Here is a 240,000-nt window from a genome sequence, read left to right on the forward strand (position 1 = left end):
CATCTTCTGCTGCTCCTTTTGACCATGGTGCAGTGCATCGCCGGCACGCCCATCGCTCCTGCCACCCCCGACGGTGCCACGCCCATCGACGCCCGTGTCTCGGCCGCTGATTTTGGAGCCCAGGACGCCTTCGATGCCGTCGACAGCTCTGCTGAAGCCACGCAATCGCAGGCCAGCGAGGCCGGGTTCAAGGTGAGTCGGGGGTCAAGGGGTCAGTTGCATCCCAGCCGAAGGGCAGCCAAGGTCAGGGGCCTGAAAAATAACACCAAGCTCTTAGTCACACATAACAATAGTGGGATTTTACAACTATATATGATTTGTCTGTTGTCCCAACACATAATGACAGCCATGAAGATTAGGAACATCAAACGATAATAGCAAAAGCTCTTTAAGTTAACTCTCTGATGTTATACAATTGTTTTATAATCAATTTGTAACTCAATTTAAATTTAAAACGCAATATTTTATTATATTATATTATATATTTTTATATCAGAAAAATAAAATAAAAATTAAATTGATAAATTAAAGCATACTTTGTGCCTCTATAAGCTAAATTCGAAGTAATATATTTGTTTGAGTTTATTACTTTATTTTCTTAAATAAAATTATTTAATTTATTTAAATTTATTTATTTTTGAGCAGATCTCTTTGCTGCCGACTCCGGTGAAGACGGCCGAATCGGTGAATCTGGAGCAGGAGGCCATTCCCTCGAAGGTGCTGAGCGTGTACGACAACAGCCAGAAGAAGCTGGCCGATCTGGCCCAGGTAAGTGAGGCCATTTCCCTCATTTCGCACCAGCTGACCCCACTGAAATCGATCCCAGCCCATTCCCATTTTGGACTCGATCAGTGAGCACGAAAAGTACGGCAACAATGGCGACATGTTCGACGGCATCTCGCGATCCATTGTCAACGGTTACGAGGCCTTCTCCAACCTGCTCAACACCTTCATTCAGGTGAGTGCCGAAATTGCGGCGATTGTTTGTGTTTGCTGCCCTTTTTTCCATCGTGGAACCATTCGCACACGCGTTGCATAATATTCCCAGTGCAGTTTGAGTCACTGACTGTCCAACCGCTGACTTCTTTGCCGGTGTTGCACATCTTGAGTTGCTATAAAATAATTGCGGGAAATTACTAGATTAAAATACGGTTTCATCGCCTTTGCATTTGGGCATTTTTTATCGCCATATTTTGATTAAGACTTTACCTGTTTTTTGGTTGATTTTGAATTATTATTAATTTTTAAATTAAAATTCTTCTACAAATATTATTAACATTCAATTAAAATTCATTTTAAACAAAAAATCAACAGAACAATTATATTCCTTGGTGAGAAACAATTGTTTTTAGTTTCCAAGATAACTACAATATTTGCCATTTTTGTGTATTTATCCATAAAAAAGAGTGCAAAAAAGCTAGATTTGTGGGTAAAAAGAAAACCCAGATTGGCAGCACTACCGATTGTTAGCACTGCTTATGCAATTAGTCGTATGTTTATTTTGACCAAGGTCAGTTCCAGCTTTCCCTCTCTTTAACAATCGCTTCCTCTCTCTCTTTCTTCCTCTCTCTTCATCACTTTTCCTCTCAGAAACCTAAAGAGTTGGCGCGCAGCGTGACGAAGGGAATTACCGCCCAATTGGATATCATCGGTGGCAAGTTGGTGGGCCTCTAACGGTATTACACCACCCACTTGAACTGCTTTTTGATTGTAATTTTAATAAATACTTTAATTTATTTGTAACTTAACACGAACATGTTGTGTAGGAATGTATTTCGACATAAATATAAATATATGTATGTATAAATAAAATAATCATACTCATAGTAGTAATAATATTTGTTTTAACTATCTGCTCCCTCTTTCTCCTCTTTGTCTTCGTCTTCTGGGTTTTGTTGCTTTGCGGGCAGTTGCGGTTTCTGCTATCTCGAATACTACATAGTTCCATAAAATAACATAAGTTTAAATGTATAATTATGTATAAACATATAGTTGATATATTGCTTTAGTTAAAGGGTTACGAGCATAATTGGGCCTAAATACCCTTTTGACACTATGTTTTGTGTACTTTTGGCGGATTTTAACTGCTTGCCTGATAAGTATTGTACGCACTGTACCCGGTTTTATGTGTGTTCAGGCCATAAACTATACTACTAGAGAGCACATCACAATATGGATACACCGCTAACTAAACATCTCTGTATATATGTATGTGATTGTGGGAACACTGGGAGCATTATGCCCTGTTCACACTGCCGTTGATGTGAACACGTCATCCTAGCGCCCTTAAATTTTGTTCGATATGTCTTCGCCTACAGATAACAATAAAAAACAAAAAAAAAAATACACTTTCAATTAAATTAATTTTTGGCACATTTCGCAGAATGAATTAGAACCTAAGAGAGTTAACAAAAAAATAGAGATAGATAGAGCGACAGGTGGGGGAAGGGGGTAGCTCCGACCCCCCGATTTAGAAGTTCGCCAAGCACCACAGCATTACAGGCGCGTTCAATCCTCCCAACTGCTAGTGCGGGTTTGGGGATCGATTGAAGGGGAGTACGACTTGTAGGTGTCCGATGCACGCTTGTGTTTCACCGTGCAGAAGAGCAGCATCGAGGTGATCAGTCCGAATAGCTGGACGAAGGCGATCCCGAGTCCCACGGCACCCACCACATTCAGTTGGCCGGTGAACCAGCTCTGCAGCGAGTGGGCACAGCCCTTGTCCCACCACAGCGACGGGTTCTCTGATCTGAAATATATTAAGAAGAACATAATATAACAATTGGAATATTGTATAGAATATAATTAAGAATAAAAGTGTTCCAGGCGAACCGAAAGGATTTAGAAACTAAAATCTCTAGAGGTTTAATATCTTAAATATTTTATAAATTCGAAAGTGCGATACTTTTTGGTGTGGTTTCAAGTCTCTAGGTAAAAGAAATAATACAAAATGAGATTGTTAAAATTAAATGTATGACATTTTTTGGACAGTTTCAAAGAACTACCTATTTTTTGGCTATCTGACACTTTTTTTTCGTAGTTTCCAAGCACTGAACATTATTTTTTTAAATGATTTAACCCAATGAAAATGAAAGAAGAATATCTGCCAAGGAAACAATCTAGATCTAGATTGAGGTCGGTCACCTACCTGCCGCAGTCGGCACGCATCATTCCGTCGCCGGATCCTTCGGTGAGCACCTGGCGCTGGTCGTACAAGGTCCTGCAGCAGGACTCGGGCACCCAGCGCTTTCCCGGCCACGACTGGATGTCGTACCAGTCCTCGTACGAGGACACGCCGCAGCACTCGAACTGTGGATCGATCGGTGGAAAAGGGTCACTTCTGCGATCTCGAACTCGATCTCGATCCCGAAAAGGAAAAGGGAAAGGCGCCACTCACCGACTGCTGCACACTGTCCCAAATGGAGGCCACCGAAGGCGCCACCAAAGATCCCCGATCGCTGGTGTTGTAGTGCCGCTCGATCCCGAAGCGCAGCTCGTTGGCCAAAGTCCGTCCCAATCCGCCGCGGAAAAGAAAGGCGATGGAGCCCACCAGGAACTCGCTCATGAACAGCATCACAATCAGCATGAAGTACTGCGCGGAAAGTGGGAGTAGGGGTATGGCAACGTATGAGTTACACAGAAAAGAAAAATCACTCATACGACATGAGTGCCATTAATAAAACTTCATTTTTATCATTTAATGGAACATACAGTTTTAAAGAAAATTCATATTATAGTATTTAAATTCTTCATTTTATATTTGTATAGTTATAAGAATAAAACAACGGTATCGTATGAGTTGCACATAAAAAGTACTCATACGTCATGAGTGCCACATTTGATATACTTGTAATACATTTTGGAACGCTTTTTTATGATTTAATGGAATAACACCTATGCGATTTCTAAGAAAATATCTTATAAAGGACTTAAATAAAACCAGCAATTTCGAAAGAGTTGAACTTGCTTTATACCAATTAATTTTCTTCCACAGGTGTTTAATATTTCTGATACTTGTAAAATGGTTACAAGAGTAAGTTTGATAGGTTAAAAATCATATGGAGTATATATTTTTTTATATTCCAATTCTTGTTCAATGTTCCTCGCCATTAACTCTTCCTTTCTGATACTTGTTTAATGATGACAGGGGTAAAGTTGAACATTCAGATTAAGCATATTATGTTTTATATTCTAACTTTTGATTAATGTTCCTTTCCTTAGCCCTGCCCCTCCCCCATTTACTCACCAGTACCAGGAGGCAGCGGGACTGCACCCAGGCGCCACAGCAGCCGAAGAAGCTGACCACGAACCCGGTGCCCCCGATGCCCATGAAGATGGTGTCCGCACTCAGGCCGGCGTGTTGGGGCAGCAGGGTGGCGTAGCCCTCGTAGCTCAGACGCAGCCACAGTCCGGCTCCCAAAAACGCACAGCTACACAGCTGCAATGGGTCGAATCGGAAAATGGGAATTGGAAATTAGAAAGGCACTGATTACCATGCAGAATGATCGAAAAGAGAGAGGGAGCTGCAAATTGCTTTGGGTACCACAACTAATTGTGATTAAGAACCCCAAATTTAAATTGTAGGTACAACAAAACGTTTTAATTAAAAGCTTTTACTATTAAGATTAAAAGGTAAAATGTTTATGTGGGCATGGTAAATCAATTTAAAAAGCTGTTAATATGTTAATGAAGCGAAGAGTTATTTTTAGTACTGCTATTTTTGTAAGCTGCATGAAAGCAAAGCATTTTAAATTTTGATTGCAGAAACAGTATACATTAACATTTTGAAGTCAATTACCCGTTAAGTAGGCAATTAATAGTTGTAAAACATTTTTAATACAACCGAAGTACAAACAATTTGCAAATTAAAAAATTTTTATTAAGTTTAACGAACGGTAAGAAGGAGGTAAATGTAAGGATTCAAGCTTAAAAAACTTTTTCTAAATAAATTAAAGTCAATATTTCTGTGTTGAATGAATGCTGATCTACGTATCTATGGGAGAATTTAAACAGCCTGTTTGTTTTCAGCCAGTGTCAGATGGACACAGGCCTTGATTAATTGCCATTGATGCTTCATTTGGTTAAGGATATATATTTCAGAGGTAAAAATCAGATAATTCCACCGATTGGCAGCTGAATGCAGAGTCGTCAATGCCGGAGGCAAAACACAACTGTTGCATGTCCACAAAGGCTGGCATGTGACATGTGGGGAACTTGTAGGGGAAACCGACTGCAAAAAGGCGGCGGAAGCTGCAGCTGCAGATTCAGATTAAAAAAGCTGCAACCAGACTCGCCGCCAAAGTCAAAGTCGAGTTCGAAACTGGAACTGAACTGAACTGAAACCAAAGCCCAAAGCAAAAAGTCAATGACAGGCGCTGTGACAATGCAACATGCCGTCACAAAAGACACTTCCGCTGCAGACGACGGCGGCAAAGTTATTTCTCTGATTAGCTGCTCTACCTTCTGATTCTGATTCTGATTCCGATTCTCATTCTCATTCCGATTCTGATTCTATATGTTTACGCTCTGTTACTGATGCTGCATATCCGTCGTCACTCTCTGCACTTGGGAAAAATAGTCAAGATGTGTCCACTCACCAAAGAAATGTTGAATTATCAACCAAAAAATGAAATCATTAAAAAATAATAAAGCAAAAATTAGATCTGTTTAATCTATGTCTCAGTTTACTGTTTAAGAAATTGTCATGCTTTTAAAAACTGCTACAAAATAATAATCATGATTTTTATTTGTTTGCTACATTTAACCAATAAACAATTTCTATTTATTATTATTCAATCATGGTTAAAGAATTTCAAGTGTTAAAATTTAAATAACTTACCCATAGAATGATGTTGAGCCAGCAAAAGGTGCGGCGTATGCATGTATAGCCGGCATTGCCCATCGCGGGATCTGAAATTAGAAAAGAAGACTTCAGTCAGGGCTATATTACCTCAAGGCCCTTTAATATTTCATATACCCCCCGTTTCAACATAAATTTTGCGCGACAGTAGTGTTTTCTAGCTATCAAGCGAGCGATTTGGGTTCCCAATTGACTGAAGGTTCACATAAATAACATATATTTATATTTCTTTATTAATATTATTTTTGGATTTCATTGGCATTTCCTTTTGTCTATGCCATGTAACTGGAGTACCGAGTGTACCGAGTGTACCGCGTGTGTGTGTGCCACCGCAGCGGGGGCGTTTAGTTAGGCAATTGCAGCTGCGGCTGCACATGCACAAATGTCCACACATGGATGGGCACTCGTTTATGCAAATATTTCGTATGATTGAATGAAAACAATAACTAAACAAACAAATAATAAAATTAAAAGCAGCAGTGGACGCAATGTCCATGGTCACCGAAGCATATGACAGATAAATGGATGTCCTCCTCTGTTTATTTGAACTGAGTATGTCTAAAAAGCATTCAGGGCTAACAATTATTTAATCAAAATTATTTTTCCATTTCCTTTGAAAACAAATAACAAACAAGCATTACAAAATAATTACATTATCCAACAACTGCAAGAAAGTTATGGTACCTTTAGAAGAACAATCACCATTGAATTAGTTCATCGTATTACGCTGAACATAATCAATAATCCTATCTGCAACATTGCAAAAGTGTAGAGAATCAAGGGGCGAATTACTATTGCCGAAATTACCATTCTTCTTCACTTTCATGGGAAAGAATTGCCATCATGCAAATGATCACATGTTTTGTTGCAATCGAGCTGCATGGATCTGGGAAAATTCGTGTTCGACCACAAAATAGATTGCGTGTGAGCTAGCAATGAAATGAAAATGAAAATGAAGAAGTAAAATAGGGTTTATTTTGAAATATACTGCCGGCGATAAAGAGTTTTAACAGATTAATTATACTGCTTGAAGGATACAGCGAATTAAAAATTCAACAAAAATTGTAATCTTAAATGGTTTTAATTAACCTCGTTGATAAGAAGATGAGACACTGGCCCTAGGCTAAACTTTTGTTTTTAAAGTAAATGGTTGGATGTTAAGGATGGTGTAAACAAAGCAAATTTATTTCTTGAGTTTTAATATTCTGCCTAAAAATATACAAAATGAATTTCCAGCCAACCTCGTTAATGGATCTGAACTTGAAATCCCAGAGGAGCACCCGACTCCTAATCTCGATCCTCCCACACGTTAATGCAACCCCTTCGCACTCGCACTCGGACTCGGACTCGGATTCGGATTCGGGTTTGGATTTGGAATGCCTAGCTTGAGGGTCGAGAGCTGCGCTATCCACTATATAATTGAAATAACTATCATCCGTCCGCCCCCCGAACATAATAATGAAATAGTGCAAATAATAAGCGGGAATGGGCGGGGTAATGGCTCTGCTCTGGGCTGCGATGTCCAGGGCTGTCCAGTTCGCATGGCTGTGGCCTTTTTTCAGTCCAGTTCCCATTACTACTGCGATTACCATTCCCAGTTTGTCGTCTCCAAGTGCGAACAATTGCACAAGGCACACAGAAACACAGCAACACAAAAACACAGCAACAGAAAAACACAGCAACACAGCAACACAGAAACAGCAACAACGAGAGCAACTGTCGCTCGCTTATTTTCCAATTTAACTCAATAACGCGGACTGGCTTAATGGCATTTGACGCTGAAAATTTGCGATTTACCCACCCACCATTCCCCACCGTTCCCATCTACACACCACACAGCACAACTACACAGTATACAGTACACACTACACACTACACACTACACACCATATGCCCTATACACTATACACTATCCACCGTCCACATTTATCATAATTCGAGTAGCTGGATCTGGGATGCTGATGCTGCGGATGTGGCAGAGTGATTTATGCCCGGGGAAATGCTGCCAGCTTAATTCTCAAATTGTTTCCATTTACCCAAAAGCTTAGAAAATTGCCATTAGATATTCGCAAAATTAATAGCAAAACTAATAAATTTGTTAGCTTCTTTTTGGTTTTCAGTCGCAAATTGAAGTGTGGTATTAAATGCCCTTTCTTGATTGAAATGCATTTAACCCAATTCAAATGTGTTTGTTTTTGGATGCATTGATATATACAAATTAACATAAATTTTGAGCATTTTAATTTTATTGCTAATTTAGAAAAGTAAGTAGAAATAAGATATCATTGGGAATGTGGAATGTCTTAACTATTTTAATAGGTCCCTCTGGTGAAACCACAAGTTACAATGCCAAGTTGGTAATTTCTTTTCGAAAGAAAGCTGTCCCTTAAATTCTATTAATACCATAAAATGAAAGAAAGAAATCGTTGGACTCAAGCAAAATCCGTAAATTTTAAAGTGAAAGATTAAATGGTTAAATTTAAAAGTTTTATGATGGCAAAGCATAAAAGACCTCTTTTTAAATAAAAGTTATTTAAAATGGGAGCACACATGTTTAATATTTCATAATATCCAAACAAAGAAAACAAAAGACTAAAAGATTTAACAGGCAAAAGAAAGATACTACTTTGGGTATTTGAATCAAAAAGGGCTTTGAATTCTTTGCTGAACTTTAAATAAAAGTTACTGAAAATGGGAACACAGTGTGTAATATGTTTGGTAATGTACAAACAAAGATCACAAAAGATCAGCGGAGGAAGACACTTAGAGAGTACTGTACAGTGGAAACCAGTAAGTAAACTTGGTATTGCGCAGATCCGCCAACTAACAACAACAACTTTAGCAACAAGATCAGTCGCTCTGAAAAAAGATTTTCACCATCTGACCATTGAGACCTCCCCTTAATGTTGTTGTTTTTTGTTGATTCTGTTGTTGTTGTTGTTGTTGTGGGTCTTTCAAAGTGTCGTCCACGAAAAGTTTTCTCTTTTTTTGTTGTAGCTTTTTAGTGTTGTTATTGTTGGTTTTCGGGCCGATCGGCCAATCTATGTATTTATACTTTGTTTGTGCCCCATTGCCGCATTTCTTTTCAGTTGCAAATTACTTCAAGTTGCTATTTGTTGTTTGTTGTTAGTTGTTAGTTGTTTGTTGCTTGCTGTTCGCTGTTTGCTTTCAATCTGGTTTTTGTGGCTGTTGCTGCTGCTGTCAATAAACTGCAAAGTTCGTTGTTATTGTCACTGCATCGGTTTTCTTTATGCTATATAAATTGTTTGGCCCTGCAAGAAGGACATTTACATTGGCTATGTGGTCGGGATTTGTCGTTATCGGGATTATCGCTGTTTTCAACGTATTTTCGTTCGCACTGGTTAACACAGATATAAACTCGAAAAAAAAACAAAACTGAGACACTTTGTGCAAGAATTTCCGATTTTTTGCTATTCGTTCACTTGGTTCTGCACTTCTGAGTCGGATAAGATCGGATCGTATCGGATCGTATCGGATGGGATGGGATCTCTGGAATTTCTGTGCGCTCGCCGCGGTTGTTCAAATAAACTGACAATTCTGCACGATGTCAGTTGAAAATAGTCAAGAAGCAGCCGAAGTGGCACGAACGTCCAGCCGAAGTGGCTTCGGTGGCAACTTGTAATGCACTGCACAAAATATTGTATATGCCCCACAATTAAAATGTTCATAGCTTATTTTTTTTGTTTTGGCGCTGCCTAAAGATTTCTTAGATTTCGTTTAGTTTCAAACGTTTTAAAAATTATTTTGACAAAACTTATAAGTATTATTTTATCTCAGATTGGTACCACCAAGTTGCAACTTGTCACAAAATAGGTAATACAAAAATTTGTTGTATTATTTATTTGTATCAAAACATTTATGGTTTACCTTGAACTTTTTTGTTGTTTATATTGAGGGACATTAGAAGGTTATTAAAGCCACTGGCATGAAAATAACAATTTTACACACTCTACTTTATGTAAATATTCGCTGTTGATAAGAAAATGTAACCCACAATAATTGCACTTATATATATGAATGTGGTTCTCTCCAAATGTTTTAAACTATATGATTAATTTAAGTACTTGAAATAGGTAGCTGATTTAAGTACCTGATTTAAATCGACATTCTAGAATTAAAAGTAAATCAAAGTATTGTAGCGTAAAACAGCAAAATATGTACCCATTAAGAAATAAATCAATTATTTTTAGCATAAGGGTTATTTCAAAAACATAAAAAAAATACCCCAAGTCTTTCTGCGCTTGGCTTATCACAGCGATTTTTTAAAGTGTATTAATTGGTGACAGTTGCACCGAGACCGTCTCTCTGAGAGAGCAAAACACTGGGAGAATTGGGGAGTACGTGAGGCCTCAAAAGAGCGAAGCGCCCGCCGTCTGCATACTTTATGAATGAGATTTATGTTTAGATTTCAGTGTCACGTTTTGATCCACATTTCGGCCTAAGCACCACAGAAAAAAGCTGAAAACAAAACAAGAAGTACAATAAACGATTCAAAAGCTGTGTGCGAATGGAGAGATTTCAAATGAAAACGACGGGAAGTGGAAGTGGTCAGCACGCATACGCCGTGTGTGCAGCTGTTGCAGTCCGACATGACGTCACAGATTACGCTACGGATTACGGCCAACAATCGGCTGTTTTGCGATCTCTGGCTGCCACCTTGATTGAAATAAAAAAAAAAAACCAAGTCTCTAAAATACAACAATATTGGTATCACTACTTGCACTATCATCCTATCACGTAGGGCAAAAAGGGGTTAACGAACCCTCGCCAAGTTAACAGACAAAAGGTAGAAATAAATAAATAAATTAGCCAAAACATAAAATCGATGACGTCTTTATGATCAAAACAAAGAAATCAAATATGCGAAATTAAAAAATAAAGTTGTTAAAGCTCCAAAAGAAAAATCTCTTAATTTCTTTTAAAAATAACATTATTTAAAGATTTTTTAAGAGATACGATTACAATTGCAAAAAATGCAAATAATTTATTAATATTTCAATTATCATTAATGGTTTGTCTGAATGCGAATTGCATTTCTAACTTCCGGGAATCCCACTGTTGATTTGCAAAAGATTTTCCACATATTTCAAGAGCCACACATTATTTATGATTATTTTTGTGTGAAATTCGCAAAACATTTGTTCATACTCTTTGGCTACCAAAATGCTGATGGTGGCAGTCCCAAAGAAGTTTCGTTGTGGAGTTGCATAATCCAAAAATCCAAAAAAAAAAATCATTATTAGTTGTGCCATAACGGAGGCAGCAGAAAAGAAAATAAACAATCCATCGACTTATCGACACAAACTTCGCGTTGCGTGATATCAAACTTAGCATAAATGAAAGTAGAGAAACGAAACTCCATCGGAACTGCCACATAAAAATGCGTTTCTGCAGAATGTATAAAACTAGCACAATGAAAGGTATAATGAAACGAATTTCTCGTCTTACCTGATATACCAAAATATTGCTGAAATATGGTTTGTTGTGAAAAACAATTTTGTTTGTAAAAAAAACTATATTTAAAAAACTTCGGCCATTCCATTAAAGAAATATTACAGCTGAAACACTGTGAACAAATGTGACATAGTCTTTAAGTGGGTTTTGGAACCTTTTACATGTCATAAAAAAATATTATATTAAAGAGCTTCCTAAGTTTTATATGTGTATGCAAACAGTGTCTTACAGTTTTTTTAGGAATTATTTGTGTTACAAATGTATTGACATTATTATTTATATACAAAATATATAGCTTTTACAAAACATAACAGTTTATGATGTCTTTGTTGCTTTTTTATGTGGCTTAAGTTGTGCAAAAAAACAGCCTGGTGTACCGATATTACTTCACTGTGCACTCGAAAAAAAAAGGAGATTACAAGTCTATGACAATGAGGCAAGAGTAAGAGTTATCCAAGATGTGCACAAGCTCACTTGTCCTTGCGCAGCTTCTGGCTGGACAGTTCAATGGCGTCCAGCCAGAGCTTGAGTTCCTCGGGCTTCTCCGGTCGCTGGGCGGTCTCCGGATAGGTCTTCAGCACCTCTAGCACGTTGCAGTTGGTGATGTTCTGCTTGGACATGGCCACCGCCCGCACAAAGCCGTCGGAGAGGGTGACGAACTGCTGCTCCAGGTAGATGGCCTTGTCGTCCCACCAGACCAGCTTGGTCTGGATCTTGTACGGGTGGAAGATGGGGATGGTGCGGCGGTAGCGCACGCTGCTGGCTCCCTGGACCGCTCCACCGCGGCGATCGCGGATCCGCTCGTACAGGCCCGTCAGCGCGTAGAAGTGGAAGCGGGCGAAGTCCAGCTCGCGCAGGTACCGCGCGTTGTTCATGTGCCGGATGAAGATGTCCACGTCCTGCGAGGTGCACAGCCCGTAGATCGTCGTGGTGTCCGTCACCTTGCGCTTCCGCTGGAACAGCCGACCGGCGAACACCGTGAACACGCAGCGGATGAAGTAGTTGACATCCCAGATCACGTACAGGATCAGCAGCACCACCAGCCACGACATCTCGGTATCTTTAGCTTTACTCTGTTCCCACTGAAAAGACTACAGGGAAAACACGTTAGCGACAGCGAAAGTTTCCACTACACAGCACAAAAATAGTTGGGATAAACTATTGATTGCAGGCAAGAGGTAAAGAAAAATGAAAAAATGTTGCTTATTATTTTGTGATGGATTAATAAAAAACGTTATATATTATAAAAAGCTAAAACTTATATTTAAGACTCTTGCAAATGCAATTTTCAACATATCTTCAAGCTAGGGTAATAATATTAAAGTTTATTATCATAATAATTTAGTATATTGTGAAAAATAAGAATATTTGTTTAAGCTGGAAACAATAAAAAAAATATGTACACTTTCAAAAGCAATTTTAAATAATTCACTTTAAATAGTCGTATTACATTATATTGCTTATTTGATTGCTCAAAGTTATAACAATTTTATGTAGCTATGACAATATCCAAAAGATGTGGCATTGATTTTTATTAGTGCATCAGACTTTGGCACTGATTTACCGGATCGCCAAAGTCCGTTGCCGCGGGAGTCAAGTGTATGGGTTGACCCCTTCGCCAAGCAGCTGGAAATACCAATACCAATGCAAATACATCTACTTACATGTGCAGTCGGTCGTTCAGCTCAGCCAAACACACTAACAACAAGCGGGACGAGCGGCGAGGGCGGTACAGGTGCAGGCGGCAAAAGCGGGCGGAGCGGTACGCGACAACACAACCGTTGACTAAGCAAGGCCACAGACGACTGAAGACCGCAGATTGAAGACTGCAGACTGTAGACTGCAGACTGTAGACTGAAGAGTGCCGAAGGCGACGCAGCGCCGAAGCAGAAGAAAGCAACATACTCGAAAGTTAGCCAACATAACCAGTGTTGCCGACTGTAGACTACTAATTTAGCTAAGACCTGAATATAAATCATATACAAGAAAGATATACAACTTACAAATTATTAACTAATAAGGAAAACCAATTTAATTGAATATTATTCTTATTTGGCAACTAAATTATACAAAAATTATGCATTTTAATAATTTTTGGTTTAAATAAAGTGTGAGATTTAACCAGTCAAATCAAAAATAAACACAAAACTAGTATATTATTTATAGATAAAGTTAAGTAAACAATATAGCGATTTATAAAAAAGATTTATTATTTAACTGAAATATATTTTTTTTATTTTTAACGATAGCCAGAAATTAGCCAATTCGACAACACTATAACACAAGCAGCGAAAAGAGTGGAAGCGATAATGAGAAGACAAAACGATAATAAGAAAAAGAAAGAAATGATAGCTTGGCTATTTTCAAGTCAAAACTTAATGATTTAAAAAGAAAAGAAAAAATAAGGCCTTATTAATACAAAGTAAAAAAAAACTATCAGTTAAAAGTGATACGACAATATAATGACAAATAATACAAATTACTGAAAGTAAAGTATCTTTTTAATTACTGTATTTTACCACTCGTTTTTTTTAACCCAACCAATTACTTTAAACGGTTACTAGGCGTATACGCAATGTAAGCATTCTATTAGTGAAGTACATACATATGTATGTAGTTAAAAACTAAAACGTAGTGAAGTAACCAGTTATATTAGCAACGGTTGTATTAAAGTAAATACTGTTATTAACTAGTGAAAATTATATCACAGTTCATCTTGTGACTTCTGTAAATGTAATTTTTCGACAGTTATCGAGAGTTAACCGCAAAAAAAAGGGCAGTAGCTATATTAAATAGTTGATTTAGCTACTTTTGGCAAATAATTATGGTCAACACTGGAAAAAACCCTTTAATTTTCCTCTCTCACTTTCTTTTGTTTTGTATTTCTCTATTTCTTCGCTCACCTGTAAAGACAATCCCACTTTGCCTAAGCAATCGATTGATTCCGATTCACACTGCTATTTTCTTATGTATGAGAATCTCTGCCGTGTCGTAATTAGCAAACTCACAGGTAAACGCGTAAAATTATAGCTGTTCAAAAAGTTGACTACGATCGCTGTAAACACTAGCCATCGAACTGCGATCACCTGGTTGTTTTTTAACGGCAAATTATTCGAATAGCCAAAGTCTCAAAGGGCCGCTGCTGAAAGTTCAAAATGGGTGTTAACCATCACTCCAGCGATGATTAAAAACCTTAAGAAAATATTTACCAATGGGTTTAAGTTACTGCTTAATCATAAGAATAAGCAAAGCAGGGGAATTGTGCAATTGTATCGCGATTCTCACTTATGGAAAGGGAAAAAAATAAATAAAAAAATCAAAAATAATAAAACCGAAGTTCCAATGTTTTAATTGAATTCAATGCATATTTCTTTAAGCTTTACATTCATACATATGTGGAAATTAGTGGCAGACCTGTTGCTAAATTAAAAATATGCAATTTGGTTTTGATCAAAAGAGGTTCTAATAACTCTGAATTTAAATAGCAAACCTAAAGAACAGCTTAGTTTTACATTTGGTCCATTATTTTTACTTTTGATTATCATTTAAAAAGCTTTCTAAACTTTATTGTTTTTAAGTTTATCTGTAGAATGAAACTTTTGTTTTCTCACCAACTTTTCTGTAGCCTGCTTTCAGGCGCTGAAACCAAAGGCCCAAGAATATCTCTCGTTCGGTTGAATCTTTTTACACTATTTTCTTCATTTTACTAAACAATCAATGTACATCGTAATTTACACACTGTGGACTACCAAGGATTTTGTATTTGTTTGTTTTTTTTTTTTCGTTCAAGTGGCGTGGCTGATTTCTGGGTAATTATACAATACATTAGTTAAGGCCAAAAGAGGGCGGGCTTTTTTTGTTTTTCAGACACTTACATAGCTTATAATTTACACATTCCACGGGCACACTTAGGAATTTAACATTAGCACACACACATACACACACAAGCACGCGAGGCAAAAAAAAATGGGTTAATGGGAGTTTCCGTTTCCGGTTGCGCAACCGCTTTCCCTTCCGCTTCCGCTTGCGGCGATTCCAGCGATTCCAGTCAGCAGCCGCTGCGCAGATTCTTGCTGGACATCTCATTGTACTCGATCCACTTGGACAACTCCGGCGGCAACGAGGGCTTCAACTTGAGGCAGTGCGCCGCCACTGCGGCTGTGGGCGTGGCACCCGTCGCCCCTCCGGTCGCACCATGTCCGTTCTCCGCCAGCGAAGTGTCCATCGCCGGATTGCTAATCCCCCCCAACGCCGGCGTCGTCGATGGGGCAGCCAGCGCTGGCGATAGCGACGGCGACGACGTCGCCCGGAATCCGTTCGAGGAGGTCCTGGTGAGGAGTTCCGCCATCACCGCCTCCATGGACACATCGATCACCCGCTGGCGGCAAATCGCGATGCAGTGCACGAACTTGTCCGACGGACGCACGAAGCGGTGCTCCATGAACAGCGACTGCTCGTCCCAGTAAATTATCTGAATAATTGGAAGGGTATCAAGATTAACAATGGAATAAATATAAATTTATATTGCTAATTTAAAGTTAATACTTGATAATCGGGGAAGCATTTAATGAACAAAAAAATTGTGAAAATGTTATTAGTAAGCTAGCTAATATGTACATTTTATATGAAATTTTAGTGCAAAGTGTACTTAAACTTGTAAATATTTGAATGGCCAAGTTAAAGATTTTAACATTTACTAACAATAAATCTCCGCAAAGCAGAAAAAAACGTTATATTTCAATAGGGGGAAACCATTACTTTACAGGTATTTTGAGCTGCTTAATAAAAAAAAAACAAAATATCTATACATTTAACTTTTCAAAAATTCGAAGTTTAAATAGCGAAAAATGCAATCTTGAAGATTTCGATATTTTAAATGCAGGTAAATTGCATTTGACGTTGTCATAATAAACCTTTCAGCCATGTTAACTTCAGAGGGCTTTTTGAACCGAGTAATAAAAATGTTTTTTAATTTTTTCAGAAACGTAAAATTTTTTGCAATATAACTAATTATTTTTCAAGTACCATTTTATGCAAGAAAATGCATGTTATTGTCATTTTCTCCCATACACTCACCCGCGACACTATGTTGAACCGGTGAAAGGGGCGGATGAAACGGCGGTAGCGGATGGTGGCCGCCCCCTGGAAAACGGAACCGCCCATTCCCGTGATGGTGCGGTACAGATTGGTCCGCTCGTAGAAGTCCACGCGGGCGAAGTCCAGCTCCCGGAAATAACGAGCGTTGTTCATGTGGTACAGCAATGTGTCCACATCGTTGGTGAGGCACAGTCCTAAGGAAAGGGTTGAAGATGTACGGTTAAGTAAAGTTACGAAAGCTGAGGGGGAAGATTTTACTAGGAGAACCCACTTGTGCCTTTAGAAAAACCATAGTTAAGATATCGATTTCTATAAGTTTTTCAATTCTTGCACTTGATTAATCAATTTTAAACAGTTAAGCCAATTGCAATCGTTGTATGGTAGCCAACAACTCTAAAACAAATAATTGCTTTCATAAAATAAACAAACTAGAGGCAGCACGGCGTATGCGTGATAACCTTTAGAGCCATCTTGCTGGTACTTAAACTTTATATGGTCCACTCTACTTAAAACCAACTTCAGGGTCATACAAAATATAATTATGCACTCTTCAAACCTAAAATCATTTGTTCGTTTTGTTCGTAAACAAGTTTTTTTTATTATTTAACTGCAAACAAAAAATCGATTGAGTTATTTATTTGAAGTTAAATTATTAGTTCTAAGTATGATATGGAAAACTTTTTTATATTTTAGCTTAAGAATACGAAGTTTAAGATACATTAAATGTATATTTATTATATGAAATTGTCAATCAATTTTATAGACCTTTGAGACTAATTAATTTTGAATATAATCAATATCACTCTGAATTAAATAGTTTTATGCAATTTCTGAAGTATTAAAAGCAATTAAATACAAATAATTAATTTGTAATACATTCATTTTACTCTGAATTCAAGGGGTTCTTCATAAGTGTTCTATTTATGAGCAATTGAAATTAATGCTTTCTTGTCAATTTGTATACTTCGGATATTTAAAATTGTTTTCTGTGTAAAGAACTCTTTAAGAAGTTAAAATGTTACAATTAATTAAGACATTAAGCTGATGAAAATTCTGAGTGCATTGTAGAAAGTCTGAAGAACAAAAAACTTGACCATTTCTCTCAGTGCATTACCATAAGTGGGCAATGCCAAAAGCCTAGACTGCCTTTGTTGTCTAGGGGTGTAGGGATAAAGTATGTCTCTATTGTTCCTCCAAAAGATTGGGGATCTTGGACGTGGACCTTGGAGCTGAGAGCTTGCTGCTTGCAGCTTGGAGTACTCACCGTTCACAGTGGTGACGTCCAGGATGTGGCAGCGCCTCTTGACGAAGCGCGCGAGCAGGACACAGAGGCACATGCGCAGGAAGTAGTGGAGCTCCAGGAGTCCGTAGAGCACGACGATGGCCAGCAGGACGCTCAGCGCCAGGTAGCACAGCTGCTCCATGCTGCTGAGTGGTGCTGAGATGGGCGGGCGGGCGTCTGGGGGGCGTCTTATGTGGTATGTGTATGTGGTATGTGGAGCAGGAGGCGCTGCAAGTGGAAGAGTCTGGATGAGCCGACGGCTGGCAATCAAATTGTCAAATGATTGCAATTAAATTAGAATGCGGAAGCACGAAGCCAGCAAAGTGCCCGAGCTGGGGTTAAGGGTGAGGCTGCCGGCGTGCGGGGGTTAAGGTTATGGGGGTGGTTTTCTAAGCGCGGTTCAGGTCCTGGCTAAGTCGAGATGCTGAGCGGAATTAGGTCATGTTTCTTAACCATCAGGTGATTCAATTGGCCAGGACTTGCCCACGAAAGCACACACACTTCACATAGAAAAAAATAAGATCACATTTTTTTTCTTAGTACTTGTATTGAAAAGCCATTGCTTGCTTGTTTTTCAAAGTTTTTTACTTTGTTTTTGGTTTTAAAATTTTAAAAACCCCTTAAGAGGTATCCCCAAATTATTGCTGTGTAGCACACTAGCACACACACCAACACACACGCACACAAACAGACACTCGCGCGCGACCAGGACAACCCCTAATTTGTTGATTCGTCGCTCGATTCATGGCCAGGACATTCGGACATTGGGACATTGGGACATCGGGACATCAGGCCACCCGGCCACTTTCAGTTATCCCAGCCACCGCCAACGCCACACCCCGTACAATTTTCGATGTTTTCCAATAACAGGAAAAACCACTCGCACGCGCTCACACCACAAATTATTAAATTACAAAAAACAAACGGCCTGCCAAGAGGTGTCTCTGTTCGAAAATGTTCAAAAACGGCAAGGAAATGCCAGCGATGCGCCTACCGCAGCGACAACAGCGCACTGAGACTGAATTGCTTTTTTGGCCAAATCCAAATCCGTCCGCTTGGCGGAAAGTCCGCCGCAGCCTCTGCCACCGCCGCTGTCGCCGCCTCTGTCGCTGCCGCTGTCTCTGCCGCAGTCGACGCCTGCGCAGCTCCTCGCAGCTTTCGGGTCGAAAAGCTCCGCTGGCTAAGGGTTGAACCTGTTGCCTCCGCACACCCGACACACACCCTACAAATATTGGATACCCATTATGGGCCGAACTCGGAACACTAAGATATATGTGACAGGGGGAGATGGGAAACATTATGGCGATTGGTATTTGTTAGGAAAAAGAGGAACTAATAATAATTGAACAGACAAATATAGGATATACAAAGCCTTTTTTTTTTTAAATACAGTTGCAAATAATAAAGTTATGGGTCAGGGCTTGGAGGCTTTTTTTCTTGCACAGCTTAGAAGTAATAAATTTGGATATCATGGAATTGTATGCCTTTTGCAGTTCGTCGTAACTAAAATCAATTACATGCTTTCACAAAAATTGACAAAATAAATATATAATTAATAATATATTCATTTACAAAATATTTAACGGGTAAGTGCAGAATCTCTCATTCGACCCTCGTGTGGAATCAGATGTTTTCAGTCAGAACCCAGGGGTATATTGCATTTGAGCACACGTTTGTAACATTCAAACTGAAAAAAATGCAGTCATTAAGACGGTAATCGCTGAAACATACACCCAAAACTAGGTACTAATTATTATTTTTCCATTATTAAAATACAAATTATCTAAGCCAATACAATGCTTGCATATGCTCAATTAAGTATAATTGGGTGGCTGTAATACTGTATACTAAATATACATTTTAGTTGGGGATTCTTACGCCACTTAAGGGAAAATTTCCGGTTTCACCTTTGTGTAAACTAAAGCCAAGGGGTACATGATTGCCATGTTCTTAAGATTGGAATTCCAAATCAATATATGTATACAATTAATACACCAAAATAAGACTTTCGATGGGAGAACATTATACTTTAAGACCTATGAAATCCATACTCCCAAAAAGAGAATACTAAAATAAAGGAATACTTTTTATAGTAAAGGGTAACTAGCACGTCATATGGCTTTGTATATATTCCTGGGGCCAAGATCTTAAGACTGCATAATGAACTGCACTGGCAAATAAAAGCAAAGTCTTTGAGCTGTTATTTGATCGGGACTGAAAAACCCACTTGATTTCGATCGGAATTCTGATCGCAGTACCTGTGGGATGCCACGATACTCAAGACATCGCGTATCTCGAAATCCGCAGAGATGGCCTTTGTTCCGCCGGCCGGGGATTATGGGTGACCCTCTCGAACGGCAACACAAATTAGCTGGCTGTAAGCACTAGCGGGGCACACGCTGAGCAAATACGGGAAGTTTGCACCCATAACAATAAAAACAAGGGGGAAAAATCGAAGAAACTATTTAAAAGCCTGCTCAAAAGCCAAGTCATTCGCCCACAGTTGTGCATTGATTTTTCGTTTCTCTTTATTTTTAGCTTAAACAAATTGAAAAGTCCAAGCGCGTTAAGCTTTAAACTAGAATTTTCGTTAGTTTTATTTGTTGTTACTGCGGTTGTTGTTCTTGTTCTTGTTGTGGTTGCGGTTGTTGTTGTTGCTGTTGGTAGTTGTTATTGGTTGTTGGGCTTTCGATAGGACAAACATAATTAGACAAAAGTGATTAAAGTCGTAAGTGCTATGTACAAAGTGTGTGGGTCTCTCTCTTTCCGCTGAACAATTGATATAGGAACCCAACATTTGTTCCATATCCTTGCCTTATCAAATATATATATTTATATATCCGGTTTTGTTTATAGGTATATAACACAAGTTAGCACAACGAACGTTTTCTTTTCTTTCTTTTCTTTTCTTTTTTTTTTTGGGAAAAGGATCGATTTGAATAGAGGCATATAACTATGTGTGGTTTGTAATTTATATAGTTAATTAAGATTAGACATCAGTATTTATATATGTACACTATGCGTTGCCGTTTGGCTTTTGAATTTAGGATAAGGAATAGGTTAAGGTTGTAGTATGGTTAACTGAATAACGAAAAAAAAATAGGTAAATCAAGATTAATCGGGCAAATCTTTTGGAGCAGTTAGGGATACATCTGGAGTATATAGACTAAAGTATATATATATATATAAAGCATGACACGGGCTCGCCTCTTCCTCTCTCTCTCTCTCTCTCTCTTTCTATCCTCTGTCTTCCGTTCTCCATCTACATCTCCATCTCCATCTCGCTCTCTCTCCTGCACTCCTGTTCGCAGTTCGCTTGCTCTGGATCGGATGGTCCACATTGATTAATAAGGCATACAAAACACACAGATTTCGACTCGCCACTTGGTCAACACATATTCCTCTCCGGTTTCTCTTCCTCTCGCTTTCCTCACTCTTACAAAACTAATCCTGGCTGGACTACCAGTCACCAGTCCCTTCGCATCTATTCCATTCTTATCTATATCGTTTTTTTTTGCAGTGTATCCTAAACATTCCGACGAATCCCTTCTCACGAGGTCTTTTGCAGTGGCAGGGGAGCAGAGCAGCAGCAGAGCAGCAGCAGCTTCAGCATTCCGATTCCGTTTCCGACTCCCAATCCGATCCTCAGTTGGCCACCACCCGGCACAGCTCCTCGACGTCGCAGTGGTCCACGCTCTTGGCGAAAGTGCGACGCAGCGTGGCCAGCGGACAGAGGTCCTTGTCCTGCGGGCACTGGGGCAGGCGCACCACTCGCTCCTGGTGCAGCACCAGGACCTGTGGCTCCTCCTTGTCGCAGCTGCAGGCGGGGATTGGCCATTACACATATATTACTTTTATTATGACTACCCTGCTTCAACACTTACTCGTAGCGGAGGAAGGCCAAGTTGGTCGCGAACGCGTCGATCTGGCTGGTGCGCCAACGACGCTCGCTGGCAAAGTGCTTGTGCGTCAACGGCTTCTTGTCCCGGGCCAATCCCAGGTGGGCCAGCAGCTTCAGCAGCGTTCCCGAGTGCGTGAAGTACAACGTGGCATTGGCCCGACGCTCCTCCTTTTCCGAGGAACTGCAAATGAAATTGAATGCAATTAGTAAACCTCCTACTAAACTATTTACTTATATAAATTAAGAAGAAAGTATAACAAATGTAATAGAAGTAAGTTTCTTTACTTCGTAAAAAGCATATTATTTACACATATTTTTTGAAAGTTTCTCAATTTGATTGATCAAAGTAGTAATCACTTAAAAAGCATATTTATACATATATATTTGTTTAGATATCTACAATACTTTAAGTTTAATTTACTTTACTTTTCACAAAAAATCACTTTCAAAAAGTTTCGAATATCTCAAAGCCAAAAAATATATGACTTTTCACTATCAAGTACAAACACTTTTAAACTCAACCAAACGAAACATAACTTCGTTGTTTAAATTAATGCGCTTTTAAAAAACCTTTATCTACTACAAGTCTTACTTTTATTTTAGTCTTACAAACTGAAGACCAACCTATTGAAGAACTTTCATAGACACACAGAGTGGCTTTAACTAAATATTTAACATTGGCATTGATGGTTGCTTTATCTTGAAAATGAAAATGGCTTTGCACGATTTAGCTGAGTGTAAAAAACCAGATTTGGCTGGGATTTGCATTCAAAACTTGTTTACAGTGGTCGCTCGAAAGATCAAGATCAAGATGTTCACTCAAATGGACGCATAGCTCATTTGAAAATCTACATATTTCCATTAAATGCAATATTTTAAATATCTACAATACGTTAACTTATATGTTTTAACCCTTTGGAGAGTTACATTAAGGTTAAGATGCCACTCACCCAATAGCCGCAAACATATCTGCGATTGCCGGACAGGCAATGCGATGGGTCAGCTCGTAGCCGTAGCCATCGTTCCAATAGTACTCCAGATCCTCGAAGAACTCCAGCGCCTCCAAGGCGGCCACATCGAAGAAGTTGCACCACACGGAATCGGTTGCAGATCGGGAACTATAGCTAGAACTAGAACTAGAACTGGAGCTGGAACTGCGAGGCGGACGATGCCAGGCCGTCTCGAAGGCGCACACCGTGTACATGAGCTGCACATCCTCCGGCCGGAGATCCGGCAGTCGGGTGCTGCGCCGCACCTGCTCCACTGCTGACTGCATTTGCGGCTCCGCGAGGAACCTGCGTGCGTTGACCAATGTTTCGGGATTCTTATCGACGTCTGTTTTCCACTTGGCACAGCCCTTATAGAACTGCAAGGATAGAAGATCGAGAGGGCAATCAGTCAGCTACTGGGCATTCAAGCTATCACTTATAATAACAATACTGGTAATAGAGATACAACTAAGTGCAAGTGCTGGCTATCTATGAAAGCCTATGCCTCGAATCGCTTTCTCTACCTGGCGTGGGGCTGTAGATGGCCACCGTGTTGTCCACGAAGCCCACCGCCAGCTGCACCTTGTAGGCGTGGAAGGACAGCCAGGTGGGATGGCCGATTTTGGGCCCGATGAAGCCCTCGTTCGTGCGCAGCACCTTCTGCACGCGTCCGTCCAGCGAGTAGATGCCGATCTTGGAGGCGTTGCCGCAGGCCACCGTGTCCGCCAGTTGGTGGCTGGCAATGGCCGTCACATCTCCGCCGGCCTCCCACTCGTGCAGCACGCGTTCGCCGACGCCCATGCCGACGCCCACGCCGCTGGCAAACTGCGACTGGCTGGCCCGCACATCCGACACGCTGATCCGCCCCTCGGTGCAGCCGGAGACCAGCACCGTCTCGTTGGCCCTCAGGCTGGCGTGCAGCAGCGGCGCACTGTGGCGCCGCAACACCGAGATGCGGGCGTCCTGCGGCGAGCAGCGCTTGTCGAACAGCAGCACGCTGCCGTCGTCGCAGCCGGCGAGGATCACGTCGGAGCGCATGTTGGGCAGGTAGGGTGCCAGCACCCGGACGCACGCCTCGCTGCGACCCAGCGGAATATCCGCGAGCTTGAGCTCCCGCTCCACGTCCCAGATGCGCACGAAGCGACAGCCGCCGCCGCCTATCACCAGGTGCTGGCTGCACTGCTGCCAGGCGGTCACGATGCTCCCGCAGCCGCTTCCACTGCTCATCGCATCTGCTGCCGCTCCCGCTCCTGCTCCCTTGCCAATGCTGCCACCGCTGCGCTGGCGGTAGCCATGCTGATTCACCTGACCCAGGGCCGTCCAGGCGGTCACCAGGCGAGCCTTGCTGGGCGCATCTTCGGAGCTTGAGCTGCTGCCGCTGGTGGACGTGGAGGACTGCCAAACACGCACCACCCCGTCCTCGTGGGCCACCAGATTGAGGGCCATGTCCTGGGCGTTGATGAACTCGATGCTGCTCACGCGGGCAAAGGGGGCGGCGGATGAGCCACCTCCTCCGGATGGCAAGCCCGTCTTGCGCGGAGTGCTGCCGTTGAGCGAGGAGGACGAGCCCGAACCGGATCCGTAGCCCGAGCTGGAGCCCGTGGTGCTGACGCCGCCCAGAGCCTCGGCGCCGTAGGTGCGCACCGAGTTGTATTGGAAGTCGTAGACCAGCACCTTCTCGCGGTAGGCCACCGCTATCTGCGGCTCGTACGGCAGCAGCTTGACGATGGAGGGCGTGAACTGCGTCTTGCGGTTCCACACGCACACATCGTAGCCGAAGCGGTCGCTCTGCTCCTGGTGCTGGCGCCGCGCATGCCGGCGCACGAAGTCGTTCCGCATGAAGCGCGACCTGCGGCGCCGCAGCTCCGCCGAATTGCGGTCCACCGGGAAGCGCTGGCGCCCCTCCTCCGCCGCTCCCTCGGCGCTGCTGTAGCGCTCCTTGCCCGGCCGCGTGAAATAGGAAATGGCCCACGGGATGAACTCCGTGAGCACGATGGGCGTGAGGCTGTGGCCCGGCTCCAAGTACTGGTTGCTCTCGCTGCCGCTGCTGCGCGCCGAATGGGTGCTCTCCCGCGGTCCGCTGGGCAGGCCCAGGCCTCCGGCGCCGGCTGCTCCTCGGGAGTAGGCGGGTGCGCCGCTGTCAGTCTCATCGTTGATGGAGCTGGTGCGCAGCTTGCGCTGCAGAATGGTCTGCGGATCGCCGGCTCCGGCCACGCCGCCGCCGCTGCCCGAGAGCCGCAGCTTCTGGGCCCAGTGACTGGCGCCCGAGGCAGCTGCTCCCACGGGCGGCGACTCTCCGGCCGCTCCTGCTCCGCCGGGTCCGACTCCGCTTCCTCCTCCGCCGCCGCCACCCAGGTAGTTGACCCGCGTGTTCGGACTAGGTGGCAGGCTGACACTCAGGCTGCTGCACTTCTCCGAGGCCGTGGCCATGGTGGCCTCCTTGGCGGCCATGATGGGGCACAGGGCGGTGTCCCGCACGTGGTCCACGATCTCCTGGGCAATGGCCGCCACGCGGGGAAATGGATCCTGGGCCAGGTTGCAGATGCCCAGCCACAGCTTGGTGAAGATCGACTGGAAGGGTATGCTGTTGGTGCCCGCCGCAGCGCCGCCGGCTCCACGGCCGCCCGAGCTGGCGCCGGAGCCACTCTTGGAGCGACCCAGGGTGTTGCCGCCGGACGAGCCCACTGCCGAGCTGGCGGTCGAGGCTCCGCCCATGTTGGATATGGAACTGGAGCTGGCCCCCCGCCGCATGGTCACGTGCCGCTCCAGGCTGTGCGTGGAGGAGGTCAGGTCCCGCGGATCGCCGCACATCACAAACGAGGCGGCAGCGGCGGCGGCGGCGGAGGCGTGGCCGCGCATGTGCTCCGCCAGGTAGACGGCCACGAACTGCGACTCGAAGAGCAGCACCATCCACTGCAGGGCGGCGGCCAGCTCCATGCGCACCAGCGGCGACATGTCCTCGCCCACGGTCTCCAGCATGGTGATGGCAATGATGCGGTCGATGTTGTTCGCCTGCTCCTCGCTGCGGTCCGTCACCGAGCTGATGAACGTGCCCAGGGCGAAGACGGCGGCGGCCCGCACCTCCGGAATGGCGTCGCGCAGCAGGACGTAGAGCTTCTCGTGCGCCAGATCGCGGGCACCCGACCACCGCGCCTTCTCGAAGTTCTGCCACAGCATGCCCAGGCAGATGGCCAGCCACTGGCGCAGCAGCCAGCTGCCGTCGTTGAGCTGCTCCAGGCAGATGGAGAGCAGCGGGCCCTGCAGGGCGCTCGTCTGGCCCAGCAGGAAGTTGTGCACGATGGAGGAGAGCACGAAGGCGGAGAGCGTGCGGTGCTCCTTGGAGACGGCGGTGTCCTGCAGCACGGACAGGAAGTACTTGTACTCCTTGACCAGGTCCACCTGGCAGCTGGGGTCCACGGCCAGGATCTTGGCCCAGATGAACACCAGCACGGGACGCAGTTCGCGCGTCGAGCTCTGCAGCAGCTTCAGCACGTACGGGAAGATGCCCACGCCCAGGGCGAGATTGACGGCCCAGGGGCCGAGGTCCAGGAAGCGGGCCAGCAGCTCCAGGGCCCGCAGGCGGTGCACCTGCGACAGCAGCACCTGCAGCACGATGGGCAGCTGCTCCGGCGGCGTTCGGGACTCCGACTCGCTGTCCAGCCAGACCTGGAAGGCCGTGAGCTGGTGCTCGAAGAACGGCAGCTGGCGGTACGGGGCGTTGTGGTCGAGGATCTCGGGCAGCTGCTGCAGCGCCAGGTCCACCACCAGGTCCCAGGCCTTCCACATCGGGTGGCGGTAGCAAGGCGGCAGGGCGGGCAGCGAGACGGGGGTGCAGTCGTGGCTGCGCAGGATGCGCTCGGCCAGCAGGAAGTTGCGGAACAGGCTGGCCACGAGCAGGTCCTGGCGGAACAGGCGCTGGAACAGCTCGCGCGGCAGCGTGTTCCAGGCTATCGTGTCCGTGATGGCCGTGAAGATCCAGTTGAGCTCGCCCATCATGGTGCGCCGATCGTTTACCTTGCCTACAGAGGGGGTATTAACTGGTTAGGAGTCTGGCGGGAATTAGCTAGGTGGCGGCGCAACCTCACCTGGTATCTTGTCGATCAGCTCGCTCTGGATGCGCGGCACCATGCCCAGCTTCTCCTGCATGGCGTACCACTTGAGCGCTATGTTGATGGGCGTGGTCAGGCAGCTGGTGAACAGATCCGCCGGCAGCTGGGCATTCATGGGCAGAATCTCGTTGGCCGCACAGGCGGCCAGGTGTATGCAGTTCTTGTAGCTGACCAGCTGGTTGGGCAGCTGCACCTGCTGGCTGCCGATGCCCACGTTGGCAGCGCTGGCATTGGCGGCGCCACCGCCACTGGCCACCTGCTGGACCCCGCCCCGTTGCTGGGCGGCGGCCAGGGCCTTCTCCAGCTCGTGCTCGTGCTGCTCGGCGTACGGCTGAAACGAGTTGATGATGATGCCCGCGTTGGAGCAGTCGTACACGTAGATGGAGGGCGCCGACATCCAGGTGATCAGCTCGAAGATGCTCAGCGGTATGTACTGCGTGAAGGTCTTGTTGAACACCCAGATCTCGCCGTTGGCCGTGGGCTTGGGCACCCCATGGCCGTTGTAGTGGAACAGGATGCGCTCGCCCTTGGCGTTGCGCCGCAGCGAGGTGCACAGCTTCTTGACGTCGTCCACGGTGGGATCGTGGCACTTCTTGTAGCGGGCGCGCGGCTGCCAGCGCTCGTACTGCATCTGCAGGTTGCTCCCAATCAGCTCCATGGCCTTGGGCGGCGACACGGAGCTGGGATCGATCCAGCACTCCAAACGGGAGCAGGGCTGGATCTTGACCACGTCGGGCGGGTCCACGCCGATGTTGAGGCAGAGCACCAGGGCCACGCTGGCCGTCTTCATGCGCTCGCGGATGCGCCACGGCTGACGCTCGTACAGCATGGCCTGGATGCGCTCCTTGTGCCGCTTGGTCTGCAGCGACAGGGGGCAGCGGTCGTCGCGCAGGCGCTCCCCGAAGCATATGTTCTCCGGCGGCGGCAGGGCCGGCAGGCCCTTGCTCTGGATCTCCTGCATCATCAGCCGCAGCGAGTCGTCGCGAGGCCACTCCAGGCGCATGGTCTTGATCAGGTCGCGCAGGCAGCCCAGGGAGTACTGGTCCGGGCCGTCGGCCGCCAGGATGTCGGATATCTGCTCGACGTGCTGCGTGATCAGCAGCAGGGAGTGGTCCTCCCGCTTCAGGCTGCGCAACAGCTCGCGCAGGTCCTGCTGACTGCTGGCCATCTGCTCCTCCAGGGCGGCCGTCTGGCAGCGCTCGATCTGCTCCAGGAACTCCATTATCAGCAGCACGGGATCGTCCCAGCGGCCGCATAGGAAGCTCTCGTGCCGCTTGCGAATGAGCGAGCTGAGCGATTCGGCTGACTTTGTCTCCTGTTTGGTGGACACCTGCTGCTCCGCGACGCTGCCGTTGCTGCCGCTGCCGCTACCGCTGCCACCGCCGCCGCCGCCGCTGCTCTCCTCGACTGCGACGGCGACCGCGGCAGAGGCGGACTTAGCGCGAACGGCACTTGCCATGATGTTTTGCGTTGTATTCTTTTGTTGGTTTTCGTGGGGCGGCGAGCGATTTCCCGGAACGATTACGTCTCCGCTGCGGATCCAAGCAGCTGAAAATCCCCCCGCGGGGACTCTAGCACATAACCCCAAACAATTTTCGCACTTCCTCCTCGCACTCCGCTCCTCCTCGCCGCTTTTCCTTTGCCCTTCCTCTTCTCCTTCTCCACGTTTTCCGCCTACGGATCGCGGCCCATTTCCCAAATACGGGTGAAAAGAGCTCGGGGAAAGCACGCCGCCTGGCCAAAATAAAGTGCGCACCACTTGTCCGGGTTCGCGTCAGTTGAGCAATAGAAATAACCAGGCGGAAATACGCATTTACCGCTTTTTACACTTATATTCGCGTTTATTATTTAGTTTAATCGAATTATACGAGAAATAGAGGTGGAGAAACATCGACAGTGTTATCGGTGCCATCGAAGTTTTCGAAGAATGGTGTTATCGATAGCCGCAGTATTCAAAACTGCGTTTTAACGATGTTTGGCAGCTCGTCATCGCTGTTGTTTCATCTGCAACGATGTTCGCCTCTGTTCTTGCACTGTTAACTTTTCACTCCAGTTCTCTCACACCCTCTGTTCAAATTCTTAGTTTCCGCTAGAATGCACCCGCACACTCAAGTAAAAAATCAAAACAATGTTTTTTACCCCAAAAAAACAACAAAATTCTTGTATAGTATACCTTAAAATTGAAACATTAATTATATTTGTGATTGAATGTGTGATCACTCTACAGTTTGACATTATATTTGAATTAAGCACAAAACTTAATTTTGGTTCCAAGTACTTACAAAACTATTATGGTGTATTATTTAGGGGAAATACTAAAAATAATAAAAAAGCAAACGTGAAATGCATAACCGCTTGTATTTATTCATTTTTTTTTTAAAGGTGCAATGCTACATTGTTGGACGTTAAACTACAATTTAAATCGGTTTAGGAGATATAGCCGTTTTCAATTTTATTTCAAACATCGATGAAGCATTCATATTTTGCGCCGAAAATATCGATGTTGCCTCTTTCGATGGCACAAAGCCGGCAGTGCATCATCGAGTTTTAAAAATATCGATTAAGCAATTGATATCCCAACAGATCTGTTAAAAATTAACGTTTACCTAACAGAAATGTTATTTTGGGTGGAAAAGCATCGATAGTAGCATCGATTGTCAAAAATGTCCCAAGAATCGATGTTTTGCAGACATCAAGGTTTTTTAAATATGGTAACACTACTATTAGTGTTGTCTGTTTAATCGTTGGCGTTGCCATTTACTTGAAAGGCCAAGCAAGGCGCGCAAATTTAATTTCTTTCGTTTTTCACTTATTTTTGTTAGAAATCTATATTCGATGAGTCATTGTAGTTTTCCTTTTAGAATAACCATATTAATAAGTCTTTGTTTTCTATGCCTCTTTATATTGTTAATGAGAATATAGTATCACAATAAAATAATAGCTTAATAGTAAATATTTTCAGTTAGATAAAGTTTGCAGTAATGCTTTAAAATGAAGGAAAACTCACCCTTAAAACAGGATCCTCATGCAAAGGCGGTGGATAGCGAACAGAATGGATTCGATGGCGGCCAAATAAACCCGTAGCAAAGCTCTGAGCACTTTTCAGGGTTCTCTGCGTGGCCGTATATTTGAAGAAGTACCACTCCGGGCTGTAGAGCTCCGGAAGTAGGTCCCGAAAACGGTGCTGCATCCGCTCCGCCAGTTCGATCAGCTCATCCTCGCCCTCCGCCACCAGTAATTTCTCATCTTCGGTGGCATTCAGGTGCTTCCAGCTCCATTGACGCAGCTTTTTCAGTTCAGCAGAGCAGATCGGCGGCTTTCGCTGATCCAGAATGAGATTCTTAATTTCTGCGAGGCGATTTTGGGCCTGGAGAATCACGGATTCGCTGGGATTTCGAGTTCCGTGGCGGATTATGGACCAGATTCGTGTCGGGTGGCAGCCTTGTGGGGCGAAACGGGTAAAAGAAACGATTAACAAAAATCAGCTGTTTTAGCGGTTACAGTGGACACCAGTTGGGAGAAGTGTCGCCTGTTTATATTATTTATATTATCCAAAACTGTAAACAAATATATATAGCTAATCTTTTAGTTTTATATGCTCTAAGCTATCTAAGTAAAAGTTTGTAAACAAAAATATCTGCATTAAAAAAAAAATATTTTTAAAATTTGGCAAAACAAAAACATATTTCCCAACATTGTCAATTAAATAATTACAGCACTTCTGTTTTTAAAATGTTGTTAGGCTTTAATGCCAAATTGCGCAGTGCACTTGAAGAATTAAATTGCTAAGAACCAGCGTTGTTTTGGTTGTTTTACTGTATCGAGCGTCTGTCTTGCGTCAGCTGACCCTGCAGTACTGGAAAAGATACAAACCGGCGTATTGAGGCGGCGTTTCATCGTAATTGGCGATCGCCCTGTACGGCGTCTTCGTGGACAGTCTGCCCTCGATATCTTCGCGCTTGAGGCGGCGGCACTCCCCCTTCGCCTCCTCCTCCGCCCACGAAACGCCCACAACGAAACACAGCAGGGGGGTCAACAAAAACAGACAGTAAAATCGGTTTAGCATTTTTCCGGTGGGAAAAACTTGTCACGAGATTCAAAAGCTGAGATTTGCGGAAAACGGAGTCAAAACATGGAGAGCGGAAAATGTGGAAATTGGCACGCGACACACAGGTCGAAAGACGAGAGCAAAAGAAAACTGGTAACAAAATAAACACGAAAGGGAAAACAAAGTGACAAGTGTGCGAGTGCCAAGACGTGGCAACGCTGCCGGGGGAGGCAAGTGTCTGGCAGCCCCACCACTGCCAGGGCTGTCGGAAATAACCGTTTGAACAGCTCGATGGCGGCATTTTTAAATAGTTTTTCTCTTCACCGCTCAACAAGTGTTCTCTTAACCCCATCGAGCTTTCTGCCGCCGAAAGCTCTGTTTTAACCGGACCGGTAAGCTAAGCGCTTAACTGATTGTTTAGTTTAGTCGCACGCCAAAGGAATAACCGGTTGCCCAAAACCACATCAAATGTGCAACGCGAAGTTTCAAGTTGAAGTTTCAATCAATAGCATTCAAAAATAAAGCAATATTTCCATAAAACCGTTTCGTTTGGTCAAACTAATTTATTTTTTAAGCAGTTTCGGTTTAATTGTGCTTTCTGTGTTTCGCCTCAAAGATTTTTTTCTTTTTTGGCTGCCATATGGCGCTTAAGGAATCGCAGTCCGCCAATTTCAACAGGAAAAAGAGGAAAAGCCACGCACGTGCCGGGAAAAGTTTTGCGCCAAAACTAAAAATCCAGGTAACCGGCAGCTCGGTCGTTGTCCTTTCTCGATTTCAGGCTGGCGGTGGAGCAGGAACATTGGAGTTTGATTTGTAGTATCAACACACGCGAACCTTATTGGCAAAGCACTCAAAAAAAAATTGTACATAAATTTTAAATCTTTAGAAAAATTTAAATATTGGGCATTTTGTATTTTAGCTTGGTGATATGGTACCATAGGTTAATTTATTTAATTTAAAAGATTCTTAAAACTATGATTTTAGGTTTTTATTTTCAAATCCATCCCGACAATGTAGACAAAAATTGCTTTTCCAATAGGTTTTAATCTCGATTTATAGTTTTTCTTATCATTTCGATACTATCATGCCAATTAATTGGCTTGGACTGCATAAAATAATAAAATGATAAATGATAATAAATGATACGACAGATGTCTGCAACACAAAAAGATAATCTTTGTGTGAACAGTATAAATATTTCTAAAGGGCTTAATAAACACTCTTCTTATTTTAACTTGTTATGTGTTATTTTTAAGCAGAATTTATATAACTTATTATGATACAATAGCCCAAAGTTATTTATAGAAATAAACGAGGGAAAATAAACAATTTTTCTGGCAGTGTACTTACGCCACCTGTTGGGCTCTCATTTGTGTTTTTTTTATTTTTTTGAGCTTAAAGCGCGTGTTTGGAAACTTTCAATCTATTTTTGTGAGCTAGGATAACAATCAGCTAACGAAAATCGATCAAATGATGGGTGTTTTAAGGGTGGCTTGGGAATGGGGATGTAAGTGGGCGGGCAAATCACCCCCCGCCCCACAATTTAGGGGGTAGAGGGATGGGGAGTAACGACACAGGGCTGCCAATATATGATCGCTAGGGAATTCATGGACTTCGGGGACAGGTCTTCCATCAATCAGCGAAATCGAATGGAGAACGCAATTTCGACGATTACCTGCCGCATCGAGTGGCCGAAACAAGTGTTGTCACAAAGCAATAACACACAAGATGGGCGGAAAACAGAGGTGGGTGTTGTGGCCTGTTATTTATTTTCGGGGGAGGAAGCGCTGCTCCCTAATCTCCCAACTTATCGGACAGGGTGGTAATTAATTTTTGTTTCGGAACCCATTGACAATGACACGATGATCACGCACTGATAATGCCAACGCCAATGCCCGATGGCCAGTGGGTGGTGGGTGCTGGGTGGGCTTTTGGCATTGCCTTTGGGGGGTTCAGTGGGTGGTTCGGTGGTTTAGTGCTTCTGCGGCTCAATGGGTGGGTTACAGCGTCATGCTGGCTGGCGCAGACAACCCAGCAAAAACCGCAAAAAAACAAAAAAAAATAAATAAAACAGAGCAACGATTAGATCGCTTTGTGTGTGGAACGTGCCAAATGGACTTCCATCGGCGGCACCTGTGGTACCCACAAAGTAATGAATTAGGGTGATAGGAGGACGGCACCACCACCAGGCAGGTAAACAGTGCAGTTTGCACCGCAAATGAGTGGTTTACATCCATCACATCCTAACGAAATAGTGGACATCCTATGGCACTTCAATTGCAACCTCTAGTTACCTATCATTGAAGGCAAATGTAAATAGTTCCTGAATGCCAAATGAATGGGTAACATCCGGTATTTGTTTATAGACCAGCTGATTTCCTGTGAAAGTTACAACTTAAGTGTAGTTTTTACTTTAACTTGAAATACACAAATTAAATAACATTTAAAATATCCTTATAAGTAACAAAAAATGGTATGTGTATTATATAATATGAGTAATCACATTATAATAATAATGTAAGCAATAACTATTTGTATATTTGTGGCCTGAAGCAGTGTTTCATAGTCAATATTTTAAGTACAAACACTTACTATTTGTTTTACCCAAGACTGGTTTTAAGTCATCCAAAGAAGTTGGTCTTTTGGATGCTTCGATACTTTAATGCTTGACCATACATAATTTGTCCAGAGAAATGGGTCCCTGCAACATGTCCCCCCGCATTTTTATTCGTTTTGGGGCTCTCTGTAACCAACTTAGCATTAATTTAATATACACCTCTGGGGTGTCACTGCCATTGGCAATACTTTGTTGCTGTTGTTGCTGTTGTTGCTGTTGTTGTTGTTGCTGCTGTTGGTGTTGGTGTTGGTGTTGTTGCTGCTGCTGGCAGCGACGGTGACTGCGACAGCGACTGCTTAAAAGCTAAGGACACGCGTTGAGAACGCTCAGTTGGCATCGAGAAGTCGCCTCGTGCGGTTTGGCGGCAAACAAACAACAAATATACAAAACTAAGTTAAATACTAAAACAAAAGTCGGAAAGAGAGGGAGAGCGACACTGGCGCCCACTCGCTCGCACACACAGGCGAATCGCAAATGCCATCGGGCGGTTAGTTCAAAACAAAAACCAAATCAAAGGCGGTGAAAGTCGTAAAAGGCATAAATAATAAAAACAATAGTACCAAAAAAAAATAAACAAGAACGGTAACCCGCGACGCCACAACAATAATAATAACACTAAAACCAGCAGCACAGCAAAAAGTAATGCATTAAAATATAACCAAAAGTACAACAAATAAAACAAAGTACACAGAGCAAAAAATCAGATCATAAGATCGATATTTTGTTTTAAATTTAATTATATGAACAAATATTATACGATTAAATAAGTTTTGAAAGTGAAAAGACTGAAAATGGTCTAAAAAATATATATCTAAAATACTTGGAATTTTCTTTTTTATAAAAAATAATATTTCTGAACCAATAGATCGAATTATCGAAATATCAAACAGTTTTTTTTTTCTGTTCTGGTGAACCATGTTATCCAATACTAGCACAAATATATATTAATGATAATACAATAGATATACCGAAATGCTCCCAGAAGTGCCTAATTTTTTTCTGTGCCATTATAAATTTCAAAGTTTTTGTTTAGTTTGTGAACCAGCTGCGGGGTAATACGATGCGAATTTAACGACGGCCGCATTAATTTATTTTAGTTTGTCTCGCTTCGTTCGAGTTTCTATCCACCATTCCCATCGCCAGTCTCTTCGGCTTCCTCTTTATACCACATATATCAATATACATCAATATACAGCCATACTAGTAAGGGGCGATCGCATTTCACGTGGCCCAGCAAAGTAAAGTATCCAATTTGAATGACCGTTTTGCTGGCTAGTGCCGAGAGCCGAGAACTTTTGGCGTTTTAATTATTCAAAAGCGTCACGAGATTTGGATCTGGATTTCCGATGGGCTTCGATTCGACTTCGATCTGTCCATCAGAGCGGGCTGGCTTGGCGACAATATATGGCTGATATATGGCAGATATATGGCAGTCGACGTCGCTGATCGCCGCAGCTGGGTTAACTAGTTTCGAGTTTTGCAAAATTAGCCGCGCATTAATCCGAGCTTAAAGGCACAGTGAACATCGGTTAGAAAGTAAGATCGGATGTGCGAAAAATCCAGGAATATTGGCCCATTGTTTTCCAGTGAAAATTTGTTTAAAAAACGATCAGAGTGTTAAAATTTTCTCTCCCCTTTTCTTTTTTTGTACAAATAGCAGACAATTATAAAAAAAGAACAGTAACCAATTAGTGTACAGTGTTACCTAGTGTTTGTGATTTGTGATTAACTAACAAAAATCATTTCTACATGATAATAGCTTTACGTAAAACCTTAAAACTTGCCTAACACCTTGCTTTTATTGGACAGGTTTATTTGTTTCATAAATCAAAATGTAATTGGCTTGTTAAGTTGATAAAACACTTTTGACACAACTTTAAAAAAATTGCTTATTTCAATGATGCAACTTAATAGCTTAACTTTCCAAAAAAGGCTCATTAGAATGGTTATCCCAACATTTCGTTTTTCTGAAAGTTTTTTGTTTAATTATCTTTCAAACTCTGTTGATATTTCAATGATTTTTGTTCAGTTCCAAATGTACGAGAAATGCTTCTAAAATTGTGTATCCGCTTGTTGATTTCAGAAGATAGTCCCTAATGGTTGATTGATTGTTTTAGATAAGCTTTAGCTTAAAACGATTGTATGATTTTCATTTAATTAATTCGAAAGCCTTATGCCCACTGTAATCCACAGCACAACAAACTGTTTGGCTTTGCATCCCCTGCTGAGTTGCCGGCTGCGATTGCGCGAAAAACACGTTGGCCCTGATCGCACGTCACAATAGCAACAACAAAAATAACAACAATAACAACAACAACAACAACAACAAAAACTGCCTATTAAAGGCAACAACAACAACTTGACCATATCAACAAAAAACCAAGAACAACAACAATGCAAAGGAGATGATATCAGATCAGAAGATCATTAAGTGTCAGAATCTCCAGAGCCCGGTCTTTTTGACGAGAGAGCCCCTTTTACTTTTTGCGCAACGAAAGCCGTGAACAGTGAACTCTCGACACGTGAACGGGCCGTCGATCGAGCACATTGCTCGTGGGAGATCTGGTTAGGTCCAGTGTTGACCGGTCCGGTCTTAAAGCCCCCCAGTTCGCTGATAAAATTACGAAAGGCCCGTCTACAGTGGAGCAAGGTTGTGACAAACAGTAACAGTGATTAGTAATTAACTTTAAGAGAAAATATAGTGAATGAAACATTTATAACAAATTGTCTGATAATGTCTAAAACTTTGTATACAAAATAATATAATATGATAAGTTTCGTTACAACATGACAGTATTGAAAAATTAAAGCAATTTAAGATTTATGTGGTTACTTTCGTCACTATGGTACGATTTTTATTATACTTTGCTATTTTGCTTTTAATTGCATTTGCATTTCGGTTCTTTTTTAAGAAAATAGTAATAGCTAAACTTTGCGTATATTTAAAAGACACTGAACTAAAGTTCTTTGCATCAAAAGGGGCCATAAATTAGACATTAATTTTTGACCCTGTGCATGTCAATCAAAGTGTCTTTACCTAAGACCAATATATTACCCCTATGCTATCTTTAGTGATATTTCCTAACCGATTTGTTTCGACTTGCTTTTTTACCAGTGCCATTGCCGCTGATGTTGCCAGCGTCGCCGCCGTTGTCGCTCTAACTGCGAACGGTCCGCTGTACCGCTCAACCGCTCTACCGCTGCTCCGCCCCTGGAGCGGGCCATAAATTAGGCGGCAAAATGTCGCAGCTACATGAGGCCACGGTTAATTTGGAGAAGCCCCTAAACAATGGTTACCTGCAGGCCAATGCGCCGCTGGAGGAGCTGAGTGCCACGGTGGTGTCGCCGCTTTTGGGGCAGCAACAAGTGCCGCCACATCAGTTGCAACAGCAGCAACAGCAGCAACAGCAACAGCAGCAGCAAAATAAACTGCCAACTGTCGTTTTTCTGGCGCCCGACGGCAGTGGCGGCGTGGGAATCCAGCGGAATCCCGCCCAGGGAACTCCCGGAGGAGGAGGAGGAGGCGGTGGTGGACGCAGCAACAGCGACTGGCTGCTGAAGGAGTCGCAGCAGCGGCGCCGCCTCCTCGTCCTGGCCATCGCCTTCACCGTTCTGGGAGCGGCGATCGGGGCACTGGCCATCTACTTCGCCAGCGTCCACCAGCGATGCCAGCTCTACCACCTGGAGCCAGGTAAGGGTTAAGGCTGCGGAACACAACTCTTTAAAAATCACGTTTTTCTAAGGACATTACAGAAATACTTCGAGGTCTACCCATACCCATAACTTAAGTTTGGGATCTTAAGACATGCAAACTCCTTCTAGCTTGGTTAACAAATTATTTGGGAATTTTTATTTGAGTAAACTAGAGAAAAATGCCATATTTAAAAACATTAGAACTTTTAAATCGTGAAATATTTATAGGTATGGGCAGAAAAAGATTCTAGGAAATTTGGCAGATCTTTACATACTGCAGATATAATAGTTAAAAATCTTAAGAGCCTATAACATCTTATATTAAACAACTTAAGAGGAAATCATAAGAATAATCAGAAATGGTTTTAAGCTCACATTGGATTATTAATAAAGCTAAAGTTAAGTGGTTGTTAAATAATTAGATTTTCCAATTGACAATATTTAACCATATTTTTCAAATGTCTAAGAACTTTGAAGTGATAAAGGCAAAGTTCATGAATTTTACTATCAGTTTGAATTTCCACCGTCACTCAACATAAAATATTAACTTTCTAACTGAGGTTATCTACTGCTATTTGATTGCTATTTTTTTGTAATGGAATTTCAAAGCCCTGAATTAAGTGTAATCTTTGCATATGCATGTGGGCTGAAACATGAGTTATTAGTACATGACATATGCCAATCGAAGAAATTTGACACTGGTTCATTTTCTGTTGGAAGAACTTAAGTCATCAATCATATTTGGCAAAATGTTTGGAATTTATTTGCTTGACTTCGAGCTTCTGAGGGACTATCTCTATCTAAAAATAAAGTTTGAGATAAATGAAATAAAAAGTCTGGTTGGTTTTATCTGCCTTAAGTGTTGAGATTTGCTTACCTGTTGGCAGGACGAAATGCTTACTGGGTCAGCAGCCAATCAACAGGCATCCTGTGCTGCCGCTTTTCTGCTCCCCTGTTGGCCACCAAGTGGGCGTGTTGACTGAATTTACCTTCTGGTCGCTGCTGATTCGAACAAATGGAGCAAAAACTCAATTTCCTTGTCCTGGGAAATGGAGAGCAACAGGCTGAAAGATGCCAACCGGTGGACTTGGTTGTCGTTCTCGTTGTCGTTGTCGTTGTCACTGCCGTTGTGAATGTGGATGTGGATGTGGATGTGAATCTGCTTGGGTGTTGTAATCTCCGTCCTGTCCTGTCCTGCCTGCCCTGTAATGCGCCCTGTTTGAAATTCAATTACAGAATATGTCAAACAACAAGCGGGAACAACAACAATGACGGCATTCGCTTCCTTGCTGACTGTTTTTTTTTTTTTTCTTTTGCCTTTTTGAGGTGCGCCAGTTGTTCACAATACAGTGGTACTAGATTTATTTTAATACAAAAATGTTACTATAATACTTTACAAGTTTATAATTACTCAAAGTGACGATAGATCATGAAACATCGAGGTATTTAAACGAATACATTTGTAATACTGATTAAAGAAGAACATATATTGCGATGTTGTTATGCTGTTATTATTTTCTTATCTTATTTACATATCTTTAATGTTATTAAAATGAAATATAACAATATTAACTCCAGTGAGTGCTTAAATAGTAATTTTAGGGTTTCGCTAGAATTTAGATTTTCTAAAACCCTGAAACCACTGTCTGCCCTTTCTTTTCTTATCTTGTGTTATCTGTGGATGGTGGTTGGGTGGTTGTGTGGTTGTGTGGTTGTGTGGTTGTGTGGTTGGGTGTTTTTGGGTGGTGCTCTAGACTCGACTCCCTTCTGCATTCGTTCGGAAGCACATGGAATAATGCGATTCAAAGCAACTGAAATATTCAAGAGCTGCGAACCGATGTGCTCCTTCGCAGGATGTCTGTGCCGGCATAATTTACATGTTCATGTGCTCCCCGATTTCGTTTTCGTTTTACAGAAAACCAAGAACACAAAAAAAAAAAAACCAAGAAAGAAATACGTACAAAAAGCAATCAATCGGCATTGCAAGGGATGTCTATGAATTTTTTAACGGCCGTTCCAATCGATCGCGTCTTCTTTCTTTTGGCTCCTTATGTTTATTGAATATGCACACACACCCACAGCAAAACATAATCCTGTTTATATTTTGTCCGTGATAAAACGTGTTTTTAATATTTTGCGCCAAAAATTCATTCATCGAAATCGGAAAACGGATGGCAAGGCAGCGGCACCATCAAAGCATATTCCTTTTTTTATAACAATTTAAAAATATCTCTGTGGCGGCATCTCCGTAAATATCCATCATCATTATCATCATCACCATTTGCCATCGACAAGAGCAACTTGTGGTAGGCCTCTGGCCTTGACTATGATTTTTCTCCCGCTTTTCCACTTTTCTACTCTACTACTTTTCCATTTCCCACCATCCACCCCCCTTGTCCCATTGTCCCATCGATTTTCCCTTTTTTTTCTGCTTTCAACGTTAAAGTCAGTTGGATGCGGGAATAGTAGAGAAATAAATAAATCAACTAAAGATAAATATGGTTAGTTTTGGTGATTGGGTTTCTTATATAAATAATTCAGATTTAAAAGTGTGGTTTTGTTTTAAAGGTTTTTTTTTTAGTAAATATAGTTTAAAATATTGCCTTCAACCTTAAAGCTCAAGTATATGACTTACTCAATAATAATATTAATTTGAATGTGTCATTATTAAATTATATAGCTGGCAATAACCATTTATTCAAAGCTATCGGAGTACTTTTTCCCCATAAATTAAACTCATTATGAAAGGGAAGCACCATAAAAAGTGGAATAAATTAAGGGAAAATATTTTATCGCGAATCAAAATCGATTCCCTTTCCTCCGGCATATTTTCGATTTCTCTTCATGTCCATGGCATAATGAAATTCCCCCACTGGAATTGCAGCTGCTGGACATTCAACCCAAGTTACCAACTGACCACATGCCACTGGCTACTGGCCACTTGCGGCCCACTTAAACCTATTAACGCGGTGGCAAATGTTATTAGCTGGGTGGTCGGTTGGGTGAATCGCTTTAATTAATAACTAAAGCTGCCATCTCCAACGCTCCGCCACTCTTACACTCCTTTACCCTCGGCGAACATCCCATTTTTATTGACAGCCTCGACAAGGACGACATGCAACATGTGTCCTCTGACCAATCGATGGCCAGTCGAAGGAAGGCAGAAGGAAGGTTCTGGGCAGAAGGCAGAAGGCAGCCACCGAGCTAAGCATTTCGTTATTTTCATTTAATAAAGAAAACGGGGGAAGGAGCTTCTCCTTCTCCTTCACCTTTAATGAAAAATTCAAATTCAATTTACTTGAGTGGCGTCTTAATAAGATCTTCGACTTGCCTTCCCATTCCCATCTTTACAAGCATACACACATACACACACATTGCTCATACGCCATGTGTGCTGGCAAACAATTTTAAATCAGCTGAAACTATAATTACAGGCAACGATGACAGACCGAATGGCAGGTGGAGCCAGGATTCGGGTTCCGCCCACGGATCGCTCGACAACATTTGCATGTCCCAGGAGTGCGTGAGAACAGGTAAGCTGGGATTGAGTTCCACTTGAAAAGCTGGCAAAAGATTGGTTGTTTTAAACTGAAACTAATGCATGGGCCGGAGGAAAGTTGCACAGCTTTTAAAAGAATCAAGGAAAGTGACTTATTGGGCAATGGCCATTTGGCTACAGTCGAACTTCTTTAAGCTAAACTTATTTTTATCAAAATACAATTCTAATAAATAAGGATTGAATCAACAAATTACTTTCTTACTTATTTGTGTAAGCCGCCTAACAGAAATGAATATTATAATAAAATAAATAAATATTAAAAAAAGCTTATAGATAAAACTTACATTTTTGATTTAAAAAAAATGGAAAAAACGAGTTTAAGATTTCTTTAAATTAAATGTATTTATCTTTAAAGTCATTTTATGAAATCAAATATTTTACAAATATAAAAATCTTAAAATCGTTCTTAATTTTAAACTTATTTAACCTTTATATCTTTAATATACTATACATGGTATATATAAAATGAAATGGAACACAAAGTAAATCCAACTTTTAGAAGTTCGCCTGTATGAATGATAAAGAATAGGAGAGCGAAGGGTGTCATGGTCTTGCGCAACCATCTAATATGTGCGATTTTTAGTTGAGTTGTAAATTATTCAACAGCTATTAGGCTAGCTAAGTGCCCGTTTGGCGGGAACAAACATTATGGGTACCGAAACATCTGCTCCAAGTCCACATGTCCGCATGTCCCTTCCAAATGCACTTACCTATGTCAAGCTATGCGGGCAGCCAGCAACACCTCGAATTCACTTGCCCAGGAAATTGCCACAGTGATTGACTGGCTGGCATGCCAGTAGATAAATGTTCATGGATATAGATACAGCTGTCAGGTGGTGCAGGACACTTCCTGAAATATACATGGCCACAATTACTAGGCGATGCAATCGATTCGGTTCGATTTGCTCCACTTAGCATACTTTTCGGGGTATACGAAAGTGGTTCACCCTAAATGCAAGCCTTCATCCCCCTAACGAATCCCTAATTGGGGTAATCACAAGCATTTAGGGGAAACGTGTGTACTTTTCTGGTAGATAATAGACTTTCATTAGCTAAATTTGGGTAAACACCTTATAGGAATTGAACAAAAGAATTAAATAATAATTAATATATTGTTTTAATCATTAGTTTGGCATTCCAAAACTAAAATTAAGAAGGTTCTGAACATACAATAATATCCAATTTTGTTCAAATTCCAAGAACTCTCGTTTTAATATTCCTATAGCTGTAAAGAAGACATTTGTTTTCATAGTTTGAGCATAAATCAATGAGCTGGAGGCGAGCTAATGAATTTCGCACTTAGTTTTCGCAGATAATGAAACCCGGCTTAATTACGTTGATTTATGGATTTGTAGCAAGGCAACCAGTCAACAATGCAGGTTTAACTCTAGAAACTGTTCATTCTGGGTTTTAAGTTACACTTTAGTTTGAAAACTTTCGTGCGACTAAAAAGTTGAGCGTTGAGCGGGGAAAGTTGGTTGGTTTTTCGGCGAGCTTATCGCTTATCGATTATCATAAAAGTTTCGGGGCGAAGATTTGTGGGCCAAGTTTATGGTCGGTGCGATCAGAATTGGAGGCATAAATTATGGCCCCCCCAAAGGGGCTGGACCGCTAATTGCATGCCAGCTGACGGGTTTCCCAGGTGGTTAGCGTTTGATTTACTGGCCAATAACCCGGCGCATTCGTCTAATCCGTAGCGGCCTCCCTGCTTTCGGCCATGGACCTCAACTCCGATCCCTGCGAGGACTTTTTCCAGTACGCCTGCGGCACGTGGAACAAGATGCATCCGATTCCCGAGGACCGCAGCTCCATCAGCACTTTCGAGGTACGCAAGATCGATCTAATGGTTAGCTAATCTAATCGGTAATCTTCGTAATCCCCCCTGCAGGTCCTGTCCGACCAGCAGCAGGTCATCCTGCGCGCCGTCCTTGAGGAGCCCATCGACGAACGCGACAACCAGGCCACCATCAAGGCCAAAACCTTCTTCAAAAGCTGCATGGATATACGTGAGTTGAGCTTTAGACGAAACTTTGCTTACAGCCTATTTTATAAATTTTATTTTTTTATTCTAATGGAGAAACCATTTTTTAAGTTTTGTGGATGTGCTTACTTTGTAAGTAACACCAATAAAATTATTTGAGAATTATTTATTGAATGGTTTGTGTTTTCTGAGTGAGCAACTAATTAAGATGGTTTTAATTAGAGAAAAATTACTTTACAGACATAATTTTTTCTGTTTTTTGGTTGTTGCCTTTTCTGAAATATGTATTTTTTTTTTAATAGTTATCTCACTATATTAATTATCCCCTTCTCATCATTCAGCTCAAATCCGCAAGATCGGCACCGGGAAACTGAAGCAGGTGCTGCAATCGCTGGGCGGCTGGCCGGTCATCGAGCGGGACTGGCGGGCGCCCAAGGACATGTCCGTGGAGCGGCTGATGGGTCAGCTGCGGCTGAACTACAGCGAGCCGGTGATGATTGAGCTGTATGTGGGCGCCGACGACAAGAACAGCTCGGTGAACATCCTGCAGATGGACCAGCTGCAGTACGCGCTGCCCTCGCGCGACTACTACCTGAAGGAGAGCAGTGCCAACGACCGGCGGGCGTACCACCGCTACATGACGCAGGTGTCGCTGCTGCTGGGCGCCGATCCGGCCACCGCCGCCTCCGAGCTGGAGCAGGTGGTGCTGTTCGAGACGCAGCTGGTGAATGTCTCGCTGGCGGAGGCGGATCGCCATGACACCAGCACAGTGTACCGCAAGATGTCGCTGCCGGAGCTGCAGCGTCTGGTGCCGGAGGTGCAGTGGCAGGAGTATCTGCAGGCGGCCCTCGGTCCGGGGATTCCCCTGCAGGCGGACGAGCCGCTGGTCACCTACGGCCTGCAGTATCTCACCGAAATGGGCAAGATCCTGGCACGCACCGATCGCCGCGTTGTGCACAACTACATGCTGTGGCGCCTGGTCATGTCCCTCATGTCGCACATGATCGACGAGTACCAGCGCGAGCGGGTGGAGTTCCGCAAGATCCTCATGGGCATCCAGTCGGAGAGGACGCGCTGGTCGCAGTGCGTCGAGTGGACCAACAAGAAGCTGGGCGTGGCCGTGGGCGCCCTCTTCATCCGGGACAACTTCAACCAGGAGAGCAAGGAGGTGGCCCTCGAGATGATCCACACGATTAGGGCGGCCTTCAACGAGCTGCTGGCCGAGAACCATTGGATGGACGACGAGACGCGGGCGGTGGCCAAGGAGAAGGCGGACTCCATGAACGAGCGGATTGGCTATCCCGAGCTGCTGACCAATGCCACCGAGTTGGAGCAGGAGTATGTGAATGTGGGTACACAGAGGGCTCCCCTTAGACTTCGATCTCTAATCTCTGTTTGCCTTTCTCCCCCAAAGTTAACCATTGTCCCGGACAACTTCATCAACAATGTGCTGAGCATCCTGCAGTGGGAGTCGGAGAAGATGCTGCGACTCCTGCGCCAGCCGGTGGACAAGGAAAAATGGACCACCGAGCCGGCAGTGGTGAATGCCTTCTATAATCCCAATAAAAACGATATAGGTGGGTGTGGGTTTGGGGTGTACCAATTTCATCCTTCTCATGGTTACATTATACCCTGCTCCCTTAGTATTTCCCGCTGGTATCCTGCAGCCCCTGTTCTACAGCCAACACTTCCCCAAGTCCCTCAACTACGGCGGCATTGGCGTGGTCATCGGGCACGAGATCACCCACGGTTTCGACGACAAGGGCCGGCAGTTCGACAAGGAGGGCAACATGATGCAGTGGTGGAACAATGCCACCATCGAGGCTTTCCGAGAGCGAACGCAGTGCGTCATCGACCAGTACTCGCGCTACAAGATCAACGAGGTGGACATGTTCATGGACGGCCGGATGACGCAGGGCGAGAATATCGCCGATAACGGCGGTCTCAAGCAGGCTTTTAGGGTATGTTCTTGTCATTACAATGTTTTACACATCATTAAAACTAGGTTTTTCATCGAATTTTGTTTTTAAAATCTTGAGATTGCTTTAAAATCCTGGAAACTATATATTAGCATTTCCAGTATATTCACCAAAAATTAAATAAATATTGAAGTCACCCTTTTAAGGACATGACTTTAGTAATATTTCGGTTGAATTGAATAAATTTCTACAATTCACCAAATATTGTAGAGTTTTGTGGACGGTGAGATTACCATATTAACTGTAATACTTGTTCAAACACAGAAATTCCTTAAATATGTACAGAATGTTGCTTCCAATATAGTAAATTTAGATTGTGGTAAATATGCAAATTCATTTGCATCGCAATCCGAAATAGATTTAAAGGCAAAGATTTATGTTTGTAGATGAACAAAGGATTAATAACTAATATTAAGAACTATACTAAGCTAAACAATGTATATTATCCTAATCACATATAGAATTAAAAAATTAACGAATACCTAGTCTTTTTTTATACCTACTGACTCACCTTTCGTTTCATTGTTTTCTTTGCCACAGGCCTACAAGAAATGGGAGACTTTGCATGGCCGGGAACAGCAATTGCCCGGCCTGAACATGACCCACGACCAGCTGTTCTTTCTCAACTACGCCCAGATCTGGTGCGGATCCATGCGGCCGGAGGACGCTCTGACCAAGATCCGCTCGGCGGTCCACTCGCCGGGATTCGTCCGTGTCCTGGGACCGCTCTCAAATTCGCGCGACTTCGCCCACGCTTACAATTGCCCGTCGGGCAGCACCATGAATCCGGCGGAGAAGTGCAGCGTGTGGTAGTCTGCCGTCGACGGCCGCGGGCCGATGTTTTTTTTATATATTTATATCGCATACTATATAGTATATACATACTTATATACACAATACGAGTACTGTAGATCAGCAACCAACGCGATGAGATTGAGGACCATCTGTTCTGTTCCAAATTTTTTTTCTGTTTGTTATAGCGCAGTAATGCTTTATGTACTTTATACCTGGCTAATAAGATTAATAGTGTGTTTCGTAGCTGTAAACGAGAGTGCGTCATCGGAGTAGCCCACAAAAACCCTGAATCGCACTTTCCCACAACCCTCCTTACCGGCATTATATTCGTGAATAAAGAACAAGTACGGAAAATGTATGGTTTTCTTTGGTTTTCCTTTTCGTAAGGGGTAATGATGGGTGAATGTTCGAATCCATTGCCATTTAAAATAACACTTTGATCACTCATTTTCTCAGTGTTACTTTCGTATAAGTCCAGCGAAAGTAGAACTGGGAAAATCGAGATTTTCCTTCTTCGTTCATTCTTTTCAAATTCTCTTTAATTTATAATGCTCGTTTTTTTTTTGTTTTTGTTTCGCTGCTTTACATAGTATGTGTTCTCAGTATATATGTACGTATCTAGTGGAACCAATCGAACCATTCAAATTATACGCAAAGGGCAAGCAACGAAATGATTACAACTTTGGCTATTGGCTATTTATCTAACAGAGTTTCGATTTCTGGCTTTGCAGAAGAGGATAGTGCTTAGTTTCTTATGTCCTTTCTTAAACAATTTCACATTTAATTGGCTTATTTTACTTTGCAAAGAATCAATGGTTTTTGTCATGGGGTTTCTCTTGTACCTGCATGGAGCTAAAAGCAAATTTGCTTAGTTTTGCGTTTCGTTGGCCGTTATGGCTTTAATTTTAAATTCAACTCACTTTTTTCTAATTTTGTTGCTGGCTTTTGGTTTTTCTTTACGTTTTTTTTTCTTTTATTAACTTATTTTTGTAGCAATTTACCTAATTATTAATCAACAAGAAGAAACGCTCATTATAGTTGCTTTACGCTTCGCACAAAAAAATAACTGACACACATAACTAAAACCAAAAACGAATATAGTTTCAATTGGTTTACTTCAAAGCGGCTACAATAAAAAATTACAAAAAAAAAGCTCAAAACTACTAGCGCATTAACCTATTAAACTTCATGCTTTCGTTTAATTTTATTTGTATTTTGACTTCCATGTTATATTTCTGTATTTTCGGTTTTCATTATAATTAGGCTTAAGTAGTTATTTTCTTTTTGTTTTCATTTTCATTATTATTCCTTCGTCCTGCCTCGTAAATAGTTTTCAGAGTTGCATTTTAGTTACGCGAGGCACTGCTTGCCATCACCGTTACATTTCGCACTGCTTGCTTAGTGTCTGTGTTGGTGTGGTTTACTTAGTAGGGTGAGTTTGGTGAGTTCCGTGGTGTGTGTGGGAGAGAGATAGAGGGAGTGGGAGCGTAGAAAGAGATAGAGACAGTATCTGATACATTTGTTCATATAATGTATAAATGTATATATACATATATATGTATATATATTCGTAGAGAAAGGCACAGATGAAATTATCGTATAATTAAATTTGTTGCTTCTTCTTTTCCTCGCTTTCGCCCAAATCGTTTGCTAAGTTTGATTTTAAAGTTTATCTAAACTGGAGAGTTTCTTCACTTCGTTTTTTACAGTGTGTACAAAGAGTGTAAAATTGTTTTCGTTCTTAGATCTTTGGTTTTCCTTGAAAAATTAGCTTAGACCATGTTGAAAAATTGACAGTGTTAAGTTAGTGTTCTTTTCGTTTCCTCGCTTCTTTGTCTTGTTCTAGTTCTGCCATCTGAAGAAATATCTTGATACTCTATTGTAATTCGTTGATAGTTCCATATATACACTATATATAGTCATTAAACATTAATCTTTAAATTTCTACTACGATTCTCTTGGTTTTTGTTTTTTTTTCTTTATAAATGCTACTTTTTAAAGTTTTTCATGAAGTTGTTGCCGCCATCTTTGCTTCATCTTCCGGTTAGCTTTAGATTTATTTGATTTTTTTTTTATTTTTTATAAAAAAAAACATTTTGAATACCCTTACTGCGTTGGCACTGTTTTTCGGATGTCTGTATTTCTTTTAGGAGGGCGGTGTCTCGAAGTTTTGGAAGCCTTTAGAGGAGATATAGACACAGACAAGGGATATTTCGCAAAGATTGTCGACCAGATCGTAATAGCTATCTGTATGGGTGTATGGGTGTATTGGTGTTTGGGTGTAGATGTGTTTGTGTGTGTGTGTGTGTGTTTAAGTACCTAAGTAAATTCGTTTGCACAAAGTTGTCATGTTTTGTTTTTCCCTTTTCCGTATCATTTTATTTTCATTTGGGTATTATAATTTCCCCTGGAACAACGCAGCTTGCTTTCGTTTTTAGGTTAGGTACGTTCTTAAGAGCTACAGTTCTCTATTGCTTATCAATGGGTTCGCTCTGACGGCTCTATTCGGTATCATTGCGTTAGTTTCATCTTTGGCTAAGCTACGTAAAATACACTCGAATACATTTGATTACATACAGGCCTTCTATATACAGATAGCATGGTTTTGTGTGTTTTTCTTTCTCCTTCTTTTTTTATCGTTTTTGGTGTCTGCATGGCTTCTCATATAAACGTTTAAACTTTAAGAGCTAATCACAGAGTTGATGATTCTTTGTTCACAAATTTCCATCATTTTTGTTTCGAATGCAGTATCCCTATAAGTATAATAATATAACTGTATATATGTAAATCGCATATAACACTTGTATATAATCCATCATCGTCTGGGTAATCTTCGTTTTCGACAGCTACTTTTAAACGGAAAACACTCTAATCAACTTGAAACTTAGCTATTTACTTTCGCGATCTTGTAGTTTTTTAGTTTTTAAGTTTTTTCTTATAAGTTCTGCTTGTTAAAGTTATGAAAACCGTAGGATTGCACTAAAAACAGTTGACAATTTAGCTTACTAGCATTTCTTTTCTTTGCTTTACTTAACGTTGTTTTCAATTTTATTTTACTGGTTTGTTTAATTTTCGTTTTTGTGGCTAAAAGTTTAACATTTACCATTTACCATTTAGCTCATTAATCATTTATAGTGTTATGGCTATCGAATAACGCGATACTTGTGTTTTCTTCTCATCACACTCTTAGATCTTTATGCCTAATGTATAATGTTAAAGTTGTGGTTTTTAGAAAATTCCCTAAAGTATTCTTTAATGGCGACCAGGTTTGCACAAAAGAGTTGTTAAATATGTGGGGACAGCCTCTTAGAGATCTCCGGTGGAAAAACTCACAGTAAGGACTATCTATCCTAGCTAATAATCAGCTCGGCCGCAATTGTTTTCAGTGCAAACCTGGCCCTAGAGTTAGAGTTAGCTACTGTTAAAGATCTGGAGAGTGTGGCATGTGTGTGTGTGTGTGTGTGTGTGTGCTGACATGGTCTAGTCCATGGAGGACTGTGGCGACTTGACCAGGAGCAGTTCCTTGTAGTCGCTGTCCCTGTCCTCCCTGTCCTCGTGGTCCTGATCCAGGTCCTGGTCCTGATCCGGCTCCCTCTGCTCCCGCTGATCCATGCGCCTGCGCTCGCTGATGATGCGCAGGATGTCGGAGGAGTCAGATTTGCTGACCCCCACATTCGGCAACGTAGTGACATCCTGCAGCGGCTTGCAGATACTGCTACCACTACTTGGCTCTGGGATGTCCAGCGAACTGGAGGCAGTGAGCGGACCTCCCGATCCCGATGCAGATCCTCCTCCAGCAGTGGTGGGCAGCAGCAGCGAGCTCTCGTCCATGTCGGCATCCTCGTCCAAGGCCTGCTGCTTGAAGAGCTGCTTGGTGCTGCCACTGCGACTGCGCGGCGGCATGGATCTGGGCACGGAGAGCAGCAGGCTGCTCCGCAGACAACCCTGGTCCACGGACTGTGACCAGCCGAAGGGTCTGCGCGGTGGCGGATGCATAGGATGCAGGGCCATGGGCATGGGCGTGGGCGAAGCTAGGGGCAGGGGCAGGGGCAGGGACAGGGGCGTGGGCAGGGGGCTGACCAGGGCGGGCACCAGGGAACTGACCACCGCCAGCGAGCTGACATCCTGATTGGGCGACGCCGCATCCAAGTGCCCCACATCGGCACTCCGCGTGCTCCGTATGTCGTACGCAACACCGCCCCCACCCCCGTCCGACTCGAGGCTCTCGAAGATAGTGCCCCTGCGGCAGTCGAGGGCATCTCCGCCCCAGGGCAGCGAGTCGCAGCTGGTGCGCTTGGCCTCCAGGTTCCGCCGACGGATGGCCTGCTCGTCTAATGAGCGCTCCTTGGACAGCACGCCGCGCTTGCGGAAGCCGGCGGCCGCGGAGGCGCGTCGCCCGCGGCGGCGATTGTCCAGCGGCGGCAGCGGGAGGCCGGCCACGCCCACAGCCAGCGGTTCGCCCGTTCCACCGCCTCCCGCCGACGTCGCTGGGCCGCCGAAGGGCTCGCCCAGCCGGGCGCCGAGCGCCTGAGGCGTCAGCGTGCCGCCCATCTCGGCGAGACTCAAGCCGAGCATGGATTGTGGTGGCTGCTGGTAGTACTGAACGGTCTGCCTACGTTGTCCAGCTCCAGATGCCGCAGATGCCGCAGATACCGCTCCCGCAGATACCGCTCCCAACGATACCGCACCCCCAGCGGCCACTTGATTTAGATTGGTGGCCGCCGAACTGGTCAGGCTCGAACTGGGATTGCCGCCGCCAATGGACTGAACAGGCGGTGGAAACTTCTTGTCCAGCGAGGGCGTACTGTAGATGAAGTTCTTCGGCAGCGATTTGACCTTGGCCAGGGGGCGCGGGGGAGCGGCCGCCTTCGATTGCGCCTCCGCCAGCTGCTGGCACAACTTTTGCTCCTGGGCGAACTCCTGCTCGCGCACCAGCTCGCGCTCGAGCTCCACCTCCATGTCGAGCTCGTCTTCCATTTGCTTGTGGCTCTCCTCGAGGTGTTTCATCAGTACAGCCACGACGACGTTCACTAACACGAATTGCGCCATCAGCACGAATATCACAAAGAATATGGGAGCAATAACCGAGCTGACGCAGCAATTGCGCACGCAATCGGCCGCGTCATCGCAATTATCCCTCAGCGTGTCCTTCATGATGCCGTTCCAATTGTCGCCAGTCGCTACGCGAAACAATGTGAGGAAAGCCATGCCAAAGTTGGCGAAGTGCGCGTGCTCGCCCAATCCCTGGCAGGGTATCTCGTCGGAGCACTCGAGTCGCCCAAACAGCTCCACGCCCAGCGCCGCGAAGATGAAGAACAGCAGGAAGAAGAGGAGGCCCAGGTTGCCCACCTGGGGCAGGGCCTGCATCACGGTGTCCAGCAGGGCGCGTATGCCCTTGGCCATTTTGAGCAGCTTCAGCACGCGGGCAATGCGCAGCACACGCATCACGCGGATGATGGTCGGATTGATGGGTATGATGTTCGTCTCCAGCTCCTCCAGCACAATGCCCACGATGGAGAGCAGGACGATGCCCACGTCCAGCTGGTTCCAGCGGTCCTTCAGGTAGAGCTTCCAGCCCAGGGCCACCAGCTTCATGTTCGCCTCCAGTATGAACACCGCCGTGAAGAAGTAGTTGAAGATCTTCAGCGCGTACTTCAGCGGATTGGGCATCTTGTAGTACTCCATGGCCATGGTGACCACGTTCAGGCCGATCACCGCCGCAATGGCCAGATCGAAGTACTTTGAGGTCACCACATTGTGCACGAACATGCGGGTGGGCGAGTAGTTGGTGTAGTACGGCGGCTCGTGCATCCTACGCCGCTTCTTCTCCATCTGAAGAGCACGCTTCGCGGCGCGCCGAATCTTCTCCTCCTTCTCCTGCTCCTCGCGACATCGATGGAAGTTCTCCACCACCACGCCCACGAACATGTTCAGGACGAAGAAGCCCACCAGAAGGATGAAGGCTATGAAGTACAGCAGCCGCCACTCGTTGTAGTTCACAATGGGCTGTTGGTCCACGCCGACGGCGTCCAGACCCGTATACATGATGTTCACCCAACCGTCGCGCGAACTCAGGACGAACAGGGACATCAGTGCCTTGCCCAGATCGTCAAAGTTGTACTTGCGGTTGGTCCACACGTTGCCTGGAATACGGCGGCACTCGTCCGCATTCCGCACGCCCTTGATGTTCTCGCCCTCGCAGTAGTAGAAGGTGCCCTTGAACAGCTGCACGCCAAGGATGCCGAAGATAATGAAGAAGGTGCAGCAGATCAGGACGATGTTGCCGATGGGACGCAGGGACGATAAGAGCGTTTGCACGACTAGTTTCAGACCCGGGGCTCGGTTGATCACCCGCAGCGGCCGCAAGGATCGGAGTAGTCGAAACACCTGTGCGGGGGTATCATTTTTTTTTTTTTTTTTTTTTTTTTTTTTTGGTTTTTGGGAGAAAAAAGAACAAGGACGAAAGAGAAGAGTGGGATTGTGGTTGGTGCATCGGCTACACTGCTTTATCGGTGGCGCCTCTGGAAGGCACACACACTGCTTGCGTAGGCGACCTCGGTTAGCGACCGCCAGGCGGCGCCACAGGTGCCGCATGTAGTAAAAGCATGAAGTAATTAACCATGTAGATATATTCAGGATGAATCAACAAAACAAAAAATCTCAACAAAACACACCAGTAAGTGGGCACTATTTTTAAAACAAAAATATATAAAAAGCATCTAAAAAAATATATTCATTCTTATAATTACATTTTCTTTACTTTTTTTGAAATTATGAACTAAATGCATTTACTAAGTATCCTTTTATCAATTTTCAAATGTAATTTTACTTATTTGATTAATCACTGGTTTAATATTCAATACACCAGGTTTAAATTTGTAATATACAAAATATATAAAAAATCAAACAATTTGCGATTAAGTGAAAAGTAAAAAAAAAGCCACACTGGTGTGTAATAACTAATGATATTACTTTCGAAAAATAAAACAAAATTGTTAAACAAAAATCTAAACTGTCTAGTAATTTGCTTTAAATAAAGAATAATTGCAACATTGCTTGAACAACAAAGCATGGCAATGGAAAGTATTTATAAAGGTAAAATTACAACAAGATGAGGCGATTGCATTTAAAGCTATATGGAGATGTTTTGGGGTTCGATTAAAATGGAATGGGAAAGCTAAAATTTTTGCTTCATTTTTATAGGGGTATGACACTATCTGACAGTGCTCCTGACCTCATGAAATAATACAATGAATAGGTAATTAAACTGAGCAAGAATGTTTTGAAAAGAAAATGTGTTTCTTTTTTACAGAAATTATGAAAAAAAAACACTTTTGGTGTTTTTAAAAGATCCTTAATAGTGTCATAACCCTATTATTTGGAGGTTGTCGACAGGAAGAGGGAAACTATCAACTATGTACAATACAAAACGCAAAGAAGGCGAGTCAACTGATTACTTGAACTTTTGTTTTTCTTTGGTTTTTTTCTGGGGAGTACTCTTATGTTGGTTATAATTTTGGGAGGGGGTCTACACACACATAATAAATGGTGAAAACAAATTGGAGCTTTTGTTGCTGATTAACGCATATAGCAGCAGAAATTTACCTGAAGTTTTCAGAGATATATACAATATATATAAGTATATTATATACATGAGTTAAATTGATAGACACAAGATGTGTGTAAATAGAAAATCAAATGAAAATTGAAAAGATTTTAGAAAATGTTTCGTTAAAGAATTTTGGATCATGTGTGTGTGTGGGTGTGTGTGAGATTGTGTGGATGTGGTTGTGCGCAAGAATAAGAAGAGCACATAAAGAGACAGAGATGGCCAATCATCAGAGAAACAGAGACAAAGATATGTGTTTGGGGCGATATAGCGAGCGAGTTTTGATTGGGGTTATCAAGCTGCAGCTTTTAGCATTAGCTTTAGCTTAAGCATTAGCGTTAGCTTTAGATTAGATAGCGATTTTGCGATTTAGCGATAGCTTTTCTGATCCGAGTGCGCAGCCCAGCAGCCACTTATATGGGCGTGGTCGGTTCTGGGCGTGGTTCTTGGTAGTAGCTGTTCTGGTTGATGGTCTGCTTGTTGGTAATCGCTTGAGATTGGCTTGTTTTTTCTGGTTAACTGGTTTTCTTGGTTTTCTGGTCGACTGAGGACTGCTGGCTACTGCTGCTGCTTTCGGATAGCAAAGTGTCCAAGGGCCGCGAGCCCGTACTTACCCTTAAAATCCCAAATATCCTCGGACTCGATTCGCTAATCAGGGACATTAACAAATCAATTATGGAAATGGTAACCAAAGATCCGTCCATGATATTCCAGCCGGACGTGAAGTAGGCGTCTTGGCCGTAAAACATTCCCGTGGCCACCACCTGCAATTTAATCATATTTAAATCGATCAAATAACATTATAAATATTACATAGCATTCTCTTACCTTGATGAACATTTCGACGCTAAAGACGACTGTGAACACGTAATTGGCTGTTGCCAGAAACAATCTTTCGGTGCTGCTTGGAGGGATGTTTGGTCTTTCCATGGCCAGGGTGATACAGTTGAGCGCGATAAATAGCAGGACCACGTTGTCGAACCACTTTTGGTTGACAAACCACGTACAGATTTGCCGGAACCTGCAAAACGAAGGGCGTCGAAATGCAAATACGTGAAACAGAGCTCGCTGACAAAGTTGCAAATTGAATTTTTCACTCGGTTAAAAAGATACGGAAATCAGGACGAGTCCAAGTCAATGGCGGAAAAAATTACTTGCTAAATTAATGGAAAGGAATATCGTAAATTCACAATCATGGAAAAAATACTAAAGACAAGCTCAGTATTCTTTAAAGCTATTTATTTATTTTCAATCTGCAAATGAGCCTACCAATTAAATTTAGGAAAACATAACATAAAAAATAACAATGCCATATACTTAAACCATGAAAAAACAAATACAAAAGTTAAAAAAAAAATTTATTTAAATGTTTTATAAAGATTTTATAACAAGGTTTGAGGAATTGCTTTGAGTTGTTATGCCAAACCTAGCAACGCTTATAAACATTAAACAAAAATGGCCAGACTTTCGTCATTTTTATGAAGTTAGAGCTTGAAGAATTTTACAAAAATAAATGCTCACCTGTTATCCTCGGGGAATATGTAGAGCGAGTAGTCCTCGCGCTCGGTGGTAAAGTGCTTGGGCGTCAGCTGCTCGATGAGCATCTTGAGCTTCGAGTAGCGCTCGCCGCCTCCTGGCATGATGGAATGTGGCTGCATCGCCAGCTGCTGCTGCTGGTGGTCCTTGGACAAGCGGTGCTGCTGCTGCTGCTGGGTGGTCGAGGAGAAGGAGTCCTGCCGTTGCTGGAGCAGCTGCTGCTGGTGGAGCTGCTGCAGCTGCTGCAGCTCCTTCTCCTCGAGCCGCTTCTTCAGGTTGTAGTGGCTTATGGAGTTCTTGCGCTTGTCCCGCGCCTCCATGTACTGCTGCAGCATGTTGTCCGGCTCGTTGAGATTGCCGTACGACTTGTTCCACTTGTCCAGGTCCATCTTGGAGTTCGTGTACGAGAGTGACTTGCGGTTGGCCTCCAGGTTGTGCAGATTCAGATGTGAGGTCTTGCTGAAGGCCAGCTCGATGGAGCTCATCCTGCGTTGGCCGGGTCCCGGGCGCAGCTTGGGCTTGGGCGGCTGGTTCAGATTTTGATACACCTGAGAGTTGAATATGCATGCCGAGGCCCGACGACTGCCCGGGTACATGGGCGCGCTGCCTATGCTGAGGGTATTCGATAGCCTCCGTATCGAGTTCTGTGGGCTCAGGCGATTCGTTTCCTTGGCGCCCGAGGAGGGACCGCTGCTGACCACAGCGTTGCCACCTCTCAGCAAAAAGCTGCTGTCGTTGTCATTGTTCAGCTGCTGCTGCTGTTGCGGCTGCTGCTCCTCCTCCTCCTGGGTCCTTCGAGCCGGATTATCCTCGGTGGCCAGGGCCAAAGCGGAGGATCGTCGCTTCTTGGAGCTGCCCCGCCTCAATCGCTGCTTGAAACTGCCCTGTTGCAGGGACGGGGCCAGGGGCAGGCGTTCGCTGGAGGAACTGCCACTGGTTGAGGCCCCCGTCGTGTTGGCACTCCTACCAATTCCTGCCACCACCGGCATCTCGCCACCCGGCCCGGAACCCACACTCACATCGTTTAAACTGTGACTCTGACTCTGCGCCTCCGCCGAGGACGAGATGGTGGGCACATAGATGGGCGTGGCCGCCGCCGTCGTGCTGGAACTCTTCGAGATATCGTCGATGATCACGCTGTGCATGCTGGCCGAGCTGCCAGCGGTGCTGCCGACACCACCCACGCTCACGCCCACTCCCATGCCCAACTGGCTGGCATTGAGGATGTTGAGGGGCTTGTGGGCCAGAACTGGCGAGGGCGGGATGAGATCGATGGAGGGTATGCCCTCGTCCAGACTTCGCTGTCCGCCGGTGAAGATGTTCGGCGGTCGCAAAAGCGAGGGAGAGGGCGGACTGGGTGGCTGCGGATGGTTGATATGGTATTGATATTAAATTAATTGATATATGACGCTGCATGGTTTACAACCAGCTATATGGATTTATGTCCTGCACTCACCTCCATGTCGCCCCACTGGCGAAAGCTCATGCCCGGCTCCAAAGTGGTGCTGGGCGAATCCTGCGGCGTGGCCGCCGTTGTCGTGATGATGGGCGGATCCCGGACGAGCCGGATTTTTGAGAGGCGTGGCGCCTCGCTGCGCCGCTCCTTGATCGAGTATGTCTGTGTGCGAGGGGGGTGTGCAATGTCAAGTGGTGTCAAGGTCAAGTGGTGTGTTAAATGTCTGTCTGTGTAGTGATACCAACGTGCTTACCTTTTTGAGGCCGCCGCGCGGCTTGGCATGCTGCGCCCCTCCCTCCTCCTTGCCACCGCCGCCCGCCTCCCTGTCTCTGTCTCTGTCTCTGTCTCTGTCCCGCTCTCTGTCTCTATCTCTATCCCTGTCGAGCGGGAGACCAGAGGTGCCGCCAGCGGATGGGCCGACGGCAGACGAGGCGGGCAGCTCGTTGATCTGGTAGTCGTGGGTGGGCTGCAGCAGGCGCTGGCGGTGCATGTTACTTTTGGCCTCGATGATCAGCTCCGCGGAGTCCTGCAGCTGCGGGTGGTGGGGATTACGAACCGTGGATTCAACTCGGACATGACACTCTCAAACAAACATACTCGACAGAAACACACATGCAGCATGCTATCACACACTCTATCTTCTATTTTTTTTCTTTTTTGCCTTCCCAATCAATCACACCTGGTCAATTGCGGTCGCAATCCCAATACCGATCCCGCTCCCGATCCTCTTGAGATCTCACTTACCTTGCGCACATCCTCCGCCGATCGCCAGCGGTTGCGCACCTCGTAGTAACTATCGTTGGTGGTCGAGGAGTCCGCCTCGCTGCGCGACTCATCGTACATACCATCGCTGTAGTTCTCGGCCAGCGTCTCCTCGCGCAGTTTCTTAACCAACTCGCGCTGTTCGCGCTCGCGACGTTCATTTCGCTGAGGGAATCAAAATTTCAAAATTAGACTTTCTCGTCAACCGGCGTGGATTGCGGGTGGGGTGGTGGTTCTAATGGTAGCATTGGGCTTTCGAGGTCGTTGGGTCGACGGCGGGTCGGTCGCTTTACGGACCCACTTGCTCGGTGGCTGCCTGGATCGGCAGGCACCACTTCCGGTCACATGGAACAGGGGCAGGATTTGGAAATGGTTCGCGTCGCAAGCGATGCTTCATATTATTATATAAGTTTTAGCTAGCTTTTTTATTTTTTTATGTTATTTACAATAATTCTAAATCTATCTAAGCTGGCAGAAAGTGTCCCCATTATCATCTTTCAAGTAATTATTTAGAGTTTATATTTTGTTGAATTAATAAACAACCAGTTAGAAATCGATATAAAGCTGTTCAAAATGTCATAATATAGTTTGTTTTGTTTAATAATATGACCATTTTTTTTTTACCATAAACATTAATTACGTTTTTAAATATTTTCGTTATTCTGACTAATATTGCTACGTGAAATTCGAAAAACTTTCCAAGGTGACAGCTATTGCAACTTTATATAAACAAAGATATTAAATAATTGAGAATTAACCATATTAAAATGTATCAAAATTTGAAGCGTCGCTTGCGTATAGTTGGTAAGAAAATATATTTATATCAAATAACCAATCGAGCAGGATTTTTTTTTCAAGTTTTAAGTTTGGGACAGGGGAATGATGTTGGCAAAACTCTACCTCTGAACTGAATCCCTCAACCAAAATGGCCACCAATAAATTAAATAGCACATAATTGCCGAACGTCATTAGGGCCACAAAGTACAATGCGGCCCAATGACTTGTCTTTTCCATTCCGTTGAACAGGACGACGTTCCAATCCTCTTGCGTCAGAATCTAAAACATTTGTTTTCGTTTTTTTTTTTGTGATTTTTGTAGTTGTTGTTGTTGATTGTTGTTGGAGTTGGAGTTTTATTGGAGTTGTAGAGTTGTAGTTGTTGATCGGTGGCAGTTGCAGTGGCGGGCGGCAAACGTGGTGCAGATTTAACATACATACGCATGGATATATATGTCGTGATACACATATCGGAATATATATCGAAAGAAGCGAAAGAAAAAGAACGAAATACCAATAAACAAATTTTGTAATTTTGTCGTTGTGGTGGGTGGCAAAGAAAGTAAGTAAGTAAGTAAGTAAGTAAGGCAGTAATTAGTTACGAAAAACGAATGGCAAAAATGTCAAAGGTCAGACAAAAGACAGACAGAAATATAGCGAGAGCAAAACAGCAAATGGTGTTTCAAAATTTTTTTTTGTATATAAATACATGTGAGTACACTTTGTGTCAGATTTGCATACTCATATGTACGTATATTGGGTGAGCATCAAAACACTAGCAGTTTGTTTATTTTGATTTTGGAAAACTCAGGCGCACATATAAAATAATCGTTAAACTTAAAAATATCATCGGTTAATAAGATTCCTGACCTCAAAAATGGGATAGACCCAAAGAAAAGCAAATAATCCTGAAATCAAGGGGCAAAAGTCATGAAAATAGTTCCACAAACATAAAAACCAAAAAACCCATTTTGGATTTTATATTTAGAATGTCAAAACCATAACATTTTAAGGTAAGTAATTTTGATATGAATAATTTATAAGTGTTTTTTATAACATATTTTTTTACATAGTTTTGACATAGCTAAAAACATCCGGATTTAGGCATAGCTTTAGAAAGTGAGATAGTCGGAAGAAAGATTAAGATGGGGACTTGAGGGAGATCAAACAGGGGCGGCAGCTTGACTTAATATATCCGTGGACATCCCTTAAGAAAGCTGCTCAAACTGACTATTTTTTATTAAACAATAATTCGTGGTGTGGTAAATAAAAAAAATTTTAAAGCAAAACTAAATTTAAACCAAAATGGAATAAAAATATAAGCGAGCTATAAGCAAAGCCAAAAGCAAATAAATTTAAGAGAAGCAGCGAAGGCTCTCAGACTAAATCAAAGAGCAAAAAGGCGCACAAAACTCTTGCATATAGAAATTTGTAAAAAGTTTAAAATTTTCATGGAGCTTTTTGTTTTGTTCTGTTTTTGCTTTGTACACAAAGTGCCAATATATTTTTCTATTTCGTTTTTTGTTTTTTTTTTTTATTGCTATACAATACGAATGCGGTTTATATAAGAGGCGAATTAACTTGATTTTGTTTTTGTTTTTTTTTTTTTGTTTTTTTCTAAACTTTTGTGGCTGTACATTTGTATTGCGCATGAGCAACTTTAAAAACATATGTATGAACAACGCTTTTTATACAGCTTGCTTAGCAACAAATTTTTAAATTGGATCGACTAGGTGAAAGAAAGATTTATAGAAAAAGCAAAGATCGAGGGGAAAGCAGCAGCAGCAAAATGAGAAATAAAAACTTTCGTTTCTGTTTGAACAAGCCAACGAACCAACAAACAAACAAACCAACGAACAAACAAAAGACTTAAATCAAGTATATACAGTTTGTATGTGTGTAGCTGTAGATGATTCATTGGGCTCTGAAAGGTCGTGGGAGGTCGCAATCGAGAGTTGATTCGGGTCTGGCATACAATTATAAAGCCGAAAGCCAAAAGCCGAGGGCAGATTAAGGTGATGATCCCAAAAATCATGCAACAAAACTCGGAACATCAGCGGTTTTGGATTTTGCTTGGTTTATGTCATATGAGTGTGTGAGCGAGAGAGGGGGAAAAAAGAAAGAGAGAAAGACAGAAGAGAGAAAAAGAGAGAGAAAAAGATTGATGTGAGAGGACCGAGTGTAAGTCCTTTCCAAGGACCTTCGGTTATTTTTGTACAGCTGCCGTGAAAATCTTCGTATTAGAGATGTCAATGCTGTTGATAACTTTATCGAAGAGTATCGATTTTTATTCAAAAATCGTTTTTTTTATTTACTACGATTTCTCAAAGCGATCTCCGGTATTATAAATCTTAAGTATTATTTTCACCAGTTCAATAGCTTGGAAACCTTTTAAGCATAAATTAACGAAATTTCATATTTTGACATCTCTACTTAAACTTCAAGCCTTACAACATCGTATTTTTGTTAAAGAAAACATGTTGTTTTGTGTGACAGAACGGAATTAATCCAAACAACGGAATAATCGCAAAACGTTATGATGATCGCCCTTCCGATCAAAATATATACACGGTTTTTTTGATTTCAGTATTTTAAGTTGAGCCTACCCAATGGTCATGTGTTTGTGATTTCGGGTGTTTTGTGGGTGAAGAAAAACTCTACGACTACATTTGCTGGCATCAGAACCGAAACGAAATCAAAAGTAAAGTCGGAAAAAGCTGATTAAGAGAGAGAACTGAAGAGATACAACCAACTGGTGAGTACGTAGACAAAGGCTAGGAGCAGGATAATGTAAATTAAGGCAAACAAGGAGGTCAAAGAGAGCAAAAACTAGAAACTGGGAACTTTTGTGGCTATAGGTAAGAATTCGTTAAATACTTTGTCAAAATCACAATAATTTTAGACTGGTATAGGTACTGATAGGTATATTTTGTGACTGTTGTTCAATATGGGTTTCCATTTTTTTTTTTTTTTTTTTGGGGATGTGGGTTGTACAGCTTTAGATGGTGGAGGGATTTGGGGGAATAGGGCTGTGGTAAGTGGATGGAAGGTAGTTTATTGCTGTATTATTGTTCTTACTTGGAATACTGTGACTGTGGCCCACAAAATGTTGTTGAAGTGTTTGCGATCGCACTCGCATTGCGGATGCCGGCTGATTATTTCGGGACACGTGCACTCGCGTTCGAGTCCGGATTCGTCCAAAAATTTACAAAACTTACCGCCAAACAGATACATGCCGAGTATGCTGCAGGTTTATATATATGTTTTATATATACCGTATACATATGTATTTATTTATAGAGTCATAGATGTGTGTCTGTTATCATAGTTCATTAATGGCTATATAAACTGGTTCATAGATATATAGAGAGAGCTGGGTTCATATATATATATGTATATTATATAGTTGCGATTCTTATTTCTAAGGATATAAACGAGTAGTAGGTTCATCTAGTGGTCCCTGTACATATAAATGTGGATTGGGTGTTTTTCGGGGCTACTTGTGATTCTCTAGAGCAACAAAATTTAAAGAGGCAGAGAGAAGAGTCTTCTCATCTGTAACGGAGTCTGTGCTTCTGCTGGCATGGGCACTTCTGTTCTGTTCTACCTTGATTTAGGGGAGTTTTGTCTGTCTATATACACAGTGGATGGTGGGTAGTTCTCGATCTAGCCTCAATGCTTGCATATTTACATATACCTCCTAGAATTGTGTGCTATTATTTTACAGTTGTTCTCGGTCCTTCGGAACGACAACTTGAACTGATCGAAAAACTCTACGGATTACAGAAGAATCTGTTTGTGTTTTGCATGTACGGTATGTTATGTTCTATATATGAGGAATGTGTTCCTTTAAGCATTCTGAGTATCTGAGTAAAAAGGGGGGGCTTCGATTACAGTTTAAAGTGGGAGATTGGTTGGTTATGCGTGTGTAAATGTGGCTGTGTCTGTGTGCGAGACAGTGGGAGAGACAGAGACAGAGAGAGTTCTCCTTTCAGAGGGTTTTTGGGTGGAGTTCTATACAACTTAGAGTCTAGAATAGTATATTGTCTAGAGAAAAGTATTTATACTTAAACGTAGGACATTGAGCAAAGTGTGTGACAAAAATCAAAGCATTTATATTGAGTACACAAAGAAAAGCACGAGCGGGACAGCGAGAGGAGAAAGAGAGATATATATAGAGAGAGCGAGACGGAGGCAGAGGTGTACAAATAATGTGTGTGTGTTTGCGATAGGTGTATGCGAAGTGTTCGAGATGCTGGATGCAAACTCAGTGCTACTTGCTTATTACTGCATGCAGAAAGCACAACAAACTCGAACGGAAATGCTTACCTGGTGCATCAAGGTACATCACACAAATACAAACACACATACAACAATCTTATGGACATATATGGCTTATGGACATACCCATATATATACGAATATTTCGAACGACATGCGGATGCGCGCTGCTTGCTATGGAACTCGTAACGGCAAGGGTAACGCCAACGGCAACGGTAATTCTAGCACTAACACTAAAGGTTAGCTAACGGTAATCGCAACGGTCAACGCATGCATGCCAAATCAAGAATCGTAATCGTAATTGGTATCGAAATCGAACTAACTAAAGATCAAATCAGGTCTTAAACTGAATACCACACTCAATCAAAGGGCACACCACAAATTAGTGCGAGCGAGCAAGATGGCTAGCTAGCTAGTCGATCTCGATGTCTGGCAATCGAAATGCATCGATAAGAAATCAATCAAATCATAAAATATGTGTGTGCGAGTGATTGTCCCGAATATCGATATCCAAATCACTCGCACCCACGCACAAAAATAAACAAACACATGATTAGTCAGACAGACAGAGAGTGAGAGAGTGATAGAACGACACAACAGTTATCGATTAAAGCGGAAAACAACCGGGTAATCGAATCGGAAAGGAAACGGAAATGAAACGGAAATCGTAATTTGAGTTAAAAGAAAGGTGAAAACGAAGGAAAGCAAAATGCTCAACGTATCAGAACGTATTTCTCTGGGGAATTCGTAATGGATTTCTTTGGCTTATTTCTTTTTTTTTTTTTCTCTTTCGGTTTCATGAACAGTTAGGTTATCGTAATCATATCAGTAGCAGATTATGGCGTAACATTAGGAGTAGTAGTAGTAGTAGTAGTAGTAGTAGTATAGATATATACATATAGGTTTACGTATGGTATAAGGCTGATAGCAATGGGTCTACCTGGAACACTGTGACGAGCGCCCAGAGCAGGCTGTCGAAATTCTTACGATCGCAAATCATCTCTCCGTTAACTTTCTCGCAGAATTTACATCCGAACAGATTCATGCCGAGTATACTAAAGTGATGGTTTGGTTTTGTTGATATATAACATGATATATATATATATTTTTTTGTTGTTGTTTGATTGTTTTTCGATATCGATTATATTTTTTAAATATATATTCTTATATATTTTTGTGTTTTTTGGTTTTTTTGGGGTATTTTTTTGGGTTGTGTTTAGCATACAGTTTTTAGGTTTATTTTAATTTCGGTTTTTGTTTTATTCGATTATAATTCGATTGTTTTTAGTATTTTTTTAATTTATGTTGAGTGTGACAAAGAGAGAAAGAGAGAGAGAGAGAGAGAGACAAAATATATATATATAGAGAGAGATAGTTAAGAAGGAAATAGAAAGAGTGTGGGTTAATGGTAAAGAAATACAAGAGAGAGAGAGGGAGCGAGAGCAAGGGAACTAAGAAAATCTAGTAAGTGTTCTTGTAAGTGAAGTGAGCGGCAACGAAAGCTAATAAATGAAAACACTCGGAAGAAGAGAGGTTAGAAAAGGAGCTTTCATGGCCCGCCTAAAGGACTGAGATCGGACCACGGAACAGAATGGAAACAAAACAAAGGTACAGTTCACTTTCAAAGGAACTAAGGAGAAGCTTAAGCCTTGCAATTAATGGGAAATATTTGGTCCTTGGGTTTGTTTTTAATGTTTTTTTTCTGGTTTTTGATCTTCTGTTTTCAGTATTCTGATTTATTTTAGTTTTCTCTTTTGAGTTTATTTAGGGCATTTATCGAGTTGGTTTATCGGTGACGATGCTGGCTTCTTTCGTGTTAAGCTCCATTTACAGTTCGTTTGGTTCATTATTAGCTTGTTAGGATATAGCATGTGATGTTATTATAAAGTCTGGTCGGATGTTTCGTGTGGCTGTTGTGTTTTTGCTATTCTAACTACACAAACTCGATTACGTTTACTTTAGCAACTAGGCTAGCTAATATGTGTGATCTTGTTGTCGTTCTGTGTGTGAATACTGGATTTTCATAGTTTTACGTGTTTATCAATTACGAGTAATCATATATATATATATAAATAGAGAGAGAGTACGGGTATATATAGGTATGTATCAAACTGCAGCGACTGCAACTACACAGTAAGTAAACGTACGATCTTTTTAAGTATTTTTAAGTTTAATTTTTCCAAATACTTTTATTTTGTCGAGTGTATTCTTTGGCGTGAGTGTGCGTGTGCCGTGTCTGTGTACAAAGCTTCGAGCAGCAAAGCTTTAAAGCCCGCATTTTCAAGTCTTCTGGCAAAAGCATCAAAACCAAGCCGAGCTTTCTTGTATGTACGGGTGTGTGTGTGTGTTGTGTTGCAGTGTTGGTTAACGCTAAAAGAAGCTAGGATACACACTTAGTTAATTTGAAATGGAATAAAGCGTTTTTGGCTAACTAACTTAGCTAACTAATTGGTTCTGTGGCTGTTATTGGTGTAGTTGTATTGTGTTAAACCAAATGAGCTTTAAATGATTGGGTTTTATAGAGAGAAAGAGAGAGACAGCGATAGTGTTGGAAAGAGCTTGATTGTGGTGTGTTGAGAAAGAGTTTTTGAAGGTCGTAAGAAAGTAGAGTGTAGAACATATCCCAAAAAAGTTGATTAAGATAGGCAGCGACAGTTTGGTCGGTGCTTGAAATTGAACTCAAATTAAGAAAGAACCGAGCGAGAGAGTTATAGAAACAGAGAACTTCAGAGATTAGAGAGGGAGATATTGTGTCCGTGTAAGTGAGATGTAAGAAGGTGTTTGTGTGTAAGAGTAATGCAAAGTGAACGAGCGAGGACTCAAAGTGTACGACAACTAACGACACTTTTGGGATTGAACAGAGAGCATAAAGTGGATTATAGAGGATCGGGGGAGATATAGCGAGGTAGAGTTATATATTTCAAGTGATACGGGTACAGTTCTTGCTGATACGGATACGAGATCGATTGCTTAAAAAGTTACACAAATTGTAACGTCATCTAACTACGATTCGTCCATAATTTTCAAATGTTACTCAGGAACAGTAAGTGAGAAAGATACCAAGAGATAGAACATAAGAAAAGGTGATGAAGAAAAAAAATAGAGAGAAATCGTTAAGAGATCGCTTGGAGAGACATTAAAGCAGATCTTTACTCATATAGGCAATACTCAAGTGGTACGCAGAAGAAACGATCGTGTCGAAAAAGTACTTGAATGAGGGTGGGGTTTTGGGGAGAGGCATGGGGTTCAACATATACGTGTTAGTCTTTGTATGATTATGGGGTGGGCAGGGCTCGAAGTCTTTGGAATCCTTACGAACTAGGGAAAATGGTATGAAAAGGGCAGGAATAGAAAGATCCATCAAATGGTAAAAAGTTCAGCAGTTATTCAAACTCGACAAATTTCATAAACTTTATACTGAATTTCTTACTATGAACTTGAGTCAATAAATCAGAACTTTTTTAAGCATCATTTAATATATTGCTTTAAATAGGGACTATCTTGAAAGACTTTAGATGCGCATCTGCTGAGATTGAATATAATACATCGTTTTAGAGACCCTAGGTTTATTTAATGTTATTTTTAAGAGGTTTTTAATCATAAAAAGTCATAAGACCATCATACCAATATAAAATGTGTATACTTTTCAACTTTCTTTCCTGTAAAATAACTGCTTCTGAATTGTTCTGAAGGTAAAGGGATAGCGATGGATTTTCTAGAATGATGGGCTAATGGCTGGGTTGGGGAACCGGTTGGCTGGATGGGTTGGTTAAAGGACGTTCATCTATGTGGAAAGCAGCTAGTGAGGCGCTAGGAACTGTTAGACATAAGACGACTGCTATGGGCTAACGAAACGAAACTGTTTCTGTTTCTGTGGCTCGGGTTCTTTGGGTTAATCACTCTTTTTCATTACATTTATTTGTTGTTTGTGGGGTTGCGTTCGATAACTGGTTGGCTATCGATTGTTGATTATATTGAATTTTCTTTCTTTTTCATCATTACTTTTGTTATCTCCGCATTCTTCGTGTGTGTCTGTGTGTGTCTGCGTGTGTTTGTGTTAGTGTCTTTTTTCTTTTGTATGTGAGTCTGTCTGTGTGCGTTAGTGTGTGTGTTTGTGTTTGTGAGTTGTGGTTAATAATCAGCAATCGAACTCACCTGAAGATGAAGATGAACAAAACGAGCAAGGAAAAGAAGACGGCCACGTTGTCCATGGTGCGCAGCATCACAAATAGCTGGCGTCGCAGGTTGGGCATGAAGCGGACCAGCTTTAGGATTCGGAGCAACCGGAAGGTCCGCAGTACGGACAGACCGGAGCCACCGCCCCCCGTTCCATTACCCATGAACGTCTGGCAGATCTCAATGGCACTGATTTTGGGGTGAAAATTGTAAAATATACTTCCAGAGAGGAGTTAACAAAACCCCCTCCCAAACTCACCTGAGAATCACAATGATGCCATCAAAGACATTGAACCCATTGGCTATATAGCGAAACGGACCCTCGGCCACCACCTTTAGCAACATCTCAACGGCAAAGATGCCCGAAAAGACGACGTTGCTCGTCTCAACAATGGCGGTCAGTTCCGGCGGCTGGTTGTGGTACTCTATGCCCATGGACAGGGTGTTGATCAGGATGGCCAGCAGGATGCCCTGCTGGAAGTACTTGTGCTCCACCAATCGCCGGATGTAGCGACGGGCCCAACTGCAGACGCGCGACAGGCAGCGATAGACGGCGATCAGACAGCGGGTCGTCGGCGATCTCTGCCTGGGCCGTTCGTCCAGTGGCGACAGGGCGTTCTGGTAGAGATCGTAGCAACAGGCATAGTCCTCCATATAGTTGCCGGTGGGAGTACGAGATTCTCGCACTCGCGAGTTACCCTGCCCCTGCCGTGAGCGATAGTTTCGGCTGTGACTGGTGGTATTGTTATTATTGTGATGGTGGTGCGATCCATGAGACTGCTGTTGGTGCTCCTTGCGGCGGTGGTTCGCTGTCTGGGTGCCGATAGGACCCACCACAGCCGACACGGTCGAGGGTTCGAGTGTCTGCCCCGGATCGCCGGCCGTTGAGGCAACCATCACAGTGGCTCCTTCGGCACCCGGCGACGGCGTTTGGTTTTGTCCTGTCGCCAGGGAGCGTGGCTTGTGATGCGCTCGCAACGCCTCGGCAGTGTGCGGATCGCAGCGGGCCAGCGATGTGTAGAATGACTCTAGCGTACTCTGACCTGTCGGCAAGGCCGCCGAAAAGGCCACAGAGAATGCTAAGAGCTCTTGACAAGTCATCGCATCGTGTATACCAAGTTCAGAGCAATCGGCATAGGGATTGGCAATTGTGCCGATAGTCTGCGGTAAATTCACCTGCAAAAGAGATTAGCAAATCGTGTATGAGCATTCTCATGTTTATTTAATTTGACAAAATTGCAAAAAAAACCTTGAGTCATGAAAAAATTGGCTGGTCAAGTGCAAGAGCCATCCGTGGGCTCCATTTTTCAGTTTCTTAAAGATTACTAAAAAAATATCTTGGTTTATTTGTAACTCACCTGCCAGATGCTGCCATCGCCGGCCTGGGTCATCTTCTCCGTGGAAAAGATGTTGCTTTTCTCAGTGGCTCCGCCGGCACCTGAAGCACCTCCTCCACTGGCACCATTCTGGTGGCTATTAAGTCCGGAACTGTTGTTGCTGCCACCGGCATTCGCCGCCGCCGCTGCCGCAGTTCCTGCAACGGTGGCAACTGTGGTGGGGACCGTCGAGGTGGTACCCGACGCCGCCGGATCAGCATTGAGGGCGGGGGGCGTGTGCAGCAGTACATACTCGTTGAACATCACCGATGGTCGGCGACTGGCCGAGGTGGGTGGACTGAGGAATCCAGAGGTGCACGGGTGGCTCTGCGGAGTTGCAGTGGTACAACATAAATGATATTAGAGGGCTTACAATAACTAGGCGGAAATGTCAGGTATTTATAGGGAATGAAATGGAAGCTAACGCTCAACTGGGTCTAGGACTAACTACACGCTAATTCCAGTAACCAAAATATTACAAGCGGGATTTTAGGGTTAATTATTACAAAATGGTTTCCGAAACAACCTGAAGCTTGGAAAAACATTATTATAAATTTACAATGCAAAACCTCGGCATACTTAAGGAAATTAGGTTTGTTTTTCCAATTTAAAAAGTTTTTGATACCAATACTTTACCCGGACGTTGAATTTTAGTAAAATTCCAATGTATTCTATTACACTCTTTAATCTTTAACCATTTTTGACGATTCCGCCTAGCATTTATTACGGGCTTAATGGGGGACTTATGCACATATACACAGGTCGGGTTATTGTCTCTGCTTTCAAACGGCGTTTACATACGCAAACAAAACGAAATTATATAAATAATTAATGGGCATTTCGGCGGGACAATGGGCTGGAACAATGGGCTACAGATTTATCAATGGGACAATCAATTCGCTATGTGCTTATAAACACAGAAACTAAAAAAAAGAAGCTATTCCATTTGCACTTAATATGCAAACATATCGTTTATATCTACAATTTGTAAGGGGTTTTTTCTCTATCCATTGCATTTTATGTAATTTGCATATTTGGTGATACTTGTTCGCAGGCTGAATGCCCTTGTTTATTTTGTGTGTGTTTCGTAGGACATTCAAACTTCGGTGCCACCGAAGTTTCGCTTCGCTCTTTCATAAATTATGCTGGCAATTTATACATATTATTTTCTTATTTATAGTTCTGTACCTTGCCTAAATTTCCCAACTGCAGCTATGAGAATTAGCAAGGTTTGTAACAAATATGAGAGATTATTATTATTATTATTATTTTCATTTGTGGCTGCTGTTTTAAATGCCGTCTGTTTTTGTAAGCTGGCTCTTTTTTTTTGGGTTGGGAATTTGGAAATATATATATATAAACAAATATTCTGTTTCTGTTGCTGTTTATCTTTACTGTTTTTGTTTTCGAATCGATTTGGGTGTTCTCTTTTCTGTGGGTTGGCTGGGCTGCGTTAGGGGTTGCATACTCACAATTAGCTGTTCGGAATCAATCATTTGCTGCGGAAACTTGAGCAATATGGTCTTTTGCTCGGCAGCACTGCCTTCGGGTTTCAACTGATGATGGGCGGTGGACTTTTTAAGCGAGGAACCTCGAGGTAATCCATCTGCGCCCAGCGATTGCTCTGTGTTGTCGGAGGAAGAGTGTTGTTGCTGCTGCAGCTGTTGCTGATGATGATGCTGCTGTTGTTGCTGCTGCTGATGCAGCAACTGATGTTGCTGGTGGTGGGCCGAAGACATTGTTACACTGGCGGCACTACCATTTATTCCATTGACTAGAGCCACTGTGGTGCAACTGGCTGCATTATTGTTAATATTGTTGCTGTTGTTGCCACTGCCGTTGTGGTTGCTACTCGTGCTGTTGTTGTTATTGTTATTGTTTGCCGAATTGAGCGGCACCATTACGGTAATCATCTGATCCTGAATGCTGGACGGCTTGCGATTACTGTACTTGGGGCACTTGGGATGATGGCACTTGATCCGCGACGGCGAGAAGGTCAAATTGTCGGCATTGGGCAGAAGGCCCTCCTTGCGCTGTTGTCGCTGGTACCTGTGGTTCCACACAGTGGTATTTTGAGTGGTTTCAGTGGTTTGGTGGCACAGCGGCAGAGTGGGTGAAATAACAATTCGATTAGCGACAAGTTTAACTGACAGTTTGCGGGGTTTACACACTCATGTCTGTACACAAAACATCGTGTTCTCTGTTTTTGGGGTCGCAATTGGGTGGGTCAGATGGCACGGAGATGTGGGTGGTGGTTTCGTTGCACGTGCATCGACTAGAAAGGTGTGTGTGTGGGTGTGAGGTGAGGGGGAGTGTGACAGTGGGGTATTCATTTGTACGTGCACTCTCATTAGTGTCAGTGCCATGTCGCGTGTGTGTGTGTGTGCGTGTGCTTAGCCATTAGACAGACAACAATCGCAATTACATAATTCAATCAAATGAACTAAGGACAACGACAGTACAAAAATGCAAATGATCCAAATTAACACGAGTCCCATCTGCGGATTCAGTGCCATTCGCTTAACTCGGTATTCTGTATTCTGTACTCTGTACTTTGTTCTAAATGTGGCATCATTGTGTGGCAGCAACATAGTGTGTGACACGTGATGAGGAGAGGTGTTGGTTGCAGAGACGGGTCACCAAAAAGGAGGTCTTGATTAGCTAATTAGTCTGGCTCGGCAAACTGCATAATGGCTGATTTTGCTTCAAGAGAAGGTACAGCTTGTCAGAGGTTTATCATCAAACACAGTGTATAACTTTTGGGTTACTTCAATCATGAAAATCTATTGGTCTTCACCGTAATCGAAAACTAGTCATCGAGCCTCAGCTTAATCATTTCAATTTGACTTAAAGTTTTTCAAACAATACATATTTTGCGATCTATAGATTGAAAAGTGGTTTTTACTTATTGACTTTCCAAAGACATTTTGTAAAGTAATATGTTAAGGACAACCTAATAATTTGATATGTGTGAGAGGTTTGAAACCTTTTAACAATGTAAGATGCACTTTTTAATAAGTTATAACTGTTCTAGCTTCACTTTTGTAGCTTTACACATTCATGCCCTGGTCACTAATCTCGATGCTAATTAAGTGCGAAATTAAATTAAATACTAAATGCTATAGCCAAGTGGCGAAACACTCGAGCAGATGCTTAAATCCAAAACTAAGTTACTTGAACAAAAGTTACTTTTGAAGCATAAATAACATTTTTTTAGCAATCTAAAAGTCTCTTCTAAAATACAAAAAAAAAATATTAAAAGTAAATAAATAAATAAAAATTAAAATGAGTAAGATAAGAGAAAAAAGAAAGTTGGGGAGCATCTCAAACCAATGATGTATTATAAATTAATTAATAGGCTATAAATAATGCATATGATAAATATAAAACAAGGGAATATAGTCTCTTCATGTAAAGGAGGTGCCCTTTTCGAGGGCAAACCAAAATGGAATTAAGTATTCTTTCAAATTTTTTTTGAGAAAATCGCAGGTGATTGGGGCAAAGTCCTTGTTCGCTGCTCGAGTTCCCCTGTCAGTGTGAGTTAAGCTTTTTGCCGAGAGGGATTAGTGCGCTAATTACTCGCTTTAATGGGTTAGTAATCAATCAAGTTTCAAGTGACTAAAGCCTACAGCTTTCTATAGCTCCTCCTTTTTTTTTTTGTTTTGCTTCGCGGTCGAGGGGTCGATTAAATCAAACAGAGACAGTCAGACTGAGACAGAGAAAGATGGGCAGAGAGAGACAGAGACATGGGGAAGGGAACGGAAGCCGGAAACCGGAAACTAAATTAACGAACGAAAGATATAATTGAATGAAATCAAAAGGTACAAGCAGCATACTTATATAATCTGTACTTCTTTAACATTCGTCTCTTGAAGCGGCGCCACAGATGGGCGATATATTTGACGATCTCCGCGTAGCAGGTGGCCGGTTCCGAGTTGTTTGTGCTGCTGGCCAAGGTCGATGTGGAGGTGTACCGAGCCCTCTCCTGTCGCATCCGCTCCATTTCGCGTTTCTTCGTCTCCGAGAATTGCGTGGCGATGACGACCAGGCACAGGTTGATCATGAAAAACGAACCAATCTGTAATCGATAAAAGAAAACACACATATAAAACAAGTTTCACGATTTGATAAAGCCACCACCCCCCCACCGTCGAAACAAACCGAAAGCCCCCTGAAATGTGCAATAAAGGATATCCAAAATGATATCCGTGGAAATATGGGGAAAAAAAGGTGGATTCGCGCCAGCAGGTGGCGCTTTTGTAGTTGCTGGAAAAACTTTTCGCATTTCCGTTTAAAAGTTTTCGTTTTCATTGCTGCCAGCGACAAATGCAAGCTGAAAGTTTTCCCATGCCTTTGTTTATGCTCTCTTCCGCAAAAACACACAGCAAACACAAGGTCCTGTGATGGGTCCTTGGGGAGGACCTACCTTTTCAGCCAGCCACTTAAATTCAATTAGCTGGGGGATCGGCAAACGCCACCTGGTGGTCATCGGGGGGATTACAAGGCACAAGGCGGCCCAGAGGCTGATCTCGAAACTTACAATCGCAAAACTTCAGCTTCCACCGACTGTCTGGCTTAATTCGCTGAAGCTGGCTTACGAATTATTGAAAAACTTAGCTAGACGAGCAGAGCAAACCAAGTTTCAAAGTTCTCATCAGAAATGAAATCAGTTTTTAACTTGTCGGGACAGCTTAATGTTGGAAGTTTTAAATGTTTTCTACTTGAATAGGTTGAGTTATTGAATTCAATTGCCGTAGTTGAGGTCGATTTTTGGCTTTTCAAATTTTCAAAATATGGACCTACAGAAAAAAATATAATTTCGCAGTGAAATACAAATAAAAGTTGGATGGTTTTTAGCATTTTAATGATGTCATTTTGGTAAAATGCGAGATGAAAATATGAAGTACCAATTATTTCTATCTACACATTGCATATTTCGAAAAAAAAATCCTGGTTACTAACATGCTCTTAAAAGTCCTAGTTTCCACAACTCGTAGGTTATACTTCTCCCTTCAAGTTTTGAATATCGAAATGTTGGCAAAGTTTAAATTGAAAACATATTTCAAAAACAAAGAAAACGCTTTTAATTCGTAACTCGTGAGCTTGGCAGAAAATGCATGAAGCATAAATAAGCAATTTCCTTCCACGGCAAACGCCCAATAGCAAATGGAGGGAGATGAGTTGGAGTGAGTTTTTTTTTTTTGTGGGGAGGGGGTATAGTAAACTATTTGCATACCAAAAGTTGTTGGCAACAAGAGCAAAATCATTTTGCACACGAAATGAACAGCGACAAAGACAGATATGGAGATAGGGCTAGAGTGTGATAGAGAGAAAGGTTGGGCAAACTTCAAACATAAATAATGAAATTTCCCCATGTGTGTCTGCATCTGTATCTGTGTCCACTCGCGCGCGTGTGTGTGTATGTTTGTGTGTATGTGTATGAATGTCTGTAAGCCATAAAGGCTTTTAATTAGTCCAAGGACACCTGAGCACAAATCCTGCCATGCAAATGACAGCACAACAGACTGGAGTCCACTCCAAGATGGCACTGGCAAAAGTGGACAGTCGCTGGGTGGGAAAATGTGAAAGTGGGAAAATGTGAAAGTACCAAATGGAAATGGAAAATGGGTAGAGAGAGGCAGGGTAGACGAGAAATGAGTGGCTGCTGTCTGCGTTGCAACATGTTGCCAGCTTCATGAAATTCATGGCATTTTTCGTAGACAAACTTTGCGCCTTTGTTCGGTCGACCACACCTGAACACAGCATCCACTGCTGCGCGTGTGTGGTTCATAGTTTAAAAGTAATTTACTTATTTGCATTGCCAAATTGCTTTAGCATACAGCATACTTTCCGCTTCGTCCTCTACGCTCTCCGTTCAATTAGCTGGAGTCCCTTTAAGCCGTCTACAAATTAAATATTCAATTCGTGATCAAAGCGAGAGGCCGCCAGACACATCTGACCCTTGACCCGCTAACCCACTGTAATCCCTTCTGCCGCCAAACAAAACAAAAAAGAGAAAAAGAGAAAAACACTCACCACAATCAGCAGCACAAAGTATATCCAATCCCAAAAGCTGTGCGCATCCTGCACGTAATACATTATGTCTGTCCAGCCCTCCAGCGAGATGACCTGCAAATCCAACAAATATTTCACCGTAATTAGCGTACGCTCTCTGCAGAAATATAAATGTAGAAGTATATGCAAAAAATAAAAAAATAATACCAGGTATAAAGTTGAGGCAGATGGCTGGTGTTTTATTGTTCACGCCCCGCCATTGTGGGCCAAAAAGGAACAGTGAAAGAGGAAAAAAGGTTTGTAGGCAGAGCAATTAGGATAGCCTTTTGGCCACGGACCACATTACGTATGCGTAATGTGCGGCCTTAAGCGATGAAACGCGAAAAATTCTGCGTTGGCCACCTGATCAAACTTAAACCTATCAAAAAGTTTCTGCTCTTCAATTTACAATAAGCAACTCATGTTAATAGTTAAATAAATTATAATAAAGTTTTTATATTTTTCAACAAAAATCGTATTTTAATTGCTTAAAAAATGTTAAAGTGGTCTATAAAATTGAAATTTCTGTGTCGAAGGCCAAAAGATAAGAGAATGTTTATAATCATGGATTTACTACGTTTTTTTTTACCAGTATCGTACAAAAATCAAATACGATTTTAATTGATGAATTGCTTAAAGTTAAAGTTAATGTTAAAGTTGTCTATAAAAACCGTAAATAAGTGTTGAATAGATTTTCCCAAGAGATTTTTAATAGTCATGCCAATGTTGTACCTAAGTAAAACCATGCTTAGTTATTAATAGCAAATCGATTGAGCTCAACCAGTTAAATAATAAAACCATTTGTATTTAAAGCCTTTTCACGTGTGGCAAAATTCAGTCGAATTTAACTCCCTGGGGGCATTAAATATAGACCCCCGCTGAAACCACCGCGTATAGGCCGCTATTGGTTTCATAGCTTAATGTGCACTTGATTTGGGCTTAATTACATCATTTGACCTGCATATCAATAGACTGCCTTGCGGTGTGCGCCGTGTAATTGGCATATCAATTAAGGCCGCCCCGGAGGACGAGTGCACTTCAAATGAAGAGGGCTGAGGGCTGAAAGCCATCAGTTTTGGCATCAGTTTCGGCACCACCATCCATATCACTGTCACTATTCCCATCACCATCCCTATTGCTATCCCTATCATCACCATACCATGGCGTCGTTCGGTACGGAATGCAAATTGGTGGCGATTGTTTTGTTAGTTTAGGGAAAGCAGAACTGGGAGTTTTCCTCGGGGCGGAAGTTGACACCGAATTAGCATACAACATTTTGTTGTTTTTATCGCTGCTCCTTCGCTTGTTGCTATTTGTCGAGCAAAGTTACTAACACTAATTGGTTACACATTAAAATATGGTCCTACTATTGTAGATTTTAATTGAATGTCATATAGACTACGTATATTTAAAATTTATGAGAATTAATATTCATAGAATGATTGTATTACATTTGTGGACTGCCCAAATCTATACAAATTGAAAATATACAGAGATAGACTAGTTCATTGAATATAAGATTCTTTTGTAATGAAAGAATATATAAATAAATACAAAAAATAGATAATACCACATAAACTAAAACCTTCTTCTGTAAGCCCTGTTTTAAGTACTATCTGAACCAATTCCTCTTTACACTTAGCTTGAATTGTGTCTCTAATCAGATTTTTATAAAGTTATCATGGCTTGTACCTATTAGGGTTTGATTGTTTCTGATCTACAAGTTGGCATCATTATTGATCCGCGATTCTTTGCCAGTGTAGGGATAGCACTCACCAGGAATATGGCCACCCAGGCCATGCCGATGTTGTCGAACGAAATCGTGCCCTGAAAGGGATTCTCGCCGCTCTGCTTGCAGGTGGTATAGTACTGGTTCCAATTGACGCAGGACGTGTTCGTCGGCTCATTGAAGTCGGACAGCTTGGCCTCCTCTGCGGAGAGCGGATTACGGGATGACCATGAAACGATGAAGCGATGGAACGATGAAAACGATGGGAAGATGGGGCGGAAAGTATATTGTGTGTAATTGTGATTGCTTCGGTGGCTCTGGCTGTCATTAACCGACAGCGAGAGGGCAATTAAAAATGCCATCAAATTTGATTACAACGCAATTTGCACTTCATTTAGCTTTAAAGTTAATGTAATTGACGTTGACTGGGGAATGGGTATGGATATGGGGATAGGGATGGCTATGGAGGGACTTACCATTGCAGACCATCGAACCAACGCGATAGGGCGGAAAGTTCCCACAAAGATGCATCCCCGAATCGTTGGGCGTGGAGCAGATATAGTCCTGATCCTTGGAGAACTCGTAGTACTGCGACAGGCTAGGGGTGCGATGTGTACAGATAATTAGGAGAATTATGGGTTGCGATTGTCAGATTAGATCGGAAGAACATCCAGCACACAAAGAAACAAAGTGTACGAAAGAGAAGTTCACACCAGAGAGAAGGAAATAGAGATTGAGACGTTGAGAGAGAGAGAAAAAAGGAGTGAGGGTGAGAGAGATAAAGAGAGAGCACAAAGAGAACAATTAATAATCGTAATCCGTAATCGTAGTTCCATATAAATAATCTGTATGTTCAATGCGTATAGTAAACATTTACATCGAGATTTACGTAGAGAGATGTGTTTAAAATAAAGCAAGTAAATGATATCGATAAGTCAATTTTGGTTTGTGCTGAGTCTCGCGGTTCATCCGCGAGAACATTCAACTAATTAGAGTGAGATAGCCAATGCCAATTCGAATATACGTGAGGCAAAACAAAAGAGCTAAACAGAACTGAACAGAGTGAGACACGGTTGACCAATGCAAGAGAGAGAGACATATAGGGTGAGTAGGTGATCGTGAGTGAAAGACAGCGATAGCGAGTAGCAAGAGCTAGTAGCGAGAGCAGTTGGCAACAGCTAATAGCAAGAGCGAGAAGTTAATGCGGCTAGCGAGCTAAAAGAGCAAGATGCGAGTAGTTGTTCTTCACATAGAGCGATCTAGCTAGCCACAGAGCGAGAAGCGAGAACACTGAACACAATACAGAAGGACACAACTGTACCGGAAGTTGGACGGTAAGACATAAGCGAGCCACAAAGCGCCAAATTAAAAGCAAGAGCCACAAAAACATAGTGGTACGGTAAGGGATGTAACAAAAAAAAAAGAGGGACCAAAAAAAAGGAAGCGGCAGGTAGCAATGAGGAAGAGGACTACACACTCGTAAAAAAGGAAATGAAAACGCCAAAGCAATTTAAATTAAACGCGCAATGTTGCCACAAAATGGCCGACACGCCGGATACTCGCGACTTCAAAAAATGTCTGCCTCAACCAAGTGTCAACCGTAGAGCGTGTGTTTTTTATTTCATTTTTTGTTTTTTTTTTGAATGTGTGTGTGTTTTCCAGAGTGTTGTCGTATGCGTGTGACAATAAAATGTGTTTAATATGCACGTGCAAGCACGGCAATGACATTTTGGGGACGAGGGGCAAGCGGCATCGCAAGTGAAGTTTGAAATATTCCCCGCTCGCTATTTCTGTTACTTTTTTTTTCTCCCATTTCTTTGCACAGTTCGCAACATTTCGCACGCTCCAATGTATGCTAAACTTTATGGAGTTGTTCATGTACATATGTATGTGTGTGTAATTGTTGTACTTGATTCGCTTGTGTGTGAGTGTGAGTGGGGGAATACCGCGCGGTAGCGAGAGGGGCGAATGAAGCAGGGGCAGCTTTAAATACCTTTGCAATAGAAACTGATGATTTTTCCTGTAAAAAGAGTTCAGCTTACAAGAGATACACATACATAAGCGCACACAGACAGCGTGACAGTGTGTGTGTGCGGGGAAAGTGTGGCTGTGTGCGTTTCTTGTGTGCTGCTCCGAGTGTGTGTGTGTTCCGCTCTACTCTACTAAATACTGAACTGCACTGTGCTCCTCTGTACTGTATTTTGAGTGTGTGTGTGTTTGTGTGGCTGTGAGTTTTTGGAGTGTGTATTTGTGGACCCCAAAATTTTGTTTTACTTGGTGAATAAACAAACAAAAATTAAAAAAAAAAAATAGAACAATATGTCGGGGATGTCGACTACAAGATACCCAGAAACAAACCTTTAAGCTAATTTTCTGAGTATCAGGGTATAAATTCTAGGTTTTATTATAAAGATCACACTATTACAATTTTGAAAAAAAAATTTTAAAATAAGTATGCATAATATATATTTTAATTCACAGATCCCTCATTATGCGGTTAAGGATCCATCAGGTAATGAGCTAATAAGGTATTAGTAAACAAGCAAATAGCAGATTAATTAGAGTGAAATTCGATCAAAACTATCGAATCGACAGACAGCATTAATTTCCGTGGAATTGAATAGAATAGGATAGTATATCCCTGTGGCCAAGTACTTTAACCGGGTGAAAGGAGAAATGGTACACGTTTCTGGCTTGTGTATATGTTGTTGCTAATTGGAATGCTTGTTATTTCGCTTGTTTGTGTGCTTTTGTTGCTTTTCCTTTTGCGAAAATAGGGTTCCCCAAACATGTCATATATATTTGTGTGTAGAACCCCAAACTATGACGAAAACCAAAGCAGAAAACTGAAAAACGAAACTTAAAATTTGGCAAATGCAACACAAACGAAACGGTTTAGACAAGGGGCTAGCTACCCGCTGACCCCGATTCTAAATATATATGTATATGAGCACATAGGCGTGTGTGCGGTTTAGTTAACATTTGAGATCAAGTTCAAGTAGTGCCACATCAAGAACTCTAGACACAAAAAAGAGGGTACATCAAGGGGTTTGGCTAAGCTAAAAACATAAACGGCAGATGGGGCTAAATTAGGTGGCAAATAAAATGTGGTTTCAGACGGGTTAACTAGGGGCTTTTGCTTTTGGTACAGTTGTGTAGGCTGAGAAATGGAGTGAATTCATATAGTGTTTTCGGGCGGGGCAAAAAGGAACAGGATGCTGAGTGGTTGTCTAGTTTATTTTAGTTTAGTTTAGTTTAATTGATATTTAGTATAGCTTGGTATTTCGTATATATATGTATATATATTCATATATCTTCAAATATTACTTATACAAAGAGAAAGAGACAGATAAAGAGTTAGCTGGTTAGACGATAGAAATAAAGCAAATCGTATTTCGTATTATCGTATGGCCAAATATTTGCTAATACAAGTATATAGATATGCACATCTACTAATAGGGTGTGTGGGAGCGTGATGGCTAAATAGAGTACTGTGTTTGTGTGACAGAGAGGGAAATAGGTATTTGGGCAGTGGAGTCTTGTATTCCTTTGTCTGCCCATTTAAAACGTCATGGCCACTGTATTATCCCTTTTTTAACTGTGCATTCACAGCATTCACCACCGACATAAAAAATCAAAAGTTACGCTAAGATATATAAAACTTGGTCCTTCAATATTTATCGCACGGATTACTCGTTTGGAAATAAATCGTAGCATAATTTTAGGCAGCTTTATAAGTGAATTTGATTTTGTGAAGAGCAAGTGGCCATAACGCTTGAGGTAGTTTAGGATAAAACACATTAAGATAACGAGCTTCAGCTAAAGAGGGATTGAAATTGGAGTGAGAGTCCACCGATCAGATGAACCCTGGAAATAGAAAGGAGTTGAAAGATGGGAATAGGTAATAGGGAATTTGCAGGCTTGCGCTAGCGAAGATAGAGATAGTTAGAGATAGTTTTTAGAGATACTTAGAGGCAGTTGTGAAAAGTTACATTGATATCAGTATTTATAGACAGAATCTAGTTGTAGACTAGCTAGTAGACGGCTATTAGAATCTGTTTTTTGTGTTCACTTGGGGGGTCGTCTGTTGGAGTGTTGGACCGTGTAATAGTGTGTGTTCGTGTGGGAGTGTGTCAGTGTGGGGGTTAAGTTAAGGGGGGAATAAATCATTTTATCTTACGAGTTAACACGGACTCGAACTCTGTACACTTCAGGTAGCCTGTAAACAAAAAATTTGTTCCCGGTATGATTTTTGTTTTTGTTTCATATTATCTGCTTTTGTTGGTTTTTGATATTTATTTTGTTTTTTTTTTTTTTAAATAACGTAAAACTTGAAAATAAAAGAGTTAAGTGGATGTCTGATTTTGGATTTTTCATTTGCTTGGCTGCCAATTCGGATAAAGTTTGTTCTCTTTTATTTTGGTTAAATTTTTTTTTGTTTTGTCACAACTAAATACAAATTGAAGAAACGAAAAAGTGAAAAGGAACATATATGCATATATATATATATCTATACTCTGTTTGCCATTCTCACAGGCTTGTCTTTGTTTGTGAGTGTGCGTGTGAGGGTGTAGGTGTGTGTATTGTGTGTGTATGGGTGAGGGTGTATATACAGCATGACTTCGAGGGCTCACAATATCACAGAAAATTTGATTGTATGGTACAATTGCTGCCTGTGCGAATGAAATTTGATCATACAAAAGATCCCAAACACAAAATTGAAAAATTCCAACTCAAAAAGGTAGCTGACCAGAGCAAAAAGCTTTCATAAATGTATCACCAAAAAAAATGTAATGTCTTCAAAACCTGCACTCGAAAAGTCAGTAAATGAAATCAAAAATATTTGAAAACATATGCTCAACTATGCATTTGCCAGTTGCACATAATTATGTAGAATAATTATGGTAAGCAAAAGTCAAAGGCAAAATCAAAATTTATTTTGCAAGCTACATATATAAAGAAACAATTTATATAGCTGTGGATGCGAAAGCAAACAAACCAAGCAAAGAAAACCGAGGAAAACAAAGCCACTGATATATAAAGTTTCTTGAGAATGGCGCTCAGCGTCCTAAAAAATTCCGTTTCCTACTTTAAAGGGCTGCACTGTCTATGTGTGGGTAAGTCCTTCTTTTTGTCTCGGTGTGTGTTTGTGTGTGTGTGTGTGATTGAGGGTGAGAGAGCACGCGTGTCCTTTCTGTTCTGCATGTGACGTTATAAAGCCGCCGAGGCGCAAAGACAGACGCAAACACAATGCCAATGATAAATGATTGTTTTGGCCAAGTTTAAAATCTTTTGTCAGCTGCCAACGATAGAGCACAGTGGCGAAAAAACACTTGAAAATTACTCCATAGGAGCAGTATCTGACAAACGTACTTAAATTTGTTGATTATAAGCCCAAAAAATATAAAATTATTAACAAATGGTAGTCAGGTATGAAAACCAGGTAACGTTCAAATGTATCTACAACAACCCATTAATTGGCTGGAAATTGAAAATTTTAAGCTGACAACTAACAATTTGAACCTCGTTATTGTTTAATTGAAAAGGGATTATAAACTATGATTCAATAAAAAATATTTATTTGTTAATGATTAATAGAAAATTAGACTGTTTAATTTAAGAAATCGCATTTCAAAAACTTAAATAAAATCATCAAGTTTTTAAAAGGTATAAAACTCTGTATATTTAAAAAATGCATTCTTTCTTGAATAAAAATGATTGTATTAGAGATTCCGCTCTATAAAGTTTTGAATAGGTATTGAATCCTGCACATTTTAAAAATTCCTATTTTATTGGATAAAAGTTAAGAGATTCCGCTTTTCTCAGTATGTTTCTGATTCTACTCTACTTGTCTTTGATTATTTATTAATCCAGTAGATAAGCCGATCCTAAAAACCCACTGTGCGGTCTCTTTTCGGCTTCTTCCTGCTGTCACGACCACAAGACGGCTGTTTTTCGGGCGCCACAAGCGGGCCAACCGGCAGGCTCAAGGATCTCGAGGTGGAAGAGCAACGGGGGGCAGAACGGACTTCATCAAATGGACGGTGGTGGTGGTGGGGCTGGCAGCCTTTGGATTTCGTATGCAAATTGGTGGGACACTGATGCAGCGGCTACAGCGGGATCTAAACTGTTTTTTTTTTTTGTCTTTTTTGGCTTTTTTTGTTGTTTTGGTTGAGGCGTTTATGGCGTTGTTTGTGTGGTATATGTGTCTGTTGGCTAAGGCTAAACAAAAAACCAAACGCTAAGCCATGGAACGAACCAAAAAAAAAGCCAACAGCGGGAGGATTGAGAAAGCAGCAGCCAGGCAGTTGTGGAAGACTCGGCTCGATTTTGAGATGGCGCGGAAAAAAACGAAACGTAAAAAAAACACAAAAACCAAAACACTTAAAGCGAACGAAAAACTTCGAATCGGAATACACGAAACGAGAATAATATATATAATGATATATATATATATATGTACAGCATACATATATGCCTAGAAATATGTATATGATAAATGTGCCTAGGTATGTACGATAATGTATGAGACCCGGAGGCGCCGGCAGACAGAGGCCCATATATTTCCCATACAACCAGGTATTTTTTTTTTTTTTTTGTTTGGCTTGAGAGCGTCGGTGGCATCCGACTGGCTACTTACGTGAGGGGATAGACCGTGCCAGTGGGCGTGTCCAAGCTGCAGCGCTGGTGCAGGATACCCTCCCACAGCTGGACTCCGATGATCCCGAAAATGAAGAACACAAAGAAGCAGAGCAGCAGGACATTGCCCAACATGGGTAGAGTGTCCAGCAGGAGCATCACCAGTATTCGCATGCCTTAAGGGGGGTTCACGAGTTTGAAATGAGCGGGGGGTGGAAGAGTGTGGTTTGTATGTTTTCCACTTACTCGGTATTCGATTGATGGCCCGCAGGGGACGCAGCACACGAATCGTTCGGATGGCAGTCAGATTCAGGTTCTCCACATGCATCACATACTCCAGCAGACCCGCCAGCACGATAAAGAAGTCCAGGCGATTCCACGAGTCCGCCAGGTAGGTATTCTTGCCGCACATGCCCATGGCCACCATCTTGATGGTCATCTCGAGGGCAAAGAAAGCAAAGATGATGTCGTCGAAGATCTGGAAAAAGATTTCCGTTTTGGGATTGCTTATGTATTCAAGCTCTTATTGTCTTGCTTTTTGGATCACCTCATCTTGTTGCGGTATTTATTACACAAGTTTTTAGTGATCATACCCTTTATTCCACTTTATAAGAAATTTTTTATTTTATTATATTTGTTTCTGCACCTTGCGTAATCTGACCTAGTTTGTAAAGTACATTTCCTACCGCACCTTAAATCCCATTCGATTAATGGCTCAAACCCAATGAACTAACGAGAGTTGATCAAATTAAAATTAGCAAACCCTCTCTTTTAGGGAGGTGGCAAGGACACATCAGGCCTCACACACATGCACATCGAAATGAGTGTGCTTTGGCGACATCGTCATCGTCATCGTCATCGTCATCATCAGCATTATCATCATCCTCCTCGTAGTCGTCATCTTTTTCTTGTGCCCCGTGCGACGTCTTGTGTCAAGTAATTTGGGTTCTTTAAGGGATGTTGGTGGGGTTGGCTGCGGCGGAAACGGGGGCGGTGGTAACGCCCACTTATGTCACTGACTGCGACTGTGGCTGTCGTTGTCATTTTGACTTTGTGCTGTGTGCCAATTTGGCGATGCCTTCTCTTGCCTTTTCTTGTCTTGTCTGGTCCGTCCTGCTGCCTCCTCATCCTCCTCCAGGTTTACATCCCAAACTCCTTGTCCTTGCGAATATCCTGTCACTGGTCTTGGTCACCAGCTTTTTTCGGGGGTCCTGGCCCCGGATGTCGTGTTACTTTACACTTGGCTGCGCCCGAAAATGTCGCCCGACTTACATATGTATGTATCATTTACAAACATTTTCGCACGTTGAGCTCGGCATTTTCTCTATGCTCTGTAATTGCCCCACTAAAGACCCCCCTAACCAAAAAAAAAAAAAAAACAGAACTCTGCGGTGGTGCCGCCTAATGAGCCGAAGTGCCTCGTTGGGTGTCATCAGTGCGGCAGCCAGGAAGTGAGCCAAAAAATTGCTTAAATAAATGGCATTTAATGTGACACCGATGCTGACAGGCCCACCTGGGGAGCAAGAACATCATCCAGCGAAGGAAGAGAGAGCCCCAACAATGCCAGCAGTCCTGCCGTCCCTTCATTTTTCACATCATTTTTTCTATCAAATTAGCCTTAAGCCCCTGGGTTGGATCCATAATTATGTCAATTATAAATATATATAGCTGAGACAGGGAAGTGTTGAGATGGATTTGTTGTTTTCATGCCAAAGATTATTTAAAAATTTTATCAATATTCAACAATTAGTTTCAATTTTAAACTCAAGAAGTTTATCTTGAAATGCGTTTTAAAATATGTCAAAATATTTATTTTAATTTAGTTTTGTATGCTATGTATCTATTCAACTACCTTTAATACACACTGATGTATAAACTTTATTAGGCTTATTTATTATGCCAGCATATTTTCTTTTATTTAATTTTGTATTTTATTTATCCATTCTATTATTTATCAGTCCTGCCCATTAAATCGACTTTTTGTAAAGAAAAATCATGAATTTGCTGACTAACTGTGATAGAACTATTAACAAGGGTTAGTGTAGAGGTGCTTTGGTGCTTTGATTACTCACCTGAAGGATCTTACAGCGGTTCGTGACACAGGCGTCGTCCACGCAGGGCTGATACATTCCGAGGGTGATGCAGTTGAGCAGGATGACCAGGATGGAGACGCGCTCGAACCATGTGAAGGCCACCAAATGGAGTCGATTCCAAAGCTAAGTTAAGGGACCAAACCAAAGGAAAAGGCAATACCAAAAACAAAAAAACAAAAACAAAAACAAAAACAAGGGGCAAAGTCGTACTTTATGGTCGTTGCCCACTTTTGTGCGCTGATTGAAGGCGAAACAAGTCGAGCGAAAGAAGCGGGCGGGCGGCGGTCGGTTGCAAGGGGGCGTGGTGGATAACAACTTGCAGTTGCCTCTAATGCGCACTCAAGTGCTTGTCAACTTGGCTGCCAACCACCCACATTTACCACCCATCATCCTACATCCTACATCCCCGCCACGACCCCCTCCTGCGGTCTCGTTTGGTATGCTCTCGGTTTTGGTTTTTGGGGTTGGAGGCTTGGGGCTCTTGGCTTGTGGATTCCCAGCCTCCAGCTCACCAGCTCTGCAGCTATACAGCTCTACGGCAGTACAGCACTACTGCTATACAGCTCTCTAGCCAGCCAAATGCAGCAAATTGATGACAGTTGGCAGTCAGCTCATAACACTCGATCTAAATGCGTTCGTTTGGCCAAACAAGGACATGCAGGACCGCATCTGAATGCAACATTGTAAAGTTCTAGTTTTATACATTTCATGTTGGAACGCAAACTTAAAGTTTATCACTCATACGCAATGTGGCCTCTACTTAAGCAGTTGAGAAATGCAAATTCAACCCGGGATAATACAGAGCCAAGACAAAGGATCTTAAAGTTTATTACTCATACGCAGTGTGGCTTATCTCACAATGTTGAAGCATAACTTAACTTTGGAGAATTTGTAGAGAAAACAATTTAGATTTTAACGGAGCCACAATATGGCAAGTTGAAAAGCCGTAAGGCAAACAAGAAGTATGTGCAAAGCGTTTACGCAATTTAATCGCTCATACGCAGTGTTGTCTGCGATTGCATGGACTTTAAAGGTATGACACGTATATGCAGTATTGTCTTATTCTACTGGATACGGAAAACTTTTCAAGACTTTTTTGGGGTTCAAGACTAACAATAATTATTGCCTAAGGTACAACATTTTTTGAGAGCATAAAGACAAAAAAAAAGGAAGAGAAAAATCTTGTACCAAAACTTATACACCTTGAGGCTTAAGGAATGTACGATTTCAAGGAATGGCTTTTGGCAGTCCAACGCTTTTTTGGCTTGGGTCTAACATCAAATGGGACTTAATCGACTTCTCCACTGGCTCTAGATTTTTCTCACCCAGTCCGTACTGCCAACGCGATCCACTCGTCCTTTTCGCCACTTGTCGCCTAAAAGCCTCGCTGCTGCACTTTTCTTTTTTTTGTTTTGCGCCTGAGGCCCAAAAACCAAAGGGAAAAAAAACTGGAAAACACAAACACTCGCACAAGGCCAACTTGGCAAGTTGGCAAAGGGGGAATTTCGAGCTGGCTTAATGCACGGCCAAATGAGCGCCAAGGACTCATTCTTTCCACGGAGCAATTAAGAATCGAGAACACACGCGCAAAATGGCAAAAATGTTTACGCTATTAACGCACAATTAAAGATAAAACGTGGCGCACAATGGTCTGGCCAGAAAAACACAAAATATCCCCCCGGATGGTAGTGGTGAACGGACGAAGGGACGAGGGGACGAGGGAACGAAAAGCTGCCACAAAAAAGGGCAATTCATTAGGAGGCGAAAGGAGATTGGAGCATATGTATGCAGGTTGAGGGTCAGAGAATCGGGTCACTTTTGGATTCAGTTCAGTTCAGTTCAGTTTGGTTCGGTTCCGTTGGGTCCGCGCGGCCGTGTCATAAAAACAAATGTGAACAAGCCGCCGCCAGACGGCACAAAAGGGGCGGCTCCAAAAGTGGGCGGTGGGCGGTGGGCGGTGGACCACGCCCACTCTCCCGCCTGGATAAATAATGCAGCAGCACAAATATGCGACAGCAGTGCCAGCAAAATCGACCCTGGCGCATTCATTTCATTCAGATGCCTCCAAAGAGGCAGGTGTATAGGGATGCCAAAAATATATCACGATATATAAATATTATATTAAGTTGATTTTTTTTGTCACACATTTTACTTTTTTACTTCTTTTGAAGCATAAAGCTTTGCTGCAAAAATTTAAGAAACAATTTTCAAAGGTGTATATCGATAACTTATCAATGCTTCTATCTAATAAATCGTTGTTTTACTTTATTTTTTTCTTCTAAAACTTATATTTTTAGTTAGCTGTCTTTAAAAAAAACGTAGTTGAGAGAACTAACCTCAGTATTAATTTATAATATTTTGAGCCCAAGTTTCCTAAATCAAAACAAACTATATTTATTTCGATATATAATATCGGTCGTTCTCCGACTTTCCCAAATTCATCCCTATTCAGGTACAAATGGGAGGTAAGGTCGGGACTTTGGGTTTGCGCGCATTATTTTTGATTTGGCAAAAGCGATGGCCCCCAAACCAACAGTAAACAAATTAAGTCGAGCGTAAAGTCGGCCAGCGGAAAGGGGGCGGTGCCATTAAAGGGGCGTGACGATTGGGGGGTCCGGGCTGGGCGTTACGGGAAAATGGCGAATGGGGACGCATGCAAGCGTGCAGAAATCGCAACAAATTAAAAGAGCCGCAAACAAAAGCGAGAGCCCCAAAAGCAAAAGCCGAATAAGATGACTGAACATGCCAAATTGGGGGCGGGGCTGCAAGAGAATGCTGAATGGCAAATAACGAATAACGAAAGCATGAATGAGAATGAGAATGGGAATGAGGCAAACGAAACATGAAAAACAAACATTTAAAAAAGAAAATGCCAAAAAGTAAAAGTGAAAATCTTCAGATTAATTGGTTTTGACAAGGAGCAAGTTTTCTCAATGGAAGCGATCAATTTAATTGGTTATATGACAACGGAAGGCTATTGAAAGTATCGACGCCTCATCTGCATGTTGATATTCATGTAAAACGAAAAAGTTTCAAGGTTTATTTGGAATCTTGAAGATACTTTGCTAAAAGTTATTTATTTCGTTGAATAAATATCCTAATTTTGACACGATTTCAGAAAGCATGGTCACACAATTTTAAGGTCACATCTCAAAAATGCAACAAAGTAAGTTGTGATTATTTGATTGTCTCCTTTTTGAGGATTAACCGGCGGCGGAAATTAACAATTCCCACTGAAGAACATGGCAACCTGTTGTCCGTTTATCAAACGAGTCCTTACTCCTCGTTTTTTTTTTTTTTTGGCAGGACGAGAGGCGCTTGTGTAATGAATACAATGCACGTACTCAATGGCGGTCAGCGAGGCTAATGGCCAAGGGCCAGGAGGGATGGGTATCTACACCACACCACCCGCCCCCACATTTAGCTGTTTGTCATAATTAGTTATGGGCGTGGCAATGGTTTCATTTTATCCAAGGAGCGAGTCCAGCCCTTCCACTCACACCCCATGCTAATGATGCCTGCGTGTCCGAATAGCCGTGAATGTGTGGCTCTAATGGCGACCGCACAAGGATGCAGCCAGCTGGTGATGGCGATGCTTCCTCTGCTAGTAACCTTGTGATCCCCAAAAAACCCGACACTCGACTTGCCACTCTTGAGCTGCATATGTTGCACGTGCCACCGCGCACATTTCACGCTAAAAGCGCCGTAAAATGAAGGAGACAACTTTCCACGGAACTGCCCGAAAATACGTCGTCTTTATATGAGAGATGTGATAAAAGTCGCATTGCTAATTTGGGTTGAAAAGTTGCAAAGACGAGTGGATGCCGCAAAATGCGAATGTCAATTTACACAAAGAAAAAAAATATCTTAAGAATTGGTATTAATGATTATGTTATCCATGAAGTTTCACCCACAAGTTTAATCTACCCAATAATAAAATAATTAGTGTCACCATGTCTGCCAAATGGTTAAAGTGAAGTAATGTGGCCATGAAATACCCAATCTGTTAAAAATAAGTTCATTTTGCTAACAACTAATCTAGAGTTTATCTCTCTTGCCTTAAGTCAAGCTTATACCGTATAACTTCCGACTTGATATTGATGGGACTAAGGCTCTAGTCTGATTAGTTTTCTCTGTGTGCCGTTTGGTTACGCTTTTCGGGGTGACTCACTCCATAGAAGACTATCGATGGGGTAAAAACAGGAAAGGAGCGTATGCCATCCGATATTGATACGCAAGGCCAGCTGGCGACACTACGGCGGCTTTAACTTTTTGGCAAATGGCACCGCTGACCTCAGCTGCAGCCAAAGGCACGTCTGGGTCACCAAAGACATGGGCGAGACGAGCGTCGCCAGCGGAAGTGGCAGCGGAAACGGAAGTGGAAGTGGCAGTGGAATCGAAGGAAGTGGCGTTAGCGCAAGGAAGCTTAACTTAAATTAGTTTAGCCAAAGCTAAGTTTTGATTGCTTCTCGTCGACCGATCGAAATGCAAGCAGGACAAAGTTGCACCGCAACTGAGCCACAAAATCACTTTTGGCTTACAGCTCAACTCAACCGCACCCTCGATATAATAATTGTCGCTGGGGGAGGCATCGCAACGTAAACTTTGACAATAAAATCCATAGAATGTCAGCAAGATATAGAAACAATACAATGGAGGGAGGGCAGCGGAAAAAATGTCGATGGCGCTCGATGGCTGGAAAGCGCGAACAATGGGGGAAATCAAAATTTATGGCTAACAATTAAGTGGCAAGTATCGGGAGAGCGATTACGTACTTGCGGCGGAAAGAAAGCGATTGTGGGCTGTGGCATATCAAGTGGGTAATCGCAGACATCAGCGCGGCTTTCGGGCTAAAAATAAAATCACTCCACACCAACGACATTCACGGGAATGACACCGGAGAACCGGGACTTGACGTTCTAAACTCAATTATCATAATTTACTCAGCCCAACGAACGAACCACGGGCATAAATAAATATCAACGTCAGTCAATTTTAATTTCGCTCCAAGTGAAATGTGAAGTGTGCGACGCCAAGTATGCAAAGCGATTTTTCATGCACATGTGGCACTTTGAGAAGACGGAGAAAATGGAAAAGGAGAAACAGAAGTAGCAGAAGGAGGAGCAGAAGAAGAAGCACTCTCGGAAAAACAACATTGAATCGCCGGGGTTGTCATCTTCATCCGTGTATCCCATATCCCATATCCAACATCCCACATCCCACTGATTGGCGCACATTATCCCCCAGAAAATGGATGGGGATGCGGCAAATATGAAAACAAGTCGGTAACGGAAGGATCCGGCAACTGGGACTGGGGGACATACATCCACATCCACTGGTTCCGTCTCCCAATGATGATGCCCATTCAGATATTTATTATTTATGTCCAGCGAACTCGCACACACACACGCAGTACCTTTTGCAACTGCTGACACTGTGGCATGAATATTGCAACAGGCAGCTACAAAAAAACACAAGAACACATCGAACATGGGATGCCCACTTTTCAGAGAAGACTAAACATAAGCTTAAAATATTTTGTTTAGCTAACATTTGTTTAGCTTAAAAAGCTCAAATGTTGTTTAAGCACAATATTTTATAATAGTTATAAAATTAAAAAAGTCTAGACTTTTGCATTATGATCTAAAAATTTTCAACAAAAAAAAATTTGATTAATAAAAAAAAGAAATTACAAAAATATGTTATTAAAAAAAATTTAAGTACCAAAAAAATTGTTCAACCAAACAAAAAATCATATACACAGTTTAAAAAATTGGGCATCCTTTAGAATAATTTCACACCATTGAAATATGTTCAACCTGTACCGAATCGTTTGTCCTTAGACCCATTAAACAAAAAAAAAAAACTACAGCAAAAAGTGGAGAAAAATCAATAGGCTCACAACGCACATCCTGTGAAATGTGTGACAAGGACACTCCAGCATACACCCAGGGGTAAATTGGCAGCGAAGGACAATGGCAATTAGGGCCCACCACACTCCTTCTTTCTCACTCTCACTCTCCCTCACCCTCATCCTCACCCGCTCTCTCACTATCTCTCTCTGTTTTTGTGTTTGTGCAAAGGATATGGATTGGTGATGAGCATCAGGCACCAGTTGCGTGGCCGGGTGTACTGCGTCAGTGCCTTCATGGAGATCTCGGGGAATCCCGGATAGGGAAGATTCGGTTCGCCGGACGAACTGGACGAACTGGAGGACGAGGTGTGCGAGGAGTCGCCATCGTCGGAGCTGCAGCTGCCGTTGCAACTGGAGGCGGTCGAGGAGCTGACCGCTCCGCCGCCCCTCGACCTTCCGGCGGCGGCATTGGCAGCATCGCTCATCGAGGAGGCTCCACTGTGCCGACGTCCCGTTCGCCGACGAGGCTCCTGCCGCTCTCGACGATCCTGGCGATCCTGTCGATCATGGCGATCATGGCGATCATGATGATCCTGTCGATCATGGCGTTCAGAGCGATCCTGACGATCATGGCGATCCTTTCCCTGATAACGCCGCCTGCTACTGCCATCTCTTTCCGAGCCCGAGGCATTCGATGTTTGGCGATGCGATGACCTTTGACCGTTGCTGTTCCCCGCTATTGTCGCTGGATTCGCTGAAGACTTGGCATTGGCATTGGCATTGGCACTGGAGGAACTGGTTTTCCGCAACCTTTGGCTACCCCGCCGATGGCCAGTCGCTGAAGCACCGGAAACGGATACATTGCTGCCAACACCGCCACCGCCACCGCCACTGCCCCCATCGACGATCACCGTCATGGGCGGCTCTTCGTTGGAATGCATTTGACTTAATCTGTTGGTGTTGCTGCTGATGTTGCTGCTAATGTTGCCGGTGTTGCTGGTGCTGCTATTGCCAATGTTGCTGGTGTTGCTGTTGCAGCCTTCTGTTGCTGCTGCCACGCGACGTCGCTGGCCATTCCTAGCTGCTGATGTTGCTGCTGCTGCTGCCGCTGATGTTGCTGCTACTGATGTTGCTGATTGAGTTGCTGTTGCCGCTGCTGCCGCTGGCTGTGGCAGCATTTTCCGGGTGGCCAACTAAGCAAACTCTGGTCATTCCATCTTCCTGCCGATTGCTGAAAATGAAAATGGTGGAGAGCAGACGATTAGTACAGTCATTAAAATCAAATATAAAATTATAACAGCAAGGTCAGCTTACACCGAAAACATTATCTTTGGTACTACCGTCAAATTAAAATTAAACATTTAAAATGTGTATCAGCTTTTACCAAAGAAATTTTTACCTTCTTTTCTTCAAAACTAAAATTTATTTTACTTTTTAACTTAATTCAAAAGTCAGTAAAGATTCTCAAAAAAATATAATATTGCTTGTGAAATTAACGAACAAAAATGTAGCTTAAATCACTTAAATCGGAACCTATCCTACAAAGCATTAAAATCACTTAAATTTAATCTTTGAGCCTAAAACCTAATCAGCTATATCTGCACTAATCTCTCTATAAATATAATTGGAAATATTAACAATGGATTAAATGCATTAAAATATATTTAAGCATCGAGTACTAATACGATTTGCTGTCTTTAATGAGCTCATTTGAACTCCATTTTGGTGCCGACAATTTTGTTCTTGTGTACGTGCAAAGATTCGGGAATTGATTTTTAATGCGATACTTGGCGTCACTAACCCACCCTTAAAAACTCAACCCCCAGCCACCGAACCACTCAACCACTCAACCTCTCACCCACATAACGAAGCCAAAAACATAATTTATACGCACGTGCGTTGTTTTTTGTGTGTGAGTGTTTGTGTGTGTGTGGAGTACGTTAAAATAATGAGAAACACATTTTGTGCGTATAGACAAGAAACGTAGCATACATTTTGGGGGAGACCCTTGTGCGTAGGTGTGCGTTCAATCATTAATTACGGCTCGTGTGCGCCTGTGTGTGTGTGAGTGTTGCTTGGGGTGAGCACCTCCAAACACATTAACGTGCCAAAAAGTGCTTCGTTGTGGTTTTCCCCTCCAAACACAGAAACTTGCAATTGTGTGAAAATTGGTTCATTGACAGACTGCCAAAGAAATACCACAAAGGGAATACACAGACGACTCCTTTCAAAAGCTATTGAGATGTTTGTACGGATCTATGGAATCGATTGGGCATACACTAAACACACTGCATTATTAAGCTTATCAAACAATTTATCAGCACGCAGATAAACTAGAAACAAACATCATCGGTTCGTCTGGCTGACATTTTAAGTAAACGCATTTGATTAATGTCTTGCGAGTGTGTATTAAACTTAAATGTTGTTAGTTTTTATGACATAATTTTATCAGAAAAAAAAATGTATTAAAATGTTTATTATAACAGCTATTTTATTAAAAAAATGTATAAAGCTTAAAAACAATATGGCCTTAACAGGAAATAAAGATTAATATGGTGTTATTTTGATATTTGTTAAAATATTTTTGTTTTGCTCTTAAAGAAGTTTACAATTGAAGTTTTTCTTTCAGCTTTAAGCTTTAAAAGATGTCTAAATTTATACATAAAATTCGCAGCAAATTCAGTAAAGTATACTAGGGTTTCAATTGGAAATCCCTTGAAAAGTTTTCAAATTCAATAAGTTCATTGTGAATCATTGTGAATACCTAATGTTATAATTCCGACTTCATGTCTATCTATAGAGCCCATCAATCTTCACTTTGTCAGTTCGATTATTTATGACTTGGCTGGACACGTGTACAGCTGTTGTTGTTATTGTTATGGTTATTTGTAGGTGGACCTTAAGACTAGAAATCAAAATAATTAATCGTTGGCTGGCGCCGCCATTTGTTTATCAGCCGGAAACGGAAGTCAGCGCCAAAGGACAAACAATAGCGAACACACACTCACACACGCATTCACGCACACGCACACGCACGTGACAATACAAAAGTTAGCATATTATTTGGAAAATGTTAAGCAGGCTTAAGAAGACAGGAATATATACAATACTTGTGTATACACAAGGACAACTATTGTAGGGAACGCAAAATGTAAGCGCCTTGTACAAAAGCACATGGCACCCATGTAAACTCATGTGTGACTGTTTTGCTCATGTGTTAGTGTCCGTTTGTGTGCCCTACACAGATATACATAATTAAACACAAACAGCGCGGCGGGAAAGGCAACTTTGGTGTTGATATTAGTCAAAGGGGGAGTAAAAATACAAACACAGCAGACAACCAAACAACTCACATCACACAGCATACAACAAACAACGGGATCAATGTGACATTCAAACATGCCAGATATTAACGCGATAAAAGTTTGAAATGGGTCAACAGAGCGCAACATGAATTTATGTTGTAAGTGGACTCAAATTGTAGATATATATCGTCATAAACGGATTTGCCAGCCATTGTACTTTATTGTGTCGACAACGAATTGCAAAGGGTTTTGAAAAGTATTCAAAGGGCCAAAGTAATTTGTCAAATAATATAATTGGCAACCTGCAAATTGGCAAATATCATAGCAATATGCAAGAAATTTAGCTCCAAAACTAATATTTTAGTGAGTTTTTACATCCAAAAAGGCGTGTTAAATTAAGTTGGTTTTTATAAAAGTAAAAATAGTTACAAAACAGTTTTTTTTCTGTTAAATTCTGTATAATTTTCAAAACAAATAAACACAAGCAAATAGAATTCCAATTCCCCTGTGCATTGTGTTGCTTTGTGCGTTTTTTTCACTTAACTCCAACCAATTTGTTATTTACCCATAGTTGTGTGTTAGTTTCGCCCCCTTTTTTTCGCTGGAGGGTTAATGTAAACAACAGCCAGGACAACTCACTCTTCAAACTGTCGGTGCCATGAAAATATGCAAATAAATTGTCGCTTATGTGGCAAGATATTTACACAGTTCTCCACATGCCCCGCATTTTTTTTTTGCGGCTGTCGGAGAATCTGCGGATATATAATTCACTTTTAAATGCAAAATCAAGCCGCTGTCATTGATAGCTGTCTCTGGAGGAGAAGGCAAAAAAAAACGGCAAGGGGAAAAGGGAAATGAAGGTGGTGGCACGAAATAAGCATACGCAGTGTGGTACACACGTTGGCAAATAAATCAGAGGCAGCGCGCCTCGATGTCGCCCAATGGAATGGAGATCCTTTTTTCAGTTTCATTTTTTTTTTTGAGCTCATAGGGGTCGTCCTTCCTCGAGCCGAAGATTTATGCTCACCGCCTGCTTTATGAGGCAGCGCCTGTCAGGGAAAGTCGTCGACATTAGCATAAAACTGGGGCCAAACAAAAAAAAATAAAAAAATAAAACAAAAAAATGTTTGCCACTTTGGCGGGGAGTGGGCACTTTTGCGAAGAACACAACTTAACTTTCAGTTATCTATCAATGCTCATTCCGATTGCCATTCCATTAGGCAATGGTCAGAAGGGCTTTCCCTCGGCTCTTTTCTTTTCCCTGATTTTTCCCGATTTTCCCCAAATGCCGGCCACTGCTGTATTTAACATTAATATTTATGATTGCTCATCTGTATATAAATCGATGCTCAGTCTCGCTTTCCCTTTTGCTGCTTTCATTGCTTGCTTATTGCGCTGATTTTATTATTATTTTTATTTGGCTTGACTGGCATAAAAAGCAGTCGAAGAAGAAAACTCATTTTCTGTTCAGCAGCTGCCAAAAACACAGAGCAAGCAGACAGATATATATATATATAGCTCAAGTTTTTCTGTTTCCATTTGATTTTCCAATTCGAGTGGGCCCGCTTTTCACCGCTTTTCTTACTTTTCTTGCTTTTCAGCTTCATTGAGCGCATTTGTGATGCTCTCGCTTCTCGTCTCGTTTTTTATTTTGTTTTGATTGCCTGGGCCAGGGATTTGAGCTTTACTTTCCTTTACTTTCATTCTTTTCATTCACAGCCACAACACGTTGCTTATTGTTGCTTTAAATACGGAGACATAAAATTCATATTTTTATGCGACACTTTTTATTGGTCATGAATGGCAGCCGCCACTGAGCCGGAGTCGGCATAATCCTGAAACCTGTAAACCCCGAATCCCGAATCCGGAATCCACCTGGCGCAGTCAGTTGAGCATAGCCGTAAATTTGCCAGTAAAGCATCCAAAGTATCTTTTCAGCTTCCTCTATACTACATATATACGAATTACACATATCCCCTTTTCCCCATTTGGCAGTTCGATAAATTCCGTACTTTTTATTTGCAACTTTTACGTAATACGGTTAATGGAATCTGTTGATGTCAGTGTGTGTGTGTGTGTGTGTGTGTATGCCTGTACCTTATTCATTATTCGATAAATATTCGACATGTGAGCGAAATGCACGTCTTGAGTTTCAATTGGGGGCTGAGGGACACGCAACTCAATTTGGTAATGGAAGACATAATCGATGAAATCGATTTATGGCCGAGTCTATCGAGTTTGGCACATGCCTATGAGTAAGCCGATCAATTAATCGATTATTTCGATTGTTCACATATTTAAGTCGGTGTCATCAATTTTTAAGCTGATTATATCTTTAATTTATTAATATCTTGTTTAAATTATAATAATATGATTAACAATTTAACACATAAAAACCTAGTACGACTAGTACGACATAAAAACTAGTAAGTTAAACTTTTTTTTTTGTAACTCATTGGCAAACCATTTAAAAATGTATTTTTATTGATACTTAAATATTATGACCATTTCATCATTATTCATTCATTCTCGTTAGCTTTCGTAAATGCACCATAAAATACACTCCTCATTTGGTTTACGTTTGTAATTATCGCCAGACTTTGGCAGCGGTATTTTTCGTTTTAATCACAAAAAATTGCCCTTAAATTCTTAAGCTTATCAATATGGTTATGCGTTGTATGAAATGGCCTCCCATGTGAATTGAACAATCATTATCGAGAAATGCTTTTAATGGAATTGCTGCAATTGAATTCAACGCACAACGATTGCCGACGACTTAATTCGATCACCTCAGTGGAAACTCGACCCCGAATCGAATTAAATGTTCTTCTTGTTTGATTTTATTGACTTTTAACCGCATTTCCTCATGCTGCTGCCACAAGCAGTTGCAAAATTTCAGTTGCAAATTATTGCGCATACGCCGCGTGGGCCATGCGTTTAATCAACATTTTTGGCATCTCGCTTTTAAGTAATGAGAACGTCGATGGCGCCTTCATCTCCGCCTCATTGGCAGCGGCAGCATCTGTTAAATAATACAAGAAAGGAAAAGCGGAAAAGGTGAAAATCAGGGGGAAATGCCAAGGAAATGGAAGTCATTCAAGGCTGCGGCCATGTCGCATCGATATTGTAAATTACTTTTGCTGCGCTCTATATTTGGCATTGAGAAATCCTTCGCATAAAAAAAAATGGTAAACGCAAAAAAATAATCCTTTTGCTCTGGGTGAAATCACGGAATTATACTGATTTAATGCTTCTGGGGAATCCCAAACTAATCGCCGCCTAGTCGAGCAGACCACACAAATATGTGTATTTACTATAGCCTAGCGTATAAAGAAACTGATACAGATATAAATATCTGGGGCAAGCGGGACCAAAAACCCCATGAATTTTTATGCAAATTCTTTTCGGGTTCAACTTGTTGAGCCAAAGGGATGCCATAAGCTTTTCTCTCTTTATTTTTTTCCTTGTTTTCAGGGGGTTCGTTTGTGTTTGTGAAAAGTGGACTTAAAACAAAGAGGAGACACAAGACAGAATTTTACAAATTAAACAAATAAGACAACAAGGGACAAACAAAGCTCTAATTCGATTTAGACTGAAAAATCCCCTTTCCACCACAGACGGGAAAATTTCGGAAATGACAACGACATGTAAATACTTTTACCCGCACCCCCACAGCAGAAAAAAAAAACAAACAAAACATATCTGAAATACACAAAATACAAAAACGCCAACAAAATAAAAGTAAAACGAATTTTTGGTTGTTGACAAAAAGCCAGAGGCTGGGTGCCTGGGCAAAAGTTTTCTGCGTCCTCCCAAATCGAAAAGCACACGAATGAATTTTCATTCAATTATCTTGAACATTCGCCCGACTCTCCAGTTGGTTTGGTTCGGTTCGGTTTTGTTTTGTTTTGTTTGCTTGTTTTTTGTCCCGTCTGGGGAATGAAACTAGCAGGACGAACTGGACCAAAAGGACGAGCAGGAAGCCAAAGGCCGAGCACGTTGAGGCCATTGTCTTGGCTGCGAATTCATAGCCGCTCTGTTTCAATTTTCGGCCAGCCAAGGTCCTGTCTCCATCCTCGTCCCCAGCCTTTTTATCTTTGTGTGCGAGTATCCCGGTGCCCGATGCCCGGTGCTGTGTGCCATAAAATTTCATTTTATCAAACAATGAAAACGTGTCGGCTCGCACTCAAGGTACACATACTGGTACATACAGAAAAAAACAAGGAATTCCAATTTAATATAAGCTCTTACCAAAACTCAAAATCGTTCAAAATATTTATTTTGCTTAAATATTTCTTACTTTATTGAGTTAAGCAATTAACATCTAATTTGTACTAGAACTCTTTAAGAAATAACTTTTAATAATATTTGGTCAAATCATTAAAATCTAATTATGTTTATATTTACTAAGCTTGCCATTTTCAAGTATTTTTAAATCTTCAAAAAACGGGTTTCTATAAAAGTTTTTTATATTTGCTTACAAACATTGACAAAGTTTCTCTTGTGTGAAGAACGTAAACTATGATTACTTGTTTAAAAAAAAAACAAGAGAAAACATTAAAAGTAACCAAGTGAATTAAATTTGACACATTTTCCCACAGTGTACTTATGCCACAGAGCACTGGGCCGTAATGTCTTTAAAATGGAGTACTCGTATCTTGCGGGCCCCGTGAAGTTTGTTAAGGAAATCATCTGTATCTGTCCTAGGGCAGTAAATGGTGCGATCTGTGTGACGACACTTGTCTTCGGGGTGCTCACCCCTGACCCTTGACCCCTCACTCCTTACTCTTGACTTCTGACCTTCCAACGCCACAACCGATTCCACTTCTATTTCGCCAAACAATTTATATCCACCGCTTATGACCCGGCCGGCCGTCTGTTCTTGATAATTTTCAATTAAACTTGGCCTGCGCCCCTGCTTGTCGCGTATTTTCGCCATTGTCTCCTTCTTTCAGTTGACGCCATTTTTGGTTTTTAATTGGTCGTCATCAGGTCAGCATCAACCTTTGAAATTGTCAAATAATTTACTTGGGCTGTTGATTAGGCCGGAAAAATCGAGGCAGTGGTGCTAGGTGATGGTGGTTGTAAAAAACTTGCCTAATTGCCCCGTCTCGCGGGAGTAGAAAGTGCCAAGGCAAAAGTTTTCCGCCGCTCGTAAAAATGGGCAAATGAAAAGGCGGCGAGAAAATGCGGCAGTTAAATTCCCAAATTGAGTCGAATGAATAAGTAAGTGGGTGCACAATGCGGTTGCAAAATGGTGGGATGGGAGTAGTAAATGAAAACTCCAGCAAAATGCAGCTTGACTTTTCTATTTCTAGTCTACAACAGTGTCGGTTTTTTGTCAAAACTTTAAAATTCAGAAAGCAATTAAAATCGCGTTTATGTATTAAAACTTAAAAAAAAGGTCTTTAATTTTTCACTCGATGATAAATTTAATTTTCGCCAAAAATCATAATGCAACCCCCTAGGAAAAAAGTCTAAATTTGGCTCAGAAATGAATTTTTTTTAAATCGACTATCCAGTTTTTTGGGCACTTTTTAGTTTCTATAGGCATGGGTGCTTAACGTTCGTTAGACTTGTTCAAAAGCTGTAAAACTTCTGAGTGCTTGCACTCAACCCTGAACCCAGCTAAAAAAATTATTCAGCCAAATTTGGCCATCTTGACCCTTGGTTTACCGTCTACAGTTTTTAGAGTGCTTCTGTCGTTTTAACCCAGTTTCCGTCGTGGCCATTGTGGTCATAAAAATACAGCCCCCAAAAAATGTATGACAATTAGGCCGAGAGAAAGAGGTCTATGAATAACCGAAAGGCAAACACACAGGGCCCAAATGTGCTGAGACTGCAGCCGAAAGATATGAGAAAGAGACCCCGGATCTTGTACAATTTGTGACACATGACAAAAACCCAAACCAAACCAGACTCAGAACTCAGTAACAGAAACAGTAACATAAACAGAAACAGAGCGAGAAATATGGAACTGGACTGGGGGCTCAAGCAGCGCTCACCTTGACAACTGTCCCAGCATTTTGACCTAGTGCTAAGCAAAACACAATACAATGCGAAAAGAAAACGCACACTTTTGACCTTTGCCAGTGTGGGAATGTATGAAGAACATGGCCTAGCTGGCACTTGTCTACCCTTTTGGCCTCGTCATTGTTTGCCCCACAGGCCCCAAAAACTGGCAATAAACTTGTCTATTTTAGCACATGCCACAAAAAGAGACGAATGAGGAGGTTTGGGGTTGGGCTATGGAATATGGGGTCGAGATGCGAGGATGGAAGGGTAACGACTATGCCAAGACATTGTTGAGCTCTTTTTAGAGCAGTTCTCATTTCTTTTGTTCGCCGCTGTGTGCGGCACAAGCTCAATTTGAATTAAATTCAATTTTTTTTTTATTTCCATTCTCGGTTCTGTGCAACTTCAAGGTTGCCAACCAACTTGCAACAGCGGCAGCAGCAGCATCACCAGCAGCAGCAGCAACAAACAGGCAACAGCCTTTTTGCATTTGCCAGCGGCCATTAGGCAAGATATACCATACCGTACCGTACCGTACTGCATTTGCCGCCCCATTTTGGCCAGTTTTTGAACAGATCCCACGCTCGGCTGGCCTGATTTCTATCCTTCTGCTTTTAAATACCCATTAAAAAGGGTAAATTTGTTTGCCATCCGGCAGAAGATCAATAATACAGCCATTTTTAAATATTTCGTTAACTTTTTGTCAAATATTATTTGCTTAGTTTTAGTGAGATCTAAATAGCCATACAGATAAAGTGCAAGTTTTTAGTCAACCAAATTTAGGAAGTAACTAAATTACTAAATTAATATTATTATTTTATTATTATATTTTATTATTATTATTTTGCTCTGCGGAAGCTTTTAATATTATCTGTTATTTATAACTATCTATATATAAACTTAAAGAGTACCCAGTACCTCAAAGTGCGAGCAGTCAACTAAATATATTTGTTTTTTTTTTTTTGTTTTGGCCCATTTTTTTTTTGTTTCCATTCTTTTTATTCCTTCTCGCATTTTGCCTGCTTTCAATCTTTGTGTTTGGATTTTTCGGGGGGCGCCCGTAGATGAAAAGGCGCATTCCAAAAAGCTGCCTTGCAATTAAGAAATTTGTCAGTTTGCAGTGCAGCCAAACGAAATGGCAATGAAATGAAATCAAATGAAATGAAATAAAAAGCATTCAATTCAACTGAGAGAAGAAGAGAAATCCGTGTGGCACAAAGGCAGTCCGTCTAATGAGCGCATAATTAAGGAGCAAAAACGCCGATGATGATTCTGCATAAGTTGCTTTATAAATTTCATTTTGAGTTGTGCGAAATATGCCCAGACCTCTGCTGATGATGATGTGGTGCCGGCTTTGCCCGATGCCTGATGCCTGGTGGTGTCGTTGTCCTAAAACTGGGACGTAGCCAACTTTTGCTCTGCTATCTGCCGCACTTCCTGTTTCCTGTGACACTTCCCCACTTTCTGCTCCCCCCTTTGAAACAACAGCAACAACAACAACAACAACATTGGCTTCCTGTACATCGTCTATGCCATTATGGCCACTTGAGTTGATGCCAAAGCTGCCATTTGTGGGGGTCCCTCTCCTCCTCGCAGCAACTCGCCGTAAATTTTTTGTTTAGTCCTTCGTCCTCGTCCTTTGGCACCGTGGATGCCACCATTGGATGTAATTTTTCGGCTCTTTGAGCGCACAAGTTGCCACGATTTATGTGCAACTCCGGCAAACAGCTACAAATTTGGCTAAGAGCAGCCGCATACCGACTAAGTGCATTTGGCCGTTTTGCATATTTAGCATTAGACACTGGACACTGCACTACATCCTTTTTTAAAAAAAAATGAGGGGTCACCAGACACTGTTTGTATCTCATCACAACAAGGCTACAAAAAAAGTAGTGAAAGGAAAATTCCAGGAGTGCTTTTAAAATTCAATAAAAACTGGCTGCATATTTAAAAAGGGCTTTTCTAAATCGTTTTTACTTCATTGATTTGCGGCTTGGTCACCATTCCCATCTGCTTTGTTCTACACCATCATTATTGCCATATCACTTGCAATGCAGTCAACATTGCACTATCATAATATTTTTAATATTATTGGTCATCAAATTAAATATTAATTTAAAATCATTACATTATGTTGCAAGGCAAAATACCATTGTTTTTCATTAAAGTAAGTATTTATTTGCCATTAAGTGACAAATAAAATAAAGTAATATGCATATATGAATTTGTAATTTCAAAGCAACAAGGCAAATTTAAACAAGTTGAGCATTATTAACAAGAGCAGTGGGGTATGATTTTGATATTATTAAATTTGTATTTAATCTGCATAAATTATATATAGAAGAATTTATATACTTTTCTAACTTGTATATGCTTTGTGTATGAAACTCCAATGTTCAATTTGTACTGAAGTTTGGTTTTTGTAACAGTCTCTCTCGTTTCCTCACCTCCTGAATATCCTGATTTTGCTAGCCAGCTGCTTGTTGCATTTTTGGTTTAACAAACTTCCTGATTTTCTCCGTCCTTCGTCCTCAGTCCTTCGTCCTCTGCCCGCAGCTTAAATTACACACTTCCGCCTTCCTTCCTGGGCATTCTGCTGTTCGCAGTTCGCAGGCCGTTCAACTTCCTAAACGGGTTTGTCAGCTCGCCTGCATACTTCCGGCAGGAACAGCTGGCCCTGGTCCTGGTTTCGGTCCTGGTTTTGGTCCTAGTCCTGGTCCTAGTTCTCGTCCTGTTCTGTGGTGTCCTGCACCAAACTTATGTTCATATTAACTGGGCTCAAAAGGGCGAACGGAGGGGAAAACTGGGCAGTCTGTTCCGCCATTATTGGTATTTAACAAGGGAAATGTTGCTGTTATACGAGCATCATCGGTTTGTTTCCGTTTCCGTTTATCGCTTCATATTGAACTAATTACCATGCAGACCCAGAGAATGAATAGCAAAAAAAGCAATTCAAATGTTTAAGCCCCAACATTTGCAAGTGCTTTGAAAATATTTGTTTGTCCAGATTTCGAGGCTTTAAATTTCATGAAAATTCTGTGTTATGGGCTTAACAAGTTCAAACTTGTACATACTTAGTTTGTCATTCAATTTTATTTATCATATTTATACCCTTGCAGAGGGTATTATAATTTCAGTCAGAAGTTTGCAACGCAGTGAAGGAGACGTTTCCGACCCTATAAAGTATATATATTCTTGATCAGCATCACTAGGAGAGTCGATCTAGCCATGTCCGTCTGTCCGTCTGTCCGTCTGTCCGTCTGTCCGTCCGTTTATATGCAAACTAGTCTCTCAGTTTTAAAGCTATCTGCATGAAACTTTCCCAAAAGTTGTCTTTCTATTGCAGGTAGTATATAAGTCGGAACGAGCCGGATCGGACGACTATAGCATATAGCTCCCATAGGAACAATCGGAAAAATAAATGAAAAAAATTATAACTTTGCTGTTTTTTAATTTTTTGTTTAGTTCTTCGACATATAGTAATGGTAAAATATTTCCGATTTACGGTTTAAATTTCATCAAAATCGGACGACTATAGCATATAGCTCCCATAGGAACAATCGGAAAAATAAATGAAAAAAAATTATAACTTTGCTGTTTTTTAATTTTTTGTTTAGTTCTTCGAGATATAGTAATGGTTTAATATTTCAGAATTACGGTTTCAATTTCATCAAAATCGGACGACTATAGCATATAGCTCCCATAGGAACAATCGGAAAAATAAATGAAAAAAATTATAACTTTTCTGTTTTTTAATTTTTTGTTTAGTTCTTCGACATATAGCAATGTTTAATTATTTCAGAATTATGGTATAAATTTTATCAAAATCGGACGTCTATAGCATATAGCTCCCATAGAAATAATAAAAATATATAAATAACTATCTAATAATTGAGCTGCAAATAATCATAGTTTCAATGTTTTTTTTTTAGCACATACTCAAGTAAATCATAATTTAAATGTTTTCAAAAGTATTTAATTAATGCAATAGCTGCAAGGGTATATGAACTTCGGCTTGCCGAAGTTTGCTTTCCTTCTTGTTTTTCTTAAATGGTGTAAATAACTGTATTTAAGTGACATTTAAGATCAAAGATAGGAATATCTAAATATAATGGCAAGTTTTTTGTTTTCAAATTTTTTCTTTATCCATTTTTCGTTTATAAATTATCTTGTTTATAAAATAGCTCTTCATCATACTCGAATGTTTATTAGTTTTAAGCTCTTGCATTGATTTAATCTGTGTGTTCTAATATAATACATTTTGTTCCAGCCACTGACACAACCTGTTGTTGTCGCTTTTGAAACAATTTATGAAACTACGCATCGTTTTCACATCGCTTTCTTGCCAAGCAGCTGGAAACTTTTACCACTGCATTTCCTTTCTTTTCCAACTTTTCCTTGCCCTTTCCCTTTCTGTTTCTTTTCGAACGAACGAACGAGCAAACCACTACACTACCCACCAAAAAAATAATAGGCACACCCGAGCAGTCGCCGAAGGAAATGCCGTGAAAAGTTTTGGCTCTCGGCTGGGGTTTTCTTGGTTTTTGTGCCAAAAATTAATTAGGCTAATTAAAATGCTGGCATTGGAGGGCGGCGGATAAAGATGAGAAGCCGTAGCGAAGAACTGGTGGTGGTGGCGGTGGTGCCAACAAAACTTCAAGTTCAAAGTTCTTCTTTGGGCGGCGCACTTGGCACACTTGATTGAATGAAAACTTTGCCACCTGTCGAGAGGCGCAGGAAAAGGAAAAATTAATTAACCTGGACGACGTGCAGTTTTTTAATCTGGCAAACAGTTGGCCAAACTCGAAACTCGAAATATAATTAAGCTGTTTTGTTGGGCAGTTGTCGTTGTCATTGTCGTTGTCGTCTTTTTTTTGCCACCCTCGGGGGATCTTGAAATCAATTAGCGCATGTCAGTCGTAGTCCGGAAAATCGGGATCAGGAATAAGAATGGGAATGGGAATGAAATCCGAAATGTGAGGGGTCACCACTTTGGACAGTCTGGGCCGCGGGTCATTTGCCATCTGCCGTGCAAGCGAATAAAAAAACAAAAAATTAAAAAAAAAACGTTGTCCCAAGTGCGCGACACTGCCATCCGCGTTTTTTCACGGCCACGCCATTTTCCCACCCTCTTTTCACGGGCTTTTCCACGCATGGCCGCCGGCCACTTGAGCTCCGGTTTCAACTGCTGCTCTGCAATTTAGACTTTGGTTTTTCATTTAGGTGTCCGTGTGTTGTTGTCACACTTTCGGGGCAGGTGTGTGTATGTGTGTAAGGAAACAGAAACTGGATCGGCAGCTGGATGAAAATGTAGCCACTTAAAATACAGAGCTTTTAAAGTGCTCGAACTTGGACCATTAACAGGGCAAGCGTATTTGCAGCTTATGAGTTTTGATGGCACTTGACCAAAAGTTTAAACTTTCCTTTTGGTTAAAAGTCTTTAGATTTCTTTTACGATTAATTGTTTTTTTTTTTTCATAATATTGACACCAGTTTGAGGGCACCTTTTGTGTGTTTATGTGTTATGTTTTCCATATTGTTGGGCTTTAAGTTAATTATTCACATTTTGACATTTAATTGAGGGTTTTATTTAAATGGTTTCTGTGCAAGTTTTATTTTTTTTTTTTTGTTAGAGACTAATATGTATTGCAGCTTACTTTCCATTTATAAAAATATTTATTTCTAATAATAAATTTGAGATAAGTTGTATAATATATATCTTTAAAAGCCAGAAAAGATTTGATTGATTTGAAATGATTTCAATATCCAATTAGTAGAAAAATAAATGTCTTTAGAATTTTTCAACTGCTTTTCGGAGGTCGCCGACTGGTAATTTGAGAATCGCCAGAGATGTGCCCCATTGAAACTGCTGCTACTCTTCACCTGCGCTAGTCAAAGGTCAAGTACAACTACGATTCGCCAGCAATTTGCCACCGCCGATTGCTTTTTTTTTTTTTTTTGGTTTTTTTCCGATTTTTTTTTTTTTTGGCATCGTATTGCTAAATGCCTTCATTAAAAGCAGCAAGTGTGCAGCGTGCTCCCAAAAACGCACCCAGCGACTACAACGACCTTACCTTTTCAGGTGGGCGGTGAAAAGTGGGGGCGGGGCCGAATGGCAAAAACAAAGAGCATGTGCAGCATAAAGGCGGCTAAAAGTGCTTCAGCCCGCAAAGGCAAAAGTTGGCTGACATGGTACAGGGTGAAAAAAAAATGTCTAAAATCAAAAACTTGCTCTGAAACATGAGTATACTTCGGCGGAGAGGCGGTCATTTAAAATCGATAATAATTGGTATTGCATGTCATTTTATGTATTTAAATTCTTATTAAAATTATTGGTACGAGTTTTTTGCTTTTCAGAACATTTAATTTAATTTTTTTTTAGGAGATTTTGATATATTATTTAATTTTTTTATGTTTGTGCTAGATGTTTAAATCAAATTTAAATTTCAAAAAACTCATTTAAATAAAAGCAAACATTTTTGATTAACTTTAAGCTATAAATTATTTTATATTTAAATTGGTGAATGGTACCTTTTTAATTAATCAATTTTACGCTTCATTTAAAAAGAGCTTTTTTGCATCAGTGCACATGTGCCAGTTGCATTTGAGCAGCTGACTTTTCATAGTGGGTGGTGATGGGTGTCGAGTGGATGGGATCACATCTGTTGTTGTTCTTGCCCAACTCCTCGGGTTCCGCGTCGCTTGGTCCTTTTATGCTGCATTTTTAAGCCAACTGACAACCCAAGCTCTATATCTCCAAAGCCCCCTCTCCCCCACCACCTTTTTTCACCCACCTGCTCTTTTTATCAAGGCAATTTGCTATGTCGCTGTGAAATAGGCAACTTTTGTGCAGATGCGGGCCCTGCAAAAAGGGTTGCCAACTGTTGATGCAGTCAGAAGTGGGGGGTGGGCGGTTTCTTTTTTTCTACCCACCTACCTCCCGTGCAATCGAAGGCTCAAGGCCGCGGCTGTCATGTACACGGGGCCCAAAAATGGAGCCTTCGTGGCAGGGATTGAATTCCGTGATTGGATTGAAGAACAAGAAGCCCTTACACGTGTAAATCACGATTTTTGGTACCGTAATATCAAGGTTGTCAAGCAGGAAATTGCACGCATTTATTGTGTAAATATAACATACATAGGTCTAGGATTTTTATAGAACTCGTTTGAACTTGTCCTGGGTTGGCTTACATTGAATTACTAAATATGCCAAACTAAAATTGCATATGTATAATCCTATCTTAATACAGCTGCTGTCATAAAAATATTACTTTTAATAGCATACTAAGCTAGTTTTGAACCTCATTTGAAATTTGTGTCTATATTTTCATCATGCTTTATAATAAAGCTGTACTATTAACTAAAAAGTCACATATAGCAATCCAAATTTAGCATAAGTAGAGTATGTAAAAATATTTGTTTATAAAAATTGATTAAAAACTATTGACTATTATTATGACCGTAGCAGTATTTTATCTCAATAAAATAGCATCCGTTGGTCTAGCTATAAGCTGCTTCAGTTTCGAGATTAATGGGCCCACAACTGCACATATAAGCCCTCTTGTCCCATGTGAGCACATCACATCAATTAGATGATCGCAGCTAGCAATCAAATCAATGGCACAAATGGCTTCGGGCACAAAGACACCATTGCAGGGGCCAGAAAGCAAAGGGTCCGTGTGTAGCCAGGTGCATTTATCAATTTAGCCGAGCCCCGCAGCGCAAGTGGCAACAATGCCGGCCAAGAGACACGATATGACACGGAGGACCAAGGCAGCTGCAGTTTGGCCAAAACAATGATGGCTAACAAACTAAAGACGAAACCCGGACAAACACAGCAAAATCCACCTCTACATCAAGAAAAAAACTCATTGACATTCTCTAGCTCCATAATACTTCTTCGGGTTAAAATACATTCTATATTTGCAAGCACTCATATAATATAATAAATAAAGTTTTCATCACTTTATATGCCTATACAAATATGATATGTTCACATGAATACATCTAAGATTGCTTGTCTGGTAATAAACTAAAACCTATAGTTTTTAATCTTAAATAATCTTAATTGTACCATAATATGTATATGGTACTAACATGTTTCATATCAAAAGCTAATGATCTATAAATTTAAACGATTAATATAAATCTAAACGAAAATATTAAAATGAATAGCTTAAAGTTAATAATGTTTATAATTTATATTATTATAAGCACAATTTTAATTTTGGTAAGTTAGTTACCAAATTTTTATTAAGTTTTTTTTTATTTATATGGGTTAAATTGAACTTTACAAAATATGGTAAAATATTTGTTTTCCCTCCGTGTAATAGCAAACTTCCGGCAGTTTGGCAGCCACTCGGTACAGTTGCAATTGTTTTTGGCCCAACAATGGCTTGCTCTCCTGCTCCTCAAATCCTGGCCTTGCACTTGCACCTTCGTCTACACCTGAATGCCAATCTAAAACAGAATCTCAGCCCGACGATACAATGTGCCCGGCCGGCCGGCCAGTCCTGATGCGAACGTTGTAATTAATGCCTCGAGCGGCTGGGATCTTGGACTACGACTACTAGACATTGTTTTTGGCCCGGAGAAACAATGGCGACGACAATAGCCAGATTCCTCTTGGCCCTGGCCTTAAACATCAACACAAAACACAGGAGGTAAAAAACAAAAACTAAAACTTAAAACAGGCCAACAAAGAAAATAACAACATAAGCAGAGCACCATCATCACAGGTCGTCATCCCAATTCGAAAACTGGGCAACTTAACGGTGATGGAAACACCGAGAATGAAATGTTTTATTAAACCCCCCCCCCCCTCCCCCCCAAAAAACAGACTGCCAACAACAATAACGAAATCGGATTAAATATGCACATAGAAGCTGAATCGCATGCATATGCACAGCTAAGAGTGAAATATGGGTGTGTGTGTGTGTGTATGTGGTTCGGAAAATTCGTACATACATTCATATTTGCTGGGAAAGTATTTAATAACTGGTGAATACGGAAATCAATCGAGCTGGCTTTTATGAGCTAGCCTATTTCCGTTTTTACTGCCACTTAAATCCCTAAAACATTGAGGTATTACTTTACAAACTTAAAATAACACTATAATTGGCTTAGCAAGGGCACATATTTTATGATTTTATTAAACTTTTAAAAGAGACATACATAATAAGTGTCTCCAAATAATTAAATTACACAGGACATTATAAATAGTTGAAAAATCACATACTTCATACTTAAGTAAACCATGTTTTAGAAAACAATAGTTGTACGTTATTCGTTGATGTATAGCATCCATGTTTTGCATTAAAGCATTTATCATTATCAATAATTTTATTCTACACTATATCTATGAAGAAATTAGCTTACAATTTTCTCTTTGAACCACCAAGGGAATCACTCAAATAATCAATGAGCCATAAAGCCATCGGACTGCATTATGTCTTTCTATTTATATCTATGCTCATTTAAGTGGAATTTGAATTGAAAATAAGGGCTTCATTTTTTGTCCAACTTGTGACAGTTTTGCAAATTGATGAGAAGTGAAAGCCAAAAATGGCAAACTAGGAAAGCACTTTGCTATTTTCCAGTTTCCATTCTCCATTTGCTATTTGCGGGCGGACACGGGACACGTTTTATATCAGGTCAATCGAATAAAATCGATAATTAGCCGTTTGCATATCACGCATACGCCGCATTGGCCACACAACTGTTGACAAAACTGTTGAGCACGACCAGCCCACCTTTTGCCTATCACACTTCTGCCTGGGTCTTGGCAATAAATCAGAATTTAATTGGCATCTAATGTGCAATTCTCTGGCTAATGCAGCAAAATGGTCAGCAATGCATATTTAATGGATCAGCATTATAACGAAATTATTTGATTGCTAATTACAGCCAACCAAAATGGGCGCAAAAAAAAAATCAGCGCGCAGGACGTAAAAAAAAAAAAAAAAAACAACAACTGACCATGGCGAAACCTCAAAATCCCACAAAACGACAAGGCAACTTAATTTTCGGCCAAATGTTCTGCCACTTGAGGCGATTTACCAATACGCCCACACTCCGTCGTGTTGGGCAATCAATAAATCTAATGAAAATTTCTTCGCTCCGACCTGTCAACAAATCGAACTTGTCCTTAGACCACACTTGCAAAATTTTAAGTCGGGGCTTGAAAACGTCTACCGTTATTGTTTATGTGAATTCTGATAATGTAATTTATTGATAAGCCAATTGAGGACTATAGAGTCACAAAAAGCACTTTCACAATGAAAAGACTTATAAAATAATGTAAGCTTTTTAAAAACGTAAGATATAAGAGCATTACTATAAATGTAGATTTTGTTGACTAGAAACTTTTGGCCTGCAAAAAGCCACCAACTTGCTATCAACTTATTAAATAGGTGAAAATTTTATTTTATGAAAAAAGTAAGCGTACAAAAACATTGGAAAGTATTTGGAACACAAAATGCAATTTATATATTTTTAAACCAATAATTGAAATCCAACCAAGAAAAATCGTAGGGATCAAGGCTTCAAGATAACTTGACCATTCAAAATTCTAGCAAAAGTTGTGTTATTATGGTCACACATTTTGGAGGCCAATTTGTCGCAGTGGACGAGCATGTTCTTGCCCATGTCCATGTCCATGCTCCGTGCCCTCCAGCTTAGCGTGCAATTCAATTAAAGTTGCATAAGGCCATTGGACAATGGGTCCTCCGCGCACCGGCCCCCTCATCGGTTACTCTGAACAATCTGCCACCCAGTTTTGTGACAAGAATGAATGAACAATGGCTTTGGCTTTGACTTTGCCTTTGGCTTTGGCATCGGCGGCCTTGGCAGCTCCCGGGGCTAAAATATTGGGATGAAATTCAACGATGGGTGTGGGATTTTGATTTTACCAGCATTGAAAGCCGAGAAAGCTGGGAAAGCTGAGAGCATACATATTAAATTACCAAGTGGCAAGTCAATTGGCATATGTCAGCGTGCCACACACACACACACACACACACAAGAATGCTGCAGTAGCAGCACTCTGCCAAAATTGCCAAGTTAAATGAAGTCAAAAATGTAAATTTCATTTGCCAGTTGATGTTGAAGATGTAGAAACGGGCAACCGAAAGACCCAATTAGAGGGCGGAACGCGTGTGGGCGTGGCAGTTGGCGTTGCCAAATTACAGTTACCAGCTGTTGCGCCAAAGCCAGAGGATTTTGTCTACGGGGCGGCTCTAGAAAACCCCACAACACCCACACACATCCCCCCTCCCCTAAGAATTCTAGAAACCAAGAGAACCCCACAAATACACGAACTCAAACATTTTTCGCTAGCAACATGTGTTTCCATTTTCCACCGCACCTACAATCCTACTAGACCCCAAATTCTGGCAACCGAAACAATAAAAAGAAACCAAGAAAGACTTTAAGATACCCGGTAAATAAGCTGATTACCAAACAGAATTTTATTGTTATGTTATTATTATTGAAAATTGATCCAGCATTCTAAGGATCAGAATTAAAGGGAAAAGAACAAAAATCTCAGTTGGTATAAGGATTTTTATAAGTGTGTAATAAGTGAATTTGTTTTTATTTTAAAATTTATATGCATATAAAAGCCTTGTTAAAATACCTTATTTGAAATTCAATATACTCGTGTATTCAACAAATGCCGGGTATTCAAATAGGAACCGAAATTAATTTGTAGAAGAAAATCTGTGAAAACGCATTTTGCGGCAAACAGAAATTAAATGACAAAAGACATAATTGCATAATTAAGTGCTCAAGACAATGAGAGGGAAGTGAGTGAGGGAAAGAGAGAGAGAAAGAGGGAAAGAGAAGCAGCTATCGACAGGAAGAAAAGAAAATTTCCTTTGTTTTGCGGGCCATTAGCAAGTGGACTAATGATCTACCGAAACTGGCGAGCTTCTGGCTCAGCTTGTAATTAATGACAAACGCAAAGGGTGGGCAGAGGGAAACTTTGCCGGCAAACACTGGGAAATGAGGCAATTTCCCCAAAACTCAGAACTTCGAGTTCATTCCTCGGTCTGTCAAATAGAGATTCCGTAATTGTCTAGGGGTTTTGGATTCGGTCGGCAGGGAGGTGGCCTTTGAATCCAATTGTGCGAATGATATATGCATGGGAAAAGCTATAAATCTGTACTGCTCAGATATGGCATTTTAATTACAACCGACTGCAGGTCAATAGGCTCAAAGGGATTGCAAATGGCAGGTGATCTAGTTACTCTGAACTTTGTATGAACAGATTTTATTTTTTAAGTATTTGATATGCCTTAAAATGTATAATAAACTTTGTTTTATTGCCATTAACAATTAAAGCCTTATTAAAAAATACATTTATTTACAAGTAAATCTTGAAAGGAAAGAAATGTTACAACATGCTCAACTGAAAGGAAAGTGATAAACTTTCATGTGTCACTGATTGCTGCACATTGAACCCCAGCCAAAAGGTTAAGTTCACATGGTCCCTAAAAATAACCCCAGTGAAAAGCCATTAAATTGATGTTCTTTTCGCCGCTCAATCAAGTTTTTTTGGCGGGAAATCTACTGCTGCTGTTGCTTTTGGCGTCGGCATTGTTTTTTATACACATATTTTCCCGCAAACTCTGCATTTCCCCCGTCAATTGGAAAATAGATCCATGTGGGCGGTGGGGGGAAATAGGGAAAAGGGGACTATATATTGTGGGCACTGGTACGAAGTACGATATCGTGGCAGCTGCGTCATTTTGGCATTTGGCAATAAGCAAATAAATAAATAAATCATTTGTGTGCATAGCCAGCGGTAGATATCGCCAGATATGGCCAGGAATTGATATGGTATGGCATGTGTGCCATACTGAGTGGATGTGCGCCACTTGAAAGTGGCAGAGGAAATGGAAGTTGACTGCGTTGACAGTAGACGGCGCCAAATCGGCTGACTACTGTCCTCCTCCACAATCGCCAAGTGGCACACATAGCGTATGCGCGATACGCCACCCCGACAATTATGAACATGTTTTTCCACGGCGGAAGGCACACTAAACATATTTCAAATCGATGGCGCTTTTATGACTCACACACGAGCTCACACATATACATTTCTCTTTCAAAAACTATTTTAAGGCATTTAACAAAGCGTCATAAGAAAACGAAACGAGAAGAAAAGAAAATATCAGGAAAAGCGGACTTTTAAAAGCAATTTGGCCAGTGGCTTTAGCTGCTTCTTTATATTTCCGATTCTTCTTCGTCGTCGCCTTTCAAGTGTCCATCAACATGTTTGACAAGTGCGCTGATTTGGCCACCTCACTCCAAAAGTAAAAAGTACAAAAAAAAAAATCATACCACCCAGTATCGTCTGTGTGAGTCATTATTTGGCCATGCTTGCAATTTCCGCTGGCCAACCATCTCATCCCGATTCCCCCCACCCCACCCGGAAGTTGTTAGTCGGGCCAGGGCCATGTTGTTTCGGCCAGCTCTCCTCCAAGCGCCAACCTCCTGCCTAATGAATAATGCAACAGTCTCTCTGGGGGCGGTGAAGTGATGTAGCAGGTAGCCCCGAATATAAGGTTGCAAAAACTACCAGCCCAGCAAAAAGCGAGAGCGAGAGCGAGAGAGAGAGGCAAACTTTCACCAATAAAATATTTAAATCGAATACTTTGCCAGATAAGAGAGCTGGGCGCAATCGGGGGGAGGGTGTAGGAATCATTTCGGTTAGTCTGCTTTAAATCTGCAGACTATGTTGATCGCCCGTCCACGGCGCTTCTCGCAGAGATTATCATCTCAAGGTTGACTCATTTGCGGTCCCTTCACAGTGCCCCTCTCCGCGCTTCTCATCCCATTCACCTAAGCCATTCTACAGAGTCGCTTTGTAAAGCCTTTCAACAGAAGCAATTTAGAAAATGTAATTTGAATTAGCACTTTTCACCCGCGCTTCGTACTAAGCTTTTCTTTAACCAATTCATAAAAAGGACATTTTATATTTTCGAAATAAACTTAACTTGCATGTCATGTCAAAAGTTATTATGATTTGCACATTATTTATAAATTTGTAATAAATTAACCAATATACTTACATATGTCAAGCTCAAGAAAAGAAATAGACCCTGAAAAGATAAAAGCAAAAAACACAATGTCAAAATGTAGTCTAGTCAACATAATTTGAGATATATGATTAATTTTATAAACAATGTTTAAAAACCCAATAATTTTAGATGTAACAAAGCCTTGTGGTTGCGACTTGTTTGTGACAAGCCTAATCACAGTATTTCCCTGCACTCAATTTGACTGTTCGAAGGTTTATCAAGTGTTAATCCAGTCCTTTCAGTGCGTAAGCCATTGGTAAACGAAACCAAGAACTAGGTAAACATTTCCCATTTCGGGACAATTAATCAAATATTTTTTCATTGAATTTCCAGGAAAGAGGGCTGGCAGGCAGGCAGACAAAAAGGCAGGAGACAAATGTTGAACTAAGCCATATCACATGACCGTGGGCCAGGTTATAGTATTCTGGCCCGGATCGAGGGTCCCGTTCCCGGGGCGTTAATGGGCCAACTGACAGACAGGCCGAATGATGGATGACATGGTGGGGTTGTTTTGCCATACGAGTTATGCGTGTTCGAGTGTGAGGGCAAAAACAAGGCGCTATGTGTTTGGATATCACTGGATATGACTTCAAACCTTTCTGCCATCACCCCCTTCGTACTCCACACTCCCCCTCCCCATAAATATCACTCATAAATCGCATTTGTGCATTTGCATTAGATGCAGCTCGTTGGTCGCAATGAGCAACAATGTCAAACTTACTGCCGCCATCGCCATCGCCATCTGCATGCAAATCTGTCCGGGATGCTATGCAAATCCTGTTTTACAGCCCTCAGACTATGACTATGACTATGACTATATATAAATGCACTGTATGTGCATGCTTGGCTTAAGCCCGAGGTCTGGTCTGGTTTGGTTTGAGCTGGTCTATATCTATACGGCTATAAGGAGTACTATATATATGGATACATGGCACTGTCTTTGGCTTTGGATTTGGCTAGAGGGGGACTCGGCTTTTACTTTGATTTTATGGCATACGACGGACATAAAATATGAATGGATTATCGCACACAATCGCACGCAGACTTTCAAAGTGCAGCAGGCGACAAATGTGTGACTTTCTAATCCTTCGAGGTCCTCAAAGATACTTTGTATACGCTTTAAGTTTGATTTTATTGCAAGGTAGGTGTTCAATTTTCAAATTTCGTTTGATCTACTATTTAGTTCAAAACAGTTCGTTTGATGAAACAGTCGTTTTTTTCTTAAATTCAAAATAACTATATGAAATTGCTTCCATTTTTACAATTGCGGCACAGTTTCTTTTGTTTTTCTACAAATAATTCAACTGGCATCAGCATTTGATAAACTAGAGGAAATGTCGATATCATCACCATGATTATAATCAGAATGAACACGATCACGATTCGGGCTAAAATAACTTTAAATTTCACCAACCACTTTAATAAAGAAACATGAAAATAACAAAAAAAAAAATTAGTTTACGTTATGCAAACACAAATAAAAAAATTGTATTATGGGGGTGTAGTGACCAACAAATCAATTTATTAAACTAAATTTATGTTCACTGAAGGTTGCTTCCTTTCTTGTTTATTTTAAAATAAACTTAAAACACTTTTTTTTGGTTTTTTGGTTCAAGTTTTACCAAAAATTGTTCAAATAAAATTTCGAAAAACCGGTCACAGCGAGACCTGGGTCAATTGATTATCGATATGAAGTACTTTCATTTTTTGATTTTGGATGTTTCGAGACCCTCTGGTCTTAGTTTTTAGTATTCTATGTAAATGTAATGTAATATTCATTTAAATGTCGCATTTATCAATTATTTTAACCGTTTCGTCGAAGAAAATTCCCAAGAACGTGTCTTATTTTTACACAAATTAACCCTACTCACAAGGTAAATGACAGTCGATAATAGTTGTTGAGTTTCTGTTGAGAAGCTTGGCTGTGAAGCGTGAAAAGCACAGCGAAGGGTGCTTAGGGTGCAGGATATTCTATATCCATATGCTTCATTTAATTCCTAAGACCTTGTGTATGTGCTATTTTCCACCTATTTTCCCTTTCTCCTCCTTAAGTTTTGCATTCTTTGGGAAAATCTTCTGTCTGCCCCAGTACTATAAGTGTGGGTGTGTGTCTGGTGTTCGCTGTGTGTGTGCGCTTGTCATTTGTTTATTTTACGCCACATCGCCTCGTGTGACATCATTGCATTGACTTAACGATGACGACGAGAACTTATCAACTTTATCAGCTTTAAAGACGTATCGATGCCTGATGCTTTTCTTAAAAATGTTCTCTTTGCTCTTTTTTTTTGTATTTTCAACATTTTCCTGTACTTGTCACCTTTGCCGCCGCTGTTTGTTTACGAGCAGACATCGCAATTTGTTTTATTTTCTTCAGCACTGTCTTCTTTAAGGTCTTCCTTTTGTTTTTGGGTTAACGCCTTGAGCGAACTGTAAACAAAACCGCAGTGAGTTTTCCACGCATACATACAGAGCACCATCGTACATTAAGACGAGCACTTTAAACTGTAAAATTTCCAGTAAAATTTGGTCTATATACTATTTAATTTGAAAAAAAATATAATTTCATATTTTATTTTGTTTAAACGTAAGCACAAATAGTGCTATCGTGACATAAGGTCTACTGTAATTGTACTGTACTTTTTCTGCCCCGCTGTTTCGTATTTAACTGAAAAATTTCTCTCGAGCTGGCGATTTCCATGTGAAAAATAATTGGGCTGTCCTATTCCCAGCCAGAGAAAATTTCTTCCAAAAAGGTAAAGTTGACTGGTTTTAAAGTGAACGTTGCGGCGCATAAATCAACAATAAATGTTAAAGAAAAACCAAAAAAAGTGAGAAAAAATCCAAAACAAAAAAGCAAATTTCATACTTTTCTGTTTGGTTGCCTTTTTTTTCCTTTCCTTTTTGGCTGCGTTTTCTCTTTGATTTGCGGAAAACGTAAGACAGGGGCGGCAGAGCAAAACTCGGGGCGAAAAAAAGGGGGCGACGCAGGAGAGACGAGACCCAGTTTGCAAAGTAAACAAACGGCAAATGAAATGAAATGCCGCCGACGACGTTCGTCGACTGAAACTATTAAAAATGAAATGGGCTGTGCGAGAGCGCCACCGCCCCCCTTTCATCTGCCCCTGAACCCTGCCGCTCCACCTCCCCCTCCCGCTTCCCCTCCCGCTCCCCCCATTTCCATTTGATGGACAAGGCAAAGGGGCAGTGGGCAATGGGACGTGGACAGTGGGCCTCATTGCCGCCGTCGGCCTTTTTGCATATATAATGCATATCCTTACATACATGGACATGGGACATGGGCGGAGCTAGAGAAGGGTTTACAGGAATGACAAATCTCCAGTGAATTATTATATCAATTTTCAAGGCGCCTTCTTCCAAAACCGATTTCATTAACCACAGATGTTTCTACAATCTAAACTATGCAGATTTTAAGCTGGGAAAATCATAGAAAAAAAATTCCCATGACGCCAACTTTTACCAAAGTTAGACAAAAGCAAGACTCTTAAAGTTTTCACCACTTAAACCTTTAATCTTTTGAAAAAGTTTTTCAACATATTTAAAGTGGTCACATCTCCAAAAAGTTTTGTTTCAAGTGTAAACATTTTTTTTTTTTTGTTTAGCTCAGTGTGTGTTTTATACGTACGTTCACAGATATATTCATTTGCATACGCAAATGCCAGGTTTTTCCAAGCGTTTTAACCAAACTTAAAACATTATGATGACCTACATATAGCAGCAGTATGCAGTCAGAAGTGCGTTTCAAAGCAATAAAGCAGTCTTAATGTCTTCAATCATAGCTTCAAAATTTTTAACTTTAAGGTATCTATGTGGTTCAAGATACATTTTTATAAAATAACCAACTCAATCGATTGTTGCACTAAAATTGTAAATAGATCTTTATATAACTCGGCATTTGGAATAAAAAATCTTGAAAATTTTTAAACAAATATTTTAGGAGTTTAAATTTCAATAATTTAAAAATCAACAAACAATTGTTTAAAAGAATTCGATTAAATTGATTAGAAATCGAAAGCAATTGATTTAGACTTTTAGATATTTATTTATAAAACGCACTGTACTACTGATGCATATAATAAATATTCGAGAGATAACTGCACTTGACGCACTGCAATAACTTGGCTAAAAGAGTGCAATGAGCCAGTGTGTTTATGAAATATGCAAATGACACAAAATCGCTGCCACTTCGCAATCGCATTGCGGTTCTGGCGTTAAGCTACCTGCCGCCACATTTCTCCACTTTTACCTCTTTAAAGACTGTTTGCTTTTGATTGCACCCACCGATCGATGGATCGATTGATTGCATAGTGGCTCAAGTGCGAAGTCCCAAGTGCAGGGTTAAAAAGGGAAAACAAACTCTGGCCATGATTGATGGGCGGCAAATAGAAGTGGAAGCACCCTTTAAGTGGCGAAAAATGAGTGGAAATTTGTCTGGGAATCCATGTAAATGCCAGGACATAAGTCAAGCCCCTTTGCCGTCCAGTCCATTATGTAGAAAGTCCAGAGGGCTTTCTTCTAGAACGGCCAGCAATTACCATTCTGGAGACATCTTTTAATTTGCCCCCAATCCAAGCTTCCCTTTCTTCCCATTTTCCCATTTTTGCCATTTTCCCAGTGGGTAAACATCAGGCGAATGCTTTGTGTCCGGCGTTTGCCTAATTTGTTTTTCTTTCGAGTTTAATTTGAAACCTGGACAACAACGTCTTAGCCTTGGTTTTTCGGTCTTGGCCAACGACGCAACAGTTTGCTTAGTGCAAAGACCATAAGCAAATTTTCCTTTCAGTTTTTCGAGGGGGGCAGGAGGGGGATGTAAAAACTGCTGGCGCTGCGTGCTTGGAAAATGTGTTTATTTAGGATAACTTAACTGATTGTTGTTTCTGCTCTCGTGCCCATTCTTCTCGCCAACTCGCTTGTTGTTCTTGGCCAGTTGACAATTGGCCCCAGAGAAAAGCGAGGAGGAAAAGCAGAGAGTGGGCGAAAGTAGGGGAAAAGTGGGGGAAAAGTGGGTGAAAGTGGGCGGCTGGCAGGACAATGGACACTCGAAGGCGCGCCACGTGCACACAAAGCGCATTGTGGGAAAAATAGCAAGGCAGATGAACAAAAAGAAACAAGTTGGGAGCTACATTTTCACAGTTTCGAGACCAAAAGATACCTCTTATATCGGCAAAACGTTGACTTAAGAACGATAAGAACATTTTATGTTTTTTTTTATTGAGTCCTATCGATAGTAAATGTATCTTAATCTTTTGAAAAATATATTGATATTAATAATACACAATATATTTTATATATAATATACATATTTTATAGATTTCTTATTTATTTATATTTGATTATAAAAATAAAGTCAAATTAAATTTTTAAATATTGTAATTAACTTAAAAAATTACATTAATGAAAAAAAAAATACTACTAATACTACAACCAAATTAAGTTTTGTTTTTGAGAGTAAAGCTTAATGGATATACACCACCAATCTGTGATTGTCGCGTACTCAAAAGCAAAACAAAACGGAAATGACAACGGGGGAAAATGTATCCGCGACCTCCGCGGGAAAAATTCACAGCCAGCTGACCCACAATTTCCGCCCATTTGCCCCCGTTCTCGGCCCCTCACCACCCCTTTTTCCAACCACCCCCGCACCATGTTGTTATTGTTACCGTTTTGTAATAAGCTGTAAATACGCTGAGAGCAGCGCAGTCGACGGTCATAAATCAACGGATGATGGAAAAGGGGGCGTGGCGGTTTTGGGAGGAGGAGCATTGGGGGCGGGGCAGGAAAAGCGGAAAAAAAAATGGCGAGAGCAAAAAACAAAGCAAACGCAATAAAAGAAATCGCAGTAATTAATTAATATGACTGGGTGTTTGTAAAAGTTGAGTGGGCCTCATAAATTAATTGCCGTCGCCCTTTGTTTGGCCACGCCCATAGAGAACGCCCGCCACGCCCTCTTCCCGCCCCGCCTCTGCAGCGCCCTCTGACGGCGACAGACAGCACTTAATCAAAATATTCTTTGCTTTCCTTTTTTAATTTTAATTGTCGCCGTAAGTCGCCTTGCATTTCATTTTTTCTTTCTTCTTGTTATTTAATTTTTAACGGTCGGGTTTAATTCAGTAGCACGGACAAAAGTTGCGCGCTTTGCAGCGCTTACCACGCGGAATTCAAACTGGATTTTATTTCACAATTTTCTTAAACACACAGACATTCTTTTTCCGCTTCCCAAGAATTTTGGGTATGCAAACTCATAATAACGCAAACATAAACCCCTTTCAAGTGGCGTCCAAAAGTATGTGAAAAATCGCAGGGGCGAAATGACTAATAAGCTTAAAATGTTGCGAAATTCTTTTTGTAATATTTAATTAATACCTACTTAAGCGAAAAAAGGAAAAACATTTTTATAAACCACATGAAATTTCAGAAAAATGGTTACCCAAAATAGGCACTTGCGCGACCATGACTTTACCATTTGAAAACCGAACTCAAAATGGTATAACTTTAAGTGTTTGTATTGTAATTATCTAACAGTGGGGTGACCCCAAACCATTGGCATCATGATTACTATTTTTCTCAAAACTATAATAATTTGTATTAAATATTTGCCCAAATTCTTGACCACTTGTTTCTTCTTAAAAACAATATATATTTCTGACAAGCACCGAAAACTGCTTGCCGTAAGCAGTTCCCCAATGTGCAAGCAGTGCATTATGATTAGCTTAAGTAAATTTAATCTCCGAACGCCGTTGAAGTCCTCCCAAGAGATGAATATTTAAGCAAATTATGCCCATTGCCGCGCCGCTGGCCAAGGGAAAAGAATAAATCGTGGCAACATATTTGGCCCGGAATCATCTTTTGGCCGGGCTCTAATCCCCACCCGATCTGCGAGCACAGGTGCTGCAAGTCACTCGACTCTGGCAGCACCGTTAAGTTTGAATTATAGCGCACATGTGGCTGCTGGGATGCCACTTTTTTCACCATCCCGGCCCCACGTCCCACCTCCCCCCCCTTTTTTCTTTAGCCAGCGTGTCCATGAAAATCTGACACACATAAATCCTGCCCAGAGAAGGGAGATGGAGCAGGAGGAGAAGGAGTCGCTGGCGGAGAAGCAACAAGAACTGGGAAGGAAAAAAATGAAGTGGCAACTGCGGTTGGCAGAGGGAAACGGAAGCGGAAACAACGTAAGCGGAAGCGCATGTCTAACAAGTTGCTGAAACTATGCGGGTCGGCCAGCACTGAGCGAAAAACTAACATTGCCTTTAACTTATATTACATTTATTCAAAAACTAGTCATATATCTTAAAGACAAATTATTACTAATTGTAAGCAAGTTGTTATCATGATCGTGATTTATTTGCGTTGGGAGGATCATGAGTTTCTCACTTATTTTCTAAGTGCTTTTTAATCAATATGTTTATATTATTGAATCACTGGTAAAAGTATTAGATCGGTGTAAATATATTTTCTCAAAAAGAATCCAGTCAAATACATAAGATTCAAGTTTATGGCGCCCAACGTGGGGCCTTAGAAAAAGGAATATTTTAGTCTCTTAAAAATAATGAAACTATTAATATTTGTAGCCTGCATGAAAATGAAACGGTGATATTAAAATCAAATCTTTGTTTAATCTGGTATTTAAGATAATATTTTTCCAAGTGTGGTGAGACAAAAAGAATGTTGACTATGGAGTGGAAAAACAAGAGGCAGACAGCGAGAACGAGTCCGAAGTCGGAATTGTGCGATTGGCCCCCAAATGTGATTAGTGCACACGGCAAGTGGCCAAAACGAAACGCGAAAACTGTGGAACGTTCTCGGGCAGCAGGTGCTTTCTTCTTTTTATCATTCCCTTCCCGCAATCTCCATTTATCCCTTCATCAACCACCCCTCTTTGAAACAAACACATGTAGCAGCATCCGAACAGATGTATGCCAGAATTTTCTGCCCGTCTCACGCGCAACAAAGTTGCTAAGACGCCGCACAGTTCAGTTTCAGTTTCAGTTTGGTAAATCCTTTTTATGCCATCTCCTTGTTGCTTTTGTTTTTGTTGCGGTTGCTCCCTTGCCTTCTAACCCCCTTAATTCCCCCTCGGTGATTTCATGGACCCCCCTCGTTGGACGCCCCTGGCTCACTGTTTGTTTGCCTACTTTTAGTGTTTAGCCAACGTCGCATAAAAATAGAACAGCAGCAACTGAAAACAGCACTAGTCCATACTAGCACAGTGAATGAAATAAGCAAAATACCAGGAAAAACTATTTAAAGATTTTACTTAATTTGTGCCCAACGTTTAAATTTTATACTATATGAAAAAACTTGCACTTTAAAATCAATATAAATTATATACAAAACTGAAAAATAACTAAGAAACGTTTTCCCAACTTTATTTAGGTTTAGAAGATGCTTTATTTTTAAACCAAATGTAAGAGAACTAACTCAGTTTATTAACCACTAACAAACCCAAAATGTGGTTTTTAATCCCCAAAAATTTCACTGTTAACTTGGACGCTATTTAACTTAGTACACTTCACTAAGTAATGAACTTTGAAGCACTGTGACGGGGCGATCATTGCATTTTGCGGTTGCCACTGTGGTCGCGTTACCCAGAACGAAACTCTCCTGCTGGTTGTAGTCTGCGTAAAGGCTTAAAGTATTACTGTTACAGTAGTTCTCAGGCCCCCTTTCCCCTTTCCCTTCTCCCCGCTCCCCCTTCCTGCCACGCCCCCCGCTGCGACAGAAACTCAGCTAAGCCAAATGTTGACGACGACGTTTGCTGCTTTTGGCTTTCGGCTTTAGCTTTGGTTCTACGCTTCTGCTTGCTAGAGAGAAAAAATGGTGTGTGCTTGAAAAAAATGCAAGTATTTTGTAATGAAAACTACAAATTCTTAGTATGATAGTAAAACTTGCACCCGACATTCCCAATTTCAAGGAGACAGAAACAATGGAATTTTGATTACAACTCAAGATGCTTATTACTTTATTTAGGTTTTTATTTGTGCCAACTGTAAATTATATTTCAAACTTGTAAGGAAAAACTGGTCTAAATTTTTTTTGTTTCCTTTTTTATTTTGCTTTTATTCTGACGGATTTTTTAGTGGTATATCTACAATTGTTTGTTGTTTAATTTTCGATTATTGGGTATTAAAAATTAGGTTTTTACATTTTAAGCGGCTTTCTTATAGGACTGGATTAAAAAGTTTTACTTCCAGTTTTTGTTTGTAGAAAAAATAAGATTTTTATATAATTTTTTTCTGTGTACTCTTCTTAGCGCAATATGAGCAACTTTTTGTTGCTGCTGTTGTACTCACAACAAATTGCTGTAAGCTGTGAAACTAATCTTGGCAGTTCTTTCCCTTTTTCAACCTCCCCTTTATGTGGGTGGGGGAAAGAAGGGGGGAAAAGGGCGGAAACTGAAAAACTACTTCAGCGGATTACTTTCGGATAGTTTTGTTTCCCTTCACTGGCTTTATTTTTACCGGTTATTTGGAGTGGGTTTGCAACACTCTCTCATTAGCCGCGAACAATTTGAACAACCCCACTCGACTTTTCTGGCTATTTTGACCATCCACCATCCAATTTACCTGGCTTTGACCTCACGTGCGGCGCCACTTGGCCAATTTGCGTAGCATACTTCTCAGCTGAACGCTAATAAACGGTCAACTCGACACACAAAAGGCGTTTACCACCAACGGCATACATGTATGTACATATAATTATGGCATAATGTGGAAATAATTGATTGCCTCTTATGCATGATTCTCCATTCAATTGGAGTTTTGATTCGCCTCTGTTGATGGGCGATAAGTCCATCAGTCGGAAAAATTATCAAAGATTAGATTCGACTTTGACCTGGATTCAGGATTATGAATTAAGATTAAATCTGTATTTAATAACATTAAATTAACTTTTAAATTTACATTCGAATTCTAGATAACATGAATAACAGCTAACTATATTTTGCAATTATAATCAGTTATTGGATTTTGATTCCCTTTTTGTTGACTTCTTTGGGATATTATGTTTTATTATGGATTTGTGGATTATGTGTTAAAACAAAAAACAAACATTTAAACATTTCGTATTTTAATAAAAGTTTTAAGGTTACCGGGGGGGATTCCTTATGCTAAAACGCAAACTAGAACAAACCCACTAGCATTTACCAATAAACTAATCAACACCAAAGCCAGAGAGATGTATGTTTTCCGATTTACAGCAAATTGAACCATTTCGATTCTATTTTCGGCTGCAATCCCTCAAGGATTTCCACTACATCACGACTGTTCAGAAATTCCAATTGAGAGAGTGCAGCGACAGACTCAATTTACCTTATCGATATGGCCCCGATTGCCCGAGTGAAACTAATAGAATAAACCGATTGGCAAGCTGGCCAGGAGAAAGGTGAAAGGGGGGACCGGCAAACTGTTGCCCATGTGATGACAGGCTCAAGTTGTCGTTGTTTTGCTTTTTCCTTTCGCCTGCCTTGACTGCTTTCACTTTGTGCATTTCCGTCAAGCGGAAATTCGCGTAAATTGCCGGCATGTCCACTGCAAAGTGAGAGGTGGAATGAAAGTGGGCTAAAAGGGGGTAGAAAGTAGAAGGTTTGAGGGGTAGGAGGTGGGAGGTGGGAGGTGGCCGGAACGGAATGGAGCGGAAGTTGATGCAAGTCTAGAAACGAGTGCCAAATGCCGGAAGCCCATGGCATTCTTGGACGCAGGACACAGCCAAAACGAAAGGCGGAATGAAACTGTTTGCAATGGCCGACGACAAATGCAATTTTCCCAGGGACTTGGCACTAAAAAAAAAAGAAAAACAGAAACTGGTTCTAAATTCAAAGGGACATGGGATGGCAATGGTGCAATGAACTGAATATAATTTGTGGAAAATAAACTGATTAAACGGCTCCGGGACAAAACAAATTGATTAATGGAAAAGATATTAAGTTGAGGTGTGTCAAAGGGAAAACCACCTTAACATGCCATGTCACAAAAGAAATTTACTGCTACAAGTTTTTTTATTTTCATAATTTTTGATAATTTACTACTCAAATTAATGAAATAAAAAAGCTTTTACATTAGCTTTTAATCAAAATTTAAATATTTTTCAACCTTCAATTAAACTGTAGCCCAAATAAAGAACCTTTTCAGACAGCTCTTGTTCCTTTTCTGCAGAAACAAAGGATAATTCCCAGTTTAAGGTTTATGTATCTTTCTCTTTTATTTAATAGCCTTTTCCTTCTTTGTTTTGAGTTTCTCCCATTAAGCTTCTTTATTCAGCCCATCCAAATAATGCCCAACCTATTTGCCTTGGGCATTACCCTTAACACTCGGCTAGTATTTATTTTTCACCTCCTACAGTGAGATCCATCCACTCATCCATTCTTCCTTCAATCTTTAACTAAATCCAACTGTTTGCATCTCATCCCAAGGATTTTGCTCTAATCCGCTATCCGTAGGCCCGGCTCCTCAATTACTGGAGTTAGATGGCGGTGGATTTGTGGTGGCCATTTCCCAACCACCTTGGCGTTATCCCAGGCCCTTGTCTCTTAACCCGCTTTCAACTGCCTCACCTCGTTAACCCCCCTGCCACAAGGCCTTCCTTCTCCTCCTCCTCCCAAGTCCTTGGGCAATCCACTCAATTTTTATTCGTTATTTTCATGTTGGCAATGCAATAAAAGGGGCCCATTCATGGGGTCTCTTTTCTTGGCCGTTGGGATGCCTAGAGGCACCACCATTCCCGCTGCCATTTAGCGTATTCTTGCCCCCATTTTAGGACCCTTTTTTGGGGCTGAGGGGGGTATTGCCTTTGATGCCATAATATGATGAAGTGATTGAAGTGCCGGCGACTCGTTGGAATGACCGTTAGTCATGCAAAACGGCGACGTGTTGCTATTTATGCTACGTTATAGCTTTTTTCTCAACCTATCCGATCCTTTGGGTTATAACTGCCATTTTTATAACGGTTGACTTTGTTGGGACAGATTAAGTTTCCTTTTATTCGCCGTTTGTTTGTTGATTGCTGCGTGTTAATTGGCCACGCAAAAGCCAACAAATTGAGTTCACCACCACCCACTGACCCACCTATTTACCCACCCCTTACCCTTTCGGGGGAAGGACCTTGCACCTGACCCCGAGTGTTTTTGGTGCCAGCAGAGTGTCAGAGATTCATCTCCATGCCAAATGTATGCCAAGTGGCATCTGCTTGGCATAATGAGCTGCGTCTACAATTGCTCTGGCCTTGACATCTGCCTAAAAGGGTGGGTCAAAGTACAGCCCAACACCACGAGACACCCACTGACCCTCCTGGCACATTTGTTTTTATGTTGGACCGTCAAACGCAGTTTCCATTATTTCAGCATTTGTATAAAATTCGACTAAAACACAGTATCGTCTCGCTAAGGTAGATGAAATGGGTTGCTTTCGATTTTTAAATCAACGTATTATTAGTTGCTTACTGTGACCTTGCAAGATGTAGAAAATATAAAGTGTGAAAAAAAAAAAAACGTTTGCAGAAAGCCTTAAATGAAGTGCCAATCTACTGTTTCCTTTTTTTAATAATCTCTTCGAACCTTAAACCTTGAGTATATTGCTTGGCTAATACCTTGGTAATAAAATAAAACCCTCCATTTCGCTGGCTCCACTGTGTCGAGGTGGCAAGCGATGCTATCATTAAGGGCTTTACGACAATGCCGGGCAATAAAATTAATTAAAATTCAATAAATTGACGCCCTGAAATGGAAACATTCAAATGGGAGCTGAGGGAGCTTTGATACGGATCCTTGAATGGGATGGTTTGAGTTTGGGCTTGGGCTTGGGTTCGGGTTCCCAGTACAAGTTCACGTTTCACTGGAGGATTCATCGCTGATGTTTAACATTGGGAATTGCTGGCTGGATGTGGGTGTTTTGGGTGTTTTTTGGGTGGTTTGAGGCCCTCATTCTGCGGGTGCCTGCTTATGTTAATGCCCAATTACAATTGTTGTTCGCATTTGCTGTTTGCGTTGGAAATTGTATTCTCCCGGGTAATAGGAGAAACGTAATGGGATGGGTAAATATTGCTGAAAGCGAGACAGACATTTAGGGCAAAATTACAAGGGGAAATTTAAAAGCCAGCAATGAATGGGGAATAGGAAAAACAGGTCACGCAAGAGATGCAAAGAATAAATATAATTAAATTGACGTTTATACGTTTGGAACAGCAAGAATAGAAAAATAAGTTAAAACAATGTTGATTGCATTTGGAAAAATATTGGCCAACATTAGTGTGTAAAGGCAATCATTGAATTTTAAAAACTTATTCTTTTTATTCAGAACTCACATCTTAAGGTTTTCGTATACATCTTCGAAATAGGAATAAATTCCCTTATTACTCATTTAAAGTAAAGAAAAACACAAATCAAATATATAAAAGAGAAACCAAACTATTAAAAGGTAAATTTCCTTTGACATTTGTGCAATTTTTCACAATCCCATGCCCCATTTTCTATCATTCGATTCCACACTTTGCCTCACGTGCCTTAAAATTTGTTATTTATGAGTTTGCCCATCGACAGACAGCGAATAATTTACAGCATCATAAGAATAAAGCCCCCTCAAAAAAATCTCCATAAACAAAACACTTGGAAATGCACAGGTAATAAACAACAACAACTTATACTACAGCAATCAATGCCAAGAGAAAAAAGCTTGCAAATGAGAAAGAGTAGAAAATATAACTATGCCAGACACAACAAAAATATAATTTTAGGGCCGAGCGAGGGCAAATCAAAGCCAGAGATTCGAAGGGCTTAAACAGAATTGGAAAACTGCACTTGGACCCAAAAAGGACACCTTGCCGACGTGCGACAAAAGGGTTTTGCGGGGGGGAAATCTATCGAAAGGACATCGGCGGCAAATTGAATTGTTCGTCGACGAAGAAAATAGCAAGTGATTGTAGGTAGGAGAATGCTGAATGGAAAGATGAGGTGCTGCGAAGTGGCCCAAGGACCACATGCATAAGGGGAACTGCATATATACACACACACGGAATACACAGAAAAAATCTAATCTAACAATCACATTTGGACCTGCTACTGTAAAATCTACATGTAAATAGATAATAAAAATTTTAACTAACATTTATATAAATTTAAATATTTAATTATTTAATAACAATTGGACAAAAATTTAAAAAGAAAATTTAAATAGAAAAATATAATTTAAAGTCAAATATTTTAAAATTTGTATCTACTTGGTACTTCAATAATATCAATTACCAATAATATTTATCTATTCTTTAATTATGTGGTAAAAATGTTTTCCTTTTTCCTCTGTGAAATATCACATTTACTTTAAAAACAAATTTATGATTTTACTCTGAGCAATAAAAATCATAGTTTTTTTGAGTGTTTAGTGTGAGAATCTATACACATGGCAACAGTTGGCCCACAAAAGATTTCACAGTCAAAACAAAACCGAATGCCAAAATGAAGACAGCATCTGACAACGGAAATTGAATCGCACTGCTTGTGTGTGTGTATATGTGTGTGGGTAATTGGACTGGTGTGCGTGTGTGTGTGTGCGAGTGGGTGAAGGTGTTTGTGATTGTGATTGAGTGTGTGTCGCAAATTTCCCTTCGATACGCCTTAACTATCCTAGAGCTCGTCGTGCTGCCCATCAATTCCAATCAATGAAAATAATTTTCTTTTTATTTTGGTGTGATTCGTAAAACGATTTAGATTTGGTTTACTGGATCAGCAGTACTTCAAAAGAAGTGGAGTGCGGTCCTTAAATCCACAAAAAAGTAAAGAATATGTGACCGATTATCTCTCTTTTTATCTGTTCGGCATATTATTATTGTTGTGCTATTATAGAACGTATGAATTTCATTTTACTCGAAACTTAAACTTTCCAAATTTCATATCCCAAAACGGAAACTCCTGTTTATTGAAACCCAACAAAATTTCACTTTAATAACTTCCCAAATGGCAGACACAGAGAACTTCAGCCAAGTGAAAGTTTGATTCAATAAGTCATGAACCTCGTGAGAAGAAACTCAGGACTTTTCCGCCCATTTGTCCACCACACACACGTTTGTTTTTTATTTGCACTTTTTTCCCCCGGATTCCACGGGAATGAAATACGCTCGCATTCAATTCACTTCATGTCCTAACCATATTTTGACAACTGTTACCGCAAAAACAGAAAACCAACAGAAGCAACAAAAAGCTTCCAAAAAAATGGTGACTAAGGGGCGATCAAAAGGATGGCGGGAAAGGGTGTGCGATATGGCTTGGAAAGGAAAAACGAAAACCAAAAAAAAAAAATCTAAAAAAGAAGTAACGGCTTGGCCAGCTGCGGCATCCACTTGTGGTTATTTGTTGTCGGAACTTTTGCTTTCTGCCCGCCCTCTTAAAAAAAAACCCCTTTTGCGTAGCAAACTTTACTGTTATCCTTTTCTTTTTTTTTTTTTTGTTTTTGGCAGTTTTAACCAGCGCTAATGTCCCTGTGTGTTTGTGAATTTTTTGACCAAGGCTTCGAATTTCATGGCATAAGAGCAATCCGTTTTTGTCGACCACAAAGTTGAGCAGCAAATTTTGGAAATTTCATTTGAGCATTGCCAAAAAAGAAAAAAACAACACACATTTTAAAAAAAGTTTTCCACGGTCAATGGAAGAATATTAAACGAATAATGAGTTTCCCAAAGGCGTTACAGAATTAAGGTATTACATTGATTTTCTTGATTTCAAATAGTTTTCAATTTGCTAAAGAGAAGATTTTTTGATGTTTTCTAGGTATACGCAGTGCTCAACCATTTAGCAACAAAGAATATAACGTATACGTATTAAAGAGTATGTGATGAGTAATGTACGTATGAGTAAATATGTGAATTGCTTTTGGTGCCATACATCAATGATTTCAATACATTTTTAACAAACCAGTTATTTTTATTGCAACATTCCCTACTTTATTTAAGCATTTTACCTTTTCAAAATATTACGTATACGCAATGTCGTTTTTGATTTGCCAGATTAAGTCACACATAAAACATTTTACCCATTTCCCCTTCACTCCTGCCCTACAGTCGTCTCATTTATACGTGTTCTTTGCTCACATCTGTATAATTAATCATATTTTATGAGCTCAATGTCGATTGTCGCTGGCATTGTTGCCATATCATTTTCGTTCGTGTGTGTATGTGCTGAATATTATGAGGCGGATGAATGGGCTACATGTAATTGTTGTCACTTATTCATTGCACAGCAGATAAAATTAATTAGCATATTTGACACCGAAAGACAGCGCCCACTTCACCGCAGTTGTGCCATCGGAATTTGCCGAGTTTCGAACGCTTCTTTGATCATCCCACTTTTATTACCTTTCTGTAAAAGGTGCAAAGTTTTCGCAATCTGAAGACTTTCGAATTAAAATTCATGAGCAGCCGCAGTCGACGACTTAAAAATTTCACAATCTCTTTTCATTTTGTTCATTTCCCTCGCTGCCAGTGGCCAAAAAAAAATAAAATAAACCTTAAGCTGCAGACAGTCTTTAAAAATGATGTTTATGATAATTATTATTGCATATATATGCACGAGTGAATATATATAACATTTCTGTTCTGTCCCTTCAACTTTTGCTGACATATTTTAACAAGTATTTAGAGAGAAGTTGCCCAAAACTCGGCCTTTCTTTCTCTCTCTATCTCTCGCTCTGAACTGTAAAATTCATAGCCATTTTCAAGGGGAATGCACGTAAAAAAAGGTTTTTGGGAAAAAAAAGGAATAAGCCAAACCAGTTTTAAATCAGTTCTGGCCAATTTTGTGGCAAATATTGATCAATATACATACATAGACATTATAAATATGCCATTAAATTGTATATTTAAATAGAAGTGTAAATTTGTAGGTTATGGGTTTGTGTTTTTTCTACGTGTATGAAAGCTGTTGCTGCTGAGGCTGGCAAACTTTTTGGAGCTGGGTGCTCACACAAAAACAAACACAAGCACAGGTAAGTGGGTGGTAAGATGAGGTGGGGTGGGGGGGCTGAGGTATGCTTGTTTTGGGTGTTTAGAGGCGGCGGAAAAGGGAGTTCTGGGTGCTTTGTTGCCCTCCAGGCAAAGGGCAATTTTCAGTTTGAATATTTTAGCTGCTAATTAAAATGTATTCGCGGTTAACAAAACGCCCACCTCCGCAGCTCCGTTTTGGCCCGTATTTTCCACCCTCTTTTTACAGCACCCACTTCCCGGCCTCATTTGCCTATTACGTTTCTCCAGACAAGGAAAATAAACGAAAAGTTTGAGACGAAGCCGCAAATAAACAGAAAATGTAATTGCAGTAATTTCAAGGAAATTTTCAAAGGGGAGTCGTCCTGGAAAATGCAATGACAAAAGTGCAGAGCAGCTGCATGTTGCAATATGAAGCCAGAAATGCTGCTGCCATATTGAATTTGTCCCAGACAAGTTGTTGTTGTCCGGAAATGGAGTTGAGCCGAGTTAAGTTGAACTGAACTGAACTGAACTGTACTGAAGTGGCAGGTGGATGTGGATCGAGGAGGTTCGTTTCGAATGAATGTAGTCTGAGTCTGGCCTGACGTCCTGCAGTCCGGCGATTGCAGCCAGGTCGAAGGTTAAGTGCCCGGGGGCATGGCGTGTAGCTAAGATGAATACCAGTGGACGTATGACATCTGAGTATTTGATTGCCGCACTTGCAAATATCCATAGTTGCAATCTTTAAGAGCCGCAGGCGTTTATGACCATGTATACCCAATCAACATTGAGTTCACAGCCAGAATTAGCTATGTAAATATGGGCAAACAAACTTAAGTTTCCTCATCAACTTTGATAACAAACTTAGCACTTCCTTATTAAAATCCTTCACAAATGCTTATTCGATTAACATAATAAGGTCAAGTAAGATAACCACTTCTGGTATTCATCTAGAAATTGTAGAAAAATGTTTATCAAAAAACATTTGAGGATATTGCCAATGAAAGACATAACTATAAACAATGGCTATAATCAATTTAATTCCAAGGGTTACTCATTTGGTAATAGTCTAAGGGAAAATTAATGAGATAGCCAAGAGTTATTTACGATTGCATAAACAAGATTAGAAGTCCGTGACTACAAAGGTAAGCTTAAAATTAATTGGATTAGCAAATAAAACCAATGCGAAAATTTATTTAAAATACTTAGTTTCAATATGCAGACAATATGCAAAAGGCTAAGTTTTGTAGGAACCTTTTTTTTAAAGGCATTAAATTTAGCATACCTTGATATTTCCTTAACTTACCCAGCTCTTTTTTTTATGACTTATTATATAGAATTTAAAGTTTACAACTACCTTAAAACCATCATCCAAAAATCCTCTCAATGGAACCCTACCGCAGAGCTCGTAAAACCATAGTTTACAAGTAGAGTCCCGACAGCAAATGCATAGCACAAAAGCTGATCTCTGGGTAAAGCGTACTTAAGTGTCAGTTAATAGATGGCGGAGAGAACAGAAAACAAATTACTGGAAACAGAAAACAGGTAACCGGGTAACAAACTGCTGGCCATATCTGGTAATGAGTGAGCAACTCCCAGTGACATGACCTCCAAATATCCCAGCAAGGCAAAATTCAGGGTAGAGCAGCTCATCAAAAGTGGCGATGTAGCATTGTGGCAAACCCTACAACCTGCCACGCCTCACAATTCCTGATTGCCCGCCCGCCTTTCTCTTTCTCATTAACCGCTGCCCAATCGACTGAAGCTCATGAACGTTCCCTATCCTGCTTACTTTACATTACAGAGAAAGAAATAAAGCATCGTCGCCAATTATAGCAATAATTAAATCATTTGAGAGAAAAGTAATTTCACTGTCAAATGCACAAGCTTTATTTTTGTTTATTTTAGGTTCCACAGTTCAACTCAAAACGAAAGTTTTATAAAATGAATAATAGATTTATTATTATTGTAATTGTGAAGAAAATGTTGTTTAATATGTCTTCAAATTATTGCAAATTTAGTTCAATGACGAATATATGCATTTAAAATGTAATTCGATTTTTTCTTAGTGTTGGTCCTTTTGCAGTCCTGTGCAGTTTACCTGTCATGGAGCATAATGTGCACAATGTACACGAGTATTTCGCAATGTCGCTGCCTCTCTCTCGCTCTATATTTTTCTCTCTCTCACTCTCTCTCTCTCTGTCTCTCTCTCTCTTTCTGTCCCTCTGATGCTCCTTCTCTGTCTGACATATGCTCCATCGAGTATTCAACTCGCATCGCTTGCAAAGTGACATGGCATATTTCAAGGTAAACATTCTGAATTTTGCATATCAAACGCGGGGCTGAGCAAACAGCAAACAGTACAAAAGAAGAAGAGCCCTTACTAATGCACTAGTACCAATATACACACACACACACACACACACACACACACACACAGACACAGACATAGTCTGTTGGGTTTTCCACGAATTGCTTTGCAGTTGAATGAGCTGAGTGCTCCTCCGTAAGCAATGTGCATCAGCAAAAGGTCTGTCTATGAAAAACCAAACCCCCCTTTATTCCCTTAAAAAAATTCGACCACCCCAAAATTGCACCATCCACTATTCAACCAACCCCACCCCTAAATACCCACTGCTAGCTGTAATTGTATAATTAATGAACGCTGCCCGCCGTCGATGGACGCTTAATGCAAATACCTGGGTGAACTACATGCGATGCGGATAGTTTCCAAAAACGAAAATTTCAAAAACCGCTCACAACCGGTTAAAGCTGCTGCAATCCCGTCCCTTTTTACGAGGGTCGCCAAAGCAATAGTAGCCCCCCTCCACTTTCCACATATGTATGTTCGATACCCATATTCCTTTTGCGATGAGATGCCTTTTTGCCATCATATTAAAGTTTAAAACGGTACTTTGCTTGCATTTAAATTGCTTTAGCGAATTCTTGACCTTTTAATAAATTCATTTTCAAAGAACTTCATAAAATCCTAAACAGCACTTCATTATAAATCTCCAGGTATATGTATAAATTGTGCTTAATTGCTCAGTATGTCAATTCAAGTAATTAAAAATAAAATAATTAAAATTACATTACCAAATTCCAGCATTTAATTACTGATTTATAGCTCAATTTTATGTACAAATAAATATGTTTAGGCCAAATTCCTTCAATCAATTAACAATTTTAAATACAAATATCACTTTGAGATTTGGGCTTATAAAATTTATTTCTTAATAGATAAGCACTTCAGTGGAAAAATAATAAATATTCTATTAAGAATTTTAGGTATATAGTAAACAGTATTTATCGTTGCTGAATCTCTTTTTCGAATAAATGCCAAATTAATTACTTAACTTGAATGATAGACCGATGGCAAAGGCAAATTTAAAATAATATTCAATTTTTGAATGAAATCAATTAAAACTATTTTCGATTCATTTTCTGGCCATGCGAAATGCAGTAATTAATTGGGCAACCCGCTGGTCAAAAATTCCTTCTCCATTTGGCCGTGTCCAGGGTGTTTCCCTCTTTTTCTAATCTTCTCTAGCCCTCTCTTTCTCCCTCTACTCTATCTGTCTATCTCTCTCTCCTTTTCTTTCTCTATATATATGCTGCTCTTTCTCCGCCTGTCTCTGTTTACAATTGCCGCCCGCTAATTTATTTGAAAAGCCATTTGTTACCTTTGGCTTGCCTCTGTTTACATGTCCGTCCAACTGTCTAGCTGTCCGTCCGTATGTTCATTCCGTCCAGATTTTCTATATACTCACATATGTATGTATGTTAATGTGTGTGCCCAGGTTCATATGTGCTTGTTTTTCAGATCTTGCTTGATGTTCGCGCATTACATTTACATTCACAATTACAATTAGCGTAAATTCAATTTACTGAAAGAAAAACCAAAAAAAAAAAGAAACCAAGAAAAGCTCCGCCGAATAAAGTTATAAAAAAAACTCTTTGCTAATTGTTTAGATATGTGCATAAAAATATGTGTGTAGACATGTGCCAACCCCCATATGGGCTTTATAATCAATTCATTTAGCGAAATCCGGACAAGTAAATAATGAGAAAATCAGAGAGAATAAATCGAAAGAAAGAGAGAGACGGCATTTTATTGATACAGATACAGATCGAACAGCTGCCGATTGCCAAATGCCTCCAGTACTCGATAATCTTATGTACAAGCCAAAGATACACACACATTTATTTAGTGAAAAATCGAGGAAAATGTGTTCGCCTCTGTTTGTGTTTTGTTAAGCTTTAGTAAATACTTGAAAATTTAATGCCGTTTGGCCAATAATTAAGGAAAAAACATTTCCAATAACCCCAGTGCCCAGTGGATGAGGCCTCCCCCCTTCGCTTTTCTCCCCCTCACAACGTTTTCTTTTGATAATTCGCTCAACAATCTGGCGCATATTTTGAGATATTAATCATACGCACAGTTGCCAACTTTGATTCGCCACGCAGTGAATGAAAATTTAAAGTACACGGACAGAAAAAAGAAAGAAAAGAATACAATGCATTACTCCAGAAAATCTCTATTTCCATTTAATCACAGGAAGCGGCCAAGGGAAAAACCAGTTGGAGAATGAGAGAACAAACATCAACGAACAATTAATGTGAAGACAAGTTCCGAAAAAATTGGGAAAGAAGTAAGTGAGAAATGGGAATGGCAAAAGAATGCAAAATCGAATTGTAAACAGTGTGTTCGATGATGGCACACAAAGCCCAAGAAAAACCATTAAGAAAGCATCGGACAAACAAAAGGCAAAAGAAAAATACTGAAGGGCCGTTAAAAAAAAAAATGTGAAAACCAAGGTTGCGGTTTAAAAGATTTCAGCATGAAGTCCCTTCAGGGATTTATTCTTTTCTTGTTATATTTTTATCTCTTTCGAATGTCTTTTTCATTAAAACTGTATTTATTTCCTATTAAATTATAATTATGTAATTGTCAAATAAAAGGTATTTATGCATTTGATAAAAGTCTATTTGTCCAACAAACTTTACCGTTTTAAATTAATTATTAAAGCGTCTGTTATGTTTAATGCCAAAGAAAAAGCAAACTTTTTTTTTCTTTTATTAAACAAATCAAAACCATAAACTTTTCGTATACGTAATAAATAAATAAATAAAACTGAATTTGTTACGTATGCGTAATTTTTTTGCAAAAACATCAGAAACTGTTATTGAAGAAAGTTCTACCAGCACTTTCCCTTTGCAAAGACAACCAGTGAAATTATTTAAAAATTCTCTTGCCAAAACTTTAGTTTCAAAATCACCACCTGAAACGCTGAGTATGCGCGATATTCTTTACAATCAAGTTCCATTTGCAATTTCACTTACCTTCTATCGTTTCGAAGGCCTTTTACTTCGTTGTTGTTGTTTTTGTTGTTTACCTTGGATTTTCTCCTTTTCCGCTTCGCTTTTCAAAAACGTTTCGCTTGCTTTGTTTCAATTTAAATTTAGGTTTTTTTTTTCGAATTTTCAATCCGTATTCAGCTTGATGTTGTCTTTTATCTGGTGTCTCTGCCAAAGTCACAACAATAACCGAAAAAAAACAACAAACATTGGGTTTTAATGGGGGTGTGAGGGAGCATGTGTGTGCGTGTGCGATAGAGATCGCTATATATATATATAGAACTATATAGAATTTCAAAACAAAAGTTGCGCGCCCAGGAAGTCCACGATTGTTGATTGTTGTTGCTGTAAAACGCCCGTCGGCGTTCGATGCCAAAATACCTCGTTGTACCGAAAAAAACACATTCCAAACACAAACACAAAAACTATTTTCCAAACGAAATACCAATAAAAAAAGAAAGTTAAAAAAAGATTTCACTCATCTTTTTTATTTTTTTATTGGGCAGCAATCATAAAAATGTAATGCGAATAATGCAAAACAAACAAGGATTCTTTACATTGTTCGATTAAATTATTTTCGAACTAAAGGTTAAGGTAAAAATAACACGAAAGGCACACAGAAGTTTAATTTCAATAAACAACGATTCGTTTTATATTTACTTTAGCTTTAAACATTTAAAAAGTGAATGAAAAAAAAAATTAAAAACGATCACACAGTTAATAATTTATTTAACATTCAATGCAGTTTGAAATTGGCCGAGAATGCTTAAAAAAGAAAAAGAAACGTTGTTCCAGGACATTTTAATAAATAGGACAAAAAGTATTTAAAAAGAGGGTCACACAAATAATCAAAATTTTTATATTAACGCAATGGTTCAAGTACAATTATTTAGAACATTTTCAAAAAATTTCTCTCGTTTATTTATTGTCAGACACTTTATTGTATTTTGTTTTAAACGTGGAACAAACTCAAAAAAAGTTTTAAAAAAATTTGCAATTTTGCTGTTTTTTTTATTGTCACGCACTAATTTGTGTTTTTTTTTTTAACTTGAATGCCAACGGTATTTAGTAAGGTTTCTCCTCTGGTATTTTGTTTAATGAGTGTGTGTTTTAGTGGGTGGTGTGTAATCGTATCGCTGGGACTCCAAGAACTACAACAACGCAGTGTTATCCGCTCGGAGGCTGAACGCCTACTGGATGTTTGGATGTTGCACGCGCCGAAAGCTTCCGCAGAATGTGCCGTTACGTTTGCCAAAGCACGCAACGCGTCGGCAGCGCCGTCGGCTGAGCGGCGACAGCGACGCTGGCTTCGACGTGCACGAACACGACCGAACACGGCCAAACACGAACAGACACGACGAAAACACCGGACTGGACTCGGAAACTCAGGGGAGATTTCATCAAGTACCATTTCGAACATTCAAATATTTAAACTTATCAAAAATATTTAAATTTTCCATTCAGTATTTTCATAGGCTCCGAGAAAATAATTTTTACGCTTCTGCATAATTAAATTCAGCAAACAAACTCAATTTTCTATTTAACAGTTTTGAAGTAAACTATGCAAACTTTTTCACAACTTACATTACCCAGAAGTTTAAAATAAATAATTACCCATGCTTTTTTTTATATTCCATTGAACAGCAGTTGGTGTGCATGTAATTATCACACGCCCGAATATATATGTATAAATAGATAAAAGCCTTTTTCCGCTGGTCTCTCCTGAAATCTAATTTTTAATGCGCACGCGCCCGAGTTTTAAAACGAACTAAAAGAAGGAAGGCACAAAAAAAGCGATGTGCGCATGGAAACTAATTGGAATAGTTCCGTTGAAAGGCTCTTACGCTCTTTCTTTAATCCACTTTGCTCTCAAAATTCAAGTAGAGCTCAAAACAACAGTTAATACAAGTTCAAAGCAATTATGAGATTGTTGAATAAAAACTAACAAATATTTAGTGTTATTAAATATATTTTATACTGATTATTCAGCTGCTGAATTTTTTAAAGAGCTGTTTCTTGAATTTTTCTAAGATTGCTCATTAAGGGATTTTTTTGGATTGCCGCCAGTTGACTGGCCTTTTCCGTTAATTGCATTTTCGCCAGCGCGGACGTCCAAAAGCGCAGCGCCTTCGCCCTGATCCATAAAACATATCTGCCTGAATAATTCAAGGCAAATATAACGCAGTCTACACACGCCGCCTCCCGAAAACTCTACACGTCCTCGCTCACGCACCCCACACAGTGGGCAATTTCACCAGTGCAGACCGCAAAAAATATTTGTTCGAATGTTTAACTCTAGTTCTTATTTCCTTAAAAAAGTTTTTCCATTAACCGTTTCCGTTGAATAATACATAGGTTTTGCATTAGAACTTGTTTTAGTCAACTAATGTGTCAATAAGATTTAATTTAAAATGAAATAGGGGTTTGTACTGTGTGTTAAGGAAAATCCAAATAAAATGTTGTGTTCAGAGTAAGTATTTAAAAAACAACACTAGTACTTTTAACGAACTAGATATGCGTAGTGAAGTGGGCCTACTGTGCTCAGGTGTTCTCTTTGGAGACTTTCCACGGAGAGTGTGGCGCTGCTGGGGCACTGGCCTTCCAGTCGCACTCTCCATCCCGACTTCCCTTTGGCCTCCCTTCCAGTCGGCCTCGTGTGCTAACAAGTGGAAAGCAACAGTTGAAATGAATGAAAACTTTCGACGCTCCTCGTTTCTCGACGTCGCCGCTGGCAGAGACGGCGATAGCGACGTCGGCAGCGCAGGCAGCTTCATGTGTTGCTTCGCTCTTCGCTTTTCACCTGCTAAATTCAGTGGGTTGTGGGTTGTTCTCGGTGGAAAGTGGGTGGGTGGTGGTCGTCTTTCCGTTAGCTGTTGCTTTTTCCAGCCAACACACTGTTGCTCTCGCTGAGACGTCTGTTTTTTTGTTTTTCGGTGGGGTGGGTGGAGGTTTGGTGGGGGGTTTTTTGGTGGTTTTTCGGTGGTTTTTCGGAGGGGTTTCTCCGAGGTGGATTGCTCTTGGTCCCGTTAAGCAGCAACTAATTTTTGTTAATCACACCTTAATGACACGAACTTGACACCATTCCATTGCCGATGCCTCGATTTCCATAAATTAGGCAACCAAATAGACAACGTGAGATGTGGTTTTATGCACAGCAAACAATCTACGCCACATTAAAAAGAAGCAAATAAAATTGTTTCCAAATATAAATAAAAGCACTTTTATTTAGTTATTTAGTTTTGAATCTTTAAAAGTTGATAATTTTTAGTACATTTATTGCACACCTAAATGGGATGCTTGGAAATTAATAACAAAATGGTTTTGTTGTTCCTAAAACCATAAATAAAAGAATATCGAATACCAATTTAAGTGATAAGGACAAATAGGTATATCAAAATTATTACTTAATGCGTTCAACACATTAGCTATATGGTTTTGTTTCCTTTAATATACATTTTGAGTTTGATCCCTTATAAATCCCTTAAAGTTATATTTATAGCGTTAAAATTAACTGCATATTACCTTTGACATTATTGTAACTAAAAAAAAAATGGAAGCAATAAATATTTTTGTTTTGTCTGACAAACTGTTGCTACAATTTAAAGTAATGAATAGAATTTTGGGAGACTTGTTTTACAAATACCTTTCTTAGGAACTTTTTCAAAACAAACAAAATGTTGACAACGGATTTGTTAAATGTATAACTATTTAAAATGACCAAGTATACATATATATTGCTGACCTAAAAAAAACTTGCTTTTTTTCAGTGTGTGTCTGTTTGAGCGACACTTAATTACAATGTGCCAGCTTAAGGGCAACTACACAAACAACTGCAAATATAAAGTGCATCCCGCAGCAATTGCAACACACACACACACACACACACATATACACACTCACACACACTCAAGCATGCACACATTGATTTTAATGAGTTGGCAGGCGACAAAGAAAATCAAGTCGGTTTGACAGTCGCACGAGTAAATCAAAATTTTTATACACATTTTTCCTGATTTATTACACAACTGCACATTAAAACGAATTTATGAAAAATGACTAGCAATTAATAGACTTGTTCAAATTTAATAGTTTGCCAAGCACTTCATAATTATTACGAGAGCTTGGATATTATAATAAAAAAAAAGCGGGAAATAAGATTTGAACATTTTTTTTAGGTAGGTTGGGTTCTGTAGTAGAAATATTTTTTCAAAGACTCACAAATATTTCAAAATAAAAGAAAATTAGTGCCAAATTTGCGAAATTCATTTCAATAATATGGTTTAGTTATTTATTTATATAATCAATATAAACTATAAGGTTAGTTCATAGAGTATTTCATAAAAATTAAATTTAATGTTGTGAAGCTTTTTGAAACATAATAAATGTATAAATAATATCCACTAGCCTTAGTATCCTGAACATATTTCACCTTAAGCGGGTTTGATATCCATAGATAAGCGAGTGATAATGGACTGACCTACTCCCAGATGATATGCATCATCGCTAGCGGCGTGATAAGCCGAAACAGCAGCGCTCCCAGTGTGATGGCCTCCACTGTGCCGGCTCCACCAGCCGCATATTCATCAAAATAGTTGCCATATATGGCGAAGGTCATTAGCTGGCTGTGCGGCTGTCGCAGTTCCATCTTAATCCTGGTTAGATTATCCGTTTCCTCCGTTGACCAAACTAATTGCGAGGGCTGCAGGGCGTAGAGATTGGATGTGCCGAGGGTGCTGGGCATAATGAGACGCCGTGGTTTTCGCACAAACTCTCCAAGGATCTGTAGTTTGGTGAACTTGACTGGCTGTACTTGCTCCTCGCCGATTAGCCCACAACTTTCCACATTGGCACCGCTGCAGGCGAACAAGCCACACAGCCGGATGGCACTGTACTGCTCCTCCTCGTAGCGCCTTTCGCCCACCCAAACACCCAATCTGTAGCTATATCCTGACAGCGATCCCACTAGCGTCCAACTGATCTGAAACTCACAGCACAAATCCTTCTGGCAGATCCTTTTGTTCACCGAACTTTCCTGGATCATGGGCAGTTCCCAGGTGGCGAATTTATCCAATTCCGGTTGCTGCAGGAGTTTTAGCTTAATCAGTGACGTCTTTTCCGGTTCCAAAATCTCATCGGTGAGTATCTGATCCTCCGGATTTAGAGGAACTTTAGCCAAGAGCAACTTCCTTTGACCCTCTATCTCATCCGTGATCATTAGACGGGTCAAAGCTCCTTGTTGACCCGCATAAATGCCACTGCCACTTACTCCCGATTGCGGAACACTTGCTCCGGAGGCCAGCAGATTCACACGATTGGCCCAAGCCCAACCCTGCTGAAATTGGGATGCTGTAAAAAAAATAAAAAAAAAGTCAATACCATCCTTATACTATAAAGTTTTAAAATAAGGCAAACATTACATCATAATTCAGTACAAAATCATTATACATAAATGGAAACTGAAAATGTATTAGCATTATTAGCACCAAAATAAATAGTAAAATAAATTGCTAAAATTGGCATGCTGCAAATATATTTAAAAAAAGGTCAATACCATATCTTAAATATACATTTTCAAAATAAAAAAAAAACATTAATCAGTAAAAAATTATCATAATTCATTAACCTCAAGCCAAAATACAGCTTATTAAAAGGCATGTTGCCTTTTATTATTTTGTTTTGCTAATATTTGTAAGGTTTTTTTTAAAAGAATTTAATTCTTAAATCAAAAAATTTGTGTTTTTCCTGATATATCACAATGTGCGTAAGCCAAATTTGTTATTTGGTTTAGAGAAATATATTTTTAATATTTCATGCATAATATTTCATTATAAATATCAATCACCTGTGAGAAAAGGCAGCTCGGAGTTGAACATTTTGGTGACTATCAAATGGCGAATGCCCAAACGCTCCACCAAATCCTGAGCGGGCGTATAGAAGAGCATGTCGAAGCAGATAAAATGACCGAAGGTGACATTGAAGTCGGTGCTAAAGGTGGCCAATTCGGGCGAATCAGTTCGATTGGTGGACGGTTCCAGGTACAGATTCCACTTTCTGTAGCGAGATACCACAGCGCCCAGTCGATCGAACACCACATTGGTATTGAAGATGCTATATCCCCTATTGGAACAGGTGGTTCCCATAGGACAATTCTCTGGTGACCGCTCCTTTACGTTTATAACGAGATAGGTGTTATATTCCCTGGCGGCACAGGCCAGTCGCCTTAGAAAAGGAGCTATTTCGGGATCATCACCTGGCTGCTCTTCACATAAACTTTGTTCCGTGGACTCCGGCACCGCTGTCAGAGTGAGTACTGTATTTAGAGTGGCCTCCGGGAAAACAATGATATCCGTAGTGCCATTGCCGGAGTGCATGAGCTCCAGATAACCGGCCAGATTCGATTCCAACAGCTGTTGCGAAGTACCGCCCATTATCGCCGGTCGAAATTCCGCCACACCAGCTGTATAAAACGGTGGCCCATCATTGCTAGCCACAGCAACATTTATTAAAGCACTGAGGAGCCACACAAATCGACCGAGAAATCCAAACATTGTGTGCATTGTTCAACGATCGCAAGCCGACTAATCCCAACCGGTTTCAATCGTTTCGCTCTAGCTCTCCTATACTTACTCATATATATATATATATATATATATATATATATATATATACATATATCTACATGTATATTTTCCACGCCATATCAGCTATCGGAATTATTTCCAACTATCTGTCGAGATTTTCTATCTAATCGTTTAAATCGGTAATCAGGCGTTTCGTAAACGCGTGCAAGGGTTTTAAAAACGTTTTGTGAAGTAGAATTTCGGGCTGAAATAAAGGTATTGAAATATTATCTTTATAATGCGTTTCAGCAGGCACATTCCTTCTAGAAGACATTTTTAATACATATAGTATTAGGTGAACTCCCCATCTTTCAAAACTCAGTGAACATTAAATACTATTCTTGTTTATGTAAACAGTACCGATTTTTATAAACATTTTGTTGGTGTTCCATAAAAGTCCTTAAATTGCAACTGAAGTAAAATACCGTGTATTAAACTTTTTAATGGGTTTATAAAATATATACTAAAAAGCATACTTTTTATATAATTTGTAAAGCTCCAAGCAAATTTTTAATCAAATTTCTCAGTTTTTAATGTCATTGGGGGTTCATTGTTTACTGGATCCTTTTTATATTTTAGGATGCTTGAAACCGCAGGCCAATTGCTCCTCGACGGTGCCCACACCAAAAGTGCAATCGTTGTAGTAGTAGTTGCCATAAATGGCAAAGGTCAAGAGGTTACTGACCTCCTGCGATTGCCTTAAGCCAAATCGCACTTGGTGGCTATGAAAAAGAGAGAAAACTTATTAGTTGAAATATATTTTAGATAGATCCTACACCAATACGAAAAATAAATATCTGACAACTGAATTAAAAATGTTATATTTAATATTCAAATTAAATAGTTAGTCATAATATTAAATTTCCCTTTTTTAACTAGTGTAATTTCATATACCTTAAAATTAAAGCGAAAAATAATTAAATTAAGTACAAAATATTCTGATTTACTACGTTTTTTTAGCAGTGTAACTCACCCCTCCTCGGAGGTCTGCTGTCGAGACCATTCGAAATATTTCGGCTCCAGAGGCAGAAGATTATCGAGCAGGGTGTCGGGCAAGAGAAGGAACTCCCGTGACTGTGGATAGGTGACCCTGATTTCCAGATGGGTGAAGGTCACCAGCGGATGCTCAAGGTCAGGCAGCAGCCGACCACAATCGTCTATGGAATTCCCCGAACAGGTGAACAATCCACAATTGCGTATATAATTCACATCCAGTCGCTTTTCATTGCGCCAACCCTCGAAAATTCCAATTCGATAGCTATAGGAACTGGAGTTCTCTGCGGGATTTGCCAGGGATCTCCAGGCCAAGTCGTAGTGACAGCAAAAGTCACCGTGGCATAGAATCTTGCTGAGATGGCCATTCTTTCCGGATTCAACTGGCAGCTCCTCGCTGCTGAAATTCTCCAGATAATCGCGCTTTATGTTGAATCTGGAACCGGTGGCCACCTGGTGATCCCTGAGATCCCTCTTCATCCGCCTCCGGCCCTTGTATTTGGGCAACTGCGCCACATATATGGTCCGCTCCCCGGCATCCTGGCGCATCACCCTCTCCAATGAGCCACTGCGTCCATGGTAAATCCCCGAGCCACTGGTTCCCATGGCGGGATCACTTGCCCCGGACGCCAGCAGATTCACATCGTTCGCATACGCCCAGCCCAGTTGGATCTGAACGGCTATTTTTGAGTAAATATATTACACTTCCAAAAATAAATAAAACAAAGTAAATAATAAATGTCTGCCACCCCCAAAAAAAAATATCATAGAAACTAAACAATTGTAACATGGACTTAAAAACTAATGGGCAAGAAAAATTTAAAAAATAAGATGAGTATACAACTCATACCACGGATGTTTCAAAATAAAACATTTGTAATTTAAATGTCGGTAAAGAAATAACTAAAAAGTTTAGGGGTTTTATGATTTGGTATTACTTTAAGACACACTTATTAAAACATAACTTTAAGTTTTATTTTCCACATTAATTCAAATTTTTCATACAATTTAAAATGATTTAATATTTTGATTTTATATATCATTTAAATATGAAATGAAAAATGAATTTAATAACCCGATCTGTTTTTACCATTCCTTTTTTTTACCAGTGTAATAATATAAGCCCAAAGCTATTTCAAGAACAACTTTATATAAGTATTATCACATAGTTGAAAAAAAGTTTGCATATCACATAGTTGAAAGACGAAGTTTATACACATATATGTAAATCTTTATAAAAATGCACATATAATTTATTTGTTTATGATGTTATTAATTATATGTTTAAAAAAATATACAAATTGTTATAAATTTCTAATATTATAATTACTAAGTAATTTTGAGTTTTGTTCCGAATTTTAATTGTAATATTCGAGTGGCTGATTAAATATCTTAACCACTTGACCATTTTACGTATAACATGTTGCACTTTATCTCAAGAGGGTTGTGAGAGCCCTTAATTAGCAATCACTGATTGAACTGAAACACTTTTCATGGGACTCACCTGTGAGAAAAGGCAGTTGGGAGAACCACATGGCCGGGTAGACAAAGTCCGTGACTCCCTGATCCACCAGCTGGTGGGCAGGAGTGTAGAACAGGATGTCGAAGCAGATGAAGTGCCCGAAGGTGACCCCGAAGTCCGTCTCGAAAGTGCTCAGTTCCGGCCGGAAGGTGCTGTTCTTGGGCTCGCCGTAGAGATGAACCTTTCGGTATCTGGACACCACCACTCCCTGGCGATCGAAGACCACATTGGTGTTGAACACATTGAAGCCATCCAAAGCACAGGGTCTCGAATCCTCCGGCACATCCTCGCACATTTGCTTCTCCGTCAGATTTATCACAATATATTTGCTGGCATTGCGTGCCGCACACGACAGGATCACCAGAAAGTCCTCGTAATAAGTGGCTTTCGGATCACTCAAGCAGGGATTTATCAGATGCTCGGGATTGGGCACAAAGCTCGTGGCACCCATATCGTTGAGGGTGCTCTCGGGGAACACAATAATATCCGTGAAGCTGGCATTTTTCGACTGAATGATCTCCAAATAGGCGGCTAGATTATCGGACACTAGATTCGAGGGCCTGAACTCCACCACACCAGCCGTATAGTAATCCCTCTTTGAAACTGAAGCCTGGAGATGGAAATCCTAAAATTTAATGGGTCTTGACCTTTTTATATATTGTTAATATAGTTTACCTGTTGGCTCAATTCGAACATTAACCCCAGGGTTATGCAAAAAAGGAAAAACCCTGAAGAATATTTCGCCATGCTCTTTGAACACTTAGATATTGGCAAATGACTTGCCAACTTCCAAACTTGGCTGTTTTTATAGAAATTCTCAGGAAAATATGGGTTAATCTTATCTGCCAAAAAAACAGTCCAAAACTTTTTCTGTCTCAACTCGTTCGATTAAGTGGTCTCATATTTTGACACTCCAACTGACCAAAGAGACAAAAATAAATTGAATTTACAATGGTGCCAAAAATAAGTAAGCAACAATTTATAAATAGCATTTAATTTGTTTTTTTTTTTTAATTTCTGTAATTTTAATGGAACCTAAACTAAAGCCTACAAGTATATTTTAATTTAATGGACTGGTTTTTTCAACCAGGTGACCCCCTTATCACCGATGATATTTCACATTTTGATGGCTTCTAGGCAAAACTATTTTCGTTTTTCATACAAATAGTTAAAAAATGTGTGCTAATATTTAGTAATCTTAATCGAAGCCGACTTTTAGGCAAATTAACAAAACTGCATTGTTTTTATTAAAAATGATATTGACAAAAAAAAATGTATCACCAAATAACACAAAATCGAGGAAACTAAAAATGCAAAACAAACTTGGAATGCACACTATTTATTTAATCACAACTCTGTGATTTTTATGAAAGGCCCAAAAAAAATACATGTTAAAGGCCCAAAAAACATAATTAAAGGACTTTCTGCCTTGTTTGAATTTCATCCAGTATCTTCAAGTAGTCGAGATATTCATAATGATAGTATGGGCAAGAGATCGAGTTTGCCGAAAACTTTTCCAATTTCTTCGCATTCGATTGCTTCAGAGATTTTTTGAGAATGGTTTTTTGATTTACATAAAACTCCAAACATTTCTCAACTTTCTGCTGCGGAATAATGCTATCCAATTCCTCGATACGATCCGAGATTTGCAGCTCCAGGATCGAGCGTTCAATATTGTACGCCTCAAAGCCAAATTGTATGGCGAATTTTTCGGCTAGTTCAGTCTTGTTATTTCTCACTGCAGAACGAATTCTTGAAATCCAGTTGAGAAACTCTGTGTTATCCTGCCAATGACCAGTGAAATTCTCCAGAAAAGTCTTTAGTTTATCCGTCACTTGCTTATGAATGTCGGCCAAGGGGTCCTGTTGAATATATTCCAATTTTTCTTGATTCTTAAAATTTAATAAAGATTTACTTTCCGATCTTCCTTGTGAGAGTACAAGGCACAGCAGAAAAAGGCTCCATTTCCAAACCATGTTCTTTGATTTGAAGAGTTGTACGGTTTTGCAAAATATAGCTGACTATGTTGAACCAAATAGAACTGCCCTTTTATATAGACTCGTTCGTATAACTTGGTATGTCTTAATTTAGATAAGCTTCTCTGTAAAATGCCACAAATTGTTACGCTTGCACAATTCGTTGTGAGAGTAATATAGATTTAATTTATTAAAATGCAATTAGCAAGGTAAAAAACTCACAACAGATAGCGACGAGCTTTGAAGACAAAATTTAATTAAAAGAAGGTGACATGTGGGTCAACTGTTCTGTTATAAAATGTAATACATACATAAGAGGCGTGCTGAATAGTTTATACTAATAACATTCTTGAAATGTTTTTTATTTATATTTATATCCCTTATCTTAATGCACACCCTCCAATTAAAGTTAATTAAATTAAATTCAATAATAAGAACAACAAGTAGAAACAACAATTTGAAAACCTTAACTAAAATAATTGCTAACAAAAATAATACAAACCATAAAAAAGAAATGAAAATTAAAATTATTTGTGTCAATAAATAATATTTTATCGTTAAGAATCCCAATTCAATAATATATTTCACTTTCTTTATAATCAGACATAAGACCAAATTGACATTTCCTATTGTTAATTTTGTATTTTTGAAACGTAATTAATTCCTGTGTTATAAGTGCCTTTATAATATGTAAAATTGTCACAAATAAATAAATAAATAAATAAATAAAACAAATGGTATCATTATGCTTTAAAAATTAAAGTAGTAAAAAAGTCGGGCGAATATTTTATTAGCTTTTAATTGTATAAATACTGTTAAGATCGAGCAATAGGTGTAGTAAAAAAAATAAAACTCAACTGAATGTGACTAACTGGTTGTATTGCAACCAGTCATTTTCCCTAGATATATACTTTGATCTCATTGGGCCCTGGTCCAGGTGATGGCCAGCATGACTAGCGGCATCGTTAGCCATCCCCCTAGGATTGGTAGCCCAGTGGATCCGCTCCTGTATCCACAGGCCACCTGCTGCTCCTCGGTGCCATCGCCAAATGTGCACTCGTTGTCATAGTAATTGCCATAGATGGCAAAGGTCAACAGGTTGCTCACCTCCTGAGATTCCTTGAGGGCAAAGCGAACATCATAGACGTAGCTAGGGATCATACAAATCCATTAAACTATAATCACTTTGATTGGCATTGAGATATCTAGATATTTTACCTATCTTCATGGGGCTTCTGCTGCGACCATTCAAACTGATTCGGCTCCAAGGGCAGCAGATTATCCTGGAGGGTGTCGGGTATCAGCAGGAACTCCCGTGACTCCGGATAGGAGACCGCGATCACCAGACGCGTGAAGGTCACACGGGGCTGCTGGAGGTCACCCTCGGTGGTCAGCAATTTGCCACAATCATCGATGGATTCCCCCGAACAGGTGAACAATCCACAATTACGAATGTAATTGGCATCCACATCCTGTTCGTTGCGCCAACCATCGTAGGTTCCCACACGATAGCTATAGTATACACTACTATCATTCGCCACCGCATTCGCCAGCGATCTCCAGGCAATATCGAAGTTGCAGCAAAAGCTGCCTTGGCAAATGGTTCTATTGATGGTGCCACTTATTCCCTGATCCAACTGCAGCAAATCGGATTCATAGTTCTCCAGATCATCCCGCTTCATGTATAAACTACTGGTTGAGGCCACCTCTCGGTGTTTGATCTCCGGCATACTCCTCCGCACACGCTTTTGTAGGGACCTACTGCGGGTATATTTGGGCACCTGGGCCACATAGATACTCCTCTCACCGGAATCCTGCCTCATGACACTGGTCAAAGTGCCCGAACGTCCGTGAAAAATTCCCGAACCGGTATTTCCAATGGAGGGACGACTGGCTCCAGAAGCCAAGAGATTCACATCGTTGATATAGGCCCAACCCTGTTGGGTTTGAACAGCTAGAAAGGAAAATAAAGAGAAATTACCCCTATAGTTATATTTCTTATGTAATATAGCTACTACTTTAAATGCTTAAACTAATTAATTAATCAAATATTTAAAAAGATAACATAATTTACGTCTGAAAGTTCAATAAATTAAATTCATAAGACGACATTATTTCTTTCACTGCATTCTTTTATACACCTTTTTATGCGATTTCACATGTCTAAGCAAATACATATATTAATATTTGTATTATTTCTTCATGCTTAAGAATTCGCGTTTTTGATTTTGTTAGGATATTCTTTAGGGGGTTTAATTATTAAACAAATAAATATGTCAGCGGTCTGTTATATTTATCTTTTTTCTCTTGTTCTAAAGAATTCGCGTTGAATGAGGGAAACAATAAAGTTAAACCCGCTACCAATTTTTCGCTGTGCATAATCGGTTCGCGGCACTTCATCTGGAGGGGTGGCAATCGATTGGCCGCTTGATAAGGGACGCATGTCAATGAACTAGCCCCCACTTAAAGTTCTTTATCTCTCACATTTACTTAATGTCTCACCTGTAAGGAAGGGAAGTTGGGAGAACCACATGACCGGGTAGACAAAGTCCGTGATGCCCTGCTCCACGATGAGCTGGTGAGCGGGCTGGTAGAACAGGATGTCGAAGCAGATGAAGTGCCCGAAGGTGACCCCGAAGTCCGTCTCAAAAGTGCTCAGTTCTGGCCGGAAGGTGATGTTCTTGGCCTCGCCGTACAGATGAATTTTTCGGTACCTGGACACCAGCACGCCCTGCCGATCGAAGACCACATTGGTGTTGAACACATTCAATCCGTTCGAGGCACACGGTCTCGTGTCCTCCGGCACATCCTCACACTTTTGCTTCTCCGTCAGATTGATCACAATGTATTTGCTGGCATTGCGGGCCGCACACGACAGGGTCACCAGGAACTCCTCGTATAGCTCCGCATTTGGGTCACTCAAACAGGGATTTATCAGATCGTCGGGATTGGGCACAAACGTGGTCGAACCCACCGAATTCAGTGTGCTCTCGGGGAAGACAATTATGTCCGTGGCGCTGGCATTCTCAGAGTTTATGATCTCCACATAGCCCTCGAGGGCATCCGACCAGGCCGACAAGCTGAGGATCGACTGGCGGAACTCCACCACTCCGGCCGTATAATAATCCGAATCGGCCAAAGACGCCTGTAAATTGTTAAGAACCAAAACGATAACCATAAAAAGCCAATCAATTAATCTCCGATTAAGGCGTCCTAATCGCGATCGAAGCGTAACGTTTAGTGGCTTCCCAGAAATCCCACCTGCTGACTCATGCCGGACATTAGTCCCAGGATAAGGAACACCAACAAGAGCCGCCACGAGTTCTTCGCCATTTCCGAGTGAATCTGACAATTGCTAATGACTGGCACAGCCTCAGACATGGGGGCTTTTATACCCTCTATAGGTGTCCGTAGGAGTGGCAACCATTTAGCGGGAACTACTTAATCTTATCTGCGAGCACCAAATGGTTCGCTCTTTCCAGAGCTGACAATATTTTACATTTAACATTTAACATTAACCTTTAAAAATTGTTAAAAACCATATGTATTTCTATTAACTCGATTGCGGAAGTATGGAATTAGGTTAAAAAATAAGGTCTTTTTCTAAACAAAACAATTTTCAATACAGTATATGGCCACAAAAAAAGTATTTAAGGAAATTCCCAAATACCATTTGCCTTTAAAAAACTACCATTTAATATAAAATTTAGGTTACTACATTAAAAAATTAAATTGGATTTTTTAGAAAGAAAAAAGCCAAATTCACAGAAATAGATAAAATTAGCAAATAACAAAAAATGCAATACAAAGATAAACATTTAAGGGGTTTGTTATTTTTTTGTTGTTTTAAAGAATAGACACACAGCCTAATAACACACAATTGGATATTGAAAACTTAAAAATATTAAACAAATTGGCATTTCCGGACTTCTTTAGCCTTTTTTTCAGCTAAAACGGCTGCAAAAAGGCCAACTAGGCCAGCACTGGATCGGTTAAATCGGTGAAATTTGGTGGTTTCTTTAGGTAATTCTGGTTTTGCGTTATTCCGGGAGTCATGTCCGCAATTCATGAACACGATTAGTTGGTTGGCTGTACATTGGACTGGCTGCGCTTGGGACAAATATTTTGTTTTTCGCCAGTCTTATCGCCGCACCCCAGACTATCCAAGTCCGATGTTCTGTTGCTTCCCGACTGAACTATATGCTATACTATATACGCCTACTTCTTTATCATCGCACTGCAAATAAATCAATTTATTTCTCTCGATTCTAACTACAACATTGATTTTTATTTGCCCTCATTAAATGTTTGCAATCCATTACCACAATTGGCGAAATAAATCAGAGCTCGGCTGCCAATGTTCGTAATTGCTATAGGTTTTCTTTGATTTCCCTTTGTCTTTATTGCACTGGCAAGTTTCTGCTATCGGGAAGGTATTATTGTATTTATTGTGCAAACGTGTGGCTCATAGATTCGCTGACTTCAAGCCCTGATTTGCGGTAGTCAAATAATGAAAGAGTTTTACGACCTTTTATTTCACTTTAAGGTCTTTGATTTTATCTGATAATATCTAATTTAAAAACTTTTATCTGAAATTTGAACGTTGCCATTGACAGTTATCAGGGTTTTTATATATGTTATCTCCACCTTTCGATGTTATCTTCAATTATGTCTGGCTTTTCTGTCCAATGACACTGGTCAACAAGGTAATGAAGTTACTTTATTTGAACTTTAAAAGTATAATAAAATTTAATATAAAAGAAAAAAGGGAATACAGAATAAAATATAATTTATTATCTCAAACGATTTATATGATATGATATGATTGTCTTTTAATAAATTGCATTTAATCAAGAAAGATACCAAACAATCTAGTGGGGCTCATTGATTCTCCCCCTTGTTGCTTACCAAACGTTGCCTAGTTTATTTCTATATTTGCGTATTCTGTTCACTAAGTTTTATCCGAAGTTATCCGTCAGTCAAGGGTATAAGAGGCAGACTTCGCTTGAATCCATCAACTAGCTAATTCAGGCCACAATCTGCCCCATTAAGTTCCCAGTCGACATCATTGGCCCCACTTTGAGCATTATCGGGTTTCTTGCTCCTAATAAATTTTTTCATTTTTTTTTTTTTTGGGTACTACAACGAAACATTAATAAGTGTATATGTATATTTTGTTCAAGCGAAGATAATCCCATCCGCAGATCCCAAACGTGCAGCCATCTCAGGGACTTAATGCACTTCCATACGCTCCACTGCAGACTCAAAGTCCCCGAAAAAGCGTTCCATCTTGTGGGGTGGATGCAACATAAATTCTGTAGAACACCCCTAACAAAGTCTACTTGGCAATCCTTTCCGCTCCGCTATGCTCCTTTTTTTGCGCCCCCAACCTACTATTCCCTAGTACGTTCTTGGTCCTGGCAAATTGATTTGCGGCAAGAAAAAAGCTGGGAAAAGAAAAAAAAAAAAAAAAAATTAAAAAATAATGTTTGAAAATTTCTTGGTCATATATTTTAAATACGAAAATTTACCCAAGGGAGTCGAACCGTGCACAAACACACACCCACACCCACACCCATACCCACACACACACACAAACACAACCTGTTACCTGCTCATTTATGCGCAAAAAGAAACGAACGGTAAAACACGTTAAAAGCTAAGACGAGGTCCCAACAACAACAGCAACAACAACAACGGCATCAAAACCGTACGAAGGAGAATGGGAAGAAAAGGAGAGAAAGCGCAAAAAGGTAGAAAGGCAAATCTCTTAACAATTATAAACATAACTGAATACTCTTGCAAAAAATATATGAACTTCGGGTATCAAATATCATAATTTATTAGAAAAACGATAACTTGAACGATAGTTAATTATAAGTTATATCGATTAAATCGAAAAATTGTATAATATTAATATTGTTTCCAAAACTTTTTCTCAATATTTTAAAACAAATTTTTATGCACAAATTCAAATAAATACAAATTTTTTGATTTAAAAATAAGCTTTTGATTACGTTGACTTAAAAAACCTAAAAAAAAATCATCAGAAAGGCAAAAAATTAAACCTATCAAAAATAAATAGTTTAATGTAGTGCTCTACCTCCATAAACTAATTAATTTGTAGAAGTATGCAACCCCAAATCGATTTGATAACAAATTTATGGTATATAATTACCTAATCAGAAAAAAGCAACAGCAACAAAGGCACAGATTTCTCAGTTATGCTTTAAAGAAAATGATTACAAAATTATACAAATTTATTTACTTTGATTATTTTTTACCAACAATAGAAAACATATTTAATAGAGATTTTCTACAGATGCTTGACAATATAGAACAAACTTAGTGAAAAGTTAGGGCAACCCCTTAAGAAGGTACAAAAAAAAAGGAGGCAGCTTCATTTAGTTTTTGGCCTGCTCCACATATGCATATACATATATTTATTTCAGGGGCTGATTGTGTGGGTGTGTGTGTGGGAGTGTGTTTGAGCGTGTGTGCGGCACTCGTTGCTACTTATGTTTAAGCTTCGTATTTAAGCTTTTTGCACGATTTCCTCTAACAAATGGATTTTCACTTGTTGCCCAGCCAGACGAACGAAACCATCACACACAACCAAACAGAACCATAACACTGAGAAAAAATTATGTGCGGGGTATTCTATAACTGTTTTATTTAACATTTATAAATTTATTTAATATTTAAATAAAATATAAAATTTTATATGTTTTTTACTCTTTTCAAATAAAAGCCAGAATTTATCATCATTTTACCTGTTCAGGGAAGACAAGTGAACAAAAAATTTGTATTAATATTTTGATCATTTAAGCCGTTTAACTGAAGTTCCTAAGCATTTTTTTTTTCGTTTGTTTTTACATAAATTGTTAAAATGTACATGTTTGTTTAATGATATTTCAAATGTACCATTATTTTTTCTCAGTGTGCTCTCGTGTGTGGCCTTGTTGTCAGGCTCGTTTTTTGTAGATCTCCTTCCTGGACTCCTTTTCCTCGTTTGCCTTGGCTAACAAATAATTTAATTTCTTGGGTCGTCTTTTATACTTATATTCTTTGCTTCTTTTTTCTAGCCATTTTGGTTTTGGTCCTCGGCATTATTTTTTTTTTTGCGGATAATCAGGAGGCCAGGACTCTTGACTGCCAGGACATTCCGTTTATCGATGACCGGGAATGAATGCTCTCTCAATCATTGATTAGTCAGGCAACGAAATCATATGGAATGGCAGGAAAATGAGTTGGGGGGGGGAATGCTTTCACAAACAAGCAAAGTTGAGGCCTCGTGACTTGGGGGCAGATTTTTGTCTGCTTGATTAATTGCAATTTTGTTGTGCCCTGAGCCCGGCAATTTGTTAGGCAGGAAAATAGAAGGCGGATGTTTGCCACCACATATACGCATGTGTATGCAAACTAAAAAGTATTATTAATGATGCCCAACAAAAATGGGAAGGCGGAAAAAACGGGCAAACGTGGCGGCACTTCTCAGTCAGTTTTTCTGCATTTGACATCGCTCATACGACGCGTTGTCTGAGATTTATGCCGGGACCAGAATTCGCCGAAAAGTGGCTAAAGGGTGTGAAGTGACTGACTGGCTGATTAATAACAAACGCTTAAATTCGGCAAACACAACGTCACACAACACAACACAGAAACACAACAACCAGCCACAAAAACCAGTGACGAATTATTACGTATACGCACTCGAAAAATGAACTGTATTCACACACTCATACACACACACACACACACACACACACACACACACACACACAACAAACGAGTGGGTGGAAAAGCTTGAGAAATGTGCTTACATGTGTGCGATTAGCCGCTTTCTGTGGCAACATAAAATACCCAAGGACAAAGTGGAATTGCAGCGAAATTTAAGTAATATTGTTGCAAAATTTACTTCACATACATGTTCAAATCGAAGCAAAATTTAAGGAATATTTAAGCAAAATAAAATAGAACCTCAGGAATTAAGGCAAAACTGAAGTAAATTGGTGCTAATATAAGGTAAAATTAAACCTGATTAAAACTTAAATAAAATGCAAATTTACCTAATTTAAATTAAAACAACATTAGTTTGGATACAAATTAAATGATTTGTAAGCACATTCCCACACACTTAATCAAATCTTGTATTAGAGGTGTTTTCAATGCTCGCGAGGCCATGGGAATTTGTCAAATTTAAGCAGAAGTTCAGTGTTATTGAGCTGTTGAGTTAATCCTTTGTATCGGGTAATTGTCACTGGATTTTCCCGTCCCTTTGGCAGACCCTGCCCCCAAGGCTGTACTTATAGTATATAGCTGGGCATGTCAGGCCTCTGATTTATAGCCGTGTATGTGGCACGACCTCCCCACCAACCGACTTGGTTTAATAGCCTTAAACGCGCCGGCTAATAAGTTTTCGCAGCACTACTACTCGCACATATCCGCAAAAGCCAATGACTTGGCGTTTGCCTTTTGCTCTTCGAGATTTATTGACATATAAATTTAATGCCGGCCATCTGAATCCCCCAAGCCCCCCAACTCCCCCCAACCCCCCACCCCAACCACTATGCTTCAATTCCATCGACCAATCCCACCTCACAACAAAGTTAGGAGCAGTTGATTGAATGCGCTTTACTGCCTGGATTTCCGTTAGTAAATTGAAAAAGCTCTGAGGGCAAAAGACTCGTACGCAAAAAAAAAAAGGGGAGGTGAAAAAAAAGAAGACAACTTAAATTGAAAGTGAATCCTTTTGGCAGGACAACACCTCACCTCGCCAGCAATATATTCTATTTGTCGGATTAGGATTTGCCGTAAAGCGGACTTCAATTTGTGATAATTGAAAGTCCCGAATCGATTGGACACTGCAAATTGCATAATTGGGTCAGCAATTTGCCAAGATCGCAACTTTTTTGGCCAATTTCCTCAGTTACAGTTGCAACCTGGAATTCCATGAATAAATGGCTAAGAAATGGCAATACCACATTATCATCAAATACATTTGAATTATTTGTTACTATTGTTTTCCCAAAGGAAATTGGTTTAAAAATGTAGGCCTGAAAGAATACTTAAAAATGAAACATTAAATGTGTAAAGAAATTAATAAAGACTTAATTAAGAACAACAATTAATTAATCTATAATTTATTGTCCAAAATTGTTTAAATAGATTTTTATTTCAAGTTAAGTAAAATTTTTTTTATATTTTTGAAATTTACAGTTAAGTGTATGTTAAAAGTGTGTTCAAAAAACGTATTTTAATTAAACAAATGTCCAAAGGTTATGAGATGTTTTACGTTTATAATGCCGTTTTATATAAAAAGGGGATTATTTTAAATTTTTTAAGATGAAAATTCCCATAAAATGGGGAAGACGGAAATTATGTCTTTGCAGCATACTTTTAGGCACCATTTTGAAAAGACTTAAAAACGCCAGAGGATTTGATGGCACCCCTGAGAATTTTCTCATTTCTTGACAGCATCGACTTTACCTGTGTGTCTTGTGCACCTTTTTCAATGTCAGCGAAATGCAGCGAGCCAAAAATAAAGTTTGCAATTTCCCAACACCCAGCCGCCCACACTCAATTTACCACCCACACCCCCCGCCCCCCCAAAAGGCTCGACAGCAATGGGACTTTTCAATAGACAGAATCAAGCGCCATTAGTTTGACTGATATCGAATGGAGAAGGAATCGAATTGAATGGAAAGGAATGGAATGTCAGACCGCCATGCATGAAATGGATGCCCACGACAGGCAGGCAGGTGAATCCAAGGGAAAGGTGAAAGTGCACACCCCTCCCCCACCCCCTCACAAGATGCAAGAGCCATAAGTCACGAGCAGTACGACAAGGTCTCGAAATTCAATTCAATTTCTTAGCTCATGAAACGGCGCCAAAGCCGCGACTTTTTTTCAACCCGCAATGCAGCAATCGTGACGCAAATCTGAACACGACAAAACACTTGACTAAATACGCCAATATGGCCAATGCAATGTATTTATGTTTTATTGAATAGCCAACCGATGCAATTATTAACAGCAAAATAAATTGATGTTCTAACAAAGAACAAACAAATATATATAATATATACCCAAAAAAAACAATGCCAAAAATTCGATTTATTTAATTAAAGTTCACATAATTGTTTTTATTTAAACAAAATTCAGCCACAGTTGTGATTGCAATTTATTGGGATTATCTATTTTATTATTTATTATTCATGTATCTTTTTTGTAGATATTTGTTATTGAAATAAAATAACTTAATATTTGATAATAATGAATCTTTATAATTCTTTATGGAGTCATTAATAATAAATATAATATATATATATTTAATATTTATAAATGCTGCCATATTTTTAACCACTTTTATTTCTTTCATATACTTTTTTGACTACATTTTTTGTGGCTAATTAAACATAAGCAGCTAGTAATTAGAAGCACCAGTTTTGTGCAGCTCTAATTGCCAAATTTCTGGTGAATTTTCCCATTTTCCGCCTGCCACATTGCACCCACAATTCTTTGGCCCTGGTTTTTCCCGCTTTCCACCAGATTTTCCACCAGATTTTCCACCTCCTTTTTGCTCGTAAGATGTCGTCTGGCAAAGGTTCAATGCAGTTCAGTAAATATTATGCTAAATTGAGATAATTTGTTGACTGAAATACTCACACACACACACACACTGTAACTCACAAACACTACGACAGTCGAACAGACAGGGAGCGTGTCGCCATTTTGGCTCCTGGCGTGTCCTTGCCATGGCTAAAATGGATTTGCATGTAAATTTGTTTTCGCCTTATAGTCGCAAATTTTTTGCTCGATTTTGCACATTCTCTAGATTTCTATCGTAATTGGCGGCTTGTTATAGGCAATACGTGGGCGGGAAAGGGGGGAAAATCGAGGGGCGGGGGGGTTGTTACGCTGGGTGGAAAATTCTTACACACAGACAGACTAGTTGCAAGCATGCTGTTTTTTTTTCGGGCGGAAGTATCAGCACCAGTATCCTTGTCGATTGTGTCACTCCTTTATTCAAATTTGCAACCTTCGCAACGATTTACTCCTATTTTCTTGGAAATTTTTATCGACTTCTAGTTGGAGTAAATATAGCTTAAACAGGATTTGCCAAGAAGACTATAACGTTTAATAATTTAAATTAATATTACTTCTAATATTACTAAGCAATAAACTTAAATAAATTACATTTAAAAAGCTTTTACTCATTTTTATATTGCATTTAATACATTTGAAAAAAAAAAAAAAAACAAAAAAAAATTGTTAAACATTTTAAAACAGCTTTAAAAAATGACCATATTTTTCTTTATTTTTTTAAGACTATTTAACTTGGTTAGTGGTTTTCGTAGCCACGCACTTTTCACCAAATACAAAAACATAACATTCCTTGGCTTTTGTTCAATTATATTTCATAGCTGCATGTTCAGTTTCTTGAAAACTTTTGTAAAATCAATTAAAATTTTCATTATTTTGCTGTCATGTAAACTTTGATTCTGACATCTAGACTAAACTTTCATAATCAAAACAATTTTTAATTGGTTATCTGTCAAGAGAACGAAAACCAATCGGAAAGTTTCCGATGGGCAAGCTTGCTTCCGGAATTAAGCGATGGTATTTTTTGTGGTACCTGCTACGTACTTCGCGTGATTTGGCGCAATTTTGTGCAGCATCAAATATGCGGAAATTTTGGGTTGGCCGATGAATTACTTGAAGAACATATTTCGAGGCTTGCCATTGTTATTAAATATTTCGCTTGCCGTCTCCCCGCTGCCGAAAAAGGAAAATATGAAGTTATTTTATGGTATATATAGAACATATATCATTATATATATATATATATATACATTTGGCGCACTCCTCAGAGGAACAATTCAGGAGGCAAATATGCCGTGCACTTTTCTCTCGTCCTTAGTAATGGCATACTTTTGGAGTTTCAGTTTCAGTTTCGGTAGGAACATTTGCATCCCAAAAGGAAAACTCAGTGAACCAGGCAATGGAGGAGCCCAATCCCAGTCCCAATCCCAATCCCATTCGCAGTCCCAAATACCGAACCCCAATCATAATAAATCGTATGCCGAAAGACAAGTCGTGTGTGTAAAATAGTCATTAAAAGGGTCCACACAAAAAGGACATGGGCCAGTCACAATGCAATTAATTGTTTTGTTTATCGGTTTATCGGACAGTTTACGCATGATTTGACCCAAAGGCTAAGCACAAAAATTACTTATTGGGTATATATATGTATATACGTATGTTTCTTTGTTTTTGGGCAAAAACAAGTTTGTGATGCCTGTGAATGTGTGTGTGTGTATTTTTTTTAGATGGGTGTGCAATGGAGTGTGTCTAGTATTTGAAGCTGCGTTGACACAACTTTCGGCAACTCGAACAGGAGTTCTGTAAAATCAAGGACACGACTGAATAGGTAAATGCATATTTTATTCATATTTTGTAAACTATTTATGATTGCATAATTTTAGAAACTGAATTCATCAAACATTGATGAATGAAAATCTCTTTGAAAAGGTATGTTTTTAAATTACAAAAATAAGACAAGACATTAGAACATTTCTACTTAAATTAATTATTCAATTTAAGCCCGAATTAGTCTTAGCCATTGCATTTATTTACAATGCAACTTTTAAGAAACGCTTATAAAATGTAATGCATTGCTTATTATCAGTAAAATGGTAAAAGAAAAGGATTAAATCCAAATATTTAATACTTAATTTATTTATTTTTCGCTTTGATTGTCACCCATTGCGGTTGTTAGTTATATTAAAAAAATTGTTTTGTTTATTTAATAACTACTCCATTCAAAGTTAACTACTAGAAAAATTGTTTTATGAGCTGTTACCTAAATAATAAACCATTAAACCATTAAGTTCTTGTTATTTTGGTTAGTAAAGCAAACTCAAAAAATAGTTAGAATAACCAATTAACACTCCTTTCCTTTTGCCTTAATCAGCTCATTTGCACTTACCTCGAATGCATTTTTTGTTCTATTTTTGCCTTGGCTGCCACTCAATTGCAGTTCCGCCGGCTCTTTGGTCCTTGGTCCAGAGTCCTTGGTCCTTGGTCCTTGATCCTTGGCCTTTTCCAATGTCCTCGAATATGTCTGCCCTCGCATTCACAGACAGAGATTAGCGGAGAGGCAAATTTCACCATATCTGTATCTGAACTTGTATTTGCATCTGTATCTGTAAATGTATCTGTATTTGTATCTGTATTTGTATCCGCATCTGGAATCAAAGAATTCGCAACCGCCTGGCATTTGCATATTTTCATTTTGGTGCTGGCCACAGGACACCGAAATGAGGATAATAATGCGAGCCATTACACATGCCAAAAACCCGAACGAAATGGGGCAGCAGCGGGCGAACCGCACATAATGCGCTTTTCAAAACTAATATGAAAATAATGTGGGTTGGTTTGTGGGGAAATCTATTGCCATCAAGGAGCAAGGACATAGCTGCGTTGTTGCTGTATAGTTGCTGTATCTTTGTGTTTGTGTGCGAATTTCGAAGGACACTTCAGCCACTGCATGTGCATAAATATAGAACAATAAAGTAATAACAGACAGTTCAAATCGATGGCTCAATCGACAGCCGCCAGCTCCACGGGTCTCTCTATAAAATACTCTATCATTTTGTGGCAAATTCTTCTATTCATGCACAAATTGTGTATACAAAATGTGTCGATAACAATAGTGGCCTGAAAAGAATATTTTTAAACGGAAATACAAAAATGTTCATGGTTATTATTTTATTGTAGTTTATAAATTTAATCTTAGTCAGATTAATATTTGGATGCAGGCAAACATTTTAGAAATTAAACTTAAGCCTTAGTTTAGACTGCATTATAAATGAATGCGTGTTCTGGAATATACGAATTAACTCTACAATTCCCTACTATTGTAATTATTATTAAAAAAATAAAAAACCGAAAAAAATATACTTGTTATGTCCAAAAAAACTTCAAAACCTTCTATCGAGTATTTTCTTTAAAAAAAACACGATAATCGCCTCATTATTCATGGGTTACACTGGACCATCGACATCTTTTAAATTTTGTAATTTTGAATAACGGTGTCTAAAAGTATGCTACGATAGAAAGTTCACAAAATAAATGTCTATAAGAGGAAGTTTTATTTTTGTGCAGCATACTTTTAGGCATTTGAGTGATTTCTAATCTTTAGATTCTTTTAATATTTAGGCCTGTTTTTTTTAAACCTTTGGATGCAGCAGTATTGTGTTGTAAGTAGGCGAAATTCAGTTATCTTATTCTCTGTTTACAAAAATAATACTCCCCTAAAAGTACATAAACGTGAGGTGACATGAACTATGGCTAATCCCTGACTTCCGTAGTCACGGGGCACCCAGTTATCCAGTGGCATAACCCGATTAGATCCGGCGAATAATGGAGTCAGCAATAAAATGCAACAGGAAATGAAATATAAACGCTCGCAGTGCAATCGTGTGAAAGTTCTGGCAATGGCATTATTATGGCGCTGGATTCCCTTGCAGTTCGAATGAAATTTCCACCCCGCCTTTTTCACTTTTTTTTTTGTATTCGCCGCTGCAATGGAAATGGAAAATTGTTAGCATCATCAACACGTACCGTTGACGTGTTGAAAATGCTGAAAATTATCACTGACATTCGAAGGTGGGCTATGTACCGACTATATGGCTGGGAATTGGGGGACGTGGGTTGCCCTGGCAATAAAAATGCTTTTCAATTCAATTTCCACACATCTGATGGACGCAACAAAAATGTATGATTAACTTTAATCATATTCCACACCTTTTATGGGGTGTTTTTTTGACTGGTGGTTTTCTTTACAAAAAAATGCGTTTCGTAAATACGGCATTTCTTTGTTGTTTGCTATTCAGCTTTCAATGTTGCCAGTTGTTTCTTTTTTGATTGACATTCGATTATTGACATTTTTGATTTAAATTCTGGTTCAATTTAGTTTTGTTTTTATGTTTAATACTCTTTGCAATTTTCCTAAAAATAATTTCTTTTTTCTAGCCAAAAAAAGAGCCATTTATTTTATTGCTCGTTGTGGATAGATACGAACACAGTTTTGTTCTAATCATTGATCATCATAAGTTTGAATTTATTACATCGTTTTATTAGCCCGATATTGTCGTTGCCTGTTGCTTTTGGTTATGGTTATAAATGCCGCCGTTCTCATTTTTTCCGGTTTTTATGTACATTAATTGAGATTTTGTTGTCTGTTGGTTGTGAGGTTATATAAATACTTTTATTGGTATTGCTGCGGCTGCTGCGTTTTGTTTTACATTTTTTACTCTTTTTTTATTTTTGTTTACACTGAGGGGAAAAGGTGTCAATTTAATTAAGGAATACAATTTTGTATGAACTGCAGTTTACAATATATGGGCAATTTTTAATTTAATAAATTTTATTGATGAAACTATTAACGTATTTAGTTTTTACAATAGTAGCTATCTAATAAACGGAAACGGAAATGTTTCGAGATCTTATTCTAGACTTCTAATTTTAAAAAAATTTTTCGTTGTGATATATTTTATTCTGAAAAAGCAAACAAATTTAGTCTTGCTAACATATATATATAGTTAATTACCATATATTATGTATACAATCACCATAGATTTTAGTACTCTTCTTTGGTCATCAAATTTACCATACATTGTGCTTTTGAGAGTCCCAATTTTTTGTTGTTGTGTAACTTGTAGTTTTCTGACACTGGCATTTTTGTCGATGTTGTTACCACTTGTGGTTATACAGCCTGTTGCTGTTGAACGCTTGTCTGCGGCTGATGCCCGTGGCATTTTATTATTTTTTAGATATTAGTTTGCCCCGCCGCTTTTTATCGCCATGTGTTGTCGTTTATGTTGTTCCTGTTGGCCGTTTTACCTGTTAGCTGTTACCTGTTAGCTGTAACCTGCTGGCTGTTGCCTGTTTTTCTGTTTCCTTTTGCCAGACCGTGTTTGACTTCATTTAGTTTTAGCATAAAAAACGCGTTAAGGACGCACGCGGTCAGCGGCGTCGTTAGCTTTTCCACCTTCTCCACCTGAACCGCCTCCTGCAGCCCCGTAAGTATGCCACATAAAGTTAAAATCTTAAAAAAGGCATATGGCTGGGGCACAAACACAAAAAGAAGTCAGGGAAAACGGGAGAATTGGGCGGGGAAAAGTCGACGAACAGCAAAGGAAATGAAGAAAAACTTGATTTATTTTTATGTGCTAAGCGATGCGGGAAGGAAAATGGAGTGGTGGTGGGGGGCTGGGGTAAGTTGGAGGTGGGTTTTCCATTCATACAAATGCTACGTGCGTAATGACCAGGCACAAACACTCACCCACACACACACACACTCGCACTTGAAGTTAAAGAAGTTCCACGTTGCGTATACGTAATCATATTCTTTCTTATTTATATTTTTGTTTTGGGCCCGCTTTGCTCCTGCTACTCCTGCTAAATAATACATCTGCATGCACATACAAATATATATATAAATATAGTATATATGTATATACCTGAGCAGGGTGGTTGCCTTCCGGCTGCGTGGACAAGTGGCCAAAAAATTGGTGCTTCCAAATCAATGGCGATGCCACAAAAATGGGAGTTCAGCAAATGAATGGGTAAAGCCAAAATTTACAACAATTTGCAAAAATTTGATTTGCATTCGCATTTAAATTAATCAAAGTTACAATATTGTTAAATTTAAAATCATCCAATTTATAAACACAGCATTATTTTACAACATTAAATTTATATATTAATATTTTTGTTTTAATAAATAAGAAAATAATCTAGAGTTTGTATTTAGTTATATCTTACGAAATTAATAATTTGGTTGATATACTAATTTTAAATTTTTTTTGTATTTCCAAAATTATTAAGAGTATAAAATATACAAAGACAACATAATTTTTTTTACAGAAATTCATATTACAATATGTGACTTTAAATAAATAACAATGTAATTATGTATATCCAACATTATATAAAACATACAAATTCTGTAGTTAGTACTTAGTTTTGTTAAAAACCATTAAAACATCTAGTTATAATAATAAATAATTTGCGAAATAAATAATGTGTGTACTCTGTTAAATGATAGTACCAATTGATTTAAAATAGTAACCAGAGGAATGCAATGATTGCTTGGCCACTTAATAACCGCAAATGTTTGCCTAAATCTGCACACAACTAGAGAATTGCATTCTGGCAGCGACCAAAAGTTGTGGCCAGGTAAGTCGGGTAAATAAGGTAAAATACTTCCCTTCAGCCATGTTTACAATTCATTTTAATAAAGTCACAAAAGCGACCGTGTGTGCGATTGAAAGGGCCATACAAGGGGCGAGTGAGATGGTGAGATGGTGAGATGTGTGTGTGTGTGTGCGTCTGTGTGTGCGTCTGTGTGTGCGCCAGGTGAGCCCGAAGGGAACATAATAAAAATATGAAAATCAAGTGAAATCATTTCCATTCAAATTCAAATGGCAAGCCAGAACGCCAAAGGAAGCTTCATGGCCAAAAGGGAGGCGAAGTGTCGACGGGGGAAGGGGGCGCGGCATTCTGGGAAACTGTGCCAGCTGAAAACTGATATTCAATTCAATCAGTTCTGCCTGAGACCTCAGGGAAGCGACTAAAGCACCGACGATGGAGGTAAGAAAAAGGGACTGCACTCTAAAAAAAAAAGATTTGGAAAATTTCAAATATTCATTTTCAAAATGGCTATATATACCAATTTTATCAAATTTAAAATATCACCTTTTTAAACTTAAGAAATTTCAGAGAAAATTATAAATTTAGAACTGATGAATTCGCGAAAATTACTAAATGAGAATTAAAAGTTATCAAACAATGTAATTAAGCATGTAATATATACTATGTAACCATATATAATTAAATATATATATTTATAATTTTTTTTAGATTTCCTTACTAGGTTAGCATATTTGAAAAGCCCACAATATGAATGTTATCAAGAGCTAAAAATTTGCTTTTTCAATAACCATTCCTAAATAATGTTATCTCTTATGGTACAAAAATTCTTGATTTTGTTCGCTGTGTTGGCGGTAGAATGGTTCCGAGTTCCAAATGTGGTTAGTTCCTAATGTGACGCCTTACAGACGTGTGTGTGTGCGAGTGTGTGTGTGTCAATGGCTGGAACTGATTCTGATTGAGAATCCTTCCTCGTCCGGACCTCTCGATTGATGGAGTTAAGCCACAGGAAATCGGCTGAAAAAGAAGCCGTACACTCTCGCACGGCCAGATATTTTATGGGCGCGACGGCGGCCTTCACCTACACTTCACCACCTGTTATACATAGCCAACCAACCACCTATCCACCCATCCACCCAATCTTCTGTTTTCGCTGGCAACTTTGCGCCTCCATTCACTTTAACAATAAATTTCAGCAAATAAATCAAAATGTAACAGAAGCCGTGTGGAATTTTCAAGTGGCAGGTGCCACAGCACAGCATCCTACCACCACCCCGCCTGTAGCCACCCTGCACCACTTTGCACCACCCTCAACCAGCCCCTAAAAAGCGAGCTCAAAGTTTTTGATTTTTGTGCAAAAAAAAAAAAATTAAATAAAAAAACAAAAATGTTTACCAAGGCCTGGGAATCGAATAGGAAGGGGGCGGGCGGGCGTAATGAAAAAATCAGGCTACAAATAAATGGGGGAAATTTTCACCGTAGGGAGTATCCGGTACATCTCTATTGAAAACAGTTTATTTCCATACTTTGGGCTGAAAACCTGTCTTTGGCACTTTGAAATTTGGCTTAAAATAATTGGACCATGGAATGTTAAATCTTTATATACTCAACCCACCTGCCTACACTTATTTAACATAGCAAATTAATATATAATTTAATTTTATTTGACTAAGGCAACGAATACAGTTCATTAAATGGCTAAACAAAATATTTTAAAGGTATGCCACTTTGAAATTAGTTTAAAATTGGCAGATTTAGTTTTTTTGATTGCCAGCCATCGGAAACTTAAAAATAGCCTACATGGAAGAGGTAAAATAAGATTGGCCAACACTAAATACAAATATTTGAATGCAGATTAGTTGAGCATTAGCAATAGCAGCTTTTTTCGAGGTATGTTGTTTGTTGCTTTGAAATCGGTTTAAATTCGGTAGTTAAAGAAAAAAACAATTCATTTAAACGGCTGATCCGCATTAAAACCCGGTTTAATGTTTGACCAACTGTTTTTTTTCCCATTTGGTGATACGTTTTTGCACTCGTATACTTTATTCTGTTTGACTTTTAACTTTGGCTCACATTTTCTCCCTACTTGTTTATTTATTTTAATTGGTTTATTTTTGTGCATTTTGATTCTTGATGTATTAAAACAATTATGTCAACTTGCTCTAGCCTTTATCCTTTTCTGGGAAACTTTTACCCTTGTTGTTGGACACCTTTTTTTAAGTTTTCAAGAATATTTTACCTTTTTTTTTGGAGGGCGGAAGGTCAGATGGCTGGGGGAGGGGGGTTGGCTGTTCATCAGGACATCAGCAAGCAAATGATGTTAAATCGCACGGAAAGTCACAGCGTGAATCCTGTCCAGCAGGACTTTCCCGCGGAGAAGTCGTCGTTCGTGCCATTGAAGATGCCACACTGTCATTGATGCGTGTGTGGGTGGGTGGGTTGCTTTAGTTGGGTGGTTTACCCCCCCACAGGACCTACCACCACCCCCTCGTCGTCCTTGGCTCATTATAAACGGCGGCCACTGTTGCACGGACGTCGACGATGACGACGACGACGACGACGTCGCTACCTGTTGGAAATGCAAACAACGCGGGCAGAGGTCCTTGAAGCGCCTGCGCTGGAAGCAAATCTCCACAAGGTCGTCCCGTTGGGTGGCCACCCACTGTGCTCACTGCTGCTCCTTTCATTCAAATCGGCAATGACTTCGTTCTGGAGACTTACGAATGCCACCAAAAGTAACGGTCAGTTCCTTAGAAATTGTAAAGACCGAAAACAGAATGGGATTCTTTTAAAATTCTACGAAGCAAAGTTGTGCAAGTCTTGCATCTAGGAAAAGTGCACTCATTTAGCCAATTCCTCGGAAATGGCTCCCTATAACAAACAAAAAATTTCTGGGGTAAAGATTATACAACCGAATTACACCCATGAAGTTTAAACTATTGGGTATGAAAAATTTCTGAATAAGAGTAAGTATTAAATGAAGACACGAAAGTATCAAACTAAAACTTATGTGGTTTTAATATAAGACCCAAGAATACAAATTTAGACTCTTCGGAATAGAAAAGCAACTAGTTATATTATTTAGTATTTAAATTATCTTTAATATTTTTATTAAAACTTAACTTTCATTTTTGTTTTTGGGTGTAGTTCTCAATGAGAATGAAAGCATTCATTAGCAGATGCAATTCCAGGAAATTGGCTTAAATTTTTCCCCATTTTTGTTGTGCTTTTGACTTGAGGAAAATCTGCCATTTGAAATGCCAATGGTAGAATTTATCCGACTCTTTTCCAAGAAAACAACTTCCTTTTGCATCGCTTCCAAGAACTAAATTTTCTACGAATCGAAAATGCAAGTTCGAAATATTGACAGCAAATCTGTTTAAATTTCTTTAAAAAAAACAATTTTTACGGAGATTTCAGTTTTATTTAGACAATAACAGTAAGTGTGCCATTTAATTTTATTTGTGCAAATATCTGATCCATAAAAAGAAGAACTTTCAGTTTTTCTACTTTTCTTTAATCGCCAAACGTAGTACATTTTCTTATCAAGCTTTTAAACAACATAAAAACAAAGAAAAAGTTATAAAAAGTATATAAAGATAATACTATAAAGAGTCTGGCATTTATCTAGAGCTTTTAGTTGTTATCTTGATTTTGTAGAGCGTAAGCAATAAAAAGAATATAATTAAATGTCAAAAAAAATTGTATAACAGCAAAACACACTTTTACAATTATTTAAATAAAATATGAATCACGGGGTTTCCTTGAGAAAAGAAAACAAATATGAGTTTCAGAATAGCCTGGAGATTTTAACAATATGTTGCTGCTAAAGAAAAAAAATATGTATTAAATTATTGTATAAGAAAAAATATAATTTACAGAATTGACGGGAGAGTTAGACTCTTTGTAGCTGCTAAAGAAATTAAGTTATATTGTTGGCTGTAAAAAAAAATGATTTAATCTAAAGTATTTGTAGCTGCTAAAGAAATGAAGTTATATTGTTGGTTGAAGTGAAGTATTGTGAGGACAAATATTAGTCACATTATAAACTGGAGATTTAAACAATTTGTAGCTGCTAAATAAATGAAGCTATACTGTTGGTTGAAAAAAACCAAGTATTAAATCTATAGTACGAGGAAAAGGCCGCTTATGAGCCATACAAAACTGGAGACTAAAATTCCCGCCGAACCGGAATTCAAGGGAACAGTAAAATTCGGATGCATATGATCCAAATTGTGGGTGCTGGGCAAATCCGTGAAGTAGTTGGCCCAAATGGCAAAGGTCAGCAGGTCGTTCTGCTGCCTCACAAGGTTTAAATTCACAAATACGGGTTTATCTGGATTTGCGGCCGCCTCGGGTGATTCCGTCCAATCGAATTCCGATACAGCAACGGGCAGGAATAGAGCATTCAATGTGCTGGGCATTATTAAACGACGGCCACGTGGAGCAGCTGGAAAATTGGCAGAAATATTTAGCTTGGTGAAGTGATGCCTATTGACGACATCTTCGAATTCGGGGAATATGTAGCCACAACTGGAGAGATGCTCATTGGTGCAGGCGAACAGAGCACAAGTGGCCTGCTCCGTGCGATCCACTCGAATGGCCGTGGTCTCATTGCCCCAATAGGCGGCTATTCTATAGCGATAGGCTTTGGCCCCACTGCCGATGACCTCGCTGGACTCCGTCAACTTCCGTGCGATGGCAAAGGTGCAGCAGAAGCTGCCGTGACACAGAGTACGCTCCAAACTGAGGAAATTCTCCTCGAGCAGCTCACTTTCGAAGATATCCACATTGTAGTCCTTGTAGGTGGCAACTTTCGTCACTCGGGCGGTTTTCAATTGGGGCGTGAACAGAGGCGTAAAACTGGGTACCAGTTGACCATGCTCCTTCTTCGGCACCTCCGCAATCAGTAGCTTCGTGGTGGGCTCCTCGAAAATCTCCGCTACCAGTCTGCCACCGCGACCGGCATATATCCCCGATCCTGTCGTCCGTCCACTGGGCTCACTGGCATCGGCGGCCAGCAGATTGACATCGTTGCCAAAGGCCCAGCCCTCTTGCAGTTGAACGGCGCCCAGAAATGGCAGTTCCGAAAACCAATAGGTGGGATAGACGATATCGGTGATGTTTAGCTCCCTTACCAATTTCATAGCCGGCTCGTAGAACAACATATCGAAGCAGATGAAATGGCCAAAGGTTACCCCAAAGTCGGTGGTAAATGTGGCAATATCGGGGGAGCGGAGCACCGCCGTTTCCACATACTCGTGACGCCACAGATGGGTCTTCCGGTATCGCGAGATCACTCTGCCCCTGCGATCGAACACTACGTTCGTGTTGAAGTACAGAACTCCTGTCGCAGGACATGGTTTGAAGGTGTCGGAGCCAGCTCCGTTGGCGCAGAGTTCCTTCTCCACCAGATTAATGACCACATAGACGGCATTGGATCGCGCCGAGCACGAAAGTTCGATGAGGAAGAGCTCGTAGTCCGTCTGATAGCAGGGCGTCACATTCTCGGATTCGTGGGGCACAAAGGTGGCTGTGCTCCGACTGTTGAGGATATGCTCGGGGAACACAATGATGTCCACATCGCCGGCATCTTTGATGATCTGCTGGAAGGATTCCGATGCGAAAGTGGTCCGTAGCCTGGCATTATCGCCATCCGGCTCTTTGTGTTCCACCACCGCTGCCCAATAAGTGGGGTCACCAGGCTTCGAAAGCTAGGGGAAAAATATATATATTATCAGTATTTTATCAGTATCAGTATTTAAACTATATTTACCCACTGGAAACATAAATAAATAACTGCAAGCATATATCGCCTAGAAGGAATCTATACTAGTATTCTGAAATTGCGTATACGACTGGGAGAACAAGAAAAAATCAACATTAGGATTTAGAAATTAAGTATACGACTAGAATAACATTTAAATATATTCAAAATGTGAAGATCAAATTAGTTATACTCAATAATAATGTAAAATATAAACAAATTTTAGTTTTTTATCGCGAGTTTTCCGAGTTTTTGTAATCAAGTTTTAAAACAAAAAATGTATTTAAATAATATGTCGACTATGCTTACTTTTACCTTTTTTTTTACTTATAATGAACAGTAAACTTAAATAAAATAAAAATATCTGTTTTTCGATATCGGATAAATTTACCTGTTGAGAGCTAGTGAAAAACACAACTAGGAGCAAAAAACACAATTGAATGGACTTCATGGCGGAACCGTGGCTAAAATTCAACTGCCAAACCATCGTGATCTTGGCCAAAAACGAAGACTACGCATTAAGTGCAGGGCCAGGAACGAAATTGTTATACCTTCCATATAGACAAATTATTTTGCAAAGCGGCTACGACCAGATTATGTATTTCGGCCGATAAGACCTGTGATTATATCTCTTATCTCAGGTGAATCATAAACGCCAATTATCAACGGGTTAATGGTCTCTTAAATTCAAATGTTCGGGGGTGCTGAAAAGACTATTTTAAATGAGATAGCAATTTACTACGGTATAATATTAATCTGACTCAAACAAAGAAAGATATGAGAAAAATTCGCAAAAAATGACAGATTATGGTGCCATTTCATCAGCCGACTTTTATAATCATTACTCTTTGAATAACTTCCCTGGTCTATTCTTAATTTTTTAGTTATTTTTGACGAAACATTCAGTGATTTAATTTAATTTAATTAACTAGCCTATACCTAAGATCAATTTTATTAATTACTAAAATTTTAAAAACTCTTAAAATAAACCACATTCTTGTGAAAATAAAAACTACGTAGAGCATCAAGTGAAAACTGAATTACTCAGCATTTGCAAAACAAGACTAAAGATTAGTTGTTTACTTAGGGTAGCATTTAATTTAACTTACTTAAGAGAGTTTATCAGCTGCAACATTCAAAAACGATATCGATTAGTGGAACAATCGAACAATCGACTTGAGCTGAAAGCTTCCGCACCGGTCACGCTGCGCCAGCTGTTGTTATTACGATGATGAGGGAGGAGTGAGAAAGTGAGTCGATTCAATCGACTTTTGTAGAGGTGGAAAAACATCGAAGTCCCCGACAAGCATCGATATTTTGACATCGATGTTGGCATCGATGTTTCTCCACCACTAATCTCTACTTCCCGCAACAAAAACAACACTTTCAGAACAACAACAGAGTCAGTAACTACAACAACGTAACGATATTGTAATCAATTTGTTAACAGTTATTAGCGGGCTACCAAATAATAATAGCAACAGTTCCAATGCGCCCAACGTACGGTAAAAAGCATTCCAAGGAGACCACCTAGAAAGAGATAGAAAAACGGTGAAGGTCGCTGCAGAATGAGAAAGAGCGAAAGAGAGGGAGATAATTGATTCGCAGGTTAGTTGTTTTTGGTGTGTGTTTGTGAATATTCTATTAACCCCTATGTGCTTGTGTTGACATTCTGTTAACCCTGTGTGTTTGCGTGTTTATTCAGCCAGCAACTGATATAATCAATCTTTGATTGCTACATAAATCTTGACGGCGAAGCAAAACAAATCGAGATCCGAACCGGATTAACTGGCATCTGGAATACCTCCCGCGGAACAGTATATCTCCCATTTCGAAGGTAAGTGATACCGACTACGATTGCCGCGTATTTCTTATCGGCAACGTGACAATCGACCGATTTGCCGATTAAATTTCTAATTTAAAAATTGGCAATTCATCATGATATACTTAGTCATTTATACATATATAATTTTCACTTATTTGCTTGGATTAGCATAATTAATTTATGCTGATGTATTGTTTTGTTTTGTTTCTTAATTTTCGTACCATAATGTGCTTAGCACAGATCACTTTTAATCATACTACCGAATTTCATCACACTCAAGAAATTTAAAATAACAAATTTAAAATGAATTTTGAATAGTGAATAAACCTGAAAACTGCATGAAAAATGCAAATGACTACAAAGTTTGTATTTATTGTAGAAAAGGGAGTGTTTAATGACCAGTGTACTCTACATAACTAGTTCTAGATTATTTAATTCAATTTACACAATCAGAACAATGTTCTGGGGCAAATCAAATTGTTTAGCCATGATGACAACATTCTTTGGCGAACTAATTATTTTTACACAGCAAAAGCAATGAAATTCACTTCCAACCTGTATTTCTCCTGCAAAACAACCGGTAACAAAGAATTTTGGACAGATAAATACAAAAACAAAAACCCTCGACATCAAAATTAAACAATATATGTATGTTACTTTGATTGTTTGTTTTCGTAGCACTTGTGCTGTAGTGGCTTCTAGTAATCCACGTTTTGGTGATAAAACCATTTTAGGACACTATAAAAAAATCATAAAATATTAATGTCATACATATATCTTAACCTTCCTTAAAATAATCATTAAGAAAGCAATATAATTCCAAACCGTAGCCATATGATACTTTAATTCATTTGTTTAAAGCCAATAACAATGTTGATGATACTTTTAAGAACACCAAACACTAAAAAAAACCATAGAACTAGTTTAAAGTTTTAATATTATTATATTTATATTTTTGTTATACATTACTTAAGAAGACTTTTTAAATAATTATAATATTTAAATTTAATTTTTTTTATTGGCATGATATTATTTACCAATTATAATGCTGATATTTTGGGATATCATATTATAAGCCAATCAGTATGGATCTTATATTAATATAACATTAAAAAAATAATAATAATTCAAATTTATAGTTTTTGACATGATATATATATTTTCTGATATGTTTGTGATATTATATGATATACCAATCAGTATGGATATTACTTTAATATTTTAAGGCATAATTTTGATAAATACCTTTTAAATCGGTTCCTTTCAGATATGGCCTTGAATCTGAAGGCCCTTCTGGGCATGTTGTTCGTGTTCATCGGTTGCTGCAGCAACGTGGTGTTCCTGGAGCTGATAATCCAAATCGATCCGGGTGCGGGCAACCTGATCACCTTCGCCCAGTTCTTGTTCATCGCACTGGAGGGTCTGGTCTTCACCTCCAAGTTCTTTACGGTGCGTCCGAAGATTGCCCTGAAGGACTACGTCATATTGGTGGCCCTGTTCTTTGGAGCGAATGTGTGCAACAACTATGCGTTCAACTTCAACATACCCATGCCGCTGCACATGATCTTCCGCAGCGGATCACTGATGGCCAACATGATCATGGGCATTGTGCTGCTAAAGAAGCGCTACAACCTGCGCCAGTACAGCTCGGTGGCCATGATCACGGCGGGCATTATCCTGTGCACGCTGGTGTCCAGCGGCGATGTCAAGGATAACACACACCACAGCCTCAAGGTGGACACCTCCTACTCGGACTTCTTCTGGTGGTCGGTGGGCATTGGTTTGCTGACGATCGCCCTGCTGGTCACAGCCTATATGGGCATCTATCAGGAGGTGATCTACAAGAGGTACGGCAAACATCCCAGCGAGGCTTTGTTCTTCACGCACATGTTGCCCCTGCCGGGATTCCTGATTATGGCGGGCAACATAGTGCAGCACTTTGGCATTGCGTGGTCGTCGGAACCAGTGGCGGTGCCACTACTTGGAGCCATTGGCCTGGAGTGGAAGTTCCCGCTGATGCTGTTCTACCTGCTGTGCAACGTGGTCACCCAGTACGTATGCATCAGCGCCGTCTATGTGCTGACCACCGAATGTGCCTCGCTCACCGTCACCCTGGTGGTCACGCTGCGCAAGTTCGTCTCGCTGCTGTTCTCCATCATCTACTTCCGCAATCCCTTCACGCTCAACCATTGGCTGGGCACCATCCTGGTCTTTTTCGGCACCATACTGTTCGCCAATGTGATCAACCAGGTGAGGGACGCCTATCGGGCCAGGCGGAGCGGGAAGGGCCGCTTCGACACCGCTCCGGTGGCCAAGAAAGTGGAGTAATCTGTAATCCCCATCTCCGATGGCTGTGTTGGATCATCCTGCTGCAGAGGCCATTAACCATTAGTTCGTAGTCCTAGCGCCTTGTTTGTAAATAAAATACAATTAAATTCGGAATACGCTTACTGTTAGATGCCTCTTAGTCTGTTTCGTTAGCCTTTGATTATCGCAAAATGAGCGTGTTTTCATACATTTTCTATTGTTATACCCTTGCAGAGGGTATTATAATTTCAGTCAGAAGTTTGCAACGCAGTGAAGGAGACGTTTCCGACCCTATAAAGTATATATATTCTTGATCAGCATCACTAGTAGAGTCGATCTAGCCATGTCCGTCTGTCCGTCTGTCCGTCCGTTTATATGCAAACTAGTCTCTCAGTTTTAAAGCTATCTGCATGAAACTTTCCCAAAAGTTGTCTTTCTATTGCAGGTAGTATATAAGTCGGAACGAGCCGGATCGGACGACTATAGCATATAGCTCCCATAGGAACAATCGGAAAAATAAATGAAAAAAAATTATAACTTTTCTGTTTTTTATTTTTTGTTTAGTTCTTCGACATTTAGTAATGGTTAAATATTTCCGATTTACGGATTAAATTTCATCAAAGTCGGACGACTATATCATATAGCTCTCATAGGAACAATCGGAAAAATAAATGAAAAAAATTATAACTTTTCTGTTTTTTAATTTTTTGTTTAGTTCTTCGACATATAGCAATGGTTAAATATTTCAGAATTATGGTTTAAATTTTATCAAAATCGGACGTCTATATCATATAGCTCCCTTAGAAATAATAAAAATATATAAAATAACTATCAAATAATTGAGCTGCAAATCATCATAGCTTCAATGTTTTTAAACATATACGAAAGTAAATCATAATTTTAATGTTTTCAAAAATGTTTAATTCTTGCAATAGCTGCAAGGGTATATGAACTTCGGCTTGCCGAAGTTTGCTTTCTTTCTTGTTTTTTTTTTTTTTTTACATAAATAAAGTGTCCAAAATTTTGTAACATACAAAGTGAAGAGCTTTGCTTTCCTATTGTTTTTTTTAAATACATAAATTGTCCAAAATTTTGTATTATACAAAGTGAAGAGCTTTTAGCCTTAAGCAATCTATTTTATTGATTTTTTAAATAAATTCTTGAAGAGTAAAATTCAACAAATCATTTTTGAAAGAAATGGGAGGGATAACATTAATCAAAATTAATTCATTCATTGTTATTAAACGACGTTAAGTTCTTTATTAGTTGAGCATTTTAAGGTATAAGGAAATTTGAAATTGAATACATTTCTTAGGGAGCAGTTTCATTGGATTATCTAAAACTTAAATTCCAAGACATGCTTACCTTTTAATTTTTTTTTTCCATGTTCGTAACCAATCCAAAACATTTTTAACTTCTTTGACTTTATCATATTTACAGAAATAAATAAGTGACTCAAGCATCTTCGAGTCCAAGACATAAGATATGGTATTTTTGGGCCTTGAGAGTTAAACTTATTAGTCAGCCTGTCAAAATTTCCAAGAAAGTGTCGACAAGTTTCCGAAATGGAGGTTACTCTTCAATTTCCGCCCACGTTCAAAGATATATGTTCTTACGTATGTATAATATCAAAGCCATACAATCATAGTGTTATCTCGCATTGTGTGGGTTTATATTATTTGATCAGTTGTTTTTCGGTGAAGGATTTCGGTAGACAGCTATTTTAGACAGACTTGTGTAAGAAAAACAAACTTTTATTGCCACATTCTTGTATAAGTATGTATTTGTATATAGGTAATATATATATGTATATTCAATGAGTTAATACTTATGAAAGGGATTTTTTCGGGGAAATTGTGTTATCGGGCTCCAACTTCACACACTACAATATCGTACATAACATTCGCTTGTGTTTGCTACTTTTTTGTTTAATTTAAATGCACAGGTAAGTACAGGAATATCAGGAATCAAAGAACAGAAGGCGCGAGAGCAAAAAAAAATATATATATATTAAATTATCAAAACGAAACTCATGATGGATAGTTTGGACAGGCTAATTGGAGAGGCAGCTGGCTGGGTGATCGATCCCTGACGATCTTACTGCTCATCCTTGTCCTTGGCACCGTGCTTGAGAATGCGCGTGAACTCCAGATAGTCGAATAGGCCATTTTTAATGGGCGCCTCCCGATACATCTCGTCCACCTGGGGGTAAAAAGGGGAAATATTATATTAAAATGGCAAAATCGAATATCTAAATATTTAATTAAGATTTAAAGGCCCTAAGGATATAAAGAAACAATAAATAAATACTTCTATCAGTTTATTCTACTCTCTTATTATACTACTAATACAGATACACTTTATAAAAGGTTCAACGTTCTCTTCAAAGTATTTAAATGTCAACAATTACTTTAAAGCTATCCAGAAAAATGTAGCAAATAGGTAAACACAAACATTTTTGAATAAATAAATAAGAGGGGCAGCTAAAAGTTCAACGACTATGCAAATAAACTCAGCAAATAAAGAATTTTCAGATTGAAGAAGCTAATTTCGGACTTTAAAAGGTAGTTCTTATAATTCTACATTTTTTACAAAGAATATCTCCTAAAAGTTAATGACAACTAACAGAAGTCCAACAATCCTGGCAATTTAACACTTTGGTTATTACTATTTTGTCTTCATAATTTCAAACCATAAATTATATGCTATAGCTTTCCATCTGATAATACTATGTATTGGAATTTAATAAATAGTTTAGAGAAACTTATTTTTGAAGTGCCGTCGTTGTGTGATTAAACATCTATTTTGTAAAACTTATAAACCCTTTTTAACTTACATCCTCATCTGTGAAACGATCGCCCATGGTGGTCAGCAGCTCCCTAAGCCGATCCTCGGGCAGCACGCCCATGTTCTCCTCATCGAAGCAGCCGAAGGCGTTCTTGATCACATCCTCGGGATCGGTGCCCTGCAGCCGCTCCCCGAACAGCGTGAGGAACATGGTGAAGTTGATAGGTCCGGGCGCCTCGTTCATCATGCCATCGAGATAGTCGTCCGTGGGGTTCTTGCCCAGCGAGGCCAGCATATCGTGCAGATCCTCCTTCTCCACGAAGCCATCGCGATTCTGGTCGATCATGTTGAAGGCCTCCTTGAATTCGGCGATCTGCGCCTGGTCGAACATGGCGAAGACATTGGAGGTGGCGCGTTGGGCGCGTTTCTTGGTTGTGGCGCGACGTCCGGCAGTCTTGCGGGATGACATGATTGGGGCTGGCTTATTGGACGATGGATCTAGTAAAGCTAAATGGAGCTAGATGGCAGAGCCGGCGGAGCTGATGGAATCGCGCTGAAGTGATGTGTGTGCGGCGTGGATCTGAAAGACGAACAAAAAAAGTGACGACTCACATTAGCATTTCGTTGGCCGGGTATGTATTTATGGCTATATATAGACATATTGCAGCGAATTCCGCTGAAACCGATTTTCAATGCTCCCCAAACAAACTGTGTCAACATACAGTAAGTGCTCTATACAATGAACTTATCGAGAAAATTTAGTTTAAAGATAAATTGTCAAGATAAAGATAAACTAAATATAATGGTTGTATACAATTTCAAAATGGCATTTTTCTTTTGATTAAAATCATAAAGATGCTTTATAAAAATGTTGGTACTCAATGGAGGTTTTGCTACCCATTTGATGTATGACCCATGCTTATCACACTTTAAAACTGGAAGTAAACTTATTTTCCAGTGGATCAGAGTTCACTTTATCGAATGTCCACTGTGCGCGACTCATGCACTCACACATGCGCAGTTTTTCTGAGTCACTCGCGCAAATGAAAATGACACGTATGGGAGTTTGGCTCTCTCCCCGCTTATTTCTCTATCTGTATGGGTGTTTATCAATGCTGTTGAACTGCGGTTTACAAAAACAATCCCCACAAATTTGGCTCATTGAAAACATTCTCACACAAACACACATCCGCCGTTTCAATTAAAGGCCTTAAAAGGCTTGAAAACAACAGCAACTGAAGCCCCCAATTCCACTCGAAATCTTAAGTTATGCCAAATGTTGATTTATCACTTTAAGATTTACATTCAAATGGATATTTTACCACAAAAACAATTGTTTTCTTTTGCGCGCTGCCGACGCTGACTCATACACACACACTGAAACACGCACACCCACAAAGGGCAGCGCCCTTAAAGTTCCTCCTTTTTTTGTATTTCTCTTGATTCCGACTGATTTAATTCATACTCACAGCTGCCGAATGTCGAGTGTTTAATACTTTCCAAGTTTCGTTAATGCAACTTACGAGCAGCTGCACTTTTGTCTTTTATAAAAACCTTTTTTTGTTCGAAGATTCGATGGGCAAGTGTGACCGACAGCTGACGAATTAAATATTATAAAAAATACCACGAACTGTGCCGGATAATACTGAAAAAATATTCCAAAAGGGCCTTTTGGTTATGGACTTTGCTAACTGGCTTAGAACTTGGATATTTGTTTAGTCATGACTCAATCCCTTTTTTGTCCTAAAATTAATAAATAGCTAGATAATAATAATTTTGCTAAAGTTATTTTAAAATTGGCTAGAAGTTTGCAACACAGTGAATAATTCGTTATTTTGTCAGTTTAAATCAAAGTTTTCGGGTTTTCATTATTTCGTTTTATGTAGAAGCATAGTCAAAATTAAACGAGTATTAGTGAATTTTATAAACAGGACCTAGTGGAATAAGTGTACTGACTAGGACACTTGTCTTTTATAAATTAAATCTTACCGAACCTTGCTTTCTTTCTTTCTTTTGAATAAGGAAATTTTGGAGCAAAGTGGTTCTTATAAACACCAAAAAACTTGTTCAGGAATGGCTTTCGGCAATGACAGACTTTTGAATTGCCCGCGCTCTTATCAGAGTTTAATAAAAAATCGGTATTTTGTATGAGTTTTTCTTGGGAAAACCCTCCCTTCTAGTGAATTTCAACACGTGCGATCTGGCAACACTGGTCGAAGGAAGGTGTTTGGAAATGTTCGATATTTTGTGGAAATTCTGAGACCTGAATGAAAAGAGCCATGCTTTAGGGCGTCAATAAAAGGATTTCCCAGCACAGCAGCTCCTTGGCAGCGCGTGAAAATCGAGTCGAGTGAAAATCGAATCAGTTGACACAATCCAATTAAATTCGAACTGCGATTTGCAGGAGAAGATGTGTCTATACCACATATCTGTGTATCTGTGTGCGAGGTGGCCTCTGGCTGTGTGCGTGTGGGTGTGAGTGAGTGTTAGTGTGTGGGTGTGTGGGCACACTGGAAAGAATCAATAAAGGATGTGCTGCGGATTGCTGAGCGAGAAAAAAGGACGAAAAGTGCTTGCCAGAGCGAATTACAGTTAACTTTTGGCACGAATAACGGTTTAACAAAGCCCAGCGAGAGAACATTTCAAAACAAAACGAACGAGTGTGTTAATTAGCAAATTAGCGAGTGGGTGGCCGCAGGATTTTCCACAGGACCCTCCTCCATATATTTTGGATTCCTGCACATTGACAAGATGATGATGAGATACTGCCTGATAATTGCATTGCAGCTGTCGCTGGCATGTGAGTATTAAAAAAGAACAAATAAAAACAAATGCAGGGGGTGGATAATAAAGAGAGGGGATGGAGTGGCAAGGGGAGTGAAAGAGGAGGAGCAGGTGGCCTCCGCCTTGGAAATACCCTCCAGCCCACTTTAATACCAATGCAGACTAACTAATTGCTTATTTTACCTACCCAAAAACCTTTGGAAAATCCCCACCCAATCCCCGCCAGACTCCGTGGAGGTGCACTTCGAGGCGCCGGACAGCGGCTTCTTCCTGAAGCACGCCCGCCAACCACCTGTGACGCCGGAGATCGCCAATGTGCAGACATCGTCGGCGGTGCCGCCACTCCGCCAAAGATCCTCCTACGATTCCGTGCTATCCCTGGACCGATTCACCGTGGTGGAGACCACCCAGCCGGTGTCCATACGCGCCAGCTACGGACCCTTCTCCACCAAGCAGACGGTGCCAGCCCGCTACATTGTGCCGGACACAATGGACAGCCAGTCGGGCGATTACATGAGCGTGAGTAGACCATTCTGAATCTTGCCCAGCAATGGCACCCATTTTATATTACTTTATCCCACCCACAGAATGCCACGCTTCTCGAGCTCCAGCAGCCCAACATGCACCTGGACATCTCGGCCCATTTGGTGCGCTCCAGCGTCTCGCAGGATGCCCCCGTGCTGCGTGTGCTGTTCCATGCCGGAGCCGATCCTGGTGGCCACTTGCAGCGCCAAAAGGTCTGCGTACTGCTGCACGTGGCCATGGGCTCGGAGCAGCCGCTCAAGGGACGCTGCATGCCGGAGGGCGAGGACGGTGTGTGCGTGGCCGAGGTGGTGGTCCCACTGGGCTGGTGGCCCCAGCTGCCGGCGCCCACCCAAGATGGCAGTGGTCAGGCCCCACCCAAGGTGCCGCAGCGCTACGCCCAGGTGTCGTACAGTGTGTTCGAGCCACCGCTGCGGAATCCCGAGCAATGTGAGCCCAAGGTGCAGATCCAACCGCTGACCACGTTCGCCCAGGTGCCACTGCTGGCCGCCAGGACACCCTATCGCATGCTGCGCGCCGACGATGCCGTGACCTTCCTGCTGCCGCAGCATCCCCTCTATCCGCTGTCCCGCCTCCATGTCCCGGTCTTCCTGCATCAGTATCCCGACCAGCGGGTGGCCGCCTTCACGGTGCGAGCCCGCGTCAAGGCGGGCCTGCGGATACTGGGCGCCACCGCCTCCACCGACCAGTGGAGCGTCTCGGTGGAGAAGGAGAACCCCAAGCACACCACCGCCCGCGTGACTGCGTTCCGCAAGGAGGCGGAATCCAGTAGCCTGGAGAGCACCGGCGGCAACTTCACCAGCGAGGTCTTCGAGGTCTTCTCCTGGCTGCTCGAGGTGGCCGAGGACACCAACGACATTGTGGACGGCGGCAAGATCGTGTGGTCCGTGACCCATGTGTATGACACGCCCAAGGACAAGGACTCCGGCGAGCTGGTGATACCCGATGACAACAAGAAGCGGCTGATCGCCAAGCTGGAGATCAACAAGGATGACATCCAGGCGGTGCTGCCGATGGCCAAGATCTGGGAGGTGATGAACACGGCGGTGCTGACGGGGCGACAGGTGGCCCAGGCCATGAAGGTGTTCATCGTGTCGCAGGCGGGCAAGGTGGCCGATGTGACGCTCCAGAGCTCCTGCCATGCCGAGGATGAGAGTGTGATCAAGGTGGGAGTTTTGGGCATCACTCAATGACTCAATTATCTGACTAATCAATAAATCATTCCTTGCAGGTTTCCTCCTCCTGCAGCTCCGTTTATGTGGATGGTTCCGAGCAGCGCGGCTCCTCCAACGCCTCCGTTATCGTCAAGTATGGCACCTATGTGGGCGTGGCCAAGTTCATCGTCTGGATGCCGGAGTTCCCGCTGGAGGTCTACATATCCGATTTCCGTCTCTCCCAGATCAAGGGATGGAAAGTAACCGATGACAATCACTATCTGTGAGTCCTATTTCTCCTCTTTTTTTTTTGGATAAACTAAAACGGAGTTACACATTCCTTAACTCTTTTTTTTTTTGTAACGAACCCGAGTTGAGGTTCTTGGACCTATTTTTATTTATTTCGGCAACGGCATTCATTCCTTAACTGGCTACTTATATATTTAACAATATTTCTACGCACTAATATTGCAAAAATAATCGTTAAATTTATGTTTGAGATCAGAATTATTAATTCGCATTTTAAATGGATGTTTGTTGCACTCACACAAGGATATTTAAAGTGCCTCGTTAAACGTATACTTTATATTTCCCATTATTTTTATGGCTCTCACTATTTTTCGAAATTGTTTATGCCTCGTTTCTAAATTCACAAACTATAATTTATGGGTCATAAATTTAAAAACAATAATATTCACTGGCAATTAGAGTTTAAATGTATTACCTCACCATAGAAAAACTTTCGTGTAGAAACTAAATTTCATTAGACACACGCAATTACAATTTGTATTTTAAATGTATATGCATTTCCTATAATTATTAGGAACAGTAAAAACTTTGGTTGTTTACTGTAAGAAAATTTTACTTACTATTAGTTATTTAAATTTGTATATTACTAGGTGCATATTTTACTGTTCAGGACTATTCTGTTTTTTAGAAACAATTAAGGCGATTTATTCTTTAAAACGGCAATTAACCAAAAGTATGAAATATATTATCAATAAATCTTATTATAAAAAACTCTAAATTACATTTAATTTTTTTAAAGGTAGCTATTATATATTATTATATCTATACTCTATTTTGTTTTCCATTATTTTTCAGACACAACAAGCAATCGCGACGAAGGAAGAAGAGGTCCTACGTTTGGGGCCAGCATGGAACCAACTACTATAATAATCTGGGAGCAGACAAGACGATTTGTCGAGCTCGCTATCAGCAAAGTCCCGTGGAGGTGTACGCCAAATTCCTGGCAGTGGATCAGGTGAGTCCTTGTGGGCCCCTTAAAACTCACTCTAGACTTGCATCCTTAATCCTTATTTTATTCAGAACTCTGGACGCACCAGCTACTTTATCTCAAGGCGAACAGGCCTGAGGGTGACGGATCTGGTGCAGCCACTGCTCCGAGTGGCCGATCCCAAGATTGCCTCGCTCAAGGGTCGCATCCTGCAGGGCAAGTCGATGGGTCGCACGGATGTGCAGGTTTTGTCACCCATCACGGGTCGCGTTATCGGCACCAAGGAAATCCGCGTGGGCAGCGACAAGGTCAACCTCTCCAAGCTCATCGTGCGCGTCATTTCGGGGCTGCAGCTCACCATCAGTCCGGACAACACCATTGAGAACGGCTACCTGGCGGAGACCTCCGTCACCCACAAACTGACCGCCCAATATCAGGAGGGACTGCTCGACATCGATCTCGAGTTCTCCGATGGCTCCAAGACTCCGTTGCGGTAAGTTCAACTTTGTTTAATATGGAAATATAACAAAAGTCTTATCACTAGTAAATAATTAATATGAGAGAGCTCTTAGAGAGATAAAAAAATATCTTAACAAAACATGAACATATAATTTTCTTAGTCAATTATTTCTCAAATAGTCTTTAACTGATTCAAATGCTAAGATATATATTTTTATAAAAAAGTAGTATATAAATATGACAAAAACCTTATTAAAAAGGAACAATTAAATGGGAGAGATATAAATTAATAATTAAAATTTTAATAAATCATTCTTTAAATGATACATTTTATGTCTTGGAAGAATGGAAATATTTCGAAAAATGTATTTAAATTCTTTTATGGTAGAAGTAAAATGTTATTTGTTTTTATTTGTTATGTAATACTTGCCAAATTCTTTCGATAAGTATTTTATTAATGTTATTATGACAAATATGCAAAAACATAAAAAATAACAATATTTCAATGAAAAATGCTTGCTTATTCTTGCAGTGACATTGCCGTGGAGGACTACTTCCTGCTGGTGGAGAGTCTGGACACCGAGGTGGTGGCCTTTGCACCCATGCTGGCCTCCCACCATCCGCGCGTCATTGCCGTGGGCGAGGGCAATGGCAACCTGCTGCGCGTGACCCTTCTGCTGTCCGAGGAGTGTCGCCAGAGACGCGGCACCTTGAGCAGCACCAAGCAGAACAAATCGAATGCAGCGCCGCTGGCCAGTGCGCTGGCCTCCATCGAGGTGGACTTCAACAATGTGGATATCGTGAGCAAGCAGGAGGCGATCCAGAACGATGGCACTGTGGGCAGGGAAAGGAAGAACTACAGGCAGACGGGCGATCTGGCTGACATAATAGGTGGGTGCGGGCTTTTTTTATTTACCCTGATCTCTTATTCATCCTTTTCCAAACCCATTTTTTTTCAGTGGGCATTCCGCTGCGCGACTCCAGTCAGCTATATGAACCCACTGTTCAGGCGCGTCAGCATCGTGGCAGCATCCAGGCAGTCCACAAGGGTCATCATGGCAAGGGCCTTGCCGGCACTGGCAACATGTCCTCCATGGAACTGGGCATGTACGTCCTGCTCACGGCCTTCTGCTTTGCCATCATTGTGTTTGTCATCTCCTGCGTGGTGTACGCCTCCAAGTTCCGGCCAGCGATGATCGAATCCGGCTTGGATCCGCTGTCGGCGGGCAAGGGCAACGGTTCGGGAGGATCGGGTGGCTTCCGGGATGTGCGGCTGAAGGAGTCGACCACCAATGCCCACGATTGGGTCTGGCTGGGACGCTCCACCATCGATCGCCAGTCCATTGTGGCCGAGACCAATACGCATTTGAACCCACGCGGTAATTGTACTTCAATTTCTATTAATTTACATACTAATTTGTATGGTTTTGGAGTAGATTCTCGCATGCGCATCACCAGCAATCCCATTGTGAACTACGACAATGGACGACGAGTGAGCTCCTTTGACCAGCAGCCCAAGCTGCAGACGCACATTGTGCCGGCCTCCAATCTGAACAAGCAGCACGCCGACCAGTGAGTATTGTGTTTGGTTGGATGTCAAAACAGCCTGTTTTAGTTTCCCGATTCTTTTCAGCTATCTGGCCAACGAACGCAAGGATAATGCCTTGGACTACAAGCCGCCAGTGCCGCCGCACAGAAATGTGGGTGCTCGGGCCTGCCTGCCGGTTCAGCCTCTACCCAGTTCAGGATCCGTAAAGGTAGGGAGGGTTATTGCTGGAAAAGCTCGGATTGAATGTATTTAACTGGGTGGCTTATATTTGCCAGGATGCGCCCAACAAGCGTCACAGCCAGCTGTACAAACGTGAGCATTTGCAGGGCAGCGACAACAATGCCAACCAACAGCCGCCGGCACAGCAGTTGAATCAGCAGCAGCAGCAACAACAGCAGCAGCAGCAGCCGCCACCAGAACGTCCGCATCCGCTGGCCCATGCACATGCCCATCCACACCAGCATCAACATCAACATCAGCATCAGCGCAGCCACAGCCACAGTCACAATTTCAGCCAGGAGCCACTCATTAAGGCGGCGCACAATAAGATCAAACAGCAGCAGCAGCAGCAGCAGCACGAGGAGCTGCACAACGCTGAGAAGCTGGTGGAGTACACGAATCCGCACCAGAAGAACGCCTTTCAGTTCGATTCGCTGACACCAAAGAGAGTTACCAAAGCAGCAGCAGCCGCATCCTCGCCGGCAACGCCGTCCACAGCAGCAGTCGTCGTCCAGGGCAAAGCTAAGGGTAGGTTTATAGCTGAGTTGTGTAGGGAGAACCTGCTAACGATTTCTCTGTCTTCGATAGAAAACCACAGCATGGCCAGCAGCACTGGGGATGCGGCCAACTCGAATGGAACGGACGAGATCATGCGGCTGCCATCCAGCGCCGTCAGCCAGGAGCCCACCACGAAGTCGTCGCGTGTCAAGCGCGCCACCGTGGTGGGCAATCCCATGTTCTCGGCCACCGTGGATGAGTCCGTCGCCCCCGGCGAGCGTCTTGGACTGGACGATCTCGACATGGACTACGAGCAGATCATGCACTACTTTGACAACCTAAAGGTGAGTTAATTAGGCGGTTCTTATCAGAAATTTTAGTTTATAATTGTATGTATAAATCAAAGTCGTAAAATGAGTATGTATATTGATTCTGTTTTTGTTTTGTTATATTGATTAAAAATAAAGGGGGTAGGAATTCATGCTTACACTTAAAATGTTAAGTTAATATCGTAAATAAAAATAATGAAGCTTAAGAATTCGCGAAAATAAATATAAAACTTTTAAAAAGATACTTAGATAAAAGATTGCAAAAGAATTCACATTTTACAGTTATAATTTTAAATCAATTACGTAAATTAAGCTTAAGAATTCGCGTATATAAATAGACTTTTGAATGAGTAATTTTAAAAGTTATGTGCTAAGACATAAAGAGCAGAAGAATTCGCATCTTACGTTTATAATATTAAATGAACTTCTATGTTCTTATGTGCATTTTTCATTGACAATTTTAATCCCGATATTTCTATAATTTTAAATTAATTTCCATGTTATTATGTGTAAGTCTAATCAACCATTTCTATCCCATAGGAGTCAAATGCCTGAGTACAGGAGATCATTGCTAAAATTCGCGAGATATTGTCCACGTTCCATCACCGATATCAGACGGTTGCCACGCCCCTGACCTCGCCCACTCGCAAGCAGATGCAGCTGCTCGACGAGCTGGTCGCCGGAGTGACAACGGCCACGGGAATCACGGCACTCAAACCAACACCACTGGCCCTGGCCGATGAAGATGCTAAGGATGAGGATGAGGATAAGAACGTGGACGTGGATGAGGATGAGGATGAGGAAGCTGCCGAAGCATTCGATGCCTACGATGGAGCGTTGGACATCGAGAGCAGGCAGTTCTAGACCGTCAACCTGGCACAGATCTAAACGCAATTCTAGCAATAACCCCCAGTACTCTATGCAAAAAGAAAAAGAAAGATGAACACCTTTAGGCCGCTGCTCCACCCACTCCAAAAAACCAATCCTTGCTGAGATCAAGGAATCGGATATCCGGCATGTTGTAGGCAAGGAAAGGGATACAAGTCGAAGGAGAAACATATTTATTGCTAGGCTAAGTTCATATTAATGCATACACCTATAGGCATATGTAATCGTGGAGATAATCCAAAAGTATCTCGAGGAGCGCGTGCCTGACACAATCGGAATCGACGGGCAACCATATATAGTATACAACTATCTATATCTCTGTAACTGTAACTGTAACTGTAACGGTATCTGTATCTGTATCAGTATCTGCATAAGTACTATGGTGTTAGTTAAGGATCAGCCATCTAAAGCATAGCTTAGTCCATATACATTTTTTTCCATTCTCTTCGCTTCACACACACATAAACACACACACACACGCATGTCCCATCCGTCTGATTCGATGCTTCGATACTTATCTATATATTCAAACGATCTCGGCCCGATCTTGCATATCCTATATCTTCTCTCTGTTGTATCTGTGTGACTGACTGTCTGTCTTTTGTGTGTGTGTGTGTGAGTGCGATAGAGTGTACGTGAATGTGAGGGAGATAGCGACAGAGAGAAATAGAGAAAAAAAAAGAGGAGAGTTTCCAAAATGTGCCGGGCACCGCTCCCAAAAGTCGCTAGAAATAAAAAACTGAATAATATATATACATGCCATATACAAATATATATAAATATATATATATATATTTATGATTATATAGCGCGCTCTTAAATTTAAAGAAAATCGAAAAGATAATCCAAAATGCTACATTATCTAACGGAAAACCGGTAACTTGAACAGAATACGTCGCTTTATAAGTTGGTAATTGAAGCCTAATACCTAAAATAATACCAATCATAAATCTAAACTAGAAAAGAAGAGATAAGAAACGAAACGAAACGAAACAAAAAGAAACACACAAAAACACAACACAAATAATATATAGACGCTTATGAGCTTTATTTGATCGATTGCATTGAAATGGAAGCTAAAAGCAGAACAAAACCCCAAAAAAACGTATCGAACCGAACCGAATCACAAAATAGTAAAGGGGGAAAATGTGTAACCAAATATTATATGATATTACCGAGCGATCCAAGCTTTATATAACAAATTTACCATATTTATAGCATATGTGCGTATTTATTATCATTATTATTATTACGATTACGATTACGATTATTATTATCTTGTCTTATGATTATTATCATTATTGTATTTATTACCAACAAGGAAAGGAACAAGTGCAAAATTACTTCAAATTCAAAAGCCATACTTTGAATAGCGAAATTAGACACACACAGACCAACACTGTATAACACGCAAGAATAAATCAAATGCCGCCAGGATACAGGATACGCCAAGTCCTTCCCCGCCTAAAATGGCCAATATACCCGTATCTATATAGAGATATACTACGATATATATTCATTTGTATATATATATCCATTCACTTGCGCGCTCTCTTTCTAAGCCGATCAACACGTATCTATGTATCTGCATCTGTATCTGCATGTAACTGCATCTGTTCGTTTTCCTTATCGATATACGGTACGATATATATGAATATATATATATATATATATATAAATATATATCATAGCACCCAAACGCTACTTCATTCCATTAGCAAATCATACTTGTAGCCACTAATCGCGTATTTTGTCTTCTTTCGTTCTTGTGTAAGTCTGTTTACTTTCGTTTGTAAGATCTGTAACCACATCCATATCTACGCATAAGTGTCACATCCGATTAGTTTATATTTTAGAGGCCATCTAAGTATTATGTTCGTTTCTCACATTGTTTCATAATCATATGTTGTAAATTGTTCCGTCCAAAAAAAGAAATGAAAAACAAAAACAAAAGCAAAAGCAAAAAACAAAGCTGAATGAAACGATAAACAAAAGCAAAGCAAAGCAAAGAAAACAAAGCAAACAAATGTAAAACGAAATTAAGCAATCTATAACTGATGATTTTTTTTTTGTAAAGCTGAAAGAAACGCACGAAAAAGCATTGTTTGTAAACTAAATTTGTAGTCCTTGAAAAAAAATGAAGACTTTTGAACATTTATTGCACTGTATACTGTACATAACGTGTTGAGAGTGCAGTGCGTTTCGCAGCTATAAGGCATCGAAAAGTCTCCGCAATATGATACAATTTTGTCTAATATCAAAAGCTTAACTAAATTCCGAAATATCAAAAGATTTTGCCTAAGAACTATAGTTATAGATAATGAATGACTGGCCTTTTAGCTCGCAAACGCACTGTACATATTATATTGAACTTAAACTTGAGTTGCTCGCTATCGATCTAAGGACTGCAAAATTACACGCATACACAAAGAAGAACACATCACAATCCTAACTGATTTCGACCTGTAATATCATTAGCATCTATAGCATAGAACTAGATTCAATTGTTTGCCCCGCCTGGCTTTCTTTGTGCCCCCCCCTTATATTATACTATTATATAACATATCCCCGATCCTAGTCCGCACAACACAATATATACACACACACACACACTCTCAGTCGAACTGCACTGCCATTGGTGAAAGTGAAAGTGAAAGTGAGATTTAGGCCTATTGAAGCTTCCAGCATTTACCAGTGCCATATGTATAACTTTATAAAACTTTACCCACGCGCCCCAAAAGTACGGTGATCAATCGAATCCAGCGATTGATTTCGGCTAGCATCGAGCTTAGCACAAGCTTCCTTCCGAGCCTGCTTGTTAGACAGACAGTGAAAGAGTAAACGAGTAAAAGAGTAAAAGAGTAATACCAACAGCCTCCCTCCATTATAAACTTAGTCTTAGCTGATCTACAACTCAAAATATGGAGTGCCGGAGAACGTAGCAAAATTTCGATGGCGTAAGGCAAAAAAAAAAAATAAAAGAACACAATTTTAAACCTAGACAAATGCTTGGCTTCAATTCGCGGATCGGTTTAATCCTTCTTGTATGTGTTTGACGATTCCAATGCAAAGACTTTTATATACCTTTTTTAACTTAATATATACAAAATCATATATATATTATTGTTTAGCATGTTTCGACCGTAATTTTAGTCGAAATTTAGATGTTCTCTAGTCAGTTCAAAGCGTTTTTTTTGGCGTTTTGTCACCCTCACCATACAAACACACACACACACAAACATACACACCCTCACACTCATAGTTTTATATAGTCAAGGCAAGCTTTTACCGCCCCCTGCCACGCCCCCAGCGCCCCCTTAAACCTAAGCTGTATGTAATATGTATGTAATATCGAACCACAACACAACAACAACAGCAACAAAATGAAAAACAAGAAAAAAAATTGCACTTAAAATATGAAAAATGATTAAAAATGTAACGAGAAACTTCTGATTTTTTTGTCTGTCGAACCCATTGATTGAAACTTGAAAAATCATCGATTTATATAGTTAATAAATAATACTACCTAATATCGTGGCAAGAAAAAAGGCGCCGGCTAAGTGTAATGCAAACAAAAATTATACATATTTAATATTATCGAAAAATTATACAAAAGCAAAAAAGAAAAATGAAAATCACAAAAGTTGTTTATGCTGCTTTTTGCAAAAATGGAAATAAAAATAATAAAAAAACAAAGAAAACCGAAAACTAGGCTATACTTAAATATACATGCAAATTAAATACGTATATGTTTAAATTGAATATATATGAGTGTGTACGCTTGGCACAAAAAGTAAACCAAAACCATAAACAACCCAAAAAAAAAAAACACAAAAACAACAAAACTAATTACGCTAAGGAGCTAAAATTACGTGAAATTGGAAAAGTACTATATGAACATAATGTTTTGCCATGTAAGTTCTATGAATGTCCCACCTGCCTGATGTCCCCGCTTCGAGATAATGCCTAGATGCCCCGCCCCCCGCCCCTACAAAAAACGCCCGCTAATTTGCACCAACCCCCCCAAAAAGCAAAAAAATACTTCAAGCGATATATATATAGTAATTATATATATCGATCGATCCGCCGCATAATTGTTAACATTTGTATCGGTTATTAAACGTAGTTGTTGTGTATGTATGTATGTAAGTATGTAAATGTGTGCTTACCCCCCAGAAGATAACGATTAACGGTAAAGATAATGACGTCGGAGCAGATAATACTCAATTTTCTTGTTGTTATTGGCAGCGCATGTCTTTTAAGAGCTAGTGATATATGATTTATCCCCCCTTCCTCAAAAAAAACATGTTTTTTTTTTAAGCAAGCAAAACACACACACACACACACACTCAGAGTGATCTCCACAAAATGCTTATATTACTATATAGTATAATACACAACCATATATAAACAGCGTATAAAGATTATAAAACAAAAAAATATATTATATATATATATATAAATCAAATCATACCAATTGTATAACACTTTCGAGCAATGGAATCCAATCCCCTTTCATCATATAGAAAAAAAAAGATCTAAGAGAAGTACTATACACTTTTGCTTGCACCTCAGTTCCATCAATCAGTTAAAGCTGATCCTTCCGATCGTTAGGACCTTATATATCCTTGTTTCCCATCCAACCCAGAGCAACCAAAACGAGAAGAAACGAAACGAATCGCGAAACGAAATGAAATGAATTGAATTGAAATTTAATGTTGCCATGTAAAACACTTTAGTAGTTTATTATTATTATTATTATTACTATGATTATTACAATATTATTAAGCGAAGAACACATTTTGTTTAAGCGAAAGAAGGCAAACAAAGAAGCAAACAAAAATATTATAAATATTCAAAAATGAAAACTGACAAAATTAATTTAAATAAAATAATTTATTAATAAACCACATATTATGAAATGAAACACATGCGCTTGGGGTGTTTTTATATTAAAGTTTTGGGTTGGGAAATTGTATTAGTCCCGATTAATTATTTACAATTTTCAATTGTTAATGAACTTTAGTAATGTTTCTAGCAATTTGCTATGTTACTTATTTAGTGTATTACTCACAAATTAATCTTTAGTTTTTTTATTTAATTGTAATAGCTAAAACTTAAATTATTTTGCATATAATAATTAAACTATTTTTTTATTAATTGGTATTTAATTTTAGGTTCAGTTTTGGAGTGGGAAAAAGTATAAACCATGATAGTAAATATACTTATTCAAAATTACAAAACTTTTTTCAGAACTTTGTTAATAATCCTATAAATTTTATTAAGATGTACACTTTTTTTATTACTATTTAATTTGGATTTTTTAATGACAGTATTTAATGCGCAATGTTTTAATTACTAATGAATCTTTATTTAATTTTAATAGCTGAAAACAAAGAATCTATGACAACAGGATGACATAAACTGATGAAAGGCCAGAATGCCTTATACGACATTCATATCGCTTATGATGTATTTTGCATTTGTCAAAGATTCTTTCGAGGCCCAGGGTCAATTTGCGTCGGGAACCTTGGAGTCCCAGTTCCCAAATCGAACTTTTCGACGCCCTTGATCCCGTTTGGGCTCCTTTTGCCGCCAGCTGATGATCCGACTGCCCATAAGCGACCTGGCTTGTTATATAATTCGCAATTCGGTGGGCATGTGGCACCATTTTGGGGACAGCCGTGTGTTCTTGAATTTTACGCAACAGTTGGCGCCGTCGCAGCGTGATCTTGGCTATACAGCTATGTGGCTATATAGCAATGTTCCATGTCGATGGCGTCAACCTGCGACCCGACCACCACCCGACCACCCATCCACCAATCCAATCCGAATGGATCCCATACCATCCCATCCCATTTCATGAGTCGCCCACTCCACCGGGAGAGGATCAATAACAAACAATAATGTGCCGTCGTCTAATTGTAAGAACCAACTTCCAATTTGAGAGACATCCGACATGATCGCATAACCCGTGCCCACAGAGGCGGGGAAAATGGTAGCACCAACAACTATGTTTTTAACTTTAACAATATATGTGCACCCAAAAAAAACTGGATTTAATTTAATACTCAGCTTTTAGAGACAATTTTCCTACTAAATAGTTTAAAATTCTTTTAACAATAGTTTAGTTCCTATCACAATTTTGTTTGGGTGTCAATTATATGATATCCATCTCCATTTCACAAAATCTATCATTTAATGGGGTTATACTCTCGTTTAAAAACCTTGAGCATTTTTAAGGGAGCTTAAAATAAAGTATGGTAAGTATAGAAGCATTTCTAGCTATCTTTTAATAAGTATATTTTATGGTATTAATTAACTAATTTTACAAAATGAAGTAATTATAATATCTTAATATGAAACACTCTCGTTTATTAATTATCTACAATCTAATTTATTTTTGTACACATCCAAAACCTAAGAGATGAGATGCGATAACGTATACGTTATTTTATAAATGAGCTTATAAAATCGAGTATACGACTTGTTGTATTCATTACCAAATTTAATTTCACGATTTGTTAAAATTGTATATTGTTGGGAAATAAACCTTTATAGGTACATTAAATTGCGTAGCTCTAGAAACTCTTCAAAAGTTTTTTTACAAATATTTTTGTTCATTCTTTTGAAACTTTTAAGGTTGCCAAATATTTTCAAAATCAAATAAATGTAAGCTTGCAGCGCTGACATTCTGACCTCTGTTGTACGCGTGTGTGGGACTTTCATTTGGCTGATTTGGTGCCCAAACCTAGAAGCCAAAGATGCGATGCGAAGCGGGCCCAACGGACCGTATAAAAGCGGTTCGAAAACGCGGCTACATTTCAGTTGCTTCAAAATTATCGCCCCAACCGCCTGCCGCCTGAGCGAATTGCGATCGTTTTCGAACCGTTTTCGAATCGTTTTCGAGTTGACAAAAATTTTTGTTGTTGTTTGTCTGTGTCGTTGTCGAGTGTCTGTCACAAGCAAGTTTCAAACATGTCTTTCCTGGGCAACACATCCGATCTGGAGTGCGAAAAGAACGAGTTCCCGCGCCAGCGGCCCACGGGCATCGTCACCAAGGTGGCGGCCCACAAGCTGTCCGCGGAGCCCAAGTGGACCGACAAGCGGGAGGATGACTCCGACTCGGAGGTCTCGTCGCCGGATAACTTCCTGACCAAAGGTGGCCATGGCCCAGCTCTAAACTCTAACATATTGGGAAATAACTATAATTATACCCTGGCAGGAGAACTTTGTGGTTTCCAACTCTGAATAGTGTATATTAAATTCCAGATCGATATATCCATTTCTGGTACGAACTGGTACCCCTTACTTTTCAAGTTATGCGGTTTTCTATATCGAATAGCTCCAAAAGAATCAATTTTTTGTTTTTGCATAAAACTTTCAAGATATTAACATTTATATTTATTTTGAAAGAAAGCAAAAATAAGAACATAGTAAAAGTGTGGAAACTACCTCCCAAAATATAAAAAAAATTTTGATTAAAAAAGTAATAGAATCTCTATAAATATAGACACCATTTCAGTTGTTAAGTTTTAAGGTCTTAGTTCCTAATTGTTAAAACTTTGTTGTTTTAAAACATTAGGTCTAATGATTGAGGTAAAGTCGTTTTTATACAATTTCAGGAGAAATAATTAGTCTAAAAGAATTTTAGAGGCTATTAAAGTTTCTAGAATCATAAAAAAGAGATCCTACTTCACGTTGACAATCCCTATTTTATATCAAACCAACTAATATAGGGAAAATAATCAAATATTTTAGTCGAAAACCATTTCCTCAAGAATATTTCAAATCCTTGCCATATAAAAATAACTATATCTTCTATATAAGTATTGTGTATATAATCAAATTTGTAATCCAAACAGAATATATTAGTAATAATGTTTAAATATTTTTTAAATAGATTTTCGGTAAACTAAGTATATATTTTCAAATGCAAGGGTATACAAACTTTGGCCCGCCGAAGTTGGTTTTACATAATGTAATGTAATATGTTTCCGGTAGTGCATGCATGATGATTTAGACTAACCCGGTAGTTGGAGCCACTAACCACGTAGCCTAACCAGATCGCCATCGTACTTGCAGGCGCCTTCCTGCTGACCCCCTCCTACGAGTTGTCCATGGAGCGGGCCGCACTCATCTGCGAGAAGATGGCCTTCAAGGGATGCTTCAGCTTGACCAAAACCGCTACAGGCATTCTGTTTAAATTCTCACACCCAGATGACTATCAGGCGGTGTTCAAGAAGGGCTTCCACAAGGTCACCGGGGCGCGATTCTACCGCAAGGTGAGCCCACCCACCCACACCCACATCTCCAGTGATTGGAAGGGCATTATGGGGCACAAGGTATGTGCCACAACGGTGGGGCAGATGGTGAGGAGGTGCAACGCCTTCTCAATACCCAATTAAGTTGGAGTGTCCCGAGAGTATCATTTAAGTGTGACTAAACAGAGAAATATACTATATATACATATATATTCGTACCTCCTTCACAGAACCAAAATTTGCCAATTAATATGAGTACTACATTTGGACCGTTTAATGCAATTCCTTCTCTGAGCTAGAAATATTCAAAGTTTTATCAGAAAAATATATTTTTTATAATTTTTACATTTTATTTTTAGTTTTTTTTTATTTATACTGTTTTTATAATATCATAAAACATTTTATTTTTGTTGAGATATTTTTAAATATTAAAATCGGTACCCAAATTAAATATTAGATAATTCGTATCAGTTTGATACAAAATGATGTTTCTAAATCTGTTTTTATTGATCTTTAAATAAAATTTTAAATTTTTTAGTTAACATTTTAATAATTTGAATCTTCTTTATTATATGCAAAGTTAAGATATCTAAAATTTCTAGTAAACTAAATATTATAATGTTAGATAATAAAAATTTGAGAAAAAATAGATACATAGCAGATTTAAAGTAAATTCCAAAATTATCTATTGGACATACGTTGCACCTGCTTGGGTTGACAACCCACCACCTGGAACTTCCCATCACTGCCCATTTCCATTCCCATTTCCATTGCCACATCCATACATAAGAACCACACCTCATCAGATCCAATCATCGAGCATATTTCTGCCAGACTAACCCAATCGACAAGTGAAAAATGCAAATTTTATTTCCCCCATTTTGCAGCAAACATTCTCGCGAAGCGTGAGTATATATCCCCATAACCATCCAAATAAATCCAAATTGATTGATGACTCTGTGCTGTAATTGGAATTGCGATTGCGATGGGCTAGCTATATATGTACATATATTTAAGACAAAGCACACATAGACATAACCCCAGAAATGCTCAGAAATCCACAGAAACCACCCACATATATAGTGTATATATATATAGTATAACTTAACCATGCGCATGCGCAGCAGTCACCCTCCGTTTCTCCTTTGCCATTTCTATTTTCGATGATGACCCACCCACAGATAGCCATTCCGTGTCGGCCGCGGAAGACCTTCACCCTGTACGTGCTGGATGTGCCGGAGGATCTGCCCGTGGAGGACATCCGGCATGCCATGTACAAGTTCGACTCGGTGGTGGAGGTGGTGCGTCTGCATATCTACTCGAGCCTCGCCAGCAATGCCACCAATGCCTCCTCCTCCGCGGTCGCAACCGGCGGCTCCTCCTCCTCCACCGGCGGAGGCCTCGACAAGGGCGTCGAAGGTGAGCAGATCACGCTGCTGCACACGCCCACCCAGACCTTGCGCCGAGCGGCACTACGAAGTAAAGTACCCACCGATTGGTAACATGCGAAAATATATTGAAATTACACCCTTTGCCTCTGATCCAGTAACAAATCCACAAAATGGCACATTGTCGGGGAAGTTGTGGTCGAAAGGATGGCGTTTTCCAGGTCTAACTTTTCTTTAACATATTAAGATAGTATCTTATAATAAATGGCATATTTGCATAAAAAGCTAGCGAAATTATATTCATAGGTATTTTTTTTATGAAAATATTCACAGAATGGCAAATTTTGTACTTTTTTTTAAACATTTTTAGCCTTTAAAATATAATAATTGAAATATTTGCATATTAAGTTACCAAATTTATATTCATACATATTTTTCTCTTTAGTTTATTCCTAGAATTTTGTCCTTTTTTTTTGAAAAATTTTATTGAAATTAAAACCTTGCCCTGTGATAAAGTCACTCCACAAAATGGTACATAATTAGAATATAGTAGCTGATAGCTAATGGAATATTTACACACAAAATTAAGCGATTTAATATTCACATAGTTAGGGACTTTCACCCTTCACATTGAACCATTAAAGCCATATATTAATATATTTCTACAAGTGTAGTATCAAAAGTAACTTAACGAATTTTATTATAAGCACCACTTGATTTTCTAAGTATTAGTATATAAATAGTTTTATAAAAGTTATGGCAAAATACAATTTTGCTTAAATTGGTAAGAAGCTAAAGCCCCTTTTTAGCTGGAAAACGCCGTAGTAAAATCCTGTATGACCATAGCGACTTGACAATATTATAACTACATTCTGTAGGTGTTAAATCCTGTCTGGGAAATGCGCACTCATCCCCTTTCAATCCCTCCCATTAATTGGTTTTGCAGGCACCTCCAAGAGCGTGGGTTCCGTGGTGGGCGATGCTATCGAGAAGGCCGAGCGTCCGGAGCGCAGGGAACTGCCGCCTGCCGTCATCCGGATCACACTGGCCTCCATGGACGAGTACAACATCTTGTTGCAGAACGGACTCAACTTCTACGACGCCACGTTCTTTCCCACTGAGGCCAACATCTCGCTGAAGGGGGCCAAGATTGACTACAAGCGCAGGTATTTTGGGTCACCATATCCCATCTTTAGCACTCCATAATTTGGCTTAAAGTAATTATTTCTAAGGGTATTATATCTTCCCAGTATTAGCTCATTTAGTTTTATCATCTAGACTAGATTTGTAAGTTATAATATGTTATCATAGAGATGACAAAAAAAAAAAATTTTTGGATTTGTAATTTTAGTAAACTACTTTCTAAATAACAATTGTTATTAACGCCCTGGTAATGTTTTTCCGCATCTTCCGCCTTCCCGCAGAATGCTCGATGGCTCGATTCCCGGACGGGTGAGGGAACTGCTGCCCGTTTTCGATGCGGCTGGCTTCTGCAAGCTGCCACCGCCGACCAGCAAGCTAATTAAGCCGCCGAGGTCGTAGATCCAATGCGATGTCATATGATATGATACGATACAGCCAACCCAGCCAGATCTACACATCCAAATAGACGGCATATGGTACACGGCACACGGCACACGGCACACAGGCCCCCATTGACGACAACACACCATCCGGATTCGGTTCGGATTCTACCCATTTTATCTTACCCTACTTCTCTGTATACTATACACATAATGCTGTTTTTCAACGGATGCCAACGTTTCCGCTCGATCCGCCAATCCGATCCATAATAATTCCTCTTTTGGCTACCATCTATGTTTTTGTTGCCTTTCTATCTCTATCTACATATATATATATATTTATATCTATTTGTCTCCTCTGTGAACTCTTCAACCTATTTCTTTTTTTTTTTTTTTGCTAGTTTTATTATTAAAGGCCCATTTAAGGCGTAGCGTCTAATTTGTTTGATTGTCTAACAATGAAAAAAAAAAATATAAGCAAAACAAAAAACAGAAAAGAAATAATAAAAACGAAATAAGAAAAACACTTTTCAATGGCAAACGGAAATGGAACATTTCACCGATGTTTGATGTGTATATTAGTGGGCAAATGAATGGAAACTTTAAATGGTCTTGTGGACATCCTGTTGACGACAGTAATAAATGGCAAATAAATATTCACATACCGAAAATGTCTAGCATTCAGAGCAATAAAGATTTTGACTTCGGTTGTGTGATATTTTCTCATTGCATTTACTTTAAGCCTAAGAAAATTTTGGAATCATAAATCATTATTAAAACACCCATTCATAATTTGGTTTAATTATTTTTTTTTTTATTCATTTTGCACTTTATTTATTTTTAGTTAATTCATTTAGTTTCGTTTTAGGTATACATATATCTTGATTGATTCAACAACAGACAAATTTTTGCACAAAGCTCAACACAAAGACATAGATCGTAATATATATTCGTAAGCATATCAATTACCATACTGTCGAATGTCTTGTATATCGTATAATAATAATAATTAATTGATTTAAAGCATATAATAGATGTATATAATATATATCTTGTATCTGTATAGTAGTGTATATAGTATATAGTCTGTTTAGGAAATACTCAAAGAACATGAAACGAATCAAGCGAATCGAGTCAGACACAAGTTTCGTTTTTTGTTTCGCGTCGTTTGGAAAAAACACACATTAAATAGCAAAACGGAAACGGGCAAACAAAACAACAAAAAAAAATTGATGGGACAATACAATTATGCAAATAAAAATAGTAATAAAATATATATATATATATGTGTATGTATATGTATATCTGTACGTTTAGGAAATTGGAAATACAATTAAAAAAAGTTTACAATAATCAACGATTAACAAAGAATACACACATATTGTGGGGACACAGGACACACTCGACACTCGAATTGCGTCCCCTATTTTGCCGCAGAGGAAACAAGACACGGACTGGGCATCCGTGCCAGCAGAAATGTTACGGATAGAATACAGCTTTCAATACACGGAGTGGACAATGTTGTCCTTCTCCACCAGCAGGCGCACCTTCATGCAGCCATCGGAGCCGCAGGAGAAGAGCCGTCCGAAGGGATCCACGTACACCTGGCTGACGCCCTGGCCGGTGTGCTTGAAGAATCCGTTCTTGGCATGCTCATGCGGGAACGTGTTGATCAGCATGAACTGATTCATGTCCCAGATCTGCGGGGACAAAACAAACAATCACTTGGTTGTTCAACAGAGTTCTCTCTAAGATTAGTACTCAGTCTAAACTTACCTTAATGTCACCCTCAATGGAGCCAGTGACAAAGAACTCCTCGTGCGGGTCCAGAGCTATGCACTTAATGGTGCTATCATGGGCCTGTTGAAGTTATACAATTAATTATTGGCTAGTAATTGGTAATTGGTAATTGGTAATTGGTAGTCCAGTCCACCCAAACACCCACCTGATAGCGATGGCGCAGCGTACGTTGTCTCACATCGAAGACGCAAACATCGCCGCGTTTGCCGCACGAGATGAGCACCTGGTGCTGCGGAGCGAACACCAGACAGGAGGATCCCTGGTCGTGGCAGGTAAAGGCTGTAAAGGATTCTCTCATTAGCAATCAAATACTCATACTTAGGGGTCAAAAAGTCATAAGTCACCACTAGCCACTAAACATTGTTTTGGCAAATATATAAATAAATACAAAAAAAATTGTTTTCATTTACGAAAACTTAAAAAAAGAGTTTAAAATTTAACTTATCTGACAGGATTCGTTTCTTTCAAAGCTCATATTATTGTTTGAATTGAATCTTGAAATTTTGGGACATTTTAGATAGTTAACAAAAAAGATAAAACAAAAAATGTTAAAATTTAAAATTTTTTGTTAACCCAAATCTTACCCGACACACAGGACTTCTTGTGGGGCAGCAGTGTGTCCCAGATGTTGATGTTCTTGTTCTCGGAACTTTGACCAGCTGTCAAAAGGGATTGAAATTTAGAGAGATGAATCAGGAAAGAAATCATCAAACTCACCGCTGGCCAGGAGACTGCAGGAACCGAGGAACACGAAATCGGACAGGGCCTTGTTGTGGCACTGGTAGCTCTGCAAAGGGAATGCAAGGTTTTGAAATAAGTAAACTGCAGATGATGAGACATCCCTATGCCAAACTCACTATAAACGAACGATTGTTCTGTGAGGCGATGCCCGCCTGCCAGAGACTGAGCTTGCCGTCGCCATCGCCGATGCCGAACTTGTTGCCCTGCTCCGAGAAGCGGCATCGCGTCACCTTGGCAAAGGTGCCCGAAGTGCGGGGCGAGCAGACGGGCTGCTGGTGACCCCACTCCCAGATCTGCACGGATCCATCCTGACCGCCGGTTAAATACAGCGGCATCAGCGGATGGGCGCTCATGCGCTTCACATTGTCCACCTTGTGGCGCAGCACCTGCAAATAAACATTGTAATTTTAAAGCTTAGAACGCTTGAGAGGATCACCACCACCATCACCACCACTCACCATGGATGTGCCGCGTCCCGATTGCGAAGCACTCTGTGTGCTGGCATTGGACTCGCTGTAGGCATTGCTGTTGCCTCCAAATTGGTTTCTGCAAGTGGTAGAGTAGAGTAGCAACAATTGCCAGATAGTAAATTAGACTTACTGCTCCTGCGTCTGAATGATCAGGAAGGACGAACTGTTGGTGTCCGCATCCTTGGACAGGTTCATCATGTCGTAGTCGCACTCATCCTCGTACCAATTTGGCGACTCCAGCAGCAGCGAGATGTCGAACTCCTGGATCTCCCGCGGATTGGCGAACGCAATCATCGAGGAGCTGTTGTTCTTCAAGCAGAAGGACAATATCGACTCGTGATCCTTGTGAATGATGCGAATGTGGTCGGTATTCTCGTTGGTCGAATGGGATTGACCTGCAAAGGGGGAGTAGTTAACAATTTAGTATAATCATTTAGGGAATAATCCATTAACAAACAAGAAGGAACGGCATACTTAGCTATCCATTTTAAAAATAATAAATATGCCCCCCTGAAAATATTCGGGGTTTTAGGTGGCGCCATCTGCAGAGTTACTGACTGAACTAAGCTAGCCATTTTAAAAATAATAAATATGCCCTCTGAATAGGATTTTAGGTGGCGCCATCTGCAGAGTTACTGGATGAACTATGCAACAAGTCTCTTCTGCTCTCTCTTAAAAAACAGTGACGTCATAATATAACTTATTTGCCAATAACTTAAAAAATATAGGTTCGATTTGAACAATTTTTGGTGTGTCGATATATATTGACCGATTAAACATATATTGCCCAACAACTAGTCTCTGTTATGTCTCAGAGAATTTCCCGATTTCTAGGCGTTAGAGTGGACGTGGCAAAATTTTTAAATAAACCTGTGCTGCGTAGGCATAACTAGAACCTGCTTGTGAAGACCCTAATCTCTGGCTCGAATAGTAACCGAGATATCGACGGACATGTCTAGATCGACTAATATATACCCTTTTACTCTACAATAAAAGGGTGAGACAAAGTACTCACCCTCATCGGTCTCGTTGTCATTGTGGGTGTGGTGCGATCCCCGCGTGCTCGGCTCCATGTTCTTGCCAAAGATGCTCTTGATGAACACCTCCTGGGCGGGCTCCTGTCGCACCAGGTAGTTCCACAGCCGCCGGATGGGGCCAGCCGAGGAACCCGAAACGAACGGAGTGTTGTCCTTGTTCAGCAGCGATCGGTACTTGTGGATGGCCAGCCCGTTGATGCCGCTCTCCGCATAGCATCCGGGAATATAGTTGCGCGACGGCGGCCCACGGGCTATGAGGTCATTCAGGGCAAAGTCCTGCCAGCGATTGAGGGTCCTCAGCACTTCGTGCGACAGTGGACTGATCACGGGCAAATCTGCACGGCGAAATGGGTGGAAGAATATAAACGCATGCAGCTTAGTGAATGGATGGCGAGGGGATGGATGAAATGTTACAACTACCTTGCAGCTCGATGCCGGCCACCTTGACCAGCTCCTGGATCTTGTGCGTGCTGATCTTGATGAGCGCCAGGCGCAGGATGCTCCACGAGTACGACGTGGGATTGGTGTGCTCCGTGTTGTCCTTGGCCTTCAGCTGCGACCGACTCACATTCACATCGTCGTCGTCGTCCTCCTCCTCCTCGTTGTCCGACTCGTGCGAGTCGTCTGTATCGTAGTCATCGCATTCTGGAAGGGATTCATGTCAGTTAAGTTGGTATAACAGTCAAACAAAAGCAATAACCCACCGGTTGTGGGCGGTTTGGTGAGGAAGTAGGACAGCATGGATGTCTCCGGCGGCATAAACTGCTCCCGGTACGTGGGCTTGTCCTCCTTCATGTTGCTGGAAGTGCTGTTCTGACTGAAGCTGCCCAGTATCTTCATGTTCAGCTTCATGCGTTGCTTTGTAATGGACGTGACCGTATTCCAAACGCTATTCTCATCCGTTGGCTCCTCGGAGGTGGAACCACCAGTGGCTATGGCTCCTCCACCAGCGGCCACCATTTGGCTGGATGGCTGTGCCGCCGCCGGCTTGATGAGCAGCTTCTTCATGCCGCCGCCGAAGAGCGTGGACCAGGTCTCGTTGTTGAAACTCTGGCCACTCAGGCGGTACAGCAGACGACTGTCGCAGGTGGACAGCGAGTAGATGAAGAGTGCCATGTACGTGGAGACGAAGGACTCCAGCAGCAGCACATTCAGCTTGGGCACATCCTCGTCCTTTTCGCGGGCCAACAGGGCACGCAGATTGGTCACGCCCGGCCACTTGGACGGAGTGGTGCACACGCCAGCGGGCTCATCCGTGGAGTACTTGCGCCGCCGGCCGTAGGCATTCCGGCTGCCCACCAGATAGCTGCACTCGAACGACGAGTTTATCTTCGCAATGTTCTCCATGCCCGGACTGGGGTAGCTCGGATTGAAGGCCGAGTTGTTCACCACGAAGCTCTCGGAGTCGCAGAGCGACTGGTAGATGCAGGACGACAGGGCCACCGCCAAGTCCCTCAGCACGAAGATCTCGCTGAGGGCACTCGGCTCGATGCCCGGGAAGGGCAGCACCTTGATGATGCTCTGCAGCATGTCCACCGTCTGCGACTGCAGGTACTTGATGGGGTCGGCGATCACCGTCTTGTTGCCCGCCACACACGCGCTCAGCAGCGGCAGCGTGGTGGGGAAGGGCAGCGGACTGAGCAGCTGCTGCTGCGTCTTCTCCTGCTGCAGCTCCTGCAGCAGCAGCACCAGCTCCATGCGCACGGAGGCCAAACCACCGCCACTGGCTCCGTGCAGCGAGCAGTAGCTCAGCAGGGTGCGGAGCAGCGTCTCATTGGCTGCAAAGATAGTCCATGATTAGCTAGAGTTCGAGACTTAAGGACACAGGTGTATCGTAAAATCATCATTTCATTGTATAAACCACATATGATTTTAGTTGTTTAATACATTTTTGGTTTTGGAAAACAGAATCTTTAAATATTTTTAAAGTTTTTTATTTAGTATTAAAAAATTGAAACCTCAACGTAAGGTATGCATTCATACAACGAAATGATGTACTATTTACTTTCGCTATAGGCTTATAATTTGTAATAAATAAATCAAATAAGGAACTTACCCTTGAGCCACCTCTTGCGCTTGGCCGCCCGCATCACCTTGGCTTCGAAGTCCTGCTTGTCCTGCATGAGGATCTCGTGGAGCGTGGGCCGCTCCGTGCTGGGGTAGATGCTGGCGTTCATCTCCTTGTCGCGCGCCTCGGCGTCCGCGTCGCCCGCCTCGTGGCTGGCCTGCTCCGCCTGGCTGCAGTAGTTGCACAGCTGCTTGAGGGCCTCCACCTCGCGCTCCAGCCACATGTACAGCTGGTAGCGCAGCTGGCCGCCATCCACCTCGAAACCGGTGGCCAGCGTGGACAGCTCCTCCATGAGGATCTTCAGGCAGGCCACGAACTTCAGCTGCTGGGCCATGATGTCCATCTTGTGGTCACTGCCATTCGACTTGCCTCGTCCCAGGATGGATGACTGTGCCTGTGGTTGTGGCGTGGCCAGCTCTGGTTCATCGCGCTCCAGCTCCAGCTCCTCGTCATCCTCATCCTCTTCGTCGTCCCATTTGATTTCGAACTTGGCCTCCGGTTCGGTGGCCACGGGAGCACCCCAATCGAAGGCATCCGCCGTGTTGGACGGCGTGGCGCCCCACTGGTCCATGATGCCCGTGTTGATCAGCTCCTCCTTGTTCTGCTGGGCACGCTCCTGCGCCTGGCTGCCCGCCACACTGCCGCCCGAATCGTCGCTGATCTTCTGGGGCAGCTTGTTGAGCACCTCGAGCGCCAGAGCGGGACAGCCACTCTTGAAGTGCCCATGGGCGGTGGTGAAGTACAGCTGCCGCTCGATGGGCGTGATCGAGTCCTCCAGCTGCAGCTGCTTGTCGCAGGCCACCGCACTGGGAGCCGCATCGCCGGCATAGTTGAAGCCGGACAGCACCACATGGGCGATGCGCTTCTCCTGCGCCGACAACGCAATGTTCTGCCTGATGAGCAGCGGATGGGTGCGCAAGTAGATGTAGAAGTTGAACACATTCGGATTGGTGGCCTGCGGCTCGGGGCGCAGCAGGTCCTCCTCCCGGTAGCTGCTGTGCAGGCTGCCCACATTGTTCAGCAGCAGCGTGTTCAGGCTCTCCTGGTACTTCTTGATCGTCCAGTAGGTCATCGAGCGCAGGAAGGGATCGGGATGGGCGCGACTGAGGTCGCAGCGTCCCGTCTCCGCATCGGTGCCCAGGATGTGCTCGTGCAGCAGATGGTGGTAGTAGCAGCCCTCGGCATCGCCCTCATACAAACGGGCTATGATGAGGGCCAGCTGGAAGTCCTCCAGCTTGTTCATGCACACCTCGATGGCATCGTTGAGGCTGTTGGCCAGCAGGAAGAAGGCCACCGCATGCTCGAATCTTTGCTTGCCCAGCAGGACAAAGGCATTCTTCAGTGCCGCCTTGCGCCAACGATCCTCGGCAAAGTTGTTGCCAAAGAAGGCGGTCATCTTCTCGTCGCGACGCGACCTAAACAGACCCCACACCAGTGACTTCTTCTTCATGGCCAGGTAGTAGATGGCCGCATCCAGGGGCTCCTGCTTCTGCTGGTAGGCGCACTTGGCCAGCTTCTCCACGCATCTCCTCAGCGTATTGATGTTCTTCAGCCAATAGCCCATGCCCAGATCCCGTAGCGTGGCCCAGCGCAGATCGCCCTTCGTGTAGCTGGGTATCAGGTTGAGGAGCTCCTCCTCGCTCTCCGAGTGGTAGGCCCACACAATGTTGGAGGTGCCCACGCCCTGGCGCTGGAATTGCGCCCGCTGCTGGAGCGGCAGGCAGCGCAGCAAGTAGGTGAAGTGCTTCATGGCCAGCAGGAAGCGCAGGCCGCAATCGTCCAGTGAATCTGTGCTAGTGCTGCCATCCTTGACGGCTGAAGCTCCGGCTCCAGCTCCTCCTCCTCCTCCGCCACCGCCACCACTCGATTTGCTTTGATCGGCGGCAAACTTGTCGGAGAAATCCGTATTGCAGGTGGCCACCGTGTCGGCCAGGGCCAGCAGATGCATCTGGTCCAGCGAGGAGAGGCCGGGCAAATGGGTGTGGGTCAGCAGGCGCGACAGGAGCTGACCCTGGCGCGGACCAAAGTGCGAGATGGAGTGCTTCTCGGGCAGCGACAACCTTCGCTCCTGCCGCTTCTTCTCATCGCCCTCGCTCAGCAGCTCGTCCAGATTGTCCTCGGAGTTGTGCATGTCGAAGAGCTCGTCGTAGTCCTTGTCGCCCTCCGCATAGTTGTTGCTCTGCCCGGGCGTCTCGCGGTCCGCATTGAGCAGCACCCACAGGGGCAGCGGCGGAATGGAGTTGATCTCCGCATAGTCCAGCATCAGCTCCTCGGGTATCTGGGTGGTGCTGCCCCGATGCTCCGCCTGTATGTTCTGGTCGGCCGTATAGCTGATGCTCAGCGTGCGGGATCGGGACCAGCTGCGCTGCCTGGCATAGCCATCCTCGTCCTGGCCCACCGCACCCGCGGAGCTGGTGCCACTGCTCATGCAGCGCACCAGATGCGCCAGGATGGCCTTCACCCAGCGTATCTTGCCGCAGTTGAGCAGCTCCATCAGCTGCTTGGGATGGTACTGCGGCAGCACGGGACAGGCAATGCGCGATGCCTGGAACAGCCCGAAATCGGTCATGTAATCATCGCTGCCGCCATCATCCGCTCCAGCAGAACCATAGGGTCCTGCGCCACCGCCTCCTCCTCCTCCAGCTCCGCCCAAGCCAGGGCCACCGCCATTCATATTGGCCATGCTGGTGTTGCCCAAACGACGCTTCTTGTCGTGCGACAACAGCTGCAGATTGGCCGTGCTCACCTTGCTGATCAGCGGCATGGAGGCCACGTTCTTCAGCCGCAGCTGCGTGGACTCGTTGGCCAGCGAGCGCAGGTCCTCGTCCCGCAGATTGCGCGTATCGGGCACATCCTCGCCAGCCGCTGCCGCCGCCGCTGCGGCAAAGTGCGAGGAGTAGTGCGGCTTCCACTGCGAGTACACGTGCATCTCCGAGTCCATGGCCACCACCAGGATGCCGTCGCGCACCCACGAGATTTGCATGGGCAGCGGCGGCAGGCCATCGGCCGTCTGCAGATCGATCTGGCGCAGCTTCATCCAGCGTATCTCATCCACAAAGTTCGGCTGCGCCAGAGAGCTGGCTTTGCGCAAAATGGGACGATTCACCGAACGCGACTCCTTCATGGCCTTGATGTTGGCCTGGGCAATGTCCGAGCTGACGGGCGTGTAGAGCAGGATCTTGCTGCCCACGGCCACGGTGAGGATGTGCGAGCCATCCTCCTTGCTCACCCAGTCCAGTTGGACAAGGTGCTTCTGCGTCAGCGGGCAGGTGTTGCCGTTCTCCGCGATGCTCTTGCGCAGCGATTGCAAGGTGCTAAAGCTGGGCACGGTCAGCAATCCGGAGGCGGCCACCGAGGAGGGCTGCCGGTTGACGGCCAGCTCCGGCGTGGTCTCGCCACTGCGCGGCGATCGGCCCTCCGGATCGTGGGCGAAGGTGTGCAGCACCTGGTTGAGGCGCTGCTTCTTGGCCAGCAGCCGACTGTCGTGCAGGTAGCTCAGATCGATGCCGTGGCCGATGTTGATGCGCGGCAGATGGACGTTCTTCAGGTGAATGGTGTCCTCCAGCACCCACTCACTGCCGCCGGAGCTCTCGCACTCGTAGATGGCCACACAGAGGTTGACGTAGCGCGAGTCCGGATCGGGTCCCTTGTTGGGTCGCGTGAAACTCTTGCCGTACTTGTAGGCACACGCAATGCGCCCGGAATAGGCGGCACTGATGTTCAGCGGCTGCCCCGGAATCTCAATGGCCGAGTGCTGGATGCGGCTGAACATCTTCCACTCGCTCCAGTGATAGGCATCGCCTTCGGGCTCATCATCATCATCGCCATCGTTAGGGTTGCCCATGGGCTCACACTTCCAGAAACGTGAAATGGAATCGGAGCAGGCCGTCACAATGATGTAGGGGGCAAAGCAGGCCGGATAAATGCTGGAGCTGCTCAGGTGGCCGGCCGCTGGCGAGGCATGGATCACGTCCACGCCCTCGGGCAGCGGCAGCTCCTGGGTGCAGACCTTCTTGGTGGTTATCGAGATGTGCGGCGCCTCCACTTGCGGGCCAAAGTGTTCGGCTCCCGTCAGCGTTTCTGCGCCCTGTGACATGCGTCGCGGATTGGGATTGCCAGCGCCAGCGCCGGCGCCGGGGCCACCTCCCTCCTCGTCCGGCTCCTGGGTGAGGTTGCTATCGGGCACATACATGGCCGTCTCCGAGAGGAAGGAGCTCTGCTGCTTGGAGCTGATGACAATGCGCCACATGTGTATGGTGCTGCCGCGCAGCGTCTTCTCGATGTTTACAATGTAGAAGGGCTCCTCGAAGTCGGCATTGCGCTGCAGGTCCACAATGGCATCCATGTCCGACTCGAGCAGCGCGTTGAGGCGCGGCTCCTCCAGATCGTGGGGATCCGTGAGCGGTGTGCTGCGCTGGCCACCCGTGATCAGTTGCGCCTGGAAGACGTGCAGAAACTGGGTGTTCTGCCAGTCGTGCTTGGCATCCGAGATGGCGTCCAGCTGCAGGATGCAGCCGGGTCGGGCCGTCGACTGCTGGGACACCACCTTGAGCTTGTCGTGCAGCGCCGAACGCTGCGCCCGCATCGTGGACGAGGCGTTCGAGATCATCGACGACAGCGAGTGCGACTTGTGCAGCGTGTTGAGGTTCTCCGAGCACGAGATCTCCGCCAGCAGGGTGCGGGCATCGATGACCGCCTGGTAGACGCGCAGATTCTCGCCATCGCTGGCCACAAAGCAGGCGGATGGGGAGTTGCTGTAGCTGCCCAGCGTGGTGCTCGGCAGCAGCGTGGGTATCCAGGCCACGTTGCTGAAGGCCGAGATCTCCGGCGAGTTGATGCGGGCCAGCTCACTGACGCCGCCCGAGTGGCACAGCGGTCCCACGGAGTCGACGCGCCACAGGATCAGCTCCGAACAGAAGCCGGTGGGCGTGAAGACATCCTTGTCGCCATTCGATCCGGCCGACGGGCCGCCTGCTCCGCCACCGGAGGGCAGTCCGGCGCCGCCACTCAAGGGCTGCTCGAATGGCGACATGGGCGACTTGGCCTCCGAGTCCGGGAGGTTGTGGTGCGACGTGGAGACCAGCAGCGGCAGCACCGGGTGGCAGGTGATGTCGTTCACCCGGAACCGATGGCCGGAGGCGCGGCTCACATGGCCGATGCTTAATACTTGGGTGAACTTGGTCTTGAAGGCGAACGTCAGCTGCCAGAGGTTGAGGGTGCCGTTGGAGTGCTTGGTCACCATGGACACCGATGGGGAGACGTTCAATGGCAGAGCGCTGCCACCGGCTGCAGCCGAGTCCTGCGAACTGCTGCTGTGCTCACCCGCTCCACCAGCTGCTCCACTGGCCGCATTGCTGGCCTCCTGATCCTCGCCAGCCGCATCGCCATCGCGGTCGGCCTCCTCATCCTCGCCGGCCGCATCCTCCTGCTCCTCGTCGTGCCGCTCATACGTCTGCCCCGAATGCTGGTCGGCGCTCTTCAGCGAGGAGTCGTCCGCATGGCCCTTGTGGAACTCGTCCTTGCTGCGCACATTGTTGGCTATGTCGCGGAAGGCCAGCGGATGGGTGCCCGTGTTGAACAGGCTGACCGTGGTGGACATCGACATGGCGTCGCCCAGCGGAAAGGCCGATGGGATGCGCGTGGAGAAGGAGACCTGCGCCTGCCGGAACGAGCCGGGATAGTAGTCGTCCAGCCACTCAATCACCCAGATCAGGTAGCTCCCGTCCACCGGATGGATGGCGAAGAGCAGATCGGGACTCTGGTGCCAGTCGCGCAGCAGACACTCGATCTTGTTGTCCAGTGAGTCCACCAGCTGGGTAATCGGATGCGCCGGCTCGTTGTTCAGCGAGTTCTGTGACGTTGTGTTGGACATGGAGTTCAGATGGAGACCTACTCCAGCTCCCGCTCCTCCGCCTCCTGGACCGCCCATTGCCGTGCCCGCGGTGTGCTGCGAATAGCGACTGTACTCCTCGCCACTGTCGTCCACGGAGACGGACTTGGAGGAGCGCAAGTACTTCTTGTGCGCATGCGCCTGCGAATGGGAGCCATGGGCATCGTCTGGGAGATCGACGCCACCGCTGGAGGCATTGCCATTGCCATTGCCATGGCCATGGCCATGGCCGTTCTCCTCGTCGATCACCTTCTTGGTGAGCTCCTGCAGTATGGCCTCCGCCTGGAGCGTGAAATGCATCTCCTTGTTGTTCAGCCAGTGCAGGATGAACACGTTCTGGTTGGCCGGATCGCTGGTCTGCATGGAGGGGACCAGCGGTATGTCCGTTTCCGCATTGATCGAGGCGGCCAGGTGGAAGTGCATGCCGGGCGTCACTCCGGATCCCTGAAAGCCGTACGAATGAAAGTCGTGGACGCTGCACGACGACGGCAGCGAGGGTATAGGACCCAGGTAATTGCTATAGCTGGCCGGCGAGCTGCCCATGGCGCCGGCCACTCCTCCGCCAGCGCCGCCACTGGACACTCCCCCAGCGCCGCCGACGCCACTGGCCAGTCCACCTGGTCCGGCATTCGCTCCGGCCTTCATGTGCCGGCGGATGTGGAAACAGGTCTTCATGTGCTTCAGCCGCTGCATGAAGCGATGCTTGTGCCGATGCGTCCGGAACTTGGGATTCTGCGAGGCCATCGGATCGAACTGGGTCATGTTCACCATGCCGTCGTCCGGCAGCACCGTCTCGATCCAGATGCGGCAGATGTTGTCCAGGCAGGAGGTCACAAGCATATTGGCCACCGATCCCTTGGGCATGTACTTGCTCGTCTTGCGCCACACAATGTTGGACACGGCACGCGGGTGGGCGATATACACGTACGTGAAGTTCAGCTCTCCGCCGGATCCGGATCCGGAGCCAGTGGCATCGGAGGAGGAGGCCCCGCCGCCGGAGGGTGCCCCGGCCACCGAGGAGGAGCCCTTTGCCGGGAAGAGAACCTGCTTGTTCTCGTACCAGATCTTCACCAGCCGATCGTTGCGGCCGCAGGTGGCGAAGAGCGTCCCATCCGGACTAAATGCCATGTGGTAAATGGGTATGGCCGTCTGGCAGCTCCAAATGTTCTCCCACGTGGACACATCCTCCGACTGGGCGTTGTTCGGCTGCTTCGGCTCCTTGCTCTCGCCAATCTCGAACTTGACGCCTGGTTAAGCGGGAAAAAAAATGGAATTTTCATTAGAAAAGGATGACTTAAAGAGACAATTTTACAGGGGGTTTTCTTAGAATAGAATTGGAGTGTAAGTACTGCAAAATAAGCAAGGTAACAGGTGCTCAATAAGTAAATAGAAAGCTTAGCTATCGAAAGTCAAATAACCTCCTGATAGGCTATAGGCTAAGGCTTATAATAAGGTTTCTAAGAATAGAGCAAACAGTAAGGTAATGCCGCGTAAAGAAGGTGATCAATAGGTATCAGTATACAAAACTAAGCTATTGAAAATCGAATAAAAAAAACTGCCGGTAAGCTATAAGTAGATTTTAAACAGGGGAATTTTTAAATTAAAATAAATTACAGCTATATTTTTTAGGCCAAGCCAACCTTAAAAAAACAATTACGTAAAACAAAGAATAGCTATAGTGATTTAGGATGCCTTTAACAATCAGAAAATAAATAAGAAAAAAGCCACTGATGTCATCAGAACTACTGTATAATGTGAAAACCCCCCTACAACCCATTTTCAACCACTTGGAAACTGTGATTCATCTTCTCCCACGCCAATCAATAGTTGGCAGCAGAGGAAAAAGGCGTCAGTCGAGTGGGTTGTATACCCAAGCCAATGGCCAACTCACCCGTGTGCTCCTCCTCCTGCTGGTGAGTGGGTGACTTGCTCTTCCACAGCTGGATGTTGGTGCCGCCGGTCAGGAGACGGGTGCCCTCTAGATTCCAGGACAGGGTCACCACGCTCGAGTGGCTGGTAAACGAGCCCGTTTGCACCCATCTGCGAGAGAAAAAGTCAAGAATTAGGTTAATAGGAGTATCACTTCAGGCTGGTTGTAAACGGTGCAGCGGCATGTGATATTTAAATCACTATAAAAAACTTATAAACCAGTCATCTTTCAAGTGGTTTGTTATTTTCTTAAGACACATCGTCTTTGCCGTTGTTTTTTTTTTTTTGTCATTTCCTTAAAGTTTATTCAGCTGCTGCATCGTTTACAACTACTTCACACACACACACACACACCTGTAGTCCAAAAAGTGGGTGTTGTGCTTGCTGGACTCAATCACCGGCGTGGGCTCAAAAATGCATATCTTGTTCTCATAGGCCGCCGCTATCTTTCCGGTATCGGTGCTGCAGTCCAGAGCGGATATCTTGACATAGCCATGGTTGGCGCCCGGAATGATCTGGACGCGCTCGAAGGTGCTCGCCAGGATGACCACATTGCAGCCGGCGGCGTAGGCCTGAAAATTGAACAAAACAAAGGCATAATAAGTGGCAAGACTCTACTGCAGTTAATCTAAGCATTATACGATCGTTATGTGCTCTCGGGGATATTTGTTTTCAAGTGTATATGGGAAGATATATATATATATATATATATATTTATGGGTATATATCGATAACAATACCCCAACTGTCCAGTTAACTAGCTTATCAGGCTGGCTGACAAGGCTCTTGCCACATCATGTTTGGTTACCTGGTTAGCTAAAGTGTGTTTGATTTATTTGTTGAGCTTTCGCTGATATGCTCATTAACGTGGGCAGAAATTTGAATACCCTGCGACGCTATTTAAAAAGGAGGGTATAGTATATAAGTAAAAGAGGAGGCGTTTAATAATGTTATTTGTGAGATCAATTAAACATTTTTTGTAAGCTTAATGGATGATTCTATGGATCACAAATACAAGTACAATCACGTTGATTTTATCCCAAGAGCATTGAAAGGATATCTGACAATATTGGTGGAAAAGGTTGAGTCCCAGTCAACTTTATCGAATATTAAGTTCATTGATTTGATATATTATGGTTCTCTTATTTGGTTATAGCCGTGATATATAAATAGAGATTTTTCGCAATGCAGAGGGGCTTTAGTGCTTGTTATCACGACAGTGGAATGTAAACCTCCTTTTTGTTGCCTGGAAATAAATTGTCATAATAATGATATCTAAGCTTTAGATAAAAACCCTTCTAATTTATTTACTTATTTATATTAATAGAATCTCTTACTAAATTGCAAGGGCATCAACTGTTTCGTCATCTGCTCACTTTATAATAGAAAAAGGGTATCAACTACTCTTTGATGATGGGTTTTTTTAAACTTTTTTTTTGTTAGATTTTTAATGCCCGTTAAGTCTTTTTTGGTAGTCACTATACCTATTAAAAATTGAGGGTTTTCCAACCGTTCCGATTACCAAGTCATTAGTTTCACAGATAAGATTATTTAATATAATAGGGCATTTGGCTGTTTCTTAGAAACGAATTTATAATTTTGTTTTACTTTTATAGAAACAATTAAAATAAGCAATATTGTGGGAATATTTATAAGGGAGTCTTTTATATGTAAGTAAGGGTATACATGGCTTCGACATGGTTTATATTACTAGCATAAAAATGGGTATTAATGGGTTTATTTTTAAAATTTTGTTTCGACACATAGCTTCTTATTCTTGTTTTTTTTTTTTTTTGTTGGGACGGGGGTGTTTGTGTTTCCCCCAAGACCCGTTAGGTGGCGCCAGGGGACTCTCTTTCGTTCCGACCATGTACTATATAAATATTATTATTTACATATGCATACACTCGAACTTAAGCAAATTGAAATGATGGCAAATGATATGGCGCAAAAGGCGGTGGAAAAACGAGGGTCTGTGAACGGGGGACTGTGTCAACAGCGGTGCTGATTACAGAATAGAATATAATAGAATAGAATATAGAAAGTACACATACGCCCCGTGGGGCCTCTCATTAGAATGGCGAAATGTGCACAGTTAATTATGCTTCTGAAGGTTTACAGGCAAAACACACAGCACGGTCTCTTGATCGGATAAACATTAGGGGTAAATATACACCAATATTATATATATATAGTACCATATAGTGTGGGGATCAAAAAGGCACATTATTAATGTGTGCTCGTGTTTTTTATGGACTGTTTATAATTTGAAATGGCTACAGGTAAGGGTATAAATATTAGATCAGATTACCAACATTCGGGAGTTATTTTAAAGCATTGCTATTTTATTATTGTTTGGGCATACCAAATAAAATTCCTATCATAACATTTAAGGGAGGTAAATAAAGTAAAATATATACAAAGTGTTCTGACTGCATATAGTATATGGTACCATATAGTATAGGGATCGAAAAAAGCACATTATAAATGCGTGCTCACGTTTTTTATGGCCGTTTATAATTCCAATTTGCCATTGACGTGTGACGGAGAGACAGAGAGGAAAAGAGAGAAAGGGAGTGCGGGAGAGTGGGCCAGCGGGTGAGTGGGAGGGGGACAACCTGCAAGCTGCGAAATTAGGGCATCAAAGGCCACCTGACCAATCGAAGGGTACACACAAACAAACACACTCAAACACTTTCACCCACACGGCTGCTGGCAGCTACTTACGCATGTGTGCGTGCGGCTTGTTTACTGCCAGCACTTGACCTTAAAAATTGAAAATGTAATTAATTGCTGGCCAAGTATGTAAATGCAGGTGAAAACAAACATTTTCAGCTTTTATTGTTATCGAATTTGCACAGCGCAGCACGCCACACATCCACACACACACACAAAAAGTTCTCTATCTCATCATTTGCATTTGATTTTTTTAATTGACCACCAAGTGTGGCAAAAATCCATACACATAAGCCGTACACACACACACGCAGACGGAGACACACACACATGCAAATATGTAAATAAAAACATTAAAGACGTGCTGCGATCGGTTCTGGTTGGAATGACGATGATGATGCCCCGTTTCCAATTGGAAGTTGGGGAGGAGACTGCTAAAATAACGGGCCAAAGTAATCTAACGGGCAATGATTGCGGAGGTGTGGCCGGGGGGAGGCAATCAATGCGTTGCAAATAATGCTGATTCCTCCTCCGATTTTTGATTCGATTTCGATTCTGATTCTTCATCGCTTACTGTAAATGGTATGCCTTCCACGGATCCAATCGCGAAGCACCGGTCGCCTGCATTGCAGGCGCCGCTCAATATCTGATGACAATTCATTATTTACACACAATTGATTATCACATCACAGCGCACGGATATTGGGGGCTTGGTTCTTTGGTTTCTAGCACGAATTTTCCTTGCTTCTTGTAACAAACGACAACAAAGTGACATTACATAAAAATTAGAGTTGAGTTCTTAGCCAGCGAGGCCAATCGATCTATCGATAGTAGGGATGGGAGCCATTGGTTGAGCACATCGAATGTGTTTTTTATAACCTATTTAAAAATTTAAATTTAATTTTTAGTAAAGAAAGGGTGGAGCGGTAAAAGATAGTGACTGGAACCTTAAAACAAATTCTTTAGTTTTAGTTCATTTAACATCAATGGCTCATAAGTTCGCCCAACAATTAAAATATTTCCAATTGGAGTGATATTAACTCAAATGCTTGGTGTTTAATAATTAATTAATCTTGTTAAGTTTTTATTTAATCCTGCTTAAAATATTTTGAGTTTAGACTTATTTGTAGCTCAATTTCTTATCATTTGAATGAAGAAAGAAGTTAAAACGTGAGAACAGTTTTGGGATTAAAATGTTATAACATTCCATAACATAAATATTTAAAGCCAATCTACAAAATTTTGGCACATCAACCCATATATTTAAGAAAGTTTTGTGGAAAGTTTATCCATAACTGCACCAAAAGTTCAGATTTTAAAGTAATACATATTTTACGCTATCGAAATCCTTGGCAATACCAACAAAGTATTCGGGTAACTACTCGATATTAACTAAAACATCGATTGTCCCCAATTATTCCCAAATTATCGGTGTACCGATTTTCACCCATCTCCCATCCTTGTTTGTGCCATCCCCAAAAAACTATCGATAGGCCTTAGGGAATTTGCATGTTAAAAACGCCGAAAATTAATTTTTGGTTTTGTTTATAGAAATAGTTTCAAAATGGCGGCAGGTCCAATTGCTGAACGCAACCAAGGTGAGTGATTTGAGGAGCACTGATCCCCGTAGCCCTTCTTAACCAGCCCACTGTGATTCCTCCACAGATGCCACCATCTATGCCGGCGGTCTGGACGACAAGGTGTCGGAAACGCTGCTCTGGGAGCTATTTGTCCAGGCGGGACCAGTGGGTGAGTGTCCAGTATTCCCTAGCTAATCTCAAGCACCTTCAATAATCCCTGCCTACCCCTCCAGTCAACGTACACATGCCCAAGGATCGGGTCACCCAAATGCACCAGGGCTACGGATTCGTGGAGTTCCTCAGCGAGGAGGACGCCGACTATGCCATCAAGATCATGAACATGATCAAGCTATATGGCAAACCGATACGCGTGAACAAAGCGTCGGCGCACCAGAAGAATCTGGACGTGGGCGCCAACATCTTCATTGGCAACCTGGACGTGGAGGTGGACGAGAAGCTGCTGTACGATACATTCTCCGCCTTCGGGGTGATCCTGCAGACGCCGAAGATCATGCGAGATCCGGAGACGGGCAAGTCGAAGAGCTTCGCCTTCATCAACTTTGCCAGCTTCGAGGCCAGCGATGCGGCCATGGACGCCATGAACGGCCAGTACCTGTGCAACCGTCCTATTTCGGTGTCCTATGCCTTCAAGAAGGACCACAAGGGCGAGCGGCACGGTTCGGCGGCGGAACGCCTGCTGGCCGCCCAGAATCCGTCGGCCCATGCGGACCGGCCGCATCAACTGTTCGCCGATGCGCCCGTGCAGAACATGATGCCGCAGATGCCGGGCCAGATGATGCCGCCACCGATGATGGCCCCGCCGCCGCCAGTGGTCCCTGTTTCGAACAACAACATGGGCATGATTGCGCCGCCGCCGCCCGTGCCCCAGCCCGCTCCGTTCCCAGCCACGATACCGCCGCCGCCGCTGCCACCGATGGCCGGCGGACAGCCGCCTCTGCCGCCGGCAATGGGCATTCCGCCGCCGCCGCGCATGATGCAACCGAATGCCTGGGCACCGCCCGGCATGCCGGCGCCGCCGCCCAGACCACCGCCTACCAACTGGCGTCCGCCGCCCGTGCCCTTCGCCCCCGCGCCCTTCGCACGGCCCTACCAACCCGATGGCTACCAGTACTAAGCTAGCGTGTAGTGTATACCAATTTGGACGAGAAGAAATAAATTTTAATAGGATTTATCAATAAGGGATGCTCTGGTATAAGTTAAGACCCCGCTGGGACTCTACTCTCGGATTTTCAATGCATTTAATATCTGCACAGTATAAAAACTGTTCCGATTTTTAGTAGGCGTATGTTTAAATCAAGTCTGAACTACTGCTTTAAATCCTATATGTTTTTATTATTCATCAACTCTGCCCATATTTCAAAAATTTATTTTTAAACTACCAATTCATTCATGCTGCTATGGATGCTAAAGACTATTTTGGATATTACTTTTTGACTGTATGAATTTAATACACCTAAATAATATACAAATGTACATTTTGTCAACTATCAAAATGCTTAAATTCAAATCTAAGTTACCAAACCAACAGCCCAAGTCTAATTTGTAGTTTGTACAATCTGACAAGATAAGAAATAAATTTTAATAGGATCTATAAAGGGAAGATTTCTTAAGGTTTATCTTTCTCTTCACTCCGTTTGACTTCCTCTTGTGCATTTAATTCGAAATATTTCAAGAAATTTATAGAAAACTAGCTAGTTTAACCAATTAGGGCTTCGACTTGCCCAAAAAGGATTTATTAAATAAAAGATTTTTAAGAGCACAAACTCAAGAATATATTTCTTCGATTTGGGTTTTAAAAAAAGTCTCAAAAAAGAACTGAAAAATTAGCGATGTTTCTTATGTTGCGTTTATTTTCAGTTTAAAATTATATTTAAACGGAGAGAGTTCAATTCTTGAACTAAAGGGAGATAGCTATACTTTCCGGGTTTCTTCCATAAAACCCTTTATTTGCCATCCCGCTTTTTTTTCAAAATTTCGAAAAACACTTGGCTTTGGTTCTTGTAATTTGTTTTGCATAAATTTATTAATATGGGAAACATACAAGTACAATATTTACAATAGTTTTGACTACTATTCTGTTTTCTTTTTTTACTTCTCGTTTATTGAATTCTTGTCTAAGCAAATTTGGTTTAGTCCCACTGTGCTATCTTCCATTTCGTTTGGTAAAATAACTTAACTTTAGCTTTACGTTTAATTGGTTATTTTTAACGTTATTTTCTTGTTTCTTTTTTCTTTTCTTTCTTTTTTGGTTAAGCAAGACAAACAACAACAAAAAAGCAGTGAGGCATATATATATATAAATAAATATATATAATTATTAATTAATAACGATTTACATTCAAGGTGATCGTTACTCATAAATTTTCTCGCATTTATTGAAATTTCTTTTGGTTTCCGATTTGTTGTTCTTTTTTGTTTATCTTAAAAAAAAAGAATTATATATAAAAAATAATAATTAACATAAAAACGTTCTGAACTGGTTTGGTTTTTGTATGTGTGTGTGTGTGTTGCGTGTGGGGGGATGTTGTGTGTTGATTTTGTTTGTTTACTGTTGTTGTTGCTCCTGCCCCTCGGGAAATGTGCCTCTGCTACTGGTGGCTACTGGTGGCCACCGGCTACTCCGTGCTCCGTGTCACCCGCATTCCAATCTACTTGGCCGCCGTTGTCGCCTCGGTCGCATGATTGCTGGCATTGTTGGACTTGCGCTGGGTGGCACCACCACCTGCTGCTCCTCCAGATCCTCCGGCCGAGGGCGCACCGCTGTTCGACTTGTTCTTGGAGCGCCCCGTTCCGTTGGCCAGCGCTGCATTCTCCGAACTGTCTGAGAGATCCTCACTATCACTGGAACGTATGTCACCGGACATCTGCAAATGGTTTAAAAAACGGGTTAGTATGGTTTACTTAACTATAATAAATATTTAGGTTTTAAATTTAATAAAGAATTCGAAATAAATGTCTGTTTGAAACATAGATGAGCGGAAGGCCATAGTTGCTAGTGCTCTTAGTTACTAGTTAGCTTTTAGTTTTAAAGCTTAAACTAGCTTTATATAAATAAATAAATAAATGTCTGTTTGAAAAGTTATATTAAGAGATATGTAATATAAAAAGTATTTGCGCATAACAATTTTAATAAGTAAGCAAAGAAAATATATTTGATAAAACAAAAGTAATATAAAGCATAACAATTTTAATAGATATGCAAAGAAAATATATAAATAAATTTGTACATTTTTGTGATAAAAGAAATGTAACATATAAATAGTATTAGCGCACAACACTTTTTATAAATATACAAAGCAAAACTATTAATCATTCAGTTAATTGTTAAAACGGATTTTCTTTTAAAAAGGAATTTAATACACGGTTAACAGGATTGGGGCTTGATATAGCTGGCTAGATGCCGACACACTTACCAGACCCTTCTGCAGAGAGTCGACAACGATCTTGAGAATCATGTATGTCCAGATGACGTGCAGGACGAGCAGCATCAGAAGCAATGAGTTGAAGATGTAGTAGGCTGGGAACATGGGCAGAATGCGCGGTGCTTCCACCGATGAGCTGCAGGGTTGACAGGATTGTGGTATTTGGATTGGGATTGAGTCAACAACAAAGAGCGTATCGGGGTACCACTACCACCACTCACCTGTAGATGATGCGTGGATAGAAGCCCAGGCGCGTCACAATCCAGACCACAGTGAAGATGGCAAAGATGGCGTCGCAGAGCTTCTGGAAGTTGGCATATTTGGTAAGCTTGGCGGCCTCCAAGAAGATGTCGCCGCAGTCGTGGACGACCAGGACCAGGGAGCCGACGCGATGCAGATTGCACACCCAGCTGAGCGACATCAGCAGCAGGGTGACCATGTGGTGGATGAACATCTGCCAGAAGTCCTTGCGTTTCACATCGAAGAACTGGGTGCCAGTGAGGGACCAGTAGAAGGACATCGAAATCATGTAGTACCACCAGATATCGTTGCTGATCGACTGTAAGGAATAAGGGATATAAACTGTAATAGCGTTCATAAAGGAAATCCCCAGATAAACCATACCTGATGCGGGTAGCCGTACCAGCAGCTCTTCACATCCCAGAACCAGGGCTTGTCCCACAGCACGATCACGCCAAAGATGAAGCTGTACAGGTAGTAGATACAGCGCCAGGTATTCTCGCAGAACTTCACCAGCGTCGAGGGCTTGTCCTGGGCCCTTCGTAAACGCCACCAGCGCTCAATTTGGCGCTCGCTCATATCCGTCTGCTTGGACAGCGGAGCCAGCTATCAAAAAAAACCAATAATCAGTCATCTATATAGATAAATATATATATATATATATATTCGATTTGAACTCACCCATTTGTTGTCCAATCGCGTCGATTTGGCATAGGCCGTCTCCAAAATAGGAACATTTGCCGCCTTCTTAGGTCTAGAACTACGTATGCCCAGTGATTTGCCTATTGGCGATATCCAAAAACTGCAAGTAATACAGAGATTTCGCTTAGAAAGTGCTATTTTAAAAAATTTTTCCGACTAGATTAAGCAGAGTTTTGGCACAGGTCTTTAAAGTTTATGATAGGCAGATAAAGTATAGCTAAATAAAGTTGAGTGCATGGTAAACTTTAACTTGTTTGCCATTAAATTGGCAATATTACATCAGAAACGTGTTTAAAGGAAGTGTGGAAGTATGTAGCACCCATTTTAATTGTTTTTTGAGGGTTACAAAATCTAGAAACTATTGTAATCTTGGCAATCGAATATTCCTATCCCTGAAACCTGACAACATATCCAATTAAAGTTCCATTGGGCTTGACAACATCGCTAATTATGCATGTACGCATGGTACACCCATGGCGGAAACGTTTCTGGATTTTTTGTTTATGATTTTATTTTATTTATATTTATATTTATTTTGTACACACACACACCTGTTGTTGTCGCCCCAACGTCTGGCACGTGTGAAGCATGGCAACAACTGGGGTTTGGGTTTAGGTTTCTGTTTGGGATGGGGTTTTCGGATGGGTTGCCCGCACGCCTGCACGCCCACATGCATAGGTAATTAGCCCGCCCAAAACTGGACACCAGACACCAGATATCTCTTTTAGGAAGTTAATTTGCCAATGAAATCGAAAATGGCCGCCTGCCACGCCCCCAAGATTTGCAGATCCCATGGAAGGGGTGCGTTTGGAATCGCAAGTTGTTTTAAAAGTAACCACCTCATTTGTAGGCAAGTCACATGGCGCCAAAGCCAAAGATGAAATGCGGAAACCTCGGTCGTAGATTCTCTCTGGCCATACATAAATTACAACAATTAATTTGAATTAATGCTCAATCTAAGTTCAGTTCAAGTTCAAGTTGTGTGTAATTCAATTAACGCACAGGCAAGGATTTTATTGACCCGCATTCTCTGTGGGATATTGATTTATTTCATAGCGCCCCTCTAATTCGTTGACAATGCCCGGTGTTGTAGGAAATAAACCCAATTTTTTGGGAGGCTTCTCAAATAAGAAGTGCGTGCTGAACTAGGCGTGTAAAAATAAATTCAAATACTCAGTTTTATCGAAAATACATACAGAGTGCGTCATTTAAAGTGACGCAGTGTTCGCTTTATTATCAGAGATAAAGGGCAAGCATAATTATAATTATAACATTTCATATGGAACATTCATAGCGCACTGCTTAAATATGGGTCAACACAAAGCCAAATGTGTGGGGGAATTTTGATTTAAATAAATGCTATTTCCTTGAATTAAAGCTACAAAATCGTTTTATAATTATAAGCATTTTGATGAACTGAAACGCCTTAAAGATCTTTATTTTATTAGTTAATTAAGTTAATGGTTTTGGAATAGATAGGCCTTGTCATAAAGAGAATACTTCAGTTTTAATATAAGTTGTAGCAAAAACCATTTAAAATTCATTTTTAAGACCTTAGAAATATTTGCATGTGTGTCGATTAGAAATTTAAATATATTAGCTAATATTGCATTGTAAATCCGCGAAATTTTTTTTTTTAAATACCAGTATCGTTATTGAAACATCGATATGCACACATCGTGCGACTGCTAAAATTTCGCAACACTATCGATGTTTGGTGCCACCCCTATTATTGTTCCATCCCTATACCTGGTCCTCGCAACTCATAAACTATAAACAATATAAACCCAGAGCTCCCCTTTTTCTGTGGAGCTATAGATCTACACGAATCTGTCACCATACACCCGTGCCAAATGGAACCAGCCGTGGAGAATTCTCTGCGGGATTGCGGGAACAGCAACGCGCAGCTGCAGGGAATCTACCACGAGCGACAGACCAGACACTTGTGCGGCCTGCACGCCCTGAACAACCTGTTCCAGAGTCCGGGAATGTTCTCCAAGTCGGAGCTGGACGACTACTGCACCACCCTGACGCCGCGCAACTGGCTGAATCCGCACCGCTCGTGGATCGGCTGGGGCAACTACGATGTCAACGTGATTATGTACGCCCTGCAGCAGAGGAATTGCGAGGCGGTGTGGTTCGACCGCCGGCGGGATCCACACTGCCTCAATCTTAGTGCCATCTTTGGGTTCATCCTCAATGTTCCGGTGCAGATGAGCCTCGGCTACTACGTCTCACTGCCCTTCCAGATGCGCCACTGGCTGGCACTACGGCGCATCGATGGCAGGTACTACAATCTGGACTCCAAGCTGCGGGAACCCCGATCCCTGGGCTCCGAGGAGGAGTTCCTCGACTTCCTGCGCAGCCAGCTGCAAATGGACCAGGACCCGGAGCTGTTCCTCATCCTGAACGAAGAGGATGATGACCCGGCCTCAGCCGGGAACCAGAAGAACCAACAACGTTGGCTGCTCCCCCAGTTCAGGGATTGAAGTTATGGTTATGCAAATAAAGTTATAGCGGCGTGGAACGAACCATTTATTAGTTACTCATTTCATTTAAGAGAATTAACCGAAAAGTGCCCTAAAATTCATGTAATATATTTCAATTCCTCTTTTTTCACTCTTCTTAAAATGGATTTTATTTGCCAACATATTTAAAATAATTTAAAATAGCTAAATATTAAGGAATATATAAGTTTTGATGTAAACTTTAAAATCATATTAAAAAGTTGTGAGTCTAAAACCAACATACTCGTGTTTATTTAAATAAATCCCTGCGTAGTACACAGTTTTTTAACAAAAGTTATGACTTTACTCGTTTTTATTTCGCCAAACTAACAGAAATAAAATTTCAAGAATAATTTACAAATATAAATGCTTTTTAAACAAAAATTCAATAAAAATATGTAGTTTGTCTAACATTTTATGTGACAGTTTGGAATTTGAGTTAAGAAAGTTCGACTGTACCTCAAAGTTAGTAAAGAGCTAGCTAGAAATGCTGTAGACATTTTAAAGATGCATTTCCCAAGCAAATGTCTAGTCAATTCATTGGAAATCAAGAACCAATCGTTTATAAAAGCAATTTGAATGATGCATTTTTCGTAAAACGCTAGATGTCGATTATCAAATTGGTTCTGTTTCGTGCGAATAATGAATGTGTTTTGATTGAGCTGCAGCTCGATGACAGTTTGCGATAAGAACCCCACCATTATATGGTGTACATATTAAATTTCACTTAGGCAATGTGCAAATAACGCGCCCAAAGTGCAATGCACTGCCAATTATTCGGGTCTTATCAATCAGCGAAACAACTACAATTTTGGGACGCCGCACAAGCGGTCAAGCCATATGAGAATCGTAAGTATATATGATAATACATATATAGTACATGTGTCGCCTGATATTTGTCGAATTATTCGCGCTTGTCCACGATAATACAACACGCAAGGCGGCAAAGCCGGCAATTGTGAGATTAGTGCAAGTAAGTGGCCACACCAAGCTATAGGCTACAGGCTATAGCTACTATATACATACTATATATGCATCATATGTGGTCCGATTTTGGGGCCGTCGTCCGTCTGACTCATTGCCGATTGCTAGATGGAATTTAGCATAAGCGCCATTAGTCAGCGTCTAATTGATCGCCCTATGATTCTAATCTTTATACCATCCTCTATTTCAATTCGTTTGATGACTAACAACTTCAGCAATCTGCGTTTTGAATACTTTAAAAGTAAATAAAAGGCTGAAATTACACTTATCATTTGTACTAGAATATGGTAATTCTAGGAATGGGGTGTTCCCCAACACAAGTGGAAAGCAAACTAAAATAAAATTACTTCTCAAATTGTAATCTTTTTATGCGTCGACGGATACATTCGTAATGGTGCAAATCAGAAAGCATTTATCAAAAATATTTGTATGAATGAAATTTCTAAGGCCTTAATATTATCTATGCATAAAAATACCTTTGATAATTTTGTTTAATCAGGGAAATTGTGGAAATAATAATACAATTCAACATGTATAGAAAGGGATTTTCAGGAGACTAATATTATATTTCTATCTAAGGCATAAATTTTAGCATCTAAAAAATAAGGTATTTTTAGGAGACTTGTAATATATTTTTTTCCAAGGCATAGAAGGGGAAACAGTTGAAATGTTGTTCAAAACTTTTTTAAAGGGAAGAATGAGAGGTGCTAATTGGACATTTAACGAATTGCACTGGCTATGGCGAACCGCTACCCCGGAATTGGATTACCCACCTGACCAGGTAGTACTCCTCATGCCCATTCTCATTCTCATTCTTATTCTCACCTGGTGCGTGAAGCACGTGCGTTTCTTCATTCTTTTCTTTCTAAGTTTTTTATAGCTTTTTTACTTTTTTTTTTTTTTTTTTACTACCATTGGGCAATCGGCACGATAAGCAATTGGAATGACCGCCCGCGTTTGCAAGTGGGGAAAACTTTTGGAAACGAGTTTACGGATCGGTTTTTTGGGTTTTTGGGATTGTTGTGCATAGAAATTCTATTGCCAATTTGGAGTTTCTTGCGCTGATAAAGAAGGTAGAAACTATGGGGGTATGTGAAAAAAGATGTAGAAATGGAGAAGCAACTCGGCAATTGCCCATTTGCCGGCGATTATGTACATTCGTATATATGTACATTTGTATAATACACATATAGCAGCTCTGTGCGATTGTTGTGTGCATGTGAGCCATTAAAATAATTAACCTGAAATTTTATCGCACTAGAGCGCTGAGCTCGAGGGTCGCCTCTTGGCGATTACGTATCACAAAAGCTTCAGCATAAATGCGGACAAATAGTACATGCCCCACACAGCTGCGCCCAATGAAATAGCACTCATAAATCCCACTTGAACTAATTCGTAATCAGCTAGCTAAAACCAACTATATCTTTAATCTAGTAAATTTGTGGAAAAACACAAGAAAGTTTAAGGCAATTAATTTGTGGTTGACAAGTTTTAATAGATAATCTTCAATATATTAGAAATATTGGATTTTAATAATATTATAATATTTGCATAAGATTTTAATTTTAAAAAATGTCATGAAATTAAAAAAAAAATTCTTTTCAAACATTACTTGATTAGGTTTTTCGGACGCCATTTCCGCTTTTCAATCGTTTTAGGTATGACAATAAAAACCAAAAATCGGATATCTTATCTGAATTGTACCAAAAGAGATAAACAGTTATTCCTCGATCAATTTATTTGGGCCAACTTTAATGAAAATCTAACTCAAGAGACTATTCATTTATCCCCAATTGTGTGAATTGTTTTAGTAACTCTCTCTATCTTTCTCTCTCTCTCTTGTTCTTTCTTTCCCCCAACATAAACATAAGCATAAACATAAACCCCAATTCAATGCACACAACATTCCAAAGCGTGTTTGTATCTGGCATAGAATAGTTGGCCATAAGGGAAGCGCCAATCGGGCCATAAAACGCTTACATATTTGGAAAAACTTCTCATGTCCATGACTCACTGGCTGGCCAAGTGATTTTGGACAGGCTTGCAAAAGAAAAACGGCTGACGAATCACGAACTAAGCCCCCGCAGAAAAATAAGATAGTTACTTATCTTTATTTTAAACAAACACATAGGTTAGTTATTGTTAATCTGAATACAATGAATGAGCAATTCTAGAAAGCTCTTCTTGATCTGTTTTAATATCATATTATAATAAGAGTTGGAAAGATATTAATACTAAAATCGACTATGTAGTATTAAAAGAATTCGCGCTGAAACCTTTACATACTCTTAAAGACGCTTTCAACTCCAAAACAAAAAAAAAAAGTAAATGACACACCTTCTGAAAACCCCCCCTAATTATAGCCCCTGTCCACGCCCTGGTGTACCCACACACCCTCAATGGGAACAGTCATTCGAGAGTTCGGCGTAAAACAATCGAGCCACTGAGCATTGTTATCAGGTTTTATACGTAAATCTTGGCACAAATCTTATCGGGCCAGCGCTGTGGAGTGGCGGTGCTGGTATCGGAGTGGTGCTAGTGGTGCTGGTAATGCCCAAGGTGGCTCCATTATGGCCACTATGGGCATGGGATGGGGCTATTGGGAGGGGTCTCCAATCCCAATCCCCCAATCGAATCGACATCGACAACGACGAGTTTTGCCATTAAATGAATGTTAATAGAGAGACGCGTCCAAAAATTCCAATTCGGCCTTGAAGATCAATTCTCGTTTAAGAAGCCAAAGATGAAGAAATACAATAACTAAAGTGGTCTGCCATGAAACCGATTTGGTTTCGTTTCATTTTCAAACGCAAATGCAAAAAAGCCACCGAAAGAGCAGAAAATGAAATGAAAACACAAGAGGTTACAGTCGGAATTCTATAAGTTGAACTTACAACTGCGGCCGCGGCAACTATAATAATGCTCTGAATTATTCAAGTTGTGGTTTTGCTCGTTTGTTGTTATTATTTTTCTTTTTGGTGACTGCATGGCAGATGTTTGGAGTTTGCACTCCACTCCACTCCGCTGGACTGTGTGTATGCAATTTATGTCAAATTAAGGGCACCAGAAACATTGCTAAAATATGAGAATTACAACTTTTTTACATGCAAATGCAACTGCACGCAATCCGCACACACGAACGGCAAACATTCACATACTCACAGCCACATACATTTTTTTTCGATGCCAAACGACGCGCAGGTTAATTGGCCTGAAAAGCGGCCAAAATGCTCTTGGCCCACAGTGGTTTAAAATTCAACTGAAATTTTAGTTATTTCTGTGCTTTTTAAATTTTGTTTTCCGAGACTTTTATTTGGAAATGATCGTTTACATTTTAAATTGAAACCATCTTACAATATTTACAAATTAACCTAAACCCTAAAGTTAAAAATATCATTTTTTTTTTAATCGGTCAAGTGTATCCCAATATAACTGATCCTTAAAGTAAATAGATATTGTTAAAATAAAGACTAAGAAATCAATCAGAATTGATCCTGAAAGCAAGCCAAAGCTCAAATAAATATGAAAAGTATTATAAAAAAACATCAATTTGATCTAATATTTGTATAACAAGTGCATAAAGTGGAAAGGTTTTCCCAGAAAGGGTTAGAGATAATACCAACATCAAGTAGCAAGTAGTTTTTTTCCCGAGAATCGATCAAAATTTTAAATAAACAAACCCACCTTATCGCATCAAGATGGCAAGACAATAAATATCAGTATTGGATTTCCACGAAATCCATAAAAAGTAACCAAGTTTAGTGTACTATTTATGGACCGACAAAACAAACTTTAGCGAGATTTCTGAGCTTATTTTTAAACATAATTTTAGGCATTTTCTAACAGATTTAAAGGAGGTATTTTACCAAATATTATGTTATGCATTGCTACCTTATTTTGGTTTTCCAAATGTTCAATTGCTTCAAAATAGTTTAATAATTAAATCAATTGTATAATAATCTAAGTTTACCTAACATATTATTTTCCCATTAGGTTTTTTTTAGAGCTTTTGTTTCGACCGCGACTGTACGTAAGTGATATTTCCGAAAAAAGGTCGTAAGCGAAATTGGCAAATTGTTTAAATATTGGCCCCACCGTAGCTCGGTTTGTTCCCATTTCCTCACTGGTGCATACATCCATACGAATACACAAACACACCTCATGGAGACCATAAACAAATATATATGTTTTCCCTTTAACTAAACAATTAGCAAGAAGTAAACTGGAAGTGGAGTGGACGGGGGGGCTGAATATTTTGTGGGAAATTCGTAGCCGGCTGACTGGAAACTGCAGCCGGCGTCGCATGGAAGGGAAAACTTAGAGTTGCAGCAGCAACAACAACTGTGCACGCGTGTGCGCCGCCTCACACACACACACACACACATACGCTTGCAGAATGTTGGGCGTTTCCACGTGAGGTTATGTTTGTCGAAAAAAAAAAAACGGAAAAGGAATTATGAATTATGAATAAAGTTTACTGTACATGGTGCAACAAACGTGGGCGGGAGTTCTCAATGGGAAAGAGGAAGTAAAAGGAGAGTGGAAATGGGGTTAAACAGAGGCGTATGGAATACAGTTGCCGGGAACGGGAGTCGGAGTGGGAATGAGAATCGGGAAACTTACCGCTCGAGCGTGTAGCGGACCAGCATGACGACAGCGGCGAATGGAATGGGCCAGATGAGGTCCTTATAGTTGGCGTGCACCACATCCTGTCGCGAGCCGGGCGCAATATCCGCCCAAGTTGTGTTCGGCGGCAGCCAAATGTGCTCGCTCCAGAATGCATTGCTAAACTTATTGATTAGATCCATGTTGCGGCTACTTCTGCTCCTGCTGTTGCTGCTGATTTAATTTCTCAATTGTTTTTCTCCGCTTTTTAGTTTTTTCCTGGCGTTTGTTGTCACATATATTGTGTATATGTTTTTACTTAATATTCGCAATTGTGTGCGAGTCTCTTGCATGCGACCCTGCGTTTGTGTGCGTGTTTTGTGTCTTGGAAACAGCAACACAACAACAAAAACAGGAGCACCGGTCCACACACACTTACACTACGCGCACACACACACGCACACACACTGGCAAAAAACGAACCGCCGAATTGTTGTTGTCCTTAGTTATTTTTTTGACTATTTTTTCACCCGTATTTTTTGCCGCTTCGAAAGGAAGAGTGAGTTTGAGAGAAGACGGAAATCTGTCGGCCAAAGAAATACACTTCAGAATTTCGGGTCGAGCTGAGTGACAGACCAGAATAACGGCCCGCTGTCCACTTAAACTTTCAGGATGGAACGAAAAAAAAAATACGAATGGGCTTTGCACTAACCACTATATACTCGGTTGCTTTCGGATAGAGGTGGCGAAACATCGATGAAAACATCGATTGGTCGGGTGGTTGAGAACTTCGGGGGTTGGGAACTTCGGTGGTTGGGAACTTGGATGGCCCAACAGAAGTAATAACGTCTAGATTGTAAGTAGGTTTAAAATGAATGGCTTCTCAATTATTTTAACTCATAATTATTTTCATAATTATAAAAATAAGCTGCGTCTAAAATTTTTTTAACCTGTATATTTTTAAGCCAATTTTGTTTTTTCAATGTTATATTTTTATTTAACGCAATAATTTTTCGATTTTTATGCCTGTAAAGCAGTGAAGGTTTGATGATTTTTCGATAAGTTGTACGCTTTTTCTTTTGGCAGCTATATGATATCGTTAACAAAATAAAAACCGTATTTATGAAAAAAAATATATATAGATCGAAGTATATCCTAATCAATCGAAAAACGGCTAAGTTATAATTGTTTTCATATATTTTTCCGATTGTTTTCATGAGTGCTTTATTATATAGAAACAAAAATTAAAAATCAGCTGTATAAATTTTCATTTATTTTAATGATGGTTCTAATGGGAGCTATGTGATTAAGTCACAGTGCGGTAAGCCTCTGACTGACATTATTATACCCCCTGCAAAGGTCTAAATCTATTTAAAACAACTTTTAAATATAACACTTGCAAAGTGCTATAATTTCCCCATACGTTTTCGAAGCAGTTCAAAAAGCGCGGTTTAACTTCCACTTTTAGCACTAACTTAGCACTAAGTGAATCGAATATATAATCGACTTTTAGCAAAGATCCGCTCCACAGTCAGCTAAGATTCGCCCCTTAACTATCGACTAGCTCCAATCGAACGTGTCATCGATAACTCGACGCCGCCATTGCGCACGCTAGCCAACACTGCCACTTTGACACTTCTGCTTCTTCATCTTTGGGTTTTTTTTTATTGTGACTCTGCAAGCGACGTTTTTTGTGCATTACTTTTAGTTAAATTCGTTTTTAAGCTATAGTTTAATTGTTTAATTTATTGTGATGGCCGAATTTCTGGACTCCGAGGCCGAGGAATCGGAGGTAGGTGTCTGAAAACGCCAAAATCACCGCATATTTGCGTTGCGTTTTCTGTTTGTAGGCGCGCGTACTGTGTGTATATGTATATGTGCGGTGTGCGTTGCGAGTGTGTATATATATATTTATATTGCATTTTCCTTGGCTTTTCCTCGCTTTTCCCGTCCCGCAGGAGGAGGAAGAATTGGACGTGAACGAGCGCAAAAAGCTGAAGAAGCTGAAAGCCGCGGTCTCCGACAGCAGCGAAGAGGAAGAAGGTGAGTTTTTACAGCCGCCGCGCGCGGACAATAACAATGTGTGGTAGTGATCGCTGGGCGGGAAAGTCCCCCGCTCCCTTGGCCCTACCAAAAAAAAAATATGTCAAAGCCAAAGTTTTCTATAACTGGGCAACCCTACCGCCAACTGCACTCCTTTTGTTTACAACTTTGAGGTTATGTCTTGTGTTTTTACCGTGCTACCGTGGCCATGGAATGGTTCCAGTGTGTGTGTGTGTGTGTGTGTGCGTGTGCAAGGGGAACAAGTGCGGCGAATTGGCAGCATTCGGCTTTTTCCAAAGAAATGCACTAGATCGAGATACTGGATGGGCCTATCCTGGAATAATCAATGGGTGGAATAGTGGAAGTTGGGTGGGTTTTTTTTCCAAGTATATTTCCATATTTCGATGCCTTTGACATTTTAAATAAGTCATAAATTTAAAACCAAAATGAGTTCTGGTTTAGATGGTACCATTTATTTCGATTACTGATATTTTGAACTCTTCTCATACAAATTTCCGCAGACGACGAGGAGCGCCTGCGCGAGGAGCTTAAGGATCTAATCGACGACAATCCCATCGAGGAGGATGACGGCAGTGGTGATGACTCAGACACTGGGAGTGGAGGCGATACCGAAGGCGGAGGCAGCGGCAAGAAGCGCAAAAAGCACGAGGACGATGATCTGGACGATCGGCTTGAGGACGACGATTACGATCTGATCGAGGAGAACTTGGGCGTCAAAGTCGAGAGACGGGTAAGCTGTTCCCCCAGCCTTCATTTTGACTTTTTATCTGCAGACTTGGATAGCTTAAGTAGATATTAAACTATGACCCAATTATAATTTTGTTTAAATAGTTTGGTCGAAGTCAGACAACTCCTATTAAGTTTTAGGGCATATGGATATTTTAAACCTATATTGCCAGTTAATGATTAAGGGAGCATCCTAAATTAATCTCCACAGTACATATCACTTAATAATCTTACCTATAACTAACTTAACGGTTAAAGACAATCTTCTATGGTGTTTTAACTTCGAAAAGCCATAATCTCGTATAATTATACATCACCACCATAAGCACAGTGTATAAATCACGATTTCCCTTGCAGAAGCGGTTCAAGCGCCTGCGTCGCATCCACGACAACGAGAGCGATGGCGAGGAGCAGCACGTGGACGAGGGACTGGCCCGGGAGCAGATCGCCGAGCAGCTGTTCGACGAAAACGACGAGGTAGTAACTCCTGACCACCATGCAATCCGCATTTCCTAACCATTTGCATTAATCCTCCAGAGCGTTGAGCACCGCAGCGAGCGCAGTCCCAGAGAAGCGGACGCCTTTGACGAGGAGGACTCGGAGTCGGATGCGGATGATTTCATAGTGGACGACAACGGGCGTCCTATAGCCGAGAAGAAAAAGAAGCGTCGTCCCATCTTCACAGATGCGTAAGTTTATTTTACCGATTGGGCAACTAAATCTTAAAAAAACACGAAGGAAAAATTAAAACTTACCTAAATATATTTTAACAATTGTTATCGAGGGGATAATAATCATTCTTTGAATACACAGCTTATAAACTTATAAACTTGATACATTTACTTTATCCAAACTACAGATCGCTGCAAGAGGGCCAGGACATCTTTGGCGTAGACTTTGACTACGACGACTTCTCCAAGTACGAGGAGGACGAGTACGAGGATGACTCCGAGGGCGATGAGTATGACGAGGAGCTGGGCGCCGGCGATGATATGCGCGTCAAGAAGAAGAAGGCGCTCAAAAAGAAGGTGGCCAAGAAGACCATCTTCGACATTTACGAGCCGAGCGAGCTGAAGCGCGGTCACTTCACCGACATGGACAATGAGATCCGCAAGACGGACATCCCGGAGCGCATGCAGCTGCGCCAGGTGCCCGTGACCCCGGTGCCCGAGGGATCCCACGAGCTGGACCTCGAGGCCGATTGGATCTACAAGTTTGCCTTCTGCAAGCAAACCGTTTCCGAGCAGGAGAAGGCCGAGAATCGCGAGAAGTTGCGCAAACCGCCGACGGCCGTGAACAAGATCAAACAGACACTGGAGTTCATACGCAACCAGCAGCTGGAGGTGCCCTTCATAGCCTTCTATCGCAAGGAGTACGTGAAGCCAGAGCTAAACATCGACGACCTGTGGAAGGTGTACTACTTCGACGAGCGCTGGTGCCAGCTAAACGAGCGGAAGCGCAAGCTAAAGGTGCTCTTCGAGAAGATGCGTCAGTTCCAGCTGGACACGCTGTGCGCCGACCCGGACAAACCCATACCGGACGACGTGCGTCTGATGCTGGACAGCGACTTCGAGCGCCTGGCCGATGTGCAGTCCATGGAGGAGCTGAAGGACGTGCACATGTACTTCCTGCTCAACTACTCGCACGAGTTGCCGCGCATGCAGGCCGAGCAGCGGCGCAAGGTGATCCAGGAGCGCCGGGAGGCCAAGGCTCGTCGTCAGGCGGCCGCCGCCGAGAACGGCGAGGATGCGGCAGAGGGTGCGGCGATAGTGATCCCCGAACCGGAGGACGATGACGATCCGGAGCTGATTGACGATCAGCTGAAGCAGGCGCCCAACAGCAGTCCCTATGCGGTGTTCCGCAAGGCGGGCATCTGTGGCTTTGCCAAGCATTTTGGTCTCACGCCCGAGCAGTTTGCCGAGAACCTGCGCGACAACTACCAGCGCAACGAGGTCACCCAGGAGAGCCTGGGGCCCACGGAGCTGGCCAAGCAGTATCTGTCGCCGCGCTTCATGACCACCGACGAGGTGCTGCACGCGGCCAAGTATGTGGTGGCCCGCCAGCTGGCCCAGGAGCCCCTGCTGCGCAAGACCATGCGCGAGGTGTACTTCGACAGGGCCAGACTCAATATACGGCCCACCAAGAACGGCATGGTGCTGATCGACGAGAACTCGCCGGTGTACTCGATGAAGTACGTGTCCAAGAAGCCGGTGGGCGATCTCTTTGGCGACCAGTTCATCAAGCTGATGATGGCCGAGGAGGAGAAGCTGCTAGAGATCACGTTCCTCGAGGAGTTCGAGGGCAATGCGAATGCCAACGGACCGCCTGGCGACTATGTGGAGGAGTCGAAGGCCCTCTACCACCTGGATCAGTTCTCCAAGCATGTGCTGGAGTGGAATGCACTGCGGGCGGATTGCGTGAAATTGGCGCTGCAGAAATGGGTCATTCCGGATCTGATCAAGGAGCTGCGCTCCACGCTGCACGAGGAGGCGCAACAGTTTGTGCTGCGCTCCTGCACCGGCAAGCTGTACAAGTGGCTGAAGGTGGCGCCCTACAAGCCGGAGCTGCCCACCGACTACGGCTACGAGGAGTGGAGCACGCTGCGTGGCATCCGGGTGCTGGCCCTGGCCTACGACCCCGACCAGTCGGTGGCCGCCTTCTGTGCGGTGACCACCGTGGAGGGCGACATCTCCGACTACCTGCGCCTGCCGAACATCCTGAGGCGCAAGAACTCGCACAACGTCGAGGAGAAGGCGCAGAAGCTGGCCGACCTGCGCAAGCTGAGCGACTTCATCAAGATGAAGAAGCCGCACATTGTGGTCATTGGGGCGGAGTCGCGCGACGCCCAGAACATCCAGACGGACATCAAGGAGATACTCAAGGAACTGGAGACGTCCGAGCAGTTTCCACCCATCGAGGTGGAGATCATCGACAACGAGCTGGCCAAGATCTATGCCAACTCGAAGAAGGGCGAGTCGGACTTCAAGGAGTACCCCGCCCTGCTGAAGCAGGCCGTTTCGCTGGCCCGCAAGATGCAGGATCCGCTGGTGGAGTACTCGCAGCTGTGCGATGCGGACGACGAGATACTCTGCCTGCGCTACCATCCGCTGCAGGAGCGTGTGCCGCGCGAACAGCTGCTGGAGCAGCTCAGCCTGCAGTTCATCAACCGCACCAGCGAGGTGGGCCTGGACATCAACCTGATGGTGCAGAACTCGCGCACCGTCAACCTGCTGCAGTACACCTGCGGCCTGGGTCCGCGCAAGGGACAGGCCCTGCTCAAACTGCTCAAGCAGAGCAACCAGCGGCTGGAGAACCGCACCCAGCTGGTCACCGTGTGCCATCTGGGGCCCAAGGTCTTCATCAACTGCAGCGGCTTCATCAAGATCGACACCTCCTCGCTGGGCGACAGCACGGAGGCGTATGTGGAGGTGCTGGACGGATCGCGTGTGCACCCGGAGACGTACGAGTGGGCCCGCAAGATGGCCATCGATGCCATGGAGTACGACGACGAGGAGACCAATCCGGCCGGCGCCCTCGAGGAGATTTTGGAGTCGCCCGAACGCCTCAAGGATCTCGATCTGGACGCCTTTGCCGTGGAGCTGGAGCGTCAGGGTTTCGGCAGCAAGAGCATCACACTGTACGACATCCGGAACGAGTTGAGCTGCCTGTACAAGGACTACCGATCGCCGTATGCCAAGCCCAGTGCCGAGGAGCTCTTCGACATGCTGACCAAGGAGACGCCCGACTCGTTCTACGTGGGCAAGTGCGTCACGGCCATGGTGACCGGGTTCACCTACCGCCGGCCGCAGGGCGAGCAGCTGGACAATGCGAATCCCGTGCGCATCGAGTCCAGCGACAGCTGGCAGTGTCCCTTCTGCCACAAGGATGACTTCCCGGAGCTGTCCGAGGTGTGGAACCACTTCGATGCCAATGCCTGTCCGGGCCAGGCTTCGGGTGTGCGGGTGCGGCTGGAGAACGGCCTGCCCGGCTTCATACACATCAAGAATCTGTCCGACAAGCAGGTGCGCAATCCGGAGGAGCGCGTGCGCGTCTCCCAGATGATCCATGTGCGCATCATCAAGATCGACATCGATCGCTTCTCGGTGGACTGCTCCTCGAAGACGGCCGACCTGAAGGACGTGAACAACGAGTGGCGGCCGCGTCGCGACAACTTCTATGACTTCGTTACCGAGGAGCTGGACAACCGCAAGGCCAGCGACGCCAAGGAGAAGGCGCTCAAGCGCAAGACCTACGCCCGTCGCGTCATCGCCCATCCGAGCTTCTTCAACAAGTCGTACGCGGAGGTGGTGGCCATGCTGGCGAACGCCGACCAGGGCGAGGTGGCCCTGCGGCCGAGCAGCAAGTCCAAGGACCATCTGACGGCCACGTGGAAGGTCGCCGACGAGATCTTCCAGCACATCGATGTGCGCGAGGAGGGCAAGGAGAACGATTACAGTCTGGGCCGCAGTCTGTGGATCGGCACCGAGGAGTTCGAGGACCTGGACGAGATCATCGCCCGCCACATCACGCCCATGGCCCTGGCCGCCCGCGAACTGATCCAGTACAAGTACTACAAGCCGAATGCGACACCCGATAATGCGAACGAGCGCGATTTCATGGAGCACGTGCTGCGCGACGAGAAGACCAAGGATCCCAAGAAGATACACTACTTCTTCACGGCCTCGAAGAGCATGCCGGGCAAGTTCCTGCTCTCCTATCTGCCCAAGACGAAGGTGCGCCACGAGTATGTGACGGTGATGCCCGAGGGCTATCGCTTCCGCGGCCAGATCTTCGACTCGGTCAACAGTCTGTTGCGCTGGTTCAAGGAGCACTGGCTGGAGCCGCCCGCCTCGCCGGCCATGGCCTCCTCCTCGGCGTCCAATTCCACGCCGCTGCATTCGATGCGACCGCCGCCGCTGGCCTCGTCCTCGTCATCCATACCCTCGTCGCTGGGCTCCCAGGCGCCGTACAGCATCACGGGCAGTGTGGGCGGTGGAACGCCCAGGAGCGGCATCAGCAGTTCCGGCGGCGGCGGTGGCAGCTCCAGCGCCTACTCCGTAACGCATTCCATTGTCGGCTACAGTTCCACATCCGGCGGCTCGTCGGCGGCTGCTGCAGCGGCTGCCTCGCACTACGGCAGCTCGTCGACGCCCTCGTTTGGGGCCATCATCAATACGCCGTACACGCCCAGTGGCCAGACGCCCTTCATGACGCCCTACACGCCGCATGCCTCGCAGACGCCCCGCTACGGTCACAATGTGCCCAGTCCTAGCAGCCAATCCTCGAGCAGTCAGCGCCATCACTACGGCAGCAGTTCCGGCACGGGCAGCACGCCCAGATACTATGACATGGGAGGAGGTGGCGGTGGTGGCGGCGGTTCCAATGCCTATAACATGGGAGTTGGTGGTGGTGGCAACATACCGCCACATCACCAGCAACGTGCCAAAGAGAACCTCGACTGGCAGCTGGCCAACGATGCCTGGGCAAGACGAAGGCCGCCACCGCAGCAGCAGCAGCAGCAGTCGCATCATGCCCAGCAGCAGCAGCAGCAGCATCATCATCACCATCCCCAGCAGCAACAACAGATGGGAATGGGCATGGGTATGGGCATGGGAATGGGCATGGGAATGGGCATGGGACCCGGAGGAGGAGGCTATGGATCAACGCCTGGCAATGACTACAACAGCGGCGGCGGCGGAGGAGGAGGAGGAGCTGGACACAACCGGGGAATGGGCATGAACCAGGCCATGTCATCGAAGGCCTCTGTGCGCAGCACTCCACGCACCAACACCTCTCCCCACTCCATGAATCTGGGCGATGCCACGCCCCTCTACGACGAGAACTAACAACAGATACAAATACAAATAACAAACAACAAATAACAAACAACAAACAAGAAACAAGCGCAGCTGGCGGAGAAGCAGTTGCATTAATCTTAGAAAGTTGCAGTGCGCTTTGGCATTGATCCTCAACGATATTTAAGTTTAAGAACAAGTCGATAACTGATTCGCGGTACACGCATATATATATACATATATATATATATATATAGATATATACACCCTACACCTACATATAATCGAAGATCGGGGGACGCCGGCCGATGGCGTTATCCGAGGGACGAAATCGGTTGGCCAGCGGAGCCAAAAGGGGGAGGAGGAGGAGCAGGAGCCGGAGCAGGATCAGAGCAATCAGGTTTGTGACGACGGAAGGACGAAAAATAAATTTGAAGTTTTTCTGACCAGAAATGCGATTTATGTGTGTTCTTATTTTGCGGGCGATACAATAATATACGACTTCAATGTGCTATTTTTGTTTAAACTATGTTATAAACATTTTGGCTTGATTTTGTATTTAGTTACTATTTTTTTGTGTAATTAATTTGATTTAATTTTTTTTTTTTAAACAAATAGAATGGCCATTGATGTGCTCTTATTTTGCGTGGATCCAATGGAATATGATTTCAGTGTAATTATGCTCTTAAAAAACCCCTCTTATCTCTTAATTAAAAACAGAAACATTTTTTTTGAAAGCAGTTTGTACATTTTATTTCGTAACAAATGTTTGGAAAATGTTCTTCTGTGTTGGAAAAAATCTCTGGAATCACGGAATGAAGCGGGTTTTCTCAGGTCCCCCTGGCCGTGGACTAATTTCTGGCGACTCCACGTCGGATCACATAGACCAGCGTGATGCCGATGAAGGCGGCGCCCAGAGCCAATGCGATATGGCGGCAGCTATTTCAGGGAATATATAGACAATATATGGGTGAAAATCAAACATAAAAATGGATAAAACAAAAGACATCCGGACTATTTTCCATCATCCAAACTAAGGACACTTTTGTTAATTAGCGGGTTTACAGGTTTTAAAAGGGGTTAATTTAGGATGCAGCATTGCTTGGGGGCGGCGGCGAGATCATCGCTCGCTCCAGTAGGCGTGGCACTATAGTGGACGGATGCACAAAACCAAGAAGATCAAAATAAAAACGCAAATCAAAGTAGAAACCATTCGAAAAAGATGTAAAATATCAGCATGCATTGCTTTTTACGTGCTCTAATTATATATTAATTATGTTTACTAATATTTACAGGTGCTCCAATTAAATATTGATTATATTAATAACTAATATTTACAGGTAAGTCAGGACTTACAAATCCAATTAGCTTTTGTAGAATCTTACTTTCGTGCTTGAGAACGACTTAAATCTTGGGAAAAAGTAGGCAGTTTGTTACAAATATTATACAAGCAATAATTTAAAAAAATTGAACGATTAAAGGAAATGTCAACTAAAATATATCTTCAATGTTCTTCATCTTTGGTCAACAGTAGTGGTAAGTTTATGTGTTATATTTCTACATAAGAAATTATTTTTGTTACTTAGGTATTTGCAATTGAAAAAATTAATAACTACTAAGTTTAATTGTGGATTTCGAAAAAAAAAATGAAAATAAGTATTGTATATTAGAGGGTATACAAATTATTTTAAAAATGACGTCATAGTTCATGCACAAAAACTGTTAACTGTTATGATTACAAATTTCACAATGTTGCGAAAAGGTTAAGAAAAGGAGGGGAAATGTAGGAAATCATTCAGGACCCTTCAAGCGTAACACTTTGGCGGCTTCAAGCCAATTAATGGATTACATAACAGTTGGCTAATTGTTCAATGCTTAATGGACTATTGATTACAGCCTAAAATGACCAAATGCCCAAACTCATGCAAAAACCGGTTTCGGTCGAAAAAATCGAAAAAAAAAAACAAAAAACAACATGCATTAGAAAAGTGGAATGATTTCAGGGCAACGATGAAATGGCTTATCAGGAATACATGTTTTTCCTGGAGATAATGACATCAGTCCATGGCAGAGCAAGGCAATCCCCTGGCTTTCTTTATTTAGAGATTGTGGGTGTTTAGCCGTCATGGATGGGTGGGATGGATTGGACTTGTTGCTGGTGGTTTACATGCAAAGGGTGCCTTCTGGTGACCTCACCTAATGGGACTTTTCTTGGGGATATCGGCAGCAGCTAGGTCACCAATATAGTACTTCTTCAGCATCTCCCTAAAAAGGCAAGAACAAAAGTTAGAAAACTAGGGGAACTAGGGGGAAAAACCGTATTTTCCGACCTCGCCTCCGAACTGTGGCCCACATCGTTGAAGTCTTTGGTGGCATCGCGACCTGCCACCTCCACTAGGGATTCCTCGCCACCGGGATGCTGAAATTGCAATGGATATGGATTGGATTGGATGTTATAGCCCATGAATCCCCAAAACTGAATCTTCAGCGACTTGCCTCGAGCCGGAACTTGGTCACATCGTACACCTTGTTGTTGATGACCACCCACAGATCCGTGGCCTGGTTGTGCTGCTTGATGGTGGCCAATGGGATTTCCTTGCTCATTTTTGATTGCCTGCTCTCAAAATCTAACTGCGAACCTGTTGTTTCTCGGGTTTTCAGCTGACTTTTTCGGTGTGGCCGGCTCCACCGTTCAAATATGCCAGCAGGCTCCACAAATATACTAACTTATGTACCTTATGATTGGTTATGTACCTAGTTTACAAATTAAATCCACAAATTTAATATTTAAAAGATGGGAATCATCTGCTTATTTATATATTTTAACAAAATTTGAATTTACTTTTTTTTCTGTTTTAAAAAACAATAAATATTTAGAAACAAATATTTAAGGAATTTATTAAATTAGAATTATGTTCCAGTTTCCAGTTCACTGAATACAAAACAATTGTACCTTTAATAAAAAAAAGGGGACCGTAAAATAGCTCAAGAGCTAAAGAGCTTTTGAAACTACTACTGTATTTGCTAATTAAATTGATTATCAGTATTTGCCCGATGTATCTGAAATAAAACCATCCCAAAGCCAAGAAAACTAGCAAAACAAATTATTTTTGAACACACAAATTGAAAATTTATTTTTGTAATGCCAATATTTGCTGTGATTAGACTTGTTGCTTATCATTGAAGCCAATTAACTAAAATTTATAATGAATACTTGTCTTATGCCTTGGCAAGATCAATTTTATGAGATTACAATAGTGCTGAGAAAATCTAGAGAGCGCCACCACGCAGACGCAGGACCAAATGCAAAGTGGACTCCTTCTGGATGTTGTAGTCGGACAGAGTGCGTCCGTCCTCCAGCTGCTTTCCGGCAAAGATCAAACGCTGCTGATCTGGAGGAATTCCCTCCTTGTCCTGGATCTTGGCCTTCACATTCTCGATGGTA

General features: G+C 41.4%; 24 protein-coding genes across 42 annotated transcripts in view; 8 read left to right on the forward strand and 16 right to left on the reverse strand.

The window, feature by feature from the left end:
- Window positions 1-3: 3 nt before the first annotated feature.
- LOC128264943 (uncharacterized) lies at window positions 4-2,156 on the forward strand (the record flags this gene model as incomplete). The annotated part of the gene is made up of 4 exons (XM_053000668.1): window positions 4-192; window positions 646-768; window positions 827-958; window positions 1,591-2,156. Coding segments are annotated over 4 exons (528 nt in total), but the record flags the coding sequence as incomplete, so codon positions are not given.
- A 147-nt stretch (window positions 2,157-2,303) lies between these two features.
- Window positions 2,304-9,415, reverse strand: LOC128264942 (tetraspanin-9). Of its 2 annotated transcripts, none has more exons than XM_053000666.1 (6): window positions 9,152-9,415; window positions 5,840-5,910; window positions 4,247-4,438; window positions 3,398-3,592; window positions 3,149-3,309; window positions 2,304-2,749 (listed from the first exon to the last, which is right to left on the reverse strand). In XM_053000666.1, exons 2-6 carry the CDS (start codon window positions 5,900-5,902, stop codon window positions 2,509-2,511), a joined length of 852 nt encoding a protein of 283 aa, XP_052856626.1. In that variant the 5' UTR covers window positions 5,903-5,910; window positions 9,152-9,415; the 3' UTR covers window positions 2,304-2,508. The 2 variants fall into 2 exon arrangements, with proteins under 2 accessions (XP_052856626.1, XP_052856627.1); XM_053000667.1 differs by lacking the exon at window positions 9,152-9,415 and adding an exon at window positions 7,102-7,231.
- A 2,001-nt stretch (window positions 9,416-11,416) lies between these two features.
- Window positions 11,417-13,197, reverse strand: LOC128264963 (protein THEM6). Of its 2 annotated transcripts, none has more exons than XM_053000706.1 (2): window positions 12,990-13,197; window positions 11,417-12,426 (listed from the first exon to the last, which is right to left on the reverse strand). In XM_053000706.1, the coding sequence occupies exon 2, from the start codon at window positions 12,385-12,387 to the stop codon at window positions 11,806-11,808; it is 582 nt and encodes a 193-aa protein (XP_052856666.1). In that variant the 5' UTR covers window positions 12,388-12,426; window positions 12,990-13,197; the 3' UTR covers window positions 11,417-11,805. The 2 variants fall into 2 exon arrangements, with proteins under 2 accessions (XP_052856666.1, XP_052856665.1); XM_053000705.1 differs by having other exon boundaries at window positions 11,422-12,426; window positions 13,000-13,195.
- A 545-nt stretch (window positions 13,198-13,742) lies between these two features.
- Window positions 13,743-18,970, reverse strand: LOC128264956 (protein THEM6). 4 transcript variants are annotated; one of them, XM_053000692.1, is made up of 4 exons: window positions 18,709-18,970; window positions 17,697-17,942; window positions 16,412-16,626; window positions 13,743-15,806 (listed from the first exon to the last, which is right to left on the reverse strand). In XM_053000692.1, exons 2-4 carry the CDS (start codon window positions 17,854-17,856, stop codon window positions 15,384-15,386), a joined length of 798 nt encoding a protein of 265 aa, XP_052856652.1. In that variant the 5' UTR covers window positions 17,857-17,942; window positions 18,709-18,970; the 3' UTR covers window positions 13,743-15,383. The 4 variants fall into 4 exon arrangements, with proteins under 4 accessions (XP_052856652.1, XP_052856650.1, XP_052856653.1 ...); XM_053000690.1 differs by having other exon boundaries at window positions 18,640-18,970; XM_053000693.1 differs by having other exon boundaries at window positions 18,629-18,970.
- A 1,254-nt stretch (window positions 18,971-20,224) lies between these two features.
- LOC128264955 (multiple inositol polyphosphate phosphatase 1) lies at window positions 20,225-30,920 on the reverse strand. The gene is made up of 5 exons (XM_053000689.1): window positions 30,587-30,920; window positions 29,721-30,154; window positions 22,566-22,981; window positions 21,599-21,796; window positions 20,225-21,531 (listed from the first exon to the last, which is right to left on the reverse strand). Exons 1-5 carry the CDS (start codon window positions 30,777-30,779, stop codon window positions 21,360-21,362), a joined length of 1,413 nt encoding a protein of 470 aa, XP_052856649.1. The 5' UTR covers window positions 30,780-30,920; the 3' UTR covers window positions 20,225-21,359.
- On the reverse strand, window positions 22,843-28,882 carry LOC128264947 (regulatory-associated protein of mTOR). Its single transcript, XM_053000676.1, has 3 exons — window positions 26,690-28,882; window positions 23,129-26,623; window positions 22,843-22,981 (listed from the first exon to the last, which is right to left on the reverse strand). The coding sequence occupies exons 1-3, from the start codon at window positions 28,170-28,172 to the stop codon at window positions 22,974-22,976; spliced, it is 4,986 nt and encodes a 1,661-aa protein (XP_052856636.1). The 5' UTR covers window positions 28,173-28,882; the 3' UTR covers window positions 22,843-22,973.
- LOC128264949 (neprilysin-1) lies at window positions 30,916-45,743 on the forward strand. Of its 5 annotated transcripts, none has more exons than XM_053000679.1 (10): window positions 33,699-34,017; window positions 35,572-36,028; window positions 36,494-37,069; window positions 40,506-40,604; window positions 42,328-42,455; window positions 42,519-42,636; window positions 42,953-43,959; window positions 44,026-44,188; window positions 44,256-44,572; window positions 45,131-45,743. In XM_053000679.1, the coding sequence occupies exons 3-10, from the start codon at window positions 36,619-36,621 to the stop codon at window positions 45,401-45,403; spliced, it is 2,556 nt and encodes an 851-aa protein (XP_052856639.1). In that variant the 5' UTR covers window positions 33,699-34,017; window positions 35,572-36,028; window positions 36,494-36,618; the 3' UTR covers window positions 45,404-45,743. The 5 variants fall into 5 exon arrangements, with proteins under 5 accessions (XP_052856642.1, XP_052856639.1, XP_052856640.1 ...); XM_053000681.1 differs by lacking the exon at window positions 33,699-34,017 and adding an exon at window positions 34,813-34,914; XM_053000682.1 differs by lacking the exons at window positions 33,699-34,017; window positions 35,572-36,028 and adding an exon at window positions 30,916-31,500.
- A 2,254-nt stretch (window positions 45,744-47,997) lies between these two features.
- Window positions 47,998-136,666, reverse strand: LOC128264945 (uncharacterized). Of its 3 annotated transcripts, XM_053000672.1 has the most exons (26): window positions 136,507-136,666; window positions 135,432-135,614; window positions 113,121-113,150; window positions 89,958-90,956; window positions 83,851-83,960; window positions 82,025-82,256; window positions 81,780-81,954; window positions 79,320-79,358; window positions 75,616-75,737; window positions 75,187-75,341; window positions 73,393-73,485; window positions 71,208-71,434; window positions 68,829-69,405; window positions 68,545-68,568; window positions 67,339-67,683; window positions 66,240-67,156; window positions 65,960-66,169; window positions 60,602-60,767; window positions 57,649-57,804; window positions 56,731-56,913; window positions 56,240-56,518; window positions 55,987-56,148; window positions 54,516-55,891; window positions 53,823-54,015; window positions 53,609-53,758; window positions 47,998-51,772 (listed from the first exon to the last, which is right to left on the reverse strand). In XM_053000672.1, exons 4-26 carry the CDS (start codon window positions 90,901-90,903, stop codon window positions 48,866-48,868), a joined length of 9,744 nt encoding a protein of 3,247 aa, XP_052856632.1. In that variant the 5' UTR covers window positions 90,904-90,956; window positions 113,121-113,150; window positions 135,432-135,614; window positions 136,507-136,666; the 3' UTR covers window positions 47,998-48,865. The 3 variants fall into 3 exon arrangements, with proteins under 3 accessions (XP_052856632.1, XP_052856633.1, XP_052856634.1); XM_053000673.1 differs by lacking the exons at window positions 66,240-67,156; window positions 67,339-67,683; window positions 68,545-68,568; ... (11 more) ...; window positions 135,432-135,614; window positions 136,507-136,666 and adding an exon at window positions 62,745-62,859 and having other exon boundaries at window positions 65,960-65,975; XM_053000674.1 differs by lacking the exons at window positions 60,602-60,767; window positions 66,240-67,156; window positions 67,339-67,683; ... (12 more) ...; window positions 135,432-135,614; window positions 136,507-136,666 and having other exon boundaries at window positions 65,960-66,043.
- A 3,054-nt stretch (window positions 136,667-139,720) lies between these two features.
- LOC128264952 (vanin-like protein 3) lies at window positions 139,721-142,012 on the reverse strand. The gene is made up of 2 exons (XM_053000687.1): window positions 141,289-142,012; window positions 139,721-140,792 (listed from the first exon to the last, which is right to left on the reverse strand). The coding sequence occupies exons 1-2, from the start codon at window positions 142,001-142,003 to the stop codon at window positions 139,924-139,926; spliced, it is 1,584 nt and encodes a 527-aa protein (XP_052856647.1). The 5' UTR covers window positions 142,004-142,012; the 3' UTR covers window positions 139,721-139,923.
- A 556-nt stretch (window positions 142,013-142,568) lies between these two features.
- On the reverse strand, window positions 142,569-145,377 carry LOC128264954 (vanin-like protein 2). The gene is made up of 4 exons (XM_053000688.1): window positions 145,257-145,377; window positions 144,564-145,191; window positions 143,040-143,739; window positions 142,569-142,788 (listed from the first exon to the last, which is right to left on the reverse strand). Exons 1-4 carry the CDS (start codon window positions 145,326-145,328, stop codon window positions 142,635-142,637), a joined length of 1,554 nt encoding a protein of 517 aa, XP_052856648.1. The 5' UTR covers window positions 145,329-145,377; the 3' UTR covers window positions 142,569-142,634.
- A 527-nt stretch (window positions 145,378-145,904) lies between these two features.
- LOC128264964 (uncharacterized) lies at window positions 145,905-146,591 on the reverse strand. The gene has a single exon (XM_053000707.1). The coding sequence runs from the start codon at window positions 146,555-146,557 to the stop codon at window positions 145,994-145,996; it is 564 nt and encodes a 187-aa protein (XP_052856667.1). The 5' UTR covers window positions 146,558-146,591; the 3' UTR covers window positions 145,905-145,993.
- A 723-nt stretch (window positions 146,592-147,314) lies between these two features.
- LOC128264951 (vanin-like protein 1) lies at window positions 147,315-149,932 on the reverse strand. Its single transcript, XM_053000686.1, has 4 exons — window positions 149,819-149,932; window positions 149,060-149,702; window positions 147,776-148,511; window positions 147,315-147,707 (listed from the first exon to the last, which is right to left on the reverse strand). The coding sequence occupies exons 1-4, from the start codon at window positions 149,888-149,890 to the stop codon at window positions 147,476-147,478; spliced, it is 1,683 nt and encodes a 560-aa protein (XP_052856646.1). The 5' UTR covers window positions 149,891-149,932; the 3' UTR covers window positions 147,315-147,475.
- A 17,950-nt stretch (window positions 149,933-167,882) lies between these two features.
- On the reverse strand, window positions 167,883-170,313 carry LOC128264950 (vanin-like protein 1). 2 transcript variants are annotated; one of them, XM_053000684.1, is made up of 2 exons: window positions 169,936-170,313; window positions 167,883-169,491 (listed from the first exon to the last, which is right to left on the reverse strand). In XM_053000684.1, exons 1-2 carry the CDS (start codon window positions 170,029-170,031, stop codon window positions 167,902-167,904), a joined length of 1,686 nt encoding a protein of 561 aa, XP_052856644.1. In that variant the 5' UTR covers window positions 170,032-170,313; the 3' UTR covers window positions 167,883-167,901. The 2 variants fall into 2 exon arrangements, with proteins under 2 accessions (XP_052856644.1, XP_052856645.1); XM_053000685.1 differs by lacking the exon at window positions 169,936-170,313 and adding an exon at window positions 169,554-169,631.
- A 496-nt stretch (window positions 170,314-170,809) lies between these two features.
- Window positions 170,810-173,825, forward strand: LOC128264960 (UDP-xylose and UDP-N-acetylglucosamine transporter). Its single transcript, XM_053000701.1, has 4 exons — window positions 170,810-170,946; window positions 170,995-171,152; window positions 171,250-171,381; window positions 172,637-173,825. The coding sequence occupies exon 4, from the start codon at window positions 172,639-172,641 to the stop codon at window positions 173,695-173,697; it is 1,059 nt and encodes a 352-aa protein (XP_052856661.1). The 5' UTR covers window positions 170,810-170,946; window positions 170,995-171,152; window positions 171,250-171,381; window positions 172,637-172,638; the 3' UTR covers window positions 173,698-173,825.
- A 1,584-nt stretch (window positions 173,826-175,409) lies between these two features.
- On the reverse strand, window positions 175,410-178,066 carry LOC128264965 (myosin regulatory light chain sqh). 2 transcript variants are annotated; one of them, XM_053000708.1, is made up of 3 exons: window positions 177,933-178,066; window positions 176,513-177,043; window positions 175,410-175,878 (listed from the first exon to the last, which is right to left on the reverse strand). In XM_053000708.1, the coding sequence occupies exons 2-3, from the start codon at window positions 176,930-176,932 to the stop codon at window positions 175,774-175,776; spliced, it is 525 nt and encodes a 174-aa protein (XP_052856668.1). In that variant the 5' UTR covers window positions 176,933-177,043; window positions 177,933-178,066; the 3' UTR covers window positions 175,410-175,773. The 2 variants fall into 2 exon arrangements, with proteins under 2 accessions (XP_052856668.1, XP_052856669.1); XM_053000709.1 differs by lacking the exon at window positions 177,933-178,066 and adding an exon at window positions 177,786-177,804.
- Window positions 178,067-178,664: 598 nt separating this feature from the next.
- LOC128264948 (transmembrane protein 132E) lies at window positions 178,665-191,050 on the forward strand. The gene is made up of 13 exons (XM_053000677.1): window positions 178,665-179,263; window positions 179,474-179,766; window positions 179,835-180,956; window positions 181,022-181,227; window positions 182,049-182,208; window positions 182,274-182,674; window positions 183,173-183,531; window positions 183,600-184,019; window positions 184,077-184,212; window positions 184,274-184,397; window positions 184,465-184,936; window positions 184,997-185,250; window positions 185,776-191,050. Exons 1-13 carry the CDS (start codon window positions 179,215-179,217, stop codon window positions 185,788-185,790), a joined length of 4,011 nt encoding a protein of 1,336 aa, XP_052856637.1. The 5' UTR covers window positions 178,665-179,214; the 3' UTR covers window positions 185,791-191,050.
- A 1,913-nt stretch (window positions 191,051-192,963) lies between these two features.
- On the forward strand, window positions 192,964-197,824 carry LOC128264958 (uncharacterized). 5 transcript variants are annotated; one of them, XM_053000697.1, is made up of 6 exons: window positions 192,964-193,285; window positions 194,209-194,408; window positions 195,275-195,292; window positions 195,569-195,866; window positions 196,722-196,941; window positions 197,200-197,824. In XM_053000697.1, the coding sequence occupies exons 1-6, from the start codon at window positions 193,102-193,104 to the stop codon at window positions 197,315-197,317; spliced, it is 1,038 nt and encodes a 345-aa protein (XP_052856657.1). In that variant the 5' UTR covers window positions 192,964-193,101; the 3' UTR covers window positions 197,318-197,824. The 5 variants fall into 5 exon arrangements, with proteins under 5 accessions (XP_052856657.1, XP_052856656.1, XP_052856659.1 ...); XM_053000696.1 differs by lacking the exon at window positions 195,275-195,292 and having other exon boundaries at window positions 194,209-194,468; XM_053000699.1 differs by lacking the exon at window positions 195,275-195,292 and having other exon boundaries at window positions 194,209-194,468; window positions 195,569-195,806.
- Window positions 197,825-198,090: 266 nt separating this feature from the next.
- On the reverse strand, window positions 198,091-214,702 carry LOC128264944 (dmX-like protein 2). The gene is made up of 15 exons (XM_053000671.1): window positions 214,484-214,702; window positions 211,588-211,805; window positions 211,196-211,344; window positions 203,403-210,551; window positions 202,051-203,124; window positions 201,767-201,991; window positions 201,325-201,681; window positions 200,440-200,704; window positions 200,298-200,385; window positions 199,956-200,225; window positions 199,816-199,885; window positions 199,683-199,757; window positions 199,244-199,377; window positions 199,075-199,158; window positions 198,091-198,998 (listed from the first exon to the last, which is right to left on the reverse strand). The coding sequence occupies exons 1-15, from the start codon at window positions 214,568-214,570 to the stop codon at window positions 198,798-198,800; spliced, it is 10,446 nt and encodes a 3,481-aa protein (XP_052856631.1). The 5' UTR covers window positions 214,571-214,702; the 3' UTR covers window positions 198,091-198,797.
- Window positions 214,703-215,351: 649 nt separating this feature from the next.
- On the forward strand, window positions 215,352-217,273 carry LOC128264961 (splicing factor 3B subunit 4). The gene is made up of 3 exons (XM_053000702.1): window positions 215,352-215,507; window positions 215,575-215,658; window positions 215,723-217,273. Exons 1-3 carry the CDS (start codon window positions 215,474-215,476, stop codon window positions 216,622-216,624), a joined length of 1,020 nt encoding a protein of 339 aa, XP_052856662.1. The 5' UTR covers window positions 215,352-215,473; the 3' UTR covers window positions 216,625-217,273.
- Window positions 217,274-217,500: 227 nt separating this feature from the next.
- LOC128264957 (ceramide synthase 6) lies at window positions 217,501-228,707 on the reverse strand. The gene is made up of 6 exons (XM_053000695.1): window positions 227,989-228,707; window positions 219,854-219,974; window positions 219,557-219,778; window positions 219,154-219,491; window positions 218,924-219,068; window positions 217,501-218,374 (listed from the first exon to the last, which is right to left on the reverse strand). Exons 1-6 carry the CDS (start codon window positions 228,171-228,173, stop codon window positions 218,159-218,161), a joined length of 1,227 nt encoding a protein of 408 aa, XP_052856655.1. The 5' UTR covers window positions 228,174-228,707; the 3' UTR covers window positions 217,501-218,158.
- On the forward strand, window positions 221,582-222,620 carry LOC128264962 (josephin-like protein). Its single transcript, XM_053000703.1, has one exon. It carries the CDS (start codon window positions 221,728-221,730, stop codon window positions 222,361-222,363), a length of 636 nt encoding a protein of 211 aa, XP_052856663.1. The 5' UTR covers window positions 221,582-221,727; the 3' UTR covers window positions 222,364-222,620.
- Window positions 228,708-229,588: 881 nt separating the features above from the next.
- On the forward strand, window positions 229,589-237,008 carry LOC128264946 (transcription elongation factor SPT6). Its single transcript, XM_053000675.1, has 6 exons — window positions 229,589-229,762; window positions 229,929-230,013; window positions 230,535-230,764; window positions 231,118-231,237; window positions 231,298-231,449; window positions 231,620-237,008. The coding sequence occupies exons 1-6, from the start codon at window positions 229,724-229,726 to the stop codon at window positions 236,604-236,606; spliced, it is 5,613 nt and encodes a 1,870-aa protein (XP_052856635.1). The 5' UTR covers window positions 229,589-229,723; the 3' UTR covers window positions 236,607-237,008.
- Window positions 237,009-237,286: 278 nt separating this feature from the next.
- Window positions 237,287-239,249, reverse strand: LOC128264927 (cytochrome b5). 2 transcript variants are annotated; one of them, XM_053000648.1, is made up of 4 exons: window positions 239,052-239,246; window positions 238,886-238,974; window positions 238,752-238,820; window positions 237,287-237,494 (listed from the first exon to the last, which is right to left on the reverse strand). In XM_053000648.1, exons 1-4 carry the CDS (start codon window positions 239,157-239,159, stop codon window positions 237,407-237,409), a joined length of 354 nt encoding a protein of 117 aa, XP_052856608.1. In that variant the 5' UTR covers window positions 239,160-239,246; the 3' UTR covers window positions 237,287-237,406. The 2 variants fall into 2 exon arrangements, with proteins under 2 accessions (XP_052856608.1, XP_052856609.1); XM_053000649.1 differs by lacking the exon at window positions 237,287-237,494 and adding an exon at window positions 237,507-237,702 and having other exon boundaries at window positions 239,052-239,249.
- Window positions 239,250-239,659: 410 nt separating this feature from the next.
- Window positions 239,660-240,000, reverse strand: part of LOC128264921 (polyubiquitin-C) — a 3,004-nt gene continuing 2,663 nt past the window's right edge. Inside the window, exon 2 of the mRNA XM_053000640.1 lies at window positions 239,660-240,000. This exon is cut by the window's right edge and continues 2,119 nt beyond it. Coding sequence (XP_052856600.1) covers window positions 239,826-240,000 — 175 coding nt within the window. The 3' untranslated portion in view covers window positions 239,660-239,825.

Source organism: Drosophila gunungcola, unplaced genomic scaffold, assembly GCF_025200985.1.
Source record: "Drosophila gunungcola strain Sukarami unplaced genomic scaffold, Dgunungcola_SK_2 000086F, whole genome shotgun sequence".
Lineage (NCBI taxonomy): Eukaryota > Metazoa > Arthropoda > Insecta > Diptera > Drosophilidae > Drosophila > Drosophila gunungcola.

Excerpts from the sequence above, each read along its gene's own strand:
- LOC128264958 (XM_053000696.1), top strand. The coding sequence starts at position 193,102 with ATGTCTTTCCTGGGCAACACATCCGATCTGGAGTGCGAAAAGAACGAG. Across the intron at positions 195,867-196,721 it reads GCGCCGAGCGGCACTACGAA|GCACCTCCAAGAGCGTGGGT; the intron begins GTAAAGTACCCA and ends TTGGTTTTGCAG. Across the intron at positions 196,942-197,199 it reads AAGATTGACTACAAGCGCAG|AATGCTCGATGGCTCGATTC; the intron begins GTATTTTGGGTC and ends GCCTTCCCGCAG.
- LOC128264942 (XM_053000666.1), bottom strand. The coding sequence starts at position 5,902 with ATGGGCAATGCCGGCTATACATGCATACGCCGCACCTTTTGCTGGCTC. Across the intron at positions 4,439-5,839 it reads GGCTCAACATCATTCTATGG|CTGTGTAGCTGTGCGTTTTT; the intron begins GTAAGTTATTTA and ends GACCCATTGCAG. Across the intron at positions 3,593-4,246 it reads CCCGCTGCCTCCTGGTACTG|TACTTCATGCTGATTGTGAT; the intron begins GTGAGTAAATGG and ends CTTTCCGCGCAG.
- LOC128264960 (XM_053000701.1), top strand. The coding sequence starts at position 172,639 with ATGGCCTTGAATCTGAAGGCCCTTCTGGGCATGTTGTTCGTGTTCATC.
- LOC128264944 (XM_053000671.1), bottom strand. The coding sequence starts at position 214,570 with ATGAATTGTCATCAGATATTGAGCGGCGCCTGCAATGCAGGCGACCGG. Across the intron at positions 200,226-200,297 it reads CGGGACGCGGCACATCCATG|GTGCTGCGCCACAAGGTGGA; the intron begins GTGAGTGGTGGT and ends GTTTATTTGCAG. Across the intron at positions 199,378-199,682 it reads CAAGAAGTCCTGTGTGTCGG|CCTTTACCTGCCACGACCAG; the intron begins GTAAGATTTGGG and ends AATCCTTTACAG.
- LOC128264927 (XM_053000648.1), bottom strand. The coding sequence starts at position 239,159 with ATGAGCAAGGAAATCCCATTGGCCACCATCAAGCAGCACAACCAGGCC. Across the intron at positions 238,821-238,885 it reads GGCCACAGTTCGGAGGCGAG|GGAGATGCTGAAGAAGTACT; the intron begins GTCGGAAAATAC and ends TTGCCTTTTTAG. Across the intron at positions 237,495-238,751 it reads CCCAAGAAAAGTCCCATTAG|CTGCCGCCATATCGCATTGG; the intron begins GTGAGGTCACCA and ends TCCCTGAAATAG.
- LOC128264955 (XM_053000689.1), bottom strand. The coding sequence starts at position 30,779 with ATGCTAAACCGATTTTACTGTCTGTTTTTGTTGACCCCCCTGCTGTGT. Across the intron at positions 30,155-30,586 it reads AACGCCGCCTCAATACGCCG|GCTGCCACCCGACACGAATC; the intron begins GTTTGTATCTTT and ends TCGCCCCACAAG. Across the intron at positions 21,797-22,565 it reads GATATGTTTGCGGCTATTGG|TTCCTCGGAAAAGGAGGAGC; the intron begins GTGAGTGGCATC and ends TTTCATTTGCAG.
- LOC128264954 (XM_053000688.1), bottom strand. The coding sequence starts at position 145,328 with ATGGCGAAATATTCTTCAGGGTTTTTCCTTTTTTGCATAACCCTGGGG. Across the intron at positions 143,740-144,563 it reads CCAACTGCCTTTTCTCACAG|CCGTTCAGATCCAACTGGGC; the intron begins GTGAGTCCCATG and ends ACTCAAAAATAG. Across the intron at positions 142,789-143,039 it reads CAGCAGACCTCCGAGGAGGG|CCACCAAGTGCGATTTGGCT; the intron begins GTGAGTTACACT and ends TCTTTTTCATAG.
- LOC128264962 (XM_053000703.1), top strand. The coding sequence starts at position 221,728 with ATGGAACCAGCCGTGGAGAATTCTCTGCGGGATTGCGGGAACAGCAAC.
- LOC128264956 (XM_053000692.1), bottom strand. The coding sequence starts at position 17,856 with ATGGAGCAGCTGTGCTACCTGGCGCTGAGCGTCCTGCTGGCCATCGTC. Across the intron at positions 16,627-17,696 it reads GGACGTCACCACTGTGAACG|GACTGTGCCTCACCAACGAT; the intron begins GTGAGTACTCCA and ends CCCTTTCCTTAG. Across the intron at positions 15,807-16,411 it reads GGTTCAACATAGTGTCGCGG|ATAATTTACTGGGACGAGCA; the intron begins GTGAGTGTATGG and ends CCAATTATTCAG.
- LOC128264957 (XM_053000695.1), bottom strand. The coding sequence starts at position 228,173 with ATGGATCTAATCAATAAGTTTAGCAATGCATTCTGGAGCGAGCACATT. Across the intron at positions 219,975-227,988 it reads GTCCGCTACACGCTCGAGCG|TTTTTGGATATCGCCAATAG; the intron begins GTAAGTTTCCCG and ends TATTACTTGCAG. Across the intron at positions 219,779-219,853 it reads CGCGATTGGACAACAAATGG|CTGGCTCCGCTGTCCAAGCA; the intron begins GTGAGTTCAAAT and ends TTTTTTTGATAG.
- LOC128264961 (XM_053000702.1), top strand. The coding sequence starts at position 215,474 with ATGGCGGCAGGTCCAATTGCTGAACGCAACCAAG. Across the intron at positions 215,508-215,574 it reads AATTGCTGAACGCAACCAAG|ATGCCACCATCTATGCCGGC; the intron begins GTGAGTGATTTG and ends ATTCCTCCACAG. Across the intron at positions 215,659-215,722 it reads TGTCCAGGCGGGACCAGTGG|TCAACGTACACATGCCCAAG; the intron begins GTGAGTGTCCAG and ends CTACCCCTCCAG.
- LOC128264951 (XM_053000686.1), bottom strand. The coding sequence starts at position 149,890 with ATGGCGAAGAACTCGTGGCGGCTCTTGTTGGTGTTCCTTATCCTGGGA. Across the intron at positions 149,703-149,818 it reads TGTCCGGCATGAGTCAGCAG|GCGTCTTTGGCCGATTCGGA; the intron begins GTGGGATTTCTG and ends AACAATTTACAG. Across the intron at positions 147,708-147,775 it reads CAGAAGCCCCATGAAGATAG|CTACGTCTATGATGTTCGCT; the intron begins GTAAAATATCTA and ends TATGATCCCTAG.
- LOC128264965 (XM_053000708.1), bottom strand. The coding sequence starts at position 176,932 with ATGTCATCCCGCAAGACTGCCGGACGTCGCGCCACAACCAAGAAACGC. Across the intron at positions 175,879-176,512 it reads ATCGTTTCACAGATGAGGAT|GTGGACGAGATGTATCGGGA; the intron begins GTAAGTTAAAAA and ends TTTTACCCCCAG.
- LOC128264948 (XM_053000677.1), top strand. The coding sequence starts at position 179,215 with ATGATGATGAGATACTGCCTGATAATTGCATTGCAGCTGTCGCTGGCA. Across the intron at positions 182,209-182,273 it reads AATTCCTGGCAGTGGATCAG|AACTCTGGACGCACCAGCTA; the intron begins GTGAGTCCTTGT and ends TATTTTATTCAG. Across the intron at positions 184,398-184,464 it reads CCAGTTCAGGATCCGTAAAG|GATGCGCCCAACAAGCGTCA; the intron begins GTAGGGAGGGTT and ends TATATTTGCCAG.
- LOC128264947 (XM_053000676.1), bottom strand. The coding sequence starts at position 28,172 with ATGGCAAGTGCCGTTCGCGCTAAGTCCGCCTCTGCCGCGGTCGCCGTC. Across the intron at positions 26,624-26,689 it reads GCTGATCGACAAGATACCAG|GCAAGGTAAACGATCGGCGC; the intron begins GTGAGGTTGCGC and ends CCCCCTCTGTAG.
- LOC128264963 (XM_053000706.1), bottom strand. The coding sequence starts at position 12,387 with ATGTCGTGGCTGGTGGTGCTGCTGATCCTGTACGTGATCTGGGATGTC.
- LOC128264949 (XM_053000682.1), top strand. The coding sequence starts at position 36,619 with ATGTCGCAGCTACATGAGGCCACGGTTAATTTGGAGAAGCCCCTAAAC. Across the intron at positions 44,189-44,255 it reads TCCCAATAAAAACGATATAG|TATTTCCCGCTGGTATCCTG; the intron begins GTGGGTGTGGGT and ends CTGCTCCCTTAG. Across the intron at positions 44,573-45,130 it reads GTCTCAAGCAGGCTTTTAGG|GCCTACAAGAAATGGGAGAC; the intron begins GTATGTTCTTGT and ends TCTTTGCCACAG.
- LOC128264950 (XM_053000684.1), bottom strand. The coding sequence starts at position 170,031 with ATGGTTTGGCAGTTGAATTTTAGCCACGGTTCCGCCATGAAGTCCATT. Across the intron at positions 169,492-169,935 it reads TTTTCACTAGCTCTCAACAG|CTTTCGAAGCCTGGTGACCC; the intron begins GTAAATTTATCC and ends TTTTTCCCCTAG.
- LOC128264964 (XM_053000707.1), bottom strand. The coding sequence starts at position 146,557 with ATGGTTTGGAAATGGAGCCTTTTTCTGCTGTGCCTTGTACTCTCACAA.
- LOC128264946 (XM_053000675.1), top strand. The coding sequence starts at position 229,724 with ATGGCCGAATTTCTGGACTCCGAGGCCGAGGAATCGGAG. Across the intron at positions 231,238-231,297 it reads TGTTCGACGAAAACGACGAG|AGCGTTGAGCACCGCAGCGA; the intron begins GTAGTAACTCCT and ends TTAATCCTCCAG. Across the intron at positions 231,450-231,619 it reads CGTCCCATCTTCACAGATGC|ATCGCTGCAAGAGGGCCAGG; the intron begins GTAAGTTTATTT and ends TCCAAACTACAG.
- LOC128264945 (XM_053000672.1), bottom strand. The coding sequence starts at position 90,903 with ATGCTGCCACAGCCAGCGGCAGCAGCGGCAACAGCAACTCAATCAGCA. Across the intron at positions 69,406-71,207 it reads AAGAGACGAATGTTAAAGAA|GTACCAGCGACAACAGCGCA; the intron begins GTACAGATTATA and ends GTGGAACCACAG. Across the intron at positions 56,914-57,648 it reads TTGAGGGATTCAGTTCAGAG|CGAAATGAACGTCGCGAGCG; the intron begins GTAGAGTTTTGC and ends TGATTCCCTCAG.
- LOC128264952 (XM_053000687.1), bottom strand. The coding sequence starts at position 142,003 with ATGCACACAATGTTTGGATTTCTCGGTCGATTTGTGTGGCTCCTCAGT. Across the intron at positions 140,793-141,288 it reads CGAGCTGCCTTTTCTCACAG|CATCCCAATTTCAGCAGGGT; the intron begins GTGATTGATATT and ends TTTTTTTTACAG.